This window comes from Melopsittacus undulatus, chromosome 9 (assembly GCF_012275295.1).
Source record: "Melopsittacus undulatus isolate bMelUnd1 chromosome 9, bMelUnd1.mat.Z, whole genome shotgun sequence".
Classification (NCBI taxonomy): Eukaryota; Metazoa; Chordata; class Aves; order Psittaciformes; family Psittaculidae; genus Melopsittacus; species Melopsittacus undulatus.
The window spans coordinates 2485134-2723692 of record NC_047535.1 but is presented as its reverse complement, the minus strand read 5'-3'; the positions used below and the strand labels follow the sequence as shown (position 1 = coordinate 2723692).

The following is a 238559-nucleotide window of genomic DNA, read 5'->3' as shown; positions in this document are numbered from 1 at the left end:
GGGGCTCCCATCACCAGTTCCACTTTACAGGGCTCTCCCTCACCACAGACCCCTCCGCTGTCCCCTCAGGGTCTCCCCTCACCATTTCCCCATCAGGAGGCTGCCATCACAGGGCTCCCCTCACTGGTGCCTGCAGTGCCCAGTCCTGCCTGGCCCCGCCATGCCCAGGGGATGGCAGCCAGCACCAGGGCTTCCTTCCTGACCCTGTGGTAGAAGTCTCCTTGCTCTCCTCCCGAGGGCCTCTCTCCTGCCCATCACTGTTGAAGGTGATCCAGTCTCAGGGAGCTGCCTTTTAGTGATGGGACCCAAAAGTCTGTCATTAACCCAAGGGGCAGCACCACATCCATCTGGTTCCCCCAAACGATTCCACTTTGGGGCTTTGCTTTGAAGAACAAACCCATGGCTGCAGTGCCAGGAGGTGACCGGGATCCCCCGGAACAGGGTGGTGGGATTGCAGAGCAGTGCTCAGGAGGGGATCCAAGCACTTGCCTTGTCCCAGCTCCCCATTGGAAACACTGCCCTAAGGTGACTTACTGGGGTCAGCCGCACCGGTGTTGGACCGACCAGCACACCCATGGCAAGGCCCCAGGAGGGGATGAGGCTGCTCCTGATTCCGGCCACAGCCCTCAGGGTGATTTGTGCACCTTCCTGGCATGAACTGAGCGTCACACATCCCTATGTGGTGCTCAGCCCCAGCACCCACACGACATTCTGCTGCCTTCCAGCTGATCCTGCCCCATCCCTCGGCTCAACCCCTGTCATCACCACCAGCAGCAGAAGCCATCACTGCAGGGACAGCTCTTGTGCTGTTTGCTTGGCCACAGAAAACAGCTAAAAAGGGAATAAAAGTGGATCCTGACTCGTTTCATTTTCAGGGTAAAACTGAGCAGACTGGGCTGTTAAACCCTGGTGCCCTGCAGAGAAACCTGGTGCCAAACCCTTTGTGAAGACAAGCAGCACATTGCTCCTTGGATGATGGTGCACCCTGAGCCGGCTGGGGTCAGCTAGCAAGGGAAGAAGACGTCACTACATCTGCTCCACATTAAAGCCCCTCTCATGTAGCACAGGGCTCCATCAGCCTCTTGGTACCATCTGAATCCGTTCGCTGTCCCTGACCTTTTGGCACCAGCCCTGCTCCTGTTCCCCAGCCGGCTCCATGGCTCCCACCATGGGGCCCCACCAGCCCTTCTGGAATGCTGGCAGCCATCGTGGGCTTGCGGCAGCTCCCAGCACACTGGGGATGGCTTGTGGGAATCGGTAAGTCCAAGGGAGATGCAGCACCGTGGGTTTTATAGGGCTGGCTTCTGCTGGGAACCACAGGTTTTGGGTGCTTCTGCTCCCATGAGCAGTGGCAGGACCCAGGGGCTGGCAGAGGTAGCGGCATGTTTGGGGCATCACCAGGTTCAGCCCCACATCTTGCAGATGGCACCGGTGACATTGCTGGTGTTGCACTCACAAATCCAACCAAACACCGGACTCTGGAAAAGCAGAGGTCTTCAAAGACAAAGGCAGGTTTGGGGCTCTCAGAGCATCCCAATCCAGAGCATCCCAATCCAGAGCACTCATGTCTCCTCTGCAACCATGAGGGCTAAACAAGGGTGCTTTGCACTGGAGGCAGGGATTTGCTCATCACACTGCAAGCAGAAACAGGAGCCTTTTGAAAAGCAGCAGGGTTACAAGAGTGACAGTGCCCAGCCCAAGCTGAGCCTTGAAACCTCATCTGTGGGGTCCATCCCTCCATCCTCCCTCCCACAGAGGGGCACAGGGTCTGTCCATCCATCCGGCCTCCCTCCCAAAAAGGTTACCCCCCCAACAGGAGCTGCCCTGATGGTGTTTGTCAGCCCTCACTCCTTCACAGCAGATTTCCATCAGCTCCAACACTGCTCCCGATTCACACCAATTAACAGCAAACTGAGGTCCCCAAGACACCATTAGTAGTTTCAGCGGATGAAGTGGGAGATTAACTTGTCTGAATTCACTCCATTTATTATTCAATGTGTAATTGTGGTTTCCCTGTCTGCTAACAGCCTGGGAGCTATTCACTTATGTATACACGCAGGGTTGTAGCATCTGTTTGTGGTCAGCGAGCAACAAGGAGGGGGAACCAAAATCATGGCACCCACTGAGCCGAGAGCCAGCCCAGCAGTGGTGGGACAGCCCTGGGCATGCTCCTGGAAGCTGCTTTCACTGACAGAAACCCTTTTCCACCCACTTTTGGCTGTCTAAGGACACAGGAGTCACAGTGGCAGGAGCCAATGCTTGTCACCACAGCGAGGGGATGGCTCCTGGCACTTGGCTGCCTGGCTGAGGAGCTGGGTGCTCTCTGCTCATTGGAAGCAGCTGTGCCACTGATCCGGTGGTTCTACCACTGGTGGAAATGAGCGTGGAGAGCCAGCACCAAGGGTGAGACCCACACAACTGTACCTGCCACACAAGTCACTGGGGTCTGTGCTGATGTTCCTGCTGCCCCAGTGTTTTGCTGGAGGAGAGGAGGTTGGAGGAGTCCCATCAAGATGCAGTTTCCACCACTGGTGTCTGCTGAGCATCTGCAGAGCATCCCTGGCTGCCTCGCTGCATCACACAGCACATCACTGCAAGCCTTGCCGTATCCCCGAGGGCTGAGCTGGTTGACACACCACACTGGGCTCTTGTGACCTACTAAATTACCTGAGACCACTCTAGTTCCATTGCCCAGCTGCACCATCTCATAGTGTACTGGGGTGATAAAGGCTGTGAAGTGAGAAACACAAACACCTTGCTGTTACCTTCATTCCTCCATGGTCCCAGCTCTCCTGTAACTGCTGTGTCCATCCATCCATCCATCCCTCTGCTCACCTATGGCACCCCACCTCGTCCCCCCTTAGCAGCCTCCCACCGGCATCTCACAGTGCAGAGCTGGAAGGTTTGGAGCCACTCATCACCGCCCAAAAGTCCTTCCTTGTTCCTTTGTGGGGTTACCTGTCATTAGGAGAAAGCCTGACAGAGCCTCCTTTAACCACTACCAGAGCACACTATGTCTAGTGCAGATTTATTACCTCTGTAATGCAGATAAAATGAGATTTTATGGCTCTGTAGTCCTGGCAGCATAAAGTAATAATGGGAGCTATCTACTGAAGTAGGGAATGCATCCTAGAAAGAAAGGGAGATGCACGGGAGGTTAATAGTGCGTTCTTGGGCACTGCCGGATATCCTCTTGCCAGCCTCACTGGGCACAACTTAACTGTGCTCAGCCCAACACGCCACCCAAGAGGAGTCTCACTGTTCATCTGCTGGATGCTTCTGCTGACAAAATCCCCCAGCAGGAAGCAGCATGAACCTGGACAAGGAGTTTCTCATTTCCTTACAGGAATCAGTTCACAACCAAAGCATGAGCAAGCATCAAGAAATGCCTCATAAACCCAAGCTGTGCCCACCTCTGAAACCCAGCACCTAACAGCACCCTTCCCAGGCTCCAGCCCCTCCAAACACACAGCTGCAGGACCAGCCCTCTGCAGCTTTCAGGGTGGGCTGTAACAGACTGAACTGTGAAACAAATCCCACTCTTTTCTTAAAGCATTTTATTAATAACCCATTAGTTAAGGAATATAAGGACAATGTCTTCTTACACTTTAACACTAAAGAGTATTTGTGGAGTAAGAACAGTCTCTGAAGAAAGAAAGTTATAATTAAGTACAGCATGGAACCAAACACAGACACAAGCTTCAAACGAGATCAAGTTCTGGTTACACATCCTTATGCACCGGGTAGAAAGTGAAATGAAATTTGATTGTAAAATACAAGCAAGGGAACACAGGAACAGAACTAGATGGCAGATTTCTGCTGGACTCAACACCTCTTTTCCAACAAAAGTATGGATTAGAAAAGACACAATGATCCCTTCAAAACACCTATTTCTAAGGAGATCAAAACCATATATAGTGCTCTATTAAAATGGTTGTTTCCTCACACAGCAGAGTTCATGGGCTGAGCTCAGGACTGTTAGCCAGTAACGTAAAAACCCCTCAAATCCTAGATTAGAAGTTCTCTCATTTAAACTATTTAAACCAGAACTTTGCCATCTGTTAAGTAAGAAAGCAAATCAACCAAAAGTTGAGATTTTCACCATGTGTTTCATGTAATAAAATTCATTAAAAGAAACAGAAGGATGAGATTGTGACTCTCGCAGCAGCACGGGGAATATACAGTTGTGTAGCCAAACAGGAACAGTAATAGCACAAAATTATGCCAGTGAGACAAACCTGACATTTCAACTATGTCAAACAATATACACCAGCAGAAAGCTGAACAGCAACAACCCTTAGTGTTACTGAAAGGAAGGGAGAAGGGAGTCGGATGGGTAGGAACATATATTAAGCACAATGGGTAATTAAAAGGTACCGACAGTTTGTGTGTCTGCGAGAAATCTTATTTCATGATAAAAAAATATATGCACTGGTTGTTTCAGCCCCACACATGCAGTGTGTGTTATCTGTCTTCCATTCATTTCCAGCCCAGACTAGAAAGGTCCTCGGATGTTCAGGACAGGAGGGACCTGGGGTGTAGTCGAGGACACCCAGTATTCTGCATGGACACGTGCTCATAGAGACCAGCTTCACTGCTGCCTGTTGGTGGTGAGCTCTTGGCTCCGAAGGAGCTGCTTTGATTCCTGTACCGAGGTCTGGCACAGCACTCCACAGCCACCCCAGTCCTCAGGCATCCAAATGCTGCCAGTTTCACACTGGGGTTGTGATCAGTGTAAGCGTCAGCATGAGGAGACAAAGTATTGTTGTGATTCATAAGCAGAACTGTTGGCACTCTGCTGCATCTCCCCCAAAGCTGTCTTAGCATGTAACTAACCTGGTGTTTTTGTGATCGGCTCACAGTGATCCAGGAGAATGGTACCACACTGTGCCTGCTTGTGCTGGGTTCAGTGACAGGCAGGGATAGCTTTCAGGAAGATCAGGAATGCTCACCCTATGGCTACATGATTACACAAGTCAGTACAGACAAAGCAGAGGGTACATGTACAAAGGAGCACCCCAGAAACAGTGGCACTCCTGAGACAGGGCTAAGTCTCCATCCCCACAGATGGAAGGCTCAGGGCTGGTACATGACCTGTTCCAGGTATAGTGAAGAGAACCAGGTGAACTTCTCCATTGGTGCCCTGGTCATATCCTGCTCCTCTCTCCAGCAGCCTGATGCTCAGCAGAAGTGGTCCCTGGGCACGCTGTCATGCTTGCAGATGACTTGGTTTGGGAGGTGAAAGGAAGTCACCAGGGCTCTTCTGGAGCAAGCTTAAGGAAAAGCATCCGTCTCCCTTTCTGCACACCAGCAGTGGCCACGTGGCTTGTGCAGGGTCTGCTCTGTCACTGGGGAAGGGCAAGGACTCTCCCATGAAACCACCTGCGAGCTGAGGTCCAGCTGCACAACTCTCCCCACCCTTTGCAGCGAGTGCCCAATACTCCCTGCTGAAGCCTTTATACCTCTGCAATTGCATCCGCTCCCATATAACTGTGAATTGCCCTTATTGCCTGCAATAACACTTCACTGCCTTATCTGTAACCCTGCTAAGTCCTTAGTTTCAAAGGCTTGTGGCAGTGAGCTCTAGAGGTTATTTATGCAACTCCTCTGCCCAGTGATGATTTCTTGCCTTTCCAGCCTCTTGCTCTGGTAGTGCACACACACTAACTCCTGCCTTGCCTGCTCACTGGCACCGATTCCCAGTCTCTGTGCCACAGCTTTTAGGAGTCATGGCACTTCAGAGCATGGAATGGCATTTCTGAGATTCCTCAAGGTACCAAACTGCAGCTGAAGTAACAAATGCAGTGACTGGAAATACAGCCATTTGACAGAGCAGTGTGTCATGCCAGGAGGAGACACTGTAGGACAGGCAGAGATGGAAGCTCCAATATCCTTCCCAAAGGGGTACATGGAGACTGGGAGGTACTCCTCTGCTGACGAGCTGGAGCTAACAGGGTTTGATGGACGAGTGCAAGGACATGGGCTGGTCCGGCCCAGCCCCAAACACAGGGCACAACAGCTCTTCACAACAGAAGCAGGACAGGGTGCTGGTGGAGCAAGGTTCTCCTTGCTGCAAGCAGTGGTATCTCAGTCTCAGTCCAGATTTCACCATAAACCCCAAAGCCCAGAGTCTTTTACAGGATCTCCAATCAGCTCACAGCTCCCCATAAGAATTCCAGTAAGAAAATAGGGAGGTGAGCATCTTTTCCTTCATTTTTCAGCAAACAAATGGCCAGATCTCTGAATCCTTCACGAGGGCACAACATTTACCAAGCACCCAATGCACACAGTTACCAACCAGTAACTCTGGTTAACTGGGGTCATAATCCCAAGGAGCTGGTCTGATCTTGTAGTGTTCACAATCAAACTCTGCAAGCCTGGAACGAGGCAGAGACAGGCTAAAGTAAAGGCAGAGGAAAGTTCACCCCACACTGGAGAGCCGGGTTGAGAGACATGTCAGGAGTAAGCAGAGAGTCACTGGATGAGTTTCACATCAGACTGCTACAAGACCAAAGATTTGACTTGCATTGCTAAGCTCTGGTGGAGCTCAGCTCTTAAAAACCCAAAGCCCCAAAACCAAACCCACTTTGGACTCTCAGAAGTGACTGGAAAGTTTCACTGGTTCATCCAAAGCCTTCAGCACGTCACTGCTTACGGAAGGCTGAGAGCTGCTCTCTGGAATCAAAGTCATCTGAGATGCCTCCCCTTGGGCACAACCCCCCCAGAGAAAGAGATGTCCCCAAGGTCACAGGTGACTTTCCCAATTGCTGGATCTGTTTTCCACAGGGCCACAAGGTGTTTCTGCAATTGTTGGTTCTTGGTTTTCTCTTCACTAGTAAGGAAAGATGGATCAACATCCTGCCAGCTGAAGCAGTGTCCTTTGGCCAGCTCCTGCAAAACACAGGCCTATGGAGAAACACAACCCAACTCTCCAGCTGCAGGGAAGGTGTTCTACAGCAACACTTCGAAACAAAGCAAGAGACACCAGATCTGCAGCTCTAGGCATTAAAATGAGTCAACAACCAGTGCAAACATGTTCTTTAGAAAAAGGCAGTACAAGAATAAGTTAAAACCTATAATGGACCATTAACAAAAGAGAAGATCTACTGCTTTTTCTCCAACAGACATGAGGTAGTTGTGTTGTTAGGGAGGAAAAAATAAAGAAAGAGAGAAGTAGTAAAAATGCTACTCTATACCACACACTAGTCCACTTTATAAAATTAAATAATATAAAGATGTTCCAAGGAAATAAAAATACATGTTGTACATTAAAAAGACAGACGTGTACCTAAAATATTAGGTACAAGAACCTACATAAACCAAAGTCCAGGTTGGTGAAATGACCCAGACACTGAAGAAGGTTCTATATAGTACAAGTTGTTAGAGGCACTCGTAGAGTGTGTAATAAAAGGCCACTACATCAGCCTGCAAGTAAGAGGTCCTGCGGTAGCGCACAAAGAGAGCCTTATAATCCTTTTAACCACGGGAGGGCAGAACAGGCTGGTGGTTCCAGCTCACTGAGTTCGTTTCCATTGGCTTCCACCCCCTCGTGGGACTCCTCTGACAAGATGCATCCCAAAGCTGTGAGGCAGCAGGTAGTGCCAAGGCCTGGTGGAGAGACAGTCGAGAGGAATCACTTGGTGTACCCTGCCTCTTCCCAGCAGGAAAAGACGTCGTGCCAGTCGCCTCGAGGACTACGGCGAAGTGACAGCCCCAGTCTGACACTGAAGGCTCTGTTCTAGTCGTGGCTTCACGTCAGACTTTGGCAGATGGCTCAGTCCTGCTCCCACCAACACCAAGTTACTCATCAGCTACAGCGGGAAGAAGATGGGCCCTTACCAACCTACCTACTGATTCCTTGAAGGCGGTATGTACAGCTGACAGGTTCGAATCCTGTTCTGGTGAGATGCTGTGCCTTCTGCTGGGCTCAGTGAGTCGAGGGCATGCAGCACCTCCCAGGGACAGGCCCTTCCTGGTGCTTCCGGCTCTCCCATGATCAAAATCAGATTAGTTCACTCTAATGGTTGTGGACACATGCCATGTTCTCAGATGCTGAGGATGAACTGGTTAAACCAGAGTTACTACAGAGAGGGGCCTCCTCCGGGGCTGTGGACACTGACTGGCACTTGACTGGCTGCACGTCCCCCTCACCTTCCCGGATAGAGTCTGAATCTCCGCTCTCCACTGAATCCAGACTTTCTCCATGCCTGTGGAAGCCATTGGTGAGCCCAATGCAAACAGCCTCTGTTTTGTCAGTCTTTCTGTCAGTCCCTAACAGCTCATCCTGAGCCTGGACCTCCGAGTTGCCCGTGCATTCCACCACCACTTGGCTGGTGTCCTGCTGGGTACTGGCAGAGCTGGGAAGAGCCCCTTCTCCAGAGGGAAGCTCTCCAGGCTCCTGGTCCTCAGTTTCTGTCTCTTCACTCTCCAGGGTGTGCAGCTGGGAGTCGTAGTCTCTGTCAGAGGCAGAAAAATCAGAATGGACGATGACCTCTGCTTCCACTTGGTGGAGGTTGGCTGCAGGGTGGCTCTTCCTGGCTTCATTCTGTTATCAAAGAGGGGGAAATAAATAAAAGGAAGATAAAGTAAATGAGGTTCAGGTAATTAAGGCTGTGACCCAACCAAGCACTGAAACGGATTGCCTTTTAATCCCATAGAGTGCAATGGGATGTACAAATGCCTCTATAAGCATTATTTTGATATGCTTCTCAGAGCTGAAGTCTTAAGAAGCATCAAATCACCTCAGGATCATTATTCCTATTTCATGTTTGCGAAAGCAAGTCACACATGAGTGATTTGTCCATGTTTCCCGGCAGGATGGAGCAGCCATTCCAAGCCTCTGTCAAAGACCACAGGTCTCAAAACTCCCCAGTCTGTTTCCATTTTAAGGGCCAGATTCCTAGAGGGTGAATGGGCAGCGCACTAAGAAACCAGCTTCTGCAACAGCTCACGATACAGCCCCATAACAAGATACCTGCGCTCCCTTCACTTCCATGGTCTAGTTTTGGCTACATAACACAAAATCCCTGACACATTATTCTGGGAGCTCACAATGAGCTCACACTCTGGGCTGAGTGGGATTCAGTGGCAAGGAGACAATTCAAAGCAGGGAAGTGTTACCCCACGTGTGATTTGCGCTTTCTGTTGAAGCCAACTTTGTGCATCATTTACACATGTTAACACTTTCCTCCTTTTGTTGACAAACCCTGATGGGTAAGTGGTGCTGTGAACAGTGCCCTGTAATTGGGTTGTAAAACACTGACTTGACTCTATCCACAATGTTAATTACATCCTGCGTATAATTGATTTTCACACTGCTATCTAGGAAGGAAGCACAGGTAGGTTACTTAGAAGTATTTGCTGGGGATGGAGGGTTTTAAACCAATAACCAAAGAAATCTGGTGCAGAGTCAATCTGAGCAGTGTCAGCTCCATGTCATGACCCTTATACAAACTCTCCCCAACACGGGAGAGTGTATGTATGCCAATGAAGCACGATCAGAAAGAGGATTTCCTCCCAGTCTACGCACCCACATAAAGAATATAAGTGCAGTGGAAATTGCTCTACCCTATCTGGAGAAGGAGTTGAAATCAACCCTTGATCCTTGACTCCTCTCACACTCTGCAATCCCTCCTTCAGGAGAGCACCCTGTAGATCTTAATGACTGCTGTGCACTGCAGCTCCTCACTCACTCCCCAGGCTGCCTGATGCACCGCCACAACAAAGCCTCAAAGCTGGAGCCTGGCTCCTGGTCCTCAGGAGCTGAGACTGCCACAGCCCTGCTGGCACCCCAGCTGTCTGACCCCTCATGACCACCACCAAAACAACAAGCCCACAGCACAGGCCCGCAGGGGCTGGCTGGAATCAAGGCAGGGAGATGAGGCTTTGAGTGATGCCTGGAAAAGACCAATGGCTTTTACTCAGATTCCATTAGTCTCACTGGCACACATTCCTATAGCCAGGAAGAAAGAAACAAAGCCCGTGATCAGCCAACTAAAGCCAGCTTAGAGAAGAAAACACTTTCTCCTGTGCTGCAAAAAGGAGAAAGGGAGATTTGGAACACAAATGGAGAAAGCACATCAGAATACACAAGTCAATAAGACACCCACCATCACGGCATCATAAACCAGAGCTTGCAACAAAAGCTTCTGTCCAGCACCGGAGGGGAGCTTCAGTGACCCATTCACAGCAGAGAGCGGCTCTTTGGCAATCGTGTCTCCATACCTGGCAATGCTGTTGGTCCAGGGCTGGTTGCCTGATTTATTCCATGAAGTCTGCAGGAGAAAAGTGGGAGGAGAAAAGATCCAGTTATCACTGATACAGATTCTGGTCCTCATCAACCTGAAAGGAGAAGCAGCTTGAAAGAGGGAAGTGCAAGCTGGGAAAATACCACAGTGGTCAAAGGCACGAGTTAAATGTTCACAACACTTCTGATGGCATCAAAATAAAGATGCTCACTGCAATAGACTTACATGGTCGCTCCATCAGAACAGACGCTATTGCTCTGTCCCATAGTCTGATACAGAGCAAGTGGATAGAAGTTGCCAGATGGTTCACAACTGGTCACATACAGGCTTTCCCCTGATTCTCAGATTTTGAAGCCAGTAGTTATATCATAGAACCCCAGACTGGTTTGGGTTGGAAGAGACCTTAAAGCTCACCCAGCTCCAACCCCTGCCACAGGGATACCTTCCACTAGAGCAGCTGCTCCAAGCCCCTGTGTCCAACCTGGCCTTGAGCACTGCCAGGGATGGGGCAGCCACAGCTTCTCTGGGCACCCTGTGCCAGTGCCTCAGCACCCTCATAGGGAAGAGCTTCTGCCTAAGAGCTCAGCTCAGTCTCCCCTGTTCTGGCAGGTTCAAGCCATTCCCCTTGGCCTGTCCCTATAGGCCTTTGTAAATGTCCCTCTCCACATTTCTCACATTTCTTGTTGCCCCTTTTAGGTATTGTAAGACTGTTATCAGTTTCTCCCTGGAGCCTTCTCCTCTGGAATCAACTCCCTGCAAAGCTGTGAACAACCCAAAGCAGTATGAACCTACTGAAAAACACCACAAAGCTGGAGAGGAACAGGGACAGTGGCAATCCGGAGCTGACCTATTCCAGTGTTTCCTTTAGCACCAGCGATGCTCTGGAGCATGGAGAGGGACCTTCACCTGTGTGCACTGGTGAGAGCTGAAGCCAACGCTGAACTGCTCACTCTGCAGAGCAGACAGATTTCCTGCTCTAAGCCAAGGCTTGGCTAAACTCTGCCATTCCCCACCAACACACAGGCAACAGTGGGGCCTTATTGTATTTAATTATTTAATTATTCTCTCTTTTTTTGCAGCAGACCACCAAGCAATTCTTAGCTCAGCTTTAAATCCCCTGGGCAACCAGTGTTACCTTGTTTGTAGATCTAATTAAATTATATGGCCTGAACGCAATTTGTTCTGGGTTCTCTCAGCTTCCCCTTGCAATAAACTGTTGAATGCACACCTCTGTGTATGGGAAATGTGGCCCTTTAAGAGCTGAAGTTATTTAACAGCTCAGACTGTTAGTTCACAGGCAGAAAAGCATTTTCTTTCCAGGTTTTGATTTTATTGGGTTGTCCTGCAGATACCTGAGCTCAGCCTTGCTACTGACTCACATACACACACACACATGCTCAGATTTAAGCACCAGTTATCTCCAGGCTCACTGAACAGATGTTTCATGTTGCCTGCATAGAAGCAAGAGGCTGATGCAAGGCTAAAGTGAAGAGAAAATCCTGACCTGACACAACTGTGAGTGTGCATCCGCATACAGAATACTGCTGGTGTGAGCATGATGGCTGTGTAAGGTGAAGATAGAGGGCACATCTATTCAAGCCCACTGGAGCACCTATTCCTCACTGTCAGGCAGGAGAAACTCAGGTTTCTGCTCTGTATATGTGGCTGCTGCTTAGGCCAGACCCATTCCAACAACAGCCAACGTAGCACAGGTCCAGCTGAGATGGCAAGGAGCCTTCTGACATCAGCCTGACCGTGGGTGAGTCATTTGACCTCTTTGTGCCTAGGTCCATCTGGCTGGAAATTAGGTAGAAATCCATGAGCAGATGTTGGGTGTGAGCCAGGCATTCCTAAGGCAGCTATTTAGCAAGAAGCAAATGCTACCTCGTGCTGTTGGTGCTGGCAGAAGGCGCATTAAAGGGCTCATGCGTGCACTGAAGGACTGCCCAAGCACCCTGTCCACCCTGACTCAAGCACCAAAAGGGCTCAATACCTCGTGGGAGGCAAAGCAGCATCACATCCCAGCACCAACTCCAAGTCATAGGAGCTTTGCTGCTGCTTCAGGATCAAACCTTAAGAAAACAAGTAGGAAAAGGCCTCATTTATATGACAGCACCCTGCAGCACAGTGACAATCCAAAGCACTGTGGATATCACACATTAGCTAATTTAAAGAGGATGCTGGAGGCAGTATCTTTGCCATTCCTCTCTCTGCAATCCTCAACAATATATTCTGAGCCAAGAGCATTCCCTAATTGCTGCTTTTCTAAGTGGACAATCATTAAACTACACTTTAATAGCATGAAATCAACCAAGCGATCACACACAGCTCACAGACAACAAGGAATATTGCTACATGTGAGTGCTCAAGGAACGTGTTCAATTTGCCTCTGCTGCCATCTGAGAGGCTTTCTGCAGCTCCATCGCCGACTGATGGCTTCTGTGCCTCTTCCAAGGAACATACGTTACTGAGCAAATACTGCCTGGAAGTTTCAGCGTTGAACCTACACAAATATGCACACAAATGTGTGTCCTATTATAGATGCTTACATGCATATTTGCCATCAGAAAGAGCTGAGCATCATATGCACACACACACACAGAGCAAACTTGAAAACCTTCTTGCAGGCATCTTGTGAATACCAAAAGACGTGGAAAGAAACAGGCAGCTCTGCTGCAATCCCCCATGGACCATCTGTTAGCGGAAATGTCAATCTGCCGTGTTTACACAGGTTTTGATGGCTCTGGGAACAGCCTGTTCAGCTCCGGCTGAAATTGGCTGCAAGGAAGAACAAACTTGTTTTGTACCAGTTTGCAACTTTCAACAAACAGCACAAACCCACCAGCCACACAACACGGCCTGGATCCCACATGTTGTTCAAGCACGCGGTGGGTGAGAGGGGGGAAGGATCCCTCTTGGGGCTCAGCCTCTATGGTTGAGCAGCAGTTAACTCGAGGCCTGGTCTCAGTGCAGACCTGCAGAAGGTCCCGTAAGCCCAAAAGCTTCTCTGCTTTGCAAAGCAGTATCTTTTGGTGCAATAAGTGGCACTGCTTATTCCTGCTCAAGAGGGGCTAGTGAATGGCTGAAGGAAGGAAAAGTTCTCTTGGCTTTTACAACAGGATAACAAAGGCAATGACTGTCAGTCTCATTCCAATTTAAAGATGGAAAAATCCCTTTGTCAGTTCATTGCAAACACAAGGAGGAAAACTAATGAAAACATCTTCCAAGAGAAGGTGTTTCCATTACAGCTAAATCCTTATCAAAGCAAACAAGACTTTCCATTTTAGCCTTTTTATAGTAACTCCAACTGGTAAAACTGTGACTCAATAACGTTACCTTTCCAGGGACAAGTCATGATTTCATGCAAATATATGAGCTGAGAATGAACATGTAGGAAATGCTGATCTTGAAACCTTCCCTGGTTTATGAGGATTATTGAAACCCTGGGCAAAACAAGGCTGGGGACATTTCAGACGGGCCCAGCTTTCCCTGTCACAGCACGGAGAAAGGATTTCTTGCTGAATGGCAGAAAGCATCCGTGTTTGCTTTCCACACTGAAAAACATGAACATAACAAACAACCCAGGCAGATCCAAGCTCCCTGATGTGTTACAGCTTTTGCTCTCAGAGTCATGGGGATGCTTCATGGGGGAGTCCCATAGGGAAGGAGCAGGGCAGCAAGCAAGGACGGCTCCAGCTCACAAGAAGCACAACAGCAAACATTTCCAAGCCAAAACACTTGGGTTTGGCTTCATTCAATGCAAAGCTGAAATCTTCCATGGAAAGCAGATGCTTTTTAACATTCTCCCCCACCCCCTGAATTGCTTGGCCCAAAAGCAGCAGTGACAGGGCTGTCTGGAGCACAGCCATTCTATCATCCTCAGCCCATCTGTCAGGGGGAACAGAGCTGCAGCCCCACAGCCTGTGCATTACAGTGTCATTTATAACACGGGTACCGGGGGCATCGGTCTGGGGGTCACTTGAAAGGCAGAGAGGGAAATCACTTGTCAGTGTATTTACAAATCCTTGTGTGTGACCACTGGGAAGCACACAGAAAGGAAGGAAAAGGGACCGCTAAATGGCCGCGCATGCTCCTGCTCAGCCATCCCATGCCCACAGCTTGGCTGCAGTAGCAGGGGCAGGATGGCTCTGATGGGCTGTCCAGCAGCATAAAGACTGTCCCACCTTCCCCTTCTACTGTCCTGCACCCCCAGCATTACCTGTAACGGCTCAAGAGGAATCACTGACCTATGGTGGAAGGAACTGGGATCTTGACTTGAAAACAACCAAGGGGACTTCTCAAAAGCCCTGCCTGCAATTCTCTGCAGGAGTCAGTTCAAATCTCAGCGCTGTTAAAGACTTTCTGCCCTTGGTTTCAGTGTCCTTCAATCCCCACCCCTGCAAAGTGACATTCACTCACTTCCGACTGCTCATGGCACAGGGATAGACCCTTCTTTGGGTTTGTACATCTCCTAACAACACAGAGCCTCCAATCTCCACTGGAACCTGGGGCTGCCACAAGAATAAAACCACTAAGAATAATTCATGAAATGCTAAGTAATGAGCCAGCATGTGAAAAGCCTGCGAGTGCAGGAGCAGCTGTCAGTGCCTCTGCTAATGGCAAGTGCCACCCAACCACCACAAAGCAAGTTTCAGGAATGTAACTTGAGGATGAAGAGTCAAGCAGGCAACTGGAGGTCACTCAGGGTTGGAGCTCCCAGCTCCTTGGCATCACAGCCATGCAAACCCGGGCAGCAGCAGCATCCAACCAAGAGTCTGTCCCAGCCAACAGCCTGAGCTCTGTGGTGACTCGATGCAGTGTTAAATGAAAGGGATCCTTGAGACATTTCTCACACTCACAACTGCTCCTGACTGGTTTCTACCTGTAGTGAGGACAGGTATGTGAGCACTGGTCTGAGACCTGCAGCGGTGCTCAGAGCTGGGCAGCGGAGGGAGCAGGGCCGCCTGCATGGGAGCACATCTCCCTCCAGTGCCCGCTCCCAGAACAACAGCCTGTTGCTCCCGGCCGCTCTCCTTCACCTGCGAGGTCATCCTCAGCGGTCAGCACGGGTGACAGCGCTGCTCTCCGGGTGCCTGCTCCTCAGTGATCCCTGCATCCCTAGCCACATCCATCAAAAAAACAAGGTCTTTATTCTGCTGCCAAAAGCCCTCAGAGAATTTAACTCTCAGTGGCCTTTCCCCATCCAATTCTGGGGGCAGAGACTCCATAGCCAGAACCATTTCTCTCCCATAGCTCTGATCTCTAAACTGGACACTGTTGGACACGGTTGTCTCTGCGACACTGGGACACCCAAGCTCTCAGTATGAGCAGCCTGACCTTGGCACTGCCCTCTCCAGCACCTGCTTTGCACACATGAAAATCATGGTGTAAACCCTTGCAGACAGGATTGCTGCTGCAGAACATGGATCTGGATGTACTGCCTGCAAAAGGCCTCCCAAGGGAGAGAACTTCCCCCCACCATGACCTGTTCTCAGGGTAAGTCACATCCCTGAAAACATTTGGTCCTTATTTAACAGCAAGAGCTGTAGGAAATTCCTCCCACTCTTCAGCTTGGGCCCAGCCAGGCAGCTTCATTCCAGTGAAATCCATGGATGTGTTTTGGCTGCAGAGTGCCTCTCCTTCAGCTCAGCACTGATGTGCTGCAGCGCTTTGGGGTGGCCAAGAGTGTGGCTGCAGCTCACAGGACTCCTAAAGCCAGCAGAAGATGTTGTGTTTCCAAAAGACCATCCCTGCATCACCACCAGCAGCCAGGCTTGGCCAGGTATCCTGAACTCACCTTCCCCCCAGTGACACACAAGTGCATCGTGGAAGCAACCATGAAATCCCATGTGCTCACAATGCAGTTGTTTTACTGAACCTCCTAATTACTTTACATGCTCTCCCTGGGCTACAAAGAGAGACATAAACAGATTAACTAAATTAGGCCAATTAAAGGTTCCCTAATGGAATGAAATGTTTCAGGCAAGCTGGAGAGAGGAAATGGGCAGGGAGGAATGAAAGACACAGCAATGTCAGGCAAACCACGCAGGGCAGGAAGAGACTGCTTCAAAAATCAGCTTCCCAAATAAAACACTACTTCATCTGCTGCACATCCTGAAGGGTATTCCAGTAAATGTGGTATTTATGGACAAAGCTCCTTTTACTCTAATTTGAAGAGCATCCTGGAAGGCAGAGCATCTAATGTAGGCATCAGACAGGAACAGGGTGGCTTTCTGCAGCAGTAAGCTCGGTAGCTGCTTCTCTGGGAATGAGAGGTCACTGTCCCAGGAGGTGACAAGGGATGGGAGATGGCACTGGGATCCCCAGCTTAGATCTGACAGCCAAGGCTCAGCCAGTATGACAGAGAGGGAAATGCCTGGCTGCTCAGCACCAGCCTGCAGCCAAGACTCTGCAGAGCCAGGACAGGATCAGACCTGGCTTCCCAGCAGTGACACACCAAACACAGGCTATTGCCTAGGGTGGGAGCCCAGTCACCACACACATGGGTCCTTACCTTCCTCTTCCCATGGATGATGTCCTCAGGGAGGCTCGTGTGGATGAGGCTGTGCACTTCTGTCAGTTCTGTGATGTCCCCCAGGGCCACGGGTGCATCCTCTGGGATTGGGGACATGAGGGACTCCAGCTCGTGTGAGTCCAAGGTGGCACTGGGAGCTGCCACTCCTTGCCTGCTCCGGTGGTAGTAAGTGTGGTTGCCAGGTGCCTGGGAATCCAGGCCTGGAAGGGCTTCCCTAAGGGAAAACAAGAGCTGACATCTCACATGAACCTTGCTTTCCTCTGTCCCAGACAGCCCAAGCCTCCTTAAACCAGCCTGTCAGTCACTGGGAAGTCTTTTATCATTTTCCAAACTGCAAGTTAATAAACCCTTTCCAAACACCCTTAGAGTTGTCCAAGCTCAGAAGCAAAATACTGCCCACAGTAACAGACACAGGTAATAATCCAGCAAATAGTATTTTTTCCTTTTCTTTGAAAGAAAATAAAGCCCAAAGAAACTCCAAACCTAGGAGTATAACAATGCAAACTGAAGAGAAACTACTGAGAAAAGCAGTCAAGTCAGTGAAAACACTGTACTAAATATGTTCCTTAGCCAGCTGCACTCCCAGCACTCAACCTTTGTATTAACTGATGTCAGACACCGCACCCCAACAGCCCAGCTGAGCACAGGGAAGGAGCTCACGGTGTATTTTGTGCTCTTCCACATCAGCCTCCTTCCCCTCCTGCAAAGGTGAGGTGGCACCTACCTCTGCTTGCTGTTGCGGAAGCTGGCACACATGCAGAAGAGGATGCAGAGCAGCCCCAGGCAGACTCCCACAATGATTCCTGTGACAGAGTGGATATCCAGAATATCTAACAGAGGAAGGATAGAAACATCATTTCAGCTGCTAGCAGGAAGAAGGTACAAAGTGGTTTATGTTCACAGAAACACCAGCTTCACTAAAACCAATATGTGACACCTCTATACACATAAAGGAAGAATATTACCTGGCAGTGACAATTCAGAGCATCTCAAAGCAAACTGCTATCTTTGCACATTCATTAACTTTATGCTACACAGCCCAACAGAGAGGCAGCGAGATGCAGGTTACATGTGCCCTTCCATAGGAGCTGGCATGGGGAAGAGTGAGGGAGTTTGGCTGTGGGATGGGTTTTGGAGCTGCACATCGGAGGACCCTGCCATGATCCTCTGGCACTGGCCTTACACATATCTTACACGTATCTTGCATCCCATGTAGTGACATCAGCTTGGTAAACAGAAATGCCAGGGCTGACAAACTGTGGTCTTCAACTCACACAGGACAAAGGGGAAATTCATACCAGACAGCTTCTCCCGGAGGGTGTGCACATCCTTAACGTTTGAATAGGGACCAGATCCCACGATTGTCTTTGCTCCCATCTTGAAGAAGTATCTGGTATCGCTTTCCAGGCCGTGCACTTCAGTGCTGAAGATATTTCCTGATCAAAAGCAAGGCAAACAAGGTTTAAAATGTGCAGTTTCAGGAGTGTTCAGAGGCTGCAGCGAAGCAGCAGTGGGACTCTGCTGGGCCCTCAGAAGTGAGGGATTTTATGTCATGAGCTCTAAGGGATAATTCATATACCTCTTCAGTTTAATGAACTTGCTGCTTAAAGAGCTGACAATACAGACTGCATGTGGTGCTGCTGGCATATGTTCTCCTAGGAATTACTGCCTGTATCTGCAGGACCTTTGCTAGGTAACAATGCCTATTGCAGCTATGTACATGTATGATTTCATGTCTCTCAGTAGCTGTGCCCCTGGACTCTCCCATATGACCAGGAGCAAGGCCCACCATATACTCCAAGACCTGGCGGGGTGGTATGGTACCTCAAGGAGGCTCACCTTCCCGTGTCAGCAAGGTCCACATGTCATCTGGCTGCGTGTTGTTGGCATTATAGAGGATGAGGTACTCCACAATGATGCCGTTGGGCTCAACGGGGGGGCACCAGTGCACCTGCACAGCGTAGGGGTTGAGCGGGTGCAGCCGCAGGTCAGATGGAGGAGTCGAAGGACCTGGCAGAGACAAGATCCAGTGTGAACAGCAGAAAACAGGCGAGCATTCACCCAGCAGGGCATGGCAACTGCTCTGTGTCTTCTCTCAGTGGTTCCACAGCCATGTTTGCAAGCAGGGAATGATGGACAATGTGGGTAACTGGACACCTCACCCAGACAAGCTGTGGAGAGCACAGAGGAGAGGCTGCTTGAGCCAAGTACAGGGCAGGACTTAGGCATCATGGCCAAGCAGCCAAGGAAAACATGACAGTGCTGATGAAGCCACACAGCTCAGTTTGAGGCTGTGCAACATTGCTTATCTTTAAGAGAATATTCCCAGCACATCCTTGCTCCTTGTTGCTTCCTTCTCCATCTTCCCCAAAGCTCTGCTTGCCCCCACCTAGTCCCAGCTAGAGGCAAGACTCACACAACCTCTCAAGTCCATTGCTGCTGCTCTGTGAAGCTGAATACCAGAGAAGCTGTTATGGAGCAAGGAGCTAACCCACTGCAGATCCAGGGATCATCTCTGCCCTCCAGTCTTCACCAATCCTGAAGCTAAGAGGTGGAGGTCCTATTGGAACACAAGGCTGGGCAGGGCATCCTTGTTCTGCCAGTGACATTCAGCACTGGGGAGGACCTAGCTCTTAAGCAATGCACTGTCAGCCCCCTGAACACAGAGACAAACCCACAGTAACAGCAATTGTTGCCCCAATTCCCTTTACATGCTCCTCTGCACTCCTTTAATGGGCTTGGGAAGTGCTTAGTGGTTCTCAGCATTGCACATTAGGAAGGATTTGACGGAGATTCAGGGAAACCCAGGAGAAATCAGGATTCAGCTCCCATGAACACTCACGGTCGGGCAGGGTGAACCGCTCCACCACGCTGCCAAAGGGCCCATCGATGCCAACACCATTGGACTGCACAGCAAACTCATACCTGGTGTAGGGCTTCAACCCACTGATGAGAATGTCTTCATCCGAGCTGCCAAGAGGACACATTCACAAGGCCATGAACATCAGATGGTTCTCCCACCTACTGTCACCTTGATACCTTACCAGGAACATTACAAGATTACCCTAACTCTTACAATGCTGATTTTTCACCTAAAGCTCCATCTCCTGCAGTCATGTATATACAAGAGCACTCAGCTCCTACCTACACAGCAAAGTAGGTTCCCAGCCTCCAGGATCATTTCTGATGTACTTGCAAAGAAAAGCTTGAAAACACAGCCTGGTTACAAGCTAAACACTTGCACAGAAGTCCAGACTTAAAATATATCCCCAAACTGCTTAAACTCTAGCAATTGTTAAATCAAACTTGTGAAGACCATCTCACATGAATGCTTGAGACTGGCCACAATTGCACTTGGCTATGTTATTAACAGGGAACAACACTTAAGGTCAAACATGAGCAGAAAAGATGCAGAGACAAGCCACTAAAGGACCCCTTAGTGTTCCAAGTCACAGACAAGATCCAGTGCTCTTGTTTTCAGCAGTTCTGAATGTATCTGTGACTAAGGCAGATGTTTCCAGCAGGTGAAACACTCAGGGTTTTGCTCAGTACTTGAACTTCCATGCAGGTTCCTCCTGCCCTGCGTTTATTCCTGACATGAGCAGTACATGGCAGATGAACCCTTCCCATCCCTCTTTACCTTGTGTAGTAGGTAACAAGAGAGGCGTTTTTCAGGCCCCAGGGGCTGAAGCGCACGGTGTAGTTGACAATTTTGACTGTTGTGAAGTCAGGTTTCTTCCACCTGAGCCATATGGAGGTTGAGCTGTTGGACTCTGCATAGACTTGGACAGGAGGCAGTGGAGGACCCTTCTGCACAGGAGGATCTGTGAGGCAAGGCAAAAAGAGAAAAGATAGATGGTGACATACATGATAGTAAGGCAAGGGACAACCATCACGGACACAGACCATCCACACCCAGTATAAGAACAACCTTAATGAGAAGCGAGGTATTACATTCCTTTCTCTCCTTCCCAAGATAATTCCTCCAAAGCAATCCACAACGATTGTCAAAGGAAGTTCCCTTATACTGGGATCTTCCCCATTTTTGGTATTGTCCTTCTTGAAGTTCATCCTCTTGTAATGAATACCTCTACCTTTCCTTTGAAGCCACATGCCAAGCAGAAGAGACAACAAATGAAGGACATTCCTCACCTACTGCTGCTGCAGGTGCCTTTTCTGTTTTGCCCTTCCAAACCGCTGCGTAACCATCTTCGTGCTTATTGAATGCCACCAGCTTCACCTCATAGAGTCTCCCAGGAGCTGGAAAAATCAATCAGGGTTTGTCTGGGGTTATTTTAGTTGCCAACCCTCCCAGTTAGACAGGTTTGCTTTGATCTGATTGGCTTTTCTCACCATGACAAGAGTAGCTTGAACGGAGCTGTATTTGGCAAAATACAGCAGGAATCCCCCTTCTATTAACAGGCTTTCACATTCCAATGCCATCTCACAACTGGTGCAGGAATCATCACAGCTACTCTCTAGTTCTCACCTTTTATATAAGCTATCAGCAGCAAACAGCCTTGCTCCAGCCCTAGGGTTAACCAGTGTCCTGGCCTGCAGCACATCACCTCTGCATCTCCTGAGCTTTCTCCCTTGCAAGCTACTAATGAAACCTATGCACAGTGACTCCTCTCTGCCCCACAGAAGTGGATGCACTGCACTGCTTATTCATGAGGAGTGAGGACATCCTCTCCAATATGCACCTCCCATTTCTAAAGTCCTTTCTGATGTATTCACTGCTGTGTGGATCTTCCTGCCAGCGAGTCCCCACATGCCCTGTGAAGTCACTGGAAGCCTTTGTTGGTGACTATTTGGCCTCCGCAGCAGTGTCTTGATTGAGAAAAGCCACAGTGCACAGAAAACCCACACCAGAAACCCGAGGGTGCTCATTACACCACCCATCAGCCATGCACTCTGTGGGGAACCTCACACTGAGCAGCAGGACAGGGTGCTCTGTGTCCAAGCAATGCCACCCTGGTCCAAAATTCATTTATCTCTTTCCTCTGGCCTTTCATCAGCTGGAACACTGCTCTGCTCTGTTAAGTAACATCCGAGGGAGCTTTAAGGGAGATGTTTACTCAAGGAAACAACTTGGGGATACACAAAGTTCTCCAATAAGACACTTGCCAACTTCTCCTTCAGCAGCCAGCTCATTCAGAAGCTCAGTGAGACCCGTCCAGACTGTCTCTCATTGCAGTGCATTGATGAAGTTGGCTCCTTTGGGATGTGCCTGTTCACTCCCTGCCCTGATAGATCACTGCTCTCTTTGCCAGACAACGTAAGCAGAATAAAACCTTCCTTATTGATGCCAATTTTATTATGACTGTGCTGATTACGCTCCCAGAGGCTAATGGTACCAACTACCAAAGGCTCCACAACACACGGGCACGCTCAGAATACAAAACCACTTCAGCCACATTTTTCTCCCCAAAAGAATCCCAAAAGCAAACAGACTTTGTCTGCCCCAAGGCTCCTGATGTGCATTTTCACACTCTCCAGCCACAGGAAAACGTTTCAAACCCACACAAGGGAGATGATATCAAAGGGCATTCTATGTCCAAACGGCTGGGACCATGGGCTTGGTGGAATAAAGGATCCCATAGCCTGTCCCTCATCAGCACATGCACTCTGCCTCCTGCCTGAGGATCTGGCTGGGACTCGAGCTCATCGTGGATGATGTGATCCAAAATGATGAGGAAGAGCTCACAGATGTGATGCAGCTGTGGGCAGCTCCTATTGGAGAAGTGAAGGAAAGGACATGCTCTCCATCTCCATCCCTAGGTAGGACCAATACATCAGTCACTTACATGTGAAGCCAGGGGAGCTCTACTACAACATCAAGCAATTCACTTTCTGAAAACAGGGGTATTTTGGATTTCTCAGTTAGAGCCTTGGCTTCAAGTTTTATGCACAGCCCCAGATGTTCAACCTCTTAGAACAGGCAGACATAAAGCTCTATCAAGCTGTCAAGAAGCTAGTAGGCAGCATGAAAACAGATGTATTTCAATGCATTCCATCATACATTAAATGTAAGCAGAATAATCTAGTCCAGATCATTTCAAATCACTAATCTGGATGACTGCATAATATATCCAATATGCTAAATATGTTGCTTCATTCAGTTTTTCAAGGTGTTCATACTGGCCAGATGCCATATGCCATACTTCCTTCTCAGTGGGAAAATACCCTGATCTCCAGGGACTCATTCCCAGAGGAATGCAATCTTCCTTCATGGGAATGTGGAGGAAAGGATCAGATCCTTACTGTTTATTTTTCATGTAAATTATGGCCCTGGTAGTTGCACACCTTTATGGAGATGAAGTGTTAGAACATGGAAATCAATGTGAATGTCTCAGGGAAAAGCCCTCTTGGTGATTCAGGGCAGCTCCTTTTGGTTTTGTGAGCTCATGGAATTGCTGTATCTCTATGTGCCTTGAACAGCTGCTCTCTTCTCTCACAGGACTTCAGCTCATACCTCTCAGACAAGACACAAGACATGTCAGCAGTGGTAACACTCTGAGGAGACATGGTTTGCTCCAGAGGTTTGCTCCATGGTTTGCTTCAGAGGTCTGCATGAGCATGAAGAAAGATCTTCTCTTATCCCAGCTTAAATGGAGAGAGAAGAGTCATTACCAAAACCAAACTCAAGAAGCCAGATGTTGGGATCAAGGATGTCTGTGGGACAGAGGACAGGTGATGGACAAAGCTGACACAGTTTCAGTAGCAGGACCAGCCTGTGCAAGAAGACAGAAAAAGAATCTTGCACAAGGAACTTAAACACAGCCTAATGGTACAAGAAACTTGGGGAGGGCAACACGGGCATGGCTCTCTGTTGGTGTAACAGTTATGTTGTTGCTGTGAATAAAGAATAACTGTGCTCAGGAAGCTGTGTCCAAAGCTGCTTTCTATGCACCCATCCACCCCCATCTGAAGTTGGACCTTGTTTGCACTGCCATAGTATGCAACCACGCCTAAGCTACAGCCTTGTATTCCCAGTGCTAACCCTGGGATTTCCTGACATGATTTCTAACCCTGGAACAGGCTTCCTCGAGAGGTGCTCAATGCCTCAAGCCTGTCAGCGCTTAAGAGGTATTTGGACAATGCCCATAAGAATTTGCTTTAACTTCTGGTCAGCCCTGCAGTGATGAGGGACTTGGGACTCCTCATCATCATCATCCTCATCATCCCTGAGCTGGGAAATCCCTAGGCTGATTCCCCATCAGCCAGTGTGCAGCAGCACAGATCACATTAGAGCTGCCAACCTCTCCTGAGCCTGCTACCCACTCTGCCTCCAAGATCCCTCATGCAGATGTAAGTACCTGTACAGGGTAGCTCCCCACCATAAAACTAAACCCATCTAAATCCCAACCATTCCTCCTCCTCATTGCCTGTCCAGACCCCTGCCTTTCTCAGCACAGCCAGATTCCTGACCCCTTCCTTTACTGTACACATGCAAGAGCACATCATTCAACAGTACAAGGGGGAGAAAAGAGAACTTCCACGGCTCAAAGAAACCTGAGACTCTCTTCCTGACACAATGATAGCTGATCCGCAACCACCACAATCATAAGGAAGCCATTAGGGCTTGACGGATGCCCAAATTTAAGGAAGTAATTACAGAAGAACAAGCAGCCTTCTCAGCATCATCGTGCCAGAGCATTTGGAATCAATTCAGCCCATTCCTGAGTCCCTCTGCTGACTGACTTGCCAGTGGTTAGAGCAGCGTGATGATGTTCACATGTGGTTTCCTCAGTGCAATAATTACAGACCTAAATTCTTCAGAGAAACTCATAACTGTTAACACTCTCACTGGCAGGATGGCTGCAACATAGCTGGAAACCTACTCAGTGATGACACTAACTCTCTTTCCAGGTGCTGCAGCCTGACCTTTACACCATGTATAACATACATGTTGGATGTACAAGGTGAATCAGCACGAGAAACACCAGCCCTGCAGTCTCAGCTCACTGGGCACTAACAGGGATGAAGCATGAAGTGAGGGATGGAAGAACTCTAAGAAGTAGAATCTGGTTTCAAGGATCTGCCATCACTCTCCTCACTCCCATCCTATATCCATGAGCAAATCAACTAATCAGTATGGTCAGACATTAGAAACATTAACTCCTTATGGGAAGTGCCAAGTGCATTTAGCCAGGCAGGCAGATCTGACTGTGGTGCAGCCTTGTTCTCCAGCCACAGACACTCACTATTCTGTCCCTTTTCCTTTAGGGGGAGGTGGAGGAGAATACTGATCCCAAATTAGTATGCTGTGAATTAACCCATCTCTGCATTTTAATACAGACAGGTCTCAAACAGCACGCAATTATGGAGCTTCTTCAGAACACAGAGAGAAGGAGAGATCATTGTTCTGACTGGAGATTTTAATCTAGGCACTCTTTATGGTGACACAATAAAAACACTAATTGATTCAGATCCATTTATTAGTGTATACTAAGTGTATTAGTAGCTCTTGGTTAAAAATACAACCCCTGCTACACTGGCATCAGAAATGTCTGTGTTTCAAACTCTGCTCAAAGCAAGCCTCAAACACCCCATGCCAGAAATGATTCTGGGGGCTCTTAAAACAGCTCCCATGGTCCTGGTCCTGTGTATTAGCAGCCAAGCAGACAACTCTTGGAAGCATCCCACAGGACTGCTATGAACTGCATAGCAGGGACACAGACCCTGGCTTTCCACACCAACTACTAAGAGATGGAAGCAGCTAACCTAGGCGAGTCAGCTCGTACTGCTTCACTTTCTTCTTCAGCTTTATGGGTCCCACGTCCCAGCTCTCATCCTCAGCACCATCCAGAGGGTTTTCCTCGCTGGTCTCCTCTGGGCCCACTTCTCGGTAGTAGAGCTTGTAGCCAGATATCTGGGCATGGTTGGCTGGGGGCTGCCACGTTATCAGCAGAGACTCCATCTTCGCTCGGACCTTCAATTCTGTTGGGGCAAATGGAACTAGAAGAAGAAGACGACAAGAGAAGAATGTTCAGCCACTTGTTTCCACTTCCCTGCTCTACTGAATCCTTCCTGATCTTGGTGGTGATGGAGTAGTGTGAGGAAGGGCTGCCTGTGAACTGGATTGCTTCCACTGCCTGGAGAGTCGTAAAGTTATCCTCTACTGTTGACTCTACCAGCTGGGTGATGCAGGAAAGAACAATGTCACAAAGCCACTATGGGAGTTTCTCAATGTATTCTGAGATGCCACTGTCTTTAACACTGCTGGAGCCTGCCTTGGGCTCAGCTCTGCTTGGCAAATTGTCTATCCACTCCCAAACATTATAACATTGGGCTCTGGGAGTTGTATTTCTTTCTTCCTTAAGAGTTTTCATAGCTGCACATGAAGGCAGAGAAGACCCCTCTACCCAGGCAAGCAGCAAGACATACAGAGGTTGCTGAACAGACAGATAAAGGTCAGTGCTTTGCTCTAACCAAAACCAGCAGCTGTAATTCCCTAATGAAAACAAGTATCTCTGCTTATGTCTCAAGTTCCCCAGTGTCCTGCGCCCCCTGCCCCAAATCCCAGGCATTACCCAGCTTCCTACCATGTGTCTGGTTGTCTCTGTCAGGAGTCCGGTGCTGGGTCCACTCGGAAGGGGCCCCATAGCCCACGCTGGTGCTGGCCGCGATGCGCACTTTGTACACTTTGTTGGGATGGAGCGAGTAGAGGGTGATTTGAGTCTCGTTTCCACCCACTTCAATGGATGTTACCTGATCTGCTGGAACCAAGAGGACACCACTGAAAACACAGTTTTCCCACTCAAAGTGAAATTCAGCTTAGAAGAAGCCACAAAGCCCAGCTCCCTCCCACATGGCCTGTGTGCCTTGGGCTGGCTTTGCCCTCTGCAATCTCAGGCCACCAGGAAACAACAGAGTTGAAGACTGGGCAGAGCTGATATCCTGACTGACAACTCCCTTCATCCCATTCAAATCTACACGCTGCCTTCAGCATCACTGCGCCTGCCTGGAGGGGAGCTGTCAGTAAACCTTGCTGTTGCTGCTGTGATGGCAGAACACACACTTGCCAATGGTAGCTGACTCCAGTGCTCCTCACTGCTGTATTTAAATCCTCACCTCAATTTGCACCAGAACTGTCCAGCAATCTTGCTCTCTGCAGAATTCACACCTCCACTCAGGCCAGGCTGAGGTTGTGTATCTCCCTCTTCAGCCCACCCAAGTTCACAAGGGAGATAACAGGAAATTTAAACTGAGAATGGCTTGGGATTTTCATTGTAACAACTCACGGGTCTCACTGAAGATTCATACTGCATGTTTGCTGAATGCAAAGGTCTTGCTTTGCAGCTTCACCTGCTGTAAAGTCACCTGGGAGCACTGTCCCTGCTATGCAACAGCATATGGCTGAGTGTGAGCCCTGCACTGCAAACACTTCCAAGGTTTTACGATGCCACAGAGCCACATGAAGGCTCAGAGTGAAAATCAAAGAGCCAGGAGTCACAGCACACACCACTAATCCTGAGCAAACCCATGGGAGCAAGTCCAGCACTTCATCACATTCCCCAGCCTTCCCTTGGTAAGAATCATGACCCTGGGAAGTGAGAAGCTGCAGAGCTTTGATGGGTTTAAGAGCAAATACCCAGAAGGATTTGCAAAGCCAGGCCTCGTGGAATTGGAACAGCCACATCCAGCACAGGTAAATGTTACCATCCCTACTGAAGGCTTCTTAGAGTGTCTGACAATACAAATGAACCTAGCTAAAGCTCAACAACAGAAGAACACAGCCTGGTCAGGATACTTGCTTTTTTATCTACAAGGATCACTTTGATTAGACTCCATTTTAAAGGAATAAAATGCATTTACCCTTCTTCCCCAACCAGCACAAAGCTCTTCTCCTAAAACACACAGTGCAGATGGCACCAAAGGCTCAGACATTCATAGGGCAGCACAAACATTCAAGCACCAGACCATTCCCCTGGCGACACAGGCTCCTCCATGGTCACAGAAGGCACCTCAAAGTAGGGTGAAGCAGCACAGCACCAGCACTGCTGTGACCACCACCAGCAGAGCAAGGCTAAGAGAGGGGTGTTCTCCTCCCTTGGGTAAGAAGGGGTCCCTCTGTTCCTCCTCCCCTGTTAACACTGCTGCCATAGAATACACCACCCCCTAAAGAGTGTTCTCCTCACCTTCCTTGAGGGTGCAGTAGTCAATCTTGTACTTTGTTATCTTGCCATTACTCAGCTCTGGAGGGGGAGGCAGCCATGTCACACGGATGTCACCAGGAGTCATGCTCGACAGGGACAGCTGAGGGGCAGCGCTAGGAACTGGGTAGAAACAAGGAGAAGTCAGCAAAGACCAGGACAACACATCTCTGCCACCTCTTGGAGTTAGCTGGAGGCCACTGCCTGGTCCTGGCCCTGCTACAGCCAATACCCCACAGCTCTTCAACAGAGCATCAGTGTGGTGTCTGGGGAGGGGAGATGGTGGGCTGCTCAGCTCCAACAGGCTGATCACTGGTCCCTAAGGATCCCATGTGCACTGCAAACTGGGCAGGCTAGCACAGACCAGCTAATGAACCTATGGAACATGAAGGATACACTAAAGGAAATGGCTCAGAGATCCAGACCTCAGTCTGGGAATCCCCATTCCCTCAAGAATCACAGCTCTGCAAACCACAAGCAGCTTTCATGCTTTCAACTCAGCTTTTCAGGCCTCAGACACATACATGTGGGACCACGCAGTTCACTGTGTCAGGAGTATTAAAACCACATAATGGACCCTGCAGCATAGCAGGGGCTTGCCTGAGGTCTGCCAAAATCATCACTTCTTGCCTCTGTCCTGCAGCCTGTTGAAAGCTGTACATGTCCTCCCCTGCTGGGCTACTGTCCTTCTGGCACTCTGCCTTACTGCTTGCAAAATGCTACATGATAAGTGGTAAAATCAACACAAACTACTGGCTCTTAAGGGATCCAACCTCCAAGGCTGCTCCCACCCCTACAGATTGCAGTAGATGTCTTTCTCCAGAGCTGAAATCAAGTCTGGCCCAGAGTCAAGTCTGGAGCAATACTGCATTAGCTAGATGAAAGCCCAAAGGAGCTGACTGTAGTTTCTGAGGGATTCTCATGGGCCATACTGTCAGCTAGGTCATTTTCATGCTCTTCATCACCCAAGCTGATGATCAGACCAGAGTGCTTTGCTTTTGTGTGGTTTGGTTTGTTGTTTGGGGTTGTTTTTATAGGGGTTCTGACAAGAAAGAGCAACAAGCAAGTTTAGGTTTCTAGGAGCTGATACTATTCTCCATAGCACATCCAATGCTCACCATGAAACAGGCCAAGACCATGTTTTAGGCACCAGTACGCACCATCCTCCAGGGTCTGAACAATGATGGAAGAGGATGTCCGGCTGGCTCCGAGCTGAGAATATGCAACCACGTAGAAGACATAGTTGGTATTGGGTTCTAGGTCCTTAACTTGCAGCTCAGTGGTATCATTATTGACAGCAAACTGGTATTCCACATTATCTGTTCCTAGAGCAAAGGAAACACCGATCAGCAGGTCAGCAAGCTGCCAAGACACTCCTTGAAACAGCACCTAACTCACAGGGTCCATAATGTAAATCCACCTTAAAAATCACTCTGTCTTCTCCAGTTCCCCCAGTAACTGCACAAACCCCATTTCTTATATGGATTCTTCAGGTAGAAACATTCAATGCTTCAATGTTTGCATCTCCTTTTTGACTCAAGCTCTTTAACCCACGCTAAGGCAACTGCTGTTACCAGCTTAATTTTCAGAGGAGCTCTGGCAACAGTTCAGCAAGGGTATTGGCTTGCTGGCTGCTTGGGAAGACAGACCCCAAGAGACCCCACTTCACATTCTGGGTGTGAATAATTTAGTGATTACCCCATGCACAATGTAGCTGTTTAGTATCTCCATTAACAATCACACCTTTTGCATATAAAACCAATGTGTTGGAGGGAAAAGTAAACAACAGAAGCTTCCAGAAGTGCCTGGTCTCACTAGAATCCAGACAACTCAGCTACATGGCCATGCTGCTGCTGGTCAACAGGTTAATGTATGTTGGCTAATCCCCAGACACTGTCACAGACAGACACTGACCCTGAGATGAAATGCCTTTACCTGCACTGAAAAGGGCTAAACTAACTGGAATTGCCTCACACTTGTCACTAACTGGGAAACAAAGTCACCCTGGGCCGTATGCCTTGTACACAGCTGTGTGGCAGAGGCAGATGACACCTACCCACAGCTCGCTGGTAATGCAAGGAGAAGCCAATGATCTGCTCGCTGTTGTACTCTGGCCGCTCCCAGGACACCAGGACCGTGGTGCTGGAGAGGGACACGGCTGACACCTTCTTGGGAGCGCTGGGCAAACCCTCCCGCACGATCACCGAGAGCTTGGCAGTGGCACAGGCCATGCCCAGGCTGTTCTCAGCCACGCACTGGTAGTAGCCAGCATCCTCCAGCCCGATCTGATTGATGACGAGGCTCCCGCTGCTCTGCACCTTCACCCGCCCGTTGGACAGGATGGTGACCCCGTTCTTCAGCCACTGGATGGTTGGGGCTGGCTCCCCTTCTGCCTTGCACACAAAGCGGGCGGTGCTGGCGCGGGTGCGGGAGATGGTTTCGGGAGCCTGGGAGATGCTGGGTGTAGCTGGGAGGAGAGAGGACACATTAACACAGGGAGGAGGAGGAAAAGATAGCAAAGCAAATCCCTTCTCCTCCCCGCTCGGTGCTATGTTTTATTCAGTAGCAGCTTTGCTTACAAGATAGGATTTGCCAGGCAGACTCTAGAGGCTTAATTTAGACTCTGTCCAAAAGGAAAAATAAATTCTCTATCAATCATGTGCTGTGTTCCCTGATCCTAGGCTGTTCTCCCTGCTGGCTTCCACGATACTGAAAGTTAATTGCTGATACAGATTTCCATGAGGGAACCCTGGAGAACAAGAATAAGGCATAAAACGGTTCAGTAAATACAAGGAACTAAACCCCAAATTAAAGAGGAGACACTCCCACCAAGAGCTATCTCAACCCAGGGCCTCCTGGCTCTAACCTGGCTCCCATCTTACCCAGCACAGGCCAAAATCACAACTTCTTGGGTACCTCCTGGATGTTGGTCTATGTAATCCACACCTACCTGGTCAGGGTTTCTACCTGGAGCATTTACCCTGCTCTCTACTCACCAAGGACCCGGAGCTCAGCTGCGGCTGTGACGAACTGCCTGGTCTGGGGTTTGTTAGCACGGCAGACGTACACCCCAGAGTGATGGGGCTGGCTGGAAGGGATGAGGAGGTTTGTCCGGCCCAGCACAATCACATCCGTGGAAACAGGCTTTCCATCTGCAGGAAGAAACATGCACAAATGTGAGAGGCAGCCCCACTGAGGCCCCCCCTTTATGAGGGTTTGTGGAGAGCACAGCTGGGGAGTGGAGAGACCCCCAGATCCCAAACCCCAGCCCAGAAGAGGATTCCTGCTGGGACACTCCTCAGTGTTTGATCAAGCATCAGCCAGCCCAAGCCAACACTGGCCCAAGGTTCAGTTTAGCCTGTAACAACTGGTTGTTCTGTTTTGGATCAAAATAGTCTCTGATACATAGGGTGTGCCTGCAATGAGAACCCCAAGGAATAGCACATTCAAGGAAAAGTTGTGCTAACACACATCTTGGAAAAGCTCCTGGATCTGCCTGATGACCCCTGTGCACGTTAATGCAGATGTCAGCAAGAGCACGGAATCACTAACAGCTCTGGGGTTCTTCCCTCCTCTGGGTCCCAGACATGAACCCCAATTTATTGAGCTTCCCAATTCATTCTTTGCCCCCAGCTTGGCTTCCAATCTGCAGGGTATCAGGAAGACACCTGGTTCTCCTTGGGACTCTGGTGCTTGGGCCATGAGCTGCTGTCTTCCCATTCCTCTGGCTGGATGCTCAGCACTGCTGAGCAGAGAAGGAGGAAAGGCTGGCTCTGGCTCCCTGGCCAGAAGATGAGCCAGCCTTCTGCAACTTCAAATAGCCCTGTGCTCCTCACAGGCTGGTGCTGGGCACTGCTTATGCTCAGCACTGGATGGGAGGTCAGGTACCCATGGCCAGCTCTGGCACATCCAGCCAGTTTGTGCAGAGCTGTGCAACACCAGACCTTGTCCCTCTCCACCTGCAACAGCATGGATGTCTTTCAGACAGCAAAACCTCAGACTGGCTTGCCTTTACCTCTCAGAGATGCAGCTGAGCCTGTATCCAGACACAAGCAAGCTCTCCACCTTCACTGTGAGCAGCTGCACCTACTTAGCACCATCAGTGGGGAATGCAGCTGAGATCAGATCCTCTGCCCCCTCCATCCACAGTTTGGGGGTATTTAGATGGCTTCACAGTTCAGTGGCTGCATGCTTAGAGGAAGGGAAAATCTGTGCACCCCTTTTGCACTGGAGCAGTTTGAAAGCCTGGCTCCAGATGGTAACAATTAGCTGACACCACCAGGGCTGGCAAGAGCCAAACTGGCAACCTGGAGGTACAATCCTCAATGTTACCTACATGACTAATCGCCCAGTAACCCAGCCTGCTCCTTAATGAAGCCTTGGAAAGAAACATGCTTGTATAACACAGAACTGCTAACGCTGTTAATCCATCTTTCCTAATTGAAGAGTCCACACCGGGAAGCACAGGGGAGACCAAGCAACCGCTTTAAAACAAAGCATGCAAGGAACTCTTTCATCAACCTTAACTCCTCCTTTTCCTCCCCATTCAAAAACTTCCATAGTGATAATTAATAATATCTACTCTACTACAGGCATCAGCAGCTCTCAGCAAAGCAATGATTAAGTGATCTAGCATGTATCTGGAATAGTGAAGTGCACAGGATAAACCAGAAACATCTCTGCCAGAACATTTAATCCAAAGCTGTATCCTCTGAGGGATTTTTGGTCCTTTTTGTATGGGGAAGAGGAAATATTTATATACACTAAAATCCTTGCCTGTGGACAAGTCTGGGCTGAAGACCAACCACAATAAATGGTTATAGGGGAGAGGAGTCTTAAATAGCAACCTGGATTTATGGAAATGACTGAGAGCCTTTTATGGGGAAGAACCAACTCCTGAGCTGAGAATATCTTCAGGCAGAGCCCCTGAAACACATCTGATGGCTGTGACACTTGAAGTGACACTAGCACCCTACTCATGACTTAGGCTATCAGCCCTGGGTAACGTGGGTCAGTCTGGCTCATCTGTACAGCTCTGATGAGACCTGAATTTCTGCTCAATCCAATGTGACCACAGTAAGGTTGTGAATAAAAACCTTCCAGCAGCAAGCCCAGCCACTGCAGGGATTAAAATCTGACCATGTTTTATACTCCTGCAAGATCATACAAGTTACTTCTCTGATGCAAAGATGGATCCACAGAATCCCCACTAACCTCTGAGTCCCCGTAGGAGTAGCACAGACCTGACCCTATCGCATGACCTTCACTGCTCAAGCTCATACAATAAGGATGACTAATTTAGATCAAAAGGCATCCAGGCATTAGAGCTGCATGTATTTCACAGGTCAACTAACTCCAAAGTGAACTGCATGCTTTGTAACCTTCTAGATTTAATTAGTAATTCCAGTTTAGCAAGGGCACCCTACACCCGTGTCAGTAGGTACTGCTGTAACAAGCGCTCATCCAGTCCCACAGATTCTCCAGCTTCTTAATAGATGTTTTTAAACATGAAGTATCCACAGGTTCCTGTGGACAACAAAAACTTGACCCTGTCCTTCATGCTCACCCTGTCGTATCCAGGAGACAAAGGGGGTGGGATCAGCAGCCGCCATGCACTCCATCACCACACTCTCCCCGGCCACCACCGTGGTGTTCTCAGGAGCAGCAATGATGGTGACATCTCCTCCTGCTGGCTGGGAACCTGGAGTCAGAAAGGAAAAGGAAAGTCTGTCCTTCCAATAGCGAAGTCCCTGGGAAAACAGAGAATGTGGAGCCCAGATACCCCATGGGCTGTTTCCTGTGTGGTAATGGGGTGGAGGAGGCAAGCAGGTCTTGCTTTGACCTGACTGCAGCATTTCTGCTAAGGAAATGGACAAAGAGGTGTCCTGAAGATCTGCTCTCACCATGCTTGCCCTAGTAAAAATGAGCATCAGGATTTGCACATGGAAAACTAATAGAGTTTCAACCCAGCACCTTCACCAACTGTTGCTAAGTGGATGTTCTGTTCATTAGATAAGACACCACTATCCTCAAACAGAGCAACACAACACTCCCTTTGCTAAGGTATTGTAACAGCACAGAAAGTATCTAGTAACTTGGTTAAACGAATTCCAGCATCCAGCTGCTGTACCGTACACGGCAGCAAAGAGCAGTCAAGCCTGTGTCCAGGCATTCACCTGACAGCATGAAAACTGAATCAGTCATTACACATCTGGAAGAGAAGGTGCACAGACGAAGCCAACAGTAAATTGAGCAGCGTTTACAGGAAGATCTATAGGCTGCACAGCACAATGTCTTCAGTATAAGGTGGAGATGGTTTTTGCTTGAAATGAAGGGGAAGGAAATGCCTTTGCAGCAGCCAAATTCCTGTTGTCAGATGAGAACAACCAGAGCCCTCTTGAGCAGATGAGACTGTTGATAACCCTCAACAACCCAGCAACCCTGTTCTTCCAGCTCTCAAGTATGTCTGAGGGACACTTCTGTTGTCCTCATGAAAGGACAAATAACTGCAGAGGAGTCACAAGCAATTCTTAGACCTGCTCTGGCTGCTGCCATGATCTAGCAGGGAAGTTGTTGGCAGCAGGTTTCAAACAAACAATAGAGGAACCTTTTTGCACAGTACAACCTCAGTGTCCTAAGATACGACAGAGCTCAAAACCCAAGTTCAGGTAAGCCCATGAAGGACCCATTTACCAGGACTGTTAAATACGAAGGCCTCAATGCAGTCCCCAGCCCAAGATGCTTCCACACCCCTGACTGAGGTCAGATGCTGAGGGAGATGTCCACACAAAGCACATTATCCTCCCTGCCCAGGTTTCTGTACATGCTTTCCTCTACCATCTGCTGTGGTCTCTTTTGGAGATGACACCTGCAGTGCTGCACCTCTGGCCTGGCCCATGCTGACCATTCATGTGGCATCCAAGCAACACTTACTCATACCTGACTTTGTGATACAAACAGAGAAGCTCTGGCCTCAGCACACAGGCCTGCTGCATGCAGGAGGTTACACACTGCTGCATCCTTGTGCTCAGCCCACCTCCAGACTTGTTGCCATTTACTCCAGCACAGCAGTCTTGCAAAACAGAGTTGGTCCAACATCGAAATACTCCTGCAGCCCATACACATGTAAAGGGATTTCCATCTGTAGTATTATAAGAGCACAGTTTAAAAGGAGCTAGCAAAACCCCTGAGGCACCAAGGGAAAACAGGAGAGAGCAGGAGCCAGAGCTTGTCCAGCAGATGGAAGCAGAGACCGAGGAGCGCTGGTGGTCCCCACTGGGGCAATGGCTGGACCACACTAAACTGCAACCCCAGCCGTGGGCAACACCAGGAATAGGAGCTGCCATGGGGCACGAAGGGGAAGCCAAGCCAGCTATCCTCCTTCCAGTGGAACAAGTGTGCTGCACAGAGGGCCTGGGGTGTACAGGCACCTACAATGTCCTGTTGTGTGTCCAGCATGGGCAGGGCTTTGCTGTGTTCATACATGAGCTGTTCAAAGCATTCACACCTACAGACACCATCAGCCTCACAGCCATCCTGTCCAGGCACAGCAGAACAACTTGGGCACAGAAGAGGAACAAGAAGAAACCACATCAGACTATGGATTCAGAGGCTTCATTGACAAACAGATCAAAGTCCTGGTCACTCTTAACTTCGACACCAAGGCTGTGCTTGGGCACTATAGAGAATGAAAATGGGTTTAATGCAAAACCAGGCACGAGAACTTCCACAACAGGCACGTAAGCTGAAGGACCAGAGAAATACAAGGCTCTCAGGAACAACAGCTTTCCTTTAACTCCAGCTCCAGTTCAACAAAGCACTGCAATCCACGAGGAATCATTACTCCAGCAAAACAACTGAGGGAAGGAACTCCAGTGAGAATCAATGGGATGAGTGAGGCTGCCCAGCACACGAGACCTCTACCCTTTCTCTACCTATAGAGCAGAGAGGGATGAGGCAACAGCAGAGAAAGATCAAGGAGAAGGAGCTTTCCAGCCAGGATTTGGAAGGGAACACTTGAGAAAGCACCAGAAGGAAAAGGCTTTTGTAGCAGCCATTACAGGAAGGCCCCAGTGCTGGGAAGACACTGGAGGAAAGAGGCTGTTCTTTTCTGCAGTGCTGGGGAAAAAGATAAACGTAGAGTACAAAATAACACCAACCAGATGGCAATGTATTCCCTGCCAGATTTCCAAGCAGCTTTCTCTACCATGCTTAGGGAAGAGGGAGAGAGAAAGCTCCTCAAACCTGACTTAAACACTTGTCTGTTGCATTCAGGTGCATGGCCCCAGGTGCTGGCTGGCAAAAGCACTTTACAGGTTATAGAAACCCCATGTGAAGGCTCTTGTTCCACATCACTCGGTCCCTGGACGGCTGCCTTGTAGTGCTGGCAGTCACTAGGAGAGGGATTTTATGAGCTGCACAAACCCTCACTCTGAAGCAGCCCCAGGAGCCATCAACCCAACTCTGCAACCTCCTGGTACAGCAGAGCCTCCATGAAGGGCTGCTGTAAAGGCACAGCCCATAGCTTCACCTTTCCCTGGGGCCTCAGGCTTCTCCTGGCTGGGGAAGGACCAAGGAGATGCTTCACCACCTCACGACAGTCCTGCAGCAGCATCCTGTGCCACCCGTCCCTCTGGAGCTGCCCATCCTGCAGTGTGGGTGCTCTGGAAGGGAAAGAACAGGAGCTCACTGATGGCCAGGTAACCAGCCAGGAGAAACCAGGCCTGGAGACCTAAAGGGTTGACAACCAGCTGCTTATCAGCTCCACACTTACCTTGTGGAGGGTAGAAAGGGAGTTAGTATGAGGGCTTCTTGACAGTCAAACCCAGTGCTCCTCTGACAACCAAGAGCAGTAACAGCCCCAGGCATCTGTAGCTCAAACATCCATTCCTGCTTCCTTCTCCCTCAGACAAAACTCTGGCTTCAGCCTTGAAAAGCTATTGGGAAAACACATTATCCCAGCCCCCATGTCTGTTTGTTGCTGATTACTATTGAAACTGTATTACAAAACCAAACAGCTCTGCTTGCTTTCCCAGTGCATTCCTGGGTGTGTGCATGGATGAATGCCCCTTACACCGCTTGCACACACAAACTCATTCCTCTCCAGCTTTGTATTTCACTGTGGGTCTGTCAAAGCAAGTCTACGAGTCAAGCTCCTCTTTAAACTGAGCCCTCTTTAGAGTACATTTCCCACTTGCTATCTCAATAGGCTGGCTGGACAGGATGGCTCACAGGTTAACTGCTATGAACTGGGCTTGAAGAGTTCCCTAACCAGGGAAACCTCCACACAGGGATTCCAACCAGCATCAAAGAATAAAACCAGCATCTTTTTTTCTGCCTCCACTGCCATTACAAGAAGTTCAGGTCAAGAGGGAATATTGTTAGAACACAAAGGAAGAAAGGGCTGCAGCTTCCAAAACATCTTTTGAGTGCCTGAACAAAACAGGTCACTGAATGCACCTGCGCCATGCTGCCCGTTCTGTGGCATTAAAAGCTGTCACAGTGCTGCTATTTAAAACTTGGGCTTTGAGATTTCATCCCCCTCAGCTTTGTTTTGTCTCTCCAAGTAGCAAAGCTGCTCTAGGCAAAACCCTTGCACAGCCCAAGGATCAACCCATGGATTCATATCAAAACTCGCTGCTACTTCTGTGGACTTTTTGCCCTTCTCAATCAGATGGACCAATTTCACCCTCTTTTACCGAAAGAAACCCAGCTGCAGGGTGCTAAACACAGCTCTGGGATGACAGGGGCTTTAAGCAAGGATTTGGAAGGAAGCTTGGGACAAAGTTCAAAGTGTTTATTTGAAGTGATAGCCTGAGCTATAACATACACGAGTGATTTCAAACTCTAAGAGTTTACAATGCGGCTCTGCCTCTACAGCATCCATAATCCATCAGCCATCCCCTCCTGCCTCCCTGCTCTTGCTAGTGCAGAGCATCAGCAAAGAACTGAGGCAGGGCAAGGAAAGTGGGGTTTGTTCAGCCAGTTTGTGATGGTCACTTGCAGTGACAAGAGGCTGACTTCCTGGACGGGAACTAACACCTCTCTCCGGACTCCATAAACACCCTGCCTCAGCGAAAGTGCTGGAAGGTGAAACATGACTTGCATGGTGACACATTCAACTCTCAGCTGTCAGCACTTCAGGAGTCGGAGATACCCAACAATCAAGCCTCAATCTTGTGTTCTGTGAACTTTCTCACCCTCTCTGGAGGAGGAGCATGAAACCTTATTCATCCCTGCGAGCCTCCTCCGGGAATAGATGCTAGCACTGAGCAGCTGTTCATTAGAGAAAGTCAATGCTGTCACTGCTGTTATTCTGCAGACAATAAAGGAGCAAATTACCCATTGCAGAGCACACACCTTCAAAAATGCAGGCGCTGTGTTTGCAGGGCAAGTCCCGCTCCCATTCCCACTCCCTTGTCTCTGACAAACCACAGACTTCCTGGACTGCTGAAGGAGAAAGCTGCCAGCAGCCACAGAGAGAAGGCATCCTCCTCCACACCTGCCTTCCTCCTTCCTTTACACTTCCCTGGCAATTCCTCTACAGTGTATTCCTACTTCTGGGCTACAGGCAGGAGACAATCAGCATGTAAAGTCTCTAGGCAGGACACTTGCCTGTCTGTATCCTAACACTATGGCAATACCTGCTTTGGGGGCAATATAAACTATGTCAGATCTCAAACCTGAGCCTGCTTAGCAACAAGCACTTCTTCTGTTACAACTGTTCTCATCCGACCACAGCAACGCAAACAGGAAAGCAAAGCAGCCAAGTGACCAGCACCAGTGATTTTCACAAGTGGCAAGAGATGCTGAGTGCTGACACCCAACAACTCAGGCATCCCCAAAGCACCACAAGCTAAACATTGCCTTCTCTTCTTCCCAAACACAGCTCTGGCAACCACACAGCCTTTTACCATTTGCTTTTCTGTGTTTTTCTTCCACCTTTGCTATGCTGGTCCCTGCAGCAGTTTGGATCCAAGTTCTGTTTCCATCCATCACTGAAGCTGGGGAGGGATGACTTTCAGTTATGAGATTTTGGACTCAATTCACCAAACATTTGGTGCTGCTCTGATGGTTCTCAGCTTTGTAAACTCCTCTGCAGAGGATGAGCTTTTGTTTCACAGCCTCTATCAGCAGAAATGCTCTTTTCTTTCACTTTTCAGGCAGCTACAGTGTGCCTGGGTCAACACTGGACTCAGCTTGGAAGGGAGGCTGAAAAGGAACCCGGCTTTTATTGCACAAGTGATGCTGTATGGGGGTAACAGGGTTGGGTTTTTCTGCCCAACAGTATACACGAGCTCAGTAAATCAGTTTTGTATTGTCTTTGGTTTAGATTGTCTTTTTACCTCATATGTCAAAACATTCTGTAAGCAGTTACACATTTGCCAACGCAAACATTTCACTGAACAGGGGAAGATTTATCTCCATGTTTTGGAATGGGAACAGAGCTTCTCTTCCTACTTACTAAGTTAGCGCCGCAGCAGAACAGCTACGCATCATTTGTCATCTTTAAAGCAGCATATAAAGAAACATGCATAAATGATTAAAACACTGAAGCTCCATCACTTTCTTAGCACCATTAAAAGGCATCCACATACACCACTTGTAACTCAAATTACTATCACAAGATCCCTAATAAAGAAGCCAGCAAACATCCCCAAATACACGGGGCAACCTGTGCTTCTAATAGCAGGTACAAAACCTGCTCCTTTACTGTCTGCATAGAGGTGCATGCTAAATGGAGAAGGTAATAGATGAAATACACTTCTGTGATTTAAAACAAAGACAGGGGGAACAAAGAGAAGGATTAATGAGTTTGGAGGAAGAGTGCTCATTTCTACCTGGACACACTCCTCACACCAGCACCACTGCAGCTTCTGGGGTCACTTACAAACTGAGTGTGGCAGGAGGAGCTGCTCTTAGAACTGCTTTTCACTCTGCTTGAGAAACAGCCTGCTAAAGTACTTCCCCAGCTCCTGGAAGCCTGGGGAGTGCATGGATCCCAGTCCAGACAGGCAGAGGGGCCATCAGGAACTCCTCTTTCATTCCCCTCAACTTCTTTATACAGCTGACAGATTTCAGCCCAGAAATTAAATCCTTTAATGTACTCGCTCAGCCACAAGTGGACACCCTGAGCTGTCTGTAACCAGAAGCCCTGAAAGAGGCAGAGCAGTGGCAGGTTTCCAGGAATTGCCTTGGATTTTAGGGGGGGGTGTCTCTTCTCCCACCCCTAAACCATTGATCCTTCAGGACACAGACCTGTACACATCCAGGGTACGTTGAGCTCTGCTGCAGCACAGTCGGAGCGTGCTTTGCCCACCACTCCACCTCCTGTAAAGCTGTCAACATTGGCTCTCTGTTTGCGTACATGCATTTGCAACTGCTCTTCCTCACGCCAAGAGGGCCGGGAGCCAGCCAGACTGCACGAGGAATTCCTGCTTGGAAGCGGTTGTGCCGCTCCGAGTGGGAGCCAGGCAAAATAAACAGGAGGAGCCCCACAGCCCCCCTGTACATGAGCTTATGAGGACTGCGGCTCTTCTGGTTTCCTGCCACAGACCCCACATTAGTAAAGGCTTGGAGACCTCAGGCCACAGATCTGGACCCTCAAAAGCCCAAAGTTAGGTGCCGGGGGGGTTCTGGGAGGCAGAAGCAGAGCACGTGTTGGAATGTGGCAAAGGGAACAGGAAACAAGCTTGGGGCACAGGGGATGTTGAGGACCGTGTTGGAGCAGCATTAATAATGCCAACATTTTAGGTAATAACTATCAGTTAATAAGCCTTTAACTGTTCCTAGCACATATTCAATGATCTTAAACTCCTTCAAAGAAAGCTGCTCAGTGTGCAGTGGGAGCTAAGCCTCCAGAGGAGGTGAGAAGCCAACAAAGAGAAGTGAAGAAAGGAGCAGAGGTACCTCAGTGTCTCTGACGTTTGGGGAATGACAGAGCAGTCCCCCTGCCCTAACTCTGACACCTGGACAACTTATATTACCTAAGCTGAGCCCTTAAAGCACTGCAAGCCCAGCCATTCCCAGCAGCTGCCAGAAACAAGGACAAAAAGATGAGGGCTGCAAGGGGATGATGCTTTGCAGTTATCACTGCAACAGGAACCACCATACTACACCAGGCATGTTCCATGGCTGACAAGACTGATGCTACTGTAAATAGCCAGAAAGCATCACAAGACCCTGAACAAAAGCCACAGTATCAGAGATTTAAATATAGACATCCCTGCTCCCCAAGTCAGCAAACACCAAATGACCCTGGGGACCTAAGCTTGCCAGCCCCTGGGATTCAGCAGGAACATCCCCAAACGTGTTTAGCCATCATTGCAGCAGCTCTCTCTGTCGTTTTGCTAGGCCAGCACATCACACTGCGGGATGATGCAGGAGAAGAAAAGGCTGTGATGCAGGTAAAAATGCTGTCACCTCTGGCACAGAAATGCCACAAGAGACATGGTCAGCAGCAGACCCTTCTGCCTCACAGGTCACAAGCCCTGAAGCTCCTTCTCACTCAGTCACCTCACCTTGTCTCTGCCACTGGAGCCATTTCGCTCCAGTAACTTCCTCCTTGTGCTGAGGCTGATGCTTCCCAGGGGCTGACACCTATTTCATCAGCTCTATTTGCAATTCAGATTTATTTGCCACATCAGATCTATTTGCAATCCACGTACAGCAGTGACAGCAGAGAGGGAACAGGCTGGAGGCCCTGGGCTGTGCAGAAGGACACAACCTGCCCTCTTTGCACCTAGGGCTCGTGCTCTGCCCCATGCCATCTGCCAGAGGTGGCCCTTCACGTTACTGTCATCAACAGCTTTGACAAGAGAGACATGATGGGAAGCCACCTCTTGGTGTGCTCTCCCTGATGCCAGGTATGCAGAATGCTTCCTGCAAGCTACACTTCAAATACACAACATGCTGGGAGCCTACAGTAACACAGTCTGGCAGCAAACAAAGACTGCCAACTTGGAAGGAAGAACTAAAAGCAGATGGATGCATCTGCATTAACTCAGGACAATGCAAATCTGTTTTTCTAGGAAAAGTCTGGAAGGAAAGCTGGTTTTCCATGGGGAAAGATCATTAGTGATAGCTATGGATTCTGTCAAAGCCCTTTGGCTGGACTCTTGCTGAGTGCCACAGAGAGCCCCAATCTAAGGCAGTGCCTGAAGACACAGTGTTTGGCAACACCACCTGCCTCTCCTTATCCCATCCTTCTTCTCTCTAATGCTTCTCATAATCCATGTGGCATTGCCCTTAGGCTGTACTGGAAACAGAGCTGGGCAAGAGCATATCCCAGTTACTTCAGGCAAACTCCCAGCTGTGTCCTGAGCAATGCACCCAGGATATCCAAGCAAGGGCTCAGAATAGCACAGTTCAGCTCCTGATTCAGCCTCTCCCTGGGCCAACTCACCCCGTTTTTGCTCCTTAGCACCACCTAAGAGTATCTGTTAGCACGACCCATAGATCCAGTGGGTCTGTGACTCAAGGACAAGGCTCCTCCATGTGTGTCTGAAGCAACAGGACCGTGTTTGCCATGCCTCTGGACACTTGGAACGTCTTCATTCCAGCTGTTAGGATGCGGGAAGTGCTGCAGGGCACTGCACCCCCTCGACCTCAGAGAGCTGCTGCAACACAGGTGATTAATAATTAACAAGTGCCATGAGGAACCCAACCACATCAACCGTGTGTCCACAGCCCATCGCAAGCTGCTGACCTGATTCTCATCTCTATTCTTAGTTCCCTTCAGCCTCCCCATGCAGGGACAGCCTGTTCAACACCCTCCAGGAAGGCCAGGTGTGATCTCTGTAGTGCAGATGTGCTGCTGCACCACTGCGTTATGCCACCAGAAGAGAGCTGAATGGAGCCTATTGCTTAAACCTGCCTCAGTTCGAGCCTTATCAAGTGCCAGCTCTTACTTCAGGAAGCCTCAAGAGTGCAGGAGACTTGGATTACTAAGAGATACATGTGGAGAACACTGGAGGCCTGGAAACCATCCCTGAATCCAGCCATCCCCAGCTTTCAGGAGTCAGAGGAAGAGCTGCCTGTAACATATATCTGACAGCTTCAAACATCAAGCAAAGCCATGGGAGAAACCAGTGTTCCCTCAGGATCTGGAAAGAGCTCACCTATTCCCAGCCCTTGTTCTGCTCTATTATCCTTGACACCTCCGTCGCCACTCACTTCAGTGCCAACCCCAGGCTTGGCTGTTCTGCTTAATGGGAGGTGAGGGCTCTGAATCCTGCATCAAACCCTCTGTCACTGCAGGCTGCTGAGCTGTCAGGAGCGTGGCACATCACAGCCCCACCGAGCTTCACAGACAGCTGAGCTCAACCTCAGAGAACAGGAACAGGCTGTGACACTTGAGCGAGGAGCAGCTTTCCCTGCGGAGGTGAGTGCTGTGATGCTGGCCCCGCATGAACTCCAGCCCAGCACAGAGCTGGGTGTTTGGGGGGGTGCCTGATGTATATCTGCATCCATCCTTCACAGGTTTCACCCAACCCCTGTGGTCTCAATCTTGTTCCGTGCATGCTTGAAATCTCCAGTGTTGTTAACTCAGTAAAGGGAATTTTACAGCTTGTGTTAGGCAGAAGGACACTTGTGGCTTTAAATATCTATTTACTAAGTTAAAAATGCTGTGTGTCTCCTCCTTGATCTTGCCATCCTCTGAAGTCACACTCAGTGGTCTGCTTTGCACCCTCTGCCACAGAGGAGGATCAGGAGCACTTCACACAAGCCAGCAGATGCAGTATGAAAACAGCTTCACACACCAGGGACTTGAGACAAGAAGCTTCATAAACACACATCAACAGAGTCCTCATGGCTGAGTGTTTGGGATGTCAAGTGGAGAGCAGTTCCCTGCTTAACTAGTTAAGCCAGTAAAGCAAGAGACCAGAGGGCAAAGAAAAACAGATGCTAAGAGAGGGAAAAGTGACAGAAGTCTGCGCCCAATGGAAGAGGCACAAGGAACAGGGATATAGGAATTGCAGGTTGGAACATTCTTCTCCAGAGGTGAAGCATCACATAACTCCCAGCAAAAATACAGCTGCTTCATCCCACCCCATGTTTTCTCTCCCTACACACCTCCATGACCCTTTTGCCTCTCAGAAGCACAGCCTTAAGCTGTATTCTGTGCCCACAAACACAGCTGTGGGTAGCTCTTTCCCATGGGTTCTTGCTGCAGGAAGACCACCCTTGCCCATGGGGACCACCACCTCACTCTGGTTAACCCTAACCCTTCTCCATCAGCAGCAGCACACACAATGGAATCAGCACCCAGCTGCGGCCAGGGAGGTTAGACCACAGCAGCACTGACCCGAATGTGAACTCCCCTGTCCCTAGAAGGGACATGGGACTGTGTTGAGAGCTGCAAGGGGAGCAGAGCACATGTCATCAGGGCTCAGGCTGAGTGCCAGCCCAGCATCCAGCACGTCATTCACACATGCAGGGACTGAAAATCCACTTGTGGTAACAGCACGTCTGTTTCGATGAGGTGGTGGCCAACTGTGAGTGCTGCTCACTTCATCACCACCTTCTCCTCCATCCCCAAAGCTCATCCCATTGAATAGCTGTATTGTCCTAGAGCCCTTCAGAACAGGACTCACCCAGGTGCCAGCACCCAGAGCCAGGCTCTCCCTTGGTACCTGCAAGCACTGCAACACAAACACCGAAAGAACAAAAACCATGGAGGTGTTTCAGCTGCCTCCAAGCTCTGTCCCTGTTATCATATTTCATACAAATATTTGGCTGGAAAATACACTTCCTGGGCCACTGCTGCAGCAAGCTGCTACAACTGTCAACGTAAATGATGTTCTGCCAACGGCAATCTCGCAGTGTCATCTCTAATAACACACTACTAAATCCCAACTCACTGGGGACATGCTCATCTGCTGGAAGGCTCTTCAGCGGCATGCCCAGCTCAGACTTCAGCCTTGCTCTATCTACACCCATCACCCACATCTGCTGTCCCCATTGCAGTATGTGGAACATGCAACTAAGACTAACAGATGAGCTGCAGGAAAGTGAAGTTTGGGTTAGCTCTGGAGAAGAGAGATCCCAATATCCATTCAATGTGGAAGATGCTGTGGGAGTTACAGACAGCAACACTCCTTGTGTCATTTAAAAACAGAATGGATGAAGTCCTTGCAATAAAGCACTGTGCTAGCAACAGCACAGGCTCTGATAGTTGTTTGTGCTGCTCTGGGGATGCAAGTCTCATTTGTACCAATTGTGGAGCAAACCCACAGCAAGAGGTAGTCATTATCCCCAAGAAAACACACAAAGAGCAAGTGTGTGCATGACATGGGGGGGAGAAGTGAAGTGATAGGCAAAGTGACCTGCTGAGACTACACAATGTCATGTTCCACGAGCTCTTCTGCTACTCTAGGAGCTGCTTTATGAAGCACAGTGACACTTCCTTGGGCATGTCAAGGACCTGGGATCACGACCAGGACACGCAGGGAATGAACTCTTTATAAATGAATTCAGAGTACGACTCCAGAGCCTGCTTCCAGAGAAAGGAGCTACAAGAAACAGGGCACAGCCCCGCTGCCAGCTGACCCCAAGGAGAGGCAGCACATGCAGACAGAGCGCCTGGGAAAAGCATCCTGCAGCCAGCTCCTAATGCCCTTTTTGGCAGAGAGCACAGCAGGGCTGCAGTGTTCATCCATCATGTGTCCAGGTGAGGGGCAAAGGGACGGAGCTGCCACGTGTGTTTGGTGCTCCATCCACCAGAGATCCAAAGGGAAAATCCCAAGTTACCCCTATTTCACAGCCGGCTCTGTCTCAGGGCTGCAGGACTGCATCCCGCTGTCCTGTCTGCTCTCTTTCCTTCCAGCTCAAAATACCACTTCCCAAGGGAAGGTCTGGAAATTTGCACCATGAAGTCTGCACAGCTGAAACATCTGCAGTACTTACAGCCCCATCAGGCACCGCTGAGCTCTGCCCTGAGTGAGGCCAACACGGGTCCAGCCTCTGGCACACAACACGGAGCCCCCATGTAATGGGGAAGTCACACCAACAAGGGAAACACTTTGGGGGTTTTAGACCATGAAAATATGCCAGAAGGGGGTCGTGCTAATTGCTGCCTCTACTGAGAAAAAGCCTTTAAGAGGGGAGGTGGAACAATTCCCAGCACAAACCTTTTCCAGGGGCCTTGGCACAGCAGTGGGACTGAAAGACTGGGACTCCCATATTACCTCAGTCCAAATCACTCACTAGCCATTAGCGGGGGGGGAAATGTAGTTTGCTTGCTCTTGTCTGCAGGCACATGGGCCTTTGGTCCCTGATATTCCCAAGTTAGCAACACTAAATAGCTGTATTCCAGGTTATTGTTTCTCTTGGTTTGGATATTTTTTCCCCTGGAATTGGTTTGGTTTGGGCTTATATTTTGTAACTGGCAAAGGAGTTCTGCCTGACCAGTTCACTCCAATCCAATCCACTGCTATCAGCTGCTACGGAACACGGAGGGAAAGACTGCTCAAGCCAGGCCAGGCATCCAAAAACATGCCTCTGATGGTGAAGTGCTGAAACAAAACAGGATCAATACCATGCCAGTCACTCTTGGAGGAGTCTGCAGCCTGCACAGGTCACTGCAGTTTCCCATCTGTCTCAGAGATACTTTTCCCCAATTATAAAAAGCCCCGGAGATTTAACAGGCATGTTTTTCATCACTATCTGCTCAATCTGGTGAAAAACTCAACCTCACATATTTGTTTTTGCAGCCAGCGGGTGGTGTGGTGCTGCAGAAGCGAGATTTGGGTGAGAACTCCAAGCAGAAATCTGCTCGGGCCGGCTGGTGCTCCAGAAGGAACGCTTCCCATTTAACCTTTTCCATTGCCTCCATTTGCAAAGCAGATTAAACATTGCAGAGTTACAAGATACAATTATGCAGAATGAGTTATGATGCCAAGGACAGCATATTCACCTTTGTAGCCTGATCAATATTACTTATCAATAGCAAAGCAGACCCAACCAGGGAGCTGCCTCTGCACTGTGGAACTGCCCGTAGCAGTGCTCCCCTCGCTTTGTGCCTCATTAAGCAAACAGAGGATCTGGCAGGGGCTGGCAATTAGATACAGGGTGTTCAACTGCTCACAAATTCTCCGCAGATTCCACACGGATTACCTCCATGACACAATCCATTGATCAGAGGTGTGTTCTCAGGCTCCACACTTAATTACACTCCCTGCTGATGGATGAACAGCAAAGCCATCGCTGTGAAAATACACTGGTAGCAGAATGCCAAGCAACACAATCCTAAACAAAGACAAAAGGGGCTGGGAAGGATTTCAGAGCTTTCAAGGTTAAAGCTGCCTATGGAATATACTGGGATCAGCACAAGAGACAGACGTGGCCTGAGTGAAGGGCCAGCTCAGCCAGACTCCCAGCGCTGGTGAGTTTGCCCACTTGCAGGACAGGGATTATACAACCCTGGGAGGCAGCCAGGCATGTTGGGAAGGATGCTGGAGTCTGAAGTCCCCACTGCACTTAGGTTCTCAGCTATGTTCTCATGTCCAGACTTGCCCACTGCACTCTTGGTGTACAAAGAAAAATGTACTCAGAAACTGAGGCCCAGATCGGGAGGCAAAAGGCAGCTCCCATCCAAAGCCTTGCTCCAATGGTCTGTGTCAGCAGAAGAAATCCCAGCTGAGGCTGCTCTCAAATACCACAACAAGTTCTCTGGAGCCTACCCAACATCTCAGCAAAGTGCCAGCAATATGGACACCGAATACAAGCTGGATGTCACTGTGCTTCACCTCCTCTGGAGCCTGCTAGGCAAGCCAGGGTAGACACAGCCCTGCCAACTGCTTCATCCTTCAACTATTTCTCTTGCTAGCTTGGGCAATCACCTTCCTCTTTCCCTGCCAGCCTTCACTTGTCCTGCCATCCAAGGCCACTGGAGATAAGAGCAGAACACCACTGCACTTCAAGATTGCAAACAGGGTGCCTGACCCCTTCCAAGAGCCCCAGAGCATAAGGGAGTTCGGGGCTGTTAAAATGCAATGGCTGTTAGAATCCACCTGCAAAAGAGAACTCTTGGGCACAGAGAGAAGCAACCCCATGACTATTGCTGGCTGCTGAGTCCTGTGGCTTGGCAGAGCAGCCAGCTGTGAGTCCCAATGGCAACACCTCCCACCCCATCCTGCTCATCCCATCAGAGGAAAGAGAAATCTTCAATGAAACACCTTCTCTGCAAGTTTAACTGAATGTGCAGAGCCACAGCAGCAGGAGGATTGCCATTGGTGTTTCAGCTCAGCTTGCCATCACACACAATGGTTATCTGGCAGATGTGCCTAGCCCTACATGCTCCTGCCTGCACTTACCTTTGACAACACTGAGGACTGCAGCATTGCTGTAGCGTTTCCGGGCAGCGTTGGTTGCCACGCAGTGGTAAGTACCAGCATCACTCTCCTGCACATCCACGATTTGGAGGACACCATTTGGAAGAGTTATAAACCTGAGTGGGAAAAAGGAAGAGCGTGAGACAGGCTATGCCTTACCTGAGCTATTCATCAATTCAAAGCCCCCTTATCTCTTCCTTTTACCCTACAAATGTCTCGTGTGCAGGTCCTGGTACCCACAGAGAATGGGACCATGACACCTTTGTGCAACCCAACTGGTGGTCCTTAAAAAGCAGCAGGAGGTACAGACCTATCTGTCACCATGGAGTCTTCACGACACTGGATCTGCTTTTGGGAGACCAGACTAACTTGGCTTTGTTGATACAAACTGTATAGTACAAAACAGCTACATACACACATGCACATTTCTACATACAGATCTGTAGAGGACTCCAAGTGTACAAGTGTCTCTGCACACACTACAGCCAGTTCCACTGCTTGCTTTTCACAAAGGTTTGATAGACAGAGAAAAACCCATTGCAAAGGAGTCTGAACATCATCACTTTCCTGCTGCACCTCAAGTACATGAAGGGCCCAGCTGAAACACAGCTGCACCTCCATGGCCCAAAGCAGCCAGGAGGCAGGCACCTGAAGCTGCACCATTCCTGGGTTGTGTGATTCCTTCTGCTCTTCCAAGAGTTTCCAGCTTTCACAAGCTGACAACCTTAGAGCTGGGCATTCAGCATCCCCCTTGTTTGCCCATGGGGTGCTCCTGGGCAACACTTCCATGGAGCAAAATGGCTACATGGTTCTCAACATGAACACAATTCCTTGCTGCATTATACTGAACAAAGCAGATGATTAGCAATTAGCATAAAAGTAGGAGCTGGCTGTCAGCATCTCCATTTTCTGCCTGGATTCCTAGATGGCAGCCTCTTTATTCTTGAATGCAAGGCGCAAAGCCTACGTGATCCTATTTAATTATATATGAGATCCATTTTTAATTGCATGCCTCTATAAACAGAGCTGCTGAGCTTTGACAGGCAGCTCTGGGTTATCAGTCTTCATTATGAAGAGGACATATTCAAAGGCAATTGTTAAGGGGAGGGATAGCAGCTATTCCATGGAAACAGCACAAAGACAAGGCATAACCACCAACACAAGTCCTTCCATCCAGAGAGATGTCAAGAAGTGAACCTGGTAAGTAAAACTGTGGTTCTTTGCAGCTGGAGTGCCATGAGCAAGGGTCAAGGAGCCAGGAGGACCTTAAGATATCACTCACCCTGTATTCAAGCCATGGTCACCAACAGCATTCCTGCTCCTGCAAACATTTAGCTGCAATCTCCAATAGTGGAAAACCCTCCCCTGCCCTAAACTGTTCCAAGCATCCCTGCTGCAAAAGTCTTAGGCTGAGAGAGCTGAGGCTGTTCATCCTGGAGAAGAAAAGACTGCGTGGAGACCTCAGAGCAGCCTTCCAGTATCTGAAGGAGGCCTACAGGGATGCTGGGGAGGGACTCTTCATTAGGGACTGTAGTGATAGGACAAGGGGTAACGGGTTCAAACTTAAACAGGAGAGGTTTAGATTGGATATAAGGAAGAAATTCTTTACAGTGAGGGTGGTGAGGTACTGGAATTGGAGATGCACAGGGAGGTTGGGAACGCTCCATCCCTGGTGGTGTTCAAGGCCAGGCTGGACAGAGGTTTGGGTACCATGGTTTAGTGTGAGGTGTCCCTGCCCATGGCAGGGGTTGGAACTGGATGATCTCAAGGTCCTTTCCAACCCTAACTATTCTATGATTCTATCCTGGGCCTCAGTTGCTGCAGTCTGAGCTCATCCCTTCCTGATGAAGAAACAGACGGGCTGACAGAGCTCCTCCAGTCACCACACTGGCACAATCACACTCTGATTCATGCACACGCGCTTGCTGAAGCTCCCCACATCCCCAAGGGCAACTGGCCCATCTCCCCAAAGCCATGATGCTGCTTCCACAGGCTTCCTTCAGGCTCCAGCTCCAGAGGCCTCGGAGGAGGTGGCAAACAGAAAGCCCTCATCAGGATGCCTCATCAGGACTCCGGAGAAAGACAACAAATATTTGCATCCTCTGGGCTCTGTGGAGGCAGAGCCTCCCACTGCGATAATATTTATTTTTGTCGTGCATCTGCTATTTGAGGCTGTAATTAATAGCAACACATTTCAAACACCAGGCAAGGCTTCTCCCAGCCACAAAAAGACACACCAATTACGGATCACACACTCACTGGGGCTGGGAAGGACCTCTGAGGAACGCCTGTGGTCGTCCCCCTCTCTGAGCAGGGGTGGTTGGACCAGGTTGCTCAGGGCCATGGTCATGGAGAGGCTCAGCCAAGGCACCCTGCTTGTTGTCAGGGCAGAAACCAAGCCGTTGTGTTCCTAAGGGAGCAGGAGCTGGAGGCAAAGGGGAGTGGGTGGGGAGGCTGGATCAACACGTAAGCTCAAGATGGTCCCTTTGGCAAGGCCGACAGTAGAGAGATCCACTTAATGCAATATGTCCTGTTGGGAAAGCATGAGAGAGGCGAGAATTGCTCTCCCAGGGAAGTAAAGAGGGAAGAAAGGCAGGATTTCTCTACCTACCTTTCTCTTCCAGCTGCTCACAAAGCCTCCAGCTCTTCAGGCTCCCAGAAGCCCTGAACTAGAAGCCCCAGGCAGCCTGCAAGGGCATTTTGCTTCATCCCCAGACTCTCTGCAGGGAAGCTAAGTTTGCCTGATGACTCAGAGGCAGGGGGGTGGAAACAGATGAGCTTTAAGGTCCCTTACAACCCAAACGATTCTGTGACTCTAGGATCCTATGATTACCAGGGCAGTGCTCAAGAACTGCAATCAAGCACTGCTGCTTTGTACCCAAACCTTGCAACCCTACAGCTCAGTGTGCTAGGCTGGGTGTACAGCAGAGAATATGCCAGCATTAACAGATCGATTCCCTCTCTTACTTTCTCCCCAGTGAACTGCTGGCTCCCCCTTCCTTCCCCACAGCTTGTGAAGGCACACAAAGCACCAGTCCTCAGGACATGTGAAGAACCAGCAGCTCTGTTGCAGACCCAACGTTCGCAAGGCTTTTTGCTCACAGCTCTAGAGCCTGTAGGTGAATGTGAGCCACGTTAAGGCACTCCTGACACATGACAGAAGTAACCTCTCCACGTTAATAAACCCCTCCCTTAGCCAACATGTGGAAAGGATGCTGTGATTGCAGACCATGTGATGTGCAGGGTATGTGCTGATGTGCAGACCTCCAAAGACCTCCAGTTCCTAGCAAGTACTTGGCTCTAGAGAAAACAAACAGCAGTTTGGAGCCTGCCCTGAATCCCAGCCAGCACCTACAACAGAGAAGAGATCACGCCAAGAGATGTAGCACACACCCCAGAGCATCTGCAATCTAGAGGAATCCTGCAAGCCACCTCTCAGCAGCTGCTGCAGATTTAAAACCATGGGTTTAGAAGCATTTCAGAGCCAGAACTGCAGAATACTTCTGTGCCTTACTCCCATGTGGAAGGCAGAACTCCAGCAGGGCAGGAAAGGTGTTCTGAAAACATCAACAAGCACTCCCCTACCCTTCGGGTTGTCTACTTTCTAAGCTTAGCCTTCAGCACCTTTGAGATGGCACCGTGCTAGAACCTGCACCCAAAGGCAAAGGCTGAAGACAGTGCCCAAAGGTAAGATCAACACAAAAAGGGAAAAGAGAAAGGAAGAAGAAAAAGCAATGTAATTTTGCCATGATTATTCTATCCCTCTTAAAAGAAACCATAAACATTGATGTAGTAGCTTTATCTCAAGGGTTTTATCTACAGCCCCAGAGCCTGATTTTGTACATACACCTAACCAAGCTATTCTGGAATGCAGAATCATCGTCCTGACGCCTACCTAGCCAAATGATTGCATTTTCACAGGCTCATCAGAAGTGTGCACAGGAGGGAGCCCACAGTAATCAGGCTGGCCCAAGATCTGGTCCTCAGGCGTGATGCAGTGAGGATAACACAGAGCTCTGGTTGGCAGCCAGCATTTCCTGGAATTCACTTAATTCCTTCGAAAGCCGGTTATATTAAACCCAACAACAACAACAACTAGACAACAAGCAAAAAACAAGCAAATCCTTCTGCAAAAAGCATATTAGCTAAAACATGATTTAAAAAGCAAGATCTGCAGCCAGAGATTACGCTCGGGCTTTTACAAGGAAAACAATTTTCAGGCTGCCCGTGTTGAAGGCAATCTCCGAGCAAGTAATTTCACAACATCCATCGAGCTGTCTCATTAAAAAGCCATTGCCCTATTTATGGCACACTTCCCTCTGCAATCCCTTCCTTTCTGGTTTTCCTCTCCTTTTTTTATTAATTAATTTTCTCCTATTACAAAGCAACAGCCTCCTATAAACCTTTAGATGCTCCACTTCAGATTCCAGGATATAACCTTATAGGAACAGGCAGTGATGCAGAATTACTCCTCAACTTTACCTCACCCCTTTTCCTTCCTCTTGGCTTAATGTCCCTGGGAGGGAATCAGCTCCTTCTGCAGATGAGAAAATGAGGTTTTAAGAACTAAAGGACAATGCAGTCACTGATTCCCTGCAGGAGTGATGTCTACAAAGCAGCTAACAGCCCGCTAATGGTGTATCATCTCATGCCTGTAACCGACTTTTATTAAGGGAAAGGTATCATGCTGCAGGTCTCTTTTCTCCCCAAAACAGAAAATTCAGGGTCTTTCACCAGATGACCTGTAAACATGGGAATAAAGCAAATGGAAAGACCTCCCCGGTTTCTGAGCACACACAGTGCTCTGAAAGAAGCATTAACCCTGAGAAAAACCTGTGCAGGAGAACAACTGTCTCTATTACCACAGCCAAAATGAATCAAAACCCACATCATGGAGCCCAGTTGGGTGTGCCCAGTACCCCCAGTGCTGTATCGCCCCAGTCAGCTGGAGAAGTATTCCTCAATCCAGTCCCCAGTCCCCCAAAGACTTCTACCTCACTTCACACAAAGGGATGAGCCAAAGGCACCCATGCCATGGTCTGCTGTGCCCTGTTCCACACACACACAGGCCTTTGCAGGGTGCAGATTCTGTGCTGGAAGAACTGGCACCATTTCAGGTTTCTCTATTCACTTTTATGCTGCTGTCTGCCCTTCTGCAGACTCCTCTTGGTTTCCTTCCAACACTCTGCATGGGGAGCAAATGTAAACTGAGCTGAAATTGTGCATCTTTGCATACAGACCTTCCAGGCCACTGCAGAACTGAGGCTCCAGTTTCTATTACTTCATTTATCAGCCAATTTCTAGGCAATTTCATTTCCTTGAAGCTATCTTTTCACAGAATCATAGAATAGTTAGGGTTGGAAAGGACCTTAAGATCATCTAGCTCCAGCGTTTGTTCCATTATGGCAAAGGCTCCAGCACAAGAGATCAGTAATCAAAAAGGGCTTGGTTATCTCTTTTTTTCCTCCTTTCTTTTTCTTTATAACTTTTTTGGGTGGGTTAGATGTTCAGCTAATTTTAGCAAGGTGTTTTATGGATCTCTTTGCATGAACACCTCCTCTTTCCTCACAAATCCTGCTCTATCATCTCCATTCCACCTTGGTCAGGTTTTGCTTTGCCCTTTTTCATGCTGACCCAGGAAAGCACTGAGGGAATCACCTGGGTTCTGCTGGAACAGCTTCATGGTCCTTCTCCCATGTGATGACAGGGGTGGGCAGTCCTTCAATGCGACACTCAAACCTGGCCATGCCATTTTCTTCCACTGTCTGTGACTCCGGCTGTTGGAAAAAGCGTGATAATGCTGGGGAAAGAAGAAGGAAAAGGAAGTTAATAACTCAGTGTTTCTGCTGAGGAATGTAAGCTTGTGATGATGTCTGAGTGAAGAGAAAGGCTTCTCTCTCCTGAAGACAGCCTGAAATGTAACTCCTCACCTCCCTGTGCCCTTACAGACCCTCAGCAGTCCTAACAACAGTAACTGAAGGGTTTCAATGTGCAAATTTGCTTCTTGCCTCATTTTCTCCTTTAGGGCAACTGTGAGAGAAAAGACAGGCAGTTTCAGCAGCTACCATCCTAAATCGCTTCCTCTTCTGTTCACTTGCTCCATTAGGGAAGGACATGTAGAATGAGAAAAAGAAGAAGGGAAATGCCACGAGCCTGAGAGATGAGAGTTTCCTTTTGCCTTGCAGCATTCCTGCAGCCACAGGAAATTGAAGCAAGGCAAAAGGAAGAACAAAGCCAGATGTCAAGTTACTTATACTGGGGGCAGTTGTTTTGTATAAGTAACAACCGTCCACAGGCTGGCAGTGCTGGGGACTCAGGGAAGAGACCATAAGGGTTATGATCCTCCTCCTCCACAGTGAACAGCTGTGCCTGCAGAAACCAACTTCATCCTACTCCAGCAGATGAGATGCAGCCAAGGAGATGCAGGCACAGACACCTTGCTAAGAGGAGGATGGATTTCATACATGCTGGGCACAGCTCTCCAAGGCTCCCCCCGCTTAAATGCCACTTCCTATGCTAGAGAGGCTGAATTTGCTTCGAAGACAAAGCACTAAGGTTTAAGATTGCTCTTGGACTGCACCCTTCCCATCCTTCATACACAGCATCTCATCTTCCTCCCCTCCACACACACAGCAAAGCCCAGCAGAGCAGGAGTCCTCCCCCTGGGGCTGCAGCATCTGTCCTATCACAGCATAAACCTGAAGGCATCTCAGTCACAGTGAAGCTTTGAATATGCATGCAGGCTCCTGGATGGGAGCAGAAGGCTGGTATTCTTCTCCACCAACACTGGCTTCTCCTTCCCACAGTCTCTGTTACAGCCTTTGCTGTTAAACGTGCTCTGACACACAAATTCAGCCAGCAATGCCATGAAACAAGAGCCAGAAATCCTGATCGTGGCACAAGAAACATCAATTCCAGCCAGCAAACAGGCTTGACTGCAAGGGCCAAGCCCAGCACTGTGCTTCTAAGGACCCCAAGTGACCTTCTGGTCCTCCCACCACCGCTTCCCAAGCACATCCATCACTGCTTGGGATTCTACAGGACTCCAGAAGTGAAGTTCCTTTGCACTGCACACACACACTGTATTGAAGCATCAGCTTGAGCAAGTAAGCACGGGTCTGAAAATGAAATGCTTTTTCATGACCCATTCTAACCTCGGCTGGCATTAGTGGTTTTCTTTAATTCAAATGGTTATCACATGTTTAAAACAACTCGCTGCTCTCCGCAGCAGCTACGGATCCAATTCTCCCACCAGCTGTCCACCAAGGCTCATTTTTCACTTCAATTCCATCCAAATGGCAATGGAAAATGTTTTCCTGGAAAAAGACATTAACATGGAAGGGCCCCAGTTCAGGCAACGGCTTCAGTACCTTCAAATACACACTGCAGACCAGCTAACACAGCCTCATTTCTACAGATTACAACATCTTTCAAGCTCATGTTAATAAAACTTGCTGAATCCAAGTGCTTAGAAGAGAATCCATCAAGTGCCAGCACACGTCCAGGACAGCACCATCAAAACAACCTTTCCCTGGCAGCAGAAATCCTTAATGCTCTTTCCTGTTATTCCCTTTTCATCCTACAAGTGTAAATGAGAACACTCTGGCAGGCTCTGAAGGGTCATGTACCCGGAAAGGTCACGACAGGAGGCAGAATCCTTCTCAAAAGATGAAATCCGTAGCTTGTGTTTCCTCTGCTTCGCGTCAGGTCACTTGTCTCTCTTCTGCTCATTATTAAATGGCATCACCTAAGCTGATACAATGAAGTCCCAAAGTTTACAGCACCTTTAGAGCAGTCTCCAGAGAGGGGAGAACCAAAGTAGCATGTGGTGGGCACAAACAGCAACCCCACAATCAGCAACAGCAGCAAACAGGCTCCATAAATCCCAGTGGGCAGCTCCCCACTCTCTTTTCTCTCCCTCAAAGCTCCATGCCTGGATATTCTGTACAGGTTGGTAGGAGGTGCAGGATGCTTAGAGACTGAGGCTTAACTGGGCACCTTTTGGCCTGAAGTGCAAAGGCAGACAAAAGGGGACAGTGCCTCACTGGGTTCACCTCCATCCAGCCCCATCTGCCTGCTGGCTGGGCTCTGGAATGGCTCTTCAGAAGCAAAGAGCCAATAAATGCCCCCGTGACAGATCTGTCATTAGGATATGAAGCAGTGTGACTGACCAGTGACTCTGATGAGGGAGCTCAGCATCCCTCTCGCTCCAAACAGAAGCAGCCAGGAACAGCCAGGCTTCCCCAGCAGAGCCAGCACAGGCTGAGAGCTCCATGGGGGCTGAAGGCTCAAACCTGGCACTGCAGAGCAAACTGTGGTTTGTCTGTTAGTGCCTCCTTGTGATAACACCTGGGGCAGGATTCGGAGGCTGCTGAAGTCCAGGCAGATGATGTCAGTTGCTCTTCCTTTATCCAACAATGCTGTAATCCTGTCATAAGCCACCAGATTTTGTTCTCAGAAAGAAACATTAAAACACGGTAAGAATGGTGTGAAGGTTTCTTTGATGCAGAAATGAACAGGAACCCTGGATCTAGCACTGGCAAGGTCAGGCAGAGACAGACTTGCTGGCCAGGCTCATTGGTGCTCCAAAAGCATCCTCTGCAGCTGGCTGGGGCTGAGATAACACATGCTGTGATCCCCTGTGTTCCTCCTCTCTCAGCACCTACAGGGTTACCCAACCTAGGCTCAGAGCTGAGCTGCAAACAGCAGAGGAAACAAGAGAATCAGCCAGAGCAAGGCAAACCTGTTGTGGAAGGAGAGGATGGGAAAGCAAGTCCTGCTACTCTGACCCACTGCGCAGACATGCATGTAGGTCACAGTGAGCATGGGTCCAACACTCTGCTCACCCCAGGGCCACAGGGATCCTTAGGAGGGGCTTAGGACACATGTTCTGATGGAAGGGAAGAGTGCAGAAGTGCTGCAAAGCGAGAGGTTTTCATGTAAGGAAGCAGGGAATAAAGATGCTTGAAGGCAAAAGGGAAACAAAGAAGACAAGATACATACTCCACATGATTTTCAACTTCTCAGCTAGGGTTTAGCTTGCAAAGCCAATTCCAAGTCACCGAACACCTCCCAGCCCCATTGCACTGATTATCCTGAACACCTTAATAGGCCACTCAGTAAAAATTACTCACTGCAGGTGAGAAGGTGAAGAGCATTACAGCAAATTGCCTTCAGCAACATGCCAAAGCCCCAGGCTCTGCCTTCAGGAATGGAGCATGCAGCTCCCTCCCCACTGACATGTTAAACCCAGCTGGACCCAAGCTGTGTGTGCCAAGGCCTTCAGTTGGGAGCCCAGGGGTGGCTGCAGCATGGTGGAACATACCACCCTCCCCCTCTCCCAGCACACTGATCCCTACAGGAGGCCGTGAGCTTGGAAAGGCTGCCAGCCAGCAACACTACACCCCAGGCAGAAAATGCAGTCTATGCAAGGAATTCAGCCTTCTGAAACAGGCTTGCTGCTCTCTCCCACAGCGCTTTGCCCCCAGACCCCATGTGCTCATCCTCTTTGTACCTCTTGTAATTACTAGTAGGTTATTTCTAAGATGAGGGCAGCATCAGCCCCCACTGGGGTCACATACACTGCTGGTACCATCCACATCTGAACATCTCACCTCTGAACAGGTCATGGGCTTCAAGGGAAACACACACAGAAAGTCATGGGAGCAATTTGCCACGGCCCCATAGCACGGTGGAGGCAGAGCCAGAGCAGTGCTGGGTCTGCAGGGCCACATGGCAGCACAGGACCAGTGCTGCCCAGCTAATCCATACAGCACTTGCTTCAGAGATGCACATCTTCAGAGATGCCAGTTCCCAACCTCCCATCTGAACGTCCCATCTGTGGATGGTCCAGAGCCTTCATCTGCCAGAGGTTCTCCTGCCCAGCCTGGTTCTGCCTCCAATCACTGGCCCTCACTCACCTATGCATCTAACCCACAAAACAGCACGAAATCCATAAAACAAATCCAGTTTTCCTTTCCTCAAATCCCAGACACACTGCTGGGCACAGAGAAGAGATGCTCTTCTTGTGGAGAGGGGATCAGGAGAGCCCATGTGCACTGATTCCTGCTGTGGCCTGCCCCTGCAGGAGCAGAACACACCAAGGCTCTCCTGTACTCGTTGCCAGCAGCCACGCAAGGCAGCCCCGTTCCCTCCAGGCACAGCAAACGTCTTCATCTGACAGCCACAATTACTGTAATTTTCTAGAACCTCCCTCGCACAAAATGTTTAAGCTGAATTAACAGCTTTAACAAATCCTCACAAATGCAGTTATTAACAGGTAGAAAGCTACACCTTCCACAACTCAAATAACGCCCCTGGTATTTCCATGTGTGAGCACACAGGGCTCGGAGGAACCCACAACCCTAACTCAGCAGCATCAGCAGCTGCTCACTGCACAGCTCGCACTGAGAGCCAGTGCAGACTCACTCCTCACTGGCCACAGCCACCACTGGCATGAGCTATGGATGGGGGACCACAGCACCCTCTTCTCCCTCCACCCAGTGCTCTTGGTTGCTGGGAATGCTGGAAGAGAGCCACATGTTCATGCAGCAGAACATGGAGCTGAAGACCTGGGTCACGCTGGAAGGGGGAGGATGGAAGTCATCAGTGTCACAGCCCACACACACCATGCAGCACCCATCACTCCAGCCTGTCTGCTCCAAACACCTTCTCCCAGCATCCAGGCTCACTGGTGCCTGGTGCATCCCCTCCCTCCACTGGGGAGCCAGCAGCCCATATAAAGAGGTGCTAGAGCTGCTCTCGGGGCTGTCAGGGGGCAGAAGCAGCCTGAAACACAGCCTGAAACACAGCAGATGACACTAACAGCACAGAAGTGCTGAGAAAGGCAGGAAATATGTGAAACCTCCCTCATGCACCAGTAACCAAGACAGGGACTCAGCATGGCATGAGAAGAGGAATTTATGCCCACCACCACCTTTCCTTAAGAAAAGCAGTGCAGGACTCATCCACACCCCCCCAGCAGCAGCTTTAGCACCAACTGCAAAGGGAGTGTGCTGGGCCTTCAGCTGCCCTGCCACAGCATCCTGGTGACACCAAGTGCTGTGTATATACAGGGCGAGTTAGTCATCAATCAATCAAGGTATAAAAAGCCACAGGAGGTGACTTGGTAGTCCAAACACCCAACTGTCCTTACACAGAATGCCCCACAGCCCTGAATGGGATCCCCAGCCCAGAGAAGGAAACACACTGCAGGTCAGAAGCAGGAGCTGATGGCAAGGATAACATATCCCACCTGCTGAACAGGTTTTCTTCCATTGCCCCCAGTTCAGCAGCGCCCAGGGCAATCAGCACAAAGACTGGCTCCAGTAAACAGCTTTGGATACTGTATTCAGCAGCAGGAGGAAAGAAAACGCAGGCCTTTCCAATCCTCATGTGCAGCAGCTGAATGCTAATGCAGGGAGTGCTCCTGCCCAGCCCACAGAGCAAATCGAAGTGAGATGCATTTCATTAATCAATTCCCTCGCTGCTCTCCATTCAGAAATGAGTGTGTTGTGTGAGGTGCATGCATGTGCCACAGGAGCAGCACTTTAACTGTGCTGATGGTAATAAAAGGAGACAGATGAGTAGAACAAGGAGAGAGTTCACCTGAAATGGTGAATATGGTGCAAATGCTAACACAAGTCACCCCTAAAAGGGAATATATCCTAATTCAGGGTGGCTGAGACTGGGGATAGAGCAGCCAAATAAATCCTCCTGGATTAATAACACCATTTCTACTTCAGGTCTCCCACCTCCCCAAACATGTATGTGTTCAGGATCCCTGACTCCATCTCCACAGCCCTCAGGGGTCCCTTCAAGTAATGAAATCCTGGAACCAGCTATTTATCTGGCACTATAAACCACTGAAAGAAGGGAACAGGAGGGATGGCTGACCAGCAATCTGTGGGTGCTGCATGTTAAACATGATCTGGCAAAAGCTTCATCTGTCATCAGGAGTGCTGGTTTCTACAGCACAGTGCCCACAGACTGAAACACACACTTAGCCAAACATGGACCTGCCTGGGGTACCAGAGGCTAAACACATCACAGTGTGAAGTGTGTGTCAGGGCATCCAGGCTGCATCTTCACCTGCCACAGCTCTGAGCAAGTACAAAAGCACCTCATCAACATTTCCGTAAGTCACTCTGCTAGACAGAAGTGTTACTGTATTTGCATGATTTACTAACCTCACCTGTTTGGTAGGTGAAGGAATCATATACTGGCACTCTCACACTTAAAATAGCTCAGAAGCCATTCCTGGGTACAAAGGAGTTTTATCCTTGAAGGCTGCACAGTTCAGATCTTGAAGTGTTGTTCTCAGAGATCAAAATGGGAAGAGCCTGAATAGCCCTTTCTTTCATCTCTTCCATTATAAAGAGATATTAACCTCACAAGACAGTCCTGACAGCCTCTTTTGTCATGTAGGCAGCTGTCTGTCTCTCCTAGTCTCAACTGTCCCAGCCTCCACCCTGCTCTTCACCATCTGGAGTTTTCCTTGGGAGTTCAGAGGTTGGCACCATGCTGACACAGGGTACATTCTGCCTGTTGGGAAACCCACTGGCACCTACTGCATTCACCAGAAACAGGGGGAGCTACGGCTGCTTGGATCTGCCCTGGTCTCAGCCCTCCTTACTCAGCATCAAACTCCCCAAAACCCCTCTACACTCCTCCCCAAGCTGTGCTGACTGTTCACCAGGGAACCCAGAAGAGACCAAGGGTGACCTGCAGGCAGCTGATGTGCATGGCTAAAGCCAGTCCTTCCAGCTGTCCCCACACAAGTAATGGGGCTGCATTCCTGCACACACCATCCACAGGTACTTGAAGGCAGAAAAAGGGCAGTGGGTGCTTTCTCCCAACCACCTCCCCATCACCAAGCCCCTTAGCATCAGGTGGTGCTCACTTCAGCTCAGACTCTATGGGAGGCAGATGGTCTATACAGATACCAGGAGGGGCAAAAAGAAAACCCACAAAACCCCCAGCACTTACTTGAAAATCTGACTGCAGCCGTTTGACTGGTGACAGCCCCGAGGGAGCTGTGAGACACACAGGAGTAATTACCCTCAACACCAGTCTTCTCGGGGGATTTACTGTCCTTTGCCGCACCCTGGGATGAAATGAAGAGTGATCCATTTGGAAGCACGTGCAGATGTTCCTGCTCCACTAATGGAAACCCATTCTTCTTCCATGTGATATTGATCACCTGCTCTGCAGGGGCCAGGTTACAGTCCAAAACCACGACTTGGTTCGGCTCCAGTATCACCTTTGCAGGACCAGCACTACAGCTCAGCTCCACAGAATCCCCTTCCAACAGCCTCCCTGCAAAGACAAGACAGTGTTACAGTACAGGTTTCTTTCCTTCATTAATCACATCCCAATTTACAGTTTTACAGAGAGGGAAGCATGGTTCTCCAGGAGTATGGATGGAGACAACCGGTGAAATTCAGCCCTGCTAGGTGAGCAGCACCTCCCATGACCTGTGGATTTCATTCTCCATCATACATTCCTATGTGTGCACAAACCACACCATTTCTGCCCTTTCTGTCCACACTTGCTTCTTCCAGGACTGAAGCAGAGAAGAACAGCTAGAAAAAGGTGAAATGATGGCAAGAGGAAGCACAGAAGATGCAGTAAAGGCCCTGATGTGCCACGGCTGCTTATGACAAGCGAGGGTTTCCTCTCAGCTGTCTGCATACCAGAGCCTCCTTCGAGGCTGATCAACACCCACAAGGTGACTCACTTGGTACCCCAGTGCCAGTGATCACAACTTGGTTGCAGTAGTTCCTCCTGAGGGGAAGTAAAAACTCAAGCCCAGTTGGGAATCCAGAAGGACAGCATCTCCCAATGTTCATGAACTGAGAAACTAATTTCACAGGAAACCCAAAAGAATGGCTAAAACCACAACCTGCTGTCTCTGAATGTTTAATCCCAAATAAGTGAACCCAGAATGAGAATGGATGATGCACTTTCCCCACTAGAAAAGGATATTCCAGCTGCAAGCAGACAGTACCCACAACATGCCCCTAAGCAACCCACCTAATGCAGCGGGAGGCCAGCAGTGAGCTGAGCCAAACAGGTCTTGGTGTGGCTGATCTCCAAAGCCATGTACTCGAGGGGAGCTCCACCTCTGCAACAATGCTCAGCATTTCCTAACACGATATTGCCATTAATAAAATGCATTTGCCGTTAGAGTTCTCCAGAGACACTAAGTCAATGTTAGCTGGCAGCGCTGCTTCCACACACCAGCAATTTCAATCTCTGCTGTGCTCAAACCATCACCATCCACTCTTTTTATGGCTCTGCTCCAAATTATTTTGTCATTGCTCCAATCAGAAATGTTTCCTGCCTCTATAACAAGTTTATCAACACTGGATATGAACCACATGGCTCCCTGCCCGTCTCCTATCGCAGAAAGCTACAGATTAATTTTATAGGAATTCAAACACCCTATTAAACCTGCTACTACCTACTGCTGATAAAAGGGCTGCATGTGAAGGAGCGTGTGTTAAGCATGCAATTAGGGGCAATGACACGCAAAATTACACATGCGGGGAGATGGAATCTTTCCAAGGCGTGTGCTGGAAACTGCAGGTGCCCCTGAACGAAGGACCTAAAGGACTGAACCCTGTCCACATGTGGGCTGCTTCTGTGCTCATTCCAAGGATATAAACTTGTGAGGTTTGCTGTCATTGCTGACTTGCAGAACGACCACCTAGAACTTGATGTTGGCCAGCTATGTCCTTCAGTGATGAGGAGGCTATACCAGAGTCCTACTCATCTGCTGCCTGTTGATGGCCAGTGTGGGACAGAACAGACCCTGGCTCGAGTCATCTTCATTAGGACATCCAAGGGACAATCTCCCAGTCCACAAAGCCAACCCCCAGCAGGATGCAGAGCTGCATGTCACACTGTGCTAATGCAACAGCACCAAACACGTGTGTGGAAGGTGACATGGCCAAACACAGGAGAGGGTTCAAAGACTGAGGCTGGGGTAAGGACAGGAGGCTCACTCAGAGCTGGAGCCACAGTGCTGTTGTGAGAACCCCCATCCACAGAGGAGCAGTGACCCAGACACTCCTCTGAAGGGACGTACCTACAGCAGCTGCTCCTGGCAGCCTGTCACACAGGGCTTAGTCAGCCTGTGTGTGAACACCCCCTCCAGGAGGTAGGGCTGTGAAGGCAAAGGCATGTGATGCAGAGCTCATTTCAAAAGATGTTGAAACTTTGTTTGCTAAAGTCTTACTCCTTTGCTTTTCCTTAAATCTGTTGTCTTTGGAAGCACAAGTAGAGACTGAGGAACCAAGGAATTCATTCAGGTCACAGGTTGGTTCCCATAGCCAACGGCTCCAGCTTTCTCTTTGCATCTTTCTCCTAAACTCCTTTATAGACCCCTCTCAGCAGTGACACACCTCAGACAGTCCTTATGCAGCACCAACATTATGGGCACCAATCTGCCTGCACCTACACTTACCCTGTGTCAACGCTGACCCTCCTACAAGGCAGCAGGCCTGGGTGGGCATGGCTACGTGGAATCTGTTGGCTCTGCATGCTGAGCATCCCACGTTGCCCTCTGCCACCACACCACGGCTTCATCTGCTCCATATGCTCCTGCTCTGCAGCAGCCACTCCTATTCCTCGCTTGGGGAATCAGCCCATAGAACTGTCCTATTTTCTGTTTTCTTCAGGCAGCAATTAAAATGCCATTTAGCTGAAAATACTCCTCCTCCTCTTGCAAAGGTGAAGCGCGAGGGGCCAGCTGGCTGGCTCAGGCAGCCAGGAATAGAGCAGGGATCTGCAGTGCAGCTTCCCACGCCAGCGCAGGTTGCTGAGAAGCAATTATCAGCCTCCCAAACTTCAATCCCTTAAAAATCAACTCAACCAACTCCAGCAGGGTAAGAACAGGCAGCTCCAGACTCTGCATCACAGCAGAAGTGTTTGGGTTTCTAAAACATGTGATGATGTTTCTGTATCCCTAAATATCATCCTGAAGTTAAAACCTACCTGGATCTAAGCTGCTGGTTGGTACAAGAGAGAAAAAAGAGTTGGTTATACAATGCAGTGATGAACTGCAGAACTCACCCACACCAAACAGCCTGGTTCAGGTCTGTCTCTGCTGTACCAAGAGAGAAGAAATGACTGTTGGACAGATATGCATTTGAAGCTTGGACCTCACAGGCCAAGGAGCACACTCAGCAAGGAACATACTAACACCAGGAGCAAAGGATCCTCCAGCAACCAGCATGGTCCGTTTCTATCATCAATACTTGGTGCACTTGCTGAGCTGGTCATGCCAATACCATCTCCCTGGCTATTGACAGGAGGAGATTGCCTTCTTTCATGCCTTCACAGCAATAAACACAATTGCACAACATCTATAAAGAGCAAATTCCTCTGTCCTGGGATCTTGTTCCAACCACATAATCCACCCAGTAATGGCAGAAACCACTTACAAGCAGCCAAGCTGCAGGGTATCAGTATGTTTCTACTTACAAGAGTCTACTGCATCACCAAGCAAGGAAGGCTCCACACAATGGTGAGAGCTCGTGACCATACTCAAACCACTGCTCTTTATTCTAGGAGCACCAGAAATGTGTCTAGACCAAGAAGCTACATAAAACCCCAGATGTACTCACAACCCTCCAGGCTCAAACTGAGCACCTGCCAGAAGCCCATGACAAGGTCAAAAGTACGGGCAACCCATCACTTAGTGCAGCTTGGGAAGGCTTCCAGCTGGACAGATGAAGCCCCCAAGCAACATCAGGCTGCTTGATCTGCCCCAAATCAGCCAGCTCCTTCCTGCCCTTTTGGCCCCAAAATACTGCAGGCTCTTGTGGATGGCCCATTTGCACAAACAGAGGTTGGAGCAGCAGGGCTGAGGACCTGAACTTGGCATTGCAGAGAGCCCCACTACAATTCCTGTCCTAAGATGTTCAAAGAACTGTATAAACACTGCCTGATTAAGGAAAAAATACCTTCTAGGCTCTCAAAACATAGGAGGAGGTCTGGTTCAAAACACTGCACTAAATTAGCAAGCCTGACAATGAGATAAAAGCCCCTTCAAGGGAAAGGATCAGAAGAGAGTAAAATTAGTCCAAGTGAGATCAAAGACAAAGGAAATCAGGAATGTTAAGTGCTTACAGAAGCTGCTGACTACTTCCAACCTCCATCCTTCACCATAGTGACAGGAACGGATGCAACCCTGTTTAAACACACAGCACACGCTCGGCAGCCTCCTCCTCACCTTCATCCTCTTACCTGCCAGAGGTAATGTTGTGATGAATGCAGTGCAGGCTACCCAGAACAGCCACTGCCTCAGCCAGCAAATGCAGGACTCCAACGGGCATCAATGACAACACGAAAATAGGCTTCAAGTCAGAAGCCAGACTTTGTGTGTATCACTTCAAGGCAGGTTTCAGCTCCAGACCTGCACTTTGGAGCCAGAGGGCTTTTTGCCTTTGCCTCCTCCTAGATGTAGTTTCAGTCATGAAAGTTCAACAGAACCATAAGTTTTCAGCTCATGGATAGCTAAATTGAGGCCAAGGAACCCTGTGCAGTGGTGCCCTACAGAGAGCAACATCATATATACATTCAAAGCAGGCTTCTACATCACAGCACACACTGTCTGCCTACCGTCTATCCAGAGACAACCCAACACAACTGAGGACATCTCAAGATACTTCTCTGGGTGAAAAGGGGACAGAAGCAGAGTGCTGAGTTGCGAGAAGAGAGGAACTGCATAGCCCATGTCCATCCAGTCCTGGGTAACAGCAGAACTCACACCAAACTCCACTAAGCCCAGCAAAGCACTGAGCTATTCCAAGGTGGACATCACCAGCTTTGAGACTGTAAATGTACAACTACACACTTACATGTAGCTCTATACCACACACACATGCAGTCACACACACAGAGTTCTAGGGGAATGCAGATGTATTCCAATGTAGAGCATGCCCTGAAACGGTGGGTCTTTGATGCAGCAAGTTAAAAGCATTTTGTTTCCATGAACATTGTATTTGCTGACCCAGGCTCTGCAGGGTTTCTTTCCTCTCTCCTGTGCTGTTAATCCCTAGGCTACATTACACACAAAAACAGCCTAGGAGAAAAATGTTCTCCTCTTCCCATCTATTTCCTCACTTCCATCAGCCATCCATCCACCTCCAGTGGCCAGGCACAGTGAAGCAAACAGTCTCTTGTTGAGTGGCATAAAATAACAGGGCGATTCAGACGAACAAAGGCTCTACAATCTTCAAGGCACCAAGCTGTCTTGTGCCCTCGTGGGAGCACAGCCCCTGCCAGCAGCGGGCTTCATTCCACATCCAAGCAGGCATCTGAAAATCCACTTTAAACCAGCCAACATCTCCCTTCCCAACTCACCCGTCTCAATGCACAGCCAAAAATACCTTCTATCATCTCCTCTCCTTGACACCAAACGGAGGCAGGAATGGCTCAATTTACCACTGAGCAAAGGGGAAAAAGAACCAACTCTGTTGGGTTTATGATTTCAAAACTATAAATAAGTGATGCCACACAGATTTGACTGATTCCTAGCACAAGTACTTGGTCAGAGGCAAGACCCTCAGAGCAGTGTTTTCACATGCAAGACACACAATACTTTAAGCCCATAGATCTGACGGGACCACACCATGGCTGAGAATAGCACACAACCTCACTTGTGTCCTTGTACATAGGGTTATTTCCCTTCCATGGGCTTTAACCACTTAAATGAGGAGGGAAGACCTAGACAAGGGAGATGCCTGTCCTGGTGACATTTTGGCTATCAGCAGTAATCACACCCTTGAGCTCTGTTACACAGCACGAGCAAATGACATGTTACTGTTCAACAGGAGACAAATGGCTTTGTTTTGGAGGAGGATGAGGTGTGTTTTAGGAATTACTTTCAAATCAAAACACTCAGGCATAAGCCACAAGGGATGCATTTCTATGCTCCTGGTTTCGTACAGCACATGGCTGTATAAGCCCTGAGTAAGGTCATGAGTAAACTTACCACCAGCTCCCAATGAGCACATCACCACGAGGACACACACGAGGCCATACAGCTGGTTCAGACAGCCAGCGTGTGCCCCAGCTCCCAATGCAGCACTGCTATAAACTCAGCACATTAACCCATCCCAGTTACACAGCACAGCTCAGGCTCTTCTCTACTGGTGTGAGAACAGCCCCGACAGCTCCATGGTCACAAACATGTCACCAACCAGGCTACCACCCAAAGGAGTTGTCCGAAAGGCAGCCAGAAATGTTGTATTTGGGGGGGATGCTCTGTCTTCTCTTCAACAAACTGATTCAGCTGCGGGAAGTCAAGGAGATTTAGGTACATACAATATCCCAAGGCAAAATCATCCCTACAAACCCCAGCCCATTCCCACAAACACCCAGCCCAGCAATTACAAGGTGTAGACCTTCACTTCAAGGCAGGGGTGGCCAATCTTTAGCACAGCTATGAGGCCCCACAATCAACCCAAGGACAGGACCCAACCCAAAGCAGCTAAACCACTGACAGCTCCCAGTGCCTTCACATGAAAACCCTCCAACACTTCCAGCCCAAAGCAAATAACGCTGCACCGAGCCAGACAGGACCCATTACAGCACAGGCCTTGGGAGATTAATACTTCACAGAGAACAAAGTACAAGGGTTTCTAATCTGACACACTTCCAGAGCTGACATCACTTCTAGTTCTTGGCAGCCAGAGGTTTTCCTGGGGAGCTGCTGTTGTGCTGCAGGTCCCACAGCCTGGAGCCTGGCCAGCGCATTTCCTATTCCACACACATCTGGCACTTTGGAACTGCCTTGTGCACCTTGCAGAGCTCCAGCCAAAGGAAACCTTCCCAGGAGCAAGGAAAGTGGCCCAGCAGAGCACTGGGTCACTGTGTGTGTTCTGTGGGATAACAGGGAGTCAGGGGAAAGGGCTCCTCTCTCCCCTCCGCATCCCACAGGAGGTGGCAGGAATTCAAAGTGCAGTTGAGCCTCTGCCCTGTCGCCTGTCTTAATTTATGTATTTACTTTGGATGCTGAACTCGTGGAGCTCAACAGGCACAATTAATCTCATTTAATCAGGAGGGAATAACACAGGAGAAAAGTGGACTTACTACTTCCCAAGGGTTTTCCTATCCCTCAGCAAGCCGACTACTGTGCCATTGTTCTGCTCAATGTAACCTTCTGCTGATGCTCTTCAGAGGCTCTTAGAGCTGTAAAAATCTTTACGTTCTCATTGTCTAATTCAAAGGGTGACTATACTTCAGTGTGTCCCCATTAAAGCAACACAAAGCCCTCTTTCTTCTTGGAAACCTTACGCATGGACAATTAAAAGTCAATAGCTTGGTCTCAGCCTGTTTTTAGGGCAACTGCATTTGGCAAGTGGTGACCCAGAAAGAAATCTGGATGCAGGTCTCTGATGAAGTCTGCACTCGGGGTGCTCCGAAACATCAGCACTGAAAGCAGAAGTGGAGGAGCTCTGGGGCTGGAGTACCCAACTGCCATGATCTCTATAGAGGAGAAGGCTGAAAGAGGAGCTGGGCACCTAAATCCCTTTGTGCATCAGGTCTGCAGCCTCCCCATGGCAAAGTAAAACAGAAAATGTTTTTCCACTCAGTTGTTAACAAGGCCTGTGAGACAGAGAGGTCAAGAGCTCTACATTCCCTTCCCGGTCACCAGATGTTACTGGAACTTTCCACCTTGTATTGGCAACACAAACGAGCTAAGAATAAGAAAGTTACACCTTCAGCCTCTGTTTAGCCTCTCTGGAACAAAAGGCTCCTAAAACTATCTCCAGGGCTGGTGGAAAAACCATTTTATTAACGCTTTGACAGCCATGTACAGCAGAGTGGTTCCAGTACTGAGCAGCACTCAGCAGTGGGAAGCAGGCTGCCTTCTTCTCATCCTGCATGGAAGCAAGCTAGATGGTTTATTTAATAATGCAACATCTCCCACTGCTGCAGGAATATCTACCCAGCTGGCAGCAAGGGGCTCTCAGATCATCCCCTGTCACTAAGCAGATGCCAGCCTTTCACAAGCAGCTGGGTGCCAGACCAGCACTGTGCAGCAAGAGACAGCACTCAGAGACTGTCACAGCATCCTTGCATCAAGGGGTAGGGTACAGTTGGGGTGGACAGGGCTTGGAGCAACCTGGTCTAGTGGAAGATGTCCCTGTCCATAGCAGGGGGTTGGAACTGGATGAGCTTTAAGGTGCCTTCCAACCCAAACCACTCTGGATTCTATGAGCACTGACCAGGCAAGCTCAGCTCCATCCACACACAGTCCAGTGGAAGTGCCCCGGAGCAGGCTGCTGAGCACAGGCTTGGCCATCCCATAGCCTAGGCCAGTCTCAACAGCTCAGTAAAGTATCACCTGATTTCTAGAGCAGACTAAATACTCCAATGCTTCTGTAGAAGCATCAGGCTTGCCCAGATACCCTATTGTATCTACACATAATGCCTAGCAGATAAACACAAAACCAGTTCTCACAATTCAGCTCAGTTTCATTGACATGTGTTATTCTGATGTATCTCCCTGCAAACAAATGATCCACAAAGATGAAACAAATCAATAGCAGCAATAATTTATTCATCATGTTGAATTGCCATTGGCAATCATAATGGTAAAGTGCTTGACTCTTTCACAAAGGTTAAACCTTTGTATTTTCTCCTCTCTGCCCCCAGAAATGCTTCCGAAACAGCAGCTGAAGTCTAACAAGTCTAGATTTTGGCTTGCTCTAAACTGCCTTTTTCAGGTCTTGTCCCCAGGGAGTCCTGCACTACTGAGCTGTCCCTGTGTACAGCAAGATCAGCATCAGCCTCTCTTGAATTGAAGGATGCTAATTTAAATTGCCAAAGTGACTTAAGCACTAAAATCCCTGCAAACCTCTTCACAACCTGTGACACTGCAGTCCCAGGGAGGACTGACCTGCCTCTGTCTCTTTCCCCCTGCTCCACACCAAGCACACTGAACTTCAAGCTCTGCTCTAGGAGCAGGTCTGAGGAAGCCTCCATCTCCCAGCTGTCATCTTTCCCTTCTTCAACAGCCCAGAAGGAACAGCTTGAAACGACCTCTGCAGAAGCTGCTGCCAGCGTGGGATGCATGGGGAGCTCAGGTCAGAGCCTTAGGTTCGCATTCATAAATCTACAGTGGAGAGGCATATTAAAATTACAAGCTTGAACAAGCACACTGGAACAATAACACATCAGAGTCCTGTAATTGGGCCCTGAAATACACTTAGTGAAAAATACAGACCAGCTGCAATGTTGGAAATGCTCCTAATGCAATCCAAGGTAATTATTGGTAACAGACCATCAAACAAGTGCATTAATATGCTCTGATCAGAGAGAGAATCAGATGGACAGTCTGGCACAGCAGCTTGTACCTGCAAATTATGTAAATTATTTGAAAGAGCAAAGCCCCAAAGCCCTAGAAACACTAACTCTAATGAAAGTTATTAAATGCTATTTTTGTTATCTGCTGGTGTTAACATTAGAAGGCCCATTTGCTGTGGTGACTGTAATTTTGCTGCTGAGCAGCAGTCCGGGCTGAATAAGCCTGATAGTTGGCATTTTCAAGGACCACATCACATGAAAATGCCTTGCTTAGATTTGCATGATTTCATGGGCAACATTTAAACACATAACTATTTCCTGCAGTTTTCACTGATGCTGGAAAGGAAACCCAGTCATTCTGCTTTTGTTAGATGCAGAAGCTCTTGATTTTAGTTCATGCCTCACATAAACATGAGCTGCAAACAACACAGGGGAGTTTGAAACAAGACCTCCTGTTACAACACCACCTATTTTTGCACTTGAACTATTTAAGTTTAGTGTATTTTTAGGATATACTTTCATCTCTCCATGCCTGAGAAAGCTTCAGTTTCGTGCCTCTTGAGAACAGCCGCTTAACCAGAAACTAATATTATCAAATAAAATATATTAAGATCCTTCACCTGTGGGCTACAGTTATAACTCGTAAGCATGTTTTGTAGCTCTTTTCCCCTGGGTTAGTGACTTTGTGTATTTCAAAGATACAAACACATCAAACTGAAGGATGCTCAGTTCCAACAGGGAGTTATTTCGTGTCACTCTCACCACCCTATAGAGGAGAGAAAAATAAGCATCACACCCAATTTCAAACCCTGGGAAAAGTCAATACATGGAGCAATGAGACAGTGGCCCCATTGCTAGTCTGAAACTAGCACCCAAGCTTCCCAGCAAATAAACCCTGTCCTCTCTACCAAACAATTCTTTAGCCTTTGCAACTCAAAGGTTTATACACAGAACGCCCTGTAAAGCTCTGGAGCAAACTGACAGAGAACATCCCACCTTTACCTCATCTTAAAGGCCTTGAGGAACTCGGGCCACACTTTCTAATTTCCAAAGACAGGCACCACACTGGCCGAGGAGGTAAATATTAACCCTGTGATAAGGTCAAAATGTGGGGATGGCAGCTTGAGCATCCTAACACAATGGACATGTTTCCAGCTGTGATGTAGGACCCAACACACCTCATCCACCTCCAAGCACAGGCTCAAACCCAATGAGAGCCAGTGGACATTGTCCATTTTGCTTCCCAGCAGGTCTGCCACATTGCGCATCACCAAGAGCTGCAAGAAAGCTTGGCAGCAAAGAGGAAGAGTCTGGTACAGGGAAAGGAGGATGTGAGTCCTTTGACTCTGCCCTCGCTTGGGTTTACAACGCCTGTGCTTCCAAGTGTCAGCCCTAAATCACCCACCACAGCGACAGGCAAAGAAGGAAGGCGATGACAACAGCTGCTCTAATTTATTAGTTGTCTCTGCTCACGCTCACCAGCCCTGCACTGCTCCATTTGCAACCAGACGGAAACGACGAGTGTGACTCGAGGCAGCGGGAAAAACACTTCTCCATCACGTGTCCTTTCCCCTTCACAGGCTCCGCTTCCAGTTGTCTTGCCTGTCATGAGAAGGAACTTACAGCGCGGCGCTGACTGATGTACTGTAATCAATACAAACAGCCATGAGATCCCCTGGAAAGGATGTGGAAGAAGGGCTCAGCGGTGACATCTCCGAGCGCAGGATACCATGGAGCAGAATGGTCCCGGCTCTCCAGAGTATTTCCACTATTTACACTGAGATCAGGAAATTAAAATGATATTTTACGCTTAATGGCTCGAACAAGACCTGTGAAGTCCCTCTCTCAGTCCCATTTACAACACAAACGCCAATGACAGAGCAGCAGATGGTCAGAAACACTCCCCTAGAATATTCAGGCGATTCAACTTGAATCTGTGCCCAAATCATTTAACTTTAATGGATTCTTTCATTAACAACCAAAGAAAGGGAATATGGTTGCCAGGACATTAAAATCACTTTTTCAATTATACTGTTATAAAATCGAACAAATTAGCTGTAATTCTTAGCTGAAGCCTAAATGGAAGCACGACTTTATGAAAGAAATGAAAATTGATTTGGATTAGTGGGCATCAAGGGCTTTTTAAAAATTAACAAGATTCTTATGACTTCATAGCATGGATGGATTAGCTGGAGGTTTCACTGCCCTGCCTTTGCTACCTGCCAAAGCATGGCAGCTGGCTTCACAGCATTCGTTACAGCGGGTTTTAATTAGACCAAAGGGAGAGGATGCAAGGATGGAAGCTGGCAACAGAATCCTAGAGAAGCTGGGTGGTGTTTTGAGTTCACCTTTTGGACCTGGCCCAGCAGGGTCTTGGCAAACCCAGGGAAATCAGAACCTCTAAGCTTTAGCAGGTTGCATTATCTTGCTTGGGGTGGTCTTGCTGGAAGATCAAGGCAAAACCATGCTGGATGCTTCACAAACACAAAAGAGAAATCAAGTCCAAGATGTTGGCTGTGAAGAGGGGGCAACTTTAATGCAGGCTACTAAAAACACCAACCCCACAACACACCACAAATAAACCAGGTAAGGATAGCAGCGGAAGGAGCAGGTTGTAAGAAAACAGGAGCTGTAACATCGGGCACCAGATGCAAGGTAACAGAGCAATGGGGCTATGGGAAGGAAGAAAAATGTCCTTTATATTGTGTAATATAAACGTAATGAAAGAGACATTCACTGAATGCAACTTGCATTGATCCTACAGATCAGGAACCCCAAGATACACTTTAGAGAGCCATCCCCTGCCAGGGAAGGCAGTGATTTGGAACTGCTGTTTGGGAAAAAAGAGACTAAAAACCAAGCTGGAGACTTTTATACCTGCACTGGCCAAAGCCCTTTTATTTAACAAAGGCACTACTGGGCACAATCCTGCTTTGACCCCTGTGGGATGGACGGGATGCTCCAGCACACACACTCCACTCCAGACATCTCCATCTGATGCTCTGCCTACAGCCCCTGCCAACTGGCAGAACTGGGCTCTCCCTAAGATAAATGCAGGAAAGCATTTCAAACCATTCTCATGAAACCCTGCAACACAAAGCACTTCAGATGAGTCCCCTTTAGGAGTCAGCGTGTCATATTTAGTTATTGCTACTCTTTATCGCAACGCAGTGGTTGACAATTTGCATCAGTAAAAGCTGGCTTGAAAAGTTAATCTTTCTTTGGACAATCCTGATTATTACTACTTTGTAATAGTCATGCTGGTTTGTCACCCTGTATCCGGCTTTCAGATATGCCACAGGGTAATATTCTCCAGTAAATGAAGAGCTGGACTCTGAGCCAAGCCTTGTCTTGTAATCACAGTGGCTCTCCATGTGCTTGTTAGCAGGTTTTATATTCAAGAAAACAGGAGAACACATTTTAATCCAGAACCTTTCAAGCTCCACATGTCTTAGAGTTCTTTTAATGATCTAAAAATCAGGGCACCCTCTGGTTTTTTGTTAATATTGAATGGCAAGATTTGGCCTTGTAGGGTAGCAACTATACAGGCATACCAAGAGCTTTATCCCATCTAGGGTAGTGATCTGAAAAGCCTGGAATTTGAGTGCTTCAAGAAAGGACACCCCTAGATGAGACTGTTACTGACAGTGATCATTCTGCAAGGCAAAGCAAAACAGACTTAACTGGTTAATGGGCTAAACTGATGCTTCAGGCTGAAGGCGATTTAAGCAATCTCCTTTTACTTCTGCATCACTACAACCTGCACACATTGAATTACAGTGCCTCTGCTGAACGGCAGCACATGCCAGGGTAAAGAACAGCAATTTCCAGCTAAAAGCATAAGAACTTGCTGACCCAACCTGCCTGACCCAACCAACCAGCACAGATAAACACATTCAACTGTTCCTGTGAAACTTGGCCTTCGGGCTCACACTACACCCAGGCAGAAGCAGGCAGAAAGCTGGCACTTCTCACCACATTGTACATGCACCAGCACCTTCCTGTCCATCAGCTGTGAATTAAAAGTACCTACAGGGACCTCTGAATATCCATTTTGACTACTGTCTATAAGGAGCAGCCTATTATTATCATAATTATTAGTAACAATTATACAACTATTATATATGTTAATATATGTCAACAGAGTAAGAACATTAACATATTCTCTACAGGGTATTCCACAGAATTAATGAGCTCTAGTAATGAACCTCACCTCTCTGACATCTTGCTGATACTTATTTCTAAGCAAGCTACCAAATTCAGTGTGCATTTGCTCAGGCAGAGCACTGGCTTGCAACTAACTCAATACCTGTAGGTCAAAAGGACAGGAATGCTGATGGACAGAGGTTTGTGCCTTGCTCGGGTCAGTGACAGAAGAGGGAGACATGCAGCTGCTCCTGCTATCTGTATTATCAAGCTGGTACCCTCTACTAACAGAGAAAGGCAGCTCTGAGGAGTCAAGTCTCAAACCACCCCAGCTGTCCGCTGCAGTGAATGCTCATCAGTCCCCCAAAGCCCTCTGCTATTGACACATCAATTCAGGTACGTCACAGGGCTGCCCCTATTTCCAGTCCCAACTCCTCTCAAAGACCTTCAAGCTTAGCAAGAAGGCAATTCCAGCAGGGCTGCTGTTCACACCACTGTTTATAGCTAGAATACAGGGTTTCCCATGCTCTGACACCTTCCCACTACCCCCAAGTCCTGAGGAAAGAGAAAAAAGTGCTCTCCAATGCATTGGGAAAGAAATCACAGGGCAGAACTAAAGACAGTGAGTATAGCTGGGCCAGGGGCAGAGAAGGCAAAGTTTCTGTTATGTTGCAGTACTGGAGACTGAGATGAGCTCTTAGGCAGAAACTCTTCCCTGTGAGGGTGCTGAGGCGCTGGCACAGGGTGCCCAGAGAAGCTGTGGCTGCCCCATCCCTGGCAGTGCTCAAGGCCAGGTTGGACACAGGGGCTTGGAGCAGCTGCTCCAGTGGAAGGGGGTTGGAACTGGATGAGCTTTAAGGTCCCTTCCAACCCAAACCATCCTAGGATTCTATAAATCTATACAAGCTGAGATTTGGGAAGGAGAGGTAACTCACATCAGTTCAGCAGCAGACCCTAAAAGTTCTGATTCTAATGTAGGGAGGTCAGCAGCAAAATTCCCACAGACAGAGCAGAGGATTTAGCCCTAGAGAAGCTCAAAACAAAAGCAGCATCTGTGACTCACCCGTGAGACCCACAGCTCACAACACTGTAAAAATCACATTCACATGGGCCTGATGCTGCTGCTCCCTTCTCCTTTCTCCTTGCAGACCCCATCTCTGAGCATGCCTCTCACCCTCTTTTGTTCTTTCCAGGATATTTGCATGGAAACAAGAGCTGGGTTTTTCAGCTGCTCACCTCCTCCTGCTGTCTATGCTTCCCCAACAGAAGACAGACTTTACAGAGAGCCTGTTTTCATGCAAATAGCCCTGACTGATGGCTACAGAAGAACAGAGCACATGAGCACCTCCCAGAGCTGGTGTGCCAACCACCGTGGCAAGGGTATTCCCATGTGCATAGAAACCATCTCACCATCTTGCTGATGAAAGCTGCTGTGTACATGGCAAGTGTTCACCGGGAGACTTTCAGACCCTCTTCCATGGAGGGCAAGTCTCTTACCTTGAGACCACGTTGAGAAGGTCCAGCAGTGTAGGATGCAACATCAATCACCAGCCAAGAAAAGCCCTGTTAGCCTGTGGTGTCCCCAAATCCAGCATGAACATGTGGCACTGGGGACAAGGAACCATCAATATGAGACTCAGACGCCTTCAAAAACAACACAACAGTTACAGAAGGTTCAAGTTCTGCTCTTGCCCTGAATTTCCCTGTAATTTTCACTCTTCTATAAGCATATTCCTGTTGTTGCAGTGGGCTGGTTATGTGGAAAGCCCAAGCAAAGGGGGGAAGCTGACAGTGAAGTGCTCCGTGCATCTATCTCAAGAGTGTGCGCCAGACAGCGCTGTCAAAGGGCAAAGAATACACACTGGAAACAAAACCTCTTTGTTCTCTAATTTTGTTCCAGTTAAGTCACTTCAGCTGTTCCCTATAACCAGTCAAAAACATTCAGCGTTTCCCAAAGTATTTTAAGACTTCAAAGTTGTAGATTTTATTTTGACAGTTTTAAAGCACAGAGCTGCTTTTTTCCCTTCCCTTTACAGATTATGTTTTGCATTACAAACAAAGCTGGTTCACAAATTAAGCTTTGCACGACCACTGCCACTCTGCTTTTATCATGCCTTCAATTAAAATATTGTTTCTTGAAGACAGCAAATGGCTTCTGAAGGGGGAAAAAAAGAAGAGGGTATTTCACTGAGAATGTTTTCAATAGAGTTTGTTTGTTAAAAGTTGGGATTAAAACCAAACTCTGGGCAGCTCCAAAGCAGAAGTGGTTTCTATGGGTCCAAGCTGCTGAGCTCAAAACTTCCAAGCTTTAAATGAACTCACCTAAAAAGTCAACTCTCCAGCACTCATTGAGGAGGATAATGTAGGAAAAAGTGAGATGTCCAACACACAACAATGAGGAAAACGTTGGAAAAACACTGGTTAGACCCAGCTCAGCAGACACTGGAGCTCATCAGGAGCAGGCTGTTCCAGAACAAAACCTTCCTACATAACCCAGGCAAGAGCTCTGACCTTTTCATCTCTAAAAAACAGTCAACCCACCACTGAACTCATTACTGAGGGAGATCTGCCCCTCAGAATTGTTTTGTTCACAGTCTCAGGGCTTAAACCTGTTCTGACACCAACTGCCTCCTGTCAGGAAAGTGCTGGAACAGCTCAGGGACAAGACCTGTGCTGAAACCAAACCTGTCTGAACTCTCCCCAGGTAACATGAGCTTCACACGCTGGTGCTGAAACTGTCACAACAGGGAAGGGGAGCCAGGCAGGCAGCAAGGACTCCTGTCTTCAAAAGCTAACAAAAGAGGGTTATAAAAACTCATTAGCTGTTTGTGCTTACTGCTGCTCTTTTGTAATCACAGCAGTCATTCTGCAGCCATACACCTCTGAGGGCTCCTTACCAGCAGCACGGGAATGGGGCTTGGCCAGCTTCACAGTGCCAGCAGCACAGGCCCTAATCCCACCGTTCTGAGGCCAAAGCTCCACTCGCCCAGTTCACAGTACAGCCCACAACCAGCTGTGTCAGCACAACCGAGAGAGCAGGATCAAGCAGCCATGGGGAGGGAGCTTTTAAGCCTGTGATGCTGCCAAATGCTTCGTATCACAGCCCTGCCTATTTGCATTTCTGCCTTGGGCCCCATCTGTAGCTTCCCATCCATGTAAAAGCTGTCCCCCAAGAGAAGAAAGGCTACTGTCCATTTGTTCAACACATCTCGAGCGCATCCAGTTTCAAATGAAGTAGGTGGTAAAACTCCTAATGCTAATCTTCTCCATGCAATTCAGAGTCTCTTGTCATCTGGGGGCAGAGCAGATCAGAAATGGAAATAGCTGGTCCAGCAGCCTCCATCAGTTAGTGCCAGACACCTCCAAGGCAGCTCCACGTACTCACCATCACCAACACGCACACTTGATTCCTTCCTCAACTTCCACTTCAGACGAAGAGATCTTACCAAGTAGGTCTCTCAAGGCAATGTCAATGAAATCACTTCACAATAACACGTAAGGAATAAAGTATCTTTAAAATATGGTTACATCCTGTTCTAGAAGTCTTAATGGGCCATATTTTTAGCCCAGGAACAACCTGAAAGCCAGCACAGACATACTGCGGCACTGAAACTATGTCACTGTAAAGCTATTTCATTACAAGCCACAGGTCTCTTTGCAAAGACAATTTCTTCCAAGAGCCCAGCTAAGCTGGTACAAGGTTTTCCAGTGTGCATACATGTAGGGCTCAATATATCATGGAGAAATGAGCCCAATATATCATGCAGAAGTGGAGAACCAGGAGAAAGAAACCAAGAAACACAGGAGATGGGTCCCTTTCAATACAGGTCTCAGGAGAGGTCACTGCAATGACTTTGAGTTGGAGGAGGGCCAGGGGACCATGAATGCATCTGCTGGAGATCCCACCCAGGCTCCAGGCAGGCACCCTCAGACTGCAAGAGCAGAGGCAGCAGGAGCTGGAGCTGAGACCACCCATATACTCTTGTGGCTCTCCTGCAGTGACAAACTGGTGGTGGCAGCTGGCAGAGATGCACAAGGGAGCACAGACTAGCCTCAAATGGTCACTATGGTCAGGGCTCCCTTCACAGCCAGGTCAGCACAACACTAAGCCACCAAGGCCTGGAGGTGACAGGCACATGGAAGACAGAGGTAAGAGCAGGCATCTGTGCCCTCAACTTGCTTAAGCTCCATGTGAACAGCTGTGGAGAGAAGAGGGCAGAGGGGTACAAACGTGGGTCTCAACAGGATCCAGAGAAGTCAGAGCCAGGCACTCTGAAGTCACTTCTGCTCATGCCCAGGGATTTAAGGAATTCCCATAGCAGCTCAGCTCCAAAGCCCCTGGTCTGCACTCTGCTTGCCTGTGAGCCCTGCAGGGCTCGTGAGCTCAGGCAGGGCTGAGGAGAGGCACCAACACAGCCCCCACCACTCATGAGTCTGGGGGGAACTGCATCACCCTCCTATTCCTTCCGAAGGGCAAATGGGTCCCAGGCAAATGGGGAAGCACAGACCCTGCCTAACTCAGACTTCTATGGCTCCCAAGACTGTAGAGACAAACTCTGCATTGCCCTTCCAGAGCCTGCTCCTCCCTGCATGATCCTGGAAGAAAACTGGAGCAGGAGAACACCCATACAGTTCTCATCTCCTTCATTACAAGGAAAAGAAGACTCTGAAATGGGCTTCTCTGAAACAGCTCAGAGCTACCTCGGAAAAAGCATGTTATCTCCCACCAGCCCAAACCACTTCTATTTGTTACAGGATAATAAAGCCAATGGTAGTAAGCAATCACACTGTTACGCTGTTGTTTTACACGGCTGTAATTTAACAGTTCCTCACTGTTTGCTTTAGGAAATCTGTTCTTAAAAGGTCTATAAAATCATAAACTCTTGCTCCAGTTTGAAAACATAGGCATGAGCAGGGATTTCTGTGCTCTAATAAATCACATTCCCCCACTAGTAAACACCAGCATATAAGAAACATCTTTTGTTTATTGAAAGTCAATGGCATGTGGACATCTTAAACAAAGAGAAGGTGGGAGGCTGAGGGGAACAGACAGATTATGTTTTCCGCTTTCATTCTGCCTGTGTCTAAACAAACGGTTCCTAACAGCTTTGTTTTCCAAACCAACTTTCTCCCAGCTGCTATCTGGAACCACAGAAAGGGAAAGCACTACTCACGATGTGCAACGACTACTTGACTTCACACACTCATCTTACTCAGAAGTCAGTGCTCCTGATATGCAAGCCACAGGGAGTGCTATTAGGAGTAAGCAACTGGTTGGCTTCACCTACAAAGCAGTACTGGGAGACACTTCAAGCCATGCAAAGGGGAACCAGCATTTTGCCAAGCTTCAGGTCACCTTGCCACAGGACCCCATCCACTGCCTTCCACCCTGCCACAACTGCACATCAACTTAGAAGATGACTCTGAACCCATACTACAACAGCTAAGATAGGCAGGCAGAGAAAACGGCTCTGACAGGCTCCTCAGTGACCAGTCACATGTAGCATATGAAATCAAACTACCACCCTCAACTCTTTTTGGCCATGGTCATGTCTGTTCCTGTAAGTAAGGGCAGCGTAGAGATGCTGACCCAAAAAGACCCAAGAAACCATGCCACAAACGAGTACATTATGACACTTCTGAAGTTTTCAACATCTTAAAGATCAAAGATCTTAATCATCAAAGGTCTTTCTCATCCCTCTGCCTTCAACTGATGATCAAGGCATCAAGTATTCCTGTGGTTTTCCTTGCCTTCTTGCTACACGCAGTTTAGTGTTACTTAGACTGTATCTGCCTCAGAAGTTCCTTGCTTACACCAGAGATGTGGCAACACTTTCATAAAGCTTCAGGATGGGAATAGTAAGAGTTAATATATTGACCTGTTTCACTCATACAGCAGAAGATTCCTTGTATCAAGCAGAAAGACAGAAATGTCTCTATGGGCCTCCTGGAAATGATGAGGAAAGCCTCTGCACAAGCCCTTTCATGAGGTCTTTCTCTCCCAGCCCTGTACAGCCTCACAATAGCCGAGTCTCCCTGACAGCACACGGATTTCAGTGCTACTTGCAGCACAAATGGGATAATTAAGCCAGAAATCTTCAAAGCCCTGCACAGCTGTTGGCAATGGGATTCTGCACCTCACCTGGAAATAAACATGGAAGAAGAGCAGGTAAAACCCCTTCTCCACCAACAGCCTCAGTCCACTTTTCATCAAGAAGTCCCTCCTAGCAGCTGGGAAGTCCCTGTATAAATACAACCCTTAGAAAAGGGGTGCATTCCTATGGGGAAACCAGTGGCACAACATATTTGCCAGGGAAACACATGCTGCAAGCAGAAAAACGGTGATGTTTTAATCAGTGACAGCCCTTTTATCTTGCTGTGTGCTGGCTTTCTCCTTGTAAAAAAGGAGCAGATCCCATCTCAGTTCTTACCTGAAATGCTGTCTTCAAAGATAAAGGGCAAGGAACCCTTCTGCAGGGGTGGTGCTGCTCTGACACACATCCGAAGACAGATGCACTCTTCAGGCTGAGCTGAAAGCCTTCACAACAAATAAACCCCCCTGGCATGTATTTAGAGGTATTTATTGTACATTTCTGGCTTTTAAAGTTAAGCAAAGAGCCCTCCTTGTTTGCTCACGTTTCCTTGATAGGCTGGGGTGCAAGTCTGGAGTGTCTCTTCACGACATGGTGTAAAGTGCCACTCCAAGAAGACAAGAACCAACTCTGCCAATGCTGTATCACAAAGCCACCTACCTGCAAGAAGAGAAGCCAGGCTCATCGAACTCCTGCCAACAATCCTGCCTTGCCCAGGTAATTGCACAAACCATGAATTAATGAGAAATAATGAGCCAGCACACAGGGGAAGAGAGGACAATTCAGAACAGCAACAAAGAGAACTAATGGGCAAGTATGTTTTAATAGCTCACTGCTGACAGGAGACTCCAAACATAATAAAAGGGGAGATGCTGAACGGCTATGTCAAAGCAGCTGCCACAATTAGACAATGCAATGATGTGAGCAAGGACCTGACCATATCACTTTGCATATTCCCAGCATAACTTCTCACCTATTCCTGTTTTAAAAGACAGTATCTGATCATGATCTGGAAACTCAGTTGTCATTGAAAACGCAAAGTGGGCTCTTACAGGACCTTATGAAAAACAGTGAGATAACACCCATATCCATGGCTACTGGGAGGTACTTGAAAGTGGAGAAAAACAAGGAGCACTACCACCTTCTGAAGATGACTAAAGGTCAGAATGGGTGGGAATTTGCCCTTCTGTTTCCAAATTTAAACTTACTTGTATCATAACAACAGGAAGAAAATGTATTTCACAGCTGATGTTCCAAAATCCCTCACACCTACTTGGCTGCTTCACTTTCCAGCATCTCCAGTGCATTCACCCACTGTCAGTGCAAGTCTCTCTTCAGAGCACATAAATCTTTCCTTTTTCCAAAGCTGCAGCCAGCTGAAACCTGACAGTTTGAGGACAAAGCAGTAAAAGGATTGGGTCTGCTTCCAAATGGTGAAGGACACGCTTCCAACGCTACAGTATCCGAGCAGCAGAATGCTTGTGGGGACCATCACACCACCCTGGGGCCCTCCTGCATCAATAGGGTCCAGGTTTGTATGTGAAGCTTCTCTCTGCTGTCTCTGGGCTTCTGCTTATTTCATCAAAGTCATTTAAAAACAACATCCTGGAATTAAACTGAGATTTCAACAAAAACATCTAAATCACCCATTTTTCTCCATGGCCAGAAGACGTTTTGCCTCTGCATCATGCTGCTAGATGAGCACTGGAGATGGTTGCTGCTCTGGAGCAAGGAACACAACCTCATTTATTACTGAAGCCAGATTTATTTCCATTAATCTAGAGTAATTACTGCTGCTCCTCTTTTAATGAGGTCCTGTGTGCCTCAGTACATAACATCAGCAGAAGAGAAACCCTCATCTTCCTAACCAGGCAATTTTGGGTCATTTTGAATAGCTTCTTCTCCAATATAAGAGGGAAATTACAAGAATGATGCCTCTTCCAAAGAGCCAGCCTCATTTTAGAGAATTGTGTGTGATCATTCTCATGTTCAGGTCAGTAACAGCCCTGCAAAATCTCCTTTATCCAACTTTCACTGCTGCTGAGCAGGGATTAACATTAATTGAGCCCACCCCATATTAGCCAAGGATTATTTGTTAGTCACCTGCCTACAATCACTGGCATTTTCCAGCAGAGCCCTTCACATGGCTCAGATAGCGAGCAGGATAATCCAAGTCACATTTTTAATGTAATCTACATTAAAAACCCCACATCCACACCAGGGCCTTCTCCCCTTCCAGAAGGTATTCTGGAGCATCACACCCTGGTCTTCCCCCTTTTCCAGATGCTTTCATTGTTGAAGCACCACGTTAAACCTGAAACAAGGAATGTCCTCAGCTTCCAGTGCAGCCCTACTACCCTTAAACCTACAGAACTACCCTTAAACTTACAGAACTATCCAAGTGCCCTGACTGGTATAAGAAACAATGAGTGAAAAGAATTATTTGACAGCTCAGCCTCGTGCCCGGATGCTGAAGTGCTGCTGGAGCCTTTCACCCCACACTTCACTCCCTCTGCCTCTAAACAGAAAACCCTGGCAGCAGCCACAAACGTTAAGTAAATGGGAAGCTTTTCCCTGCCAGCAGCTGGGAGAAACTTCCTTTTCGCCTCCCTTTGCACGTAAAGAAAACCCCACAATAGCACTTGTGGTAACGCTGCTCGCCAGATTTGCAACTGACAGACTCTTGAGGAAAGCCTCCAGAGACAAAGTCTGCACATAAGGACCCTCTTCAAGCGGATGGCATTTGACTTCACGAACGTGGGGCTCATCTCCTTGAGGAAAGGTTCCTTTTGTTTTCAGTACAAAGAATACAAAGAAAGAAAAGTTCCTTTTGCTGTGACCCAGGAAGAACAGAGCTAAATAATTTTGATCAATATTTTCATTTCTCTGACAAAAGCTGCAATCAGCACTCACAGAAACAACCGGTTAGCAAGCCTGGAGGGGGGGCAGGAGGGGTAAATCAAACCAGAGCTTCAAGACACTTATCTTTCCATTACAACAATTGCCACCAATGACAGTAATTTACATGGCTAATAGGCAGTATTATGTTTACAGAATCATTCTTGGGAAGGAGGATCTCAACATTGTTTTGCGAACCCAGCAAAGGAGCTGGTACTCCATCAGATGCTGGTTTCCTTTCCCCCTTTTCTATGTGTGTTTTGCCAAGATGCCTTGCTATGCACAGCACAGAGCACCTCTGCAAGCACACACATACCTGGGGAGCATAGGATCACCTGCCTGTGACAACCTGAATTCTCTCACAGCAGGGCTGCCTGAACCTCTGTGCTGGGGGAAAACACCTGTCAAGCAGGAGATAACGGAGTTAAGCCTGCAACACCAGATCCTCCACCCCATGCCACACTTCTCACCCCAGTGCTGAAGATAACCTCAAACAAGCCCCAGGGTCTCAGACACAAGCCCTATCTCCCATAGTGACAGGTCCCATCACAACACCACAGGCAAAACTCCCGGAACATCAGCCTGAACATCTGCTAATTCTCTGCCCTCCCCAAGCCTTGTCTTTCTTTTGGTCATGAAAAGCTCTATGTCTCCTCCTTATGAGCTCTCTCAAGGCTTTGCCAGGAGTCACACAGGCAAGTGGGATTGGTAAGGCATAGAAATGGGCCAGCCCCTCAGGGTGAGCATGATTAAAAGGACTATATGTATTATCCTTTTAAAGCAGCACTGATATTCCCAGCAAGGTAAGAGAACACTACATCAGTACTACAAAGAACACATTGGAGTTTTTCACCAGACCATCTCCAAAAAATAAGAGACACAAAAAAAGGCACAAAGATTTCCACAAGCACATGAAAGATTTAGTTTCAATAACAACAAAACCCAGGAAAAAAACAGGGAACACTTGCCTAATTTTGTTTTAATATCAGGCACAATTCCACTTTTGTCTGGAGAATACATGCACCCGTTCTACAAATCACACCCAACCAGGCAGCCAAGAGACTCAGAGAGGACAGTCTTGCATTCAATGCAAAACTTCAGGTCATTTTAGAACCTGTAAGCACTGCTGATGCTTTTAAAATAGATTTATCAAGCCCCGAGGACATGGGCAGCCAGGCTTTGCCAAAACCCTCAGTGGATTCACACAACACAGCACAAGAAATCCATCCCATTAAGTAATGACCTTTTTGGTCACACCAATTAACTTGATCATCTATCGACAGTCAATTTAGAAACTATCCAGGATGCACATTTCCCAGCACAGGCAGCGAAACATAAAGCAGTTCCTTAGTACATCCTCCCAACCCACGGCCAGCCTGGCATCGCTTCTGCATCCCAGGTTTGCTCCCTCTCTGCTCCAAGTTCTGCCATCCCAGCACCTTACCCAGGAGCTCCACTTTAACTGTTTAATGTCCCAAACTCTTACATTTAGCAAGGTGCTGAGCCATCGCAGCTTCAAAGGGGATGTGGTTCAAAGACCCAAGCAGGAAATGAGAGAAGTCAGAATAGGGAAAGACTGAGCACAAATGCTTCACACACCAGATTTTAATCCTCCCACTGATTTGGCTGAGAGCAGCCCCCAGGGATGCCCACATTTCATTGACACAGCTGTAATATTCATGACCTGTCCTCAAGAAATCCATATAAGAGACCTTGGAAAAAAAAATGCTAAACCCCATGAAAGCACCAAATAAAGCAGGTTATTCTATAGCTCTGCTGAATTTAATGTGGCAGTAACAGGCAATTGCATTTCAAATGCAGATACAGATTTTTAAGTAATTTCAGAACATCTGATGTGAAAGTTTCACTGGAATACAGTAACTGCTTATCATAACCACAAGTATGTTTATTACCCACAGAGATAACACACAGCATCTGCTGGGCTTCTCAGATAAAGCAGGCCCATATCACAAACAGCAGGATCCCATGGATTAAGAGCAGGAGAGGATCCAACTCAGGGACACCAAAGGGCATCGGTGACATGAACAAAAACACAGCCAAGGGAAAAGCACCACAACCTGCACACTCAGGAGCAAAGTGTCTTGACACCTGCAGACACAGTAGTACTAGATGTACTCAAACAAGGCTGAAGACAAATCTTTGGGGTCTCCCAGGGAATTTCTCTTAGCAGCTACAACTCCAGCAGGTATCTGCCTTCATGGAAGGAGACACTGAGCAGCTCTTCCCCTTCCTACAAAGGTTCTGTTACTCTTCAGGGGTAGGAAATTCAATGGTGTTTCAAGGATGGTTTCAGCATACCAGCGAAAATCACACCAGCTAAAAGGGGCATTTTGGTCATTCCCTGCCCCATGTCTGTGGTTTAACATCTCTAGAAGGGCTCGTGAAAACACAGCTCAATTCTGCTTGTGAAGAAGGCAGATTCAGTTTTCACCAAAAGGCTCTTAAGTCAGGAAAGCATAAGCAGCACTTGGAGAGCACTCACTCATTTCAACAAATGCAAAAGGGTACTTAGAGTGACAGTGTTCTTCATTATGTTTACAGCATGAAACAGCATCTTCTGCCCAGCTGGAACAAATGGGGAAACTGAGGCACAGATGGAGATCTCTCTCTTCAATCAGATCACTTATTTCAAAACCTCTGGATTCTCCATGCCCACACTAGCTCTGATTGACCATCAGGACCAAGAATTATTTGGGCAAGCAAAGGGAGATGGCCAGACAACCACACAGCATGACTTCTCCTTAGAAAACTAGGCTCAAACTACCAAAGACAAGCAGGTTCAGGTATCCAGAAAGCAACAAAATTGCACCAGAGTTGATTTTGGCCTAACATGCGCTTGGCAAATACTGATAACAAGGATTTACCATATCCTCTCTCTAGTATTACAGCTGACTATAAAGCAAACATTTGCTTCCTACAGATAACAAAATGACTATGATCACTCTGGGTTTATAAAGGTTAGGGTTTCTGCCATCACCCGAGGCAGAAAATCCCCCACATGTAACATTGGCCTCAGTTTTCCCCCAGGTACCCACTCACCTCATGCAGAGATATGGTTTGGGATGGATTCCAGCAACAAATTACAATCAGATTAAATATTAATTCCCATCTTAATTATATAACCATGACTAGGCTTAATGGCCAGGCAGCCATTTAAACAGGAGAGGAGCGTGTTAATTGGAAAAGCAGCATCTCTAACGCTGCAAATGCCCAAACCTGGTTCACCAGCACCTGGATTCTCCCTCGGGAGAACAGCTTTTGAGAAGGCAGCTCCGAGGAAGGCAGAGTTTGAATTACCTGGCAATATGGTATCAGGAATCAGCATGGAACAATGCAGCACCTGCCTTTGGGAGAGTCATACGCTATAGTGATGAAGATCATACATGTGCTGAATACTTACTGATGGATTTTGTCCTCTCAACACCTTCGACAGAGACAAGCATGCAGCATCTCTGCTTTTGTCTAAAGATGAGCAGATAAAGCACCTGCCCCAGGATCAAAGCAGCCGCTCAAGTGAGATGTCCCCCCTATGGCACAGCAACACCCAGCCTGGTGTGGTGGCTCTGGTGCCCCCAATTCCATACCACAGAAGCTGCCTGCAGCTCCAGACCAGGCTGCCAGCATGCACGCAGGGAGAGTTGTCTCCCTTCTCCCCCAGGGAAGGGCAGATTGCCAAGCATTTTCTTCCTAAATTATTACTTGTGCCACTGTGAAGTGGTTCGCGTACCATCAGCAATACACCCACCCCACGTGGGGCCCCTGCAGCACAGCAGACTTCTACAGCTGCCAGGAGAGTCCGCTGCGAGAAGAGGGGGAGACAACAGGAAATCAGCAGGTTCTGCTTCACTTTGGACTTCAAGGTACTGGAAGGAGAGGGCACAAAAAGAAATGGAAACAGGAGATGGAAAAAGGCAGGGAAACCATAAACAGAACCAAGGCTGAGCGGTTTCTCATTCAGTCTCACACACCAGAAGGGAAACATAGAACACAGCAGAAACATTCCCCACTTTGGAGCAGCCTCTGCTGTCAAGGCTTGGAGAGTGGCTGTCACAACAGCCACAGCACCACAGCAGCAAGCTCCCACGCCAGAAACCTGCCCCAGGAAACTCCATACAGGCAAACCCTCATTAACACTGCACACACAAGCGTTGGGCACTGTTGGTGCCCCCCATTTCTTGGGGGCTGTAAGAAACACCCCTTCTCTGCACTGCTCATCCTGACTGCCTGCAGCCAAGCCCGCGGGCAGGGGACACTGCAGCACCACAGCCAACAGGGCAAGTGGATCTGCATGGAGGTGACATCCTGCGGCCACAGCAGCAGAGATGCGTGATCCCCAAACAGTGGCAATGCTCATAGGCAAAGGCACCAACAGCACACAGCAGGCTGCCAGAATGAGCGGGGTAGGAAGGATAAAATGAATCAGAACTAAAGTTAGGTGATGTTGAAAAAGGAAACCTATAGCAAGAGGACTCAGCCACAAATCCACATGACATAAACGCAGATGGATTTCAGCTGATCCTCAGATGGAAAAGCACAGCCCACTTCCCACCAGCACGTCCCCTGTAGAGAGCCCCAAGGAAAGCAAACGGCACAGCCCCCTTCCCACAATCAACTGAAGAGGGGTTGGTGTGTGTTTTGTTTTCTTTTCCTAAACCCCTTTCTGCTACTGCAGGGAAAGAGTCTCAAAGCAGGACAGGCAGAAGGCTTTCAAAGCACGGGATCACATCCCCTGTTAGTGTAAACTCGCACAGCTTCCATCAGGTCCACAGTGGGGGGGGGGGGGGAAGGCTTTCCAGTCTACTTCTCTCCTCGGCATTTCATACCCAGCGAGGCTTGAACTTTGGCTCAAAACACACGGGCTTCGGGATCAAATACAGACCTTCCCCAAACCATTTCACCCTCTGCCAAATGGATTTCAGCCTGAAACAAGTCCACGTTTTTCTCTTCACAATCAAACCCACCTGTTGGAAAGCACATCCGCATGTACCCAGCGGCACGTCCGCAGGCTGGGCGGCCGCGCTCGCTACCTCTCAACACAATACGTGGCCCCATTGTTAGAAAACAAACTGAAGATCTTTATTAGTTGCCTAATAGCTTGTAAGGAAAAAAAAGAAAGCAGAGAATCCACAACTGCAAATTCCTACAGACATTTAAAATGTTCTCGTTGAAGCGGGTTTGAAAAACAACATCCATTGCACCCACCCCCCCCTTTTCCTTTTCAAATCATTGTTCTCCATTACAAGCCTCGGGATCCGCTTATCCCTTAGCTCAAACACGCAGAGACAACGCAGCTCCCACCGGCCTCAGCTCAGCCGCTCGTCGGCTGGTGGGGTCACAGCCTGCCATCCATCCATTCAAACCCACACGCCGGGATGACAATGGGCCATTCACACGGGCCGTTATTCACTTGTAGGACACACGGCCGCCCTAACCCGCACCTTTATCAAACGATAACCTACCCCTTACGGGAGCTCACCAAACAAGAAAGAAAACACCCCTGCAGCCATCCACGTGCGGTTATTACGTTGTGCCGAACCTGAACGCGTTGTACAACGGAATGGAAACACACAATGACACAAGGACGGCTTCAACACCGCAATCCCTGCTTCGGAGGCTCTTTTAAACGAGAGCAACCCCAGGGCACACACAGGGCTCCCATTTTACAGCGCAGCCTACACCTTCCCAACCCCACCGCAGGGACCCTGCGGCTCTGTGCAGCGCACCCCAAGCTCCGCAGCTCCGGTGAGCCCCGATGCAAACTTCCATGGCCAAGCACCGAAAGTCGGTGAACGGGACCGGTGGACGTGTACCCGTGCACGGAGCCCTTTGCGTAACCATTGCAAAACCCGGGCCCGAGGAGCGTGGCTGTTCCTGGGTGACCAGCGGGACATGTGCCCCACCGAGGGGAGGCCAAAGGTGCCCACCATGGCCCCGACAGGCACCGGGCCTGCTGCGGGCCAGCCCCGAGCCGGACAAGTCCCTGCTCAGGGAACTGGGCACTGGGGAGGGAGAAGCTCGGGGGTCGCTGGTGCCAGAGCCATCCCCATTCCTCTCCCCAGCCTGGCCCTCTGAGGGGGCTCCCCGAGGGGGGACGCCCTGTGTCACCCCAAAAGGGTGACCCTGAAGGAAGCACGGTCCGGGCATGGGTTGAATCCAGCAGCGTGGCTGTCGCCTGGCTCAGGGGGATGGAAAGCAGCCGGGGGACAGAAGGGGATTGAGGGGGGTGAAAGATGGCCACGGAATGGGGGACACGACACAGTGAAAGGGGGGAAAACGGCGACTGGGGTGGAATGGGGTAAAGAAACAGCGGGGAGAGAGTGTCCCGGCCGGGAGCGCATCCCGGGGGGGGGCTGCCCGTGACTGAGGGGCTGCAGCACGAAGGCTGTGGGGCACCGACCCGTTCACACACACACACCCACCCCCTTCACACCCACCTTGCACGGCCAGGACAGCGAGGGCGGAGAAGCAGAGACAAAGCAGGTCCTCCAGCGCCATGTAAGCCCCGCCGGGAGCAGGGGCCGCCGCGGCCGCATCTAAGAGGGGAGCGCGCTCTCCCGCCGCCCCACCGCCATCTTGTGCGAGCGCCCCAGCCCCGCTGCCCGCCGGGCCCCGCTGCCGGGGGGCGGCCCCGTCCTGCCGCTGCTCCGCCTTTGTCCGCCGCGGAGCTGAGGGGGCTGAGCCGCCCTCCTTCACCAACAGGTTGGTGCCGGCCCCCGGCATGGAGAGGGGGGGGGAGCGGCCGCGGTTCCTGAGGGGAACCGGCTGCAGCGGCAGGTGCGGGGCTCGCCGCACCTCCGCAGGCCGGCGCATGGGGTTATAAACAGTTTATGTGGTGTTTTATTCATTCCTTTCCCCGTCCTCGTTGGATTTGGGGTTTCTTTTCCTTTTCCCCACGGGTGAGCGCAGGGGACATCGCGCTGCCACAGACCAGACGTTGTCCTCCCCTCACGGCCACCTCCGTCCTGTCAGTGCTGCGGGACCCTGTGCGGTGCACACCCTCAGCTCCGGCACTGACTGACAGGCACGAAGGTGTCCAGCTTGCATGGGCACAACCGTCAGGGTCTGATGGCCGCTGTCCCGCAGGGGCCCTGTCAGCAGAGGCAGGCCCGTGTCTGTGGGGAGGAGGTGCCCACACACACGTAGGGACCGTACCTCCATAGTCTGCAGTCCCGATGAGGCTCATTTCGGCAGCTCCTTCACGGGTATATCCTTCATGGGGTTTCCAAGTGTTGAAGTCCAGCCTGTGCTTCTCAGACGTCTTTAAAGGCGATAAAACACGTATCTACATGCCGTCAATGCAGAGAGCGGCAGGAGCCACCCTCCCACCGAGCCAAGCACTGGGAATGAGGCAGGGAGCTGAAAGATGGAGCCCGAGGCCGCTGCCTGCCCAGCTTGGCCGGGTCCCGGGCACAAGGTGAAGCTGCAGGTGCCAGGTTAGTCCTGATGGCAAATGGCACCAAGAGCTTTAGGCAGTGGTGGTTGGCACCAAGCACAAGGGCAGATGGATCCCAGAATGGGTAAAGGGGAGTCTGCTTTGGTCCCTGAGAGAGGAGAAGAGGCTGCCGGGCACACCGGGATGTTGTATCCAGCGGTGCGGAGTGAGGGAGGACTCCAGCTATGCGGAGCATGAAAAAGAAACCTTTTTCATCCAGCCTCTCCTCTTTATTAGCTTGTATAATGAGCTATAAAAACTTAAATGAAACCAGAAGGGCTGCGTGGTGGGAAGCAGTTTTCCCATGTGTCTGAGTTATGCCATTGGGAGTTAGTACTTGGCACCATCACTACAGACCTGGGAGCCAGCAGCCCCCTGCTCTGGGCAGATGTGCAGGGAAGGAAAGGGGATAGTAACAACCATGCTCCCTTGTGCACTGCTCCAGCATGGAGCTAAAGATTAACAACCTCTGCAAAGCCTCCTCTTGTCTCTGGGCCTTTCCCACCTGCTCCTTTCTGTGTGAGGTGGTTTTAAAGGTGCTGTCAAATTGCTTTAACTGTGCTGTAGAGGAGCATCTCCTCATGGTGTCTGCTGGTGGTTTCAGACACACCCCTGCCCTTGTTGCCTCAAATCTCAGACATTTCTCCCTTCCTTTAAACAAGGAAACCTTTACCTAAAAGTCAGGCAAGTCTGGTATAATAAGCAATGAAAACTGCTAGTGGTCTGCAAAATACAACACACCTGTCTGTGTCAAGGCATTAACCCGTCTCCCTGCCAGGGTTACACCTAACCAGGTCAGGATTAGAAGCAGGCACCAGCTTCCAAACACCTGGACCTAATTCTTGCCTTTGCCTGGTATGACAAAGTTAATTGATTTCTCTGTGGCACCTCTCTATTTCCTGCATGTCAGTGGAAACAGGAATTAAACCAGCATTTAGACAAAACCAACCCTGCAGCAGATACCTTCCTTAAGCATCTATCCCTGGGCCAAAGGGGAAAAAGAACAACACAAACAGCCCCTGATGTGTGAAAGCACCAGGAACTTGACCCAGAGCACGGCTCCTTTCACACTGACAACACACGTGCTCTGTGAGAGTAACACCAAGTCCCCCCCATCCACCCCTCTCACCCACATCCCCACAGACAAACTGGGCTTTTACAACCAGTTTTTCCACAGGGAGACTCCTTCACAGCTTAATCCAACACTGGCTGACATGTGCCTCCATAGGAGCCAGCCTGTGGCTGCAGGGAGGCAATCCTGGTGTCACTGCTTCAGCAAAATGACTTCTTGTGGTGCTTACAAAAGACACAGGGCCTGGAGAAAGAGCCATTTAGATTTGGGCAGGCTGTGAGTCCATAAAGAACAAAGTGACAGCAGACATGCCAACAGAAGGCACATTCCTTCCCCACATAATGGCATTTCTGCCCCAATACTTAGAGCAAGCAAAAGCCCCCATTTACGTGCTGCAGACTCTCCAATGTTCCCATCCCTGTTGGTGAGGAGTTTCTTTCTACCTTTTAATAGCTGCAAACCTCTGATAACTTTGAGCTGAGAAAGTGTGAATGGCAAAGAGCAGCAGCAGCAAGTGGCAGGTGGTTGTAGTTGAGCCTTTTGTTCCTCCTTTGGGAGACATCACTTCTGTGCTCCAAAAATGGTGTGGTGAGTCAGGATATGGACGGTACATCGTACATGTCTCGGGTTTGTGTAAGACCCTGCAATGAAGAGCTCATTAGGGAGATCCAGCAAAGCTATAGATTTTTCTAATTCAGCAGGAGCTTTTCCCATGCAGCCGAGGGGAGATCCATGCTTTTGAAAGGATGCAAGAGGCCTTGAAGCACAGCAGCATGTGTTACAGAGCTACCTGAACCAGAATTTGTCCGTGCTCTGAACCAAACCCATGCTGAGCAGCCCATGTCCACATCCAGCCATAGGATTCCAACTACCAGGATCCAGTTGTGCAAAGCACTAAACAAGGGCAGGTGAAGAACAATGCTTGCTCCCCAAAAAAGACCCCTGAAATAAAAGAAACCCAAAGAACAGGGAAAAGCCATTTCAGAGAGAAAGCAGTGAGGAACAAGATGATTCACAGCCCATTGTGTGTTTTTATTAAACAGGCAGTGCAGTATTGTCCCAGTTCCAGGCTGAATCCTATCACTGACAATGGTGTCTGGCTGCCTCCCATGGACTGGGGTTCAGAGCATCGAGAAGCTGTGGTCCAAGGTCAGAGCAGTTAAAGCAAATGAGAGAAATGGAAGTGAAATCAAAGTTATGGGACACGGCCATCTAAAGCAGAATAGCTATTTTAAAAACCATGATGAGGCTGTTCTTATTCCAGGCAAGGGTTACTTTATATTCTCTTAGTTTAATCCACTTCACACTGAAGAGAACAGTTTTGATTTGGAATAGGCACTTTCTTTGCAGACTGAGTGTGCCCCCCCCCCGGATCACTGATCAGGAACAGCAGCTCAGACACAAATCCCCACACTGCCAAACCCTACAGCTCTGAAGTTACAGCACTGGAAGCTGTCATGGGTGCACTTGTTAATGCCCTCCAGGTCGGCAGGTATGAAGTGCTGCCTGCAGCTACTCAGCCCCCATTTCACAGGGGGTCGGTACCTGGAACATGCTTGGGACCACGCTTAGGTTCTTTCTCTCCCAAGCAGGATTAAACTTCCCAGTCTCAAATACAGCCTTGCTCCGGTATCTGAGCATCTCTGACTCCAGACAGGTCTGCTACATGGAGTTTGACATTTCAGGATGCATTTAAGCTGCTCTAGTAACCAGAAGAGTTGGCTGCTCGTTCCTTTGTGTTGGCATTAGTGCTTGAATGAGCCTGGAGCTGGACAGAGGGAAGGATGGTGCTGAAAACTTAATTGGCAACAACAATAAGAAAATCAGCTCCAGCGCTCCGTGCAATCACCCTAGAGTCAGTGCCAGCACAAGGAGAGCAATGGGAATATGCAGACAGAGGCATGAGGAAGCTTTCAATGGCAGCACAAAGCTGTGTGGGCTCAAACCCTGCAGAACTGCAGCCTTGGTCTTCCCAGGAAAGAAGTCTCTGAGGGACCTTTTCCACCAGGACTCGCTTTGTTGCCAGGCTTCTGATGGTCTGGCAGCAACTTCAGCACTAGAGGGAACGTTGACTTCCAGGCGAGAAGAGTGTCTGTGGCCTCCTGTTCTGTATGTGCGAGCAATGCCAAACAGGAGCAGCTGGTTGCACATAATAACATGCATTGTGTAAGTGAGCAACACAATAAGCAATTTGCTCGACAACCCAGGGACACCAGGACAATTCTGTATCACAGAGAAGAAAGAAAAGCGCTAAAAAACATGTGATGACCAAAGCCTAAGGGAGCCTCGGTATACTACCCATTCATTTCATTACGCTTGCTCTTATAAATATTTATGACACAGCCCATCTCATCATTCTTCCAGGAATGGGTGTTGTGTTATTGTTATACCCAGGGAGGGCTTTCCCTCTTCCTCTGGTCCTGCTGCAGGCAGTTGGCAGTTGCCAAAGATAGATAGGGAGCAAGAGTGGGACATTAACTATGGAAAATGCTACTTAAAACGGAGCTCAGGGGCAGATATTGGCAGGTGCATTGTTAGAAGGCAAACAAATGGAAAAGGCAGCAAGTAATGAGATTCAGAGGCTTGGGTTTAAAATGTGTTCGTGGCAAAAGGGATTTCTGCATAGGAGGGCCCTACAGCAATGGGTGAGCAGAGACTCACCCTGAGGTTGCACCCTGCACGGATCCAGGATGGGAGTTTTGACTGAGATGTGCACAGCGAGGCTCAGGTGTGTTCTGAGTATCAGCATCAGCTACCTGCACAGGGAAAAATACCATGTTAAAGTAGGGTAAAGTAATCCCACCATTTATAAAGCTTTGTACATAAAACTTGGAGTGGGTTTTTCTCCCCCTTTGATTTCTATTGCTACCTGGATATTCCCTGTGCCTTGTTCCTTGCTCCTACTGGGATTTGCCACCCAAGTGAAGCTTTACAAAATCAAATGCTAATCTGCCTTCTGCAGAGTCACATCAACTGATTCATTATTCAAGACGAGTCACTCGCATTGGGTTAGTGATGGCCTGACTTACAAACACATGCTGGGGAGATTTTAGGTGAAATGGATCTGTTTCATTTCAGTTAGTCTCCCTCGCTGTCATCTGAGTCTTGTGTGTGTGTATTTGTTAACCAGCTTGTTCACCATCAGCTATAATCAAATCAAGACCTATGAGAAACATCCCGATGTGTGAGAGAGGAGTCACAAAGAACATCACTGCCTTGTAAACACGCATGGCTATCAAAAACAATATTTGCTCATAAACAGCATCTGTGGACTTCTCCCTACAGCAGTTCCCAAGTAAAAGTTTAAGTCTAAATTTTATACTCTGCTATGGTACCTACTAACTCAGGCTGCTTTGGGGCATAAAGAACACATGTAACATCAAGGAATCCTGCACAGTCGGGGCTGCCTTCAGAAACACCCGTCAGGCTCCTTTGTAGTGGGAAACGTGTTCATGTGCCAAAAATGAGGATCTGTTCCCAAGTTTTATTAGATCCACAGAGCTGGCTATAAAATGCCATGCGAGAAGCGAAGCAGCCGAAGCGGGAGGCTGCTGGTGCACATCATCATGCCACCCTCTTGTGGCTAAGCCCAGGAAATAGAGCAGTGGATGCCCAAGGACACGGCATAAATGCCAACGGGTTATTCTCAGCGTGCCTTGCTCCACACCAATGAGCACAGTGCGTGGGCAAGCAGCAGGGGCCACCTTTCAGATGGCTTAGGAGCAAAAAGCAAGGTCGAAATAAAACCATCCCTGCACTTTGGAAACTTTGGGATCTGGATCTGATCTGAGGATGGGATTTCATTCCAGTGCAGATGTTCTTGGTAGACAGATGTTTGACTTCCACATCTCTGGTTGTTTTCTGCTGAGAAACTGTGACCACATACCTGCTCCTTGAGACAGTTTTAGCTATTCTGTCCTTTCACAAAGAGAACCTGATGCTTTCACACATATTCAAGCACTGAGAACCCCATCACCCTTTGCCTTCCAAAGAGCCCTAAAGATGAGCACCATAAGGTGGTTTGGCAACTCTCTCTCAATCCCATCTACATAAAGAGTTTTAACTCTCAGAAATGGCCGGTTCACCCCAAAAGCAGGTTCTGGCTTTCACAGCAGCCTCAGTGCCTTCAGATAACACAGGCTATTCCCATCCCTCAGACAGTTCTGCAAACTGAAATAGATGATGTATTTATTTATGGATTACAGACCACAAGAAAGAGCAGCTTTGCACTATTGTCAACCTCCCAGCATTCGGTCTGCTATAAATAATGCATCATTGTTCAGTGTTGGTTTATGGTTTAAGTTCCAGCGAGCAACGTGGACCAGCAGACTCAGCAAAGATGAAGGCAGCACGGGGTATTAGTAAGAGAAATAGCACCATCTGACTGAAGAGTATTAGAAAAACAAAGCAAAACCTGTGAAGTTCTCAGAGTGATTTCCATGGCAGCTCCAGCAGGCAAAGCCCTGCTCTTACCTCTCATTGGGAATCACCCAGATCTGTGATTACAGCTGATTTTCACTCTGCTTTCTGCCAGTCGTGAGCTAATTCGATTTCAGATAAACACTAATTAACACTGGAGGTCAGTGCTGTGGCCAGCAGGCACCGCTGCACTGGGGCATTCAAACACAGCCAGGGATCAAAAGAGCCTCGGCCGCTTCCTTTGAACTCCTCAATTCAAACCTTCACCAATAAAGCTATTGTTTTACATCTGCTTCATCCAGGGGGAGAGAGGGCAGAGAGCAGAGCCATCACTGCCTCTAATTGGGCTGTTTTCCCTTGCTTCTTACAGGTTGCCTCCATGTGGGGTTTTTCTCTGGACCAGTGGAAGAAAATGATGTCCAGACCATGCACGATGCGGCTATCAGGCTGCAAAGCTGCAGCAGGCTGTGAGTGAAGCCGTGGGGAATCTGATTTCCCTCTTGTGAGCAAAAAGGGCATCAGTGCCTTTCTTGGGAAGTTTGATTGATAGGCCTTAAGAAGGATTCATAAAATGTGTCTCTGGCTATCTAGGCAATTCTCTTTTGAAGATGAAGGAGAATATTAGATTAATCCAAGTGCTATAATCGCATTAGCTCCTGCTTTTAAAGAAAACATATTTTATGGCATCTGTACTCCAATGGAAACAACCTGTGGCTGCACAAGCCCCAGGCTGGTGCTTTGCTGCTAAACCTGCTCTGATCTCCTTGGAAGGGGTTTTCATCCAGCTGCTGGGGAACTGGTGTAAATACCTGACTTGTGCCACCATCCCACACAGATCACTTGTGGGCAACAGAGAAACCAAGGCTAGGGAGGACCACAGGGTTTGAATTCCACTCTTATCCATAGGGAAGCTCACTTAAACTTGGGATTAAGGCAAATTAGCAGGAGAGCAGGGAGAAGGCTGCAGGGCAGCTGCCTGGGCTGTACAGACAGGGAACATTAATCTTGAGAGCTGTCATCCCACAGCATTCTGGAAAAGCTAGATGGAAACACCAGTTGAGTATCTAGTGTTGTCTGTATGGCAAAGGTTTAGTAAGTCCCAACGCTGGGAAGCAGATGGGTACATCCTTGTGAGAACACACTGCAGTATGTATCCCACGGAAGGGTGTAGTCAGTCCTATGTACAGGCAACCCACAACAAACTCCCCACTACCAGTATCCAGGAACTCCACCAGAGAAGAAATACTCTTGATGGCAATTGTAGAGTATCTTGGATGGGGCACATCAACTTACCTCCGCACCAGCCTGCTCTGGTCACTCATCCTGATCTGCTTGTGGTTGTCTGACAGGGACCCTGAGAAAAGAAGAACTGAGTAACTGATTATTCACACCTGGAAAGCAATGGTATCTGCTCTCAGCACTGAAGGGAGAGAAGAATCAAGATAGTGACCACAAAGGAGATCAAGCCATGGCTTGTGCTCACTAACGGCTTAAACTCACCTGGGAATGCATTTATGGGTGCCAAAGGATGAAAGAAGGTGAGAACACCCCAAAACCAGAGCGGTTGCTGTGAGTCTGGGAAGTTCAGTTCCTCACCTGGCCCTGAAGCTGTGATGAGCTTTGCCAGGCTGCCAGGTCTCAGGAGATGCCTGACTTCACAGGTCTAGCTTCTCACCTTGCACCAGTTTCTGGGTTGCATCTTCTGCAGCTCCACTCTTGTACCCCAATTCCCCAGCTGAGCCAATCTGATCCTCCAGTGAAGAAGCTGCATTACCTTAAAACACTCCTTCCCCATCCAGTGTGCTCCTGGATGCTGCAAACAGCACATTGCTTATCCCAGGATTTAATCAGATTAATTAAGCTGCACTTCTATTAATTTAAATTACAAGTATCTGAGGGCTCAGCCAAATCAAGTGATTTATGGCCCATATCAACCTAATTAATACCACCAACTCTTAAAATAAAAACCTAATAAATTAGTTTATTATACAGACATAAGATCAACTTATTAGCTTTGGGTCTCCAGTGACATGGGGAGTTTGATGGAAGTTTTACATCCTTGTTGGGAAAAGGTCTTCTTTTGTAACACCAGCAGGAAGGAAAAATATCATCTATAGGGCAGGGGGAGGGAGAAACAACACAAGCTCAGTTATCAAAACAGGAGCCAAGGCAAGAGGTCCCCAAAGCCTTGCTGTACACAAATTGTGTGGGTTTTATAACTGCAAGTGCCCACAGGAGAATAGTTTATCTGGCTTCTCACAGGCAGAGCCTGCCCTGGTCTGCATGCTCACTGTTAAGCAGCCGGCAACAGTGGTGAGCCATGGGATGGGGATGGAAAACGAGAGGCTTCTGCTTCAGTCCCGGAGTTCACGCTCGATTTCCTGAGCTCTAAGATTGTTTCCCTTTGCTTTGCAAATCCCCCCTTGGAGCAAAGAGCCACGTGAGAGACACACAGTGGAAAAAGGAGCAGGCTCCATCTCTTCAGCCTTTGCTTGCAAAATATGTTCTTCAAATGCATTTGTCTCATTGTGTTCAGGATAACAGCCTTCTCCAGCAAAGGGAAGGAACTGGGAAGGCTTTTCTGCGAGAGAAAATGGGGCCATTTATGGTATAATTACATAAAGACAATGCCATCCTGTGTGTCTGTCGCCGTGATTTATTATAGTTACACAGAAAATTGGCTGATTGGACCATAAAAGATGGCTAGAGGCAAACCTGAACCCCTTTGCTTTGCTGTCTGCCACTCCACACACACAAGCCAATGAATTAACTCAGCATTTGTAACATGCTTGGAGAAATGACCCATCTTTGCTACTTTAAGAGGTGCCAGAACAAAGGAGCTTAGCAGACACGGCCACATTTACTATCTCTGCCTACACAGAAAGGCTCTGCAAACCCCACCACCACTTTTGCTGATGCACATCAGGGTCTGAGGGTACTTTATTCCATTCCATCCAGTGTCAGCTGCATCACCCCAAAGATTTTGCCCATCACAGGAAAACTTCCCCACAGTTTCTCTGTGCAACTACAGTTCAACAGCTCTGCCAGCTCCATACCAACACTTACCAACATCTTTGTTTAGGGGCTCCCTGCTCATACCAGAACAGCCTCTCTGGTCCAACAGTGTCTCTCCAGAGGAAGAGCTCACATCTTCCTTCATTCAAACCATCAGCAATAGCGTGTAAAACTCGATCCCTTTGGTCCATGAGCAACCTGCAGTGCATCCCACTCACATGTGAAGCATAAAGAGGAGCCTCTGTTCAAAGGATGTGGCACAGAGAGATAGGACAGCATGGGAAGGAGGGACTTCCCCATGGCACTCTGGAAAGAGGGTTGATCCTTAACTCTATGGAGCTGGATGAGTCTGAAGGTCCCTAGCCAAGGGCAGCCAATTCACAGGGTGCAGCCCCTCATGTATCACAGCAGCACCTGGAACAGGCAGGCTAAAAAGAAGCCAGAAGGCAAACCAGCAACAGCGTATGGAAAATCCAAGCCACGGGATGATTTACAGAGGAGCAAACTCCCTGCGAAGCCTGGCGGGGAGGATTACACCTAAATACAAACTCCTCTCCAGTAATTCCTGCTCCCCAGTCATTAACCTCCTGCTAACCTTGCTGCAAGCAGCATTAGCTGCTGCTTCAGGTGTGGGTGGAAGAGCACCAGCTTCTAGTAATAAAAAGAGGAGGAGAAGCATTTCTTGTAGGTAAAACAGAACTCATCTTTACCCTTCCTGCTGGAGGAAAGTTTCTCGTGGCCGCTGTGAGCAGAACAGCAGCAGCCCTCAGTGACCACAATTTGTGTTAATACCACAGAATTACTTGTTTTATTTAAAATGCTTCAGCTGGGAGAGGAGAGAATCTGAGGCACAAAATAGACTGTATTAAAAGTAATTATATCCAGGAAGAGCAGGGATGGTTTTATCACAGCTGTGGTTCCAGGCAGCGGTTCTGCATGGAGGCAGGGTCATTAGAGCAGCTCTCCTGTAAAATGGTGTCTGCCAAACGTGTGGCCAGAGACATTTTCCAATGAAAGCCTGAGCTAATCCAGGAATTGTATTAAAAGGTGTAAAACGGGTGAATGGCATGGAAATGTTTCAACCTGTCCTTTGCTAAATGTTAATGGAGAAATGCTGTGTAATGGGACCAACCTCCTGCAGAAGAATCGGGTCTGGCCACTGACAGGATGAGAAACGAAAACAAGGCTTTTATAAAGATAAAAAGTAACTCATACTTGAGAGCAGCCTCGAGCTGAGAGCTGGGGCTCCTTCTTGGCCAACCTATATAACACAAAAGACAAAGCATTTTAATTCAGTGCCAGGTCGTAACCTGGCTGCAAAGAAAACTAAACCTCGGTGTAAAGCAAATGATGGAATTGGGATCATTGAACAGAATAATCATGAAAGTCATGTCTGAAGGCAAAACCAGCCTGAGGGGCTGATGCTCACACAGTGACACAGCACGGGCCTCAGGAGCAAATCCCCCCTGGGTGTTTTGCACCCTGGATTTTAGGGTCTGCAGTGATCTCAGGTGCCCTTGCACTGCATGTGGGCATGAAGCTGCTCCAGGCAGAACAGACAAGACAATGGAAAGGACACAGGGCTGGGACCCTTCCGGGCTGGAGAATATGCCCTGCTGGGATGCAAAGGCTCTGGGAATGGGTTTGTACCCCAGGCCCAGCAGCAGGGCTGGGGCTGCCTTTCCCAGTCCTGACTGATGCAATTCCCATCCGGAGCCCATGGACAGCTGCGGCGCAGGAGTGGAAATTCCTCCCGACCCTGAGCGTGCACAGCAGGGAAGAGCATAATCTCCGTGATTTACAGGCTGCAGCTCTAGTTTAAAATACATTAGGCTCCAACTATTTAATTACTGGGCACTACCAAATCACAGAGACAGAGGAGTCAGTCACGTCTGCTAATGCCAACATTTATCATCCTATTTATCTACTGCAGCTTCTGAGACCCATATCGAATCACTTCCCTGTATTAGCTAATAATGTATGAGTTTATTCCTGTACCTCTGGGCAGCCCTCGGTGGATATTATAGCACTGCTGGCAGCACACATCCACCTAGGGATAGATAAACTTGTTTAGAGCATATAAAGAACTGTAATCACCAGCTAAAACTCAAACCCAAATCAAAGCTTTTTTCTCTGCTGCCTCCTGCCCCCAGATACTAATTCACACCAGAGAGCAAATGCAAGCAGTGCTGGGGCTCTCGGGCTGGCTGAAAGGCTGCAAAGCTCCTGATAGTTCTGAGAAATCATTAAATGTCTACATTTTATGGCTGCAGAAAGGCATAGAAAAATGAAGCCGTGTCTGAGAGGCGAGGAGCAGGACATGGGGCTCTCTGGGCAGCAGCTCATTCCCCTCCAGGAATGTGTCCCCGTCCTGCTCCCCCATGCAGGGAGGATAGAACTGGGCTGGGACAGGCATGGAGGCAATGCTGGCTCCTGCAGGACTGGAGACACCAAATCAGCTGCAGAAGAAATGCAGGAGGAGAAGCAAATTTGTCTCTGGAAACATGTTGGATCTGTAAGAAAAGGCAAGAGAAGAGGGAGAAACTGCTGGGTGATGGGTGAAGCCACTCCTGCTCAGCCTCTTCTCAATAAAGCCCCAACAAACCCAGCACAATCTTCCTCTATGATTCCTCTGCCTGCTTTCCCCCCTGTAAATCATATGCCTTTCATTTTGCTTGCTTATGCTGCTGTCCATAAGGAAAACAAGTTTAGCTGATCTATCTGGAAACTTTCAAGCAGTATCCTTTTCAGAAGAAACACTCCACATCCTCTTGCCTTTGCATGTGTGTCTGTCCTCAAGATGGGCATTAAGAAGGGAAAAAAGAGGCTTTCCCTCCTCCCAGAGACTCCCAAAACAGCACAGTAAAGCAAATGTCCTTTTATTCGTGGCAGTTTTTTTGCTGGTGCCTTTTGCTTCCATTACTATGATGGTTATTGTAGAATCCCAGACTGGTTTGGGTTGGAGGGGTTCTTAAAGCACCTCCAGCTCCAACCCCTGCCACGGGCAGGGACCCCTTCCACTGGAGCAGCTGCTCCAAGCCCCTGTGTCCAACCTGGCCTTGAGCACTGCCAGGGATGGGGCAGCCACAGCTTCTCTGGGCACCCTGTGCCAGCGCCTCAGCACCCTCACAGGGAACAGCTTCTGCCTTATATTTACTCTAAATCTATCCTCTTTCACTTTAAATCCATCCATATATAAACATATATATATACAAATTATCTGGTGGTTTGTTATTAACCCCTATGATCCTCTGTCTAATCTTATTTGCCAAGCAGGTGACCTTTCCTTGAGCCTGGCAATGCTTAGGAAACACGAACACATGGAGCATCAACCGAGCAGTTGTTACTGAAGAGGCAGCTCCATAAGAGCAGAGCATTGCAGGGGAATTATCTCCGGACCTTCATAAAGTCCTCTGGAAGAGTTCAGACACGCTTCTGTCTTAACTGATAGCATCAACTGTCCCCAGTTTGGGAAGCAGTATCCATAGAAACTCAGGGGCCTTGACAAGATGACAAACAACGCTGCGAGAGCCTCATAATAGCAGGAATAAGAAGCTGTGGCCAAAGATACCCACTACCAAGTGAGGCATTTCATGGTGTGCAATGGGAGGGCTCTGCCTGATGGAAGCCTGACTGCTGGAGAGAGGCAAAGCACAATCGGAGGATGGAAAACCAAGACTTGCCAAAGCCAGATGGGATTTCTGTGCCAGGGAAAAGCAAACAGTGCCATTGGGAATGTGGCTACAGGGTGTTGCTCTGTATAGAGCCACCTATCCCAAGTAACAAGTGATAGGATAAGAGGTAACAGCCTCAAGCTGCGTGAGGGGAAGTTGAGACTGGATATTAGGCAAAATTTCTTCCCCAAAAGGGTGGTCAGGCATTGGAACAGGCAGTGGTGGAGTCACCATCCCTAGAAATGTCCAAGAAACTTGTAGATGAAGCCCTTAGGGACATGATTTAGTGATGAATGTGGCAGTGCTCGGTTAACGGTTGGACTCTATGGTCTTAAAGGTCTTTTCCAACCTACCTAATTCTATGATTCTATAAACCAAGAGTGACACCACTGGGAGCATCTCGGGAGCATGGCAATGCTGGCACAGAAGCCTGGTCATGTTTTGGAAGAGTCACCCCACAGCACAGCCTTGTGGATGGCGCTTTGGCCACCGATGATGTGCTGGGACCCAGGGAGCCCTTGGGAACCACAGCGGGTGGTCCCAGCCCCTTTCCTGAGCCTCTCTTGGGGTTTAACCACCTCTTGACCCAACTGTGGCTCCTTCCGCCAGGCATGGGCAGAGCGATGCCACCGGCGGCACAGCTTTCCCATGCGCGGCAGGAGAGCCCATCGCCCGCTGCTTCGGGGCTGCAGCACGCTGCTCCCTGCGCTCATTGTAGCCCCATAACTCATTGTGCAGGCAGGCCTGACCTTGGTCTTAATTAGCTTAAAACTGCACAATAAAATGACAAAAAAGTGAAAAAAGAGGAATAAAAAATAAAGGGAAAACCCTCCCTAAAAGCCAGTCGCAAATCAAAAGAGGCAACAGTGAGAGCAAGTAATGTGTCACCACAAGTGTCCGAGTCAATGGAAACCTTGTTAGGTGGGGAACAAGGGTCTCCGCTAACAAGCTCTTATCTGTGTTTTTGTTTTCTATTGAAGGTGCATGTCATTAGGAGGAGTGTTAACAAGAGCTCTCAATAGCTTCATATGGCCAATGGCCTCTGAATATTCATGAAGGTGTGAACAGAATGTGGGAAAACCCTGGAAGAAAAGGCAAGAAAAGCAGCAAGAGGGCTGATTGTACCGGGAAGAAAGGAACCGGGGCTCTGTGGGAAAAAGGGATCCTGAATCCCTCAAACAAGAGCATAGTCCCCAGGCAAAACCTGTCCTTCAAGCTGTGGGGATGGTATTGAGGGAGTGAAAGAGGTGGGATTTCTCTGAGCAGCGCTGGCAGCAAACCAGCTTCTGTCATTTTAGGTGGCACTGATCAGGTTTGGGGTTCCTTTAACCTCAAATCACAGCAGCCACTCGCTGCTGGCTACTGGTCTCTGAAGCTGGAGAGCCAAGTGTGAGCAATGTAAAACCCAGACGTGCCTCCCAGCCTCACCCCTGTCTGTGCAGCAATGCAAGGCTCCTCTCATCCCACACATCCCACTGGTCCCCCTGGGGGAAACCATCAACACGCTGAGACCTGCTGCAGCCCCAGTCCCAGACATCACAACCTCAACATCCAACGTTATCGTCAATGTTAACACACAAACCCCAGCACCCAGGCTGGTGGGAATGTGCACCCTGCAGATGTCAATCACTTCTCCTGGGGGAAGAGGCAGGCACCTGTGCTGGGGATGTGTAACCCTCTCTCCAGGTTTATTAGGTCCCAGGAAGGATCCAGAGAGTAATCTTTGGTGGATGCCTGATACTGAAGTGGGGATGAGCTCAGAGGGGATGGAGAAGAGGGGAGGTAAAGAGGCTCCAGCACCACTGTGTTCACCATGGAGAGAGCAACAACTCATCTGCACCCAGATACCTGCTACCCAGCACCTACTATTCCAGCAAAGCCAAAGAAACCCCATATTCACCTCTGGCAAGAGCCCAGCAGGGCTGCCCAGGGGGCACTGGAGAAAGGAAAGATGCTTTTCCTATGAAACATCTCTGCAGGTTTTAGAGCTGCTGCTTCTGCACAATCCCAGGCTCAGGGACTTTGGTTGGGCTGTTTTAACACTGAGCTCTTGCTCCATTCAGTTTGGAGCAAAATTATAGCAGGGAGTTGCCTCCTCTTGAAAGGCTCCAATCTCCCATGTCAGTCCTGGATAAACAGTTTCCATTCAACAAAGCAATGAACAGAAACAAAGTAGAGCAAAATAAGGCCAAGTCATTTCAGTGATACCGACAGCTGCTGGGCTGCAGGAGAAAGGGACAGGCAGGAGGGGGTGTGGGGGAATAGATTAAAACATGTAAAAAGCAATAAATCACAGCTGGGGGGATCATAAAACCACAAACTGCTGCTGCTCCCACACAGTGTACACAGTGTTTACTCCTCTATTGCTAACAAAATTTAAGGTAAGATAGAAAAGGAATGGCAAATAATCAAAATCATCCTTGTTAGGAAAGCAAAAGGGCTTTTTTCCAGTGCAAAGATCTGAGGCAGAATGCAAAGTGTCTTGGCACAAAGTGGGATGCGGCCCCAGTCCCTCACCATCACTCCTTCCTAACCACAAACCAGGACTCTGTGCTCTCATGCAGGAGGATTCAACTTGCACCAGCTCTGCGCAGAGTAAACTCTGGTGTAAGAGTGAATCCTCTTGCACTAAGAACCAAGGCTGAGCGTTGCTCCATGGACCAGCCACGACAGCAGCATGCTGACAGCTGCTGGTACAGGATTTCAGGGTCACTGCTGTGCCATGGCCATGTGAAGCTCAAGAGCAGCGTGGGGAAAGCCCCACTGTGCCTTAGGCCACACAGTGCAGAGCAGAGGTGAGTGGTCTCCCTAGCACCCGGGGTATTTCCTAGCTCCCTCCAGCAGTGAGCCACAGACAGCACCGAGCCGCCAGCCAGCTGAACTCAAATAAAACCTGCTTTAAAACGTGGTGGAAAACATGTTTTGTTGCAGCCTGAAGAGGCTGTGAGGGGCTCTGGCTGCGGGATGTGATGGGAGGGACGAGTCTCCATGGGAACCCTGAGCTTGTTCATCACCAACAGGCGAGCGAGCGGCCTCATGAGGTGCCAATGGGTGACATTGCACCAGGGATGGGGAGAAACCTTCCCAGTACTTCGGAGCATTTGGGGGCTGTGGGTGAGCAAAGTGCCCTGAAAATGATGCCTGTGAAAACTAGGGTAGGTCTTTTTACCTGGAACATGGGGACACCTCCCATCTAAAGCCAGCACAGGAGAGCCGCAGGCACACAAAGTGGGTATGAGCACCCAACGTATCCAACTGGATCCACCCCTGCCTTGCACAAGTCCTGCACCAAAGCACCACTGCACCAATGTTATTCATGTCTGTATATAGGATGACAAAGACAGGACAAGCAAAGCTGGCAGCCAGAAAAGCCTGGAATTTAACTTAAAACTGTGCCAGTGCAAGCCAGGCTCTCCACTCTTGCAGAGCAGGAACATGTTACAAACCAGCAGGACAGCACAGCTGGAAAATGAGTAGACAACATTAACATTTCCAGCAGTAAGACCCATTGGTGTGTCTGACTAACACAAAGAACTGTCAGAGTCTATATTAAATAATACATCTGAAAGCACACCTTGATTCCTCCAGTCTCCATTGTCCATGGAAGGGGTTGCAGTTGTAGTTCTCTCTGCTCATCCCACCTCAAACTGCAGGACACTGCAAGGCCTCAGGGCACCTGGAAGAGGACAGAAATGCTTTGCCAGGATAAAAATCCTCCAGGCACAACAGCATGTGGAGAAACCTCCCTCCCTGCTTTCTGCTGATGAAGACACAGCTACACATACAGCACAAAGGCATGAGCAGGTCCCACTACCAGCCACAACCCAAGAGCACACAACCAGTTTCTGGCGTGACACTCGTGTCCCCACTTGCATTGCACACAGAGGCTCCTGTGGAAGCTTTGGCACGTTATGGTAGGGCCCACACAAACCCAGAGGGAGTGAGAATGCAACTTGTCAACCACTGTTAGTTACCGGCTTATTTCTGAAAGCCACCAAAACAGGGAATGCTTCCCTGTGGGTTAAAAATCAGGAAGGAATGAGTTAAAACAGGAATTATGACTGCCCTGGGCCCCCCAGCAGCCCTTTTGGGGCAGCACTAAGCAGAACAGGGGGGCCTGCAGAGCACATACAAAGATATACATGAGGCCAAGTATGAGGTGACTGACCAAAGAGAGCTCTTCTCTTGGAAGACTGTATGAAGAGATGTATCTTGGCATCCTGGTTACTGCATGAAGAGATGTAGCCTGTTTTGCTACACACAGGTCCCTCTGGCCTCCTGCTTTGGTCCAGGGTCACCTCTTCCTCATGGTGCTCAGTCCATCTCGGCCATCAAAGCTGTGGATGTGCCAAACCCAGTGCGACAGCTCCGGCTGCTGGCTGCCAGGGGCTGCTAACAGCATCCACATGGAAACATTGAGGAAGGTGAATGAAGTTCTGGCAAGCAAGTGCCTTATCCTCCTTCGTACCCATCTACCTAACCACAAGGGACTGGAAAAATCACAGATGCTTTTGCTGAACACCCAACACGTATTTAAACCTCACATTTTCCATCATTGCTGCTTTCCAGAGAGCAATGAGGGAAGAGATTTAATTACACACAAACTCTGCTAAATCAAGAAGAGAGACAGTTGAAAATAGGGGGAGGGGAGAAAAAACATTTAATTCAATTTATTTAGCAGCATCTTTATTGCAACAAAGGTTTTGTAATAAAACGCAGCAAAACTAATGCCTCCACTTTACATGATTAAAAGCCATGGAGCTGGGAAGGGGGGGAGGGAAGGAGACCAATAAACCCACTGGAGTGAGACATGCAATTCTGGTAATGCAAACAGCAGGCACTTCATGATCTAAATTTAAACACCTGAACTTCTCCTGTGCACAACATCCAAGTGAAAACCGCATGAGGACCTCTTCCCTTTCCAAAGGAGCGGCCTGGAAACCCTAAAGGGCACATAGGTCTTTACAGGGTTCTGGTACTCAATAGGCAGTTCAAGGCAGTGTCCTAATCTGGCTGCTTATTTCATGTATTTATACTCTATTATTGCCTCACTGAGAAGTTGAGCTCACAACAGCAGCAAACCAGCCTGCCTCACACACAGGCACACACAGCACAAACAGGACCTGCTTCTCCTGGTAGGAAATAAAGGTTGGGATCCCCAGGCTCAGTTTAACTTTTCCATAATCTGCTGTACAGTGCTCCAGGGTTAAAGCATTACTACACCAAAGTTATTTCCATTGCCTATTCCCAAATGCCATCAGTAAGCAGGGAATGCATTTTCCATTCTAATCTAATGAAGTTAGTTGATTTTCAATGCTTTACTTGGTGCTTTGAACTCATTATTCCATTGGGTTTATAAAAATTAAGGAGTTCTGGGTAGATACTAATTATACTTTGTTCTGAATAAATGAAGTAATTGAAGACAGAGGGGGGCAGGGAGGAAAACTTCAACAGGAAGGGTGAAACCCAACAGCTTTGCACATTGCACACTCAAGAGGAATTGCTGGAAGCTGCATTAAGACAGGGTGAATTGACGTGCTTCCACCAGAAACAAGCACAACCAAACCCACTCACTGCAAATGACAAGAAACTGCTGGCGTCAGCACTCAAGTAGTTCAGTATCTCATTGCTCAGATCCCCATAGTTCATAAATATTCTTAAAAATATATGAAATGAAAACATCCATCTCAAAGACATCCATGCAACCAATATTCACCATGCAGTGAAGGCTCAATCCTGCTCCTGCTTGGAGCAGGTATACTCCTGGGCATAGAGGACACCTCTGATGAAGGCAGAATATCCTCCAAAGGGACCTATCAGCATCTGTTGTGAGAGCCATAGGGATGGTTCCTTCTCACATATTTTTTCTCTACAGCCAGCTTCCCTTGCCTGTGCTCCCCCAGGATCTCAGTAGTTCTGCTTGAAACTCACATCAACCAAAGTAGGTTTTAACATGCAGGAAGTGACAAAATATAATCTCAAATGTCAAAACAGGCTGGAAACCTCTTCTGCAGTGACAATACCATCTCCTGGACCATAAAGTACAACCTCAGAGCAGGGCAAAGCCATCACTCTGTGCCAGCTCTGGTGCCAGTGCCAGACCAACACTTCAGCATATGAGGTGCAGGACTGCTACTCCCCCCAAAATACTGATGCACTAACAGCTTCCTACCTCTGCATCTCAATCGTAACTGGCTTTGCCCTTCTTCCTGTGTCACTGGGAACTCAGCTGTTGACTGCAAATCAGATCCCTCATAAGGCACCTCTCACACCTTCACCTACAGGCAGGCATCTCTGCAAGAACTGCAACACTGATGATAAATCCTTGCAGCATTTCCACAGGATAAGAGAATGTGGGGTCTGAAAGTGCTTAACTACTGTAAAGGGAAAACTGTAGGAAAGAAAGAAATACATAATTTATGTTGCAAAATAGAGTACTTACAGTACATTGTACTTTAATAGCTTTTTGATATATATATATTTAAAACAATGGAAGGATGCATCATTAAAAATTTCCATGTCAGCACTTATCACATCCTGTGCTAAATCAAAACCTAGCCTGGTTTACTTGCATAACATTCAGTTCTTCAGTTCCCCAAAAAAGCACTGTTTGCTGAAGGCCATTTTTGTTCTGGTTTTTAAACAAAAGGATCAATGTCATCTTAAAAACCATATACATTTACATTCAAGGGTAGTCACCTCTAGAAAAAGAACAAAAACACCCCAAAAAGCAAGTTAATTTAATATTGAACAAAATATAAACAACCTTGGAAAAGGTGATACTATCCACGTGTAATTTTATACATATATGTATATATGAACAGATATAGATATATGTATATATAATACAGCATAAACACATAAGGAACACAATGGAATTCCAGAGTAACAGCTTATACTTGTTTCTTTCTACTCACTGTCATGTTGTTCTAGCTCAAATGCACCAGCACAATACTGACCAGAGCACACTCCATAGGGATGCTGAATTCCCTTCAGCCACATTAACTACTAGGAGTAGACATTAGAGGAGCTGGGCTCCTTCCCTGCCATGCCCTTCCCAAAACTAAAACTATAAGCCTGTTATTGACCTGCTGATGGTGTTTTAACTGATCCACATATAATTACTGTGATCCAAAAACCAGAAAATAGCACAAACCAAACATCCCCACCTCAGAGGATAGTTGCATTTACTACATGCCCGTTTGCTTTGGCTGTCTTTTGCGTAACCCCCCCCCCCCCAACCCAGATCCTATTCTCACACACAGATTTTACAACCATGTTAAGTGCACCAGCTCCAATAGCTTTGGTGCATATGCCCAGCAGCCTAACTGAAAAGCGATGCAATTTGATACAAAACAGCCAGGTTGTGTTAAATCCTGGAGTCTCAGGATCAAGCTGAAGAGTACAAAAGCAAGGAAAATACAAGGTTACAACATGTGGAGTACTAAGAGCGTAAACACTGAGAGTGATTCCAGATTTTCAAAAGATGAAAAGAAAATCATGCTCTGCTTCTCTCTAGCACCAAAACAGAAAGAAAAGGAAGTTCTTAGGTTTCTAAGAAAACCATTAAAACTTATAGGAGTCTCAGAGGCAAGCCCCAAGGGGAGAATTTCCTGGATTAAAGAGAATCATTTTACTATGGGTTTCTATCCTAAACGACCTGTTGCAAGTTAAAAGTGACTTCACACACTTATGATGCTTTTTAGCCAAGCCTGCTGCTTAGTTAAAACCTGACTAGCAAAAACACAACTGGGATTGAATATCCTTTAGGCTTAGCAGGGTTACTTGAAGCTATACAGAAGGGGGTTTCTCAAATACAGCATCGTAATCATGCTACACAGCAGTGGTAGAAAGGATCCAGGACTGGAGCACTGAACAGAGAACAAACCTGGGAAATAGTCCCTTAAAATTCAATGAAGCAGTTCATATTGCCTCACATGTAGTGTTCATAAGGTCTCTCCTCCCCAAATCCTCTGCAGACCTTTGAATTAGAGTACTGACTTTTAAAATTGTAACAGGATGCATATACCTATATCATGCTAAAATGATGGGAAGAAACAGTATTACAAAAACCAGCCCCAGGGAAAATGTCAGGGAGAAATGAGCTGCACTTTTAAGCTTATTTTAAAACCTACAGAGTTTCAGCTCTTTGACTTAAATTAGTTTGCATGTCAGAATAAAAGATTGTTATGCCCGTATCACAGTAAAATATCTTTTCACTTCCCCACTGAAATCAAGTACAATCAGGATAGGATTTCAAGCTGCTGAAAGAAGAGTATGATTTATCCTGGGGAGAGAGGAAATCATTGAAAAGAACCTGGCATCAGCTGAACTGAATCCAGAACTTCAATTCCTTAGGAAGCAGCTTAAGTCTTTCTTCTTAAAAAACAATTAACATCTAGACAGGTGATGTGTCTACCTTGTGACCAGCTTCTAAGGAGTGAGACACATCCCTTTCACGAAGCATAAAAGCTATATGATAGCATTTAAATGTAATACAAGTTGGAACCACTTAGGTAAACCCTCGCTGGGTAGTGAGTAAATCATCCAGTATTATGTAATAAGATACCAAGGAACACACTGTAAAAATACGTCAACTGTGTCACAATTCTTTTAAAAAGTGAAGATCTGGTGCTGTAGAAATACGTTGGTTTCAGCTTCAGCTCCTCCCCCAAGAGAACACCCATGGTACTGTGTCATACCCCAGACGTTTGCTTTTATTTCCGTCTTAAGCTTTCAAGTTATCAGGTCACTAGACTTTCATTTCCTGTATGGCACCAAATTTGCTCTTAAAAAAGTGTCTGTGTGTGTACATGTGGCAGGCACCAGAATGCAATATTCCATCCTATTTTCTCTAGTTTCCTATGTCTCCTTGTCTGGTGAAGCAGCCAGCGGAGCAGAGTTCTGCAGAGGTCAGTTACATTGCCTTCAGGGCAGCAATATGAGAGCCCAGGTTCTCTTGCAGGTAATAGAGGAGGTGGAGTTCATAGTGCTCTCCTGACTCGGGCACCCTTATGCTGTGTCTCTCCTGAGGGTAGATCTAAAACATAAAGTAAGATCATAAGTATGGATAAGAGTTTGAGGCACCAACATTTAAACCATATTCAAACTATTTATGTAACCTCCTGCATTAACTCTGCACCTTGGCTAAAACACCCCATTTTCCAGCACCTGAACCCACAGATACCCCACTGCACCCTCCAATCCAGCTGGTGCTGTGCAGGAGATGATCAGCCTGCCTGAACAGAGGCAGATCCTGTCCAAAGCCATCACATAAATCAGCATGCTCCCAGTTCTGCAGCACGGTGGGGGATAGCTGGGCTGCATCTGCACAGAACCAGGTTTAATTAAAAGCATAACCCAGTTCCACACTGCATGAACACTGCTGTGCTGCCTCCAAACTGCAGGAGCAACCTTAACTGCTCATTTGCCTGATATTTGCACTTGTTTACTCATAAGATCTTCCTTTTAAGAAGATGTAAGGCTCAAATCCTACAGTTTTACCCCAGAATTCCAAGCTGTCCAGCACAGCCATGTTCCAAGTTCCAGTTCTGGACTCCTCAAAGACACACAAATCACCTTTAAATCCTGATTCGGGCCTTACCTGTAAATCATATGGTTTCCCAGCTCTCACCAAGAAACTGAGCAGAATACTAGTGTGTGCAAAGTGAACATTCTCATCCAAGAATCCATGTAGCAGCAGCAAACGGTTCGGTCTGAGAAAAGCAAGAGACAAACATTAGTAGACAGCATCCCAGAACCATGTGGAAAGCACCCTGATAACTACTTTTTATCTAGCTTAATGTGGCTCTAAAGTGCTAATCATAATTGAAGGTATGTTTGTCATTTCTTTAGACATAAAAGATAGTCTTTAATTACTGCTAGTATAAAAAGGATTACATAGAATTGCCTGTAATTATGCAAATGTTCATTCAAGTATGAAGTTTATTAGTGTTGGGGGTTGGTATTTATTACTTTTTAATTATTATCTGTGCATTAGCATTTGCGATTCCAGGATTCAGTTGTCAAGAACAAGGAGATAAAAACGTGTCTGTGGGGCTTGAACTTTCCTGGTAGCAAAAGCAAGAACCAAACTTACTCTGAAGGGAACTTCTCCGCCTGCATGGCCACTGAGCCCAGGTAATAGCCCTGCTCGTTGTGATCCGGGTGGCCCATGTAGCGCTCTGTGTAACCAGTGTCATAGAAAATCCACAGCGTCACGGGTGCTCCAGCAATGGCAACCTGCAAGTTCAACACGGCTCTCTCAGCGTGGGGAGGGGAATGACAATGCCTGACCCCAATGTGGGGATGTCCCTCCATCCCACAGCTCCATCCCAGTACAACTATTATTGCCTAAAACACACTGGTAAGTTTACAACGCACAGCCTGCAGTGGAAACAGAAAAGCAACCCTTGCTCTCCCTCCCACCGTTCATACATATCAGCACAGGTCAGCTCTGACTACATGTGCTTCTGTCCAAAAAGCAGAGTACTCTGGTTTCAGGTTGCAAAACCTGTGTTCATTTGAGTATCTAACAGAAACTGGGATCAATAGGTCCCTAAGACTCAGCAAACTACTCTGCACCACCAGCTTGCAGAGAGGCTGCGAAAGAAAGACCAATGAGAAAAAGCACTAAAAACCCTTCTGCAAGGCAATAATCCTTAAGGATGTGAGACAAGTAATTATTATACCTCCCAGTAATACTCAGGCTGGACTTAGAGAAAGCAAGCGCAGCCACAAAGAACAAAACCCATCCTAAGAGCAATATCCAGCTCTTATCACATCTACCTTTGAGACCTGTCCAAGAGCAGTCTGGCCATTTACTGTAGTGATCTAAAGTTGCAGAATCACAAGAACCTCTTTTCAGTACCTCTCCCCATGCCCAGGCTGCCCACCTGGTTGCCTCAGAACACACTGCTACAAAGCAGCATGGGCAATTTGATCTGGAATAGATCAGGCTGCAAAGAAACTGTTCTCTCAGAGCAAGAAAGAGGGGAGGAGAAGCAGAGGTCTCATTTTTCAACAGGATCATTTCCCTCAGCTGGTTTAAAGCACAAAGAGCTTGGCAGACACAAAGCTGGCAACAGCTGATACTATATAAGGTACCTTCTGCATAGGTGACCCAAGACTGGTACAGCTATACCAGCACAGTTGAGTTACTGCAAGCTCAACAGTCCAACAGTTTAAAGCTCTCTTACACAGCTCCAGAGAGGCAATATCCTTCTGTGCTCAGGTGAATTGAGTGTCTTTGTGCTATGAACATCCATGGGAGGTTACATGATTAAGGGAAAAATTCTGTCTGCATGACCAGAGTAAGTACTCAATGTATGAACATACCCTGAAGATATCTGACCTCTGCATTAAAGCCATAAGAGAGAGGTAGCCTCCGTAGGACCAGCCATGAATGCCAACACGATCCAAATCAATGAAGTCATGCTGTGATGCCAAATACTGCAGCCCCTCCACTTGGTCATCGATTTCTATTTGTCCCTGGGAGAGGAGAGGAAAAGGTAAGCTTTGTTAGTTCCATTCTCAGGCTGTCCAGAGGTAACCACCCTCAGAGCTTTGCTGCTTCCATTCCTGCAGCACCCAACTGCACACCAGAATTCCAATGTGCTGTTACAGAAAGATGACTCTTTTCCCTCATAAGGCACTAAATACACACACAAAGAAATGAAGAGCCAGACTCCAAGCTCCACTTACCATTTTGTATTTAAAGGCTCCTTCAAACTTCAGGCCTCGGTGGCAGGACCCCCTGTTGTCAATGACAACAACAACGTAGCCTAAAGAGGCCAAAGTGTTCAAACGGAAATACTTGATTCCTTTGAACCGATTGTTCACGAGCTGTACCTGGAACAGAAGAGCAGCAATGTCATATAATGGAATCCAGATGTTCCCTCTTAATCCAAGTTCAGACTTTATTTACTTTCCTGTAAATGTTTTGTACATTTTTATAACAAAGTTTTCAAGATCTCTGCTCTCTGCTGCAGGATTCTCTCTCCCTGTTTGTGGTCTGCTATGAGTACAGTAACAAGCCATTCTGATCTGAAGAGCTGAACTAAGGTCCACTGCAGCATCAATGGGCATGGAGCAAGAGGGGTGGCTGCAGACTGCATGACCCAACTCTGAGCCTTCAGCTCTGCTCTTTCTGTTCTTTCCCGGGAGAAGAATCTTTCCCTTCACTAGGTCTCATGCTACCTGCCTTTGATCACAGCAGTGCACAGTAGAGTTGGGGAAACCAAAGCAGGGCCAAAAGGCTCACCTTCTATTCAGCAGTGGGAGAAGGACAAGTGAGGAGCAAGCTCTCCTAAGCACACACTGGTAATGGTCAGTGCTGACACAGTGCTCCCCTCACATACACATGGGGAAGTGGAAACAAAGAACAAGATCCCTATGGAGGAGGAGGAGATAGAAAGGAAACAGGGACTCTCTTCACTCCTCTTTCTCCCAGTTCTAGTTCTGCTGCTCCATAGCTGTTCTCAGACAAGTGGCTGTGCCTCAGTCTATGACCCAGAAATCATGACTGCTTACAACACCTTTGGCCAAGCAGCTACTCACCAAAGAGGCAAATGCTACACACTATCCTCAGCATGCAGTAGGAACTATTCATTAGAGAGAGCAGTGGAGTGATCCAGGCCAGCCCACACCACTGCTTCCTAACTTCTGTGCTCACCTGAGGACCTCCATAGATGAAGAGCACAGTGGGGTACTTCTTTCCAGGTTGCAGGTTGTGAGGTTTGTACATCATCCCATAGAGCGTAAATCCCGTGGAGCTCTCAAAGGAGAACACTTCTGGGGGAATGTAATCAGGAAGAGGGCCTGCCATGGGAGGGAACAGAGAGCCTGGTTTAAAAGTGAATGGATGAATAAGGCAGCTCTGCTTCTGATAGATCACCAGATCACTGCAATCCCAGTGGAGCACACCCACACTTTCCAGTGGATGTGGCTGGGAGCAGGCATAAACTGTGAATGCCTCAGCTGTAGGAGAGCTTTCTCAGTCCCATCCCATTCCATCCCTGCTCTCCTATGGATTGTAGAGGCTTTTCTCCCCTGACAAGGCCATTATAGGTATCCCATCCTTTCCTAACCCAACTTAGGACTCACCTCATTAATAAATGGGAAGCACAGGATATGAAGTATGCCTCAGGGAAGGAGAGATGAAAGGGAACAGAAACACAATGGACAAATAAAAGTCCAAGAGCTGTCTCACAAAGACCTTAGTAGGCAGCAGCACACAACTACTTAAGAAGTGTATGCCCCTTCCCAGAAGCATAATCCTTAGCAGGCATATGACACAGTAAATAAGGGTGCTTAATCCCCTCCCCTGATGCTAAAACTGGCTGTCTGCAGTTTCAACTGCTTCTGGCAGCAGAAACTTGGTAATTTCCACTCTAAATTCCTTCATGACCAGTTTATACCCATTCGCTGCTGTCCTGAAAACACTACTCCTGTGCTCCCAAGAACTCCTCACACAAGCATGAGTTTCAGAGACAATCTGAAATCACTAAAACAGCATATCTCAAGCAAGTATATTCTGGGATATCTTTCATTCTGGGATCCTGGTTGTCCTTTCCCCCAGTTCTTCATCCATGCCCTTACCTGCTGAATCTAAAATGGTAGCCCAGAATTCCTTTGTCCTGTGGGCTGCACCATCTTCAGGTCCTGTCAGGCGGTAAAGTGACACACAGTGTGGGTTCTTCTGATTACTGTACTTGCTGATGAACATGTCACAATCCTGGGGAGAAAAAGAACATTACCTTGAGCTCCCTAGTGCCAAAGCAAAGTGATCATTTCTTCCTGCTTTTAGATCTTTTAGAAGGTGTTTATGCACCAAATTAAACCAGGAAGTCTGAGCACTTCTGATAACAGCAGACAGACTCTGAGAAGTTACAGACCTTAGCAAGACTCAGCCAAATTTACACCTACAAAACTCACAGTGGCATGAGAACCCTGTCACACATCCTCTTCTGGGTAAAGCATTCCCAGCTGCACAGGCTATTGCCCTAGATGCCTGGAACCCTACCCAATGACAGGCTCATCTCCTCTGGTGATTGTTCTATAGCCCACTTCAGGTGGAAAAGTCAAGCTCAAACTGCTTCAAACAATTCATCCTGGCTCTTTTTGCCTGAAGTGAGCTAAAGAGGAACTGAACTGGGAGGTCAAATCTAGTTTGGGTTTATGCACTCAATGTACAACAAACAGGAGCACACAACACAGTGTAAAATCAGCTTCTGCTACATTCAAATACAGCCTTGCCTGCTGACTGATGAAGGATAAGACTGGAGACAAGCCACAGCACACCCAGGCAACCCTGACTATTAGGGCCTCCCAGGCAGACAGGTACCTGGCTGACACAGCAGGCGTGAGAGTAACCGCGTTCCGTCAGCCGCTTTATTTCTCCTGGATTCTCGTAGTTAACAACGTACAAGTGATGCTCTAAAGGTGAGTCTTTTGTGCCTTGGAAGTACACCAGTTTTTTGGCTTCATCAACATAGATCTGTCAAAATCAAAACAAACAACACATCCCTCAATATTGCTTCTTGCCAAAACAATACCCAGTTCTACTGCTTCCAAGTCTCCTCCTCGGCCTCTCCCCATACAGCTGAGTTGGAGCCAATCTGAAAGGAATAGGCTAACTGACTGTTCTTACCATACACAACTCTGTCAGTTATGATCTGCACTTCATGCCTTGCTGCTCAGCTCTCTCATGCAGGTTCTTTACTCTTCACAGTCTCCCCTACTATTTCCTATGCTAAATAATTCTGTCACCATGGAACATAAATACTATGTATTGTAGCTAAAAAGAGATGGGGCTAACAGATTTGTGCTGATCCCTCCAACGAGTATCTGTTGATTCCAGAACAGCAGTTGGACACCACCATGATGTCTTTCTGCTCATGAAACCTGGATTTCCTCACTGATACCTCACAGTATTTTTGTTCCCTTCTCTTTAAGCCTTAAATTTAGTGGGGAAAATTCCTTGTTGACAAGGATCCACACAGGAATGTGCAGGAAAAGAATGCTGTTGCCTGTGTTGCTTTCCCACACTGCAAAACCCACAACCTCTGGTCCAGAATAGCACATCAGAGGTAGAGAAGGATGAAAGCACACTGCATACCAAAAAACCCCACAACACATATGCTCAAACTCAGTATCAGGGAGTGGCAAGGTCCTCTCTTCTCAAGGAGCAGAGCCTCACTAATGTGACATGTACCAATCTGTGAGGCCCCAGAGATCATCCCTACAGTGTGTCTTGTTTGGAGAACATCCACACAGTAAGAGCAGAGACTTACATTGGATCCATGTCTGCCAAGCACTTCCCATTCCCCACTGGTAATCGCTATCTCCTCTTTGATGAGGCACTTGAAGTCACCTGCAAAGAACCAACAGAGAGAATTTACAGTTTTACATTTTACAAACCACATGGTGACAATAACGCTTCCTTCCTTCCTTCCTTCCTTCCTTCCTTCCAAGCTTTTCTACCAGACTAAACCCAGGAGCAATGTCACTTTGCAGAAGACCCACATCTCTGCCAGCTCCCCAGACAAATGTTAGGGTTACTACTGTTTAACACTGTGTGAAATAGGTGTTAAAGGATCCACAGGGTTCAGCCTGAGGCCTGGCCAGCTTTTTTATGAAGTCTTTTGTCACTTGCACAGAAACAAGAGGTTTTTATACTGAAAAATGGGTATGGAAAGGGAACCTCAGGAACCAAAAAATAGGGATTTTTGAAACAGGGTGGGGAACAATTCTGCTTTTAGAAGATAGTCTCATTTCCCTGAGAATGAGGGAGATATAGCAAGAAAAAGGAGTCAGATACATTCAGAGAAATCTAATCAACCTAGGATATAATGCTATCTGGGAAAAATCCCACCCCAAACAGTAGTTGCAAGAAACTAGGACTGCTAGTAAAATGAGGTGTGTTTTTTGTGCATGCAGAGCTCAGCAAGTGCCTTCAACAAACACATAAGTAAATTAAAGTATCACAGCATGAAACTGTAAATTAAAGAATACATGCTGTGGAAAAACCACTCGGGAGCTTTGCACACAGCTTTGTCCTTCATCTGAGCAAGACCAAGCTCTGACTGCAGCTCAGAAGCACGTGGCCCTTCATGTTTTTGCTTAAAATGGCTCTTCCTGCATTTCCAATGCAGTAATTTTCTCCTACCTACATCTCTGCCTATGCAGCAATACCACGATTGGTTTAAAAGCAGAGAGGAATTCTCTGAATAGTTCTCATATCATAGGTTTTGCTGCCAAGGGCACATGTTCATTTATAAGGGACTAAGATGTGCACCCACTGAGAGAGGGAGGCTCTCTATGGACCTTTTTGCAGTGCCTTCAAACCATGCTCATCGTCAGCCCCTCTGCTACCAGCCTGCTTGTGAAGGCTGACAGGGACTGTGGTGTGTTTACCTGGAAAACTGAGTCCTGTGCCTTTATTAGACACATTGGACCCAGCACATCAGACACATCCATGTTATTGCTATAATGATTAACCTCTGGCAAAGTCAGCGCACAGGCAGTCCCAACACTGACAAGGAAAAGCCAACAAAGTGCATTTCACAGTATCACAGGGAGCTTGCTTCCCATCTGAGTTTCTGAAACTTTTCCCTATAATCCCTAAGGAAGAATTGGGGTTAAACCTAAAGCACACTGAATGCAGCATAACCCCTGGACAATCTCAAAAACTCAACAGTGAAGTGCTCTCCTGGACAAGAGCAGGAGTTTCCAATCAGACAACGGTTCCTGCCAGCTGGAAGGACATTTATATCCTCACTAGCTGGCAGCAAATGCCCAACTAACTCAAAACAATGACTTCACTTACTTGGAGCAGGGAGGCCTCCACAAGACCGCTTATATTTGCTCTCCTTCAAAACCGAGGTGACTTTGTAGAGGTGCCGGAATCCTGTTTTACACTCAGAGGCAAAAATGAACTCTATCTCATCTTCATGGGTTTGAGGGAAGACATAGAAGATATCATGGATCTGTGGAGATGGAGCAGTGGATTACTGTTATAGGCAGGATTTTGGCACTGAAGTCATAACACAACAGAAGTTGTTCCTCTCACTGCTCAACACAAACACAGTTCACACTAGCAGGGTGCAGCACTGGGAGAACCAGTTGTGCTTATGAGCCTGGGGCTCTCTGCAGGCAGCAGCCACGGATGCTGCACAGCTCCAGGCTTTTTGCTCATCTAACTCTAACTTCTGGTCACCAAACTAATTGAGCTTTTCTGCACCTGCCTTTCTAGCTTAGATATAGAGGCAGGTCCAGCTCTGCAAACAGCATGAGACCTACCCAGAGAAGCCAGAGTTCCTCTGTCCAGTAGCCCACAAGTGAAGAGTTACTTAAAGAAAGAACTATCACCTACACACTCATGAAGATGCCAAATCTTCCTTATGGAACAAACTTTTGAATGATGCAGAAGCATTTACCTGCACAGGATGAGCTGCCACTCAGAAAACACTCCAGCCAGTGAAAATAATGGAGAAAGGAAAATTCACGACACCATCCTGAAACTATGCACACTCTTAGGAGAAAATGCAGTATCACAGAGAACACTTGCTGTATAGGGACTATTTAGTGCCAGGCTTTGTGCAAATGCTCTGCTGAAAGATCCAGCTGTCAGTAATTGGTGTTCCCAGGCCTTCCTGCACCCTGGTACACCGCCAATGGGATGTCATTTCAGAGACACTGATCTTTACCTGCAGAGGTGTGAAGAGCACTCACTTTACAGCATTAGCCTAGCACACAGGTGGCTGCTATCACAGCACAGGCCCAACAGCACACCTCCCAGGGGATTACATACAAATGTATTTCACCAGACCACATAGTTAAGGAAGGGTTTTGGGGGCTGTTAACAGACTCCTGGGACTTGTTCACCCAATATCATCTAGAGAGACCTTTGTTGGCTGAAGGACACTTAATCTGCTGGCATTGCTTTGGTGAACAACTGGCACCAAGAATCTGGAAGGTGTCGGTGGGTTAACACTGTGGCCATGGAAAGCCAGAGCCCTGTGGGCTCTGCTCCTGTTTCTGTCTGACCACTGTGCAGCCTCAAAGGAGCTCTGTTTTCACATCCCAAATCCCTGTGTTCTCTACATACTGGTTTTTACAGCAGGAAGCACAGAATATACACACTGGGAACATTCTCCTAGGCAGAAGAGTAGCACCAATGTTGCTCAGGTGCTACAAGCAGAGTCTTGAACAACAAACTATCAGAGAAGGCTGAAATTCAGATTCTTACATTTATCCAGATGTCTGTTGTCTCTTCATAAATAATGAAAGGTGTAACAGAATCTGGTACAGCATCGATAAGTTTCTGTCTTTCCATTGCATCATCTTCTGTGGGGATGAATAATGCAGGAGGGATCAGGACGATCTGAAGTCGAGTTTGGGAGCGATCCAGTAAGATGGACCAGATGCTGTTGAGGAGGCAGATATTAGAGAAAATAATGTGCAATCATAAGTATTGGGTCTGAAAACCTACAGCAGACATTAACTAGCACTAGGCATTATGAGGGAGTCAAGAACATTCCATTTCAGATTGTGGCTTACAAAGCTCCATGTAAAATTTCACCCACATAAACGAGTTTTCCCTAACACAAGAACCTATTTCACTTCATTTCAATATTGCATAAGCACTGCAGGTTCAAAAGTTTAATTAATTCTGTTCTCCCAGATTTGAATAGTGCTTTAAGGGAGAAAGAGAAGAGAAAAATCAGGGGAATAATGAAGCAGAAAAATTTCAACTGAAATTTGAGGATACTTGTGAAAATACTGATGTTTTCAATCTATACCTGGCAGAGAATAACACTGGCACCTAAATGGATGGGCAGCAGACCCTGCCATACTTCTGATGCTCTGCATGTAGCTCTAATAATAATCCTGCAAAAAGCAAGGTAACGTAGCCAATGTCTCCCTGCATTTCTTCCATATTTTTCAGGGAGGGAAGGAAAAAGGTTAAAGCCAACTTTAGCCTCAAGAACTGGAAAAGTGCAATTCTGGAGAATCACAGAATTGTTTGGGTTGGAAAAGGCCTTTAAGACCACCGAGTCCAAGCATCAACCCGGCACTGCCAAGTCCACCACTAAACCATGTCCCTGTAGTCCCACGTCTACATATCTTTAAAATCCCTCCAGAGATGGTGACTCTACCACTTCCCTGGGTAGCCTGTTCCAGTGTTTGATAACCCTTTTGGTGAGAAACCCTTCTGGAGAAGCTTCTGGTGAGTTAGAAACACTGTACTACATCATCTACAGGGTTAAAAATGACATGCAAATGTAAGTAGCACTTACAGCAGGTTTTCTGATCAGTAAGTCTGGTCAGCAAGGATGGTCCAGTGGTTAAGGCGCTAGCCTAGGGCCTGGGGGACCTGGGCTCATTTCTCTCCTCAGCCACAGACTTCCTGTGTGACCATGGCAAGTCACTTAGCCTCTCTGGGCTTCAGTTCCCCATCTGTAAAATGGGGATAATAGCACTGCACTCTCTCTCACAGGGATGCTGAGAGGACACATACATCAAAGGCTGCAAGTGCCCAATCCCAAAGCAATAGGGCCAGGTACCAGAGAAAGAGACAAAGAGGACTCCGGTTTGGGATTTGGAAAAATCATCCCCTTTGCACAAACAAGTTTGTAGCAATGTAAAAATGAAAGCAGGCTTAAGCTTGAAGAAGACAGAGACCACTCCATTCTGCTCCTAACTGTATCACCCCAAACCCTCTAAGCAGAGACAGGATTAACATACGCACTATTTTCCTTCTGGCGTCCACCCAGCTCTAGCAATGTACTCTACTCCTTCAAAGAGGATCTCGAACGGCTGAACTAGCTCTTTATCCACAACATCTGCAATCTGTTGACAAAGCAGCAATTCAGTGACACTGAGATGAACCCCCACATCCAGTTTTTCATGCACGATGAGAGTCTGGACACAGAAGACTTCTTCTGTGCAGCTTATGCAATTTAGATTGCTCAGCCTTTGCAACACAGGGGATTCAACCCCATCTCTTGCCAGACAGACACCAGCATAATAGGAGAGCTGCATACTACAAGCACAGCCAGGGCTGGGACTTGGGAAATCTGAATGCTCCTCATCAATCCACCATTTGTCTCAGACAAGTCACTTGAACACTCAGCTTCCCCATGTAAAGGGGAGGTGATTTGTGCCAAGCTGTTCTGTGAGGTGCTTTTATTGGCAGCTCTCGAACATCCTGCATGACATCCAGTTATCAGCGTGCTTCTAATTCATGATATGCAGCTCTGCAGCCTGCTCCTGCTGGGACTGGGAACAAGTCACAGTGGTACCCAAAGGGTCCCAATGGCTTTGCCTGCCTTTGCTGGCTGACGTCAGCATCACTATCCCAGCAGGTGACTGTTGATGGCTGAAGTAGCTCAAGAGTAGAGAGAATCCCAATAACGTATGGCTGTTACTGTATCTGGTAAGATTAATTTCCCAACTGTCTGAAGATCTTGGACTGGGCTGTGGAAAACTCTGCAAAGTTCATCTCTTTCCATATGCTCATGTTTATGTAAGGTGATATTGTCTTTGCAAGCAAATTTTCCCCATATCTGCAGCCAATCAAGAGATCTGTCACATAAGAAGATCTAAACATCCACACCTAAAACATTCTGCTCTGCAGCTGAGTTTGTAAACCAGTGGCAGGGAAAGAAAGCACAGCCTTGAGAAGCACTGCTGCACACACAGACACCAAGTATCTGCATAGGAGTGAGGCAAGTGCACGGCCTCTAGAGAAGCCATTAAGCTATTGCAGCCAAGAAAGTTTATTTGTACTGAACTGGAAAATGAACTTGACTAAAAAAGACTCACAGAAATTACAATTATTTGGAACACAAGCAGAACATAGAACTTACTCTGCCTTCCGCATTGATTGTCACTTCTGAGAGCTTGAAAGTGACCTTTGGATTTGCTGTACCTATAAAAACAGATGTTAAAAGTCAGACACCATTTGTTTGCTTCCAAGAGAGCAGAGTTGAACTGTGGATTATTGTGGCATTATTCATACAGAACTGGAAAAGGCAAACAGCAGAATGCTCTTTGATCAAATAGCCTACTTGCACATGTGAGGGACAGCAAGCAGGGAGAAATGAAACTGCAAACATGAGGTAGAGTCATCCTGCACACAGATCTGATCAAGGGCCATGCTACTGTCACAGCCTTCTCTCCCATAGTCACAGGATGCACATGCTCAGGAGTGATCAGGACAGAAAGCAAGCTCTGGTTTATTGTTTGGCTGGGATTCTCAAGGTGGCACACTGAAAGTGATCCAGTACTAAAAAGCATTTATGAAAATGAAACACTTAAAGACCTACTGCCACGACTAGTGCAGTTAAGATAATAAAGCTACGTATTTGTGCTGAACGCTGAAAATCTGAAGTTAACTCTTTACACAAAGCCTGCACAAAGCAGCAAGTCATCCTGCAGTAGAGCACCTGCAGTGCTAAATGCTGGGGTCTGCTTCACAGCAAGAAAAGAGAGACTGTAAAGAATAAAGCTGCTGATCCATACGAAGCCACATGTGGCAAGTTCCATGTGTTCTGAATAGTCTCAGTGCTGCTGTGAGAGCTCCCACTTCATCAACCTGCTTCATATACAAACCTGATGGATACACTGAGGTGAAACGACTTGCCTTGGGCCCCAGTGCTGCCTACCTGAGCACCTGCCTTCTCTATGGGAAGAATTTTCTCCACTGCCTCGAGCTTTGGCCTCATAACAACCCACAGCAAGGGGCTATTGTCCCTGCAGCTCAGACTGGAAACCGAGGCCCAAAGATTAAAACCTGGATATTCTTTTTAAGGATTTGGGCTTTGATTGGCTCCTTTTCCTAAACTGCTGACATTAACATTGACCTCAGCTATGACAGTATCATCTCAGAAATCTGGGAGTACACAAGGAGTCATCTCTGGCTTCCCAGGCTAACACTGTGCTTGTCTTCCTCCTTGAAACAAGTAAATCAGTATCATAAGCAGAAAACCTTTCCCAGTGGATCAGAGAATCTGCAAGACCTGAATGAATTCTGCAGCTTGGGAAGGTCAGCCTAATAGAAGGTATTTCTCCAAAAAACAAAGATTTCAGGAGTGAGGAAAGAGAATAAAGCACTGTTACCTGTGAGCAACATTCCCTGCTGTAATAGTAGGGAAATCTCAGAAGAACAAAGGTCAAACTGTTCAAATTTGCCCCATACACCTGACAGTGAATCAGCGCTTGTCAGGTCTGCTAAAGTCTCACCTCCCTGCTTCCAATGGCACAACATTTACTATGCTCTAAGCCTGTCCTCACCCTTTTACTGTTTGCAAATATGACAACAGGAGGTTTTCCTGGCTGGCTACAAGAATGCTGAATTTGCTCTTTGAAGTGCAAGAGATCAGAGTCCTCCAGAACTTGAGCTGCCAGGGCCCTGGCAGCAGCTGAACAGAAACCCTCTCTCAACAAATCAGAAGGACATTAATTCTGCAGCTATTCCCTCAGAGACACAGGGCTGTAATGAGAACCAACCCCTCCACAACTGAAATGTGCCAGGATCTGAGACACCACCTCCAAAATAGTGACAATCAGATAGGGTTTCTGCCAACTCCTCTGACACCCAGACTTGGAGCTCTTAGTAAGCACATGGTTGGAATATCAGCACACTCACAGCACTAATGTAACCTCTCCAGCAGCAGCTTCCTCAAACATACTTTCACCACCTGGACACCAATTCAAAGACTACTCAACACCTCTCCAACAACCCCTTGCTCTAGGCTAGGAGCATCAGTGCTGTCAGGCATATGGAATACAGTGTGTATCTCCCAGGGACAGAGATATAAGGTACCAGGGTCTCACCAGTTTTGGGGTACCGGAAGGAATCTGTTCTTCTTGTCTCCAGCATGGGTGATGTGACATGAATAATTTCCACCTCTGACTCATCATTTTCTTCATAAAGGATTCGAAGAACTTTACCCCCATTCAGTGCTGTAAATGAATTAACATTTCCTGGTCAGAACAGCTCTCACTCTCAGCTATTGCAGCCATCAATATTCTCGCAGGGGCATGAGCGGGTTGGAAAGATGAAATAAAATCCAAAATCTGTGATTCATATTTCATTAAGCAAAACACTCTAAGACTCCTACAAAGAAGGGAAGTCTCTTCCCCCAGTAACACGTGTCACAAGCCCACTGTAACATGCCCACTGCTGCAGATAGTTTAAAACGAGCCACAGGATGAAGTTCCTATCTTCATAAAGAGCAACAGAAAAACTAACTCTGCACTAGACCCATAGCAGGGGGAGCATTATTTGTGCCTGTCAGACTCACTGGATGCCCCACACTTACTTGGCTGTGCCTTTGGGCTCCACCAGTAGCCAGTGTATCTGTCAAACTCCTCCTGCAGCACAAAAGTTGCCACACCAGCAGATTTTGGATCATCCTCAACATTTGCCAGCTCTAAAAAAAGACACAGAAGAATCAGTTCATGATATACTGCAGAAGCAAACCAGTCCTGCATTATCCTAAACACTGACCCAAGTTCATCCCTCCTGGAACACAACAATAAATCACTTCTCAGCAGATTTGTTTTCTGCTTCCACCCTGCTCTGCTGATTTATTTAGGGAGGATCTAATCCTCTCTGACATGGCAGCTTCTTTCAGGAAAGGAAAGCCATCCTCCCTTCTTACTCCTACCCAACTAATCTCTCCATTTCCTATGTACTAGAAGAAAGAAAATGTTCTCTCTACCTGAGCTCAGTGAATTGGAACCACAATCTTTAGTTAAAAGGAAAAACCAAGCACAAACCCTTCTGAACAACTCAAACTGAAAACACCAACGTTCAGAAAAAGGAAAGCTTCAGCATTTAATTCACTGCACAAAGCAAAAGCAAGAGGCTTACATAACATGTCAACATGATGACATCTCCATAGGGCTTCAATATTTTCCCTGTTACCCTGGAGGTAACTTAGCAGCGCTCCATAAATAATTATCATCTGAGAAGGAGTCACTGCTACAGTTTATTTTTAATGTACTTACATAATATTTTAATATTTAACTTTTAAATAGGCTAAAGTTTTATTACAAAGTGCCAGAAATGTTAATTTAACTGCAATTTAAATTATATACTTTAAATACAAAGTGTGATTTAAATGCAAACCAAAACACTTTGGTTTTTTAAGTGTTTTATCCACAATTTCCCATTTTCCTTCCTCCAGGATACATGTTTGAAACACAAGTGGAGAGGAGAGGGCAAGAAGCAAGAACCTAAATTACTGAGTATGAGGGGCCAGCAGAAGGCTCAGGGCTATTCAGGATCTGCCTATGCTGTCTCTAAAATGCCCTGCAGCCTGATTTTCCTGACAGAAACTTTCCTCCTGCTCTATTCCACCCACAGCTCCTCCACACAAGAAAAGGCTGTTCCAGTGAAAAGGAATGTGCTGTTTTTCAGAAGAGCCCTTCCATATGGACTCAACAAATAACTCATTCTGCCAGATACCTCAGTGCATCCAGAATCATCCCACGATATCTGCACTAGAGGAAACATATAGAACAGGACAAACAAAGTGGAATAAACAGGGGCCATTCCCCCAGATTTCAGAAGAACCCCAGTGCCACTGCTGAATTCAGTCTAGCAGGAACAAGTGCAGAGGAGGTGCAGAGATTTTAATTCAGGATGCAGTACCATGGTGCACAAATGTTAGCCTCCTTTCTTCTCTTGTTTCTATATTAGATATCCAGATGTCATTGCTGTGGATAAATGCAATCCAATTTGGATCAGCTGGACAAAGCTTGGGATCCATGCGGATATTTGGACAACTGGTCTCTACCAGAATAGGTCTTAAAGGCTGTTGCTGTTGGAGAGAAAAAGAAAAGCACAGTAAGCAACGATAACACATGAACACTTACAGAAACTAACCAGGATTATCTCTAAGACCACAGTAGTGTGAACACTGACTTCAAATACACAGGTTTACAACAGAGGAATCAATTTTAAACATGGAAAAATACTATGCAGACATTTTATAGGGAAAATTGTGTTCCCACCGTGGTTGCACAGATCCCACCAGAGCATCTTTCACCAGTGCTGAGGATTAGCCACAGATCAGAAGGCAGCTTGCTGAGAGAAGCCTGGCACACTCGTAAAACCAGCACCCTAAAAAGGGCCTGGCAGAACATACAATCTTGTCCTCCAAAAGCAACTCAGGGTACAGTAAATTCCCCCTGACAGCAAGGTTAGAGAGACATCAGGAATCTATTACAATAATAAGAAATCATCGCAGCTTTAGCACCAGCAGAGAAAAGGCTGCTTGCTCTGCAAGCCATATAGCCAAACCTTCTAACACAAAGAGCACCAACTGCTGAACACTGACATCTAAACCACAGCCTGGGAACAGAAGTTGCCTCTGATGTGACTCCTGATTACATGAAAGAGCACCCTTCTTTTGGGCTTTGGTTGGCTCAAGGTTATCAAGGCTAGTTGCCTTCTGAGTGCAGCAATCCAAGCCAGAGCAAAGAAGTCCTGCAGTGAGATAGGAGGAGGGATGAGCAAACTCACAGTGAATCCATGAGGGCCTCCATCTTTTACATGATAAATTCCACTCCCTGCCTGGAACAGGAAGGTGCCGCTTTCCCGGTGGTAATCATAAGAGGCGATCCCTATGGTGCCAATCCGCTTCCTCTCCCGCAGCAACTCCTCTTCACGAGAGTACATCCCATAGTCCAAGATGGCCTGAATATAGGCAGAGAAGCCAACACAACAATCAACACTCTGCTCTGCATGCCATGCTACCCTGTAAAGCATCTCTGTACACTGAGCTTCCAGGACCAGATGGCTCTGCAAACACCCTTCTCCTCCAGAATCCTGCTCGTGACTAGAAGCCTACTCTTGCTTATGTCTGTATTGTCAGCACATGTAGGTGCAGGTCATGAGCAGATCCTACACAGCTGTAAAGCTGATAGCCACCTCTCCCCTAGCACAGCATCATTTCCAGTATCCAGTGGTTTAAGAAACATCAGACTGGAGGTCTGTTATTTCTAGAATGGGCAGGAAAGTCTTTGCTAACCTTCATGAAGACACACAGTAACTGGTCTGTCTGACAGCCTCAGGAAGTAACATGGAGATAAATACACCAAATTCCACATGGGGGGTGTCCCACCTCCTCCATCCTGCCATGGTGCGTGGGATAGGACCAGTGCAGGCTTTCTATGTGCAGAGGTGAAACAGGGATACACGTCCAAGGGAGTGGGATAGGGATCTTCTGCTCCAGCATGAGTCATGGAGCCACTGAATGATCCTCAGGGGGACTCGTACTTCCCCCTGCAACAGTGATTGTTGGAGACTGGAGGCTCCTTCAGCAATCCCCAGTATCTCATAGCAGAGAATTAGATACAAATTAGCTCTTCCAATCTGTGCTGGCAAAGTAGGAATCATTCAGCAGTGAAGGCTGTAGCTCCAAACACTGCTGAGAAAGCCGTGCTTGATTTGAGATGGCTGCAGTTAGCTGAGTATAGGGAAAATCTTAAGACATAAAACTCCAAATTTTAACAATGGCAAATAGGTGCAATCCCAAAGCCCATGTCCTTGCTACACTGCCAAGAAGCAAGAAAGAAATCAGGACCCACCGGAAAAAGATCCAGAAGAGGCTTCCAGGAAAGCAACAGAGCTGCAGCTTTGTTTATGGTTTTGGGAATCTCAGAGTAGAAGAGCGTGTTCTCCCTGTTCTCACCAGACATTGCTGTTGTGAAAGTGAGGAGGGGGGGAAAATTAATTAGCTTTCTGTTCATTATCCAAGCACTCTCAAAGAATTCCCAGCAACAGTTTCACAGGCTCTTCCCACCAGAAAGTACTGCTGGTCTCTGTACTGCAGCCTTGCTCTGGGAATTCCCTGCTTCACAGAAATGTAAGTCCCGGAGAAAGCAGAGAACATGAAACTACATCCAGGCTTTCCCCATGCTGCCTAAGCCTGCCTGTGTCTTCTGGGGGGACTTTGTATTTCTATAAGCTTTTAAAATGAAGGAGGAATGCTAATTCCCCTGGCTGGATGCAGCACAACACAGCTCAGGCTTCAAAGACAACATGTCTTTAGGAAGGTCTGAAAGTTCCTTTCCTGCACCTCTCCTTCAGTGCTATTCAGATTTCTGAAAGCTCCTGCCAAGGCACATGGGATCAGCCCAGAGGGAGCTAGATGTGCCTTGAGGAAGGCTATGTCCAATCTATAGAACAGGAATTGGCACATGGGAAACCAGAGCCGATCTCAGCTGGGCCTTCATCCACCCTCAATGTGCTTGAACTCGGCATCGTTCTAGGATTATGATCCCTACCCTCTGAAAAGGGGAAAAGGAGACAGATCAGCAGCTTTCTATGCACTGCTCAGCACATGCAAAGATTCTGTGAATGACAAATCAGAGCTTAAACACCCAGCCTAAGCAGCAAGCAATGCGGCTAGAACATCATTCTGGCTCCTGGGCCTTTGCTCCTCTCCCTAACCCAGTTGTTCATGGAGTTATGTTCAGCTCTGGCAGCTTTCGACAAAAGCATTCCTCCACCTGCTCCAAAAAGCCACCAGGAATGCTGCTCACAGTACCATTTACATGCCAAATCACTTCTAGCACTTAGAAATGCAGATATACCAAGTGAAATTACATAGTGAAACAATACAGAAATGAGGCACTGAGGCCAACAACAATAAATTACCTTAAGTTCTTCATTATTAAGATCAAAAATGTTGAGAAAAGTATTTACTCTTTAAGCTGCCTCTGCCCTACACTGCTATTTAGTACCCACAGGATCCCTGAAAAACCTACTCCATCAGTAGCTGAGGCACAAAGGACTTGCAAAATTACACTTGTAATGCCTGCTTTGGAAGGATACTTTGAAGGAAAACAAGGTTCTGTTCATCAGTTAAGAAAAGGGAGATTAAAACTACAGAGCTTTTAGAGAGGGGATATTGTATGGAGAACAGATTCAATCCATCCTCCCAGGTAGGGAATATGCTCCAGAGGATACTTCACAGTTCTTTTCCAGCTCTCCCAGGCCTGAAAAGCCACCCAACCACACCATTTCTGTGTCTCAGCTTTACTGAGACATCAAAATGATAATGATGACATTTGAGCAGCCAATCTGCCCTGAAATCTATTTGGATTTAACTGCCAGGAACATCCTGCTCTCAAGAACAGTCAAACCCAAGCAGCCTCTGCAAGGACTATTCAGTCAAGACACAGGCTGCCACTGCAAGCTTACCAAGATAGTAGATCCTATCAGAATGAGGTCCTTCAGGATCATTTTTCTTCACAAACGTGAAGTCATGAGGGGCTTTTGCCATCATGTAGCCATGATACTTCCGTGTGTCTGTGAGCAGTTTCCGAAGCTGGCTCCAGGAATGTCTCTCTACATAGAAAGGTTCCAGTTTGGGCTGTTCCTCCCTCTGGACCTGCTCCTCTCTGCCTGCAGTTTCAAAGATCTCGAGGCCCGGCTGTTCAGTTTCCATGGCTGCTGCCATGTTGCATGTTTCTGGAAGAACAGAACAACAGAGGTTCAGCACCACCTTCCAGCAGCCCAGCAGACTCCCAGACCCACAGCAAAAGGGCTAGAAGGAAATCATCATTTCATGTGGGGCGGAAGCCAGCAGAATGAGGAGGACCAGACAAGAGATTTCTGCTGTGGAAAACAGGCTGACACCACTCAGCCTTTCAGAATGGGCCTAAGAACTTCATAGAGACACAGAGAGTTGTTGTTGTTTGCCTTTCCCTTGCCCCCACACATCAACTGCTCTGATCAGTTCATGAAGTGGATAAATTCTTCCCTGTTAAGCTCTCCTACCTGTTTCTTCTTCCCTGTAAACTGCACGAATGCTATACTGGTATCAGAGCAGGGGGTGAGGAAGACAGTAGTAAGACATGGGACAACCAACTACTTAGACGAAACATCATCAGTAGTTGGTTTGGAACCACGTCATACACAATGGTCCTAGGAAACTGCATGTCCTTATTCACATCATTCTCCTATAATGTCTCGGATTTATTTATATCTCCTTTCAAACAAAGCTTGGAAGGGCCTAGCAACCATCATCACTATCATAATCTCAGGGATATAATTACAAATACTCTATGGACAAGACTTCCAGAAGTGAGGCAATGCCAGAAGGGGACACAGTGGAAAAAGCATTTTCCAAACAGATTTATCTGCGGCATAGGTTTTTATCCTCCCAAACAGGGCATTAATTTAGCAGATCTCTCTTCCTGCAGGCAGCTGTCCTTCACAAAGTATATCTGAGCTGGAATTAACAGCCCAGATGTCTCCCAAGAGGAAATCAAGTCCTTCCACTGTAAATCCCAGATCTGAGGGCAGCTCCAAAAGGATCCAAGCTATAAACTCCCTCAACATAGCTCATAACCAGAGAGACCAAGGATTGTCATTCCTCAAAGGGAGGGGGTTTTCTATATATAGAATGGAAAAACAGCACAACTGTTCTGCACACTGCTACAGCAGAGCTTGCTGGCCTGACAGAATACAGACTAAATAAAGCATTCCCATTGAGCAAAGAGTAACTAAAGGACTACTGAATCTCAAGGTATGGGGCTAGGCATAGACTGGCTCTCCTGCATCTCTGCACAGCTGCTGAGATATCTCAGCATAGACAGGTGAAAAAGAAACGACCTACACCTTGGACCAAACACATTTGATAGCACAAACTGCTAAATCCAAAGCAGAGCAAGTGTGGATGAAAAGACTGGTTCCACCTTTGAGAACACAAACACAACGCATAAGAACTGAGCTATTTACAACACAAATATGCAGCCCCTGTAAAACTGGAAGGAGACTCCAAGCACATACAAAAAGCAGTGCTCTGCTCAGACAGCGGTAGAAACTGAGCATGAGACTTCAAACCTGCATCAGAATGCCAACAAAGAAAAACCTCCTTTCCCCACCTACACCCAGACGCTGTTATGCCTTAACCTGACATACTTCTCACAGCCCCTCCCAAGAGAACAGATAAAACCCGCGGGACAGCAGACTTTAACGAGCAAACAAGAGGATCTGCCACCCAGCACGGCAGCGTTAGCCCAGGGCAACGCGATGGGAAATCACTGCGGGGTCTGAGCCGCAGCCACCTCCCGCTCCGAGAAGGGTTTCATTTCCACCTCCCTGCAGCCAATACCGCGGGGCTGCCGCACCCTGCACAGCGCCTCAGGGCACCCGCAGCATCGCCACACCGACTGCACTCGCGGGCTGCACCGAGGGCCGAGCCGGGTGAGCAGCCACGGGCATGCCCTTGTCTCCCAGGCCGGGGAGAGCGGGCAGGTCCCGGGAGGCGCCCGCCGGCGGCTGCTGCAGGCCTGGCAGGAGGCGAAGGGCCAGAGGCCGCCCCGGGGCAGGCCCCATCCTCCCCCCGCCCCACAGGAGCGTACCGACGGCTGCGGCCCCGCTCATGGGAGGACACTTCCCGGGATCCCCGGGGCCCCCAACCGGCCTCCCCCCACCTCCCGGTACTCACGGCGCTCGCGGCGGCAATGGGGCCGGACCGAGCCGCCCCGCCGGGCCGCTTCCGCTTCCGCCAGGAGGGGCAGCCGGGCCACTGTCAGTCGGACAGCGCCCCCTGCAGGCGGGGAGGAAGCGGCGCTGCCACACCGCGAGGTGCGGCGAGGGCGCCGCCTGATGGGCGGAGGACCGGGCTGCAGGGAGCCGATGGGGGGGGCCCGAAACACCCTGCGCACATCAGGGGTATTTCCTAGCACTGACAACGCGTGTTCAGCCCACGGCACCCCCGGCTCCGGTGCCGTGAGCCCCTGGAGAACGTTCCTGTGCATTCTCATTTCCTGTTTCAAAGCAAAGGTGAAAGCAAAGGTCTCTGATCCACTATACACAGAGACAACTCTGCAGCAGGTGCCCCCTCCTCAACACAAGCACATGTCAAAGCCCCTCGGGACCTGATGGATGTGTTTCCCTCTGGGTTTCCTGTGCTGTCTCCCATATGCTGCCCTGGGGCTCGTCAGCCCCTAAGGGTACAGGGGGTTTGTGTTCAAACTAAAGCAACCCAGAAACTATGGCTACAGCTCACCCAACCTTCTGCAATGGCTTTGCAGCCCCAGAGGCTGGAAGTCCTCAGCTCAGAGGCAGGCTGAGGCACGGAGCCAGTGTCTACAAACAGCACAGCATTTTCTATCAGCCTCCCCCTGTGCAAACCTCATGAGGTTCAACAAGGCCAAGGGCAAGGTCCTGCACCTGGGTTGGGGCAGTCCCAACACAAACACAGGCTGGGTGGAGACTGGATTGAGAGAAGCCCTGAGGAGAAGGGCTTTGGGTGTGAAAGCTCAATACAACGCAGCAATGTACACACAGAGCCCAGAAACCAACCATGGCCTCGGCTGCATCAAAAGAAGCGTGAGCAGCAGCGCCAAGGGGATTCTCCCCCTTTGCTGTGCTCTGGTGAGAGACCCCTCTGCAGTCCTGATCCAGCTCTGGGGCAGCAGCACAAGATGGACATGGAGCTGTTGGAGCGAGTCCAGAGGAGGCCATGGAGATGCTGTGAGGGCTGGAGCAGCTCTGCTCTGGAGCCAGGCTGAGAGAGCTGGGCTGGGGCAGCCTGGACAAGGGAAGGCTCCTGAAAGGGAGACCTGAGAGCAGCTCCAGTGCCTAAAGGGGCTGCAGGAAACCTGGAGAGGAGCTTGAGACAAGGGCCTGTAGGGACAGGCCAAGGGGAATGGCTTCAATCTGCCAGAGGGGAGACTGAGACCAGAGAGCAACCTGCTCTAGAGGAAGATGTCCCTGTCCGTGGCAGGGGCTGGATGAGCTTTAAGGTCCCTTCCAACCCAAACCATTCTCCATTGACTACATCCCAGGAGCCGTGTCCTTGCCCGAGGCCGCCCTCAGGACACTCCTGTGGCGCAAGAGGGCGCAGGACGGGGTGAACCCCGCCGCCGGTTACCGCCGTGACTCCCCGCACCTCAGAAAGCCATCACAGGGCAATGAACCCCGACAGCGCCCAAAAGCCACCTCAGTGTTAAACCACCCGCCGCGTTCCCTCACCGGGCTCGTTGCCATTGAGGGCAGCACCTCTGCGGCGGCCGGAGGGGACACCCACAGCCCTGAGGTGGCGACCGGGAGCGCTGAGGGTGACTGAGGAGGGGCGGGTGTCACCGGGGAAGCAAGGACAACTCCAAACCGCGCATGCGCGCACTAGGACCCGGTACACCCAGCCCCGGTCGGGACGCAGCGCGCAGGCGCACGGGAGCCCTCCCTCCTCTCCCCCCCCCCCCCCCCCGGTCCGCCCACGGGAGGGGAGGGATACCGGCGCGCCATGGCGGGCCCGAGCCTGCGGCCACACGTGCACTGGGCACAGCGGCACCGAGAGCTGTACCTGCGTGTGGAGCTCAGCGATGTGCAGGTGCCGGGGGGGGGCACACACACAACGGGGATGGGGGGTCCGGGAGGGAGCGATCGATCCGTACCTAACACTGCCTCTGCCTCCGCAGAACCCCGACATCAGCATCGCCGACAACGTCCTGCGCTTCAGAGGTACGGGCCGTGACCAATGCGGGGGGGGGGGGGGGTGTGTTGGTCGCTGCCGGGGTGAGCTGCCCCCACCGCTGCGGCCGGTGGTAGTGCCCGGGCAGGTGCGGGTGTGTGGTGACAGGCGCCCACCGGCAGCGCTGGCAGTGACAGTCGGGTTCGTTACCCCCCGCACCGGGCCTGTGGTACCGGGGTAGTCATGGAGGGATGGAATGGTTTGGGTTGGAAGAGGCCTTAAAGCTCCTACAGCTCCAACCCCTGCCATGGGCAGGGATCCCTTCCACTGGAGCAGCTGCTCCAAGCCCCTGTGTCCAACCTGGCCTTGAGCACTGCCAGGGATGGGGCAGCCACAGCTTCTCTGGGCACCCTGTGCCAGCGCCTCAGCACCCTCACAGGGAAGAGCTTCTGCCTAAGAGCTCAGCTCAGTCTCCCTTGGGCAGGTTCAAGCCATTCCCCTTGTCCTGTCCCTACAGGCCCTTGTCCAAAGCCCCTCTCCAGGTTTCCTGCAGCCCCTTTAGGCACTGGAGCTGCTCTCAGGTCTCCCCTTCAGGAGCCTTCTCTTGTCCAGGCTGCCCCAGCCCAGCTCTCTCAGCCTGGCTCCAGAGCAGAGCTGCTCCAGCCCTCACAGCAGCTCCATGGCCTCCTCTGGACTTGCTCCAACAGCTCCATGTCCTTACACTGTTGCCCCCCGAGCCGGATGCAGGATGTCCTTGTTCCCCACATGTCCTCGCTGTCCTGGGTCAGCTGAAACCCAGGGATAACTCACAGCAATTTCTCCCTTTGACAAAGTCCTTGTTTGCAACTGTTACCAAACCTGTGCATGGGGAGCAAGAGCTGGATTGGAAAGGTAAAGCAGGTCTCATCCTGAGACATGGAGTTTGCTTTCACCAGGCAGCTGCATTGTGGTTCTTATGCTGGTCGGCTTGTCCAGGCACTGCTGAGGATGTGCTGTGGCTGGTTTCGTTTGGGTTTTCCTCCTTTATTTGGTGGTTGTCTTTAAGAAGCCTTGTTTAGGAAGTGCTGCCCGAGCCATGGCCATTTGATAGGGGTGTGTTGCACATTGCGTTCGCTTCAGGATCAGTTTACACCATGGAGAGGTGGGAATTACACTCGGTGTGCAGGTTTGCTTAGCCCTTCCGGGAACAAGACCCATGTATGTGGTCAGTGAGAAATGAACACAGCTTCCTGCCCTAGGGAATCCACACATGGTGCTCCCACAGACCCAATGGACACCACTTGCCCTGGGCACTCACTCATCAGTGTGGAGCCTGGAGCCCCAAAGGCAGTGGATTTTGAGCTGGATTCAAGTTAGCCATGAGCAGCCTTTTGAGCCTTTCTTATGGGAATCTCACACACTGCTTCCTGCAAGCGAGGACCCTTTTCCGTGCTGTTTTAGCTGCCAACTCCAGCAACTGCACCTACGAGCACCATTTGTGTCTTCCCTGTTACTGTGTGGTTTCCTCTTTCAGTGCAGGGGGAAGCACTGGGAATAACCACAGAATATTTCCATGTCCTTGGCAGACGGGGTGTGTGGAACCTTACTGGGACCCTTATGCTGACTGTTCATTCTTGTCTTTCAGCTCAGGGTCATGGTGCCAAAGGGGACAACATCTACGAGTTTGAGATCGAGTTCCTAGAACCAGTTGAGCCTAAAGTAGGTATTTTTTTACGTTTCTAACTCTTGCAAGGAAAAAGTGATTTTTGAAAGGAAAATGTGTAAAGTTCCTGGGACTCTGGGACTACTGCAGACAAAAAGGCAATTGTGGCAGTCCCCTGTCCCAGTGCTCAGCCACCACCCTGCCTTAATGCATATCACCTTGCTGGAGCTGCTGCTCACATGTATCAGTTTGAATAGAAACAGAGCTTTACGTGTATCCATTGTTAATCAGCAGTTATAGACTTTTAGAGGATTCAAAGCAGCAAAATAATGGGGAATGCATTGGTGCAACCTTGACTGGAGAGCAGGGGAACACTGTGCTGCAAAGGGTCACTGTGATGTTTCATGGCTTCCTTTGTAGCCCAGCAAAAGAAAGTCATGAGAACTGCTCATGCTTCTGGCTTGTGCAGGTTTCTTAGGTTACCAGTACAGATATGCTGTGGTTCCTGTTGCAAAACCTGTCCTTAATTCCTGTTGTAGTCTGATAAGAGAATTCCTGTTGCAGTCTGCTAGGAGAGAGCTTGGCTGGAGGAGCAGTCCCTCCACGTTACTCACAGTTGGCTGTAAAGTCTGTCTTTACCTCTTGGAGTTGTTAGGGGCACAGGGAAACACTGGGATCTGCTCCCAGTGTAGGATTTGTGCTGTTTATTCCTGGCTGATTGTTGGGGATAGCTGTAGAGTGGGAGTCACCATTCACCTTTGCTGCTTCAACAAGGCAGGGGACTGCTGGAGGGTGAATTTCTAGGGTCTGTCAGCAGGGAAGTGTCTTGTGGCTCCTACCAGGTGCTGAGTGGCAGATAATGAACATCTCCTGGTTCCAGAAGCTGGTCACCAGTTTGGCATCTGGCCTGTAAAGCAGCAGCTGCCTGGTCCCCAGTGTGAGGAGAGGTGCCCACCACTTGTCCTTGGTGCTGGCAGACATGGGCTGTGCTGTGAGCCAGGCCTGGAAGGCAAATCCTTGCCTCTACAGAGCAGCCTCCTTCCAAAAGTCTGCTCACTCTGGGTCACTGTGCAGGGACTGGAGGAGAACAGACCCTGTGTAACTTCACAGATGGCCAGGACCAGGAAGCATTGCAGCCCATTTCCTCCTTCAGCTTTGATGTGCACCATGAGTGCAGTGCCAGCTGCCAGGCTGGCCACCAGCGAGAGCTGGAGCCTCTGACAGGCAAGGACCAGGCATTAGTAGCTGTAAATTACAGCTACAGCCTTCAGATGTCCTGGGAGCATCCAGGCAGCCTTGACAGAGCAGTGCTGGTGTGATGTGATCAGTTAAAGCAGCTCATGGCTTCTCTGCATCAGTTTCTGTTGATTTGAGAGACAGTGCCATACAGAGCACCCTGGTGTAGGCTCGAGGTGTGGAGGGATGCGATGATGGCACCCAAGGTGACAATGGGTTGTAAGGATGGAGAGGTTCTGGGCTGCTGTTATGCAGATGCCATACAGGTCTCCTGGACACATAGCTGTGGCTGATGACAGTGTTATTTCTACCACTGGCTCATAGTGGCTGGCTTACAGCACTAAATTCAAGAAGGTCTAAAGCCAGGGTGTCATGAATTCTGCTGAAGAAGAACAGCACCAGGGCCTGTGCTAGCCCTTTGTGGGGGGATGCAGTGGTGCTGTGTGGCATGGGCAGGCTTTCAAGCTGCTTATCAAGTCCTACATCCATCAGAGTTGCCATCTTTAACTGGACTGCCCTTTGTTTCCATGCCTTGGGAAGCAGAGAGATGCTTGTACTGCAGCAGTCCATGTCATCCCTGCCTCCTTGCTAAGGAGAGCTTGTCAAGTTATCAACTCAGAGCTTGTTTCATAGGACTTTTGCTGATATATGCTCCTGTGTCTGCCCTCAGCCTGTATGCAGGGTGACTCAAAGGCAGCTGAACATCACTGTGCAGAAAAAAGAGAGTAACTGGTGGGAGAGGCTCACCAAGCAAGAGAAGCGCCCGCTCTTCCTGGCTCCTGACTTTGACCGCTGGTTAGATGAATCAGATGCTGAAATGGAACTCAAGGAGAAGGTCAGTCCTGTGGGCACACATGGCTTGTGCTGCCAGCTGCAAAGCCAGAACAGGTGTCCTCCTACACTTGAACTTGGGTTCTTCATTTACCTGGAGTTGTCTGGCATGCTGATTGTTACTGCTGTTTCATACAGATCCCACGCAGAATTGGTTAAACAGTTCAAATTGGAAGCAGGGATTCAGAAATAGGCACACCTCTGGCTAGAAAGAGCAGCAGTCTGAACCTGAACTTGCTCAGTGCTGGGCAGGGCCTGCAGCCAGAAGCTTGCAGCCCTTGCCCTACACCTCAGCAGCCCTGTGTCCTGATCCATATGAGGATCCTATCAATATGGAGCCCATACATGCCAGTCCCAGGCATTGCTTGATTGGATTTCTAAGGCTTTCCTGACCCTGATGGTGCATTCCCACCATCTGGTGAGCTGGAGCAGCTTACTGCAGCAGGGAGGCGTGAGACCATCTTGGAAAAGACTTGAAGAGATCCCCTTTCTGCTAATCTGTTTTGCAACAAACACTGCCCTGTTCCTCTCCACAGCCCCTGAGCTTAGTGCAGAGGAGGAAGGGCTGCTGCATTGCCAGGGGCCACAAAGCAGGGGTGAAGGGCAGGCAGGGAGTCTGGGCTGGATGTTCTCATTTTCCTTCATATCGCTGGTGGCTCATGAAATGTTTGAAGGATCTGCTCTAAGGAGCAGTAATAACTGAGAATTAACACAGAAAGCAGCAGGCTTTTCCAGCAAAGGCATCTAATTACTACAACACAATCCCTAGCAAAGGCATGGTAACAAGCTAACACCCTCTAGCTTTTACTGCACCATAATTCCTGGATGATGAATGCTGGTTTATGCAGGTGAAGTTTTAAACCCTTTGGCACTTGGCTGCATAGCAGAGTTTTAAACCCACTGGCTTTGCAGTAGTACTGTTAACAAATCACTTGCTAATTACAGTAACAGTCTTTAAAACCTTATCCTTCATCTTAAGGAAGAAGAAAAGATTAACAAAATGAAAATAGAATCCAGAGTCCCAAAAGACCGTAAGTAACCAAACCTTTGGAGGGTGGAAGGTGGGGTTTAGAAGGCTTCTGTCACTCTCACGTACTCAATTCTCATGGAGCAATTTTGACTGCTTTGGTGCATCTTGGAGGGGGATCTTTGTACTGTGTGAGCTGTTTGGAAATGTAATAAAAACAGACTGCAGTTTCCAAGGAATTTAAAAGTCTAACTCCTGAGAAGTGAGTTTTAGATGATGGTAAAAGCAACAGACCCCACAGTGCACACAGCAACCAACCCTTTTATCGCAATCAATAGCTTCCCCTTCTCTTGTTCTTCATTCTCACGGAAAGCTTGGTTTGCAGCTGCACTCTCTGCACAAGTGGTGCCACTGTTCTCTGCTCACCTGCTGTGTTTGTTATTGACTTTAGCTTTCAGACACCTGAAGAAGGGCTACTTAATCATGTATAATCTTGTGCAGTTTTTGGGATTCTCTTGGATTTTTGTGAACATGACAGTACGCCTGTTCATCCTGGGCAAAGGCAAGTAACAAGCACTTTCATCTACATTGGTTTTGTTTGGGGTTTTTCTTTTGGTGGTGTTTTTAATCCTTTTAAAGTAGTAAACCTAAAGGAAGGCTTCTTCAAGAAATAAAAACACACAGCAAAAGCCTCTTTAAAGCTATCACAGTGTCAAGGATAGGAAAATACTGTCCTCTTGTACATCACAACTGCATTCTGATGAATGGTACTTGTACTCTGCTGACATCACTTCTGAAGGAATCAGCTGGAGCAGAGTGTCTCTCGCTGCAGCGTTGGTGCGTTTGAAAAGAGGCAGGTGGAATATGTTGGTTTTGAAGGAAGAACAACGTATTCCATTGAGGGCCAGCTCTGCTGCTTTTTTGATGAAGTGATACTGAAACAGCTCTTGATCCTTCTGTGTGTGAGGCAAGGCACTCGAACAGTGTTTCTGGCCTGATTCTGTGACTTCAGGATCAGGCTATAAGGAGGTTACATAATTATGCACCATGTTTTTTATCCACTACAACTCGAATGCTGTTATCAGAAGCGCTGCTGCTGCTGCAGCTTCCTCAATGTGGAAGTTCATCTGTCCTCTGAAATGGTTTCCTGTGTCTTACAGATTCTTTCTACGATACATTTCACACCATTGCTGACATGATGTATTTCTGTCAGACCCTGGCGTTAATGGAGATCATGAATTCACTGATAGGACTAGTCAGATCGCCCCTGCTACCCGCTGTAGCGCAGGTAATTAATATGTTAACTGTCTTCTCCTTGCTCTTCCCATGTTTAAAGTAAATCTCTATTTTACTCAAGTGTCAAGACTCTCCAAATGTCACTGGTACAAACCTCACTGGCACTGGACTAAAGAATGTATTATTCCAGAGGCAGGAATCCATGCTTCCAAGCGTGTGGCAGGCTGTCTTCTTCCGTCACCTAGGTAAGATAGTTCAGGACAGCAAAAGCAAGAAGCAGCTGATGAAAACCATGTGATTTTGATTGGAGCCAGTGTCATTTTTATCCTGCTTGTGCTTAAAAATGAGGATAGATGGTTAAAGCTAAGATCCTTTGGACTGCACCTAAATGCAGAGTAAATTGCATACTCACAAGAAGCTCAGCTGCAGAATTCATTATGTGCTCAGCATGTTTCAGATGTGACGAGCAGATACCTTGTGTGGTTCTGACAGCAAGCACTTGTTTCTTCAGTGAAGAGTGTAACTGTTCCTCAATTTGTTTTTCTTACCCAGATATTTGGAAGAAACTTCATTTTGTTTGTTGTCCTGGGAAGCTTAGAGGAAATGCAGAGCAAACCTGTGGTGTTCTTCATATTTTATTTCTGGAGTATCATTGAGCTGTTCAGGTTTGTGGGATTGCTCTTCCAGCAGTTTGTACAGAACAATGGGGTTGTTCCCAAGAGCTCTTTCAAGATTTTGTACCTTTTGGAACAGCAGCACTGGTACATTGGCCCCAGGGGGTGAAATCTCCTTTAGTCACAGACAGTCACAGCCTTCCTAGGTTGCCTCCATCTGCCAAAAGCTGGGACAAGGAGTCTGAAAAGAATGCTGCCCTGAACCTAGGGTAACCTGTTGCTTTGAATCCCCATCACTTAAGTGAACTGCACTGGACTGTTTCTCATTCAAAAGCAGTATTTTGACAGCCTGATCTGGCAATCCAGGCAGTTGCATCCATCCATTAGTTCTGTAGACTGCCAAATAAAGGTGTGTCTATCATGATCCATAGGAACCATTTCTAGAATATTCTTGAGGTGTTTAGGAATTATGTGGGCTATACAGCATATATATATGTATATATATATGCAAGACTAATTCCAGGAGCAGCTTGCATTTTAAATGGTGACTGTTTCTTCTCACACTGAATTGGTTTTAGGTATCCCTATTACATGCTCTCGTGCATTGGTATTGAATGGAAACCACTAACCTGGCTGCGTTACACTGCCTGGATCCCTCTCTACCCCTTAGGAGGCTTGGCAGAAGGTAGGTCCAAACCAGCCAATTTAATAATAATGAATTCAAGGCTGGGCCTGTAAAGCCTTTTTTGTTGGCTGCTAGACTTAAAAATAGTAAAGCAGAACAGATAAACAGACATTGCTTTGAGCTGAATCCAATGTAAGCATTTTTGTCGTTCTTGCTGCAGCAAGTATTCTTTTCTGTTTGATGTGAAAAGAAGTCTTTCTTTTGGGCACTCTTGCTCATCTTCCTGCTGTACCCCCTCTGGAGTGTGGGCTTTACAGTGTGCTCTTCTGTCTTAACAGCTCTAGGTTATACTTAGTATTTACTTATTGAAGAAGCATAGCACCACTCAGCTTCTTGCTGTAAGAGATGTGTTGTAACTGTACCTGTCAGAACGTGTTTCTTTGAGTCAGGATTGGGCATTGCCCAACTCCAGGCCATGAAAGACTGTGCCTGTTTTGTTGCTGTGGGAATTTCTGCATGGTAAATACTGCTGGCATGGGCCCTGCAGGCTACGGTTGTGTATGAGAGCAGTGTCTCAGCCAGGCAGGTTCACTGTGCTTAGACTTCCACAGCTGAACTGCTAACACTGCCTCACTGGCTGCTTCCCATCCTACTGCATGCTTTAAAATTGGTATAATTAATGAGAGCTGGGGAATATCCTGAAAGTGTGTATTTTATCTGTGTTTGGTAATGATGGTGACCTTCTGCTTTCAGCTGTCTGCATCATTCAGTCCATTCCAATCTTCAGTGAAACAGGGAAGTTCAGCCTGGCATTGCCAAATCCACTCAACGTCACAATCCAGTTTTCATTTTTGCTTCAAGTATATCTTATAGTCCTGTTTTTAGGTAAGAGATTCAATTGTATTTCTCACTACTCAATTCCTCTGAATACGTGTATTTATCAAAGAAAATGAAATGCCTGCCTCTTGGGGATTATGATAACCCACATTTGCCTGAGGTTAAGTATTATCTTTGTTGCTTGTTCATGTAAGCTTGTCATAGATGGAGGGGAACACACCTACAGTTAGCACTGGTTAGACCCCAAGAAGGAGACCTTGGTGACAGTTAGCAGTGTTATCTACTGATCACTTGGGTTAAAAGACTAATGTTTATATGTATTTATAACTTCAGTATACGTAGTTTCACCTTTCACATTGTATTTGAGCTTTGGGATGATTCAGTGGAAATCTAAACACAATTTCAAGTTAAAGCAATGCTTAAAGAAACTGCATTATAATCACTAATGCAACATGAAGTCATGTTTTTCCATGGAAGAATATAGAAGGCTCTTTAAATAGTAGCAATTATCTTCATAAGGAAGAATGGTGCTTTATGCATATTTGGTTTCTGGTGTTACATTTTTAACATACTTTGTAGTATGCACACCCAGTATGTCTGGGTACCCACAGCAATTCTAACCTAGCTAATTTTAAATGGAATTTCCCCTAGATTTCTCCCTTTCACAGGCACTGAGCATTAAAAAGATGTGATGATGTCTCCTACCTAAATGCTCCATTCTCTTTCAGGGATATTTGTAAACTTCCGGCATCTCTACAAGCAAAGGAAACGGCACCTTGGACCAAAGAAGAGAAAGATGAAGTGAAAGAGGACTGCAATGCTTTCTTACCTAACTTATCCCAAGATAAGCCTCTAATTCTTACGGTTTTACCCACTGTAATGTAAAGAATTTTGTAAAATTCAATGATCACACTAGATCTCATGATTTCAGGTAGCATTCCATATACTGTATTTTGTTCTTTTCAACACTGTATGCATGGCACTTACCACTGAAAAGCAACCTTTAAACTTGTATCCTGTCAACTACCATATTAGAAATCCTATTATCTGCATATAATATGCTTATAAACAGTGGAGCAGCACTAAATAGAAATAGTGTGAAACTGGATATTTGCTCTTTCAATATTGCATGCAGATAGGGCTTCTGATGTCAGGATAGACTATTAGCTGGCCTCTGCTATTCCCAGGGTGCATCATGGTGGCAGGAGGAGCACGTCTGAGACCACTATGTTTGGGTGTTATAACTGCCAGGGTAAACTTGCTCAGCACCTGCTCAGCATCAGTTTGCTGCAGAACTTAAACTGGACGTAGCTAATGCAGATTTAAATGCTGCCAACTGAGTCTCTAGGAGTGCTGCGAGGACCCAAGCAACACATGTATTCCTGTAGCAACACATCCTACCCAGTCATCAGGGAAAGGAACCTGCCACTCTGTGACATGGTCAGAAATGCATTCCTGGTTGGTAATGCAAGCACTGAAACATAAGGAAATAAGGAAATATAGGTACCAGCTTTCCCCTAGTATGTAAACCCCAACAGAAATCCACTCCACCTGTGCAAAGCCTCCTTTAATCATTCCTGGCAGGGCTGTTGCTCCCACATTTATAGCCTTCAGAAAGGCAGTAGGGATTGCTTTTCTACTTAAACTTAGGGGCGCAGCAGAGAAGTTGGTGTATATACTTTGCTGGTTGGCCCCTGCTGGGATGGAGTCAAATAAGCCATATATTATGTAGATAGCATATATTAAATCTTAGTAAGGGAAATCCCACACAGGGTTTGAAGGGACCATTTCCTGTATGTTTGCTGCAAACAACAGAGAAGCTCCCCCCCCACCCCATTCCAGATCATCTACTCACCTGGAAACCTGTGTTTCAGGTGATTTCATTTCAGCACGTCCTTACTCACACCTTGCCTGCTGTAGTTATTCCAGATCCCTCTGGCCTCCTTAATCCAGTTTAGAACGTGTACAGGAAATTTTGTCTAAGGCATATATATTGTGGTAATCAGCAAGTTGCTTCACAACTGCCACTGCCCCAGGGCAATGCAGAGCAATGCCAGCAATCCAGAACAGGCACTGAAGTTGAGATTAGCTTAGTGCCATGTCATTGTTCATCTTCTACTGTAAAATAGCCTGAATCCTCCAGAAAATTATTTTCTATATTAAAGGAAACAAACAGCTTGCTATCTGTGATAGGGACCCAGTCATTGGTACTGTAAAGGAAAGGAAATAGGGTTATGAAAAGATTTCAGCAAAGAACTGGTACAAACTCCACACTACGTTTCATAAAGAGCTACAACTTCCCTTCAGGGATACTTGAGACTTCACTCAAAGGAGAGTGCAGCTTACTTTACTCAGGAGAGCTAAGCTTTACTTACACACTTAGTACTTAGCACACACTGTACCTGTGTTTGAAGTATGTCAAAGGATTGAATTAGCTGAGTAATAGAACAGCAAGGGTCACTTCCTTTAATTTCTCCACTGGGCATTTAAACTTCTGTTATGAATTCTGTATGTATTCATGCACTGTATTTCTCAGTGAAATTGTGGTACCTAGTGCAAGCTGTCATGGATCTTACACTACTGAATTTTAGCCCTTCAGAAAGAATGTATTTATATTAATAAAGATTTACAACCAAATGTTGCTTTGGTTCAGTTGTCTGTTCTTTCCCTGAATGGAGAAGTTGTACAACTGAATTCTTCAACTCTTGTGATAAACAGGCCAATGTTTGAGGCCACACAGCCTGGATGCTATGAAAATGGAACATAATCCAAATTAAATTTTAACAAAGAACAATTCTTTATTCATATTACACAAATAAAAAACATGTCTCACAAGATTTCAGTTACTTTCACAAGCATAAGCACTGCCATGCAAGTGATGATAACTCTCATTAGGGCAGGACAGACTGACTTCCAAGTTGGGCATAATATCAGAGACAACACCCTGTAATTAGCTGCATTTGATCTTGCACAGTGATTCTCACACATTTTCTTTGGACTAATCAAGTCACTGTATGAAGTAGAGTAGCTGCCTTTTAGGATACTTCTACCAGTGATTTCAGTTATGTAGTAACAGCATTCTGGGGAGGTCAAAAGCCATGAGCAGTCTGCTGCCTGATGGCATTTTCCCTCCTTTCATGTACTGAGTAACTTCCACCCATCATCCAACACAGTAATTGACTTCGGAATGCTTTCCACTGTTTCCAGGTCTGACTAAAGCCCCCCCAAACTAGCTATATTTCCTTAGAGAGTACTGATGCAGGTAAGGGACCCCATTTTGATAGGAAGCTCTCCAAACAGTAATTAAACAGGCCCTAGAAAAGTAAGCAGGGCAAGAAGAGTTGAACCACTTGATTCTCAACCCACAGAAGTTCCCAAAATGGAGACTTCACATTCTTTCAGTGGTGCTGCTGGAAAAGTCTGTCTGGAGTGGAGCAATGTTATGATCATAGGCAGCATATTCCGACGCTCCAGTACTTGCCACTTTGAGCTGCTGAGCAGCATGCGTGAGCTGAAAGGCTGCATCAGGGTGAGCTGTGTCAGGAAGCAGAGTGCACTCCCGCTCCAGCATGTCTGCCACACCTTTCAGGAGGTCCAGAAAGCCAAAGGCCAGAGCTGCCTTTCGTAAGCGATTCAGTTCCTGCAGAGAAGGAAAATGCCTTTTAAAGCCACTATGAGCTTCTCCATAAAAAGTGTTTTTTTGCTTCTTATTTTAAAGACAAGCTTCTTCACTTGAGAGGAAAATAACCCAAATGATCAATTCAGCTGCTGGAAACTGCTCAGCTGCTCATGAGACAAAAGTGCTTCAGGGCTGAAGGTGATAGAGGCACAACTGAAGAATTGGTTTGCCCTTGATCCCTTCCTATGAATTTCCACTTCTCCCTTTTGTGCTGTTGTACCTGCCTGTTTTGGCTGCGTCCCAGCAGAGGTGGCCTCCAGCTCAGGCTTCACTGACTGCTGCCTTCAACCACAGTGTCCAGCAAAATGTATCTATATAGATTTTTCCTCACTGTAAACTGACCAGTGCTTATTCATGCTTGAAGTCTCTGGGGCTACAATGTCAAACTGCTTCAGCACTAAGCTTACAGGAGGAACAACAATTACCTCCAGCTACAGCATAGATCATGGATTATTATAATGTGGCCACATGTGCCTGGAATTTGGTCTTTCTCCACTTGAGTTGTAGAAACAATACAGGAGACGTTTTCAGACTCAGAATTGTGTTGCTATTTCTGTCTGATTCCAGTTTCTTTCTGCCTGAACAACAGCATAAACTCTGCAAAGAAGTTTACCATGGAAGGGATCATGTAAATGTGACATATCTATGCCACCCTGGCAGAGAACATGGTGGCAGGAAACCAGACTCCCTTGTCTCACCCTAACTAGTCTGTAAAACAGACCCAGGATGTCTCCTTTACCATGTATGTTTTTGCAGAGCCCTGCTAACCCTCCACAGAACATACAGTATGTGTTCCCTTGTCAAATGCATCACTACTGCTCTGGATCAAAGGTGGGCAGCTTGAAATGTTACTCACTTTATAGAAGGTCTGAGTTTTTTCTGGGAGTTTCCTTGCATTTCTTAGGATCTTCTGTACATCTGTCTGCAGGAGAAAATAACACATAAAACTCTTAGCAACTGCTGGGGAACCTGCAGATAAAACCCTCCACTATTCACTGATAGATGACCCTGACACTGACAAGACTGCAGCACATAAAGGCTCCAACAAATGGTCATTATACTAAATCCAATAAACTAAGCCAGATGCTACACTAGAGACAGTTTCATTGAACAAGTTATGCTTTCTGATTGCATTTTAATCATGACATTTTAAAGAGGCAGTTTATTAAAATGAAAGAAAAGCAATAAAACAATTGCATTAAACAGATAAGACACGCACAGACTCCACTTTGCTGCTAAGATGGCTGCTGCTGCTGAAAGCAAAGCATCAAGTCCAAAACTCGTTACCTGGAGGCCACTTGGTTTAATCCACACGGTAACATTCTGCGCATAGCTGCGCTTGTTCTTGGGTTGCAAAGGGAAAGGGCTCTTATTGTCATCCTCTCCATAAGGATTTTCTTTTGCATCTGAGAGAAAAAAGAAAATACATGGATTTAGCAACCAAGATTTGGCAAGATCCTTCTCATAACACTGAATGTGTAAGAGTTATTCAAATGAGCATGACCAGTACCTGAAATGGGTCCCAGCTGTGCCATCTTCCCCAGCCATGGAAGGGGCTCAGGACCAGGTTCAAAGAGCGACATCATGAGGTTTGATTTCTTCTTACTATCAGCTTGTGAGTAGAGCATTCCATACCACTCTGGCCTATTGAAAAGAGCAAATCCCAAAGGCTGAATTCTTTGCCTAAAATCTGCTGCCCTCCCACTGTGTGAAGGCTCATTATTTGCAATTTCTACTGGCAGAAACATATCCACAATTAAAAGCATACAGCTTTGTCTACCAGTGCTGAGCTCTGTACTGAACACATATAAACAATTTACAACTACAGCATCAATGAGCAAAGTAAGAGGTTTTTCAGGCAGACATCCAGGTCCATACCCCAGCTGGACGACAGCCACCATGCCTTCCACTTTCAGGCTGCCATGTAATAAAACACAGAAGTTGGGGATTTTCCCAGCAATCTGATTAGCTGAATTCTCATCTTCAGTGTCATCGGTGATCCCAGGTCCCACCTCATCACCTTCTGGGGAAGAATAAAAGCAAGCAAAGAGATAACAGGAGAATAAATTCAAACACACGAGTTCCATTTCCATGGCACCAACCTGTATTTTCTACCATGCAGGAATTAATTAATCCTTTTGTAGAACAACCACCTGCTAAATGGGCTGTTTGGGCAAAGCAGCACTATAATGTTATATCAATATTGCACTGCATCCTACTCACAAAACAGAGTTACCAAAACCCTGCAAGTAAAACCTCAGCTTTGAAGACATTAGAAGTGAAATGAAACAGCACAAAGGGTTTGGCAACAAATACACATCTGCCTCCGAACCAAAAGCATCCTGAATTTCAAGTTTGCCTCTCTTATGCAGTTTGCAGCCACTATGAGAAACTGACTTTGTTTTAGCAGCTGGAATACAGCTGTGATTTAACTGTTGATATCTTCAAAGGAGAAAGGCCTATACAGAGATGAAAGCATGTTTGGAGCTTGCTTTCTTCTTTATCAAGAGAAATCTCACTTTCACTTTGCTCTACTCCAAGGCCATGACAAAAGGGGGAATCCTTTTTACCACAGGCTGCTGCACTTGAGTAGCTGCAAGTCAGTAACATGCTGCTTAACCATCCTCAAAGCCTACACCAGTCAGTTGTGTAGATACAATATGCTTGGCCCCAGTGAGCAGCAATTAATGTTTAAGAACAAGTGAGCAATCTGGTTGTGATTAAGATCAGATTTTTCACAACAACACATCATTCTGAGGTGTTAAATATTCATCCTGCACCACAGATTTTATGGCCCATGATTATATTTAGCTTTAAGTGTAGCATGTTCTATTAATAATGATGCCATAAGGACATTGTTCCCTCTATTCAGTTTCTAAAGAACACAGTATTTCCACAGAGTTCAAGGTTTTCATTTTAATGTAACCACACAAATGTGTCTTTAGAGGCATCTCCCATTTTGATAAAGGAAAGGACCTGTGCTTCCAGTCCAAACCACCACAGACACTACAAGGGAAGTTTTGCTAAAAGAAACAGAACTTGCTTACCTCTGTTAAGTGCAATGGGCAGAACCAAGTGTCTGGACAAGACAGGAGGGCTAGAAATGTCAGCTATATCTACAAACCCAACGATTTCTAGATCTGTGGGGAGACAACAGGTTGAAGTCAGATTAGGAAAAGGCTGTGTTCAGAGTCAATTTAACATTACCACTTCCTCCACCACTAAGTCTTCTGAAGCAGTGACAAGAGGCAGCACAACAGAGCCCCAGCCTTGACTAGCGTGTCTAACAAACATTCATGCATAATACCATGACGCTTTAAGATGAGAACATAACTTTCATCACACTCATACTGCTGTCCATGAACTGTGCTGCAAGGCAAATACAGAGCTGTGCACACTGTTTTTTACACTGCAGACAATCCACTGCCGTTTTATGCATTTAAAATAAGATAAAACAAAGCACTAAACCAAACCCAGCCTGTTTTGCAGCTGGAACTAAGGAGCACAGGCTTCTCCTTGACAGCCCAAGTGAAGGACCTGGCTCAAAGGCTGAATAATGAACACCTGATTAAAGCCATGGAGGAATTCAGGGGCTGAGCACACCATAGGCTGCACTTTCATGCACACTGAGCCACATTTCCTTTATGCAAATTCCTCTCTTTGGAATGATAAGAGGAACTCTAGGACTGAATGTAACATAAAATCTCCCTCATCGAGGCACACTGTGGCTCTTTGCTTTTGCTATTTTGGTACAGACACATTCATTGCTATTTAAACACTATGCAGCTACAAATAAGAAGTGATCACCCCCCCAGGTGAGAAATGGGTTTTTTCCCTCTTGCAGATTTAAAAGCCCCAAACAAATGAAGGCAATGTTGGAGGCAGGGAGTTCTGGGTTGCAGTTCCCTTCCTGGCAGGATTTTACCACTATTGTGTCCTTATTCACATGCAAGCTGTGCACGTTTTGTTGATGAACACAGGAAAAAAGGAAATCCACAGGACAGATGCAGGAAATTAAACTGCCACAAGAGCCAGAAACTCACAAAAAAAGGAATTATCCAAAAAGACACCTGGGCACACAATCTAACCAAGCTGCTCTCTTTGCAAGTCCCACATAGCTCTAAGCCAGTAGGAACTCCCATCACATCCCTTGCTTTAGCCATATGAGGCTGTGACTGAAGGTGCCAACCTTTCCAGAGCCACAGCACCTGCCTGGAAAGAACAACAAAATGCCTGTGGCCACGTGCACTGCTGAGGAGCTGCTGGCAATCCTGATGCTTCAGTTCAAACTTCAGGCTAAAGCAGGGAAGTTCAGTGTGTTCTCTCCCAGAAGTGCACCTCACCATTTGCAAGTCGCAGGGATGGGCTATCTGCAGTAGCCACTAATGGGAGGGCTGAGAAAGTGCTTCTCTGCACAGTTGTGTTCTAAAAGATCTTAGTATTGGTAAGAAGTGCCAGGATAAAACAACCTACAGACAGAGATTTCCTAAATCTCAACCTTTACTTGTGCCCTTTTACCAGGTACACGTGGCTCAAATAGGATGATGTTTTTGTCCCCCACATATACCAAAATATTACACATTCAGCAACTGATCCTTGAAGAGAAAAAGTAAATGAAACAGTAACTATACAGGAAAAGAAGAAATTGAATGGATTTAAGTAAAAAGGCAATCAAAGATTTATTACCTGTATTAATTGCTTTAGGAATGGGGTCTATTTCCTCATCTATAATGAAAGGTTCTGGTCTGGGAAATACTTGCACATCAGATGTTAAGTGGCCACACTTGAGAACAGCATGGAATGGTGTATAAGCCACATCTATTAGCTTTCTAAAACATAATCAGTTATTATTAAAGAAAAGGTTAAGACATATGAAACAAAAACAGTTTGTCTAAAGCACACTAACTTATATCACAAAACTTTCTTCTTTTAACTAGTTAAATCGCTAGTTCTTGCATTGCTAAATTACAAAACAAAGCAGTGTGTTATCACACTGATGGCAAACTAACAGCAACTGTGGAAATTAGTATCTATCTACCATCCATAAACAGGCCATTCGTTTGGTTACATAAGGATTAAATAATAAATATTGACCTCAACAAGTGAAGGCCAAGATGAAAATACAGTTAAGAAGATCATAAATTAAAAGGTTAATTAAAATACCTCATATCATCATATTTCTTATTAGATTTGTTTTCCATTACAGATGCTAACTAGAAACCTTCACCAAGGTGTTTTATCTACAGGGCTACTAACCCAAACATCGACTGCACATTCTTCAGGCAGAGAGGTCCATCAATGGTGAAAATCTGCCCTTCCCCATTGTTCAAGTCTATGAGCCGCTCCAGGCAGTCCAAGGAATCCGTGCTTTGAAGCTGTAAAAAAACAAAGTGAAACGTTTTGTGTTTTCTTTTTACTCTATTTATATGAACCAGAATATTGTCAGAAAATGCACACAACACAGCAGAACAGCATCTGACTGGATGCTCTGAGGACTTTTTGTTATCTCACTCCCTTCTGAATAAACCAGTGTTCTTGGTCTCTCTTTCCCAGGAAATGTGCTCCTTATGTTGTATTTATATGAGACCAGATGCAGCGTTTGACCTAATAACAAATCACCATCAAATATCTCGAGTTGGAAGAGACCCATAAGGATCATAGAGTCCAACTCCTAATACATTGCTTTGGCATATTATGTTCTGCTTTTAAAGCAGGTCAGGCAACCAGAAATCGCAGGAGCTCTCAGTCTTCAAGAACAGAGAAATGCCTTAAGTGGTACAAGATTTTATTGGTAATGGTGAGTTTCCAGCTCCTTTGGGATAATACAGTTTTTAGGAGGGAAGGCTGATAAAATTATTGTTGAGAAATTCTCACAGAATTGTGAAAACACCTAAACTTGTCACTGATAAAGATTTTAATAATTTTTCCCGTTATTCTGATGTGTAAACAGTGCTTCACTCCAGCTTAACCATAGAATCATAGAATCACAGGATCATAGAATCAAGAGGATCACCCTTGGGAGAGACCTCGAAGCTGAACTATCTATTCCACACACAAGTAGGAAATCATTCTGAGAGGGACAGTGTATAGGGGCCAAGTCAAAAGCAAGACTATTGCTAAAACCTAACCTAAGAAGCTTTAGTCTTCTTTTTAAACATGTTTTATTCACCAGAATTCTAACTACTGTGAAGAGTTTTAAAGCTGGTATTCAAAGACAGCTGCAGAGAAAGCTTTAACTGTAGATTAAGAAAAGCCCCCACAAGCATTCAATGCTATTAATGCAGTAAAGGTAATAATATAAACAAATACAAATTGCATAATATTCCCCAGGGAGAAACTGGCATGATTTATAAAGATCATGATAATAATGGAAATGCACTAGGTAATCACAGTGCACTGATAACCTTTAACAAAGATACTACCATTACATGTCACCAAATAACCAACACTTAAGCACCGGAATATCAACTATACTTTAAAACCAAGCACAAGAACATCAAAGTATGTTTTGTGCTGACCTGATCATTAGTTCAGAGAAGACCAATAATTATCCAGTGCAACAAAGAAGAAGGTACGTGTTAAAGACATCACCTCTTCGAGATTTGCCATGCACATGACATACAACTTGGATGGGAAGGGGAAGGGCAGTGGGAAGCGGTTGTTTTCACTCCGCTGGTTGTGAGTAGCTAGTGAGTGCCTCAGGGAGCCTCTGCCGATGCCCAGGCAGCCATCAGTGACAAGAACAACCTTGAATGAAAGAAGATGGATTAGCAATTCCAAGCAAAGACACATTTCTATCTGCAGAGGGCAACTACACACCAACACATCCCAGCTGCCTTCCTAGTAGCATGCAGCTCTGTACTGAAAATCCCCGCTCACGTGGGATTTCCTCCACGGAGATGGGGAAAGAATTAGAAAAGTTTCCAGAAACAGGTAAATAAATGAGAAATGTAAAATTTAACCACTGCAATTTAAACTATGTGCATGGTAAATATACACTTTGTTGTAATTCGGCAGTTAGATAGAAGATAAAACCCATTTCTTCTGCAGAATCTGGAAGGCAATCAACTTCCACTGCAAGCCATAGAAGCCATACAAAAGGTTGTATTAATTACTCTGATCCTTTGCAAACATTCAGCTGAAAGATGCTCACATTCTGCAACAAAACTATCAAAGCTAAAACGTGTGTTTTTCCATTCAGTTGCATGTCCAGAGTCACTCCTTGTGGAAAGCTGGAAACCTGCACTAATAGGTTATACTGATTAATGGAACCATTTACACTCAGCAGAGACCCTACAGAGTAGTCAAGTACCTGCCCTTGCAGCACTGCACAGCAACAGCAGGCATTATTTTTGGCTGAGAGGTAAGGAAAAACAAATCCAATTGAAACTCAATGTGCATCTGCTACATCCAGATTTGTATTCTCTCTTCATCCTCCATCTCTCTCTTTTGCAGTCTTTTCAGTTTCCATCTGAACTGCTGCTCACCAGTAATGTTTTTCTCTATTAGAAGATTCTGCACAGCACATTCCCCATCATCTTTCCTCACCCCGACACCTGAAGTTCCAGTACAATGAGCCATGACACAAATGAGAGACCAAATTGTTGAGGTCTAATCTATGCTCGGTTCTTCCATCTTTCTAGTCCTTTGCTTTGAATGTCTGCGTTTCCAAGGTGCCTTTTATCCTTGTTAGATTATGAAGCACTGCCTAGCAATAAACCTCTATCCTTTTTCTCCTTAAGGAATATTGCTTGAAACATCTTCCCAGTTCACTAAGCTGTGAAATTACTGACCTTAAATCCTAACTGAAAGACTAACAGGCTCTTAAGTGTCTCAGGAAACAGAGGGCTGAAAGCAGACACTGCCATAAGCAAATGCAGAAGGCTGAGAGCTGCAAAGGGTGAATGGAGTGTGTGAGCAGATGCATGTCAAATGACTCATTTGGGAAAGAAGACAGTTCAAAACACACTCAGCAGCAGTCCCATGCTGTTGCTTGAGATCTGGAACTGTTACAAGCTCTGAAAACCGTGAGGTACTGAAGCAGAAAGGTTACTCTAAGTGTGACTATAACCTTTCCAAACTGAGTGAGGCTCCTGGGATGGAAGATTACACCCAGATCAAATGCCAAGTCTGCAAAATAGCACTCTGGGGCCAGATTTTATAATCCACTCCAGCACAATAACACACTGGCCAGCCTAGTTTTTTGCTGCTGAGTATTTTAATACACACTTGTGTTCACAGTTCAGATACATCCAAAATCCTAATACTCCGTCTTCCTGTAGCACCAGTGTGCCTGAGAGTATTTGAAGTGTTCATATTACATTTACAATTCTATCTGTAATTTACAGGGAGTACCAAGTATAAGCTAGATCCTAAGAACAGCAAAATCAGTGGTACCTGGCAAGGAATTGCTGCACCCCATTCCTGCTGGACAATATTGCAAACCCCCAGCAGTGCTGACTCTAAACAGGTTTTGTCATAGTCATCCATGTTACTCAGGGCTTCCTGAAAAGACAAACACCACTGTCATTGCTGGGTGAAGGGTCCAGGAAACATAATTAGGTAAGTTATTAATTAGGAAAGTGTATTAATTAGGCATGTCTGTATGCTTGCATTATAACACAACTGCATTGTTACACAATGCAAAGTTCTTGTGTGTGACCTGCAAAATTAGAGAGGGGAAAAAAAAGATAGAAGAAATACTAAATGATATCATGAGACAACAATGACACTGATTTTAAAGGAATTAATATTATAAAAACAGCTCCTTAAGAGAAAAAATCCTTCGCATGTCTCAAGGAGACAGAAAAATCACAATCTGAAGCGATGCCCAACATGAAACATTCTGCTTAGAAAATCCTCCCAGCTATCAGAACAACTGTAACTTTATTCAGGAAGTAGAGCACAAGGAGCTTGTCTCACAGAGACTCTCTGGCAGAAAGAGTAACAGAATCCAAACCTCACATCTGCATCCTGTTCCTATAACCATAAGCTCTTCTCCTTAAAATGAAGAATTCACACGTAACACAGCATCATAAGAAGGGTACAGATGTAAAGCTAATGTGCTGGAGGAGCCTGGCTGGATTCCTGGCTTTCAGAAATCCCTCAAATGAACTCTTATGGAGACAAAGAGAATGCACTGCTTTCATCTGCAAAATGGAAACTTAGCACAGAATAGCTTTTCTATGTTTTAATACGTTCCAAAACATGATGCCTTGGGACAGCAACAAGTCATTTCATCCTGATACTAAACATGATAACCAGATATATATGCATAATCTTTACTTGTAGTGCCTTACTGAATTCATGTGAAATTTCCCTCTTGGACTTTCTCCTTCCCATTTCCTCCCAACTTCCCATCACATCTGTGAAGCCTAAAATCACTTACTTTCACTGTGCTTCAACTCCTACATACTGTTAAAAGCACTGTCCCTCTACCAAATCACTTGACTCAAAACCTTCCTAAATGGCCCCATCTGCTGCATCAGTTATCAAGACTGAATCAACACCTATACATAAAACCATGAATGTCATAGAACCACTGTAAGAACTTCATCAGGGAGTCTTTTCCTCCATCCCACTTTTAACTTCATTGGCCACACTCCAGCAGTGACCTGAAAAGTAGATAAATTAGTAAAAGTCGCAAAATGTTTCAAATGCATTGATTTCACCTATTCTTAAAATAAGGGTAAACCACTTAACTCAAGAAACTGTGCACAGGATAACACAAAAATCACCCAAATTTCACCATGATCTGGCAACACGCACGGGGCTTTGTTTTGTTTTCACGTTGACAGCTTGTGTGTTTCAGGCACCCTACCTGCAGCGTGTTGTAATCCCTGGTGAAGGGCACCATCAGCTCCCAGAGGGACGAAAACACCACCAGGGCCGTGAACTCCAGCTTGTAGTTGGTTGCCATGTGCTCGAACAGCATGGTGAGGCCATGCACAGCCAGGTGCTTCCGCTGGTACTCCTCGGAGCCCTCCACCGATACGGGCCGGGTCATGGAGAGCGACACGTCCATCACCACCACGGTCGGCATGATGGGTGAGCTGCTCCTCTCTGCTGCCCACACGAACTCCGAGCCCCTGCACGGAGGAGGAAGGAAAGGCCACAGTGGTAACTGAAGCTGCGGTTATGGAGGGATGCATCTCACGCTCTCGGTGAGGTGGGAGAAGCAACAATTACCCTTTTGCCCACCAAATGGTGGGGTTTAGCTCAGATTAAGGCAATAGATCCGCTCCTGCACCACACGCAGCATAACCAACCGGCTGTACAGGCCTGGAAGCGGCGACCCAGGCCGCTGGAGGCTCGCTGGGGGAACGCGAGCAGCAGCGGCACCCCGGGGCCGAGGGGAGCGCCCAGCACGGAGCCTGCCCTTCCTCCCTTCTCCTCCTCAGCCTCTCCCGGGGACAGCCCGGGGTGTTCCGAGTGGTGAACAGGGACCGAGGCGAGCGGCGGAAGGCAAACGGTGCGGCACAGCCCGCTGCCGCTCCGCCGCCATGGGTCCGGCACGGAAAGCGTCCCCCCGGAACACCGCGGCAGAGGAGAGAAGGGGCCGGGCAGCGCCGTGCCCGCTCCTCCACACAAGGCCACGATGTTGTGGGGGGGGAACGGGAAAAACGGCGAGGAAAAGTAGGAAGAGGCTGTAATAATGCACTGACTGGGGACAGAAAACCAGTTACATGCCAATAGTGGTGGAAGAGTACCGCCGCGCTATAAAGACTGCTGTGCACAGAGTGTATGGAGGCATTCCCGTTGGCTTACGGACCTCCTCCCTGTGCTGTGTGGGAATAGTGACAGGGGGTTCAGTAAGCTCCATAGTAAAACTCTTCATTCAGTTGCTTTAAAATTATCAAATCATCATTTTCTAACCCCCCTGTGATAAACCTGCTGATTGGATTTTTACTGCCGTTAAATAAATGTTAAAGAATGTTAATGTTAAAGAATGTTAAAGAATGTTAAAGAATGTTAAAGAATGTTAAAGAATGTTAAAGAATGTTAAAGAATGTTATTTCTTCCTGTGCAGAGCTGCACCGTATCAGTTCTCCAGTTCAGAAGGGTTGCTGACACTGTGCCTCTGCCTCTATGGGCATAGTGTAGGAGCTAGGAGGTTTTTCCAGGAGACAATGGGTTTTAAACCTTCCTCTGGCATTGCAAAACAGACATGGCTGAAGATGAAGCTACGTGCAAGTTGTCTTGTTTAAGGGACCACTGCTGCACGCAGAGGAGCGGTGTGATTTACCCCTGCTGCTCTCTTCCATGGCAGCCATGAGAATGGTACGTGTCTCACAGGTGGTGCTTTCATCCGGTGGTTTGGAATGGAGATAGTCACCTGTCCTCATATTGAGAATAACCTGTAGACAAAGGTATTGGCTTCAGAGATAGACCCAAATCTATACAATACTATTTAATCTTCTTAGGGACTGCAGGTATTAAACTGGATTGGCTGTTCCTCCAGTAAGATGTCCTTCACATCTGACCCTCCTTTGTATTAGGACTCCACCAGCAGAGGCTTTGTGAAAATGGGATCATTTTCATCTGCCTCTCTCTTCAACAGCATCTCCCATCTGGCTGTTACGTGTCAAAGAAGCTTCCAGCACTACATTCAACCCTTGGTACTCCTCTTCTTCTTGGACAGCATCTTTGGGAGGTAAGCTGTGGAGGCTCATTTGATTGCTCCAGATCTCTTGTGGTTGAGACAGTCCAACCAGTGAGTAAGGAGCTGACCTGTAACAGAACTGCTAAACTTACAAGACTAGAGGTATTGTGAAAGGCTGGAGAGCTCTTACAGTCGATGCCAGCTTTGAATAAGATTCTGCTTGAGAGAAGTAAAACCAGTGTTTAGGTAGGAGTTTGTGTGTATGTCTTCTGTCCTCTGTAATTCTTTTTACTTTCATCCTTATTAGGAAGTGTAATTTTCTAATACCAGGCAATTTGTTATACACATCATGCAGTTCTGCCATATGCATGTTTATATTCTATTTACATATGAAAAGCAAAGCTTAGATCATCTATTTATCTAAGTACTCCCATGACCCTCCCAACTATATAAGAGAAGATAATAATGCCTGTTTTGCAAGAAATTTAGGCTGATTACTTCATTGGGTGTTATGCAAGAGGGTAAGTGTGTGCTAACTTGCATGAAGAGCTTATCTGAGAATGGCTCACAAGGCTGAGATTCACATCCAGCGTAAGAATAACGTAACATTCCCACTCAGGGGAAAAAATAATCCACAAAGAGTGATATTCTAAGGTATAATATTGAAACAGTGCTAAAGGGTGTATTCTCTCCAGCCCCAAATCAGTCTCCATACTGCCACAGCTGCAGGCTCCGTCACTCTGGCATTTACAATTCCTCTCCCTTTCTAAATGCTATTCAAATAATTATACAAGATATGCTAATTATCCCCTAATAAAAGGTATGATTACATTTCCACTTTGCCAGCTCTGGTTTCTACAGAAAGGCTTGAAACGATGTAGTCATAGAAACAAATGGATGCTCTACATCCTCAGTTTTACTAGAACCAAATCTTCCTCATGCTCTCCTCAAACTAAAAGAAAATAGCTCACCACTGCTTGGCTGGTATTCTGTGGGAGTGCAAAGATGGAGAGCCACAGAGCAGTATAGCTGGGAATATCAAGCAGTTTTTATCCTCCTGTTGAGATTATTTAGGTGAATAGCTGGTCTGTTAGGTGGGAGGTTTTAACAGCATCATCTTGTCTTCAGAGCATCATCTTTACTAGCCCTTTCCTTTACAGAAGCCTCTCCACCTGCAGAACATCTATCCAATTGTTAATATTAGAGAATAACAACTGAAGTAAAACCACAAAATAGCTCCTGGATGTAGGTATGAGGTGGAATCAGAATTCAGCTCAGGCTGGACTCGACCAACTCCTCTCTATTAAACCTTTAATTATAAATCAGCACAGCCTACAGTCATAAAAAACCAGACTGAAACCTGAATCTAGACCTGCCTCATTTAAGTCAATTACTTTTTATTGACAAAAGAAAAGCAGTCAGTGAAGTAATGATACTTATGTGGGGGGAAGGTGCAGTACATTGCTTTTTTTACACCAGAATTTCTTTCGCAGGATTCCACATCTTGTGTCACAGTTTCACTCTTGATGCTTAAGATCAGCTAGAAACAGCAATGGTGGATATAAGTGCAAACTGCTGATTGAGGGAAGTCTTCAGTGGCTTCTGGACACGACTTTGATTTTTGAACCTTTAGGAAATGCATTTACCAAGGAGGCAGCGGCTACAGCGGAACAGAATCATTTTCTTGCTTGCCATAGTATTGGTCCTTTCCCTCTATCAGCTCCAGTTCAGCCCCTCTGCTATTCCAGCACCACACTTAGCACCCCAACTGATGGACCCTGTCAAAGTGACCTCTAGGGACATCACCAGCAACAGGACTGCTGTAACAGGCAATGTCACAGCAGCACCCAAAATAAGGCACTGTATATATGTGGATTCTGAGCCAATTGTGCCCATCACTACATCAGTGGGTACAACACCACAGCAAGGCAATGGCAGTGGAAACTACCCAGATGAAAAGCCACCATACGAGTCCAAAGGAGAATATCCCCAGGACCTGTTCAGTGTGGAAGAACGCAGGCAAGGGTGGGTTGTACTTCACATCTTTGGCATGATGTATGTATTTGTGGCCTTGGCCATTGTGTGTGATGAGTATTTTGTCCCTGCTTTGGGAGTGATCACAGAGAAGTTGCAGATCTCTGAAGATGTGGCTGGAGCCACGTTCATGGCAGCAGGTGGATCAGCACCAGAACTCTTCACCTCCCTCATAGGTGTCTTCATCTCACACAGCAACGTTGGCATCGGTACCATTGTGGGCTCAGCAGTGTTTAATATCCTCTTTGTCATTGGCACCTGTGCCCTCTTCTCAAGGGAGATACTCCACCTGACATGGTGGCCCTTATTTAGAGACATCTCATTCTACATTGTAGACTTAATGATGCTCATCCTGTTTTTCCTAGACAGTGTCATTGACTGGTGGGAAAGCCTCCTTTTACTGACTGCCTATGCCACATATGTATTCACTATGAAATACAACATGCACCTAGAACAATGGGTGAAGCAGGAGCTGAGCAAGAAGCTGAATGCTGTGCAGGCAGCAACAGCAGAGCATATACGGAAGGTTGGTGTCCTTATTGTTCAGAGGGCAAGTTGGAAATAATTCCTTCTAGCGTAAACCACAGAGAAACTGCATCTCCTTCACAAAGTGCATATTCAAACAAAACCTCAGAATACAGGTACTGGTCAATAATTATGGTTATAAAATGAGGGAAATGCAATCTAGATAGTAGAGAGTCTAAGAAATTAGATTGGAACTAAAAGGGAGTTCTACCATTGCATTTACTAAAGATAGTGGTTTCCTATCTACTGTCAAAGACATGGGATTTTGCTTACTGGGTTATTGTAAAGGAGTTTCCAAAAAAACCACTTGCAGAACACATTCCTAGTCTCAGAACAAGACTGGATAATCCTGTGTTAAACAGGGAGAAAAAGGCTTCTGGTAAGAGGCACTGTCCAAGCCTCTTGCAGGTGAGAGATGTTGGAGGGGATTCTCTTTGGCCTTTCTCAAGTGAGGTGTATTGCTGGGATGCTGATGGTATCACTTGTTACCCCATCTGCAGCTTTTGTCATGTGTCCTAGCTGTCCCACTTTCTCACAGCCCAAAGGACTGTTATTAGATCCTCAAACAGCAGGTGAAGCAGTAGTGGTGTTCAATCGCTGTTGTTCTTGCTTGCGTACAGAAAAGCACTGGGGCTGTTGCAGATGATGGAGCAAAGAAGCCAGCAGATGGGAGGAGGCTGCAGGTAGGTTCTAAGCAGCTTCATAAGGGTCTGAAGTCCTTGTAATCTGAACCTCTCCCCAAGTTAGGCTGTGAATAAAGGTGTCAACTTCTCTGTTGAGATATCAGGACCAGAGCCTGCTTTGTGCAAAGAACCAGCCATGCTTGGCACAATGTCCACAGCTTATTTAAAAGGACACCTGGATGAGTTGTGGCCTCAAAGGAATTGTTATAAAAGTAAAGAGACAGCCAGGCTTTCCAAGTGAATTTGAGTAGCTATTGTCAAATGAGTGCTGTTCATTCAGTGCTTTAAACAATAGAGACATTCAGAGCAATTCTTACCTGGTTTCACTGCCAGCTTTCCACCTGGGCTCCCAGAGCAGAGGTTGGTAGGGTCTGTCCTTCCCCACAGCAGACACTGATAAGCTCATTCCTCTGCTGCTGGTTAACTTGCTGACTCTTTGTCTTCCTTATGGCTGGCCAGACATTGCGTGGAGAGACCTGATGTAGTGGCTGCAGAAGTGTGTAACATACCAGCTTCCCCATATGGATGCTTCTTGTTCCTCTATGCACTTAACATACCTGTACTAATTAATGTTCAGTCAAAAGCTCATTAGGACTCTGGTGTAAGAACAGAGCACCATAGCTTTCAAGGACACCTGACATGACTGTGGCATTAACTTGTAGCAGTATAGAAATCTACAGTTAATGACAAGTTATGACTGAAAGCATTGCATGCTTTGGTTATAATTTATAATAACATTGGATTGAGTCTGTGTGATCCCATCGCATTTCATAGAATCATAGAACTGTTTAGGTTGGAAAAGACTTTTAAGATCAAGTCCACCCATTAAGCTGTCACTGCCAAGTCCCCACTAAACCATGTCCCTAAGTGCCACATCTACATGTCTTTTAAATCCCTCCAGGGATGGTGACTCCACCACTGCCCTGGGCAGCCTGTGCCAATGCTTGACAACACTTTTGGAAATGAAGTTTTTCCCCATATCCAGTCTAAACCTTTCGTGGCACAACTTGAAGCCATTTCCTCTTGTCCTATTGCTTGTGGCAGAAGACTGAAAGAGGGTCAGAGTCCTCTGTAGAGCCTTTCTCTAAGGACAGGTTGACCTGTTATCTCATGTCTCTTGCTGTGAATGGTTGCTACTGACATCCATAGTGTGAACTTACCTGTAGAGGTTGCTCCTTGGGTTGTGGAGATCAGCTTCTATATAAATGCATCCCCAGGGCAGAAGCAAACCAACAGTGGAGATGTTTTGAGGAAGAAACTGCTATTGACCTGCTGCATTGTACCTTTCCATAGCCTGGATCAGCCTTACAGCGAGGCAGCAGCTCAGCCTCCCTACACAACACTCAAATGCGCAGCACCGTCTTCCAACTCATGATCCACACCCTGGACCCCCTGACAGATGGTGAGTGGATGCTCCACATCTGAGGGACTTGGGTTTGCAGCCCTGAGTGCAGAGCAGTTTAACTGGGAATACAGCCTTTGCATGTCAGGGTGCTAGGCATCAGCAACCCCTCCCAAAATGCAGCTCTAAGCATGACAGTGTTATAGGGATGAGCTCTGCAGCAGTGGGACATACCCCTTCTGATTGCATGGCTAGCAAGGACAAACTGCTCACATTTTGGCCCTGCCATACCTAATTTACCTGTGCAAAACTGATTACTGCTGTGGTGGCAGCTGCTGCTTCAAGGGGGGTGAGGGCATGTGAAGCAGTTGTTGTTGCTGGGGTCCCTGCAAGCAGTGGCAGTCACTGCAACCCCTCATCTTCTGCTGTCTCTCTGACAACAGGGGCAAACTCAAGTTACAGCTTCCTCCATCTCATAGCATGTCACATCTTCCTTCCTCTTCTTAGCTCAGCCTGCACCCCAGCCTTGAAGCAGCAGCACTCAATGCTGACTGCATTTGTGAGAAAGAGCTGCTCAATCTGTATCAGTCTCATTTACAACAGGAAAATGAACACAGGGAGAGCTCATTACTTACACACCTACCCCTGCTGTGCACACAGCCCCTCACAAGGCATAAACCTGCACAAGAGGAAATAGAAGTTAAAACCCTCAAATTATCATTTTGCCAGCGGTTAAAATCCCAGCTGAGATCTAAAACACACAATGAGTTCCAATTATGGTGGTTAAGCCAGTTCATAGGTGATTTAGCCCAACACTGAACACCTCTAAAAGCCCACCTGCAACACTGTGGTATTGTCACTACTGTGGTAAACTGTACCCCCAGCACTTTGCAGGCAATGAGCCAAAGGCTCATCAGCTCAGGACTAAGATAATCTTCTTTTAAACTGTCCAGGGAGCAGAGAAGCCACATCTCCAGCCAGAACCAGGGTCTTTGTACACAAACTTTTGACGTGCTGTGTTGTATCACCTTTAATCCAAACACGGTGGGGAAGTTCATTTTCCAACACATGATGAAGCACATTAAAAAAGCTTGTTTTTTTAGATTGTTCTTCCCTAGCTCAGCACATGCCCTGCCCCTTCACTGCCCTACTTGTTCTAAAGAGATAATCCCTTGTCCATTCAAAGAGAGATTGAAGCTAAGCAGATCAACACCTCTATCACAGAGGTTACAAAAAGGACTCTTCAGATCAAAATCCCAGCTGCACAAACTGATGGAGGAACAAAAGAGGCTTGATAAAGGCAGAGAGAGATAAGTGTCTGCTTTAACAGATTTTAGTGGAGATATCCATCCCATTACTAACAGTAGCCTAACAAGACCCAGAGTCGTCAGGGTTTGCTCTACTGCCCTTGGTTCTGCTGGAGGCTGCCAGGCAGTTGTAAGCCACTGGCCTTGCTAAATATGCTGTTAGTACTATGACTTGTGGATAATGGATAAACGGGTCTGGAGGGGAAGTTTGGATCTTCTCTAAAAGACAACTTGCCCTCTCATTCCAGCCAGGCAGATCTTGAGTTACTCTCTGTATGCGGCAGCCACTAGATGGGAGTGTGACCATATATACTTAAGCAAGTCTAATACAACAGGATGCAAAGATGGGCTACAGTCTCTCCAAAAATGTTATTTTTTACACCCATTATTATAATATCACTGAGATAAGGGCAAAACCTCTGCCCCAGGTACATGCCTGTTCCACTCAACACTGCTAGAACAAAGACAGCTCCTTAGAAAAGATAATGATAAAGTTACTGATATTACAACAGTACAGCACTCAAAATCAAGGAGCCAGAGTCCTGTGTATCTTGTAGAAGACCTTACCTTGATAAATTCACACCTAAAGAAAAGGGAATCTGGACAAAGGGAATCATTTATGAGTAGACTGAGAAACCAAAATTCCTTGAGGATCTTGGCCATAAAAATGAAGTGACTTGCCCAGGATGACTCTGAAAAGGATTTGAACCCACCAAGGCATATGAGGGCTGCAAGCTCAGCCTTTGTGTTAAAAGCACCTCAGCCATTCAGTGCCCTCAGTGCAGCTGGGTGCCTCATTCCACTGAGCACCAGCAAAGTCCTTCTCTCTGCAGCTTGTACAGCACTGTCTGTACCAGATACAGTTCTGTAATTAGGCTGCAACATAAAAGATGATCCCAAATCAACTGATCTTTCCCCAAGGGTCCTTGTTCCTTCTTGGCAGCGCCCACGGCATCAGCACTTAGAGGCTGTGGCAAAGAACACTCTACAAAGGAAAAGGTTGCCAATTATTGCTCAGCAGTTCCTAACTTATCTTACTGAAATTAGGTTCTCTGTAGGGTTTCCTTCTCTCTGCTGCAGTTGCACTTTATTTGGGTAGCAAAGAAACCATTTCAGGGCAGCAAGAGTCCAAAACGTTGAAAAGCAGCCAGCCCTCAGCCTGCACAACCAGCTTCCAGAGGCAGGGTTTAGAAACACAGGAGTCTGAAACACAAACTTTGTTTGTTCCTAATGCAACACCCCTTGGGGAAAGCATAATTTCTCATCTGAAGAATGGATTAAGATGAGAGTGTTTGCTTTTTGTATTAGGAAGGGGTCATTACACTTCAGCCTCCCTCTGCAGGGGATGAGGGGTTTGACTTTAGTGGTTCTAACATTTACACTGCATCATGAACTGTATTTTTGAGAAGCTTTTATTTTCAAAGGAGAAGTTTCTGGTAACTTGGGGCTTTTCTGCACTTTCTCTGGAAGGGTTTAGAAGCAGAGCATGAGGTCTTCTCAAGATCTTCAGTTAGACACCAGAGGGAACTGTTGGGGAATTAAAGGGAGCAAGGATTTTGGAAGGACTGAGGAATCCTCTCATTTCTGATCCTCCAGTCTTACTCTTGGGTTACTCTTTAAGGTCTAATCATAGAGGGAAGAAGACAGAAGCCTAATTTTACTTCTGAAGGAAGAAAAAGGCTCCAGCAGCAGGGATGGCAGAGCTGTCCACCCTCAGCACACCCAACCTCATGAGCTGATTCTGGAAATCAGACCAGAAGAGAGCAGCCAGCAATGGTGCAGACTAGCATAGAGCTAGGAACTGAGGGCAGCTACAGTTTCTCCTTGCTTCATTAGCATTCAATCACTTGCTTTAAGAGACTCATGATACAAATGGGAAAAAGGAATAATGAGATTATATATATATATATATATATACTTCCACTTTTAAACAGCAAAATCTCCCAATCCTCCAGGTTCATGCCAAATTTTAAAGGAAAAAAATCCTTCCTGCTGTTCATGTTGTAAGTTACTGCTGTAAGATTCAATATTAGAGCCAAAGAATTAAATAAACATAAGAGCCATACTCCAGGTAAAAGCTCAGCTGCCACCTTCAGTCCGGCCTAGATGCTGTTAATCCATAGGGTATGAATCTTCCTGAAGAGCATCTCAAGGCCCCTGGACACAGACAGCTCTTGCCTGATGGGCTCACCAGCAGTGAATGCCCTGGGGACTGCACCCCTGGGTGAGGGCTGAGCCCATGGGGCTGCAGAGCCTCAGCTGTCCTGCCCAGTTAATCCCCAGCACTCGCAAGGACTCAGTTGACAGATCTCCTTCCTCCCAGTGCTGACCTGCAGATCTGGCCAGCTTATAGCCAGCAACTCCTCCAGTCTCAGCCCATCCTGCATGAATTGTGTGTCAGAAGAATTAACACCTTTTTAAGTCAGGCTGATCTCATGAGAACTGGGCACTGCCCTGGACCTAATCTGTTTATCCTGACAAAGAGATGCTCAGAGGCTCTTCTTGGGTCGGTGCTCACAGCCTGCAGCCTAGGTGAGGGCACCAAGCCAGGAGCTTGAATCTGCTTAATCTCTTTGAGCCTGAGCCTGACCGCCCTGACCCTGCTGACAGAAGCTTTTATAACAGCTTCTGGGAAAAGCTGAACAGAAAGATGCATTGCCCAGTGGTTAGAAGAGACTGGGAGCAAAAGGTCACCTCTTCATTGCCCTGCACTGATGGGTATGCTTGTGCTTAGCACCACTAGAGGGGGAACAAAGCAAAGTACTTTACATCCTCTCTGGTAGGCTTCAGTACTGGCAAGGAGCATGGAAGAGTCTGGGCTCTTCAGTTACAACCAGCCTTTCAAAAGGAGAAGAGCTCATAGAATCATAGAATCTGAGTTTGGAAGAGATGTCAAGGAGCATCTGCTCCATTCTAGACAAAGCATGACCTAGACTAGATGTCCCAGCACTTTGTCCACCTGAATCTATAAGCATCCAATGCTGGGGAATCCACAGCATGGGCAGCAGTACAGCAGACTAAATGGGTGTGATAAAGCTTTCAAAGGAAGTTAATTTACAACTCAAGCCAAGCAAGGCACAGCCAATTTCTTGTGGCTGCTATGTGCAAAACCTGTAACCCTCTGCTTAGCTGTTGGATAGGCAGCTCAGAGGATATAGATGAGAGCAAAATAAGGCTTTTCCTTGAGCCAACAACTTGCTCACTTTCAATAGGAGTAGGATTTATGATATTTGAGCACACCTAGCTATGGAGACACACAATAACAAAGCAGCTGAGCAGAGCATGGCTTACAGTGGGAGAAGTCCTCAGTAGTCCCAAAACCACAGTACCGGGCACTGCACTGGTGAAGACGATCTCTTGGGTAGCCTGGGCCATGTTGAACCTGGACACCAGGAATTTAGATCAACTCCAGCAGAGGAGATGTTCCTGCTTCCTTAGAGAAACCATTTTCCACATGACTGGAATGTGAAAGGTTTTTAATCTTTCCTTACCATCAGGTCACCAGGCTGCAAGAGCACAGTAAAGCCTCTTCAGCAGCCACATGGCAGAGGGAAGGTGTCATTTTCAGCTTGCATATTATCTAGCCTGAAAAGAAACCATCAGCCCTTTAGGAACAAAGTGATACTGCATTGAAACTCCTCCTCTGTTCTTCCTACATTTGATTCTTGTGAAGTACAAATATCCCCTAGAAAGGATTTCTCTTCCCTCTAGATTTTCTTTTAAATTAGAAAGTATTGGTTACATGTCAAATTGCTGGCGTAACTGCCATAGTACTAAGCATTTAAATATAACAGCTTGATCAACTAGCAGCCAAAGCCTAGGGCCACAGCCAGAACAACTCACGAGTCAGTGCTGACGGCAATCCACGCAAGAGGAAAGGGGGGAGAGCGTGTGTGTGCTGGGGGGGCAGGTAAAGGGGGTTTGCCTAGCTGGCAGCTGCTGTTAATGCATCCTTCTCATCCACAGCAAAATTTAAAGACAGGGTTGACATCCTGAGCAACATAGCCAAGGCCAAAACAGGGGAAGGATCAAAACCAGAAGGTGAGTGCATGAAAAATTGATGCTGTTTGCCTTGTTTTGTGCTGCTTGCCTTGTTCTGTGCTGCAATCCCACACCTTTCCCAGCACTCAGCATGCAAGGGGTGGCAAAGAAACACGATGGTTTAACACATATCTTCTGTTATTACAGATCACAGATGGCTGCTATAATAATGCAGCAGAAATCAATCGATGTGCGCTAACAGTGGGCAATAAAAGCCATCCCCCTGGGAGTCTAGGAGTGTTTAGTGAGACAGCATCCAAACACAAAGTGCTACAAGGATATAGTGTAAATTGCCACCAGAAGGGTAGAAGAGGGGAAATCAAGCCATTACAGGCTGAAGTTGGGTGTTACTGATCTTTGGTAGACCCTGCAAATGAGGTGTTTGTTAAACAAAGTACCTTCATTTTACCTTGGAAGTTTGGCACACTTCAAGAAGACAGGGAAGAGTCCTCCAAGGAGAAAAGACAGCCTCGCTCTCCAGCCTGTCCACATCTGTTTTGTATACCAGGGACCAAAACTGAGCCCAGAATTCCAGGTGTGGCCTGACAAGGACCAAGTAGAGCAGGACAGTGACATCTCTCTTTCTGCTGGTGATGCCCTTGTTCACGTTCCCTAGCATCCTGTTGGCCTTCTTTGCCACAGCAGCACACTGCTGACTCCTACGAAGCTTATGCCACCAGGACTGCCACGTCCCTTTCCACAGAGCTTCTCCCCAACCTGTGCTGCACTCCTGGATTGTATTTTCCCAGGTGCAGAACCTTACACTTGTTCTTGTTGAACTTTGTAAGGTTCTTGTTAGCCACTCTTCCAGCTTGTCCAGATGATGCTGCAGTGTGCCTCTCCCTTCCAAAGTGTCCACTTGGTGTCATCAGCAACCTTCATCAGGGGACACTTGATCCAATCAGCCAGATCACTTATGAAGACATTGAGCAACATTGGGCCCAGTATCAATCTCTGAGGGACACCCCTTGTGACAGGTCACCAGTTCAAAAAGCAGCTTTTTACTTACTTCTGTTCTGTGTTCCTCTTGGCTATGTGGGTTACACAGGAACAGCACAGAGGACATTGCAGTTATTTCCTTGTATGTGTCAGCACTTTCCTATTTGTGTTTGAATAGCTACCAAATGATTAGGGATTAAAGTCTGGCAGCACACGGGAGTCATTTCTCAGAAGCCTTGAAGAATATCAGCTCTCTGGAGAACACCATGCTCCACTAGAAAATAGGAGAAGCAAAGCTCTGGCTTTTAAGGATGGCTTTAATAAGATCTCTAGGATCCATAATGCAACAAGAAACACCAGCTGTAGATTAGATAATTAGCATTTCCCTGGTGTTATGAATGTGCCTCTTACAGCAGTTTCAGATAGGTCATGGAAGCATCAAGGTATTCTACAACAGGTGGGCCAGATTCTGCCCAGCTTTTAGTAATCCACAGTAGACAGAGAGGACAAACAGCAAACCTAAGCAATCACACTGGGTTTAACATGAGACCACAGGAAATTAAGGCCACTGAAAGCAGTATTCTTTCTTATTACTTTTAGCAGAAGAGGAAAAGGCAGCAACAAGCAAAGTTCAGGTAACTCCTGCCAGTGACTCTGAAGCCGGCAAAGACAAACAGAAGGCAGATGCACCACAAGATGCCCAGGTATTGAACTAAGTATTACAGGCTGTAAGGGCTCAGTCCAGACCCAATATCACGTCCTTTCCTTCTTCCCTCTCTAGGGCTTTTGGGATAGGACCCAACTCATTTCCCATAACTGACAACTAAAAATAGGCTGGATGTAGCAATGAGATATATTAATGTGTTAGCTGAAACATTACATCTTCCATACACAAATCAGGTTCAAAACATGACACTGACTGAAACTGTTTAGTATCTTCTCCTCAAATGACTCTTCTGAGGTTACAGGAGTACTCCAGCATATGGGAAGATACAAGTAGCTGCCTGTCCTGTGTTCACCAGTACACATTTCTGTTTCCCAAATCCCTCCTTTCAATAGATGTAATTCACCTGTTCTGATGAGGAAAGCCTTCTCAAGGACAGTCAATGTTTGAGTCCAAACACCATCTAAAAGCTGGTACTAGTTAACAGATGCAAACTAGTTAACATAATACACAGGCACTGAGATGGGCTATGCCTGGATTTTGTCCACAACAACAAGATGTGGGTTGTGACTGCCCTCAGCCATGTTACAAACATGACCTCTACCAAGGCAAGACCATGGTGCATAAACACTGTGCAGCTCCTTGTGAGTGTGAAAACACTGGCTCTTTTTTCCCCCTGATCTACAGCCCCCCTCAGACAGTGACACCTCAGAAGACAGCAGCTCCGACAGTGATGAAGACAGTGATGACAGCTCAGATGATGAAGAAAATGATGAGCCATTATCTCTTGAATGGCCAGCAACTAGGAAAAAACAAGCCATTTACCTTTTCCTGTTGCCCATTGTCTTTCCTCTCTGGAGCACTCTGCCTGACGTCAGAAACCCAGTAAGCATCTATCTTCCTTCTGCTACTGCATCCATTAACTGAGCTGTAGATTTCCTCGAGGAGTCCCCAGTTCTATTTTGCCATGTTTAGAGTTCACTTGAAGTGCTGTTAATGCTGCTGGGAGTGGGACAGGAGCCCTGGCTGCAGCATATCACAGCCACAAGAGCAGCAACTACTGGTCACCTAATGAAGCTGACAAATCCAAATACAATTAGAGACACCAGGGTCCACATTAAAGCAAACTGATTACAGAGAAGGGTTTCAGGTGAATATTTTGACTGGGGGTTGTTAAATTTTCCTGAAACTTTTCCATGTTTTTCTTTTCAAACTTGATTTTAACAGGACTCCAAAAAGTTCTTTGTCATCACGTTTTTTGGATCCATCCTCTGGATTGCTGTATTCTCTTACCTTATGGTGTGGTGGGCTCACCAGGTGAGGGCTCTATTTTCTCTCTGCAAACAAGACTATTTCAGAACAAGTAGATGGAGGGAGAAGGAAGGAACAGCATCACTGTGGCATTTTATCTGATGAATTACAGCTGCACTCATCCATCACCACAGCAGAAACTTTGGTTTGTTTAGAACCCAAAAGGCTCACAACCCAAAAGGGAATTCCCCATTTCATTCTTTTCAATTTGACAAAGAGTTTTCTCTTTCAAGAGCTTCCAAGGGAATTTGTGCATCAGTGAAAGGAAAAGTGCCATAAAGATTTATCTTAATACTGCCTTTTCATTGATGAATGCTTCTGTGCTGGACGTAATTACCCCTCACCTAATTAAAATTCTAGGAATATACAGGTTCTGATTCTGGGAGCAGCTAAATGTTAACTCCCAGTTCCTTAATGTTCACCTGGTATTCTGGGAAATAAGACTTGCATCCTGTCGAATCAGACCCACAATTTGTATTTAGTGATATATTGCACATTCACAGTACAGTTGATCATGCCATAAATCCAAAGACTGACATTTCCCAAAGCTCTTGGATCATACAGAGCTGCTGCTAAATGTGGAGAAGGAAAGGTGGAAAACATCCAAAGAGGTGAACTGGGGACAGAAAAGTTGTGCTGTGGCTGACTTGACCTTTCTTAGTCTTGGCAACACTGATCGCAGGCCCAGTGGTCCAGCTTTTAGAGCAAACCCAAGACCAACATACCCTGTGAAATCTAACTTTTTATCCACAAAGCAGAAAAATGTGACCATGTTTAAGGGGATTCAGAATATTCTGGCTCAAATTCAGCATAAAGCCTCAAAAGAATGGTCAATTAAATTCCATGTTACAAAGCAAACAGCCTTACCCGACTCTGTGTTTATTAGGTTGGTGAAACAATTGGGATATCAGAGGAAATTATGGGGTTAACCATACTTGCAGCAGGAACATCCATCCCCGACCTTATCACCAGTGTCATCGTTGCTCGGAAAGGCTTAGGTGACATGGCTGTCTCCAGTTCTGTAGGCAGCAATATCTTCGATATCACTGTTGGGTGAGTATTAATTCAATGTTGAAAGATACCCTATTTCTTCTGAAATAGACAGCTGGCTGCTGTTAGGCCAAGCATACTCTTAACTTAACTTTAGCTGTAACTAAATGTAGGGCAGCTGAGCAATAAGCTAATGGTATGTTTAGAAACCTAACCCAACCAGGAAAGACAGATTTTTATACCCTAGTCCATCATCTTCTCCTAATTCTAGATCTACACAAATTAATTATGTTTTTGTCTTGAAAGAACAAGTCTTTGGCTAACACCAAAGATTTACAGACAGGATCCTTATTTAGTCACTCAGAGATCCTATGCAATCAAAGCTCAGTATCTGTGCCTGTACTTTCTATCAATAAAGCATCAGGACATCCTTATTATGGCATGCTGAGACACTCAATTCATAGGTGTTATTTTAAAACCCCTTTTCCATTCCTGGATTGCATTATGATGGCTCAAGTATTATCCAAATGCAGTTTTTGACATGAACAACATCAGTTTTAGATTTATGCTAAGTTCACTGAATGCAATCATGCATTTTTTCCCCTCTAACAGTTTGGGAAAATTGCTTTGTTATGGTGCAGAAAATGAACTGCCTTAAAACATTCATTTCAATTACTTTTCCTTTACTTGCAGTTTGCCAGTTCCTTGGTTCCTTTACTCTATCTTCAACGACCTCGATCCAGTTGCAGTCAGTAGCAATGGTTTGTTTTGTGCAATTGTTCTCCTTTTTCTCATGCTCCTCTTTGTGATTATCTCAATTGCTGCATGTAAATGGAAAATGAACAAACTGCTGGGGCTCACCATGTTTGCTCTTTACTTTGTGTTTTTGATCATCAGTGTGATGCTAGAAGACAGGATAATATCCTGCCCAGTATCTGTGTGACATTTGGATGCTCCAGAATGTCTGTAAGCATACATCAAAATCAAAAGGGGTTTAAGATAGCAACTGTTCTACTGAAAAAAAGCAACCAGAATTATAACAGACTTACTGAAAATAAAGCATCTTTAATATACTAAAAGCACCACAAAACCTCAAGTGGTTTGTCAGCCTCTGCTATATTTCCTTAGGATCAGAAAAGGTCAGATAATGGATTAAACAATATCAAACAACATACAAGTTTAGGCTGTCATGGAAAGGCTGGCATGGAATAGATATGGGAAGGCCGATCCCCTCAAGTTAATGGAGCCAATTTTCAGCACAGAATGTTTGCTCAGTACAAAAGTAATCCCATCCCCAAGGTCTGTGCTGCAAATAGTTTGCTATGATTGCCCTACTCAGAGGTAGTTTTCATCCTTTCAGTGAATGCCACTATAGAGCATCCACAGCTGGTACTGTACACATACCTCCAGGAAAGTGTATGCAGATCATGATGCACTTTAAAGGAAATGCTTTTTCCTGGCCTTCTTCAGACTGTGGGAAATGCAATACTAAGGTTTTCAAGGAGAAAGCAAAGCAGTCAGTTATTTCTGCATGCAGAAGAATACAGGATGAGAGCCGCAGAGCAATCCTGAAAGCTGTCCACCTGGCTCCTGTTAAATCGGTACTGGATCTTGCAATATAATCCCTAAAACTCACTCTAAGTGCCACCAGTACAGGTGTGATGTCATCGGGATTTACATCTTCCTGTAACAAGATTTAGTGGATCTGGGGTTAGAATATTAGCACTAGCAAAAACTAAATCCAGGCATCAGAAATACTACAACCAAAAGCTGATCTGCTTGAATTTTGTTTTCATCCTGACACTAATCTCTGAAATACACAGATTACTGTATCCAGAGCTAATTCTTGTTGTTAGCACTGTCTTCCACATAACGCTATGAAAAAATGCCACTGACATCAACCACCAACAAACCTCATGGGTTTATTGTTAACAATGCCTCATGCGAGCAAACAACGTAGTTTAAGAGTTGCAGAGATTTCTGTCGTTCTAATCCATCTAATAAAATGTTAATGAAAATAACCAGAAAGATTTTCAGCTTTTTATTGACTCACTGTAAAACTTCTTTTTTGGATGAGACAGGAAAAAAAAACAACAAAACCCTTGACATTGTGAACACTGACTTTGCATATTTTAAAGGAACTACAAACCAAAGCAAACATCCAACAGAGTGGGTTTTGCTAAATAAAATTTCAACATTACATATTTACAAATCTACAACCATTCATTTAAAAAGTGCTGCTTGCAGACTAACAAAGTACCTTTTTTAAACCCCAGTGAGGTATCATCCAGGGATACCCCTCTCATTACTATCTGCGTCTCCCATTGGTTATACAATGCAGGAATTTTCTCTTTCTTGGGGTACAAATCATTTAATTCACCAGCAGAATCTGAATTCTTCAGGTTGTAACTGTGCCAACAGCAAACCTTCTCAAAATGGGAAACACTTTAGCAGTGTCAGAGAAACAGCACAACTTCTATTCACATTTCAGCATTTCATCTCCAATAATTATTCCAGTGGAACCATAAGTAAAGCAAAATATATATTGCACTGCAAATGTAACACCTTTGTTCCAGGTTGGTTTTGACATAAGCATTATTTAGTACACAAAAGGAGAAAATTCAGTTCATACAAAATTTTAAATTGAAAATATGTCTCAAATATTTTATTTATCCATCTTTGTGGTATTGGAAAATATAGTCAAATTGCTTCTCTAATAAAGGACAGTGAGAGTTGAAAACTGTTTCTACATTGAATTCTCTGATGCTTAAAAATTATCCACCTCAGGACCTACATTTTGAACATTATGACTCAAATGAGGAAAATTTCCCACTTAACCACTATTCCAACTATATTTCCTTATAGTATTTCTACAGTGGACTCACTTGCCACAGACTTCATAAAACAATTCATTAAGTATAGCGATGTCACTTGATGAATTACTACATCATATAGTAATTTAAAAGCACACCCAAATAAACATCATCAGTGTTTCAGGAGTGCTACTGAGGATGCAAAGACACAGTAAGATTGTTTATCTGAAGGATGCATATAGAATCCTTCTCACGGTACAATATATACTCTTCTGACAATACTGGCAGGACTTGATATTTGAATGAAGTGACAAACTTGTTTGCTTTACAAGTCTGAAGGCAGTTGGAAGTACTTACAACGAAGCTGGGGCTAGAATGGAGAAAGTGGGCCACATATTACAAGTGTTGCATCTATTCCTGTGCTAGCACACACAGTTGCAGTGTTATGCCCTAGTAAGTGAGGGGTGGTTAGAGACCAGGCTCCATCGCTTCTGCCAGACTCAAGTAGGAGGTGTGAAGCTCACTTCATAGCTCAGTACCTCTAACACACCACGGCAGCTCTGGAAAAAGCACTTGCCCTCCTTCATGGCTTGAAGGTCCTATAAAACAGTGGCTGCCCCAAGTGGTAAATGACATGGGGAGCAGAACTGCAAAGAGCTTGGAGCACTACCCTACACACAGCACAAACATGAATGAGTTTATATACATAGCAACTACTGTATGCAACTTTTACTTGGTAAATACAGTGTACCTATGGTACAGAGCAGAGCACACATGCACACTAACAGGTACTTACAATGAGTATGTTAAAAAATAACCTGGTGTTTTCCATAATAGTTCAGAAGAATGAAGGGGTTATGTATGTATCCACCCTACACTGATACACTATTACCATGTACCCGGGTGAGAACAAACAGCTATAGTTCATGCATGAGGAACACTTCACAAGCGTGGCAGTATAAAAAGGAGCATCACAAATTGTTAAAATAAATTAAATGTGAACAATGTTGGTAAGTGTAGCATTGCTAGCTCCACCTCAGGGCAGGGGATATGTCATAAAGGTCAGCTATGTCATTAGCAGCAAATTAGAGAAGAGGTATTACCCCATGAAAGCTGTATCCAACAAGACTGTATCTTGTAATCATCATCAGCACATACCTGCGGCTCTACCAGTTCTAAGTCCTTTCTCCTTAGGGCAGCATCCTCTTACTACTTTACAGAGGTCTGGGAGGAGGTTATATAGGGCTTCATAGCAGCATTACTTCTCATTTAAGCCTCTGACAGGCTGTTTCATTTAATAAAGTAAATGTGAGCTTTACCATTTCTCTCCTTTCTGCCTACTACATTGCTGTACTATTACACTTGCAAACTTAAGAGATCTTTAAAAATATCTGCTGCTAGGCAGACAGAAATACAAAAGCTAATGTAACAGCTGAGTACTTAGAAATACTGTAACAGCAACAGCTAAAAGAAATTAGGATTGGAAAACCATTGCGATTACTTAAAATAAAGCTATTTGTTAAAGCATGGTTTAATTTGTTTAGGGTGTTTTATACAATTCAATGTCTGTTTTCCCACCTCCATACAAGACTTCTGGTATTTTCTCTGTAGCCTACCTTCTGGTGAGGAGTTGCTATATGACTGAGAGCACAGAGCACTTTGTTAAACATCTAGAACAAGAAAAACATGAGTCAAAAGCCAAGACTCCAGCACAAGGACTGACGCAGCGTGGTTCTTCACAGCAACAAAACCAACAGCTGGGTTGCCTGTGAAACAGAGACCAAACATTCCAGGTACATTTAACTATGCACAATATGCCCCAATAAGTTACATTCCCTAAATATTCCCTGTAGCAAGTTTGCTTTATGTACTTGAGTTAAAAGCTTTGGATTAGCATTACATACGTGTTGTATTTAGTGTGTTTCAAACACATCCACCAAGACTCCAAACACTGCATGAGTATGAAGAACTTCTTGCAGGCTGTCATTTGCTTTGTATTACATCTGCAATGAGGTCATATTAACAAGTGCCAACAGCTGGGATGGCCTGATTCCATAATGTAATCTGTAGGACTCTTCAGTATGCTTTCTCTTTACTAGGGAGTGAAGGGAACAGGCGAGGAAGAGGAGGTTTCTACAGAAGTGTTTTAAAGACACCCACGTGTTCATAAGTAGAGTTTTATGGTTTACCATACCTTCCTCCTGATTGCTGTGGTAACACATTTTCCATGTGTGCATGAGAGAAATCCTGTATCTAGAGGACTGCCTAGGTGAAGGTTAACATGTTCTATTTTGCTTTAAAAACAAATCACTCTTCAAAAAGTAACTGGACAAGTTACTATAAATAGCAGTGTACTGCAAAAAAAATAAGCACTGTATTGCTTCTGCAGCAAGTCCTTTTAAAATTCACTCCAGTAATTTAAAAAAATTAAAAAAATATCAACTTACTATAAACAATTTAAAATATGTATAATACAACTTTGTATGCTCTTCATAACATCATGAATATTCTATGTAAACAATAGATTCTGAAGGATTTACTTCGCTCACATTAGTTTCAGTGCATTGTTTCTGTCCACCTGTCAATCTTTAAGAAGGGAACTGTAATGGGTTGTCCCAAGCAAAAGAACTGATTTTGTTTAGAATCCTCCTTTCCACACGTCGATTTGCAGAAAGGACAAGGGACAGGGAAGTATTTGGCCCATTTTTCCACTCTGTCCATTTCCACATCTGTAGGTAGGCCTAATCATTCCAAGGCCTTCTGCCACAGTACATTCGTACATACGTTCTTGAACACTGAAGACTGAGATGCTCCTTGTGACTGAAGTGGTTATGTTACACAGGTATACATCATAGATATCACCTCTTTAGCTAAGTATATTTAAAGATATGGTTCTCCAAAAATCTTTCTGCATTCCATCACCCCCGTACTTGGTGGTCTATCACAATTATGAGTATTCTTCACTTGACTAGCAGTGAGGCGGTCATAGGCCATTTTGTACTCTCTGTCAAAAGCATCTGTAAGAAAGAGAAAAGCAACTTCTGTATACCTGCTCAAAAACACAACCCAAACACAATGACAGGGAGTATGCCCATCAGCAGCAAATAATTGTGAAGTGCTTTTTATTCAGCACTTCCTATTGAATGGCACACACAGAATCACAGAACATTTTGGGTTGGAAGAGACCTTAAAGCTCACCCAGTTCCAACCCCCTGCCAATGGGCAGGGACACCTTCCACTAGAGCAGCTTGCTCCAAGCCTCATCCTAATCTACATATTTATTTATTTAAAGATGAAAAACTGGTTTGCAGACATCCATCATCTATACTCATTCAAGTAACTTATAAAACTTACCTATATCAATGTTATCTCTTCCTAGGGCAACAAGTGAAAGAAATAGTATTTCTCTGTAAAGACTCCTGAAAATGGAAAAAGAAATTGCAGGTTATATACTGCAGTAATACATCACCAAGCAATCTATATCAAAAACAGATTCGAGCGTTTAAAGATAACTTATTTTTTAAAGTGACATTTTCACCATAAACCCTGACTGCAACCTCCAAAATATTGTCATTTCTGACCTCGAGATTGCCCTGGACTCCCCACATACTGACATCACTTATGGTAGGTCCTTAAGGCATCTACTGGAAGTTCTACCAAGTGCACACAGAGTGAAGCATGCACTCAGGGCACTCAAATTCCATTAAATTTGGCAAACAAGACAGGAGCTTGCTTTTCTGCATTTCCACATTAGCTTGAAAAAGTAGGCAGGCAGGCAAAGAAACACCTGGTCATTGCTCCAGCTGTTGAAAAGGCTGATTTATATCCTCTTATAAATAAAATCACTAAATCCAGGCACAAAACCCAAGAATATTTTACCAGACCATGTAATAAATTTGAGAACACTGCTGAAAACCAGTGTTTTCTTCTTTAAAAAGCACACTACAAGAATATAATTCACATTCCAATAGCCTTATTGTTGCCCAACTCTGCTACAGTCAGGTGTGCTCCTGTTCTTACCGCTGTCTTTTCATATGTGGCCATTTGTTCAATCTTTCCAATATCTGACTCATTGGTCCATACACATCATTCATCTTAATGCTTTTCACCATACTTCTCAAGAGCTCCTGATTAAAGGAGTCGTCATCTTTCTGCAATAAATGGACCATTGGGTACTTCTGGGCTGAAAAACATTAGAAATGTTGTAAGAACATATATATTGTTTGTGGAGCAAGTAGGAAGTTGCTTAAAAAAGGTGAGAGGCTACACAGGCTGTGAATACATTGATATATATGTGGTGAACAAGGAGCAATAAGCATCAAGGCAAAATAATGTCAACGTAAGAAACAAAAAGCACATAGGAGAAAACTCAAGAGCTGCAATGGGTCATGAGCATTTTCAGGCATATGATCCAACACTGGCAACAAAATGCTTAGGAAGCAAATTCTAAAAATAAGAAAACAAGCTAAGTGGATGAACTGCCATAAGTTCTGTGTTCACTGAAACACATTCCCTCTTACTTGTCCCTTCCCAATGAAGAAAAAGCCACTGGAGATACTGGCCAATGATTTGAAACAGATGTGCTGGAAAACTAAAGGTGTTCAAGCAGTTTACTGCTAAGCATACAACCACCCTCCCTCCCAAAACAAGTCACACCAACTTAAAATAGCAACACCAAACTTGACACTCACTCTCAAACAAAAGAGTGCGATTTTGACCTGCAAGACAAAAAGCAGTATGATCACAAACCAGCTCTGTATCTTGCATGAACTATCCACAAAGGCATCTCTTTACAAAACATATTCTTCAGCTGCTCAAGATGAGAATTGTTCATTAAAAACCCCACTAAAAGACACAAGAAACAAAGCTTACTCTGAGCATTCCACAGTATATACAGAGGCTGCCTTGGATCCTGATGCAATTTCATATTGTCCCATAGCATCTGAATAAGAACATATTTACTGTCCTCTGACATACAGCTTCGTGGAATCTGAACAGAAGAATGCATACATAAAGATATTTTACTACGAAGTCATGAAAGATGACTTTTGTATTTAAAACATATTTTCACATCTATAGGCATAATGGTAAAAAGTTTGAATATTAAAGCTGCTGTAAACCTGAGAAAGTTAAATCTGAACAGGATGTCAGTGACATAGCAAAGGAGTATTTTGCGTATCCTCCTACGGTCTTATAATCATAACTTCCTCCTCCTTCTACTCCTTAACTAGTCATCAAACTGCAATAAAACCAACTAGAAACTTATCTTTGCAAGTGAAGATCACAAATTACAGTGTGACTATTAAAGACTTAAACACTTATCCCACACAAGTGCTGCTGAGCCCAAGTTCCAGAGTTACACATTCTTTAGGTTCTTTCAGTTGACACATTCTTCACCAAATCAGGACCTAGCATACTGTGAGACACATTTCTAAGAGTTACTCAATTATCTAATCATTTCCTATATGGGAAAGCATGCATTTTTCATCTGTCAATGCCTCCTATCTGATTCCATACCTTGGAGTTTTTATTACAGTGCTCAGAAGAAAGTATTAATCCTGGTAAGTTGCTGGGCAAATCCAAGCGTCTGAAATACCACACCAAATTCCAGAACACAATAGGGTGATGATCTACAAAGTCTGCCACTGTTATTGCATGATCCCCTTCATTTTCAAGCAAGCTTTCAAGCTCTTTCCATACTACTAGAGGACTGAGATAAGGAACCGTTATAGGATCAGGACTAGGCAAGGGCCATTCTAGGCCCAAGGAATCCTATGGTATAAAAAGGAAAAATGCCATTAGTTGGAATGTAATTATCTTTACAAAGTCTTATGAATGCTTTTGTTCCCTCTGAGACACCCCAACACGTAAAAGCTACTTATACAAGTTATATGTTACTTATATTAGTTTAAATAACAAAACCTAGTATTTCTCATAAGTTGGAATGGTTAATTCTTTTCTAATCAATGCTATTTCACAATCTATCACACACTTGAAATGACATTTAAAGTAGAAAAACTACACACTGTTGGTCCTTGCAAAGTAGCAGGCAGGCTACCAGTAGGAATGATATGGCTGATCTTCTGGTTTTCCTTCTCATCTTCTTCCAATGGACCAAAAGTACTGATACTCCTTGCTACAGGGTGACTTGTACATTCTGACCCAGAGGTATTTTGTCTTCTTCCTGAGGGGATCTGGATACTTCTGGCACAACTGTTCTCATGCTGTTTAGATTTGCTAGGGAAGGGGAGGAAAAAAATAAAAAGGTTCAGAATCTCAGCTTTTTGCTTTCCTCTAAGTGTTCAAACATGCATACAAGCAGACAGAAATAAACTGGAAATCATTGACCTGACATGTCCAATTCTATCTTGACGTCCACCACATTCATGTTACAGTGCAAGTTTTATTCCCCCTTGCAATGATAATAAACACAAGCATCCTAAAAGGAGTGGGTAACATCTGCAGAATTACAGATGCCTACATGAATTGCTGTATTAGGAATGAAATAGTAAACACCATGCTGAAAAAACATGATGTGGCCAAAGGAGATAAGGGAGAGGCAGCAAGAAGATCCCCTCTCCAATCAATTTCTGCTCTCAAGAGTATGTTATTAAATTCATTTCTGTTGACAAGGAAAACATGCATATCCACGGAGAACCTGAGCAATTTCTAGGCAGAAAACACAGACTTACCTATTTGAATTTATATCCTCTTGAACAGACATTAGAGATGTAGCAAGGCCAACAGTAGCTGCAGTGTTACAGGACTTCCCACTCTGATTTGAGAATAGTGATGGGTACTGCATGTTTTCTGTAGAAGGGCTGGACTTCAGGAAGTAACTGCAGGGAAAGCAAAAGCTTAATATCATTTAAAAAATCAAAAGCAAACACCACTTCACAATTATGAGTATTCAGAATTGAGGAAAATCAAGACCATGTTATTACCGTCCAGGTCGCCGCAGATCTCTGATTTCTATGCTTAAAAAAGGCAGGAATAAATTGCCACAGAATGGACACGTGGTGTTGAGATTTGAGTCATCTGCGGTCCAACCTGCCATGATTTCTTCATCATGAACCAAACAGTCACAAGTTCGACATCGTGAACAGCTTGAGATGAGGACCTGCAGAGAACAGAACTCCACTATAACACATTCTCAAAACTACTCTTCTTTTACAAAGCAGTTAAAACTACCACCAAAATCTTGGCCCTTAGATGATACTACTTGCCACTCACATACAGGTTCAGTCATGTATGTGTTCCCAAGCTTCAAGTTAGAACATTTGGGTTTAAATTTACGTATTTCACAACAATTATTACATCTTAAATCCAAACTGCACTAACATATGCTAAATGACTGGAATGAGCATAGTCTGAAAAAGGTATTAAATGCAGGTCTATGTTCTGCTGTAACAAGTAGACTGGGGTCTGAAACTACACTCATGAAATAAATACACTTCAGCTAATGGGTTGTGTGATCCTTGTATGGCTTTCCCAGAGGAAAACAAGCCAGTTATAATATTGTAACGTCATTTGTAATCTCTTTGCAAACAGGGATATTTATGCAGGTACATAAATCATTCTTAGAATTTAAACACTCTCCTGTAGTGACTGCCAGTGTAATAGAAATGTGGGGAAAAAAGGAAAGATGAAAATGATAGCCATTAGTCCGAATCCACCAAAAGAAGCAAACAAAAAAGGGAAAGAGAGCCACACAGAACCAGTGTAATAGTGAAAAGCAAAGCACTCTTACAGGAAGCTGTAACAAGAAATAGCTAGTTATCTATTCTGTATTTTAAAATGTATAGTGCTATTTAAGTCTTGGCATTTTCACTTCAAACGAATTTAGCTGCCCAAGAGATTTGGATGCCTGAATTCAATGGCATCCAGTTCTCAAACTCTTGAGACCTACAGCTTTAAGGACCAGAGGTGTGACTGCAATAAAGACATTTCTAAAGCAGAATTTGAAATGAAACCTACTGTGTCACAGAAATATTTATCCATCTTTCAGTGGATTAATTTTAAGCTTTGAACTTTACCAGAGATTCAGATAGCATTTATATTTTAAGACATATGCTTTTAGTGTATCAATTAAAATCAATAAATCATCCTGTACCTCCATAGCGTAGTTCTGAAACACACTGGTACTGCTTGTACTGCATGAAGATATCAACTCTGATTTGTCAGGTAAAGGGAACTTTGAAAGAGAACCTATTAACAGAAGAAACCCAGAGTATTAGTATTCAGAATATGCATTTCTTCTGGTCAAATAATAATGCACTTATAAAATGTGTGATGGAAGATGCAACAAATAGATACACTCAGACAGAGAGAAACATGAAGCTGGAGTGTGAGGCTGCCATCTGCCCAGCACCAGCAATGGCAGAAATAAAACCTACCAACACAGAAATTCCATATGCTCAGTTTTCTTTTTACAACAGTTGGTAGCTTGGAAACAAATTCTACAGATTAAGTAATTCATACCCACACTCTGTCTGGACAAAAGCTAGGCAAGGACAAGAGGTGCTAACCCTAATCCTGACCCTTCCCTTTGCCAGACTAAATGAGCCAGGTTCCCCTCAGCCTTAGGATGCCCCAGTACCCTGATCATGATTGATTCTCCACTGCCCCTCTCCAGTTCCTCCCCATCCCACTCACTGGGAAGCCAAGTCTGGGCATGCTCTTTTCGGTGCAAAGTGGAGGGATCTAAGTAGACAGATGTTCCTTTCATGCTGATTCAGCCTGACACACTGTGCTCCATAATGACAGTACAACAAAAATTGATTCAACAGTCACTACCAATTATTAGCAAAAAGCCCAATCCAAACCCCAAAGTCTGTCTGATGATCAGGCTTATAAAAATAGTAACAATTCTCCAAAAAGGATTTTTACTACTCTTAGAAAACAACTTGTAAAACTGGAATATTTTTGTTCCAAATGATGCTATGCACAAACTCTTACCACACTGGTCAAATTGTTTTGCTGAGCCATCATGGGAAGCTGAGCTTTCTAGGCTTGCCCTGCTGAGACCAATGCCTTTAATTTCTGAAGTGGTATTCTCCTGAGGAGAAGCACTTTCAAAATCATTGCAGACATCTTCATCAGTTAGAGAAGTAGATTCTGAGTCCAGAGCTCCAAGAGATGAAACGCTTGCTCGGTCTGAATTTTGATCCTGAGAGAAGAAAACAAATAGCACTGAGAAAAAGGAAAGCAAAAATACTTCTGAAAATAATATGTAGCCTTCTCTGGCTCAGTAAATTCAAAGCGTGAGCTCTCCTTGGAAAACCATTTGGCTCAGATCTGTATTCAGAACCAATGCAAAACAAGGCAAGTTTCACTCAGGGTTAAACAGCTACATCAGGATTCTTGTAAAAAGATTTCTCTAAGACATGAAAACCTAAATTGGAACTTAAACATTTTAATCCTGTAACTTTTTCCCCACATTGCTATAAAAGTTATCCACAGCCACAGGAATACATTAGGATAAGGAAGGCATCCTTAACACCTGAGTTAATTAATCTCAGATCAATCTTAAACACATAGGACAGGAGGCCAACAACAAACTGTGTCTGCCTTCATTTCCAAGGACTGGGAACACAATGAGCTTTGGTTTGAGTTGGTAGCAGCAGACATCATGCTAACCAAATGGTCTTAGTTCAAAATTAGCCTTAAATCACTTCGGTAACCAATATAAGCATATTTTCCTTTTTTCATAACAGCACTAAAGTCTTAAAGCTGTGACTGTTTATTTAAGCATTTTTTCTTTAGGTAAATAAGGGAAGACAGAGCAGTCTCCTCTGCCCTGTCACCACACTATACTATATTGATGTTTTCCCAGTAAGTATATTCTGAGCCAAATTTGATGTTATTCACGACAATAAGATTAGGGTCCTTGCAATTCAAACAACTTAATGTACATAGTCTACCATGATGCTTCCATTCAAACAGTGGGTTCATCACATAAGAGTCAGTGATTAAAACTTTACAAAGCTTTTTCTTTCATTTATAGGAGCTTAAGGTGTTTGGGTTTTTTTGGAGGGGTGGGGGGCAGTCATTATAAAAATTTACCTTTGAGGATGCAGCATACATTGTAAATTTTGAGTACCACTTGCTAGCTTTCTCTGCAACCCCTTTTCCAGCAGAAAACATGCTGCTTTTTAGAACATCAAACTTGGGTGTTAACAGCGTATCCAAGTTGAATGACGGTGAAGACACAAGTGTTAATGCACTAGCTGCATCTTGTGGCTGTTCCTTTGCTGGACTATTTGGGGAATAAGCTGGGGAGGACCAAAGCCTATCTCTTGTCCTTTCTTCATTTCTTGCATGATAACTCTTGGATTTGATAAGACTGGATGGCCTTGGGGAGTTTGGGGGAAGGCTGGACCTCCTGCAAGGCTGGATTATTGTTGGACTCTTTTTATTAGCACTTCTGTCATCGAAGGGCTTTTGCAACTCAATGCTTGGGGCACGACTTGACAACGGGCTGCTCATATTGTTCATGTACATAACTATCTCTTCAGCTAAATCTCGTCTGGCAGATGGAGTAGAAACACTTCTATCATCATCATCCTCCTCTTCCTCTTTCTGCTGTTCTGTCTCCGCCACCAGCAGAGACAGTGGATCAAATCCGGTTTCAACATCTGTCTTTTCAACTGGCTTTACTGGAAAGCTGCTCTTTCTCTGCAACCTTTTGGATTTTTCACTGGAGGGTTTCACTGCTGTAGCTGTTTCAGGTTCTGCATCCAAGTCTTCCAAATCAAAGATAACTGGAGACTCTGTTTTATCTGTAAAACTGCAATCAAAAGCTGCGTCTTCATCACTAGATTCTTTCTCCAGGCTTTCTCTCTTAGATTCTAAAGAAGAACTTCTGATATTAAGAGTTTTTGGTCTTATGCTTTTCTGTAATGCACTAGATAGGATTTTGGCATCTGCTCCTAGTTTTTCAACCATTTCTCCAGGGTTTGTTTCCTGATTTATTCTATTCATCATGAGTCCCACTAAGCCATCTCCACTCAGGTTACGGTTCCTGCTTTCCCATGGTATCTCCCTTAAGTCAGGTTCCACTGCGCTTTTATGTCTCTTTCTTAAGGATTTACTTTTTATAACTTCTGCATCACTGGCATCCTCAAAAGATGATGAAAAGAGCAATCCCACAGAACTCTCTGAAAAACGAACGAAACATGGTCCTTTATGTCTTGCTATGTAAGCAAATGGAACATAAGTACATAAGAATGTAAGTTTGTCTCATCTTTGAAACAGTTTACAACAGAGATGGAATTCACTATATATTGTGCTAGTGGTTGGAAAGTTAAGTTCTATTCTCTCTTCCACTCACCTGTGCTGGCTTCTGCTACGGTATTGTCAACTGTACCATTGAGCCGCACAATGCTAGAAGCGGTTTTGGCATTACTTGAGTTCTGGTAATTTAGTTTAGGCAGGCAGTCACCACTCCCTTTTGTGCTCTCCACTTCAGACACTGTATATAGAAAAGGGCAGACAGTTCTTTAGACACAAAGCAACTTAACTTAAATCTCAAGTTCTGTGACCTATTAGATGTTTTATGTAGGACTGACAGCAGGCTGTAAGCATCCCATTGATGCACAAGGCTGATACCTACTTGGGCAGAGGTTTTCAAGCTGAATGACTGGACTATGGATATTTAATTCCCAGCATTACTTTTGTAATTCGAACTTCCATAAGCTTCTGTACACTGAGCCAAAGTAACCAGTTCTTGCATACAAAAGTGATGGTTGTGGAGCCTAAGACCACGTGTGTTCGCTTTCAAATCACAGCCATGAGAGTATTCGGTCCTGCCTTTGCAAGAGCTCAGGGCCAACGAGCCTATCTTTGTCCAGCCCTCCTTACCCCCCCATGACCATAACTACACAAGAGAAACCAAGCAAATGCTGCAGTATTTATGTTCACCTCTTTTTGATATAAAAGAAATTCTGTTGCAGGTGGCTACCCAAAATAGAAAACTACTTTTCTGAACAAATTTGAGCAACTTAGTATTCTCAAGTTGCATTCATAAGCACAAAACATTTACAGTACATCTATTACCAGGGAGAGACACAATCTTGACTTAATTATGGCTAAAAGTAATACAAGCTTTCAGCAGAATCCACATTTTCTGTGTCCTCACAAGTTTCATTAAACATAAATGACCTGCTTGCCACCTTAGCCGTGGTTGTAAGAACATCCCTGTAAATCACAAATGTACAAGCAAACTGTAGAAAGAATACTAATGATAGAAGGAAGACTGTGATGAAAAGAAAACACTGAAGTAAGTCTTCGGTTCTATATTTTCTCATACTTTCACACCACATCCGCCTGACAAGGGAATAGATAACTCAAGCAGTAAGAGAGAGCACACTGAAAAATGTAATTATATTATTAGAAGAGTATTTATTATTATGTATATGGGAATCTCCAGTAACTATACATTATTACTACACAATCTCATCTGCTGTATGCTTGCATGAAGTCTCTGCTGCTCAACCACGGTTAAGGGATTCATGAGCAGCAGATATAAAACCTGAAGAGAAGAAAAAGGTCCACAGTGAATCCAAAGCCTCTCTCATTTCTGATGCACCTCCTAAATGTAAAGAAATCCCAGGAACTGAATAACTGAGTCCACTCTCCCAGAACTGCAGAAATTCTGCCCTTCTCATAGGGGATTGAGAAAGAAAACAGACTGGTAGAAAAGCTCTCCCTGTAGATTATGCCTATGAAGCAATTCATTTTTTGTAAAGACAAACCCATGAAGCTGTAATTCTCATTGAGACTTTATATTATCACCATCACTTCTTTGAACAAAGAACTGCAATTTTAAAAGTTAAACTACTATACATCCAGAAAACTGCATTTAGAGAAAAAAAAAGCTTGAGGCATGGGCATAAACTGCCATTATCACACACACTCACTATAAAAAACATCAGCTGTCCCAGTTAGCTTTTGCTGAAATCCCTATTTATCTGCAATGAACTAGATATCTGTATCCATAAGATACATACAAGAACTGGAGTCACTCTCTCTCTTGTCCTCCTTTTGTTCTTGTATATCTTGAAGACATGTTTTCCCTTGCTTGGCTTCTTCTTTGAATGATGTGTTATTGCCAGAGTCTGAAAGTCCTCCTAGCACAACAGGGCAACGACAGAACAAAGATGGTTATGGTAGTTAATAGCATGACATAGTTAAACAAAATAAATTGAATATCCACAGTAATTCAAAGGATTCTTATCAAGGACTCTTGGGTTGCCCAGGAAAGTTGTGAATGCTCCATCCCTGGCAGTGTTCAAGGCCAGGCTGGACAGAGCCTTGGGTGACATGGTTTAGTGTGAGGTGTCCCTGCCCATGACAGGGGGATGGAAGTGGATGATATTAACATCCTTTCCAACCCTAACTATTTTATGATTCTATGATCCTAAGTCCATTGTAATTAACAGTGAACATTTTACCACAGAAAACTAAGAAAAGTGACTGGTTTACTTTTACAGTATCAGCATTAAAGCGATGCTCTATAGGATGAAATTAAAGGGGTAATTTGTAACATTTCTGTTTAAATACTGTACTAAAGCACTGCTTGTCTTTGATTCTGTTGCCCAGTTTATTTGATCAAAATGTCACATCTCTTCAAGAACTCCAAGAGGCAGCTAAACATGGGTTCACGTTAGCATAGTGCGTTTCTCAGAGTTTCTGTATGTAATTCTCATGGTTTTACTCTAGAAAGTAAAATAATTGAAAGAAGGCAGCAACAACCATGAATTTGTTTGTAAAATAAAGTGAAAATAACCAACACCACCCCAAAAAATCGCTGGAAACATTCAAGACACTGTTTGGTCATTCTTAAGACAAAACACCACCCTAGGTGTATTAATATCATCTGATTGCTTTAATGGGCAAAATTTACTTGATGCTAGTGTGGTTATCAAATAGCTCTGGTCGGAAGTGACTTTAAAAAGATAATCCAGATGATCATCTTACCTGTACACTGTAAAGGTCTTCCAAGGTCAATTACATCTAAACTAACTATATTGCTGGTACTTTACAATGTACTATCTTGCTTTACTAGTAGTGAGTTATAGATACTGTGGAAAGTAGTAGCTATGAAAAATACACACAACAGGTAATCACTGGCATGGTAATAAGGCCATTTGAATGGCACATAAATCTTTACTGGAAACTAATCCAAAATTTACAGCCTCAAATATTATACTCATATTCTAGGTAAAAAATAAATACCATCATTTCACTTGGTCCACAGAACCTGAAAATGGTACTGCAAACTCAAGGACTAATTCTGGTTGCTTCTTAATACCAAAAAATGGGGAAAACAAAAGGAGGCAAGGCTGGAGAGAAGTTTATCAGTTATGAGACTGGCTGTTGTATGAAGGAGGATAATTATCACATCGATTTCCAGCTCATATTTTATCTCCATGAAGACCATTTTGGATTCAAAGAAACACACAAAAAAAAGCTATTTTTCAAAAATTCTACAAAAACTTTTTGTTTTTCCCTCTAAATGTTCTTATCATGAAATTCACAACAGAGCTTTTAGAAATAATTTTCTTATCAGCATGAAGGTAACAAAGAAGAGGACATTAATACTGTACCAGGAGTTGCTGTATGTGATGTGTTTGCTGGTAGCTTCTTCAATGCTTTTTTGAACTGTGCTATTCCTAAAACAACATTTCGTACTTTCATCCACAGGAAATAGCCACCTCGATTGCTTGAAGGCCAGGTGCTTTCCAGAACAGCCTATTTTGGAAATATTGGAAGTCAAACACAATCATCTCAAGGAACAATCAGGTGTGAAATAAACTTCCATTTCAAATCGGGTTACACTGGCAGTTATAAAGTAGACTTCTAAGCCTACAAAGACAGCACAATATTCCATCTTTTATTTCTTTCAGTTACTAGAAATAACAAAATTATATCTGAACTGCTCCCTTATTTTGTTTGCTTCTATTTGCCTGGATAAAAATGCATCTTTTGGTTTTCCTCCTCTTGCAAAAATACTGACCTTATTGTAATAGCCGTAAGTAATGGCATTAGGGTCAACACCAGCTTTCTGCATTTCAAACAGCACTCGCACTGCTAGCACAGGCTGCCCATACTGTCCACACAGTTGCATGAGTACTCGGTAGCACACCTGAAAATACACACAAGTTAGTGCTGTGTTTCTGTAGTCAAACACATATCCCATTCAATAAAACCCATGGGCTGTTTCTGGAATCCTGGACTTTTACCTCATCAGGTGGATCTATTTTTTTGGTATGCATTTTTTGCAGCACATCATAGGCAGTTTTCAGAGCCCTCACTTTTGAATGGCACACTTTCACATACGCAGGAAGGCAGATAAACCAAAGACCGTAGCAGTGACGTAGCAAACACCTGGACCACATCTGTGGTATGGACGAGTACTTCTTAGCAATTTTATGTGCTGATTTTATTTCCTGTAAAGAATCATCAAGGTTATTTGCGTGTATTTACATACACATTACACAAACCTATGTGTTAAAACCTGACCATATATCACTAAACATGCAGAAACTGCAACATTACCATGAGCAACATACTCAAAGGGGGAGAGAATTAAAGCAGAGTGAGTGATACCAAAACCACTTCCTGTGCAATATTCTGCTCTTTAAAACTTCTATTTCTTTACATTTGTCTATTTTTTTTTGTCTGCATTATTTTTTAAGAAACATTTGAAAGTTAGAGCTCTTGGATAGTGAAAAGCAATCAAAAAGATAATATGGGAGCCCAACAGTTTATGCTTCTGGAGAACAGCATGAAGAATGTGGAAGGTATGGGGACAGCACAGCTAACGACAAACTGTGATCAGGGGCCCTGTATGACATGGTATAGGCAAGAAGAGGTAAACATCCAAAGAACTACTAGCATGGTTACCCAATCAGTGAAACACCACTATGCTGCAGCCACTGCCGGTCTGTCTTTATGGCCCAACTCAAGATGAAGGCAGCAAGCTGTCACTTTCCAAAGCACCTCATGCTACAAGAATAACTGCAAGTACCTGTTTAGTTCTTCTGAACATTGGCAATGGGCTGTTGGGACTACTGGCTTTTGAGGACAGTTTGTTACTTGGTGCTTTGAGAAATCCTTCTGGTCGCTCAAACAGATCTAGTTTTAACACTGGAAATCCATTATAGCTATAAAAGAAACATGTCAATTAACTCCTGGAAGGCAGTTCCAGAATGCACATGTCACATAATAGCAAAGGAAATCAATTACGTAATTGCACTGGAAGCTACACACGAAATAGAAAACACAAACATAAACCTTTAAACACACCACTGACTAAGTGGTTTACTAATCCATCTGCATGATTTCATGACCCTGCACAGTCGCTTGACCTCTTGTTTCAATGTAAACAACTTCAATTGATAAAATCATTTGCTTTCATAGCATTTTCTTTAATTAATGTGTCAAAGGCTTGATCTTAGTTAATAAAAAAATTATTGTGTGGCTTAGTCCCTAGTGAGCATCATATGACAGAGGTTTCTAAAAATCAATATGAATAATATCAAAACTACCTAAAAGATTAAATTAGATTTAAAAATGTTTCCAATCAGTAATGAAGAAACCCATAGAGAAACTCACTTAACATAATCATAGGAAAAATCTGTACTTTGTGGGTATAAAAAGAACCTAGAAACTAAAGCAAGATTTTGTAGAGTTAGGATGCTGTTAGGGTTTTGGCTAGCATCCTACTGTGTCCTTGTATTACCTGTATTGTAGAGGGTGCTCTTCACCATTTGGCAGATGGGGAATCTCAGGTGGTGTTATGAAAACTGTATGCTCACTCTTGTATGACTCATCCAGCTCTATAAGTCGTGTTTCCCCAGTTTTGTCCATATCTACCTGGAGAGTTAGGTTAAATAAAAAAGTAGTCACTTGTGTTACTGTATTTTCTGCTGTTTCAATGACACAGTCAAGCAGGACAAAGTCTCTAGCAGCATCAAAGGACTGCATCTTAAAAGCAAGGATGCCTTGTAAAGTTATAATGTGAATAGTTAGTGTTGCATTGATTTTGTGAACTTTACCCTAACACAACTGATTTTCAATGATGTAGTCCAAACTGACTGTTTGCAGGTAAATGTAACAAGCAGTTGTACAGAGAAGTTAGTCTTCCTGAAAACAACCATTTCTGGAACTATGATTTCAACTGCAGCAGTAATTTGGAATCCATTTTTAAGTATGAAATTAAAAGTTATTTTGCCCCCCTATTTTTCTTTATTTTAACACTGAAAACAACAAGAAACTATATCCAATTGCCTGAAGCATACAGAATCTACAAAAACCACTATTTAAGCAATTTCAGTCACATATTCATTAAAGTCATGCTAGCTTGCAGAGACTGCAGAAATACACATGCATTTAAAGTGATAATGGGGTAAAAATATGTGACCTTACTAAAATTAAACTAACTTTGTTTTCCTAAAGAAACAGCAACCTGAGAGGTGAAGGGTAGATTCCTAATCTATTTTCCTTCTTTCAGATAACTCAGTTGTACGTGCGGAAATACAAGAAAGGCACCTTGTAAATAACACTATTATTAAGCATAAATTAAAGCTGCACTTGTTTTGTTTTGAGCCCTGTAAGTGGGAATTTGACCATAAATCCGGCTGTTGCAGAGAGGAGGAGAGATTTGCACTTGCAAATTAACATCCCTGCTCTAAAGGCAGCAGCAAAGACACTCCTGAGCTCCAGGCAAGTTTCAAAGCATCAAACGGCAGGATCAAGTGGGAGACAACTGTAAAATAAAGTACTCAAAGAACTTCATTCCCTTACTTGAGAGCATTAAGAACCAATAAAAAAACCAAAGCAAAACTTGGTGACCCCAAGCAAGATATTGGGTATCTATGAACTGTTTCCCTTTGAGAAAAAGGACAGACAAGCCTTTAACTTACAAGCTTCCTACTGCTACTGATGGCACCACAGAACCACAAGGAACAGAGCAAATGTAACATGTATTACATTCCACCTAAGAGCCTTTACTTGATATTTGTACTGATATTCATATTGCTTTACCTTTGATCTTCTGTCACCCACTGTTTCTCCTCTAATACCTCAATAAGGACTGCTTCTGCTTGTGACAGGAGATGTGTCTCCATCTCAAAGAGCTGGCACTATCAAAAACTATTTCCTTCCTAGTGCACAGAACATGCTTTTTATTCACATATTGATAGTGTTCAGCTCACATATTGTCACACTTTACATTTATAACCATTATTTAAATGGTTTAAGTGGCAACCAAATTACAGCCAAATGCTACATTATTTCAAAGGCAGGAATAAGCAACGTGTGGAACGCAAGGATGCATATTCTTCATGCCTTAAGAGTTTAGCAACATGTACAAAAGCAGGTCTATTCCACAGTTCTCTCCCTCCAGTGAGGTGGAAATATATCAAGTAGTTTCAGTAGAATTCCTGAATATTTAAGATTTGATAAACATACAAAGAGGTGTTCTCAGTGACACGTTTTACTGCACGAGACAGATGGAAAGTATTAGCAAACTGAACCAGCCAAGCAGCAGGAACATATGGCTCCTGAAAAGCAGAAATAAACGAAACCTTACTTGGCAATTTAAATACTTCTAGGAATGTAGAAACCCCACAGTTACAAGTTCCACCAGTGAAATACAATGAAGCCAAGAGCTTAAATATGTATTGAACTGAGATCATTTTTGAATGGAAAAATGAAAACTTGTGAGGCAATTACACCATATCCTTCAGTAGGTGAAATGGGGAATCAATTACAATCTCTGCTGCTGCTGCCTAGGATAAAGGAACACATACAAGAGATTACTCTTCAACTTACACTATTCTTACAAATTATTTGAGGCAGGGCTTAGATATTTTATAGATAACTAATTTCACAGCACATAAAACTTGCCTCAACCCAGTAGCCTATAGCTACACATAAAAAAGTGTTGTATCATCTTTCAACCCCTGAGATCACTCTTTCATGCATATCCTTTTGGGTAGTGGTTTACCCAGTGAAACACCTTAATATATAAGTAATATATAAATAAATATTCACTTGGGAATATTGGAATCACTGAAATTTGATGGTCAAAGAGCATCTTGGGTAAAACTCTAATTCATACAGCAGTCCTTGGTATACGTCAGCATTTTGACTCTGTACGTTACTATCAGGCATAGTATCAGAAATAAGAGAAAGCAAGAAAGAGAAGCAGGGAAGAGAAGATGAGGCAAATGTATCATTGTTCAAAGAAATCCTACATAGAAACCCACTCCATGTCAATGAAAACCAAGTTCCACAAGCAGTTCTAAAGCCATGGCAAATCCTAAACATATAGTAACTCCAGTGCCTCAGTTTCCCCACAATTACCACTGCCATAGAACTAATCATCTCATTAATAAAAACAATTGAAATGATCACTGACAGAAAGGGAAGTTGGAGAAGTACAAGTGTTTTCTGTAAAATTTATTCTCATGGCATTATCATGAGCTTTTCTTATAGTGGAAAGAAGACGCCCACAGCATCAACTAGTAAAATAGCTGGTATTAGAGCAGATAAGCCTCTGCTTCAGCTGTACAAGTGGCTACTTCACCTTTTAGAAGCAGAAATGAAACAAAGCCCAACAAAAAAAAGGAAAATGGAAAGCTACAGTGACTAAAAAAGGGAAGAAAAAATGGAAATAAACTTGCACTTCAAATATATTTTACTTGCACAATGTAAAGATACTGTAAGAAACAGCAGAAGTTAAAAAACCTGTATGTGTATGAAGACATGCTTACTTTATCTACGCAGTCATCAAAAAAAGCAAGGCTTGCATCCTTATCACTGACAAAAGAGCACTCTTCAATGAAGCGAATAAACATCTGAGTTTTGGTCATCAGCGTGTAGAACTTCTGATGTGAACGATCTCGACTTTTGAGGAAACCTATAAAGTGAAATCAGAATCAGGTAAGAATGCCTGAACCAAAGAAGTCCTCACCAAAAGTCAGCATACATTCTACTAATGAGCAGTCATAGAATCAGAATGGTTTGGATTGGAAGGGTCACAGAATCATAGAATAGTTTGGGTTGGAAAGGACCTTAAGATCATCCAGTTCCAACTCCCCTGCCATGGGCAGGGACACCTCACACTAAACCATATCACCCAAGGCTTCATCCAACCTGGCCTTGAACACTGCCAGGGATGGAGCATTCATAACTTCCCTGGGCAACCCATTTCAGTGCCTCACCACCCTAACAGTAAAGAACCCCTGCTATGGGCAGGGACCCCTTCCACTGGAGCAGCTTGCTCCAAGCCCCTGTGTCCAACCTGGCTTTGAACACCCAGGGATGGGGCAGCCACAGCTTCTCTGGGCACCCTGTGCCAGCGCCTCAGCACCCTCACAGAGAATTCTTTTCATAGTATCTAATCTAAATCTGTCCTCAATAACCTTCCTGCAGTGTTTGCCACTTTTGTGCAATTTTATCTGCACCTTTACTTTCACCATTGTTTATAACATTAACACCACAAAATGTTTTTATTCTTTAAGTAACAGAGAATCTAAAATAATAAATTGGTATACATAAAACAAGTTTATGAGTCTTCACCTTGTAGTTCAAACAGAGAACTGGCATCTGTAGCTGTTTCAGAGGGTGCCTCTGTTATTGGTCTGAGATAAGACCTGTAGCCTTTTAGTATTGAGGCCATGAAACACAGAAATGCTTCCTGGATCTCCAAATCTAACAGATGCAGCTTCTTCCCAGAATTAAAATCGTAGTCATTCATTGCTAATTCCATTAATGCATCTTCTCTTGGTCGCTGTTGCACTGTGAACAAAAACAACATTATAATGGTTTACTTTCTTCTCCCTCCCAGTATTCGTAAAAGAAAATGGTATCCTATTAGAATCACTGACTACTGAGCTCCATTAAGTTTGGAACAGATTAATACATGCTATTAAATTCAATCATGATGTGCCAGAATGGATTCAGCTTGACCTTTTATGACTTCTGTATCTCTGGATAACATCAAAAGCCTTTATTTATTTACATTTACCTTTTCAGCACATTAGTTACTACAGCAACAGAGAGAACCAGTATGGATAGAACTTTAAAAAAACCCCTCAAAGAATGCTGTTTGTGGAAATATGTGAAAATTTATACAAGAGCTTCTTAAAGAACCATATTTTAAGGATAAACAGATAGATGGGATGTGCATTAGTTTTCTTTTTTACAGTGCTTTTCATTTCAAAGTGTTTCCAAAAAGCAGGCAATACATATTAAGTACCTATATACTCAGAAAAGCACCACTCTCATGAAAAGTGGCGCCTCCAAAATACAACACAATGCAAAATGCCAATGCAGAGAGAAAGAAAGCTTTTTATTTCAAGCTCTAGCAAAATGCCTATTCTTAAAGTAGATACTTGTATCAACATTTTAAAGCCATCAGGACTCTAGCTAAGACTTCACTGCTGCAATAACCTTCTGTTTCTATATATTCTAATCGGGACACGGTTAAAGTCTAATGACCTCAATAGCCAAGAAGGTGTAAACAGCCTTTAAAAATGCCCTAAATCCAAGTTAAATTACAAAGATCCCATGTAATATGCTTTCCAGGTACGTATTCTCAAAGATGTAGGGCTGGACAACCCCATCCTTTTCACACTCAGATTTAAGTCTTAACCACTTGGTGTCTCTGCCACAGGAACTTGATTTTACAATTGCTTTACTGCTGCTAAAGGCTCCTTCCGATGCCTATGAAACTCATCTTCTAAGCCAACAGGTAATGCCAGAGTGCTGACAGACTCCCTTCCCACTTCACAAAGCCCATTAGCTCTGGTACCCAAGCACATCCGCTGGCGTTGACTACATTGCTATTTCCAAATGCTTTGTTTTAAAGAAGTCACTAACATAACTCTTGCCAATTTCCCTTTCTCACATTAAGATTCAATATACTTTGCCTGTATCAACAATCAATTTTCATTTTTACAAATATTCACTATTTGTGCTACACATTAAAACCCCCAAAGTTTATAAAACATTACTTCCATCTTAAAATTTAGATATGTCAAAGTTATCTCAATTGCCAAGATATCAACAGACTTGAGCAGGCTTTGAGGACCAAAAAGTCTTTATTTGATCCTGGCCTACACTTCGCTTTACTATTCCCTTCTCATAAAAGCTCTGCTTTTTTTCCAGTGGGAAGATAATCAATACAAAGGGGTATCCACTGAACATCACCTCCACCCCAAAAGCCCCTATGTAGGTTCTAATCTCTGAACTTAAAGCACAGCTTTTCCTATTCCATACAAAAACATTATGGCTTTTTAAGGTGACTTTTTATATATGTCAACATATTTAATCAGCTATATTTATCTGTTAATGTGGCACACTGTATTCAATGTACATCTTGCTATGTACTTTCCCACTCACATTCTGCCAGTTGCTGATATAAATTACTTAAAGTGTTCATGAGATTTTTACAAGGTTTCTTTGGTAAGATCTTCCATGCTATAGTTTTCTTATCTCCAGTTCTGGAAGGAAAGAAACAAAACAGAGTGAGTATACACATAAAGAGTGTGTGTCTGTAGGACTGTATTTCTCACCAGAGAAATAGGAGAACATAGAAAATCTGCTCCATTAAAACACAACTGAGAAGGATTGAAAACCAACCAATGAAGTGAAACTTGATTTACTATATAGAGACTGATCGTAGCAATCCAACCAATGCCCCATATTTCAGGATGACAGTTATGCTGTCACTCTTTAGCACTGCAATCAATCCACTTTGAACTCATGCAAGATGGATTAACAGTATTAAGCACCAGCCATTGCACAAGCCACCACCACACATATTGTGATCTGAGTTATCCTTACTTAAACTAGGATGGAGATAATGACTAGAATGCCTATAGTAACCTGAATTCAATATGCGAACTGCTTTGTGTTTAGCAAATACAGATGTGGACTTGAGTGCATCATGATGATAGTGTTCAAGGCCAGGTTGGATGAAGTCTTGGGTGATATGGTTTAGTGTGAGGTGTCCCTGCCCATGGCAGCGGGGTTGGAACTGGATGGTCTTAAGGTCCTTTCCAACCCTAACTATTCTGTGATTCTATGAAGATGAAAGAAAATGACAATATTCTTTGTCAACAGAGGGCACCAGCAAGCCTCAAGACCCTTTGGTCACAGAGTTCCCAAAACTTTAAGCATTTGTTTGATACTTTTTCCATATGATGAAATAGAACTAATCTGTTCTAAGAACATGCATTGAAAGTCAACTAGAATCTACTTATAGCTGAAATACCTGTTCTATGGGACAACAGAAATAACTGGAGATAAAGGATTTTCAACTAACGGATTAGACAAATACCAAAAGAAATGCACAAACACGTTCTTCTCAACCAAACAGTAACAAAACCAAGACTTAAGTTGTCACAGCCTAGCTTGCACTAGTTCCTGAACATTTCAGAGCAGAACTGCTATACCAAACTGAACAAGGTTTTCTATGCACAAATACTTAATACATGCAGCATTCTTTAAATCCACACAGAACTACTGAGGAAAAAACCCCACAAATCAGAAAACTTCAGAAAAAAGGTTTTAGTTAGGCATAGTGATGCTGAAAGACTGCTACCAACAGGAGGGTGACACAAAAGAACACTGACCAGAGATGAAGTACATAGTGAGATTATTAAACATTATACTGAACTGAAACTTTAATTCTGAAATACAATTTTAATCACTTCCAAGTGTTTTAGAATCTTGAATTAGAAGCCTTACACTCTTCCATTTATTTTTATATCACATCATTGCAAGGAAATGAATAATACTCTGGTTTGAGTATCATAACAATGTGGACTGTTTCCCCATGGTTTGAGAGCACTACTGTCCCATACTCGTATTTTAGATACTAAATAATTGGTATAACAGAAGAATGCAGTACTCTACACATTTCTGAAGGAGAAATATGATAATACTGTTAATTCAGTTGTTAACAGTGGCATGATCCTAAGTCTTAATTAAGATTCTCACCCACGAAAGTTAACATCTCTATTCTCAACATGAATTTCCTATACTTAAGGTTGATATGAAGTGTGATTTAATTGTTGTAATTTTCAAGCAGATGCTCACATGAAGACACCAGAATTTCTTGACGACTAAGAAACCTCATCATGAGAAACAAAATTTACTGTTCTCCTGCAGGCGCAATGAAGTGAAACACAGTATGGTTAATCCAGGAAATGTGCCAAGATGTGCAATAAGATTTTAATGTAAGACTAAAAGGCAATAATGTTCTGTGAGGATTGCAGCTCTACTCTGCTGTGTTGAACAGGAGATACAGTTTCTAGAAGAAAGTTCAGATGTTTAAAGTACCCCTCCCCTTCAAGTTTTGCCAAAAAACCTAGTTCTTGCATTTGAAAACAGGAAACAAAAGAAATTAACATAGAAGAAATAGTTAATAAATACTTACTGAGAAATTGTATTGGTATCTAGGTCAACACAGCTAACGTCTGGTGGAGGGTCATAGAGATCAAAGTATCTTGAATCAATTCCCACTATGAATGGGCATGGTGCACTTAACACATCTGCCAGTGCCAAGGGACAGAGAGGAATATAGGGGCAAGGCCAGTGGAAGGGAAATATCATCTTTGGAAAAATGCAGAGACAAAAACATAGGTTTAACATCTATAACAGTATAATCTATGCAAGCAGAAAACACACTCCACTAACTGCTACATCACAATTATTTAATAGATAATTATTACTAAAAACCTATATGCAGAGTATTGAATAAAAAAATGCACTCATTTCTCTAAAATTCAATTTGTGGTATAAAGCTCTTTAGTACAATAGACTGCATAGAGCAGAGGTACCAAAACTGCTTAGTGCAGACACACAGGAAAGTAGCATGCATTTCAAATTCTGCCAGAGACAATACAGTGCTATTTGGGAACATCAGGAACTTGTATTTAGTGCATTGTGATGACCAGACAACATCCTTATTTACAACATCTACACACAAAGAACCAACAACAGTTAGTCTTGCTTTTCCATATTTGTGAGCTATCATTAGCGTTGTGACTTTTTCTCTCTAATTATTTTTATTCTTATTTATAAGTAACCTCTAAGCCTAACAGCACTCCTACTAATTTTAGATTTCATCTAAAAAAAACATTCTTTTGTTCACTTGCAGGTATATGATTAAAATAACCCATTACTTACAGAGACTAATGCCTCTGTCACACTAGTAAGGACAGAAGGTCGTAATGAATGGATGAGAATTTTATGCTCCGTCACAGCAAATACAAGTAGAGTTACTGCATTTTCAGGTCCTAAATTCTGAAGTAGTGTAGAAAACTTGCCCCCACTGTAAGAGAACATTAACACACTGGTGAGTTACAGTGCACCATTAAAAAATGCTCAACAGCAAAAGAGAAAATCAGGCATTAGAGTGGGATTTCATGAACATACACCTGCAAATCTTTCTTTCAAAGACTGCAAAAGCAGACTACATGGTACACTTGACTGTACAGTGAAGAATGGTTACTTCCCAGTAGTAACAATTGTCTTTAACCATAGTCTTTAATCAGCCTAGACTATTTTCAGGATATACACATGATGATTTTTCTTTAAGGAACAACTTACAGGGAGATAACATGCATGTCTTTAATCATTCTCCTGAACTGAGACATGACAGTTAAGACAGTCACAGAACTCTTTCAACTCCCTTGCAAAACAAAAGCTTCACTATTTTAGGAACCCAGGTACCAACTCCTAGAAAGGGAATTAACAATCTATATTCTGCCTCAAGAACCACTATAATGACTTGAAAACACATAGATGTTGTTCAGTAAGTAGGTATCCTTGTCAGGGCTTGGGTCTAATCACATAAATAAAGCTTCAGACACACTTGCTACAAAAGGCATCAGAGAAGGTAATTTGCACAGTTACAACTCAAAGTACCAATCTTTTCTGCAGTGTAGATCAGAGTACATTTCACAATTAAACAGCCACTTGCCTCAGTGGAAGAGGTGATGACACAGGTTGGCTAAGAATCAGGTTATCATGTGGAGATAGCTGGAAAAAGATTTTAAAATACATTCTTTTTATTGTGAACTCTGGACATATTTATTAGAACTTAACACAACTATAACAAAGAACACATAAACATAAAATTTAAACTAAGCTGAACCTTACATATCCCAATTGTACAGCACCGTAAGAAGCAGTGTGCAGTGCTGTGCATCAGTATCTTCTAGTAAAAACCAGGCAAAGCACAATCTTTCTTTCTTGGTCAGAACTGAACACATTGCATATTCATAAAGAGGAATTTAAAATAGCTAATACTGCAAAAACCTGAATATATTAACTGCTGAAAAATAAAGCCTTCTGTATTTTAAGGGAAGTGAGGACCCATACTTCATACACAGCTTTCAGGGGCCAGAGTGGGGATTCTTTTTGGATTTAAGGGGATAGAGATGGATAATATGCATGAAAGGGAGAGATGTCGGGTCATAGCGTAAGGTAATATTTTCTTCAGAAGACGTAAGAATTAGGCTTTTAGCTGGCAGAAACAACTCATCTTTGATAGAATCTTCAAAATTTGCATTAGTTGAAGAACCAAGACAAAGATCTTATTAATTCACATTTCTTACAGTGATATGACATCAAGAGAAATCATTCATATGTTCAGCATGAATAGGATGATTCAAATGAGGACAAGCATACAGACAGACAATCGACTTATCAGAGCTCAGGCTGACATTTTCAGACATAGTAAACCCAAGGTAACAAGATACCAGTTACTTTCATCCTCCCTTTAAGTGGCCATGCATTTTCTGTCTACTGTATGAAAGCACACATACAAGAAGCAGTAGTAATTTAGTAACCTTCAGTAACATTTCATTTCTGAGTGATAACAGACAACCAGACAACAGAAGATGAGATGAATTAGTAACACAGATTCCAAAGCACTAAGTCACCTAACACTGTGCCTAGACAGACACACAGAACACAAGGTATTAGCAAGAGTCTCTACAAAACTGCTTCCTTGCATATTTCATGTAACAGAGCTTTTGAAGGCTGATGCTACATTTAGCTTCAGTGACAAATGAGGATGGCCACACCACTCTACATGCTAGATTTATCTTCAAATAAGTCACCTGCTGACAACCACCACCATTAGCTTGTTCAGGGAAAGAATTCAGACAACTCATTTTTTTAGACCAAGGTAACCTTCATAAACTGCCCTCAGAAAGGAAGCTTCAGCCTAATGTCCTATAGCTTTTGTATTTCACAAAAGCAGATCAACACCATCAAGCATCTATCCCAGGAGCATCTCCCCCTTAGGCAGAAGGGGCACTTACTGACCCCATTCTTCAGAAAGACAAACACATTATTCAGTGTGCTCTTGAAGTTTTCAGGTTGTGAAATACATCATTATAAGAGGAATATCTGTGTAATAACAGGATGTAGGACATGGAGAATGTGGTCTGGCAGATCCCAGATCTGAAACAACTTAACAATGGCAGCTGGAGACCAGGAATCAGGAACATTCCTGAATGTTTTACTAATGGCTAGAATTTCTTGGAAACTTAAAAGTCAGGCACATGTCATGCTCTTTCTCACTCGTAACAGATACCAAGAGGGATCTAAGAATGGGTTAGATATCCATACTGGCATACACGTTGTTACTAAAAATACAGCAGGTTTCATTTTCAGAAAGCATGTAAGCACTTGCAAGAAATTCTCCAGCAACACATACTCAGAAGGATTTGCAATACTAGTTATTTAGCAAAAGATTACCATGTTTTCAAATAATAAGCTTCAGAGTGAAACTACTACAAGAAATGACTGAAGAACAGCAAAATGAGATCCTAAAAGCTTGTCATTTTCAAGAATATAGACATTTCCCCCACTATTTAGGAAAACGTCTTCAATACAATCACCTGTGATTTTATTCAGTGCAGTATCAAACACAACTCAAAAGTCCGTGAAAGCAGCTGAAAAGGAAGTACTTCTTAAACTACCACTGCTTATTTTAAAAGCAGGTTGTCCTCTATCTGTACTATCAGCTACTAAAGCTGTACTAACCTCATGCATACATTTAGAGAATGCTGTGCATATATATACACACAGGTAAGTAATAAATATACACAAGATATGTAAGGTATAACAGACAGAACTTCATGCCACTTGCTCTAGGTTCTCAGACTTTGTTTCAGGATATACACCCATGTATACTTTGACAGAGTTACCCGAAATTCAGACTGATAAAAATTGAATGTTTTTCTCTAAACTGACTTAAAGTTCTCTGTAAATGTGGTTAAATGTTCCCAAGCACAAATATTTTACTGAATGTGAATTAAGAAAAACCCAAACCAAGAACTGGATTTTAAATTGAACTTTAAAATCATAATAAAAGTGACAGAAGTGTCAGTTTCAATATAACTGTTCTCCAATCCCTTTTCAGTATTAGTAACCAATGTCATTTCTGTCGAATACCCAAATATGTTAAGGAAGATCTTTAATACTCAATACTCAATGTATTTACTCCGAAAGACTTCACTAGCTTATGGGCTACTATATTGAGACTGAAAACTGCAAAGGGTTCTCCATGCAAGTAATAACAGAGAGTTACACTGGTTTGATGGATTCGTTCAAAACCACATGACTGGTAGAATAACTACAAGCAGAGTAGAGCTGTCTTTTCCTTAGCAATCAAATTTTAACATGTCTATACCCATTCTGCCTCTTAGGAGGAAAAAAAGTATCAAGGTTTAATATCACTTCATTTAAGAAGTCTTTGAGAAAGGGATTTCCTCTCTCTTGCCAACAGTGACATGGGTGAAATTTCACATAACTGGCAACCTAATTCTGGCAATTATATCCTTTCACTCACACCCAGTAAAATATGCTGGGTCTTGCAGGTAGGCCAGAATAAGGGTCATATTTGATGAAGTGCCTCTGTTGAATGTGTGCAAGTCTTGCAGTTTTCAGTAAGAGCTATCCATTATGTAGAGGACAGCAGGAAGCCCTTTGGGAAAAGAGGTAATCAGGAATATTCACCTCACATCTGGTTTTAATTTTATTTATTTATTTTACACTCAGCCTTCATACAGTAGCAAGAAGAAAACAGTTCAAAAGCTACTGCAAAAGTCAAACCAGATGCGGACTTTGAGTAATTCTTCATTAATTTTCATATACTCCGAAAGAACAAAAATCAGGTTCTAAGCTTACTAAGCAGTTCCTGAAAGATCTCATTAAAGTCTTTAACCAAAAGGAAACAGAACAATGTGAAATCCATAAAAATTAAGTGTATGAATTTAGGAAAACAATCCTGAGCAATAAGAACAAGTACAACATAAAAATTCCATTTTCCATTTACTAACCTGCTCAACTACTGTTTTGTCTCCAGTCAAGACACAGCGATTAAGAAATTTACACTTACCTGAACGAGAATTCTTGGCCTCTGAGGGGATGGAAAAGGAACTTTATGCATGAAATGGGAAATGTGTCTAAAGGAGAAGAAAAATACTGATTTAGTGGAAGTTACAAGCTTCAACTGCTTTACCTCAAGACAAAACTATTGTCAGTAACAGAAATCATTATATAAAAATGGCACATAATTATTCAGGAGATAGAGCAAGAAAACCCAGCATCCAGACCCTACAGGGATTTTCTGACCTTCAAAACCTGTTTTTCTACTAGTGGCATCCCAAATGGCACCCCAGATTATCTATCAGACCACAAGGTTGGTTTATGAGACTGAAAAAGTACAAGGAGCTTTTTAACAAATAGAAATAAAAGTAGAATATTGATGTTTGAGTACTATAAGACCATATTACAATTGTGCTTCTAAGACTGGCTTGAAATAGCATGATTCCTCAGGGACAATAACTGGTTATTTGCCAAGAAATATTCACAGCTGTATATCAGAGAGTCATTAACTTCATTTTCTTCACTTTCAAGTTAAAAATGTTATATAAGATTTCTAATGAAAAAGTATTAAAGTTCTTCCACAAACTACAAATACAGATTTATTTTTTTAAGCTCTCAGTTTTATGAAGTGACTGAATTTGCACAAGTTCTAAATGTGTAGGAGTTCTACATGATACACATTCATGTTTAAAGCAACTACTTGCAATCAGTAGAAAGTCAGGAAGAACCAGGTATTCCATCATAAATCACATGCTACAGCACATACAACACTTTTCTGGGATTTCTGCAACTCTTACCATTATTATGACACAGACACCCCACATTGGAAGAAATTCAGACAACCCCACAAATAAGCACTGATTTATGCAGAAGACTTGCTCTACGTATTTCTCATTTAAAGCTATACATTTCATGTTTTACTGTAGTCACATATCACACATTTAGATGTATGCAAAACCCCCAATTTCTACTGGTTTTAATTTTGTGTACTTGTGTCAGGTTTAACTTTTTTGTTGCAGTTCTATAATGACATAACAGGTCTTAACCATAAGCAGAACTGTGCCTCCTCTCCAGCACTACTCAGCTGATCTCCCTTGAGTCAGCATCAGTGCCTGTGCAGCCACATGGCAAATAAGAACAGGAAAGGAATCAGGCTGACAACGGATTTGGGGTTTTGTCTTTATTACCAGTGTATGAAATGGCCACAGACCATATAGCAAACATCAAGGGAATGGCCTGCTGCTTACAGTAGCCAGGCTGACTGGAAATGTTCAAATACACACATATAGCACAGACAGCCTTCATCATTTAAACAGACAAAGAACCTAGGCCAGATACTATATTAACTTCGTGCAACAGAGTGTAGGTGTACTTAAGCTATTCACAGTAAGTTGACCAGTCAGTTTACAAATCAGAATAAGCAAATAACTCTGTAAAATCAAAATTTGTAGAATATATTATTTCCTTCTCATGCCTTCATAAAAATCAAAACCCAAAAATAGTTCTAAGCTTAAAAAAAATAAAATCTTTTCATTTTTGGAAGTTTGCACTGTCAGAATTTTAAAACAAGCACAGTAGATACAAAGTGGAATAATGAAGTGGGTAATAGCAAAACATCCTCAATGCACAAAGTCTCGTAGAAGTTAGTACTGAAGTTTAATCTGAAAAAAGTTTGATGTGTAATAAAATATAAAAGCAAATAGTGAATTTGAAATCTGATGCACTGAAAAGTTATGTAAGCCCAGATGTGCTAAACGATATTACATATCAATTACAGGTATCATAGATCATAGAATAGTTTGGGTTGGAGGGGACCTTCAAAGGTCATCTAGTTCCAACCCCTCTGCAAGAAGCAGGGACATCTTCAAACATATCAAGTTCCTCAACCACTTCTTGGATGTAAAGATTTTCTCTGCATTTTAAAAGTGAAATCCTCTATGTAAGAAGGAAATTAGGTTTATTTATCACAAATAGAGGAAGATCACTAGTACAAAAAAAAAATTCAATCTGTTTAATTACCTCTCTGTACAAATAGGCATTTGAAAAACCCCACAAACCCACGCATTTCATTCCTCTACCTTAATATATGCAACATTAAGAAAGGATTTATGATCTTGCTCCTCCTAATCACGATGCTAAAGGGTACAAAGCTAATTAAAAAAGGTTTTCTGAGACACTATTGCAGGCACTTAAATTACAAATAAAAACCTGGGTTTATTTGAGAAAATAGGTAAAGATACATTTAATCAGCAGAGAAAAGTGTTTAATCTTGTGTAGCCATATTTAATGCTTGATGACTTAAAGTCAAATGGATATTACAGGAAACTTAGAAGTAAAAAAAGAGCTCTCATTAATTGAAACTACTGCTACAAATCTCCAAAATTACTTACTTCTCAATGGGTAGGACATGTGGCCCAGAGATGGAGTAACGATACAGAAAGGTAAGGAACTTCTTGAAAGCATCAAAGAAAGGCCAGTGAGAGAGCAGACAGATGCATTTATTTGTTTGAACTGTTCTGCATGTGTCTGACTTCCCCTCAGCAGCAGCTGCTAATCCCAGTTGAGATTTTTGCTTCTCTGTGAGATTCTCTTCAGGATATAGTTCATAAAATTGAATAGCAGCACCATATACCTGCAAACAACAGTAGATTTGAAGTCAATAAATCTGCCTCAATCTTCAAAGCAATCTAACAAACCCCAAACATGCAAGGGAAATCAAGTCTATATTACTGCTTAAAAAGTTACATTAATGCATCATCTTTTGAAGCAATGTATTTTGGAATATTCTTATGGCTGTAAAAATCCAAACTGTCAGTTATTTATTTAAAACACTTAATGTCATATGAGAAAGAGCAATTTACAAAACAATTTAAGTGAGAGAAAAAGAATGATTATAGAGAGTACCACTACAATTGCCTTTAAAGCTATTTTAGGACTCCTTTATATACAACTCAAAGCAGTATTATTCTGACATCCAATCTGCTTTTTAGAACAAGTAAATACATGCAAGGCTGTTTCCATGCTTGCAATAAAAATAGTATACTTGCATGTAGACGCAGTCAGAATTTTTATAGCTCTCTAGTTTCAAAGGCCAACATGATTGGAAAGCAAAGGAGTACAGGTTTATATGACCAACAGTCCGGCAGTGAAACAAATACAAGTCACTCTTTAAAGCAGGCTCTGAGAATTTAAGCTTAAGCAAATACATTCAATTTGCCTATAAAATTACAGATTATCATCATCCTGAACAGATAAATGACTGAATTTTCAACTGAAATTATTAACTATTATTTTCTAAATTTTCAAAGTACCTTTTCTGCAGAAGCTCCAGTTAGTACAAACGTAGAAAAAACTGGGAGAGGGTATTTACTGTTAGATGGCCAACATTCAATTGTTGCACCCATAGGCAGACAAAAAAGAGGCACAGATTCTGGTAATGGGAATGATTCATAATCTTCTTCGGGATATCTACATATTAATCCTATAAAGGCAATTTGTAAAGAGGTAGTTATATAAGGAATAGCAGAAATGTATTTGTAATAGCTCATTCCATAAAAAATGCCCAGAAATATCATCTATGAGCATACACTAAATTCAGAAGATCATTAACGCAGTAAATAATCAGGCATAGCAAACAGCTGAAAAGGGGCAGCAAGCTTCAAGCGCCTAAGGAGAAATCACCCGACTAAAACATTGGACTGAAGTCCCACTTTCTATTCTAGGAACGATTCATAACTCATTTATCTTTCTGTTTGCAGGTTGTGTGCACCTCAGCTCTTATAATAATTCACATTCATCACTGGTATTAGTAAAGATTTAAAATTTAAGTTAAAAGCTGGTAACCTGGATAATTGAGAAATAAAACTGATACCTTCAGCTATGAAAGCACTTAATTCCTGCCAACAAAAGTCTCCTGAAAAGTCTGATATGTTAGATATTAGATTATTATTTTTACTATCAATAGAATCAAGCCAATTAATTATGCTGATCCACTTCAACTGAGGATTCAGCTAATGGGCTATCAGACTAATGTGTTTAGACTTCATTTTAAACATAGCTGTAAAACACGAAGTTCTGAAGAGGCTCTTAGCATACAGGTCTTCAATTACATCATGGGGCTGCAGCAATCTAGCCTTTCCTGTTGCCAACCCAGGGGACTCAGAACTGAGAGCAAATATTGTGGGAAGAGATTTCGGATTTCTCTGCATTGGAGCTCACCATCCTTCTTTCCTAATATACAGTGAAATATTAATGAGGAATAAAAATAGTAATCAAGAAGGGCAGTGGTCTTTTCCCACCCTCAAGAAGCAAACTTTTGTGCAAGCTACTACCAGGTGTGGGTCAAATTTCTATTTATTTATAGATTTATCTTCCACCTTTTAGTTGGTCCTAAACTCCTGTTGGCTACAGACAGCAGCACCTCAAAGGGATAGAAGTAAATTAATGCTCAAGTCTGAATCATGCTAATGACTTGCACTCAAACAAAATCAGAGCCCAACACATTTCAGCACAGCCATAGCAAATCTAATTCTGACTTATAAATAAAACAATGAAATAAAGATGATAGTCAATCCAAAAATACTTCAAGAGCTCAGTGCCACTGGTGTGCAGAGCAGTGTGGAAATCTGCAGTAACCTTCATTTTAAGGAACATTTTGATCATGAAAATACGCCAATTTTTGCAGTATTTACTTCTGCATATACACACACAGATCCTTAAGAGTTATCAGCAACAAAAACCAGAGGTGGGACACACACAGGTTTGTGAAACCTATCAAAACACAACTGAGCCTCCAATTACAAGCAAATTTTAAACCAAACTGTTTAGTACACTGTTTTAGAAGAATTCTTTGGGGAAAGAGCCTTTTTTTTTGGATAATGGTAAGGCAGCGTCTCTGTCAAATAATCCTTCAATAAAAATATCTATTGCGCTACAAACAAGCCTGTACATCCTGACTTGAGGATTAAAAAAGCTAAATAGTAGTTACATACCAGCTTTATATGATATGGTGTTGGTTTTTGCCACAGACTTTTTATAACATAAATACACTGCTGAGCCCCACTGTAAAACAAAAGAAATTAATGGATTACATGATGAAACATAACAAAAGGATGTACCAGAAGAGAGTGAAGAAAAAGCTCCTCTTCCTTGTTTACAAAGAACCATAATTTACACACAAAACCATAGAGCATTAAGATGTAGGCATTTTGGGCTGGCTACACTATCCTTTCTGACAACAACACAACCATGTAACTGAAAGGAAAGCAGCTTGGTAGCTCCAAGCTAACCAACCCATGGCATATGTATAAATCTATATATATCTATAAACTGCAACTGGTTTATGGACTGAAGCATGACATCTGTAAATTCTTCTCCAAAACATTTGTTAACACAGCTACAGAATTTTAAGTACAACTGTAATCCATATAAATATTTAAACCTTTCTCCATTTTGTTGAACATCTGGATTAAGTGTGTATATAGATAGCTATACATACATCCATGCACATATTTATGTATATATACATACACACAGGCTGCAATGTTTCTGTTATTAACTACATTTTAAATTAATTAAATTAAAGTAATAACTTTAATAGTTAATTCTTTCATGTCTACATTTATATTTTAACCATGTTAACCTTTAACCCAATTCCTTATTCCATCTCTGACTTCAGAGTCTGTAAAACGTGGCAGTACAACATCAGAGTTCTTGCAGCTTCTGACCAATTCTCTTTCTGGCATGGTTAATATTTTAAAATACTTTTGAAGTTCTCAATTTCTGGACATGAATAAAGAACATGGAAAGCCACAGAGAAGACCAGCACCCTTTAAGGGGACACAAAAGGTTTTATAGATGGAAGATAGAACAATTTCCATTAGACAGCACTCCCGTAACCCAGTCAATACAGGGACTGGTAGAACTGAGAAATCCATTTGCTAATCTACAGGCATTTATGTAAAAACAAGTACAGATCAATTTCCATGATCTTTTTTGCATGATACCACTTGCACATGAGGTCAGAAACAGCAACATCTTTAAAACCTCCAGTTATACACATGATGACACAACAGGTTCTCAAGAACTAATCCAAAACGGCTGAAGTCAGCATTTCCAAATCAGCACTAAAAAGATTTATTTGCTTCAAGACCTCAAAAGAGACTCTGTTCCAACCAGGAACAAAGAAATGGAATCCTCCAACTCTTCCAAGATTGGATTTCTCTTTGGAAAGTGCTTATCAAAATTTGTCACTCTGAGAACTGTCACAAATACTCCACATGCATTATACCCCTGAGTATCAAGTGTTCAAAAATCTAGGTTTTGAATCTTACCATGCTATTATTAAGATTCTTGTCAACCTTGCAGAATGTGTGTGGAGGGGTTTCTCCTTTACTTGGTATGATTATACATATATCCGTAACAGCCAGGGTGTTCAGTGTCATGTTTTCGGATGCTCTTCGGTAAGTGATGTACACTCGCTGTGATGAGGCACTGCCACTGATGTTAGCAGGCCGACCATAGGGAGTGGTTTGAATTATTTTGCAACCTTGCTTCACTCTTTCTTTCCCATCATATAAAACCCTAGTTGAAACAGGAGGAACAAAAGTTAGAAGGCACATCTTCTTTAAACACTTTGAATACTAATACTATACTAAGAACTATAACTAAACAGTACTAATTTAAAAGCAGCTCTAGTCTCATCTCTGATCAAAACATGTTTATGGGCAGGTTCAGGTCAAACTATAAAAAGCTGCTTACAGAAAAGCTTCATGTCAATGAACTACACTAGTTTCCACATGTATGATCACTTTAAAGTGTTTTATTTAGTGCAAGACAGTGTTATTTTCAACTATTAAAGATTCATTGCCTGATCCTAGAACCATTGTACAACTCATCTCTTTTCAATCTGTATTAAATAGGTTAAGCATCTTATCTCAACCCAAATATATACACTGGAAATTATAAATGGCTTTGAAAAACTCCAGAATGCAAAGGATTACAGCTGTCATTAAAATCCATTCAGCAGGCATTTTTCCTACCATACTGGTTACCACTCAAGTCAACAAGTATCTTCCTGTTTAGAGTTCTGCCTCATACTAACAAAGTATAATATTTCAATAAATCTGCTTTATTTGCTCATTAGTCAAACTGCCAAAATCACCTACAGGAATAGAAAACCTACTCACCCCAAATCAGTAAGTGGGGGCTTATCCCTTCCTCGGCGATAACAAAGGTACATTTGCGGTCCTACAAGACTGCCATTATTGAGATCTGCAGACAGGCCTGAGGGAGTAACATCTATACATTTATATCCCTGAGGAACTTCCTCCCCCAGAGATTTATTAAGTACTGTTACATCTGTAATAGGTTCTTTTGGTTTAGCGATTTTATGGCAAGCATCATTGAAGTGGATTTCTTCCTCTAGTGGTTTGGAAATATCTGTTAGTCCCGCGACAACAAAGTAGTCGGCAACACGAGCCCCTTTGTCTTCCATCTTCCATTACAAGATGCTCTAACTGGTAAGAAAGAAATAAGTATCAGTATGTTTAAAGGCAATTGTAAGATAGCAGAAATAATAGAATTATATTTATCTTAAAAAAATACAGTAACATAAATGAAAACGCAATAGAAGAATACAAAAGAAATGGAAAGATCCATCATGAGATCATGTAACGTTTTTCAACTGTACCCACAACCTCTCTCCAATTTGGAATTCTGAACCACAGTTGTGAGTTAATGGTTGAATTTTGGAATGGAAAACCCAAGTGGCCTCTTTTTGTTAACTGACACACCAGAGTAACTGAACCAACAGGCACAATAACAGCAAAATGCTATCCAAAGTTTCACAAGGACTTCACTACTGGTGAGCAGTTTGAGCCAAACAAGTTCTCATGTATTTTGCATGTAGTTTATTACCACACTGTTCACCGTGACAATGGATCTTCTAAAGCATGATGTGCAACTAATTTGTTTCCCAAATATTAAATATATATGCAAAGGCTGTCTTGATTAGTTTAAAGATAAACATTTGCAGCTATCACACCCCATAAGATTTTACATCAGATACCAAGGTCAGATCTTGGAGTATTTTTGCAGGCTTAAAGTTGATGTAATGTTGGTTTATAGCATATGGGGGCTCAGATCCCCGATATGAACCTATCCATGTCCAGCAATATACCAGCTTTTATCCCAAACCTTTAAAGCAAGTCAACTTCAGTGGCTACAGACCACTGTGAAACAAAAACATTCAAGACCACATGAAGTTTTTCATAATAAGAAGCAACACAGTCCTGCTGTTCAGTCAAATTGTGTGGGGAAATTACATCCTTCCTGGAACATATTGATTAGAAAAAATATCTTCATATATAATTCTTTCTGTATATTTGTTTTGGGGCTCTTTTTGCAATGTTTGCTACCAATGTTGTAAATTACCTTCAGCACAGGACAAAATAATACATATAGAATTAAAGGATAGCCTTGCAAAGAATATGTGCACCACATAGCAGGAGATTGAGTTTCCCTTTTTTCAGACACTTCAATACTATTGCAAGCCACTTAAATCCCATATCTTATTTTCTTATTTAACAGCTTGATTTTGCAAGGAAAGAAAATACTCCCCACTCTTTCATGGAACATTGAGCAATAGGCTAAAAACGTTTATCTAAGTCACCCATATGTGCTGGAACCTCAGTAAAGTAGCTTCAGGAAGTTTACTGTCATCAAGTTCCAGACTTTTTAAGCCAGACAAGATATTTAAAACTCCCTTTTGCTCAATTAATTTTGTTTGGGTATAAAATTTTATTGCATGAGAAATTGTCGCAACACTCTCAAGAGCTTGAAACATTCAGAAACTCAATCGACACAATTCAGAACAGTTTGAATGGTTGGTACAAGACTTCAGTCTTCATCAGGCCACCTTTACTCTGGTTGCTGTATCTCCCTTTATGTTTTGCTCCAATACCATCATGAGTTCAGGATTTCGCCAACAAATTTTCATTAAAACAAGCAAAATAACTTTGGACATTGCTCACTGATATTGAGAAATACTAAGTTGTAAGTTGATACCGGTACATTTAATCAAACTGATTAAAGCTGTTGGAAGCTGACCTCAGATTTCCAGCATCAGTCCCTGCTCCAGAAGGAAGAATGTAAGCCTGTGCCAGACCACCACTATCAATCTCATCCACCAGGGCAAGAAAGGTAATTGCATCTTCCTGTTCTTATTTCATAGGTTGCTTGTTATTTTGTTGCAGTAACTGACTTGACTGGTGACTTCTAAAGCCACAAGGAAACAAGTAACAGTTTTAAGGTTACTTGCATTATTCAAGAAAACACCAAGAAAAAAAACCCTAAAAATACCCCTAAATTATCCAACCTTCTTTGCTTTCTATATGGTCAATAAGTAACATGGGACACTTCAGACCACATGATTACTGGGAACCAGCCACTAACATACAGTATTCTACCAGTTTGCAAACAACAGTTCAGCTTGTTTTCTGAAAGAAGAGAGAATCTAGTTACAAAACTAAGCTGTATTTAACCTAAAATCAGTTATTTCAAAGCCATCTGGAATACGTTACTCAGCAGTATATGAGATCAATAACTACAAATTGAAAACTTCTTGAGTGATATATCTGAAGACACACATCCAGCCACTGCATATGCTGCCCATTATCCGACTGTACATCTGGCTTCAGCAAACAACAAATGCATGGGGAGATAAAGAAGCTTCATAAAGCATCTTTAAACTCCAGCAGAAGCCCAAACACAAACATCTTTTAGCTACCATGACTGTAGTTCTAAATATTTTATAACATAAACAATTCTCTGTAAAGCTTAACTATGTTATACTACATTTTAACTGGGATGAAAAGTTTCTGTCTTTATTAACCAGCACTCACTGGATAAGCTGTAATAGCCTTTTTAAAAGCTACAATACACTGGTAAGCATTTGGTCTTTAGTTAAAAAGATTGAAAACAAATAAGAGCATAAGCAGTTGCTTTTAAAAAGCATCATTTAAAAAATCATCAAGAAATGTTGAAAGAAAAAATAATTATGGTTCATAACAATAATCAGGAAAAATCTATGGTCAAAGGCTTCTCAGAAGTACTCCTCAAGAACTGCTGCAGAAGGCAGGGCTGGCTAAGTAAAATCTACCAACCAACTTAAACTCAGTGCTTACACCATCATGAACTCTGGTGAAAGAGCTCTCTATTAAGACAGAAGATAAACTGAAAGCTCGCAAGTCTTGCATGTTTGTGTATGAAAAATGCCCCACAATCACAAAGCAGAAGCACCACAAAACTGAACATTGCCTTAAAGATGATGAGTTGGAAAAACAAAGTTTAGTTTGGTCCTATTCTCATTAGCATTATTTTGCAAAGCTACACCAGTGTCTGGAGTGCTTGACAATGCCTTTTTAATTGAAAACTGGCTTAGTAATCAAAAGTTATACAAACTATGACTCTTAAAATTGGAAGGCTTATACCTTCAGTGCATTAGCAGCACACCATTCCTGTTTAATTAGCCAAGACAGCATTACAACTAAACAGAAAGACATATACACATTATACCGAAGAATCATACCTATCTCACAAGCCTATTATTTATTTCATATTAAGTTTATCCTAAAATTCTTAAATTCAAGCATTTATTTATCCCCAAAAGCACTTTCAAGTAAAACTGGGACAAGCTCTCCTCATTTAGAGCCAGGTAAAATTAGAATCCCCTACGTACAAACAGCTGCTATCATACAAATTTGCTTCCTAAGGTTATAGCAAGTCATACAGAAGTCAGCAAATCTATCATGATTTTAAGCAGATTTTACAGAAGGAGGAGGGAAGCTGATGATGCATCTTTCATATCTGCCCCATCCCTGACAGTGTTCCAGACCCTGCTGGACGGGGTTTGGAGCAAGCTGCTCTAGTGGAAGGTGTCCCTGCCCGTGGCAATGGGTTGGAAGTGGATGAGCTTTAAGGTCCCTTCCAACATAAACCATTCCATGTTCTATGATGATTCTATGATCTTCGCCTTTGGATATAAAGGCTTGCAGCAAAAAATACAATAAAATAGATATCAAACAGTTCAGTGGTATTTTATTTAAGCTAACTTAAGACTTTACTAGAGCTAGTGTGGTACTGAGTTTTCAACATCTGTTTACCATGAGAGCAGATTTATGCAAACTTTATGTTAACAGACCCCAGTAAAAAGGTGTAGAATGTGAGCTAATTCAGTGACAATCATTCTATGAAAAGCAATTCATACAAACTGAAATTCAAACAAGCTTGAGTAATATCTGTAGAAGCTGTTACCATGAAGGTATTCCAAAGCACACTGTGATTATGTGTATCACACAATACTGCAAGTCAACTTCCAGGAAATAAAGCCAAACCCCAAACAAAACAACACAAAAAGTCACATTGCACAACCATGTTGCGTGAAGCAGCAGGTCCCAGGTGAAATTCAACAACATTAACAGTGTCACAGTGAGATGCAGCTACTGTTGCTTCTCTACACATCAGTCATCCGGGGATAAAAGGTTGTGCTTTGAAGACAACACTATGGCATTATAATCATAACTTCTTACAAAAGTCTCTGGAAATAAGTGCAATAAATGGTCTTTAAGCCATCTCATGATAATAACTTTTAATGGACTATATATAATTAATACCATTGGAATTTAAATACTATAAACATCAGCAAGAAACAAAATATCCTTGTGAACAGTATACTGACTTGTAAGACAATATTAAACATACACAGACTTAGCAGATCATGGCTATATAAATGTGGGAGAACACTGGGCTTTTGGGATTTCCAAATGCATGGGAACAGGGGAAACAACCAGATAATCCTACCATAGATCCACAAACTATTCAGCTCTGCTGACCAACAAAGGGCAAGCTCAGTCTCATTGTTTATCCAATGTAATTTTTTAATAGCATCATATTGCTTCATAACCATTTTGCAAATTTGAAGTAATAGTTTTCTCTCTTTTCACTGTTGCAGTTCATAGGTGCTGGCATTTTAACGACTCAGAGAGAGAGACTAATCTGAAAAACAAAATCTGTGATCTAACCCTGCAGGTCTAGTGCCAGTGTTAAAAGAGAACCAAACTGCTGCAAAGTGCAACCCAAGCTGCTATTACAAGAAAGATGATCAGAAGGTCTGCAGAAGCTCCCTGGGGCTGACCCTTTGGTGTTAAAATGCTCATGAGACTCAGATATTAATTCAGAAAGCAGAGCACATAGGCTAACCTATTCTGCTTCCAATTTTTTATTTCTTATTTGCCATAAGCTATCTACAACTGTCATGTAGAAAGCAAAAACTGAAAGGCATGATTTTGTACCTGCTCACATATTTTCAGACAACTCAATCAGCGCCCAAGCTTTCTGAACAGATCACATTTTTCATTCAAACACTGTAAGAGGGATGTACGCATCAGCTTTTCCCTCATCACATGACCAAAACTAATGCGGATGTGCTGCATATTCCATCTGTGCAGCAGTAACTCAGAAGTACAGAGTTTACTATAGATGCACTACACTATTTCCAAGGAAAAAAGTACGGATATAACCCATACAGCTTGCTCCTACCCACAAACCATATAGAGGTGTCTTGTAAGTGGGCTTCAGACCAGAACAGCTCTAGCAGTGCCAGCTTCTTTCCAGGAGCCAGCTTTCCTAGATAGCAAAAAAGGATTTACTTCTGTGCTTTTTGCATGTGCAAGAGGTTTATGACCTACGAAAGACAGTGGTAAGGACCATCCAACTCCACAACATTTTCACCAGTCCAACTCTGGCAGACACAAAAACCACCACCTTCTAATCTTTTAATCTTGTCTTCATTCCATTCCTGCCTCCATTTTTCTTTGAGAATATTAAATCACTTATTAATTTGAGTTCCTTATTAGGTCCTTATGCTGCCTGAAGCAAGTGACATTTCATTTTGTTAGCCTGACTCCAAAGAGATGTGTTTGTAAACAAGGAATGATGCTCTCCCAGTGTAGGCTGGAAACCAACACAGGGGCTCTGCAGCACTTCTTTTTTTTAACAGTTCAAAGCTTTATTATAAATGGTGATTTATTTTTTTAAGCATTCATCATATAAACACATTCCAAGTACTTCCTTCCTTTGAAGGCACATGAAAAGCAGTCAAACACACAAAGCAGTGACCAGTTTATAAAAATTGCCAGTAAAGTTCTAACAGTCCCTAGAGTTTCAGTCTCCTGTGTGTGTTACTGTATTACCCCATTCAAGTATGCTGCCAACACATAGAAACGTTGCAACTAGTCATGCAAGAGCAAAATGAAGTTAACTAGATCAGTCAGCCCTGCTATAGCTACCCAGAACCATTTCTCAGCCATGACACTGCACAAATCACATGAGAGCTTAGCAGTCTTGAGAACACGAGAATAACTGCAGCTACACAGGGAAAAAACTTCACCTCACCCTTAGGCTTCCAAAATTGCCTGGCACAATGACAGATGAGCCTGTCCCCCCTGTGTTTCCTTTAGTAACAAACAATCCTGGGAACAAAGCAGAATCACCTCAAATATCACAGGAATTCTCTCCAGCCAGAACACAAGCCTCTTGAAAACTCTACCGATCTGCTCCCTACCTTTTCATCAGGGCATTGCTTCTACCGTTTGCCTCTCTTGCTGTCAGCCAGGCTTTTAACACAGACTTCCTGTTAAAGTTTCATTCCCTATAGAAACAGCAAAAACAAAGATTGAACAATGTACACATTTGTTGAAAGTCATACTTGCAGCTCACTCCACTCACATTAAGTGAACACTGCGAATCCCTGTGGGACTCGCTTGCCAAGGCAACGTTACATGTCACTTAAGCATTAAAAAAGTACATGAAACCAGATTTTAAAATTAAGAAACAAACCATCGAGTTCTATGCTGCATTGATATATTAAGAACATAAGAACATCTAGTGCTTCAAGAAAGAAAATAAATGGTTGAGGCAGCCACTTCAAATAATTTCAACTCTCCCACTGTTTTCTGATGATAAATACCTCCCATGCCTATCTACAAGCATTAGCCAGCTATGAAAGTGCTCTTTTAGCTCAATAACCTTTCCAAGTCTACTTCAAAACATTGTTCCTCTTTGCAAGATACTGATACTTAAGCAGCTCCTTGTTAATTCCACAACCAGCAATACACATGTACTCTTCCATCTAGCCACCTCATTCCAATTCCCCATTCTTGCAGCTAGTGTGACAGTCCTACTGCCATTTATTGGCATAATTCATTGGTTTTCTTCAGATGTGGTAAACACTACTATGACCACTTTTAAACACTGGTATGACCACAGACAGCTTGAGCTTGTGTTTTATACTCAGGCATGTGCAAAGCCTGTCCTATATTTAAGCATTTTGAAGCAGCAGCTTTCCACTACAGGCCTGAGAATACCTCACTGGAGACAGTCTCAGACTTGGATCTCCCTGACCAACTCATTAGCACCAGGAAGGTGTAGTCAAAATAAGCCTTGTTTAAAGGAGGCTTCCATCTCCCAAGACTTGGAGAACACTCTTTGAAGCTTGTTGTGAGAAGACTTCAGAAAACAGAGTGTAACACAAGCAAGGCTGGGAAGAAACATCTCTGGAGAGGAAAAAACCCCTATACTAGATTATCAGAACTTCAAGATTCTGTTCATAACCCCAATGTACAAGACAATTGATTTCAGATCATGCATAAGCAATCAGCACTGCTAGCATTACTCCTACAGCAAGGAGTGGGGGGTGACAGCCTGGAGAGCAAATCTAGCCCCTGATGCATCCTTCTAATCCATACAGCACTGGTACTAGCTCTTTACATACACAATACAGGACTAGTACCAGTTGAAATCAGCTACCCTCCACAGTAAGTGACTTCGAACATTTTTACACAAGACTGCCATGAGAGCATGGAGCAGTAGCAATGCATATTTTTGTCTAATGACCCAAATCTGTAACATAAAGTTTCCAGGAGTGTCAGAAATTACAATTTTGGGAATCACCTGCAGAGCTGTAAAACGTCTAAGAAATGAGCAGCATTAACATGAGTAATTTCCCCATGGACACTTCAAAAGACATATTTCCGAGTCAGCCATCTGGAAAGCCAATGAGGAGAGTTAAAGGAAAGAAAAATAAAAGTACACATTTAGGCATCACAAGGAACACAGTGAGAACTGCTGCCAGTGTACCTGCAGCATATGTAGAACATATCTACAGCTAGTTTACTGTCCCACATCAAGTAAAAGACCTCCTTTTTCAAGAAACAAGATACAAAGATCCGACATTATTACCCCAATACAACCAGAACTTCTGAGAGCCCTTGCATTTTTCAGAAGGACATTGCCTACACTTTTTCTTCACATTTCCTGCTGTTAAACAAAGGACAGCAACAGAGAAAGTTGCTAACAGACAGGGCTAAAGTGATCAGCTGTGTTGCTTTTTAGGCCCTGTTGTATACATCTGCACTCAATAACATTAGACAACACAGTGCTCAATAAGAAGCTGCTAGCTCCTACTAAGCTCCCTTTGGTGCTGCATCAATAGTAGTTCTAGTGTGAAGAAACACAGTGACATATTAAAAACACCCCAAACAAGAGAAACCCACATTATTCTGCTCCTACATCACTGGGCTGGAATCACTGTCAAGTATTTCATAGGCCCATTCACAATCATCTCTACTAACTCATGGTTAACACAATCTGATCCAAACAGCTGAGGAGATAATCAAGAGAGCTCAAAAAGTAACAACAAAGGATGTCTACAAGGTGCCCAGGAAACAGAAAAGTGCTGGATAAGAGGACAAGCACAGAACACAAGACCATGAGTCTGGGACCAGAAAATAGGAATGCAGGCCAAGGACTGAGGAACAAGCAGATTTGTTCAGCAATGGCTAGGAAGAAAGATAAATCAGTCTTAAATTCAGAGGCTAATCTAGATCCACTGGGATTGCTGCAGTCAGTGAGGAAGAACTGGCCATCAGAGTATCAAAGTTTGGAGAGAATAACCGGCAGGACGAAGGCAGGAAGAAACAGACTTCACCCTGAGGGAAAGACCAGGCATTTTCTACATCTTCTGTTCTTTCCACCATCACTCACCAAGTCTTCCATTTGTTTGTTCTTCATTGCTCTTTTTAGCCTCAATAAAATTTAAGCATTTACTAGGGGGGTCTAACAAGGCGCAGGCTTAGGCATTCATTACAGTTGTGCCACAGCAAAATCCCACAGTATTTAATCCTGCCTACAAAAACTCCAGAAAGAAATGTTAAATATCCCATGAGGCTCATGACAGAGACAAATCTTAACAAAGACAGTTTTAAAGCTTCCACTTTTCTTTCTCGATTACAGTATTCACGGCCAAAAAGCACAAGCGAAGGATGGAAATGATTTCTGAAGTACAACTGTGTCTGCAGGGAGGGATGCAGAAAACAATTTATAGCAAATGAGGGGGAGGGAAGCCAAGGTAAGCACTATAAAATGTAAATATTACTCCATCCAAAACACAGTTCAGGAGGGCAGCTAGTCCATATTTTTTGTAATTACTTATTATACAGCAACTTTTTAAAAGGAGAAGTCCCCCAAACAGAACATTCCATTTTCCTTGGCACAGTAGCTAAAGGCAAATGACAGCAGCAAATCTTCCAATAGTGAGCTTCAGACCCAAAATCTGTCACTGAAAATGTCAAACTGCGTCAGCTAAGAGTGACAGACGTATCCTGCTTTTACTCCACTGTATTTAGACACACAGAACCACTTCAGTTTAGTTTTGAAGCCATTCTTAAAACTTTGAATTTATGGTGTGGTGGATGGAGTGAGAAATGGGAATTGTTTCTAACATCTTTTTTGCTGCATTTAAAAATGCATTTAATTGTGACTTGGAACATTTGATGTTCTTTTTCTCTCTAGCAGGCAAAAATGTCTGGCAAGATAAAAAAAATGGGACCAGGCCATGCTGCAAATTATATATGCTGAATGAATGACATGCATGGACTGCAACTGTGGGGCTGTGACTGCTGTTTGCATATGAGCTACACCACACTGGGAAGGTTAAATGGAGAGATAACACTGACTAATACCTCCCTTATCTAGCAAATCTCTGCATCCAAGTTGACAAAATGTTCATCATCTACCCCACCAAAAAAACCCCAAAAATCCCAACTGTGAGTGTACTGCTACCAGGTCAGCTGCAAGTACATCTATCAAGTAACACGCATGTATGTGGCAGTTTCCCAGCCAGGTTAGCTAGCAAAGCAATACAAAGCAATATCAAGGCATCCCCACAATATCACAGTAAATTAGCTGAAGTGCAGTGATATGTTAAGAAAGCTATGGCTTCAGGATTCCAAAGCCAGTTCAAGATACCTCTTTGTAACACAAAGCAGACATGGCTAAAAAACCTTTCCCCATCTTTTGGAACATAATTATGAAACAACCCTACCCTTAAAGGAAAGGCTGAAGTTTATTGAGTCAAGGTCACCTTATGTGCTAATATTTAGGAGAAAAGCACTCACAGACTCACAGGTTTGCCCCTGGTGCTCTACAGAATGAAGCCTTCACTGTCCTGAACAGTTCAGCACACAAGGTAACTACAAAGTTGTACAATTTGTTAGAATACTGCTCCTGTACTGGGATTTAACTGATGGCACTGTGCTGAGCCCAATTATTTTTGCACTTGCAGTATGTGGACAGCATTGCCTTTTTCACTGTCATTTTATAGTCACAATCTCACAGACACACTTGCTGACATATGGAAGCTACCAGAGCTGGACCAGCTCCTGATCTTGGTTGCACAAATGAGAATAATTCCTTAACCCACAGGTTCCTGCTGAAGCTCAAGACAAAACCAAAACTGAAGAATCCAGCCCACTGTGCCCTTCTCCTTGTTAGCATAATGTCTGCACACGAAAAGAGGGGGTTTCCTCTGGGGACTTTTTCATTTGCATGTATGTATATACAACTTACACCACACTTCTGGATTGTCCGCTTTTATTTTAGATGGCTACATTGAAATAATTTTATTAATTAGTATTAAGTATATTTCTAACAGTCAACATTTACAGTAAAAATTAAATAGTGAGGATAGCATTGACTAACTTACTTCTAACACTCCTCCTTACTCTTCACATCCTATTTTTATACCACAGTTCCTCCTTTTTTCACGCACATACCCACCCACACCCTGTTATTGCTTATTTCTATTTCATTCTGCTTCAGCCTCTACAATAACCCTGAATTTTAGACATGGCATGAAAGTATGCTTTGAAAAGGTAAAAATACGACATTTAAAAGAATAGAGCCATCACTTTCTGAAGTCTTTCATTTCCACTTCTCCTCCACAATTTCCTTCTGGTGCTGTTTTCTAAGCTCTTTAGGGAAGTACCAATGACTACTTCTGCATCATAGACTGTTACTAAAATGACTGCTATAGATCTAAGCTCGCAGTACCACTGTCTCATGTAGCCTTCACTGTATGTTTTCATTTTGACTCCATTGCCCGCAGAGGTGCTTTATAATTGTACATACATGGGCAGAATGTTTTCACATCAATGACAGACCAAGCTTCCAGACCAGGCATAGACTAAGCCTGAACTGAAGAACAGCAGAAATACCCAAAGCTTATTATGCAATATAACAAAAAAAAAAACCAAAAACAAAACCTTGTTCACTTTAAGTAATTACTTGGTCATTACCACTGCTAGAAACAGTTGATTTGAAATAGTTGAACAGTGGTGATACATTCACTGGTTATACATATTGTCCTACCTGCCTCAATCATAACTGGCTTAGCTTCAAGAGGATTTACTGCTTTTAATATAACATTTCTATCATGATTTATGCTCACAGTAGCAAAGATTATTTATATATGCAATTGATATATAATGGAAAAGATGCAGGGCCTTTTCTGTCCTCTTGCCTAAGACCACCCAGTGAGTTTATAGCAGAAGGATGAGTGATAAGTACAACTCAGCCCTCTAAACCACACCTCTACCCTTGCTTTTTGTACAAGCTCAACCTACACTTTCCTCAGAGGTATTAGATCTTTACAGGGTTTGGTTTTGGGGACTCTGAAGGGGAGGGCAGGCTGGCTGGGTTTGTTTTGGGGTTTTTTTGAGAGCATTTAAAATAAATAAGAAATACCATTACATCACAGGAAAGCCCAATTAAAATACTTTGACAAACAAGAGAATCATACTGGAAATATGCCAACCCACATAAACTGCATCATGCCTTGCTAATACACTTAAATGGAAATTACTTTGGTGTCTTTTTTTGGTCCTTTCCTCATCCTTCTAAGAAGTACCACAGTTCTTTCCAGGAATCTTCAGATCAAACACCTTCAAATCCACAGCTACAGATGTATCAAAAATTGAGCTACTGAACCCTCTGTCTGACAGCAGGATACTTGGAAATCACAAATACCCCAAACCTTATGTTTCAACAAGGTTACATTGACCTTTTTTCTTTTTAATCCAACATGAGTTGTGCAACAATTTATCCTCCTTCTGATCATGCCGACACCGTATTTAAAAAACTAAGGTCAAAGTTGACTAAAGGACAATGAGGGGAAAGAAGACTCCCTACAAGTCTTCATTTCAGCAGAGATTTAAGACTGAGAAAGGTTTTTATTAAGTAGCTGTTGTACTATGTCCTTTCCATGAGCACAACAGTTTCTACAGCCAGTGCTATAAAAAGCATTGCAACCTACTATGACTTGCAAAATTAACTCCAATTCAGTTGCTAGGAAGTAGGATGGGAACCGAAAGGGACGTTGAATATTTAAGTGATGCTGCAAATTTCTTTTCCCAGTTTTAAAACCTCAAGATTAACAAATCCCATTATCATCATTCAGCTCAGTCTAGATACCATCTTCTCTCTGGAAGAGTCACAAGACAGTTTCATCTCCCTACCACACACTACAGCAGGAATTTAAACATCAGTAAACCCTTGAATGCAAAACCCTGCAGATTAAAAACTGCCAGACTGAATAGTGATGCCCACAATTCATTTGGAAGAGTTACACAGAACATTAGTATTAGTTAGGAACCTTCCAAGACACCTCTGTTCTCTTCAGATCACCAGTTCAGCTCTACTCCTGCCTTGCTACTTTCCCTTTCAGATCTTAAACAGGACCAGGTTATTTACACTGTTCCCAATGCTTGACCTGAATCAGCCAAGCTCACCTGAGCCCTATAGTACGCACCAGGCTATGTCAATATTTGTGCTTTTACTAACTAATAATTAACTCTGGCCACACTGCTACAAAATTGCCAATATTGCCATTAATGCGTATAGAAATACCATTAAGGGCCATAGTGGTGTTATATCCAAGTAAAGCATACAGAGCAAGCTGTTCACCAGAAACGCAGACCTGCAACCACACTGCTACTGAAAGTATGAAAACTCACACATATGAGCATCCTTAACAGTGGAAAAACATGTCAAAGTAGCCCTTATTTTAAAAGCTGGTCCTGGTGCCTTCTGCTGCACTGTTTGCATAAGCAGATCGTATTTTTTGTGCTACTTTCTAGGAAATTCACTGTTTAGAATAGGACACTGAGGAAATCCTGTTCCATAGGATCAGGAGCTGCTCATAAACTTGAGGAAAGTACCTCATCCAACTGGACCCTCACGTTTCCAGAGCAAGTCAAACATCTATATCACACAAGGCTGCAGAGAAACTTAACTTTTTTCATTTGCCTTTAAGGCTCCATGCAATTTTCCCCTTCCCCAAAAGCAAACCACAAGAACCCTAATGCTCTTTTTCTGATAATGAAACAATTTCAATGCCAAGTCATGATTACCCCTAGAAAACTTCATTTACCAGACACAGTTCCACTTTCATGTTCACTTTAAATTAAATACAGACCCCTCAATCACCTAAAAGCAAGTCAGAGTTTCACCAAGACTCTAAATATGATTCTTTAAAGAAGGATGAGAGAAACAGGAGACTCACAAGAGTTGTATGCTAACACACAAACCAGAAGTAATCCATTTACTCTCCCCCTCGACCTTCCTTGGCTAGACTAACTCAATTAGTTTCCCTAAACCACCACAGACACTTGCCAAGATTAAATATTTGTGTTTAATCATTCAGAAAGTGAAAGATTATGTACTGAAATGTAATACTCTTTACGGAAACCTCTCGTTGAGCAACAGTTCCAGAAAAATAATTGTGAAATGAAGTTAAAAGCTGTGCAGAACACCAGCTTCCACTCAGTTAATTCAGAAACGTTACACTTCAGAGCCATGCCCCAAGCTCCCTGCCCATGGCAGGGGGTTGGAACTGGATGATCTTTAAGGTCCCTTCGAACCCAAACCACTCTGCGATTCTATGATAAGATGAGACCTCATTTTTACCATATCAACATTCTTGAAGGCGGCACATTTTTAAACGCAGCACGTTTGAAATGACTCCAGAATAACAACCACGGTTAAGAAGTTATTAACTATTATCGTTCCTTGGCCAGCAACTTGTGCTACATGCAGACATCACGACGGAACAAATGTCAGGGCTCATTTTCACCGCCTCGGCCGGCGCGCCGCATTAACCCAGGTACACAGTAACCGAAGGGAAAGTCGCAATGAAAACACGCACAAGGCTGAGCTCTACCTGTGCAATAACCCCGATTGACGCAGCTCACGATGCACGGAAACCTGCCCGTTTATCCCCGGGGGGAGGCACCGCTCGGCCCGTTCCCCCCGAGCAGCCCTCCGCACGCCCCGGCCCTGCCTTTGTAACATGGCAGGTCAGCGGCACAGCGCGGCCGAGGCGCCGGCAGCTCCCGGCCCGGGGGTGAGCTCCTCGGGGCCGGCCGTGGCCCCGGCTCCACACCGGGAAGCGGAGAAAGTTTTCCCCCACCTCCCACCGCGGCCCAGCGGAAAGTTACCACCGGCCCTGCACGTCCTCAGCCCCGGCCCGGCGCTGACAGCCCCTTCCCCGCCGGCCCAGGGCCGCCATAGCGCCCGCCCCGCGATATCTCCTCAGTGAACCCCGCTCTCCGCCCCACCGCGGTGACAGCCCCGGTTCCCCCCCGCCGCCCCGCAGCGCTCACCTCAGGCGGGGGCCGCGCTCCCCGGGGACGGGGAACGGCCGCCGGTGCCTCCTACCCCCGGCGCCGAGGAACGGGAGGGTGAAGGGGGGAGCACGCTCGGTCCCGGAGCCCTTATCTCATCCTCGCGGCGCCCGCCTCGCCTCCGCCGCCTCCCCGCCGTGTGGGCGTCTCAGGCGGGATCCCCCCTCCCCTCCGCACCGCCTCCTGGCGCCGCCATCTTGGCCGTCACCGGGGGCGGGCACCGACTCGTGATGGGCGGCGGGACGCGGCTCTGCCCCGCCTGTGGCCCTGAGGCGGCCCCGGTGAGCTCCCCTGCACCCGGCCCGGCCCGGCCCCGAGGGCTCCCTGTGGTACCGCGGCCCCGGTGAGCTCCCCTACACCCGGCCCGGAGGGCTCCATGTGGTACCACGGCCCCCGCTCCCCACCTTCCCCCTCAGGGAGCGGCTGTGACCCGTGAGGGGAGAGCGAGAGCCCTCAGTGAAACCCTCTCGACACAGCGTAAAATACAACGCGCGGACCACGGGCTCGACTCTCTCACACACACAGATACACATATATACACACACCCCTCCTGTACATTTAATTTAAACATAAATTAATCTCCGGCACAAACAGTGTTTCGCTCACCTGCGGCAGGACCCGGAGGTGGTGCCGGCTGTCTGGAGAACAAGGGGAGAGAAAGCGAGGGATTTTGTGCAGGCTCGATGCAAACCGCACAGGGTTCTTGCATCAAAGCCCTAGAAAAGAACCCAAGACAAAAATAATCCCCTCAGATGCACGCCGCGTGTCAGGACGTTGCCGAGCACGACAGCAGCAGTTCTGCCTGTTCCACATGCAGCGCCGTCTGAACCGGCCCGACATTTGATACCAAGGGCCTGTTTTCAAAGTGATCTTTAGGCTCCGACCACACAGTTTTGGCTTTGAATCCAAGCTTCCCTCAGTTCTGGACGTTTGGCTCTGGAGTCTACTGTGTGGCTCGTCCCAATGACAGAAAATTCATATGAAGTTCTGCAAATGTCTACGTTCAAACCTGCTGTATTGGTTTAGCTCATCCCTCTGACATATCTGACCTACTGGGGGAATATAAAAGCAAAAAGAAGGACTTTTTACAAGGGTAGGTAGTGATAGGACAGAGGGGAATGGCTTTAAGCTGAAAGAGGGGAGATTTAGATGAGATATCAGGAAGCTGTTCCCTGGGAGGGTGCTGAGGCACAGGGTGCCCAGAGAAGCTGTGGCTGCCCCATCCCTGGCAGTGCTCAAGGCCAGGTTGGACACAGGGGCTTGGAGCAGCTGCTCCAGTGGAAGGGGTCCCTGCCTGTGGCAGGGGTTGGAGCTGGATGAGCTTTAAGGGCCCTTCCAACCTAAACCAGTCTGGGATTAAAATAAGACCTTTTCCCCCACATGCTTTTATTGACAGTTTATAGCAGAAATGCTGCTCCTATGCCACATCTAAGAAACAGAGGCTGACACAGGCCAGTCTCTGCACAGGCAGAAGCACCCATGTGCAAGCCTGCACATGCAGACACAGCTTTGCGCTGCCAGGTTTGATATTTGTGAGCTGAGTCTGTCTCTTTTTTCTCAACAGGCAGCATACTGACTGAGGAATGTGACAAACCCCGATCCCAGGCAGAGACTACAAGAACAACACAGCCCATTCCTCCTGTTTCTGAGTAAAATGCATTTCTAGCCGCACCCATAGACATCTCTGTCAACAATACACAGTGGGGTAAGTGAGGGATCAAGAACCCAGAACATCTCTATTTATTTGCAGCAAGCTGGTCTGCATTCTGTAGTGAGTCCTTGAATTATTTAGTGCTGGTGGAAAAACTTCTAAATCCTTTGACAGTTTCTGGTGTTTTGTAATCCTGGAAATGTTTTTCAAGTAAACAGCAATAGTGAAGTCCCTTTTCTGGCTTGTATTAATGATTTTGATATGCAAACTATTCTGTGTTCTCTGCCCTTGCTCGTTTTTCATGTAGGCATAATTTTTAGGCTTCAGTGTTAACATCCAAGATTAATGGGTCTGTTCCTACTTCCAAGAGTATTGTTTCAGCTGCCTGCATAGCGAGGCAAAATCACCACACTGATGTATGAATAGCTCACCTCAGAGAGTTTATGGTTATGGACATTAAAATATTATTGACTATTTCTAATGGAAACTTTCATTTTAGAGAAACATCATTCTGAACCATGCTGTGGCAGTCTTCATACTTCTCAGCTCGTGTCATAGGTAAAACTCTGCGTAGACCTCTTTGATTTGCTGTTAATTTATAGCCTGGCCTGTTTATTTCCCTCCACAATTTCTGTCCTTCTAGGACTTATCTGCATCTAATTACATGTTGCACCAGTGTCAACAAATTGCAGTCAGGGACGCGGATCTCACCACACAAGGCCTGATACAAACTCCAAAGCAAGAAGTTTCTGTCCAGTCCTACCAGCACAGCTGACACAGTGCTTATCTCTGTCCTGTCTTTCTTGTTCTTACATCTCCCCATCCTTCTCACCCTGTTCCATCAAGCCTCTTCTGCTTTCTCTCTGTGACCTACCTCCTGCTCACTCTCTCTAGGCTGTGGCACACTTTCTTCCCCACCAGCACATTTAATTGCAGTGTTCCATTTCATTATTAACTTGTCACCACCTTTATCAAGTCACCTTTCCTAGCTCAGGCCTAGCCACAAATATTTCCTGCATAGCTTGTCATCAATTTTCCACATTAAGGCTTGTCTAAAGCCACATGCAAAAGGGTCTATGAAAAATAATGACTCTAGTGCTGTATTTATTTCTGAATAAAAACCAGCATTGGTGAATAGCTTCTGTACAGGCAGAGACTGTGTGTCCAGTTCCTGCAGGCTCATTGCACAGAAATCTGTCTATGTATCAGTCAAACAAAGCCTTCCAATCGTGAAGACTTTAGGGATCTCTAGGCAGTGGTCTTTACACGCATGTGGGGATCCACCCCAAGATCATTGAGGTCAACAGACATCTTCCTACTAATTCTGGTTAGCCTTGGATCAGATTCTTGTTGTGCATAGTAGCTTAATTAAACAAATTAACAACTACATGGTACTGCAGGTGGGCAGGCATCAAGCATGCTTAATGTGGTATCCTGCTGCCTCCAGAGTGCAGGGTGGAGCGCTGTCAGCCAGATTTAGCCTCCCCAGATGTGTGGCCAGGGAAATGCACAAGGTTTCTACAGACTTTCAGCCACAGAACCTTTTATTTCCATGTTGCAACCCTAAATTTCTAGCTTGTGGCACTGAAGTAATTTTCAAAGTATGGTTTAGATTACTTTAAGTGCATTTTACACATGGGTAAACTCAAGCAAGGCAGAGGACAAGTGGCAGATGGTCACTGACAAAGACAGGAATGGAATGGAGAATTTCCTTGTCCCAGGACATGGCTTTAACAGACTTTGTCCCAGGATTGTGAGATTTAACTACTTACAATTCATGAGGCTTCAGCAGTGCTGAAGAGGAAAAAAAAGCAGCTGTCATTGTTCATAGTATTTCCTGGCAAAGACTGGCTTCCATAGGCAAAACTATTTCAGCTTCTTAAGTATGCAATTTGGAGCTTAATCTGTTCACTTTCCTACCAGTTTTATTCCTTTTGAACTTGGCTGCACCATGTGCACTGCTCATTTACAACTCCAGGGGGGAAGAACAAGTCTCCAAAGGAACCCGTCAGAACACCTTTGAAACAGGCACAGTGTATCTGTAACCTTGGTAAAAATAACTATAATGATAATGGATAATTATAAACCATGTAACTGGCAAAACAACACACTGCATTTCAGAGGATGAATTGCTTTACCCCGTCCAGTAACCCACTTTACAATGCAGTAATGGATCTACATTTGGAGGGTTGTGCAATGAAATGGAGCCTTTGGCAAGCTGGAATCACACTGGAAGTGAGGCAACATCTTTGTGGGATTTTTTATATTCATATTTGAAAATCTGGAACTTATCCCTTTTGACATAAAGAGACTGTCCCTGCTTGGAATGATTAAACTCTAGAACAGATTATGAAATAATAAAGGCAGTATTATGATGCAGCAGTACAACAGTGCAGTTACCCTTCACTTTACTGTTCAAGTACGGTATTTCTGAAAAGCTTTTTGCACTCCAGGGGAACTACTGATTATAAATTATAAAAAAGGAATAGAATATCATTCATGTATGAAAGAAAAAAAAAGAGTTTTGAGACCCTTATTTAGATAAAGAACTTACTGAAGCAGCTAAAAATATGGAGAAATGAGGTGAACACAGGGCCTGATCCAGAGTCCCCTGAACTCAGCAGAAGCACTGCAGGGGGTGTTCATTAGGTGTCAGAGTCATATATGTCATCCTGAATTCCAATTCACAAAATGCAGATAAAGAATGTTATTGTATATGAGTAAGGATAAAGTCTAATTGCAGAATCTAGGCATTCCCTGTGGATAAAATGAGCAGATTTTTCTCCAGCAGGTATACTTTCTCAGCAAGGATTTATTGCCAATATTTATGTGAGAGTTTGTAGTCCCCAAAGCACAAAAATGCTGGGAAACAAAAAGGAAAAAAAAATGTATCCAAAGAGAAGACCCAAATGTTTCCAAGTAATTTCCATAAATAAAAATCTGATGCAAGCACATTATCATTTCACTTTTCAGCATTGATTTGCTTCCTCAGGATTTCAGAGTGTGCATCGAGAATGTTTCCCTCAGCAAACACTAGAAATATGCCCAAGGTATTGTAGCAACTATCAAATATCGAATGAGCAGAGACCTAGTAGATGCCCATTGGTATTAACCAGTGAGAAAATGCGCTTTGCTGTGTTGCTGCAGGTCAGAGTATCAAGCAAGTGATGCCAAACCTCTCCTCCTGTTGTTAGCAGGCAAATAAGGATGTTCAGGTGGAGCGTATTTCTCCAGTGACTCTTCCCATAGACACTGAAAGCTCTGAAACAAATATTTGAGAATGGGACAGCAGAAGGGGTGCTTGAGAATGGTCCAAGTCCTAACTCATGTAACAAAACCAACCTTTTATGTGTTCCAGCATTAACCTGTTTTAAGTATTCTCTCATCAGTAAAGCAAGATAACAAAAGCTTCTCTCTGGGGAGTAATACCAGGAAGGAAATTATGCATGCAGATTCGCCAGCAAGAATAACAGTTTCAGGCTGTAAATATACACACTGATACTACTGTTTTGTTGCTATTTTCGGCAGCGCCTGTAGCCTCAGGGGTTAGAGTAAGGAAGTAGCTGCTATTGCTGCTGTTTACGCATCAGCTTTAAAGGTCTGATTTGGACTCATGCTCTTTGGCCCATCTGGAGGTGATTTCTGCAAATAGCAGTTTTTTCTCTGAGCCAGTCCAATCCATCACCGAGAGTCACACCATGTGACACTGTGGTGCTTCGGGTATCTGCTCTCACATCAGATATAAACCCACCTTAATTCACTAGAGAACTCTCTTCCATATTGTTTGCACTTTTACTTGTCTTCAGTTCATGCCTAGGACAAGTAACTGCATTTCATGTATCTAAACATTCCCCACAGTTTGGTCTGCCTAAGATACTTCAGGCTCTAAACTCTTGCCTAGTCCTGCTGTTTAAAGTTTTTGTATTTTGTTCTGGAGATCACTTATATCTTGATGTGTTAAGTGAAGTATATCAGTTAATCACTTCTCAGGAGTACTACTAGGCTTAATTAATGTTTGTAGAACACTACTGAGATTCTCAAGAGAAGCAGCTACAGAAGTGCAAAGGATTATAATTAACTTAAAATTACCTCTTTTTTTAGTAAATGGCTAACACTTAAACTGAGATTCTCCAAGTATAACTAATTTATTTGATTCTTAGACCAAAAACTGTGTTTCCATTTACTACTACCACTGTATGATGCATTTTGATTTTTATTGTCCTTTGATGTCCTCTGATGTATCCAGACACATAAAATAGCTTGCTTTAGTTCAGGAAACACTGTCCAACGTATGTAAGTCAGGTTAAAATCAAACAAATCACCAAGATAACTAAATTAACAAACTCAAAGACAGTCCACATCACCATTTGCCTTTAATATATTAAATAATTCAACCATAAAGCCTTTAATTACTATTATGGAATAATTTCCATATTTATTTATAATATAACTAAATTAATAACTAAATTAATAAACTCAATTAATAAATTAAATTAATAAACTCAAGATAACTAAATTAATAAACTCAAAGACAGTCCACATCACCATTTTCCTTTAATATATTAAGTAATTCAACCATAAAGCCTTTAATTACTATTATGGAATAATTTCCATATTTATTTATAAGGCATCTCATTTACATAAATAGTCATTATCTGGAAATAAACCCAGATCATTAGAATTCAGCAAACTGACAAGCCAGATTGAGATCAGTCAAGATGTATGAAAGAGATTTGCTCCCTGCTTGAAACTCTTCTGAGAGGAAAATCTCTGCTCCTGAACAAGCTTAAACAGGACACCAGTTTGGAAACAAGCAGTACTTCATCCACATGACCTCACTGAAACAGAACAGTTATTTTGTAAGGTGAGAAAACATTGGGTCACTCTTCTCAACTCTCATGGAGGGTTTCCAAGAAAATGCATTTGACACATCTGCACTGAAAATGTGACCCAGATTATAGCTGACGTTCTTGTAACGCAGCTTTTCTCTGAAACGGCAGCATTTCAAAATGTTTTCGGAATACTTCCTTCTTTCAGAATACTTTCTATGCTTTCAGGACTTTCAGTACTTCCAAAATTCTGCATCTAGTCAGAAAACAGAAACGCTGAAAAGAGAAAGAAGAAAGAAATACCACTTCCACATTTCTAATTGCAAGCTGGATTCATCAACTCCTCTGCTATCAGCTAGAGTCCCAGGTACTGACAAAAAGGATACATCTCAGGCCCTTCTGACAGTGCTGTTGCCATTGAAGATCCAGAGCATTCATTATTAGAAATCTTCCAAGTAGAAATAAACTCACCAGTTTTAAAAAAGCTACAAAACATATTCAAATAAATACTGTGATTGCCCTGCTCAGTCAGACCTGTGCCTCTCCTTTGGCAGGGTAAAATACTTGTTTGAAGCGTAAGTGTAAGCTCACCAGAGTAAGGTGATACACCTCAATCTGCTCTGTTTGGATGACTTTCTTAGTAATTCCTAGAGAATGGAGGTTGGCTCAAGCACTGAGTCATAAGGGTTTCATCTCAGTATATTTTTAGTATCTGTTATTTTATCTCGGGTAGTTTTAAATCTGTATCACTGCCCAACTCCTCTCCTAATTATCTGAAATTATTTGCTTCTGTAACTGCTTCGGAATGTCCCCTCATACTACTACAAATACTGGTCTTTTTATACTCATCTCTCAATTCAGTTAGGTTAGTACCTGTTCAAAACTTGAGCAACTGCTGAGAAACAGAGGCAAAACAAATTCACAATGTTAAATCTCACCAGTGAGTCACTGTGAACATAGGTCAGATCAAGTAACCAAGTTTGAATTTGACCCATAAGGACAGCACAAAACTATCTTAATAAACAGCAATTTTTAAAAAATCACAGTCTGACTCAATACAAAAAAGAATACTTCCAGGGTAAATAACGGGATTGGAGGAAATGTCCTTGGCAAGTCAATTTGTTCCATGCTGCTGATGGTTCCTGTTAGTGACAAGCATTTTTTTCAAGAAGGAAACAATGGAAAACAGATGCAAAAGCATTTACCAGCAGGCCAGGCAAAGGCAGCTTTTCCAAAATGTCAAGTGTGCAGACTAGAGTCAATTTAAGAGAGAATTAATTATTTCAACTGAATTAATTTGACTACAATGAAGCCCTGTTAAGACATCTCATCCATCTTGCTTCCTACTGTGCTACCCCTTACAGTCTGAGTCTAAATACTGACCTCTATTTGCAAACACTTCAGCTGAAAAATCCCTTATCCAGCCATAGGACCAATGTGTTGCTTTAAAAACCTATTTACTGTACCCCTTCCAGGAAATCACCCACAGAATTGTGCTTACCTCTTCCACGTTCCCAGCTCATATGAATTTAAGCCCTGGGTTCTACTTTTTCCTCATTCAGCTTCATACTTCTTGTACTTCACCACTACTGTGGTGGTTTCCCAGATGCTTCAGGTGATTTCCATCACTGCATTCATCAGACCCATCTGATGCAAATCTGCCCTTTGTATAAAGTCCCTCGCCATCTTCATTTCCAACAGCTTTTCTCTTTTGTTTCATGCATTGTTTTGTCATTGCTTGCCTTTGGAGAAAGGAAGGTGACTTAATTTTAGGTCTAGAACTCTCATATGGAAGCTTATTTGCTCAAAAGAATATCAATGTTTACTTCCCCTGGAACCAACAATCCCAGAGTGCTTCATTTCCTTTCAGGACATGGGACTTAACATTGTAATACAACAGATTATCACCCATATAAAGACAACCCAAGGAATCACTGTGTCCTCTATTTGCATTTTCCAGATCAACACAGATTTGTAATGCTATCAAGAATTTACAAGTGGCAATAATGGTTGTTTAGAGTTCTTTTTCCTTGATAGTATTATATGAAATGTGGCAAACACCAGCACTGTCACTCCGAAACCTTTTGTTTCCCATAGGAATATCTACAACCATGCTATATATCTATATCTATACCAGTGACAGGCCAAAGCTATCACTTTTGGTTTCCAGTTTCAACGTGGGCAGAGGAACCATTCCAGACCCATCCCTTTCTGTCACTATGAAAAACCTGCAGCAAAACCTCCATGCTAGCATTTATGTAAATTCCTTTATTTCTGCTACTTCATGGAGGAAAAAGAACTCCTTTTTACTGAGGAATAAACTTCACTACCCTGGGTCTTGCATGTCAACTTAAATGCACCAGTGTAAAATTCAGTCTCATTAAAGTAGCTCAAAGCCCTGAAATGGTTTGAATGCTGTTTTAACACTTGCATATAGTAATTCATATTAAATTTATATTTTATAGGAGCTCATAGTGAATATAAATGAATTAAAAGAGCTGAAGTGCGACAAGAAAAGTAGTGGAAGTGAATTTTAAATTAGCAGTTAAGAACTCTCTCCTGTAGCATATTCAGGTGCTCAGAGGCATACAGTTAGTTGGGATGTACCACTCCTTATCTCATGGTGTACTAGAAACAACATGCAAAATGCAAACATGTTGAGGCCAAACTAACATCTTCACTCTGCCTATTATCCAAAGGGATGGGGACTGAAGCTGGTGAAGAATTTCACCACAGAAATGCAACCCAAGGGATGCTAATTCACTTCTTAAATGTTTTTTAAACCAAAGACTACAGCTAGCATCAAGCACAGCATCTAACTCTTGTTCAGTTGCTGTAACATGAAAGCATTGCATGAACCTCCTCTCCAGCAACAGTCCCAGTCCAAAAGGCAGGTCAATCTGGAAAGGATCCTGTGGAAGGTCCAACAATTTATTAATGACACTTGATCTTTAGAGAGCTGCAGTAATGTAGTATTTCTTACATGACTTTGAGCCCTGTTGTGTTCTTGTCGTGCGAGGGGAATGACTAATGTACATATGGAAAAATTTAAGGGAGTTCTTAGAAACCATAATATTTTGCTTGATCGTTCATAACCGAATACATAAAGAACTATCCACTGTATCACTGTTGCACAGCTTGTATTAGGTCTCCATAGTTACACTTGGCATAACAAGTACAAAAACGAAGTGTCTTTACAAGGCTGATAAGCAGGCAGGAAGCAAAAGAACATCTGCTACAGCTTTAGATGGTTTTGCCGTCAGCAACTGCTGAAAAACTTCAGGCTCTGCATTCCATGTACTGCTTGCTTGGCCTTTGACACTAGCAGCTGTTGAACAGGAGATGTAAAATGTTATACCTACAGAAAAGGAGGTGCTGCATTTTCTAGTATTGGGGTATTTAATGTTTTTTTTCCTTTCTGTTTTCTGATCTAGAAAATGCTGGATAACAGACCCTGCAGATGGAGTTATCTGCTGAAGGTCAACCACTTCCTATTTCACAATTATTTTTTTCTAATGTTCTGTTTTCCTTTCCAAAGCTGCTTTGTCTTGTTTTGTTTTGCTTTGTTCTCTTTTAAACACCAAAAACAATTGCACTATATACTGAATAGTAATTATAATCATTGTAAGGAAACCATGTGCTTCCCTGAATCAGGGCTGAGGCTTCCAGTCCAGGCAATCTATCTTCTTGTAGCATAACAGCATTTCTATAGCAAGGACAGCCACAGAACAAGTTATACAAAATAAATATCAAACAATTTAGAGCAAACTATTTTGCTGTTTAAAGAAAGAGCTGTTGAACATGATGTTTTAGAAACGAGCTCAACTATGAAGTGCAGGTTCACTGCTTGTGTGTGTGAAGAAAATCTCTGCTCCAGCTAGTTGAGCAGTTCTCCACCTACATACTATTTATATTTGCATAGAAAACTACTAACAGAGAACAACTGACAGCAGCATATTTCTTAGAGTACTAAGGCCCATATACTGTAAATGCATCTTTACGTACTTCCTCTGAGATTGTAAGTTTGCCTAGGAAATTACAACACTTGTGATGAAATCGAAGCGGATTTATCCTTATATGGTAGATCTTTTGGGTCTAACACAATGAAACGAAAATGGGTTTCAGATAACAGTGAGAAAGATGAAGACACTACTCTAGAATTATAAAAGTGTGACTGAGAAGATAATTTTGCCCAGAAATTCTGTGTTTTGTGCTTTGGAGTTGTATGCAGTTTTTTGTACATTCCAGTATACACACACAGTAGTGAGACAAAATGACCTTTGAAGGTCCCTTCCAACCCAAACTATTCTATAATTCTGTTCTATGATGCTATTCATAACTAATCATAACCGAGAATGTCTTTTAAACCTGCTGGACTTCGTGATCAATCCAAGCTCCATAAAGCGTGCTGTGTTCCAAACATCGTGCACATCTTGCTCACTGCACTGCTGGCTACTGAGAAAAATCTTGTCCCAGAAGGTTTGCTCAAGCTCACGAAACACATTTTTAACAACCCAAAGGTGTGCTTACTCACAGAGCTGACAGTACAGCCTCTCTGACAGCAGCTTTCCAGAGAAAGGAGCAGGAAAGAGGCAATGGGTGATGAGATTATCCCCCACGGAAGGAGATTCCTGCTTGGAATATCAACACATCTTTCCAGTCTCTCTCATTGTGACTGTTTGTGCTTTTATCAGATTTTCAGTTTGCTTCTTCAGCTACAGGACCAGATGGCTCCCATGCACAATGCACTGAATCATGGCAAGGCTTGAGGTATTTGTTATGTGCAACAGCAGACACATGCGCTGGACCAGGTTAAACTCTTTTACAGTTAGCAGATGGTGC

The 238559-nt window shown here is 45.0% G+C and overlaps 6 protein-coding genes across 9 annotated transcripts; 2 read left to right on the top strand and 4 right to left on the bottom strand.

Moving 5' to 3' along the window:
- Positions 1 to 8017: 8017 nt before the first annotated feature.
- Positions 8018 to 90564, bottom strand: IGDCC4 (immunoglobulin superfamily DCC subclass member 4). The gene is made up of 20 exons (XM_034066137.1): positions 90189 to 90564; positions 61262 to 61591; positions 53933 to 54074; positions 48257 to 48390; positions 33508 to 33642; positions 30938 to 31093; positions 29998 to 30408; positions 29102 to 29266; positions 27927 to 28064; positions 26331 to 26504; positions 25510 to 25743; positions 20935 to 21042; positions 20423 to 20606; positions 19625 to 19752; positions 18622 to 18792; positions 18081 to 18218; positions 17507 to 17612; positions 16762 to 16996; positions 10110 to 10274; positions 8018 to 8545 (listed from the first exon to the last, which is right to left on the bottom strand). Exons 1-20 carry the CDS (start codon positions 90562 to 90564, stop codon positions 8018 to 8020), a joined length of 4158 nt encoding a protein of 1385 aa, XP_033922028.1.
- Positions 90565 to 110608: 20044 nt separating this feature from the next.
- DPP8 (dipeptidyl peptidase 8) lies at positions 110609 to 133903 on the bottom strand. Of its 3 annotated transcripts, none has more exons than XR_004549999.1 (20): positions 133846 to 133903; positions 131592 to 131861; positions 129974 to 130086; positions 128907 to 129080; positions 128034 to 128202; positions 126697 to 126807; positions 126209 to 126337; positions 124240 to 124301; positions 123120 to 123220; positions 121617 to 121794; positions 120195 to 120354; positions 118660 to 118739; positions 117711 to 117863; positions 116966 to 117101; positions 116040 to 116185; positions 115070 to 115216; positions 114720 to 114856; positions 113466 to 113608; positions 112971 to 113082; positions 110609 to 112406 (listed from the first exon to the last, which is right to left on the bottom strand). XR_004549999.1 is itself a non-coding variant. In XM_034066231.1 (20 exons), the coding sequence occupies exons 2-20, from the start codon at positions 131848 to 131850 to the stop codon at positions 112284 to 112286; spliced, it is 2649 nt and encodes an 882-aa protein (XP_033922122.1). In that variant the 5' UTR covers positions 131851 to 131861; positions 133846 to 133903; the 3' UTR covers positions 112067 to 112283. The 3 variants fall into 3 exon arrangements, 2 of the variants coding, with proteins under 2 accessions (XP_033922122.1, XP_030904522.2); XM_034066231.1 differs by having other exon boundaries at positions 112067 to 112406; positions 114704 to 114856; XM_031048662.2 differs by lacking the exons at positions 129974 to 130086; positions 133846 to 133903 and having other exon boundaries at positions 112067 to 112406; positions 114704 to 114856; positions 131592 to 131779.
- A 1711-nt stretch (positions 133904 to 135614) lies between these two features.
- On the top strand, positions 135615 to 146441 carry HACD3 (3-hydroxyacyl-CoA dehydratase 3). The gene is made up of 11 exons (XM_034066392.1): positions 135615 to 135735; positions 135824 to 135866; positions 137441 to 137514; positions 139365 to 139529; positions 140505 to 140556; positions 140944 to 141054; positions 141653 to 141780; positions 142281 to 142393; positions 142921 to 143027; positions 143721 to 143852; positions 144533 to 146441. Exons 1-11 carry the CDS (start codon positions 135649 to 135651, stop codon positions 144607 to 144609), a joined length of 1089 nt encoding a protein of 362 aa, XP_033922283.1. The 5' UTR covers positions 135615 to 135648; the 3' UTR covers positions 144610 to 146441.
- Positions 146442 to 146577: 136 nt separating this feature from the next.
- Positions 146578 to 162896, bottom strand: INTS14 (integrator complex subunit 14). Of its 2 annotated transcripts, none has more exons than XM_034066481.1 (12): positions 162645 to 162896; positions 157304 to 157571; positions 155881 to 155988; positions 154075 to 154230; positions 152740 to 152858; positions 152170 to 152312; positions 150531 to 150623; positions 149362 to 149506; positions 148994 to 149127; positions 148771 to 148889; positions 148340 to 148405; positions 146578 to 147444 (listed from the first exon to the last, which is right to left on the bottom strand). In XM_034066481.1, the coding sequence occupies exons 1-12, from the start codon at positions 162731 to 162733 to the stop codon at positions 147193 to 147195; spliced, it is 1692 nt and encodes a 563-aa protein (XP_033922372.1). In that variant the 5' UTR covers positions 162734 to 162896; the 3' UTR covers positions 146578 to 147192. The 2 variants fall into 2 exon arrangements, with proteins under 2 accessions (XP_033922372.1, XP_005148849.1); XM_005148792.4 differs by lacking the exon at positions 162645 to 162896 and adding an exon at positions 157672 to 157998 and having other exon boundaries at positions 146594 to 147444.
- Positions 160660 to 174051, top strand: SLC24A1 (solute carrier family 24 member 1). Its single transcript, XM_005148793.2, has 9 exons — positions 160660 to 161645; positions 162265 to 162327; positions 163621 to 163729; positions 168943 to 169017; positions 170557 to 170660; positions 171308 to 171505; positions 171848 to 171937; positions 172818 to 172984; positions 173615 to 174051. Exons 1-9 carry the CDS (start codon positions 160722 to 160724, stop codon positions 173862 to 173864), a joined length of 1980 nt encoding a protein of 659 aa, XP_005148850.2. The 5' UTR covers positions 160660 to 160721; the 3' UTR covers positions 173865 to 174051.
- Positions 174052 to 174818: 767 nt separating this feature from the next.
- DENND4A (DENN domain containing 4A) lies at positions 174819 to 227331 on the bottom strand. The gene is made up of 31 exons (XM_034066482.1): positions 227217 to 227331; positions 212349 to 212678; positions 211494 to 211743; positions 210153 to 210222; positions 208473 to 208642; positions 207552 to 207793; positions 205172 to 205238; positions 201740 to 201798; positions 200944 to 201088; positions 200192 to 200367; positions 198151 to 198251; positions 196327 to 196545; positions 195519 to 195664; positions 192482 to 192615; positions 191768 to 191903; positions 190980 to 191186; positions 190754 to 190882; positions 190344 to 190488; positions 188745 to 188864; positions 187067 to 187207; positions 185800 to 186893; positions 184693 to 184903; positions 183848 to 183942; positions 182679 to 182854; positions 182427 to 182573; positions 181761 to 181971; positions 181252 to 181506; positions 180607 to 180724; positions 179755 to 179917; positions 179089 to 179153; positions 174819 to 178751 (listed from the first exon to the last, which is right to left on the bottom strand). The coding sequence occupies exons 2-31, from the start codon at positions 212654 to 212656 to the stop codon at positions 178615 to 178617; spliced, it is 5637 nt and encodes a 1878-aa protein (XP_033922373.1). The 5' UTR covers positions 212657 to 212678; positions 227217 to 227331; the 3' UTR covers positions 174819 to 178614.
- Between the last annotated feature and the right edge of the window lie 11228 nt (positions 227332 to 238559).

Excerpts from the sequence above, each read along its gene's own strand:
- HACD3 (XM_034066392.1), top strand. The coding sequence starts at position 135,649 with ATGGCGGGCCCGAGCCTGCGGCCACACGTGCACTGGGCACAGCGGCAC. Across the intron at positions 140,557-140,943 it reads ATCCAGAGTCCCAAAAGACC|CTTTCAGACACCTGAAGAAG; the intron begins GTAAGTAACCAA and ends TATTGACTTTAG. Across the intron at positions 143,028-143,720 it reads CTTAGGAGGCTTGGCAGAAG|CTGTCTGCATCATTCAGTCC; the intron begins GTAGGTCCAAAC and ends TTCTGCTTTCAG.
- INTS14 (XM_034066481.1), bottom strand. The coding sequence starts at position 162,733 with ATGAGCTTATCAGTGTCTGCTGTGGGGAAGGACAGACCCTACCAACCT. Across the intron at positions 148,406-148,770 it reads TTAAACCAAGTGGCCTCCAG|ACAGATGTACAGAAGATCCT; the intron begins GTAACGAGTTTT and ends TTTCTCCTGCAG. Across the intron at positions 147,445-148,339 it reads AAACTCAGACCTTCTATAAA|GAACTGAATCGCTTACGAAA; the intron begins GTGAGTAACATT and ends CCTTCTCTGCAG.
- SLC24A1 (XM_005148793.2), top strand. The coding sequence starts at position 160,722 with ATGCATTTACCAAGGAGGCAGCGGCTACAGCGGAACAGAATCATTTTC. Across the intron at positions 161,646-162,264 it reads CAGCAGAGCATATACGGAAG|AAAAGCACTGGGGCTGTTGC; the intron begins GTTGGTGTCCTT and ends GCTTGCGTACAG. Across the intron at positions 171,938-172,817 it reads TGGTGTGGTGGGCTCACCAG|GTTGGTGAAACAATTGGGAT; the intron begins GTGAGGGCTCTA and ends TGTGTTTATTAG.
- DENND4A (XM_034066482.1), bottom strand. The coding sequence starts at position 212,656 with ATGGAAGACAAAGGGGCTCGTGTTGCCGACTACTTTGTTGTCGCGGGA. Across the intron at positions 190,489-190,753 it reads CTTACGGCTATTACAATAAG|GCTGTTCTGGAAAGCACCTG; the intron begins GTCAGTATTTTT and ends TTTCCAAAATAG. Across the intron at positions 183,943-184,692 it reads AAAACAATTTGACCAGTGTG|GTTCTCTTTCAAAGTTCCCT; the intron begins GTAAGAGTTTGT and ends TTCTGTTAATAG.
- DPP8 (XM_034066231.1), bottom strand. The coding sequence starts at position 131,850 with ATGGCAGCAGCCATGGAAACTGAACAGCCGGGCCTCGAGATCTTTGAA. Across the intron at positions 124,302-126,208 it reads CTTCCGGTACCCCAAAACTG|GTACAGCAAATCCAAAGGTC; the intron begins GTGAGACCCTGG and ends CTGTTTTTATAG. Across the intron at positions 121,795-123,119 it reads TGGACGCCAGAAGGAAAATA|CATCTGGTCCATCTTACTGG; the intron begins GTGCGTATGTTA and ends CCTCCTCAACAG.
- IGDCC4 (XM_034066137.1), bottom strand. The coding sequence starts at position 90,564 with ATGCGCCGGCCTGCGGAGGTGCGGCGAGCCCCGCACCTGCCGCTGCAG. Across the intron at positions 30,409-30,937 it reads AGCTGAGCTCCGGGTCCTTG|CTACACCCAGCATCTCCCAG; the intron begins GTGAGTAGAGAG and ends CTCTCCTCCCAG. Across the intron at positions 20,607-20,934 it reads GGCACCTGCAGCAGCAGTAG|ATCCTCCTGTGCAGAAGGGT; the intron begins GTGAGGAATGTC and ends CTTGCCTCACAG.